Source organism: Heterodontus francisci, chromosome 4 (genome assembly GCF_036365525.1).
Source record: "Heterodontus francisci isolate sHetFra1 chromosome 4, sHetFra1.hap1, whole genome shotgun sequence".
NCBI classification, from domain to species: Eukaryota; Metazoa; Chordata; class Chondrichthyes; order Heterodontiformes; family Heterodontidae; genus Heterodontus; species Heterodontus francisci.
This window is the reverse complement of record NC_090374.1, coordinates 176,060,439-176,300,370: the sequence shown is the minus strand read 5'-3', so window position 1 is coordinate 176,300,370 and position 239,932 is coordinate 176,060,439. Positions and strand designations below refer to the sequence as shown.

Below are 239,932 nucleotides of genomic sequence, written 5' to 3'. Positions count from 1 at the left end.
TCATTTATCTTTTGAACAGATTTAATTTCAAGAGTCTTAGCTAATATTGTAGTGCCAAGCTCAACTTGTGCGGGCTGATAATTAGAGCCATGCGATAACACAGGTGGTTGAGGCTGAGGGATTGAAATGATGCCAAAAAGAAGTGGCACCTTGGTGAGAGTAGATGTGTCATTATGAGTCGTTGTAGTACAAGGCTTTCTAGGAACAATCCTACAATCCATTGTAGCATCTGTATTGTTGTAGGAAGGAAGGCTGGGAAAAAAATCTATTAGCTGAAATAAAAGCAAGATATTGCAGATGCTGAAAATCTGAAATAAAAACAAAGTGCTGTCTGTGGAGACAGAAGCAGAGTTAACGTTTCAGGTCAGTGACCTTTCATCAGAACTGAGAATGTCCTCCCATAACAACTTATGTTTTATGTGTTTACCCTTATGATTGGTAAATCCTTCTTGTGACCAGAACACTACGTCCTGGTTATATCCTCTTTTTACAATAGTTGCCATCTGTACAGATTAAAAGGTCTGCTTGGGTCTGCAAATAAAAACCCGATCCAAGCCCAACAGAAATCCGACCCGGCCCAAGTCCTTCCATTTTTTTCCTGCACCCGCCCTGACCATCAGTTAACTTGCCTTCCATTTTTCACTTTGTTGCTGATCTGCACAAGCTTAAAATAAGTGTAATAAAACCATCTTTGTAGTCCAAAAATTAAATTAATAGTGGAGCCACTTACCTGTGAGATGTCGTCGGGTTCGGATCGGGTAGCAGGCCTTTAATACAGATTAATGTGGGTTTAATAGGGTCTGCCTTCTCTAAAGCATACCATAGTGCTGCTGATTCAGCATACTGTGCTGTCTTATGGCCAAGGGGTATGTATGTATAGTAATAAAAGGAATAGGAGTTGCAAAGTCCCTACTACTATCCCCATTCCATCCCCTATTGGGATGTCCCTTTTTTAGTCATCATCGATGGCCCATCATAGTAAGTAACCTGATGTACTCTAAGTGGCCTCAAAGGCACTTGTTTTATTCCCTTCGCTGTATCATCATCCTCCATGATGGGGAGATGCTCTTAAGTCCAGGTCTGGGGACAGGAACTTAAAACTGAGTGTACGATCACTCAAGAATGATGCCCATTTATCGTATCAGATCTGAGTATCTCTTTTCTCATCAGAGGCCATCTGCAGTACTGATCTCATATCTGGTATCTCAGTATAGATGTTCCCCTTGAAGGGGTCATGCCTTAATGAGGCATTGGACTGTCATAGCCATGATCCTTTCTTTTTTCATGTACTTTCAACATCGGAGAAGTTCTAAGAATGGAACTGAATGAGTAAAATGCAATTCTCATTGTAAAAAAAAAACAGCAACTGTCACTTTAGGTGACCTCCTTATGTGAATATTGACGGGAATTTGTAAGTCCCTCTGTTCCAGGTCTATGGCCTTCTGTATGTCATGGCATAATTGCTGCAGTTCCGAGTAATCGTCTGGTGAAAAAATGAATGAGCCCTTTGCCGCTTCACCCGCTCTAGCATACAGGGTGCTGAGAGCTCAGCAAAGGTAGGTGTAAAAGATCTAACAAAGTTCAGGAGTCCTAAACATGTAGCTTTTTACAGTACTAAGGTATTGAATTGTGGCTAGATTTTCTTTTATAGAATTGAATAATTCCCTACCATTCCCAGTTATTCGCAGGCCCGGAAAATCTACCTCCTCCCTAACAAGTTGACTCTTTTTGATGTTGATTAGGTACTCAGGAGTAAGTCTGGATAAAACCATGTCAATGGCTTTCAAGTGGTCTTGGAGATCATTGTGTGCAATACAGATATCGTCTACATTAAGAGTTAATGTTAGGCAGGTCTTTTAAAAGATCAATGGCGTGAGTGGAAAAGAGAACTGGGCTGTTTTGAGGTAATCTGGTCCAGCAGTACTGATACCCATCCAGTCATAACTGTTTTGGCCAATCTGTCTCTTTAATAGTATGCGACCAAAATGCATTCACTAGATCAATACAGGATTTATGTTTCTCCCTCTTGATTCCAAGGACTGTGGAATTCTGTTGGGCAGTATGTGCCACTGTAACCTTATTCAAGGCTGTGTAATCGACCACAAGTTATGCCAAGCAAAGCAGAATTAGTTTTAGAATGCATTTTTATCAGGGCACCTTGTGCCTCTAAATCTTAAATTATTTTGATAAGATCCATTTTCCCTTTGTGGTCCCGGACAGGCCACTGTTTTTTGGGCTTGTGCCAGCCTGCATCAAGTGAGTGTGGCTCAATATCTACCTGCCACATTGATTTGTATGACTTTGAAGGTGAGTAGTATCAATATCTTCCTGCAGCCTACAGCTATCCTCCTTGCTATCTACCACACGGCTAATCTTTGTGTCATCTGCAAACTTCTTGATCATGCCCCCTACATTTACATCCAAATTGTTAATATATACCATAAAAAGCAGGGGACCCAGTACTGAGCCCTGCGGAACGCCACTGGAAACAGCCCTCCAGTCGCTAAAACAGTCGTCAACAACTACCCTTTGTTTCCTGCCACTGAGCCAATTTTGTATCCATCTAGCTGCGTTTCCCTGGATCCTGTGGGATTTTATTTTTTTAACCAGTCAGCCATGTGGGACCTTGTCAAAAGCCTTGCTAAAATCCATGTAGACCGCATCAACTGCACTACCCTCATCTATCTATCTTGTTACTTCTTCAAAAAAATTGTTCAAGTTGGTCAAACAAGATCTTCCCTTAACAAATCCATGCTGACAATCCTATGCCTTTCTATGTGACAGTTTATCCTGTCTCAGAATAGATTCCAGTAATTTGCCCATTACTGAGGCTAGACTGACTGGCCTGTAATTATTTGGTCTATCCTTCACTCCCTTTTTAAACAGAGGTACAACGTTAGCAGTTCTCCAATCCTCCAGAACCACACTTGTATCCAGTGAGGACTGGAAAATGGTGATCAGGCCCTCTATTTCTTCTCTTGCTTCTTTTAACAGCCTATGTTTATCACATCCAGTACTTCACACACTTCCTCCATAACTACAATATCTGCATCGTCCCTCTCTTTTGTGAAGACAGATGCAAAAGTATTCATTAAGAACCATCTTCCGCCCCTGCACATAGGTTACCTTTTTGGTCTTTTTTGGGCCCAGCTCTCTCCTTAGTTATCCTCTTACTCTTAATATTTTGATAAAACATCTTTGGGTTCACCTTGATTTTGTTTGCCAATATTCTTTCATTGCTTTCCTAATTTCCTTTTTGATTTCACCCCTCCACTTTCTATACTCCTCTCGGCTTTCTGTAGTATTGAGTTCTTTGTGTCGGCCATAAGCTTTCCTTTTCTGCCTTATCTTGCCCTGTATGCTCCTTGACATCCATGGGGCTCTAGATTATATCTGGTTGTCCTATAATGAGACAGCAGGCCAATTTTGGTACTAGTCCTGCCTCTAGGATGGCTCTGTATACAGTAATAGGTATTTTGTAAAAGTGAATTATTTGGGTGTTACATTGTGTGAATCCTCGTAATGGTAATTGATAAATCAGGCTCCCCAGATCTGTCCAATTTGTTTTTATAACTGTGTGGTCCATTACAGCTTCTGTATCAAACAGAGCCTCCACCTGTTCATTTTTGGACTGAGTTTCCACAGCATATGGGAATTCAGGAGGCTCTGGCTGGATGCCAGTCTTTCAATCCTGAGAAGTCTGATCCTCAGAATGCTGAGTTTTATTTTTGGTCTGACTTTTAACCATTTTGATTGCCATTCCTCCCTTTTGGGGGTATCGTCCTTTCCTGACCCCTTCGGAGGTCTGTTGGGCGGTTTACTATCTCGACAGTCTCCCCATGGGGTTGATGTCAGTCTTGCCAGGAGTCTCTTTGATCCCTGCTCTAGGCTTCCCAGTATTCTCCCATAACCTTTTGATAGTCTTAGCCAGTAGTAAAGTCACCCCCAGAGGGATACCACAGCCCTCTGCTTTCTCTACGAGGTCTAGCCCCATATTTATTACATCTCTCGGGAGAGAATGCTGTCTTGCTGCTGGTGAGTATTTTTTATTCATTACTGGGATGTGGGCATCGCTGGCCAGGCCAGCATTTATTGCCCATCCCTAATTGTCTTTAAGGTGGTGGTGGTGAGTTGCCTTCTTGAACCGCTGCAGTCCTTGGGGTGTAGCTACACCAACAGTGCTGTTAGGAAGGGAATTCCAGGACTTTGACCCCGCAACAGTGAAGGAACGGCGATATAGTTCCAAGTCAGGATGGTGTGTGACTTGGAGGGGAACTTGCAGGGGGTCGTGTTCCCATGTATCTGCTGCCCTTGTCCTTCTAGGTGGTGAAGGTTGTGAGCTTGGAAGGTGCTGTCGAAGTTGCTGTAGTGCATCTTGTAGATGGTACACACTGCTGCCACTCTGCGTCAGTGGTGGAGGGAGTGAATGTCAAAGGTTGTGGATGGGGTGCCAATCAAGCGGGCTGCTTTGTCTTGGATGGTGTCGAGCTTCTTGAGTGTTGTTGGAGCTGCACCCATCCAGGCAAATGGAGATTATTGCCTCACACTCCTGACTTGTGCCTTGTAGATGGAGGACAGGCATTGGGGAGTCAGGAGGTGAGATACTCGCCACAGAATTCCCAGCCTCTGACCTGCTCTTGTAGTCACAGCATTTATGTGGCTGGTCCAGTTCAGTTTCTGGTCAGTGGAGTTCCCCAGGATGTTGATAGTGGGGGATTCAGCGATGGTAATGCCATTGAACATCGAGGGGCGATGGTTGGATTCTCTCCTGTTTGAGATTGTCATTGCTTGGCAATTGTGTGGTGTGAATGTTACTTGCCACTTATCAGCCCAAGCCTGGATGTTGTCCAGGTCTTGCTGCATATGGACACAGGCTGCTTCGGAATCTGAGGAGTCGCGAATGGTGCTGAACATTGTGCAATCATCAGCAAACATCCCCACTTCTGTCCTTATGATGGAGGGAAGGACATTGATGAAGCAGCTGAAGATGGTTGGGCCTAGGACATTATCCTGAGGAACACCTGCAATAATGTCCTGGGACTGAGATAATTGACCTCCAACAACCAGAACCATCTTCCATTCTGCTAAGTATGACTCCAACCAGCGGAGAGTTTTCTCCCTGATTCCCATTGACTCCAGTTTTGCTAGGGCTCCTGGATGCTATACTCGGTCAAATGCTGCCTTGATGTCAAGGGCAGTCACTCCCACCTCACCTCGTAAGTTCAGCTCTTTTGTCCATGTTTGGACCAAGGCTATAATGAGGTCAGGAGCTGAGTGGCCCCAGCTGAACCCAAACTGAGCGTCAGTGAGTAGGTTATTGCTGAGCAAGTGCCGCTTGATAGCACTGTCGTGACCCCTTTAATCACTTTGCTGATGATTGGGAGTAGACTGATAGGGCGGTAATTGGCCGGTCAGATTTGTCCTGCTTTTTGGGTACAGGACATACCTGGGCAATTTTTCATATTGCTGGGTAAATGCCAGTGTTGTAGCTGAACTGGAACAGCTTGGCTAGGGACGCAGCTAGTTCTGGAGCACAAGTCTTCAGTACTATTGCCAGAATGTTGTCAGGGTCCATAGCCTTTGCAGTATCCAGTGCCTTCAACCGTTTCTTGATATCACGTGGAGTGAATCGGATTGGCTGAAGACAGGCATCTGTGATGCTGGGGACCTCAGGAGGAGGCCGAGATGGATCATCAACTCGGCACTTCTGGCTGAAGATGGATGCAAATGCTTCAGCCTTGTCTTTTGCATTGATGTGCTGGGCTCCGCCATCGTTAAGGATGGGGATATTTGTGCAGCCTCCTCCTCCTGTTAGTTGTTTAATTGTCCACCACCATTCATGACTGGATATGTCAGGACTGCAGAGCTTAGAACTGATCCATTTGTTGTGGGATCACTTAGCTCTGTCTATTGCATGCTGCTTCTGCTGTTTGGCATGCAGGTAGTCCTGTGTTGTAGCTTTACCAGGCTGACACCTTATTTCTAGGTGTGCCTGGTGCTGCTCCTGGCATGTCCTGCTGCACTCTTCATTGATCCAGAATTGGTCCCCCGGCTTGATGGTAATGGTAGAGTGAGGGATATGCTGGGCCATGAGGTTACAGATTATGATTGAATACAATTTTGCTGCTGATGGCCCACAGCGCCTCATGGATGCCCAGTTTTGAGTTGCTAGATCTGTTCAAAATCTATCCCATTTAGCACAGTGGTAGTGCCACACAAAACAATGATGGGTACCATTAGTGTGAAGACAGGATTTTGTCTCCACAAGGACTGTGCGGTGGTCACTCCTACCAATACTGTCGTGGACAGATGCATCTGTGACAGGTAGATTGGTGAGGACGTGGTCAAGTAGGTTTTTCCCTTTTGTTGGTTCCCTCACCACCTGCCGCAAATCCAGTCTAGCAGCTATATCCTTGAGGAATCGGACTGCCCAGTCAGTAGCGGTGCTACCGAGTTGGGGGCATGGATCTTCCGTAACGCCCTCCTGGGGCTCCAGAGGCATTATTCTGTGTCCGACCAGAATGGGTTGGAGTCTTGGGCCTAAGCTGTTCCGGTCTTTGAGTACCAGAGGTACTTTCTCTGGCACTTCTATCTTTAATGTCTGGCTTTACTACAGGCTTAGTCCAGAGTAGGCCTAATACATCATGATCAGATAATGCGTACGACATTATCCCATTTCTGCTGGTTATTAGGATATTCATTTAGAATATCACAGATCAGTTTGAGGGTGCTATTTTGATATCGTTTGGCCAGGTAACTGTGGACAATGGCCCAGTTATGTCTAAGGATGCTGCTCAATCGGTAGGCAAATATCAACCCTTTAGTTTTGCAAATATTGGTGTTTCCTTGATGGAACCCATTACAGGCCCTCCCCGAGTTGCCGTGAGAACATGGGCATAGATTTGATTCCAGTTGTTACACTGATTTAATGGGGGCACTAGGTCTGAGCTCAGTATCGTTTGTTGGAGTTGTCTTAGATGTGTAGCATTCCAGCCTTGACAACAGGTTTCCAATTTATCAAGGTTGTTTAGAATCCATTTGATTTTTCCTGGTTGGTGCATCCAGGTTTACCACACGTGGTGTAGAGAGCTAACATTTATCTGGGGGTGTAATTGCGGATGCTGGGGTTGGCATACAGGTACTCCAGGGCTCGGGGAGGCAGGAAAGCTACATCTGATAAAATATATAGAAACACAAAAAGCATTTTTTTTTAAACTACTTTTTATGTCCTCTTTCCCTATGCACTTTACCGCCAATAAATTGGCTTTAAAGTGTAATCACTCTATTTGTCGATAAATATGGCTGTCAGTTTATGTACAGCAAGATCCCACAAACAGCACTGAAATAATGACCAGTAATTTTTTTTTGCTGATGTTGGTTGAGGGATATATGTTGACCAGGCAAATCCTCACCTGCTCTTCAAATAGTTTTGTGGAGTCTTTGATGTCCACTTCAGAGGGCTCTTGCGGCCTCGGTTAAACCATCACACCTGAAAAACACCACCATGGATGATGTGACACTCTTGGTATTGCAGTTAAATGTCAGCGTAGCTTATGTGGGTAAATCCTGGAGTAGAACTTGAATCTGTCAACCTTTGGACTCAGAGCTACCACTGAGCCAAAGCTGATGCCTAGGAATAATATCAAGTCAATACTGGAGGTTGATGCAGACAGGAGTTACAGTGCAGTAGAAATTTCAGAAACTTGATCGATTCCAGAGGATGGTAAATACAATGTACGAGGGTACAGAGTCTTCCACTGCACAGAGTTGGCACAGACATCACGAGCTGCATGGCAGCCTCCTATGCTGTAATCATTCTATAAATTAGATATATATCTAATGTGAAAAATGTATAGCTAACATTAGGTTAGCTACAATTCCCATGGGCCAGAATTAAAAATTGGATGGTTTACATTATCATAGTATGATATAGCACAGAAAGAGGCTATTTGGCCCATCATTGCCTTGTCGGCTCCTTGATAAAGCTATCCAAGTAGTCCCACACCCCTGCTTTTTCCCCATAGTAGGTTTTGTCCACTGGTTACCAACCCTCCTGTCACTGGAAACTGTTTATCCTTACTTACTCCATCAATATCCCTCATGATTTTGAACACATATCAAATCTCCTCTTTATCTTCTCTGCCCTGAGGAAGTTATTATAAAACGGTAAGTGAAAACAGGCAGGTTATTTTAGTGGGTGGCCTCAATCAACCAAGTATAAGTTGGGAATAGCCCAAGTGGTTCAAAGTTCAAGTTGGTAAACATAAAGTGAGAGGGCTTCCAATGGTCCAATGCATTAAGGGAGGCTCAAGAGGTGGTCTGTGTCATGTGTATTATATATATATATATATATATATATAATAAAACTTTAAAGGATCTAATTTAAAAAACAATAATAGCTTAAGCAAAGTATGGATGAGGAGGCTGTTCATTTAAGTAGAGGGCAAGTAAAACGAGCTTAAAAGCACAATGCTGATCTTGCAGGATAACTACATAGCTAAGGTCTGCATGAATAAAAATGTGAGATCGAAATGGATTAACATTTACAACTCGCATTTATATAGCACCTTTTAAGATGATGAAACGTTCCATGGCGCTTTACAGGAGTGATTATCAAACAAAGTTTTACACTAAGCCACGTAAGGAGATATTAGGACAGGTAACCAAAAGCTTGGTCAAAGAGATAGGATGGAGTTAAGAGAGATAGTGGGTGACGTAGAGTTGGGTGCAGTGAGCATACATGTGGAACCTGATGTGTTTTAGGATAAGATCACCAAAATGCAGCACATGGGTGAGCAAGGCTAGATCCATGGGGGAGCTCCAAAGGTAATGGTGCAATAGCAGGAAGAAAAGCAATTGCAGGAGACTCTCTGCCTCAGGGAATATGGAAAGAAAAGTGAGGAAAAACTGATTTGACAAATCCGGCAGGAGAAAGATGAAGGGGTTGTTTGGGATCAATATTGAAGCTTGTCAAGACATGTTATAAGGGTTTAAAAAAAAGGAGTAAGAATTTCTTTCAGTGCTGGAATAGTAAGAGGACAGTCAGAGTAGAGGCAACAGTTCTAAACATCTAAATATGACTCAAGTTGAGATTGAGCCCAAAATCGCAAATATTTTAAATGATTACTTCCTCTCAATATTCAATATAGATGACAAAACTATCTCCTCTTGCAACAAAAAAAAGTCTAAATCTTTCAAATTCAGAATGTTATCAGTTAAAGCAAGCCAATACTTCAGCAGTGCAAGTTAGAGTATTTACAGCATAGAAACAGCCCAGCAGGGCGATACCTGCTCCACACAAGTCTCCTCTTACCCACTTCATCTCACCCTATCAGCATATTCTTCTTTCTCCCTCATGTACTTATCTAGCTTCCCTTTAAATATATCTATGTTATACCTATCAAGAAGCGATGTAAAGGCTGTGTCTCTTTTGAAATGAGAAGGTTGAGTGTGACCTAATAGATCTTTAAAATTATGAAAGATTTTATACAGTGGACACAGAGGGGGTTTCCGCTTTTGGAAAGAGCAAAATTAGAGGCCATCAATAAAAGACAGTCAATAAGAAATCAAATAGGGAATTTAGAAGAAATATCTCTATCCAGAAAGAAATGATAATGTAGAACTTGCTACCACAGGGAGTGGTTGAGGTGAATGGCATAGATGCATTTAAGGGGAAGCTAGATAAATATATGAGGGAGAAGAAAATAGAGCATTTGCTGATTGTTAGATGAGGAAAGATGGAAGGAGGCTTGAGTGGAGCAGAAACACCAGTGTGAATTGGTTGGGACAAATGGTCTGTTTCTGTGCTGTATATTCCATAATGCTGTTCATCACAACTACTCCATGATATAGTGAGTTGCATATTCTCACAACAATGACCTGCATTTATGGAACACTTTTAATATAGTTACAAGGTGCTTTGCAAGATTGTTATCAAACAAAATCTAATACCGAGCCACGTAAGGAGATGTTGGGTCAGATGACAAGATGGTAGGTTTTAAGGAACATCTTAACGGAGGAAAGAAAGACAGAGGGGTTGAGGGAGGGTGTTCCAGGGCTTGGGTCCTCGGCAGCTAAAGGCATGGCTGCCAATGGGGGAGCAATTACACAGGGCGGCACAGTGGCGCAGTGGTTAGCACCGCAGCCTCACAGCTCCAGGGACCCGGGTTCGATTCCTGGTACTGCCTGTGTGGAGTTTGCAAGTTCTCCCTGTGTCTGCGTGGGTTTTCTCCGGGTGCTCCGGTTTCCTCCCACAAGCCAAAAGACTTGCAGGTTGATAGGTAAATTGGCCATTATAAATTGTCACTAGTATAGGTAGGTGGTAGGGAAATATAGGAACAGGTGGGGATGTTTGGTAGGAATATGGGATGTTTGGTAGGAATATGGGATTAGTGTAGGATTAGTATAAATGGGTGGCTGATGTTCGGCACAGACTCGGTGGGCCGAAGGGCCTGTTTCAGTGCTGTATCTCTAATCTAAAAAAAATAATCTAATTAGAATTGGGAGATGCGTAAGAGATGAGAATTGGAGGAGCACAAATATCTGAGGGATGTAGGGCTGGAGGAAGTTACAGAGATTGGAGGTAGCGGGGGGCATGGAGGCATTTGAAAGCAAGGGTAGGAGGAGGCTCGATGGGCCATAAGCACCATTCTCTGAGCAAAGAAGGTTCTCCTGAATTCTTAATTGGATTTATTCATAACTATTATATTGATGGCGCTTAGTTTTGGACTCCTCACAAGTGGAAACATCTTTGTTCAAGTTGGTTCAACTATTTTGTTTTTAAAAAGCTGTCCAGATTCTAGATAACCTTTGCTGAGGAAGGGATAAAGGTCATGAGCTGTGATTTCAAGATGGACTCATTATTCTTAAAAACTCAGGCTGGCAGTCAGTTGCATCGCTGAGGAAAGCAGTCTGGTAAGTGATTAAGGTCCAGTCTAATCCTAACATTTAAAATAGTAAAGGAACTAGTGGTAAGCTTAATAAAAAAGATATAAAATAGGAAAATAAAATAAATAATTGAATAAAATAATTAAGTAGTTAATTAAATCACATTTAAAGATGGCAGGGCAGGTGATGTGTCACGGCTGCAGCATGTTGAAGCTCCTGGATGCCAGTACGATCCAGGACAAACAGGTCTGCAGTAAGTGTTTGTGGCTCGAAGAGCTTCGGCTCAGTCATTGAACTGGAGTCCAAGCTGCTGACACTGCGACACATCAGGGAGGGGGAAGGTTACCTGGACATTTTGTATCAGGAGGCAGTCACACCCCTTAGGATAGGGTCTTCTGATTTGGTCAGTGCTCAGGGACAGGAGATTGTGGCTGCAGCTGAGGCAGGTCAGGGGACCCAGAGGGCAGGCGTGCAGGAGCTTCAGCCTTTGCGATTGTCCAACAGGTTTGAGGTTCTTTCAGAAATAAAAACAAGAAATGTTGGAAATACTCAGCAGGTCTGGCAGCATCTGTGGAGAGAGAAGCAGAGTTAACGTTTCAGGTCAGTGACCCTTCTTCAGAACTAGCAAATATTAGAAATGTAAATGGTTATAAGCAAGTAAAGCAGGGATGGGGCAAGAGATAACAAAGGAGAAGGTGTAGATAGGACAAGGTCACAGAATAGCTGACCAGAAGGTTGTGGAGCAAAGGCAAAAAATATGTTAATGGTGTGTTGAAAGACAAAGCATTAGTACAGATAGGGTGTTAACGGACTGAAAATTGAACAGCTGCAAGTACAAACATGAAAAAAAGTGGGTAAGCAAACTGAACAAACTAAGATGAAATAAAATAACCAAAAAAAATTTTTTTTTTTAAGGAAAAAGAAAAAAATAACTAAAAATAAAAGTAAAATGGGGGGGGTGGGGGCCGTCATGCTCTGAAATTATTGAACTCAATGTTCAGTCTGGCAGGCTGTGGCATACCTAATCGGTAAATGAGATGCTGTTCCTCGAGCTTGCGTTGATGTTCACTGGAACACTGCAGCAATTCCAGGACAGAGATTTCCAGCATCCGCAGTATTTTGCTTTTATATTATTGAGGTTCTTTCAGCTTGTTTGGGTGAGAGTGGGGTCGGCAGGGTGGATGAGCAACCTAACCATGGCACAGGAAGCCGTTCAAGTGGAGGGAGAAAAAAGGAATGTAGTGGTAGGAGGGGACAGTATAGTTAGGGGGATTGACACTGTTCTCTGCAGCAAAGAGCGAGAGTCCAGACGGCTGTGTTGCCTGCCTGGTGCCAGGGTTCGGGACATCTACTCAGGGCTGGAGAGAAATTTACAGTGGGAGGGGGAGGATCCAGTCATCGTGGTCCATGTAGGTACCAATGACATAGGCAGGACAAGGAAAGAGGTTCTGCATAGTCAGTATGAGGAGCTAGGCACCAAATTGAGAAGCAGAACCTCAAAGGTAATTTTCATTCTTTGGCCTCCTTGTTTTGAGAGACAATGGGTAGGCGCCTGGAGGTGGTCAGTGGTTTGTGAAGCAGCGCCTCGAGTGGCTATAAAGGCCAATTCTGGAGTGAGACTCTTCCACAGGCGCTGAAGATAAAATTGGTTGTCGGGGCTGTTACACAGTTATCTCTACCCTTGTGCTTCTGTCTTTTTTCTGCCAATGGCTAAGTCTCTTCAACTCGCCACTCTTTAGCCCCGCCTTTATGGCTGTCCGCCAACTCTGGCGATCACTGGCAACTGACTCCCACGACTTGTGATCAATGTCACAGGACTTCATGTCACGTTTGCAGACATCTTTAAAGCGGAGACATGGACGGCCGGTGGGTATGATACCAGTGGCGAGCTCGCTGTACAATGTGTCCTTGGGGATCCTGCCATCTTCCATGTGGCTCACACGGCCAAGACATCTCAAACGCCGCTGGCTCAGTAGGGTGTATATGCTGGGGATGTTGGCCGCCTCAAGGACTTCTGCGTTGGAGATACGGTCCTGCCACCTGATGCCAAGGATTCTCCGGAGGCAGCAAAGATGGAATGAATTGAGACGTCGCTCTTGGCTGACATACGTTGTCCAGGCCTCGCTGCCATCGAGCAAGGTACTGAGGACACAGGCTTGATACACTCGTACTTTTGTGTTCAGTGTTCCCACACTCTCGGCCAGTCTGGACATAGCAGCAGACGCCTTTCCCATGCGCTTGTTGATTTCTGCATCGAGAGACAGGTTACTGGTGATAGTTGAGCCTAGGTAGGTGAACTCTTGAACCACTTCCAGAGCATGGTTGCCGATATTGATGGATGGAGCATTTCTGATGTTCTGTTCCATGATCGTTTTCTTGAGGCTGATGGTTCGGCCAAATTCGTTGCAGGCAGCTGCAATCCTGTCAATGAGTCTCTGAGAACACTCTTCTGTGTGGGATGTTAATGCAGCATCGTCAGCAAAGAGGAGTTCCCTGAAGAGGACCTTCCGTACTTTGGTCTTCGCTCTTAGACGGACAAGGTTGAACAAATTGCCCCCTGATCTTGTGTGCAGGAAAATTCCTTCTTAAGACTTGAACGCATCTGAGAGCAGCAGGGAGAAGAAGATCCCAAAGAGTGTGGGTGCGAGAACACAGCCCTGTTTCACACCACTCAGGATAGGCAAAAAGTCTGATGAGGCACCGCTATGCTGAATTGTGCCTTTCATATTGTCATGGAATGAGGTGATGATACTTAGTAGCTTTGGTGGACATCCGATCTTTTCTAGTAGTCTGAAGAGACCATGTCTGCTGACTAGGTTAAAGGCTTTGGTGAGATCTATGAAAGCAATGTAGGGGGGCATCTGTTGTTCACGGCATTTCTCCTGTAGCTGGCAAAGGGAGATCAGCATGTCAATGGTGGATCTCTCTGCTCGAAAGCCACACTGTGCCTCAGGGTAGACACGCTCAGCCAGCTTCTGGAGCCTGTTCAAAGCGACTCGAGCGAAGACTTTCCCCACTATGCTGAGCAGGAAGATTCCACGGTAGTTGTTGCAGTCACCGCGGTCACCCTTGTTCTTATAGAGGGTGATGATATTGGCATCACGCATGTCCTGTGGTACTGCTCCCTCATCCCAGCACAGGCAAAGCAGTTCATGGAGTGCTGAGAGTATAGCAGGCTTGGCACTCTTGATTATTTCAGGGGTAATGCCATCCTTCCCAGGGGCTTTTCCACTGGCTAGAGAATCAATGGCATCACTGAGTTCCGATTTTGTTGGCTGTTCGTCCAGCTCATCCATGACTGGCAGAGACTGGGCTACATTGAGGGCGGTCTCAGTGACAACATTTTCCCTGGAGTATAGTTCTAGGCAGTGTTGCACCCAGCAGTCCATTTGTTTGCATTGGTCATGATCGTTTCCTCTGATTTAGACTTGGAGGGGGGGGGGGGGGGAGCGGTTGGGTGCGATCTTCTTGATGGTCCAAAGCTCTCTTAATGTCATCATATATTCCTCTGATGTTTCGGAGGCCAGCTGAATATGACTTTATAGGTGTTGCCAGTAGTCATTTGCACAGTGCCTGGCTGTTCTTTGTGCAACGCGTCTGGCTACTTTAAGTGCTACGGATGTTAACGTGCTGGGGGCTTTCTTGTAGTTCAACAGTACAATGCGCTTAGCGGCTATGACAGGTTCCACCTCTTCAAAGTGAGATTGAAGGTCAAAGGTAATAATCTCTGGATTATTACCTGAGCCACGTGCAAATTGGCATAGGGCAAATAAGATTAGAGAAATTAATACGTGGCTCAAAGACTGGTGTGGTAGAAGTGGGTTCCAGTTCAAAGAACAAAGAACAGTACAGCACAGGAACAGGCCATTCGGCCCTCCAAGCCTGCGCCGATCTTGATGCCTGCCGAAACTAACACCTTCTGCACTTCCGGGGCCCATATCCCTCTATTCCCTTCCTATTCATATATTTGTCAAGATGTCTCTTAAACGTCGCTATCGTATCTGCTTCCACCACCTCCCCTGGCAGCAAGTTCCAGGCACTCACCACCCTCTGTGTAAAAAAACTTGCCTCGCACATCCCCTCTAAACTTTGCCCCTCGCACCTTAAACCTATGTCCCCTAGTAACTGACTCTTCCACCCTGGGAAAAAGCTTCTGACTATCCACTCTGTCCATGCCGCTCATAACTTTGTAAACCTCTATAATGTCGTCCCTCCACCTCCATCGTTCCAGTGAAAACAATCCGAGTTTTTCCAACCTCTCCTCATAGCTAATGCCCTCCAGACCAGGCAACATTCTGGTAAACCTCCTCTGTACCCTCTCGTGGGGCACTGGCACCAGTACTGGGGAAAGTGGTGGCTGTACTGTTGCGACAGTCTACACCTGAACCGCGCTGGGGCCAGTGTTCTAGCGAGCCACATAACTACGGAAGTAGAGAGGATTTTATACTTAATAGTGGGGGCAAGGGATCAAATTTTGGAAGATGTAAATCAAGGAGTAGAGACAAGGCAAGAGAGAAAGGTATTAATATGGGAAATGATAAACAGACTGTGACAAGAAGGGACAAGAGCGTACAAATCTAAGAATAAATCAACAGATAAGGCTAGAGGATACAAAATAATAAAAGGACAAAACTAAAGGCTCTGTATCTGAATGCACATAGCATTGGAAACAAAACAGATGAACTGAGAGCATAAATAGAAATAAGTACGATCTGATAGCCATTACAGAGACATGGCTGCAGAACAACATAGATTGGGACCTGAATATTGAAGGGTATATGGCATTTAGGAAGGAAAGGAAGCTAGGAAAAGGTGGACGGGTAGCTCTGTTAATTAATGATGGTATTAGCGCAATAGAGAGGGATGACCTAAGTTCAGGAGATCAGGATGTTCGGGGAGAAATCAGAAATCATAAAGGCAAGAAGTCACTTGTGGGAATCGTGTACAGGCCACCTAACATTAACCACACTGTAGAACGGGGTAAAAAGGAATAAATTATGGCAGGTTGTCAGAAAGATACAGCGATAATTATGGAGGATTTTAACCTACATATAGACTGGAAAAATCAGATGAGCAGAGGCAGCCTAGATGAGGAGTATATAGAATGTTTTCAGACAATTTCTTGGAACAATATGTTCTGGAGCCAACCAGAGGGCAAGCTATACTAGACCTGATATTGTTCAATCAGATATGATTAATTAATGACCTCATAGTTAAGGCGCCCCTAGGTAGCAGCGATCATAATATGATTGAATTTTACATTCAGTTTAAGGGAGAGAAGAGTGGGTCCATGACTAGTATTTTAAACTTATGTTACGACCAGGTGAGAAATGTGTCCAGGCGTCTTTTGCTTGAACAAAGGAATTTGAACAAAGGAAATTATGAAGGTACGAGGGGCAAATTGGCTGAGGTGGATTGGAAAAATACATTAAAAGGTATGATGGTACATAGGCAATGGATATCCTTTTAAGAAATATTGCATAGTTTACAGCAACTATACATTCCTTCAAGGCACAAAACCCCCAAAAGTAAAGGCAGTCAACCATGAATAATGAAATTAAGGATTGTATAAGATTAAAAGAAAAGGCTTATAAAGTTGCCAGAAATAGTAGAAAACCTGAGGATTGGGAGGATTTTAGAATAAAGCAAAGGAGGATGAAGAAATTGATAAAGGGAGAATAGAATATGAAGTAAGCTAGCAAAAATATAAAAACGGACTGTAAAAGTTTCTACAGGTACGTAAAAAGGAAACGTTTGGCGAAGACAAATGTGGGTCCATTACAGGCAGAGTCAGGAGAATTTATAATGGGGAATAGAGAAATGGGAGAGAAGCTAAATAATTACTTTGTGTCTGTCTTCACTGAGGAAGATACAAGAAATCTCCCAGAATTAGAGATACAAGGGATTAAGGGGAATGAAGAATTGAAGGAAATTAGTATGAGTAAGAAGGTTGGATTGGAGAAATTAATGGGCTGAAGGTTGATAAGTCCCCAGGACCTGATATTCGACATCCCAGACTGTTGAAAGAGGTAGCTATGGAGATAGTGGATGCATTGGTGATCATCTTCCAAAATTCTATAGATTCTGGAGCAGTTCCTGCAGATTGGAAGGTCGGAAATGTCACTCCACTATTTAAGACAGGAGGGAGAGAGAAAATAGGGAATTACATACCTGTTAGCCTTACATCAGTCATTGGGAAAATGCGAGAATCTATTCTAAAGGATGTGATAAATGGACACTTGGCTAATAATGATCTGATTGGGCATAGTCAACATGGATTTATGAATGGGAAATCATCTTTGACGAGCCTTTGAGTTTTTTGATACCAACAGAACTGATAAAGGGGAGTCAGTGGGCGTGGTATATTTAGATTTTCAAAAGGACTTTGATAAAGTCCCCCACAGGAGGTTGGTTAGCAAAATTAAAGCACGTGGGAAAGGAGGTAATATACTGGCATGGATTAAGGATTGGTTAACAGGCAGAAAACAGAGTAGGAATAAACAGGTCATTCTCACATTGGCAGGCTGTGACTAGTGGGATACTGCAGGGATCAGTGCTTGGGCCCCAGATATTCACAATATATATCAATGATTTAGATGCAGGGACCAATTGTAATATTTCCAAGTTGGCAGATGACACAAAACTAGGTGGGAATGTGTGTTGTGAGGAAGATGCAAAGCGGCTTCAAGGAGATTTAGAAAGATATGGGGAGGTTTTTTTTATTCATTCATGGGATGTGGGCATCGCTGGCCAGGCCAGCATTTATTGCCCATCCCTAATTGCCCTTGAGAAGGTGTTGGTGAGCTGCCTTCTTGAACCGCTGCAGTCCATGTGGGGTAGGTACACCCACAGTGCTGTTAGGAAGGGAGTTCCAGGAATTTGACCCAGCGACAGTGAAGGAACGGCGATATAGTTCCAAGTCAGGATGCTGTGTGACTTGGAGGGGAACTTGCAGGTGGTGGTGTTCCCATGGATGTGTTGCCCTTGTCCTTCTAGTTGGTAGAGGTCACAGGTTTGGAAGATGCTGTCTAAGGAGCCTTGGTGCATTGCTGCAGTGCATCTTGTAGATGGTACACACTGCTGCCACTGTGTGTCGGTGGTGGAGGGAGTGAATGTTTGTGGATGGGGTGCCAATCAAGTGGGCTGCTTTGTCCTGGATGGTGTTGAGCTTCTTGAGTGTTGTTGGAGCTGCACCCATCCAGGCAAGTGGAGAGTATTCCATCACACTCCTGACTTGTGCCTTGTAGATGGTGGACAGGCTTTGGGGAGTCAGGAGGTGAGTTACTCGCCTCAGGATTCCTAGCCTCTGACCTGCTCTTGTAGCCACGTTATTTATATGGCCACTCCAGTTCAGTTTCTGGTCAATGGTAGCCCGTAGGATGTTGATAGTGGGGGATTCAGCGATGGTAATGCCGTTGATTGTCAAGGGGAGATGGTTAGATTCTCTCTTGTTGGAGATGGTCATTGCCTGGCACTTGTGTGGCACGATTGTTACTCGCCACTTATCAGCCCAAGCCTGGATATTGTCCAGGTCTTGCTGCATTTCTACACGGACTGCTTCAGTATCTGAGGAGTCACGAATGGTGCTGAACATTGTGCAATCATCAGTGAACATCCCCACTTCTGACCTTATGATTGAAGGAAGGTCATTGATGAAGCAGCTGAAGATGGTTGGGCCAAGGACACTACCCTGAGGAACACCTGCAGTGATGTCCTGGAGCTCAGATTATTGACCTCCAACAACCATCTTCCTTTGTGCTAGGTATGACTCCAGCCAGCAGAGGGTTTTCCCCCTGATTCCCATTGACCTCAGTTTTGCTAGGGCTCCTTGATGCCATACTCAGTCAAATGCTGCTTTGATGTCAAGGGCAGTTACTCTCACCTCACCTCTGGAGTTCAGCTCTTTTGTCCATGTTTGAACCAAGGCTGTAATGAGGTCAGGAGCTGAGTGGCCCTGGCGGAACCCAAACTGAGCGTCACTGAGCAGGTTGTTGCTCAGCAAGTGCCGCTTGATGGCACTGTTGATGACACCTTCCATCACTTTACTGATGATTGAGAGTAGGCTAATGGGGCGGTAGTTGGCTGGGTTGGATTTGTCCTGCTTTTTGTGTACAGGACATACCTGGACAATTTTCCAGATTGCAGGGTAGATGCCAGTGTTGTAGCTGTACTGGAACAGCTTGGCTAGGGGCGTGGCAGGTTCTGGAGCACAGGTCTTCAGTACTATTGCCGGAATATTGTCAGGGCCCATAGCTTTTGCAGTAGCCAGTGCCTTCAGTTGTTTCTTGATATCACGTGGAGTGAATCGAATTGGCTGAAGTCTGGCATCTGTGATGCTGGGGACTTCAGGAGGAGGCCGAGATGGATCATCAACTCGACACTTCTGGCTGAAGATTGTTGCAAATGCTTCAGCCTTATCTTTCACACTGATGTGCTGGGCTCCCCCATCATTGAGGATGGGGATATTTGTGGAGCCACCTCCTCCAGTTAGTTGTTTAATTGTCCACCACCATTCACGGCTGGATGTGGCAGGACGGCAGAGCTTTGATCTGATCCGTTGGTTATGGGATCGCTTAGCTCTAGCACATACTGCTTACGCAGTTTGGCATGCAAGTAGTCCTGGGTTGTAGCTTCACCAGGTTGACACCTCATTTTGAGGTATGCCTGATGCTGCTTTTGGCATGCCCTCCTGCACTCTTCATTGAACCAAGTCTCCTGGCTTGATGGTAATGGTAGAGTGGGGGATATGCCAGGCCATGAGGTTACAGATTGTGGTTGAGTACAATTCTGCTGCTGATGGCCCACAGCGCCTCATGGATGCCCAGTTTTGCATTGCTAGATCTGTTCGAAATCTATCCCATTCAGCACAGTGATAGTGCCACACAACACGATTGACGGTATCGTCAATGTGAAGGCGGGACTTTGTCTCCACAAGGACTGTGCGGTGGTCACTCCTACCAATACTGTCATGGACAGATGCATCTGCGGCAGGCAGATTGGTGAGGACGAGTTCAGGTATGTTCTTCCCTCGTGTTGGTTCCCCACCACCTGCCGCAGAACAAGTCTAGCAGCCATGTCCGTTAGGACTCTGCCAGCTTGGTCATTCGTGGTGCTACCGAGCCACTCTTGGTGATGGACATTGAAGTCCCCCACCCAGAGTACATTTTGTGCCCTTGCCACCCTCAGTGCTTCCTCCAAGTGGTGTTCAACATGGAAGAGTACTGAGTCATCAGCTGAGGGAGGGCAGTGGGTGGTAATCAGGAGGAGGTTACCTTGTCTATGCTTGACCTGATGCCATGAGACTTCATGGGGTCCGGAGTCGATGTTGAGGACTCCCAGGGCAACTCCCTCCCTACTGTATACCACTGTGCCACCACCTCTGCTGGGTCTGTCCTGCCGGTGGGACAGGACGTACCCGGGGATAGTGATTGCAGTGTCTGGGACATTGTCTGTAAGGTATGATTCCGTGAGTATGACTATGTCAGGCTGTTGCTTGACTAGTCTGTGGGACATCTCTCCCAGCTTTGGCACAAGCCCCCAGATGTTAGTAAGGAGGACTTTGCAGGGTCGACAGGGCTGGGTTTGCCGTTGTCATTTCCGGTGCCTAGGTCGATGCCGGGTGGTCGGTCCGGTTTCATTCCTTTTTATCGACTTTGTAGCGGTTAGGTACAACTGAGTGGCTTGCAAGGCCATTTCAGAGGGCATGTAAGAGTTAACTACATTGCTGTGGGTCTGGAGTCACGTGTAGGCCAGACCAGGTAAGGACATGAGATTTCCTTCCCTCAAGGACATTAGTGAACCAGATGGGTTTTTACAACAATCGACAATGGTTTCATGGCCATCATTAGACTAGTTTTAATTCCAGATTTATTAATTAAATTCAAATTCCACCTTCTGCTGTGGTGGGATTCGAACCCATGTCCCCAGAGGAATACCCTGGGTTGCTGGGTTACTAGTCCAGTGATAATACCACTACGCCACCGCCTACCCAAGAACGTGGCAGATAGAATATGATGTGGAAAAATGTGAGGTTATCCACTTTGGTAGGAGGAATAGATATGCAGAGTATTTCTTAAATGGTAAGAGATTAGAAAGTGTAGATGTACAAAGTCACTGAAAGCTAAAATGCAGGTGCAGCAAGCAATTAAGAAGGCTAATGGTATGTTAGCCTTTATCGCAAGAGGATTTGAGTACAGGAGTAGTGAAATCTTGCTTCAATTGTATTGAACCTTGGTTAGACTGCACCTGGAGTACTGTGTGCAGTTTTAGTCCCCTTACCTTAGAAGGACATTATTGCCATAGAGGGAGAGCAATGAAGGTTCACCAGACTTGTTCCTGGGATGGCGGGACTGTCCTATGAAGAGTGCTTGGGAAAACTGGGCCCGTATTCTCTAGAGTTTCAAAGAATGAGAGGTAATCTCATTGAATCCTACAAAATACTTAAAGGGATTGTCATGCAGATCCCCACCTGCCAAGAAAGAGGCATATTAATATTGTCACATGAACATTGATTTTTAACTGTTGCTGGAGCAAGTACTAGCGAATCTGCTTCCACCGGCCTATCAGGCAGTGTATTTTAGATGAACAACTTGGTGGCTGTGCCGTCAGCTGCTTAGGCCCCAAGGTCTGGAATTCCCTCCCTAAACCTCTCCACCTTTCTTTCTTCCTTTAAGACGCTCCTTAAAATCTACCTCTTTGACCAAGCTTTTGGTCATCTGCCCTAATATCTCCTTACATGGCTAGGTGCCAAATTTTGCTTTATAATGCTTCTGTGAAGCACCTTGAGATGTTTTATTTTGTTAAAGGTGCTATATCAATATAAATTGTCGTTCATCTGAAATGCACTGCCTGAAAGGCCAGTGGAAGCAGATTCTATAGTAACATTTAATAGGGAACTGGATAAATACTTGAAAGGGAGAAAATTGCAGGGTGATGGGGAAAGATCAGAGGGAGTGGGATTAATTGGATAGCTCTTTCAAGGAGCCGGAAAAGGCAAAAAGGGCTGAATGGCCTCCTTCTGTGCTGTAAGATTCTATGATCCATTTGAAATGAGTGCAGGAGGCCACTCTGGCCCTCATTAATGTTATACAGTACCTGCCTTTTCTGCATGTACACACGTCTTCACTGTACAGATACTTTCCTCCGACTGCCCCACACCAGAAGTCACATGGTGTATTACATCACAGCTCTTACACTGCTGGCATGATAACATAGCCACACCTCTTAAAAGTGTATCACAGCATCCCCCTTTTCCCAAACAGAAACATATTTCCCTCAAGTTGGTAAATGTTAACTATGTACAAATCAACAACAGTAATAGGAGATAAACATACATGGTACCAAGCAGTAGTAGAAATATGCGACTACATCAGTCATGGTAATGTAAGTGTGGTTTGATCAAATGGCCTGATTTAGAAACAGGATAACAGTTCTTGTAATCCGGAACAGATTCACATGGACTCGTCTCTATAGAAGTAGAATGTGTAGACTGTGCCCGAGACTTTGTCTTCGATCTCGTCTGGTTTGTGATAAATTTGGGATCATGGACTGTTCTGATCTCACTGCTATTCCTATGCAATGTAGCACCAGTAGAAGTAGCAACCTGGTACAAATGTCATTCTGGTCAAACCCTGGAGACTTGTGCAGTGCTCCATGTACCAGTTATAGGATTCTGTATCCTGACCTGTTATCCTACCATTAATCTGGGAAGCTCACTTCTAGCATAAGTATCATGTACCTCTTTCATCTTTCCCCGTTACTCCAAAAGAGCGTCCCTTACTTCAGGATAGATTATGTTCACTGGGGTGTGCTTTGTTTTGGGTGCCACTGCACTGGGCACAGTCTGAGCTGGAGATGCTGTAGAGTGGGCAGTAACAGGTTATATTTCTTCCTCAGTCTCTTTAGGTATCTTGAAACCACAAGATGGGCAAAAGTTGAAAAGAGCTTCTATCTTCGGACCACAGTATGGACAGAATTTAAAGATCATTCTGAGATTGCGGCCTTCCTCTCACTCGCTTGCTTCAGGGCCTTTCTGAGACGATGTCTGAGGCCTAGGGGGAGGCGGTGCTTGGTGTTGCCCAATGCCGTGTATCGTTACCAGGTTCAAATCCTTGCATGCCTGTAGTCCCAGCGAGAGCATGTCCAGTCGCTTGGATGATGTAAAAAAAGTTGGAATTTCCATTCAGATTGGTTGTATTTGCAATTAATCTTGATGGACCCTAAACACGGAATTGATGAACCATTGCATGCGGTCAGTTGGGTGTTCATCGGCGTCACCATGGCTCCTGGATACATATCATTCAGAATGCGTAGAGGTAAAATATTTGTGCTGGCACCTGTGTCCACCTTCTGACAGAGCACGTGTGCCCTCCTTTTTTGGACACAGAACATGAAAAGACACAAACGCCTCCAGTGGAGTAATTGGATCAGTGACATTGACAATACAAAATGACTGTTCCTCTCGCGCACTTGGACCTGGACTCTTGGCATCGTCATCAATAGTGTTGACATCATCCGCAACCTCACGGATATATCAGTTGTGATGTGAATTACGACTGTGAGGCTTGTCAGTGGTGTAAAGCTGTCTTACGGTCTGCCTGACTTTTGTCAGGACTCTTAGCAGCTACATCTGTCTTGACTTTCCGACACTGACGTTTCCAGTGACCCCAACACCACATGCTGTGCAGATGTCGTTAAATGCTGGGCGACCTTAGGCATGTATAAGAGCCCGCACCTTTTACACTGTTTCCAGGACTTGGAATGCTTACTCAATGCACCTATGACGTTTGCAGCACACTGGGATTGTAAACTCAGTTGACCCACAATGATAGACTCAAATTTTCGACCATCTTTGAGCAGGGCGTCCACAGTATACCCTTTGGGCTTCTCCAAGAGACCCCTCTGGAATGCCTCTATTGTTGTGAACGCAATCACTAGCTCAATGAAACAGTCTGCCAGTTCAGCCTTTGTGAAGTCACACTCGTGACCCTTAGCTCAACATCGACTAACAAACTGCTCAATGAACTCAGTCAGCTGCTGTCAAAAAGACATGAACTTGAGCCGATGGCCCCAAAAATTGAGTTCTACACTAAGTTGATCCTGTAATGTGGACCAGAATTTCACTGGATCCTTCTGCTCTTCTTCAGTAAGACACAGTGGCGCAGTGGTTAGCACCGCAGCCTCACAACTTCAGGGACCCAGGTTTGATTCTGGGTACCGCCTGTGCGGAGTTTGCAAGTTCTCCCTGTGACCGCGTGGGTTTTCGCTGGGTGCTCCGGTTTCGTCCCACAGCCAAAGACTTGCAGGTGATAGGTAAATTGGCTGTTGTAAATTGCCCCTATTTAGGTAGGCGGTAGGGAATATGGGATTACTGTAGGGTTAGTATAAATGGGTGGCTGTTGGTCGGCACAGGCTCGGTGGGCCGAAGGGCCTGTTTCAGTGCTGTATCTCTAAATAAAAATAAATAAATAGTGTTAAGGCAACGTAAGCCTTCATTGCCAGCAGTCATGCATATTCTCACTGCCTGCTTCACTGGATCAGCAACTGCTAAGTCATCGAAACATAGCTCGACTCTTTGCTCGAAAAGCTGAATTTCTGACAGCAGGCCAGTTGCTTTCCAGTTGATGGTAGGAAACTTTGCTGTCTTTCTTGTAATAACTCACTTCCAGTACTCTGCATGAAGTTAAAAGAAATCTCCTGCTGTACAGGCAGCCAGAAACGGGCAGTAAATGCCTGCAGTTCCACTTGTGACCAAGGAAGATGTGACGCAGTCTCCTGCTATACAGGCAGACAGAAATACTGTAGCAGTGCTTGGCTGCAGTTCCAATTGTAGGTGTGGCGCTGTTGCTTGATTCATGCGCTTTTGACTTGGCCCTGCCCACGAAGGGTGGTTTTGGTGTCAAAAATGTAGAAGACCTGAAACAGCAAAGGCGATTTTTTTTTTCTTGCAGTCCGTGCCTTAAATCTAGCCCTTTTCTCAGTTCAAAGCTGGATTGTGGACCTATTAATATTAAGGTTGGCCTGTTTTCGTGCTCAACCCGGTCACCCGCTATTGCTATGGCGCTAATCCATTTGACGCACCTCTCAGTCGGGGGTCCTTTTAATCTGTACAGTGTCCATCCAGCACAATCAGACATTTTCTGGTTGCTGCTGACGTGAAAAATCTGACCAAGTGGATATCAAGACTAACTGGAGTTTATAAAGCTCTGGTTAGGTCCCAACTGGAGTATTGCATCCAGTTCTGGTCACCACACTTTAGGAAGGATGTGTGAGGGTCCTTGAGAGGGTGCAGAGGAGATTTACCAGAATGGTTCCAAGGATGGTCGATTTTAGTTACAAGGTTAGATTGGAAAAGCTGGGGTTGTTCTCCTTAGAAGAAAGGAGATTGAAAGGAGATTTAATAGAAGTGTACAAGATTATGACAGGTTTAGATAAGTTAGACAAGGAAAACCGGTTCCCATAAACTAATAGTATAAGAACTAAGGGACACAGAATTGAGGTTTTGGGCAAGAGATGCAGGGAGAATGTGAGGAAGAACTTATTTACACAGCTGATGGTAATGACCTGGAACTCGCTGCCCACAAGGGTGGTGCAAGTGGAGACAATCAAGACTGCAAAAGGAAATTGGATGACCACATGAAGGAAATAGACTTGCAGGGCTATGGGGATCGAGCCAGGGCGTGGGACTGACTGGATAGTTCCGTGAGATCCGGCATGGATTCAATTAGCCAAATGGCCTCCTTAGAGGCATAGAGAGATACAGCACTGAAACAGGCCCTTCGGCCCACTGAGTCTGTGCCGACCATCAACCACCCATTTATACTAACCCTACATTAATCCCATTTCCCTCTCACATCCCCACCTTCCCTCAACTTTTCTACCACCTACCTACACTAGGGGCAATTTATAATAGCCAATTTATCTGTCAACCAGCAAGTCTTTGGCATGCGGAAGGAAACCCACGCTTCTGTGCTGTAAATGACTGAGTCTGTAACTGCCTGACCTTGCAGCCCCAATTGCACACAAGTTTATCCAACTGCCTACACTGCTGCTGTTGCATCAAGTAATGATGCAATATTCAGGTGATTGAAGTTTTGTAGAGTTGACAATGTCTGTGGCTAGCACTTCCTTGAAGGTGTGCAAGAGTACTCAAAACATTGAGATGTTGAAAATCCCACTGCTGCCACCATATTGTGTTTTCTTAAACCTCTGTGTTAGCTGCTGCTACATAGCCACACCTCTTAAAGGTGTACCACAACAGTGGGTGGGCTGCAACCTACTCTGGAGGGCAGGTGAGCAGTAAGGACAGGCACTAGTTGGTGCTAGAAAGCTGGCAGGCCTGTGAACTTGGGGTGGGTGAATAAACAGTTGAGCGGGGTAGCACTTTTGCACAGAAACAAGCAGGTGACCTGAGAGATATTCGAGTGGGAGGAGCAGGCAGTTGAGTCAGCAAGTGAGGCTGAGAAACACTGTGATGGGCGGCAAACCAAGTAACAACATCTTGTATTTATATCACACAAAAACAAGAAATGCTGGATTCACTCAGCAGGTCTGGCAGCATCTGTGGAAAGAGAAGCAGAGTTAACGTTTCGGGTCAGTGACCCTTCTTCGGAACTGACAAATATTAGAAAAGTCACAGATTATAAACAAGTGAGGTGGGGGTTGGGCAAGAGATAACAAAGGAGAAGGTGCAGATTGGACCAGACCACATAGCTGACCAAAAGGTCACGGAGCAAAGGCAAACAATATGTTAATGGTGTGTTTGTTCAGTTTGCTTACCCACTGTTTTTTTTCAGGTTGTTTTTCTTCAGGTTTGCACTTGCTGATGTTCAATATTCAGTATATTCACACCTAATCTGTACTAATGCTTTGTCTTTCAACACACCATTAACATATTGTTTGCCTTTGCTCCGTGACCTTTTGGTCAGCTATGTGGCACGGTCCAATCTGCACCTTCTCCTTTGTTATCTCTTGCCCAACCCCCACCTCACTTGTTTATAATCTGTGACTTTTCTAATATTTGTCAGTTCCAAAGAAGGGTCACTGACCCGAAACGTTAACTCTGCTTCTCTTTCCACAGATGCTGCCAGACCTGCTGAGTGAATCCAGCATTTCTTGTTTTTGTTTCAGATTTCCAGCATCCGCAGTATTTTGCTTTTATCTTGTATTTATATAGCGTCCTTAACATAGCAACACATCCCAAGGTGCTTCACCAGACCATTATCAGACAAAATTTGACACTGAACCACTTAAGGAGAAATTAGGGCAGATGAGCAAAAGCTTGGTCAGAGAGGTAGGTTTTGAGCATCTTCAAAGGTGGGAGAGGTGGAAAGGGAATCCCAGTGCTTAGGGCCTTGGCAGCTAAAGACACGGCTACCAATGGTGGACCGATTAACATTAGGGATGCTCGAGGTCAGAATTAGGGAAGTGCAGCTATTCTGGAGGGTTGAGAGGCTGGAGGAGATTACAGAGATAGGGAAGGGCAAGGCCAGGGAGTGATTTGTAAACAACAATGACATTTTTTTAAAAATTGAGGCGTTGCCGGGTCGGGAGCCGATGTAGGTCGGCGAGCACTGGGGGAGGATGGGCGAACAGGTCTTGGTGAGAATTAGGACTCAGGCAAGCAAACAACTAGATGGGCAAGACCTCGAGCAGATGGGTCAGCAGGCAGACTGGATTCAGCTATCGGGAACTTTTTGATGGTTCATTGAGCTTAAAGAGCAGATTTGGACTGGAATAAAATGATGGCAGTTTAACAAACGGGGACAAAAAAGGGAAAACACCACCAGCTGTAAAATGAAAGCGGGAGGCGTAAGAAAATGGAAGCAGATAGACACAAACGAAACCGATACTGATTGAAAGTAACAAGAGGAAAAGAAATGGTGCTGACGGCACCCTGGTCAATTACACTGGCGCGCAGAAATCCGTGGACGTTATTGGCAAGTTTAAAAAGTGTTTTGTTATTCTAAGGGGAAAGTTGACATGTAATAAATGTTAAGTTTCTGTTTCCTGATCTGCGTGGCACGGGATTTACTGGAAATGCGCTATGTAGGCGGAGTCCCCGCACAGATATTTAGGTGGGCTGGAGGTTAGAGAGCGGAAGAGGAGAACTGCAACATTGAACATAACAACAGTCAAGATTTTATTTCTAAAATGACCGAAATCGACAAAGAAAACCTGACGATTTGGAGTGCTTACATAACAAGAATCCTGCGTCCTACTTACATACAAGGATTCCTCAAAAATTTCTTATTGCCAGGTATGTGAGGTTATTGCGTTTGAATTTTAAACACCGAATGCTGCAGTTTCGTTATGCAGTATTGTTTGGCCGTTGCGATTTTAACCTGAATCTGCTAGTCGACAAACTCAACTGTCGGCGCAGCAGTTTTACCGTGGAGTCTCTGGGGAAAATGTAAAATTAGTGGGTGGTTCACCCGATTCCGTGGGTTTCCAGCCCGGCGCGTTAGGTTAAAATTCCTTCGTAATTAAATTGTGTTAGATTGAGGTGCGCACTGGATCATTTCAGTAAGTAAGTACATCGTATTTAATTTGTACATCTGTCACAGAAGCTGCCTTCAGTTCTGAAGAAGGATCACTGACCCGAAACGTTAACTCTGCTTCTCTCTCCACAGATGCTGCCAGACCTGCTGAGTATTTCCAGCATTTCTTGTTTTTATTTTAGGCTACAGTTAATGTCTGGGGCATTTTCTTGCGTTTAGACAATAGAAACCTAAAGGCAATGATGTCATTGCTATATGGGTCTGGTTGTCTTGTCACCTGGCACCTGAATTCTTATTTTTTTAAAACATACTGAGCTGAATTTTGTGGTCAGTGGCAAATTGACAGCACTCACCTCTGACCTCAAAGAAAGCTACTCACAAACATCTATCGATCTCGGTGGCGTGGATTTCTCCCTTTCCCTTACGGCAGGCTGACTAAAACTGGGAACTGAATATTAAAGGATAGTTGACATTTAGGAAGGACAGGCAAAAAGGAAAAGGAGGTGGGGTAATGCTGATGAGGGATGGGATGAGTGCATTAGATCGGAAAAACAAGATGTAGAATCTTTTTGGGTAGAGCTGAGAAATAGCAAAGGGCAACGGTATAAATCAGGAAATTAGAAGTGCATGTAGCAAGGGAAATGCATTAATCATGTGCGATTTCAATCTACATATAGATTGGGTAAATCTAATGAGCACCAATGCTGTGGAAGAATTATTCCTGGAATGTGTCCAAGATGGTTTATTGGAGCAATATGTTGAGGAACCAACTAGGGAACAGGCTATTTTGGATCTAGTATTATGTAATGAGAAAGGACTAATTAATAATCTGGTGGTAAAAGAACCTTTAGGGAAAAGTGGCCATAGTATGATAGAATTTTCCATTAAGTTTGAAAATTATGTAGTTCAATCGGAAACTAAGATCTTAAATCTAAACAAGGGCAATTGTGAAGATATGAGGAGCAGGTTGGCCGTGGTGGATTGGAAAAATACATTAAAAGGTTTGACTGTATATAGGCAATGACTGGTATTTAAATAGTTAATTCATGGTTTTCAAAAAACATATGAAATAGGAGCAGAAGTAGGCCATTTGGCCCCTCTAGCCTAGTCCGCCATTCAATAAGATCATGGCTGATCTGATTGTGTCTCGAATTCCACACTCCCATCTACCCCTGATAACCTTGCCTAACAAGAATCTATCTACCTCCACCTTAAAAATATTCAGTGACCCCGCCTCCATCACCTTCTGAGGCAGAGAGTTCCAAAGTCGCAGAACGCTCTGAGAAAAAAATTCTCCTTATCTTTGTCCTAAAAGGGCAACCCTAATTTAACATCAGTACCCCCTAGTTCTGGACTCACCCACAAGAGGAAACATCCTTTCCACATCCACCTTGTCAAGACCGTTCAGGATTTTATATACTTCAATCAAGTCTCCCTCATTCTTCTAAATTCCAGTGAAAACAAGCCCTGTCGATGCTATTATGTCACCCACTACACCATGAGCTCCTACCTCGTGCAATAATCTTGCATGTGGCACCTTGTCAAATGCCTTCTGGAAATCCAAGTACAGTACATCAATGGGCTCCCCTTTAACCACAGCGCAGGTTACTCCTTCAAATAACTCCAATAAATTGGTTAAACATGAATTCCCTTTCCAAAACCATGCTGACCATTCCCGATTACCTTGAGTTTTTCTTAGTGTCCAGCTATAGCCTCCTTAACCGATTCTAACACTTCCCCCACGACAGACGTAAAGCTAACTGGCCTATAGTTACCCATTTTCTGCCTCCCCCCCCCCCACCCCCCCGGCTTGAATAGAGGGGTTATATTTGCTTCTTTCCAGTCTGATGGAACCTTTCCAGAATCTAGCAAATTTTGAAAAATTAACACCAATGCATCTACTACCTCATTAGCCACCTATTTTAAGACCCTAGGATGAAGCCCAACAGGACCCGGGGACTTGTCAGCCCACAGCTCCATCAGTTTGCTGAGTACTGCTTCCCTGGTGATTGTAATTTCACCAAGTTTCTCTCTTCCTTCCACCACCTGATTTACAGTTATTACTGGAATGTTTTTTGTATCCTCTAGTGAAGCCAGAAGCAAAATATTTGTTAATTTCATCTGCCATTTCCTTATTATCTACTATTAACTCCCCATTCTCACTCTCTAGAGAACCAATTTTACTTTTTTTTTAAATACCTGTAGAAACTCTTTGCAATCTGTTTTTACATTTCTAGCTAGCTTCCTCTCATATTCTAATTTCTTTCTCCTGATTAACCTTTTAGTCATTCTCTGCCGTTCTTTATATTCTGACCAATCATCTGACCTGCTAATCATCTATGCGCAATTAAATATCTTTTCCTTAAGTTTTATGCCTTCCTTAACTTCTTTAGTTAACTATGGATGGTGGGTTCTCCCCTTGGAATTTTTCTTTATAGTATACTATAGTATACTTATCCTGAGTATTCTGACATATGCCCTTAAATGTCTGCAACTGCTTCTCTATTGATCTATCTCCTAGCCTTATAACCCAGTTCACTTCAGCTAGCTCAGCTTTCATCCCCTTATTTAAGTTTAAAATACTAGTCTTAGACTCACTCTTCTCTCAAAAGGAAAGAACAAAGAACAGTACAGCACAGGAACAGGCCATTTGGCTCTCTAAGCCTGCGCCGATCTTGATGCCTGTCTAAACTAAAACCTTCTGCACTTCTGGGGTCCGTATCCCTCTATTCCCATCCTATTCATGTATTTGTCAAGATGCCTCTTAAACGTCGCTATCATACCTGCTTCCACCACCTCCCCTGGCAGCAAGTTCCAGGCACTCAGCACCCTCTGTGTTTAAAAAAAAAAAACTTGCCTCGCACATCCCCTCTAAACTTTGCCCCTCGCACCTTAAACCTATGTCCCCTAGTAACTGACTCTTACACCCTGGGAAAAATCTTCTGACTATCCACTCTGTCCATGCCACTCATAACTTTTCATATCTCTCCTTCAAACTGGATGTAAAATTCAATCATATTGTGGTCCCTGTTACCTAGAGGTGCCTTTACATTGAGGTAATTAATTAATCCTGTCACGTTACACGTGACAAGTATAATATAACCTGCTCTCTAGTTGGTTCCAGAACCTGCTGCTCTCTATCATGAAAGCATTCTATGAACTCCTCATCCAGGCTACTTACTATTGCCTATCTGATTTTTCCCGTTTATATGTAAATTAAAATCACCCATGATTATTGCCATCCCTTTATCACTAGCACCCAATATTTCTTGTATACTTCATCCTACAATGTGGTTACTGTTAGGAGGCCTGTAGGCCACTCCCACTAGTGGCTTCTTACCCCTACTATTCCTTATCTCCACCCAAACCGACTCTACATCCTGATCTCCTGAACCAAGATCATCTCTAACTATTGCACCAATGCCATCCTTGATTAACAGTGCTACTCCTCCACCTTTACCTAGATCCCTATTCTTCTTGAAAGTCTTTTATCCCTCAATATTCAGACCCAATCCTTGTCATCCTGCAGCCACGTCTCCGTGATGGCTATCAGATCATATTTATTTACTTCAATGTGCGCTATCAGTTCGTCTGCTTTGTTATGAACAACACATGCATTTAGATACAGAGCCTTTAGTTTTGTCTTTTTGTTATTCTTCTAATCGTGACTGTTGGTGTGTTATTAGTTTTTTTTTCTCTCTGTCCCTTTCTGCCATTCTCTGCCCTTCATTTCCCATATTACTATTCTGCTTTCCTGCCATGACTGTACCACTTGGTTTGCTACATCTACCCAAACTTGATCCCTCACCCTCCTTGTTTAGTTTAAAGCCCTCTCTACTTTCCTAGTTATACGGTTTGCTGGAACGCTGGTCCCAGCACAGTTCAGGTGCAGATTGTCCCAGCAGTGCAGCCCCTACTTTCCCCAGTACTGGTGCCAGTGCCTCACAAACTGAAACCCACTTCTCCCACACCAGTCTTTGAGCCAAATATTCATTTCACTAATCTTATGTGCCCTCTGCCAATTGGCACGTGGCTCAGGTAATAATCCAGAGATGATTACTCTTGAGGTTCTGCTCTTCAATTTGGTGCCTAGCTCCTCATACTGTCTAAGCAGAACCTCTTTCCTCGTCCTACCTATGTCATTGGTACCTACATGGACCATGACAACTGGATCCTCCCCCTCCCACTCCAAGTTCCTGTCCAGCCCTGAGCAGATATCCTGAACCCTGGCAAGAGCCTTCTGGACTCACGCTCTTGGCTGCACAGAACAGTGTTAATCCCCCTCACTATACTACTCCCTACTACGACTACATTCCTTTTTGCTCCCCCCACTTGAATGGCCTCCTGTACCACAGTGCCATGTCCAGTCTGCTCATCCAACTTATAGACTTCGCTTTCGTCCACACAGGTTGAGAGCACCTCAAACCTGTTTAACAGTTGCAAAGCCTGAGGATCCTCCACTACTGTCTGCTCAGTCCCATTACCTGCTCACTCGTGGTCTCATCCTCCTGTCCCTCACTGCTGACCAAAGCAGATGACCCTGTTCTAAGAGATGTGACCGTCTTCCGGTACAAAATGTGCTGTTATTTCTCCCCCTCCCTTATGTTGTGCAATGTTTACAGTTCAGCTTCCAGATTAATAATCCTGATCCGGAATTCTATATTAAAAACAAAATACTGCGGATGCTGGAAATCGGAAATAAAAACAAGATTGTTTTTGTTGGGACTGCTGAGAGGCCCCATTTAAAGAAAAATAATGTTAAAACAAAGTGTTCTCGTCATCAATAAAATTGGCACGCATAAAACAGGAAAAACATTTGATTTGTCACCAGGTGCAAGAGATAAATCATACATTGGGATTATGTCTGAAGAAATAATTTGAGGGCCTTCAAAGTTGAGTTTGGACCTATGATTCCCAAAGTTATCCACTACTGAAGGTTTTCCTCACCATGTGGCTGAGTCTGTTGTAAGCTAATTGATTGAGATCGATTGCTGTGATTAGTCAAAAGCTCCATTGTTGTTGCATCATATGACTATCAGAATGGTAGAAGATGAACTAGATGGACTGAACACCTCTGTTCAATCTACAAACATGACCCTGAGCTGCCGGTTGCTTGGCATCATAATTCTCCATCCCACTCACTCTGAACTCTCTGTCCTTTGCCTCCGACACTGCTCCAATGAAGCTCAAGGAACAGCATCTCATCTTTTGGTTAGGCACTTTACAGCCTTCCAGATTCAACATCAGGTTCAACAATTTTAGATCATAACACTTATTCCTTTTTCTGGATAGCAGGTACTGGTAATAGTTCTGCTATTCCCATTTGCACCTCTTCGAGACCCATCTTTTGATTCTTTACTTGTCCCATTACCGTCTCCTTTTGCCTTGTACCATCATCCCTCTTGTCAATTAATTTCTCTTGCCTTCCACTCTATCACAGAGCTTCCTTTTTGCCCTTTTCCCCCTCCCCCCTTTCCCTGCCTCTGTACTTGCATAAAACCTGTTACATCTCCAACCTTTGCCAGTTCTGGCGAAGGGTCATCAACCTGACACGTTAACTCTGTTTCTCTCTCCATAGATGCTGCCTGACCTGCTGTGAGAGTTGCCAGCATTTTCTGCTTTTATTTCAGATTTCCAGCATCTGCAGAATTTTTGTTTTGTAGGTGGATCTTGGTCTTTTTTCATCCAACAATTTCAGAAAGCTCCATTGGCTTTGGGCCAATATTAATATCAGTATTGTTTTGCCATGTTATACTAGGTAATAGATCAGTTAATATAAAGGCAAAATACTGCAGATGTTGGAAATCTGAAATATAAACCAAAAATGCTGGCAACATTCAGTAGGTCAGGCAGCATCTTTAGGAAGAGAAACAGAGTTAATGCTTTAGGTTCTGATGAAGGGTCACCACAGATGCTGCTGTGTATTTTGCAGCATTTTCTGTTTATATAATAGATCAGATCACCTCCAGATTTGCAATGCTACATTCATGTAGATTATCCTTATTGTAGGTAAAGTAGTTAACTAACTTGTAATTTCTTTCTTCAGCCTTCAGAAAACCAGCTACCATTTAAACTGGGCAGAGGAGGGATGAACAAAGAGAAAGGAGTCCTGCCCTCCACCCTATCACAGACCTTTCCCTTTGTTCTTTTCTCCACTGACACCCTCCCTTGCCCCTGTTGTTTAATATCTGTTAAATCTCAAACTTCTTCCCAATTAATGGGTGTGGTAGCATAGTGACTGATAATCCAGAGTCACGAGTTCAATCCCCACTTCAGGTGGGGAATTTAGATTCAATGAATTAAATAAATCTGGAATAATAAAAATAAAATAATGGTGACCATGGAACAATTGGATTGTCATAAAACTCATCTGGTTCTAATGTTCTTTAGGGAAAGAAATCTGGCCCATATGTGACTCCAGACCCACAGAAATCTGGTTGACTCTTAACTGCTCTCTGAAATGGCCTTATAAACCTCTGTTTGTCAAGAAGGCAGCTCACCACCTCCTCTCGAAGGCAATCAGGGATAAGCAATAAATGAGAAAAATTCTGATGAAAGCTCTTCAACCTAAATATTAACTCTGTTTCCCTCTCCACAGAGATGCTGCCTTACCTGCTGTGAGTGTTGCCAGCATTTTCTGCTATTTCCGATTTCCAGCATCCACAGTGTTTTCTTTATGTATTTGAACCCTGTGTCTTTCTGTTCGTTTGCACTCTTCAGTGTCATTTCTTTAAACACAGGTTCCTCACACCTTGCTTTTCCTCTCAAAATACATTGTTTAACGCTCTCCTGTTTGGCTAACCTGCCCCTCCCATTTAATTCGCTATCCTGTGTGTCGCTTCCTCAAGTTCTCTCTGTTTATCAAACCTCCTACTTTTGACATTGTTAACAAAATTTGAGATTATGCTCCCTATATGCAAGTCCAAATACACAGAGGGAAAACAGTAGGCTTGGCACTGACCCCATCTAAGCAGAACCCTAACTCATTAGTTCTTGTCCGTCAACCAACTTTCTACCCAATCCTTCTCAATTTTCTTTCATTCCATACACATGCATTGTTCTAACCAGCATCTCCAGAGATACCTTTACCTGAACTGAAGTAATGCCAATGTCCTACTAGGGCAGTAAAGTAGAACAGTGATGGGGAGGAGGGGGATTTAAATGAATATGACAAGGTGGGAGGGGGTCGTGTAAAAAAAAAAGTCTCGGATGAAGACTCTGGCAAGGAAAGCAAGATTAATAAATTTGTTGTGACAGCAGAAGGTTTAAACAGTGCAAAAATATTATCAGAAGACAAGGAAAGAAAAGTCTTTCAGGTAACATTTAAAAAAACTTGTAGAAAAGGTGAGGATTTTTCTTTTAAATGAGATGAGCAAGAAAATAAGTAAGGGTTGATGATCCAACAACACATGAGTCAGGATTGAGCATTATGTATGTGAATGGGCAAAGTATTGAAGACAAAATTCGAGGATCAGAAGTATAATTATGGTGAATATGACATGGTTGCTAAAGAAAAAGCTCAAGTTTGAACAGGACGGGAGTTTTATATTCCTGGTCATGACATTTTCAGGAGAGATATGAAGAGCACAAAATGGGTTGGGCAGCAGCAGCAGTTTGTATCCCAGCAGCAGAACATGACAATGTCCTGAGAAGGGGTTGAATTAAGAGAGAACGCGTGTGGATAGAAGAAATAGGAAATTAAACAATACAATTGTCAATATGTGTTTACAGGACAACAAACAGTTAACTTGAAAGAGGTGGAGATTTTCAGACATTTAGAGACATATGCAAGAACAGAGCATTAATGTAGTGTATTGTTATGAAACAGTAGGTGCCACAAGATCAAACGGAGGCATGCTGGAAGGCAAGGCAAGGCCCAGGCTCAGCATCTCTCCACAATTGCCAGCAATGCTAGACTTTTATCACAAGGGATGATAGTTCAAACTGGGACAACTGAATGAAATGGATGCAGGAGCAGAAGGACCTGTTTTTTTAAAATTCATTCATGGGATGTGGGCATCGCTGGCCAGGCCAGCATTTATTGCCAATCCCTCATCCTAATTGCCCTTGAGAAGGTGGTGGTGAGCTGCCTTGTTGAACCCCTGCAGTCCATGTGGAGTAGGTACACCAAGAGAGTGCTGTTAGGAAGGGAATTTCAGAATTTTGACCCAACGACAGTAAAGGAACGGCGATATAGTTCCACATCAGGATGGTGTGTGACTTGGAGGGGAACTTGCAGGTGATGGTGTTCTCATTGAATCTGCTGCCCTTGTCCTTCTAGTTGGTAGAGGCCGTGGGTTTGGAAGGTGCTGTCTAAGGAGCCTTGGTGCGTTGCTGCAGTGCATCTTGTAGGTGGTACATGATGCTGCCACTGTGCACCAGTGGTGGAGGAAGTGAATGTTTGTGGATGGGGTGCCAATCAAGCGGACTGCTTTGTCCTGGATAGTATCGAGTTTCTTGAGTGTTGTTGAAGCTGCACCCATCCAGGCAAGTGGAGAGTAATCCATCACACTCCTGACTTGTGTCTTGTAGATGGTGGACAGGCTTTAGGGAGTCGGGAGGTGAGTTACTCGCCGCAGGATTCCTAGCCTCTGACCTACTTTGTAGCCACAGTATTTATATCGCTACTCCTGTTCAGTTTCTGGTCAATGGTAACCCCAGGATGTTGATAGTGGGGGATTCAGCGATCATAATGCATTGAATGTCAAGGGGAGATGGTTAGATTCTGTCTTGTTGGCAATGGTCATTGCCTGGCACTTGTTGGCACGAATGTTACTTGCCACTCATCAACTGGATATTGTCCAGGTCTTGCTGCATTTCTACACAGACTGCTTCAGTATTTGAGGAGTCACGAATGGTGATGAACATTGTGCAATCATCAGCGAACATCCCCACTTCTGACCTTATGATTGAAGGAAGGTCAATGATGAAGCAGCTGAAGATGGTTGGGCCTAGGACACTATCCTGAGGAACTCCTGCAGTGATGTCCTGGAGTTGAGATGATTGACCTCCAACAACCGCAACCATCTTGCTTTGCGCTAGGTATGACTCCAATCAGCGGAGAGTTTTCCCCTTGATTCCCAATGACTCCAGTTTTGCTAGGCTCCTTGATGCCATACTTGGTCAAATGCTGACTTGATGTCAAGGGCAGTCACTCTCACCTCACCTCTTGAGTTCAGCTCTTTTGTCCACATTTGAACCAAGACTGTAATGAGGTCAGGAGCTGAGTGGCCCTGATGTAACCCAAACTGAGCATCACTGAGCAGGTCATTGCTAAGAAAGTGCCACTTGATAGCACTGTTGACGACACCTTCCATCATTTTACTGATGATTGAGAGTAGACTGGGGCAGTAATTTGCCGGGTTGGATTTGTCCTGCCTTTTGTGTACAGGACATACCTGGGCAATTTTCCACATTGCAGGGTAGATGCCAGTGTTGTAGCTGTACTGGAACAGCTTGGCTAGGGGCATGGCAAGTTCTGGAGCGCAGGTCTTCAGTACTATTGCTGGAATGTTGTCAGGACCCATAGCCTTTGCAGTATCCAGTGCCTTCAGTCATTTCTTGGTATCACATGGAGTGAATCGAATTGGCTGAAGTCAGGCATCTGTGATGCTGGGGACTTCAGGAGGAGGCTTTTGGTTGTGGGATTGCTTAGCTCTATCTATTGCATGCTGCTTATGCTGTTTGGCATGCAGTTAGTTCTGGGTTGTAGCTTCACCAGGTTGACACCTCATTTTGAGGTATGCCTGGTGCTGCTCCTGGCATGCCCTCCTGCACTCATCATTGAACCAGGGTTATTAGGAACTGTAAGAATTCCAACGCATTTATTGACCAGTGAAGGTAGGTTTGCGGTAAACCTACCTTAACCTATAAGATTAGCCTTATCGGCAACCTCGTAAATAGGGCCCGAGCCATTTGTTCCCCATGCAAGCTTGATAGGGCAAATCAAAGACATCCTGCGTGACAATGGCTACCCTGATCAGATCATTTCTCATTGTATATCGCTCAAACTTATGAACGGGCCTCAGGCCGTCATTTTCAGCCCTGAAAAGTGCCAGTCTACCTCATATTACCCTGGAACAATAATGTAACCCAAAAGTTTGAGCAACAGGTGAAGCTAGCTAGCAAGGCGGCGCAGTGGTTAGCACCGCAGCCTCACAGCTCACAGCTCCAGAGTTTGCAAGTTCTCCCTGTGACCGCGTGGGTTTTCGCCGGGTGCTCCGGTTTCCTCCCACAGCCAAAGACTTGCAGGTTGATAGGTAAATTGGCCATTATAAATTTCCCCTAGTATAGGTAGGTTGTAGGGCAATTGTGGGGATGTGGTAGGAATATGGGATTCATGTAAGATTAGTATTAATGGGTGGTTGATGGTCCGCACAGACTCGGTGGGCCAAAGGGCCTGTTTCAGTGCTGTATCTCTAAATAAATAAACTAAATAAAAACTATGCAGTAGCAACACGTGTGGTGTTCGCCACTAACAGGATGCTGCCGTCAAGCCAAAAAGACGTCCTGCCTATCACTCAAATGAGTAATGTGATGTATGAATTTCAATAAAGATATGTAGGCCATACATCCCAAAAACTGGCAGATGGTACCAAATAACATGTCCGTTCAACTGTTCGCAACAGGCAAGGTATAGGCCGTACCCAACCAGCCCGTGCTTGCAAAATTCGAAACACTGTGTCCAACATTAAATGTGATTCCACGATTGGACAACATTTGCTAAATAATCCTCAGTGTGCTAAGAATTACGCTGACAACCAATTTAAGATTGTCTGTAGTGCTCGCAGTGTGGTGCATTTGCGCATACTGGAAGCTACATATATTAATACACAGGGCCCTGTTCTTTGCAGACAAAGAATATGTACAAACATACTTTTCAGCGAAACAAAATAAGTGACAGCCATTCACTGGTTCCTTCCTCAGGGCATTGCCTTGACCAATTAGAGTCAAGCTGCCTGGTTTAAATTTCAAACAAAGCTTGGCAGTTAACCATCAGCCACTGTTAACTCATGCATTCTCCATGGCAACGCCTCTAACAATCAGAGTTCACTCGCCAACGAGTCAGCACACTCTTGTTATACTGTATAAATTTGTTGTTTTCCCTTACATTTGTATTCTTGTGGTTGTCCTGATGAGTGCAAGATGAAAAGCTTCGACATAATGTCTCTATTTTCAGCAATACTCAAGTTTTGTACTACCAAACAACTATTGCTAGACCTGTTTGGAATCTGTCCCATTTACCAAGGTGGTAATCCCACACAACACGATGGAGGGTATCCTCAATGTGAAGTCGGGACTTTGGCTCTACAAGGACTGTGCGGTGGTCACTCCCACCAATACTGTCATGGACAGATGCATCTGCAGCAGGCAGATTGGTGAGGACGATGTCAGGTATGTTTTTCCCTTTTGTTAGTTCCCTCACCACCTGCCGCAGACCCAGTCACGCAGCTGTGTCCTTTAGGGCTCGGTCAGTAGTGGTTCTACCGAGCCACTCTTGGTAATGGACATTGAAGTCCCCCACCCAGAGTACATTCTGCACCCTTGTCACCGTCCCTGCTTCCTCCAAGTGGTGTTTAACATGGAGGAGTACTGACTCATCAGCTGAGGGGGTGGGGGGCGGCAGTAGGTGGTAATCAGCAGGAGGTTTCCTTGCCCCTGTTTGACCTGATGCCATGATACTTCATGGGGTCTGGAATCGATGTTGAGGACTCCTAGGGCAACTGCCAGGGCAACTCCCTCCTGACAGTATACCACTGTGCCTCCACCTCTGGATCTGTCCTGCCAGTGGGACAGGACATAACCGGGGATGGTGATGGCGGTGTCCGGGACATTGTCATACTCACGGAATCATACCTTCCAGACAATGTCAGGTTGTTGCATGACTAGTCTGTGGGACAGCTCTCCCAACTTTGGCACAAGCCCCCAGATGTTAGTAAGCAGGACTTTGCAGGGTCGACAAGGCTGGTTTTGCCGTCGTCGTTTCGGTGCCCAGGTTGATGCCGGGTGGTCGTCAGTTTAATTCCTTATTGACTTTGTGGTTAGATACAACCGAGTGGCTTGCTAGGCCATTTCAGAGGGCATTTAAGAGTCAACCACATTGCTGTGGGTCTGGAGTCACATGAAGATGGAAGGGCAGGTTGAATAGGCAGTTAGTTGTTCCTGCCAGCATGGACACGATGGGCCAAATGGCCTCCTCCTGTGTTGAATCATATAATGTTTACAGCACAGGAAGAGGCCACTTGGCCCATCGTATCTATTCCAGCTGAAAAATGAGCCACCCAGTTTAATCCCACCCACAGTGCTGTTAAGGAAGGGAGTTCCAGGATTTTGGCCCAGCGACAGTGAAGGAACGGCGATATAATTCCAAGTCATAATGGTGCGTGGCTTGTAGATGGCATACATTCACTTTCTGTTTGCTGTTGGAAGGTGGGGAACCACGAAGATTGACATGTTGGCTGATCAATGGGAGTATGGGGAGGTGGGGCAGTTGGATGTGGGATGTTATGTGATGGAACCTACAGGAGGATGTCCAACCAGAGTTGACAACACTTGCACATGGGCATTGTTTTCCTTCCTAGTCTGTATGCTTCATCTTTACTTCATGCTCGCACTTACATTGGCAACTTACTTCAATTTTGTTAATGATTTGCAATGTTCTCTCTCCCCAGTTGATACTGATATAATCCTGTCATTGGAAAAAACATCAGTCATAAAGTCTGCAGAGCTTTTTCTTGACTGTCTGGTAAAATTGGATGAAAAAGGATGGTACCGAGCATTTTTAGATGAACTAGCAGCAACAGGTGAGTGAGCGAATGCTGTGTGGAAGCTACAATTATATAATTCATACTGTTTTGTTCTCATCAAAGATCATTTCTAAAGTACATCACCATGTGGGTAAGTAAGATTCTTGGTGAATGTGCCATTAACTTTACTGGTTATTACTTTACCAATGCCTCAATGTTAAAGATGCGCAGTCTACTGAATTACTCATCAATGAACAGAGAGTTTGCAACATTTAAAGGGCAAGGCTATTTTGTCAGCTGGGGAGACATAAAGAAACATTTTGCATTATTTGGACCTCTGTACTTTGGTGTCAGCGGGATGGTGTTTTTTTTTCTTTCTTGGGATATGACTGTCACTAGCAAGGCCTGCATTTGTTGCCCATCTCTAATTGCCCTTGAGAAAGTGGTGTTGAGCCATCTTCTTGAACTGCTGCAGTCCATCTGGTGTAGGTACACCCACAGTGCTGTTGCGGAGGGAGTTCCAGGATTTTGACCCAGCGACTCTGAAGAAATGGCGATATAGTTCCAAGTCAGGATGTTGTGTGACTTGGAGGGGAACTCGCAGGTGGTGGTGTCCCATGCATTTGCTGCCCTTGTCCTTTTAGATGATAGAGGTTGCAGGTTTGGAAGGTGCTGTCGAAGGTAGGATGGACAGAGAGAATTGATCCTTTTGGGGGGAGGGAGTGATAGGGAATTTAAGTGAACAGTAGAAAATATTGGGGGATTCACTTGAAAAGTTTTGTTTCTTAGATGATACCTCCTTTTTGGTGGATTAGTGCATTGTTTGGAAAGACACTGAACCAATACAGACCATGATAAGGGGCTGGATTGTACCGAGCTCCCAAGGTTGGCCCCGTGGTGGGCGGGGGGCAGAAGATCGTTCCGGCAGAGGCGCACCACGGAGCCCGATGCTTGGAGGGCCGGGCCCGATCCTCCCCAGCGGAGGCGAGGCTCCGTGGCGGCACCTGCATTTAAATATGTAAATGAATACATGCAGTACCTGGGAGCTTACGGCTCCACCGCAATCTTCGGAGCTTGGAAATGCAGGCATGACACTGGTGGGGGGGGGAGGCGGGAGTTAAGATCTTTAGCACGGTGGGGGGGAACGGGATCAAATAATCGTCATGAGTGTAGGGAATGTTGGGAAGGGGTGAACTTTAAACTTTGTTCAGTATGGGAGTGGGTGGTCATATTTCAAAGGTAGGTGTTTTGGACCGAAAGGGCAAATACTTAATGTTATTGGTATTGGGAGTGGGAAAGGGGCGATAGAATTTTTATTGCAACAGTCGGGGTGGGGGTAGGGTTCTGACTTTAAAAACTTGAATTCACTGGCTGGCCTGACTGCCCTTTAAAAATAGCACCAGTTCCTGCACACAGGCAGTTGATGCCATTGCCAGTGTCGGACAGCCTGTCCCCTCCACGTGATTGGGGGCGGGGGTTGGGCGGGCCGACCCGGTTATTTATATGAGCCGCCGCGCGGTAGAGGTAGATTGCTATGGCTCAGCAGCGCGTGGCCCATGCGTGCGGGCTGCCATCCCAGCAGCGGGCTCTTAAAATGCAGCCCCAAGGAGTTTCAGACTGAGATGAGGAGAAACTTCTTCACTGGGATGTGTGAATTTTTGGAATTCTCTAACCCAGAGGGCTGTGGGTGCTTAATTATTGAGCATATTCAAGACTGAGATCGATTAGATTTTTGGACACTAAGGGAATCGAGGGATATAGGGATTGGGTGAAAAAGTTGGTTTGAGGTAGATGATCAGCCATGAACATACTGAATGGTGGAACAGGCTTGAGGGAGCAAATGGCCTACTCCTGCTCCTATTTCTTATGTCCTTATGTCGAAGGTCCCAAGCTTGATCCCTGAACTAATTGAGTTTTCAGGAAAGGTAACCAGAGATTTAAAATAGCAGGTTGGCAGATGGGGCACACACTTCCTCAGGAGCATCCTTATGACTCATGGGGGGTTTAAACTAACTTGGCAGGGGGATGGGATACAGAGGGGAGGTATAGTAGGAGGTGACACACAGTCAAATATGAAAGAGAAACTAAGTCAGTCTGGATGGCAGAGCAAATATAGACCTGTTAAGGCACAAGTGAAAAATGCATGGCTGGATTGTATCTATTTTATTGCAAGGAGTCTTACTAGTAAGGCAGATGAATTGAGGGCGATGATTAGCACATGGGATTATGATATTGCTATCACAGAGACATGGTTGAGGGAGGGGCAGGACTGGCAGTTCAATATTCCAGGGTATAGAATCTACAGGCAAGACAGAGGTGGGGGTAAAAGAGGAGGTGGTATTGCACTGTTGATCAAGGAGTCAATTACTGCAGTAAGTAGGGATGATATCTTAGAAGGTCGCTCAAATGAGGCCATATGGGTCGAACCGGGGGTAATCACTTGGCTGGGAGTGCACTACAGGCTTCCAAACAGTCAGGGAGAGATAGAGGAGCAAATATGTAGGCAAATCTCCGAGAGGTGTAAAAATAATAGTAGGGGATTTCAACTTCTTCAATATCAACTGGGATAGTCTTAGTGTAAAAGGCTTAAAGGAGATGGAATTCTTAAAATGCATACAGGAGAGCTTTTTGAGCTAGTACGTAGAAAGTCCTACAAGAGAAGGAGCAGTACTGGACCTAATACTAGGGAATGAAGCCGGACAAGTGGTAGAAGTGTCAGTGGGGGAGCATTTCGGGGATAGTGACCATAACTCTGTAAGATTTAAGGTAGTTATGGAAAAGGACAAAGATGGACCAGAAATTAAAGGTACTGAATTGGGGGAAGGCCGATTTCAATATGATAAAACAGGATCTGGCCAAAGTGGACTGGGAACAGCTACTTGTAGGAAAGTCTACATCAGACCAGTGGGAGTCATTCAAAGAGGAAATAGTGAGAACTCAGAGCCAACATGTACCCATTAAGGTGAAGGATAGGACCAACAGGTCCAGGGAACCCTGGATGTCAAGAGATATAGAGGATTGGATCAGGAAAAAAAAGGAGTCTTATGGCACATTCAGAGCACTGAAAACAGCAGAGGCACTACAGGAGTATAGAAAGTGTAGGGGGGTACTTAAAAAAAGTAATTAGGAGAGCGAAGAGGGGACATGAGAAAACACTGGCGGGCTCTAAGGTGTTTTATAAGTATATTAAGGGCGAGAGGATAACCAAGGAAAGAGTAGGGCCCATTAGGGACCAAAGTGGCAATCTGTGTGTGGAGCCGGAGGACATGGGTGAGGTTTTAACTGATTACTTTTCATTGGTGTTCACTATGGAGAAGGCCGATGTAGGTGTAGAGATCAGGGAGGGGGATTGTGATATATTTGAATATATTAGCCTTGAAAGGGAGGAAGTATTAGCTGTTTTAGCGGGTTAAAAGTGGATAAATTCCCAGGCCCAGATGAGATGTATCCCAGGCTGTTATGTGAGGCAAGAGAAGAGATAGCAGGGGCTCTGACACAAATTTTCAAATCCTCTCTGGCCACAGGAGAGGTATCAGAGGATTGGAGGACAGCGAATGTGGTACCATTAGTCAAGAAGGGTAGCAGGGATAAACCAGGTAAATACAGGCCGGTTAGTCTAACATTAGTGGTAGGGAAACTATTGGAAAAAAATCTGAGGGACAGGGTTAATCTCCACTTGGAGAGGCAGGAATTAATCAGGGATAGTCAGCATGGCTTTGTCGGGGGAGATCGTGTCTAACAAACTTGATTGAATTTTTTGAGGCGGTGACTAGATGTGTAGATGAGGGTAAAGCAATTGATGTAGCCCACATGGACTTCAGTAAGGCTTTTGATAAGGTCCCGCATGGGAGATTGGTTAAGAAGGTAAGAGCCCATGGGATCCAGGGCAATTTGGCAAAATGGATCCAAAATTGGCTTAGTGGTAGGAGGCAGAAGGTGATGGTCAAGGGTTGTTTTTGCGAGTGGAAGCCTGTGACCAGTGGTGTACCACAGGGATCGGTTCTGGGACCCTTGATGTTTGTAGTGTACATTAATGATTTAGACGTGAATATAGGAGGTGTGATCAGTAAATTCGCAGATGACACGAAAATTGGTAGTGTCGTAAATAGTGAGGAGGAAAGCCTTAGATTACAGGACGATATAGATGGGCTGGTAAGATGGGCGGAGCAGTGGCAAATGGAATTTAATCCTGAGAAGTATGAGGTAATGCATTTTGGGAGGACTAACAAGGCAAGGGAATATACAATGAATGGTAGGACCCGAGGAAGTACAGAGGGTCAGAGGGACCTTGGTGTACTTGTCCATAGATCACTGAAGGCAGCAGCACAGGTAGATAAGGCGGTTAGGAAGGCATATGAGATACTTGCCTTTATTAGCCAAGGCATAGAATATAAGAGCAGGGAGGTTATGATGGAGCTGTATAAAACGCAAGTTAGGCCACATCTGGAGTACTGTGTACAGTTCTGGGCACCACACTATAGGAAGGATGTGATTGCACTGGAGAGGGTGCAGAGGATATTCACCAGGATGTTGCCTGGGCTGGAGCATTTCAGCTATAAAGAGAGACTGAAAAGGCTAGGGTTGTTTTCCTTAGAGCAGAGAAGGCTGAGGGGGGACGTGATTGAAGTATACAAAATTATGAGGGGCATTGATAGGTTAGATAGGAAGAAACTTTTTCCCTTAGCGGAGGTGTCAATAACCAGGGGGCATAGATTTAAGGTAAGAGGCAGGAGCTTTAGAGGGAATTTGAGGAAAACATTTTTCACTGAGGGTAGTTGGAATCTGGAACGCACTGCCTGATGAGGTGGTAGAGGCAGGAACCCTCACAACATTTAAGAAGTATTTAGATGAGCACTTGAAACGCCATAGCATACAAGGCTACGGGCCAAATACTTGCTGGCTGGCACAGACACGATGGGCCGAAGGGCCTGTTTCTATGCTTTATATCCCTATGACTCTGTGACACAAGAATTCCCAGAGGACTAGAAGCCGAGCGTCTAATCAGTCTTTTCTATTTACCCTGTGCTCGCAACAACATGTATTTATATAGGACCTTTAATATAGTTATTAATGTATTGGAGATGAGGGATAAAAGACTGACTCGGGAGGGGTAGTTGGAGGCAGGAATGTATGTGATGAAACCTCCAGGAATATACCCCATGAGAATTGGCAACCTTCATTGGCTCGAAGATGTATAAAATTTGTAATGTTAATATTCTATATGTGTTATGTTTGTAGGTTACACTGGTCTGCAGAAAGCCATTGAAGATGCTGACTTTACTGAAATTGAACAACTGCAGGAGCCTAAAAAGCTACTGGACCGCATTTCGCAAACAATTGTTTCTAACATAAAACCATGTGAAGTTATTACTTTTATGCCATCGTGTCTCCTGCCCAGAGAACATGAAGAGATTAAACAGGTATTTCTTTCGGATTGAGGGATGTGGGGAAGCAGGTAGGGTTGCCAACCCTCCAGGATTGTCCTTGAGTCTCCAGGAATTAATGATAATCTGGAGATTGCTGCAAGCAAACCTGGAGGAAAAAATCAGAGGGGCATTTAAAAAAAAAAAAAGTGCCTTTTATAATTTTCTTTCAACACTTCAGTTTATCAGCCCTACAACTCTCCAAGATTTCTGTGGTCTTTCAGTTCTGGCACATCCCTGATTATAATCACTTCACCATTGGTGGCCACGCTTTCAGCTGCGTAGGTCCTAAACTCTGGAATTAACTCCCTGAACGTCTTTGACTATCTAAACCTCTCTCCTTTTAAGATGCTCCTTAAAGCCTACATCTTTCAACAATCTTTTTGTCATTTATCCTAATATCTCCTTATGTGGCTCAGCGTCAAATTTTATTTGATAATCACCACTGTGAAGCACCTTGGTATGTTTTTACTACATTAAAATAGAAACAGCAGAAGATCATTTAGCCCCTTGAGCCTGTTCTGCCATTCACTGAGATCATGGCTAATCTACCACCTTTGTGTAAAGAACTGTTTCCTAATTTCACTCCTGAAAAGTCTGGCTCCAATTTTTAGACTATGCCCCAGTGCTAAACCTCCCAACCAGTGGAAATAGTTCCTCTCTATCTACTCTATCTTAATATCCTGAAAACTTGGACCAAATCGCCCCTTCACCTTCTAAATTCCAGGGAATGCAACCATAGTTTGTGTAATCTTGCCTTGTAATTTAACCCTCGGGATTCCAGATATCATTCTCCAAAGCCAATATATCCTTCCTATGGTGTGGTGCCCAGAACTGCTCACAGTACTCCAGGTGTGGTCTAACCAGGGCTTTGTATAGCTGAAGCATGACTTCAACTAACTTTTATTCTTGTGCTCTCTATATAAAGGTCAGCATCCCTTTCGACCTTTTGATTGTTTTCTGTAACTGTTCATTACATTTTAATGATCTATGTACCTGGACCCCCAAGTCTCTTTGGACCTCCACAGTTTCTAGCTTTTTACTATTTAGAAAGTACCTTGTTCTGTCCTGTTTAGATCCAAATTGGATGACCTCATATTTGCCTACAGTGAAATTTATTTGCCACAGTTTTGCCCATTCATTTAATCTATTTTTAATTCTGTAGCTCCATCTACATGGCTTACAATGCCGCCTTCCTTTGTGGCTTCGGCATGTTTGGATATGTGGTTTTCTATCCTTGCGGGTCACCAGTAGTCACATCCTGTCAATTTGAGTACCTGCACGTTATCCCTACACTTTGTCTCCTGCCGCTCAGCCAGTTTTGTAACCAGGTCAAGAATTTGCCTTCAATTCCATTGGTTTCAACTTTAGCTAACTCTTTCTTATGAGGGACTTTATCAAATGCTTTCTGGAAGTCCTTATAAATAACATCCACAGACATTCCCCTGTCCACTACTTCAGTCACCTCTTCAAAAAAAACATCAAACTGATTCATGAGGAGTGACCTACCCTTTACAAATTCATGCAGGTTCTCTCTGATCAGTTGAAAATTTTTGACATGTTTAGTCCTCCGATCCTTAAGTATAGACTCTTGCAAATTCCCGACAACAGATGATAGGTTAACTGGTCTATAATTTCCTGGTTTCCCTCTCTCTCTCCCCTTTCTTAAATAGCAGAATGTTATGTGCAATTTTCCAATCTAAAAGAACAATTCCCAAATTGAAAGAACTTTGGAAGAATATAGAGTATCTGCTATGTTCTCATCTATTTCCTTTAAATCCCTGGAATGGAAACCATCTGCTGCTGGGGATTAAAGGCACGATTTTATTTATATATATATATATATACACACAAGTTATTGTTGTTATGGAAGAATGGTCTAGATGGGTCAAAAGGGCAGATTTACCAATGACACTAAAGTGGGAAGTATAGCAAATTCTGTTAACTATGAAAGACAGCAGGAGGGTTATGCATAGGTGAGCAGGAAGTGCATTGGTGATTGATAAAGTTCTGTATTGAACGATGTGAAGCAATGCATTTTGAAAGTAATAGAGGAAGGAAATCCCCTTTAAATGAAATAGAAAGACCTTGATGTGCAGATTTAAAAGTCATTAAAGGTGGCAGCAGAAATAGAGAAGGTAATAAAAAAAAAACACAAATGGCCCCACCCCTCCCGCTCACTGTAACCTCCACCAGTCCTACGACTCTTATAACACCCACTCTAAGCAATGAGACAAATACGAAGAAGACTGACTTTTAATCAAATTTTTGCGTAGGTCTCTGAACGTGAAGGTTCTACAGCTGGAGCAATGAAACTACTCGATTGTTTACAAAGGTCAGATAAAAAACACTTTTTCAAGGAATTTCAAGTAGCTTTGGAAAGGTGCAACTATAATGCAGTGACCAGCCTCTTATCTGCAGATGCAGGTAAATGCAAAAATAGTTGATACATTATAAATCATTGTCATATGCTAAAAGGAAATAATGTAAACAATACATAATATTGGAATGTAAACTTTGTTTTATAAATTCCCTTAAGTATATTATACATTGATATAACTTAGGGCTTTAACATGATTAAAGGAGTTGATGGGGTAAATAGAGAGAAACAGTTTCATGTTGGGGAAGAGGCCAGAACAAGGGGGCATAACCTTTCATTTGAGCGAGGCCGTTCAGGGGTGATGTCGGGAAGCACTTCTTCAAGGGTAGTGGAAACCTAGACATCTATTTCCACCCCCCCCCACCCCCCCCCCACCAAAAACCAAAAAAAGGCTGTTGAGGCTGGGGGTCAGTTGAAATTTCAAAACTGCAATTGATTTTTGTTAGGTAAGGATATTCAAAGTTACAGAATCAGGGCAGTTATTATACAGTTCAGCCTAAAGGCCTGCTCAGGTCACAAAAAAAAAACCCGACCCGAACCCAACGGAACCACGTCGGACCCGAGCCCATCCCGGCCCGAGTCCCTCCATTTTTCCCTTGCGCCCGACCCGACCACCAGAATGTTCCCTTTACTTATCTTCCGACTGCCAATCTGCAGGAAGCTGCAGCATGAGCGTGAAGATGTCATAGAGACACTCACTGCGCAGACTCAGAGTTTCCTTCTTTGACGTCCCGGGCTCGCAGCTTTTACTTTTAACACTTACCTTCAATTCTTGCTGTGTATGTCTGACACGGACCCGGCCCAGCCTGGCCCGACCCAAGCAAGAAAGCTGGACCTGGAATAGTGACCCGACCCCGACGCATGTCGTCGGGTCCCATCGGGTTCGGGACGAGTAACAGGCCTTTAGTTCAACCATGATCTAATTGAATGGCCTCTTCCTGTTCTCATGTTCCTAATTCACTTTAAAATGCACTTAAAACATTGCACAGATTGCATATCGATATGCACAAACTATATGTCCCTCCCCACTATATTATCAGATTCTTTGGAATGGATTGCCACTCTGACAGTAACCAGGGGTGACATTACCAGCGACTATTAGTCCAAGTGTTAATGTGGTGATAGCAGTGAAAGTAACGCCAATGGCAAGTTTCAGATTTCAGTGCCCAGCACAGCTAGTAATACAGTATGAACAAACCTAGAGGAAAAAAAGTCAAAGGGCTTGGGTTGGCTTAAATACTAATTTTCTCCAAGGCAGCTGGGAAATTTAAAGTCAATTAAATTAATCAAATAAAACGGGAATAAAAATCTAGTATCAGTAATGGTGGCCATGTAACTACCAAATCATCATAAAATTCCATCTGGTTCACTTTAGAGAAGGAAATCTGCCCTCCTTATCCGGTCTGGCCTATATGTGACTCCAGACTCACAGCAATGTGGGGTTTTTGCGATTGACAGTAGGGTTCCACAGAGCTCAGTACTGGGTCACTTGCTTTTTGTGGTATATATTAATTATTTGGATGTAAATGTAGGCAGAATGATCAAGAAGTTTACAGACAGCACAAAAATTGGCCGCCTGGTTGAGAGCAAGGAGGATAGCTGTGGACTGCAGGAAGATATCAATGGACAGGTGGGCAGAAAAGTGGCAAATGGAATTCAACCCGGAGAAGTGTGAGGTGATGCATTTGGGAAGGTCAAACCAGGCAAAGGAATACACGAGTAATGGGGAAATACTGAGAAGTGTACAGGAAGTGTATGCCCACAGATCCCTGAAGGTAGCAGGACAGGTCGATAAGGTGGTTAAGAAGGCACATGGAATCCTTTCCTTTATTAGCCAAGGTATAGAATACAAGAGCAGGGAGGTTCTGCTGGAACTGTATAAATCATTGGTTGGGCCACAACTTGAGTACTGTGTGCAGTTCTGGTCACCTCATTGCAGAAAGGATGTAGTTGCACTAGAGAGGGTACAGAGGAGATTTACAACGATGTTGCCAGGACTGGAAGAATGCAGCTGAGGGGAGATTTGATTGAGATGTACAAAATTGTGATGGGCCTGGATAGAGTGGCGGTAAAGGGCCTATTTACTCTAGCAGACAGTTCTGTGACTAGGGTGCATAAGTTTAAAGTGATTGGTAGAAGGATTAGAGGAGAGATGAGGAAACAGCTTTGCACCCAGAGGGTGGAGGGGTCTGGAACTCACTGCCTGAAAGGGTGGTAGAGGCAAAAAAACTCATATCATTTAAAAGGTGCCTGGATGTGCACCTGAAGTGCCGTAACCTATAGGGCTACGGACCAAATGCCGGAAGGTGGGATTAGGCTGGGTGGCACTACTTTTTTTTTGGCCGGCACAGACACGATGGGCCAAGCAGCCTCTTTCTGTGCCATAAATTTTCTGTGACTCTTAACTGCCTTCTGAAATGGCCTAGCAAGCCACACTCAGTTGTATTCAAGAAGGTGACTCACCAGCACCTTCTCATAGAGCAATTAGGGATGGGCAATAAAAGCTGGGCCTTTCAGGTGACACCCACCGCCTGTAAATAAAAAATGAATTCAACCATATTAATCACATTTCTCCCTTCCTTTAGAAAGGAATTCCCCAAGCGCAAAGAAAAGATTAGCACTGAGCCAAGGGAAGAAGAGATATTAAGACGGGTTGACAACAGCTTGATTGAAGAGTTGGGTTTTAAGGAGGGCCTGAAATGAGGAGGGACAGGTTGAAAATGGAGAAAAGAAGCCAGGGTTACCATGAATCTCCAGTATAATCTTGGAATGAATGCAGTTTTGACAGAAGAGATTTGGGCCTATCATCATTTGATGTGTTCAGCCAGATCTGTTGTTGAAAGGCTAAACTGGTTGTGCAGCAAATATGTTCAATTCTGTACTTCTTGGACTTGAGGGAATGGAGATGGGGCTGTACCAGGGACAACGAGCACGGCTGGAGAGGTTAGTAATGTTACTGGGCATTAACAGTGCAGGTGAGACAACAGTTGAGCAAATTGACTGCTATAGAGGTATCGTGACAAATGGAGGCCAATGACGAGTGGTTGAGAGATTGAAAGTGCAGCTGTAAATGACTTGAGGGGAGAGTTTCATCCAAGGCTGAATGCAGAGGAAGGGGGCAGGGAGGGAATGGGTAAGGAGGAATACAAGGAAGTAGGTCTTTTGATGGCCTTGTCAGTGATCTAGACACGGAGAGTTCACAGGAGATGTTGAGAGGGTGGGAAGAGTTTAAATAGAAGAAGAGGTTTAAGGAGGACAGGAGGGTCTTGAATTCAAAGGGAGGAGGAGAGGAGTTTTGATGGAGAATGAAATGGATCAGGAGTCGCCCAGCACAGAGGCTAAGAGAGGAATGCAGAGGAAGGATATCTTGGAGAGGAACTGGGGGGTGAGTTTATGCTGGTAATCATTTTGGATTTTAAAGTATAGGCGAGAGGGATGAAACAAGGTGAGGTGCTCAAAGAAGGAGAAAGTACCAGATGCATACCAGGAATGACCTTCAGATGTGATTTGTTTACTAGGGCCAAACCACCACTGCCATGCCTAATGTGGAATGTACAGCCAGGTGGGGAGCTTTGGTAAGGGCCAAGGTGTTGTCATCTAAAACATGCCTGGAACTGTAAAATGGTTGTGTAACTCTTAAATCTTTTCCATAGGTGAGGTAAACACAGATGGGGAGAACAGCAGCAACTCTTTAAGCTCATACATGGAAGTCCAGTATTCAGAGGAGCCGGAAAGTTGGAACACTTGTCATGCAGCAGTCAACAGTACAGGTAAGCATGAACTGTGCTCCTACTCTGGTGGCGATACACTGGTGGTTTAGTTTGCTGTCCAGTGAAGCCCACCCAACACACCACCCCGCTCCTCCCAAGCACAACAGTCAGATCCTCATGTTGTTCCTGATGCTCATCAGTGAGTAAAGGGAGTGGGGCTTTCCACAAAAAACAATCCAATACCAGGAGAAAGTCAACTGAGGGTATGATGAAAAGATGGGCGAATGGAGTCTGGGCCTATTGAACCCTTCTCCTGCTTGTTAATGTAAATAGGACTTGAGTTTTTCTGGTCATTGGCAAAAGAACCAGAGGCGAGATGAGGAGAATTCTTTTACATGGCAAGTTATGATCTGGACTGCACTGACTGAAAGGGTGGAAGCAGTAGCTTTCAAAAGGGAACTGGATAAATACTTGATGGAGAAAACTTTTAGGGCTATGGGGGAAAGAGCAGGGGAGAAGTCGGACGAATTGGATATCTCTTTCAAAGAGCCAGCACAGGAACAATGGGCTGAATGGCGTACTCTGTCTTATCACTGAGTTTCCTAGGCCTCGAGGCTAAAGTATTATCAAGGAACCCATGTACCTTCGCCAATATCATTGTTAATTTATCAAATATACAGGCTGCTTCTATCAATCTGACATGCTTGGTAAGTGAAATGAGAAGACTTTTATGTTGTCTGATGCAACAGAAATGAGATGCGTGGAGTTCAGTGAGAAAGGGGCAGAATTGTTGGACTAAATGACCTTTTCCTGTTCCCTGACCAAAAGTCAATTCCAGAGGCGATATGATAAATTGATTAAACTACGTGTCAGCATAGCAACGACATGGCAGTAAGTTTATTTCCTTTACGAGTTTGACTTTCTCATGATTGATTGAGCGACTACCCTGTAATGCAGTTGCAGCTAGCTGTTAGACTACATGATAACATACGAATACTTTTACTGTATCATGTGAGTAATGCTGCTTAAGAACATATCTAGGGTCAGGAGGAGGCCATTTAGCCCCTAAAGTCTGTTGTATTGCCATTCAATGAGATCTAACTCTTTCCCCACCTTTGCCCCATATACCTTAACACCTTTGGTTAACAAAAATATATCAATCTCAGATTTAAAATTAACAATTGATCTCTCATCAATTGCCATTTGTGGAAGTGAGTTCCAAACTTCTACACCCTTTTGTGTGTGGAAGTGTTTCCTAATTTCACTCGAGAGGTCTGGCTCTAATTTTTAGATTGTGCTTCCAAGGCTGAGGGCTCCCCAACCTGTGGAAATAGTTTCTCCTAATCTGTTCCCCATAATAACTTAAACTTCAATCAATCATCCTTAACCTTCTAAATTCCAGGCAATACAACCCTAGTTTATGTAATCTCTCCTCACAATTTAACTCTTGGAGTCCAGGTATCATTCTGGTAAATCAGCTCTCCAAGGCCAGTATATCTTTTCTAAGGTGTGATGCCCAGAACAGGCTGCAGTACTCCAGGTGTGGTCTAACCAGGGCTTTATACAGTGGAAGCATTACTTCTACCCCTTGTGTTCTACTCTTGTAGATATGAAGGCCAGCATTCCATTAGCCTTTTTTAAAATCATTTTCTGTATGCAAATGACAGGACAGGAAAAGATCTATCGGTGCATCCAGCCTGTCTCGTACTGTTGTGATGTCTTGTGCACCACAATATAGACACTTCACACCCCACTTGAAGTCATGAGTACAAAAACAAAAAAGTTATGGTGAACTTTTTTATAAAACACTGGTTCGGCCTCAACTGGAGTATTGTGTCTAATTCTGGGCACCACACATTAGGAAGGATATGAAGGCATTGGAGATGGTGCAGATATGATTTACGAGAATGGTTCCAGGGACGAGGGACTTCAGTTACATGGATATATTGGAGAAGAGAGGGTTGAGAGGAGATTTGAAAGAGGTGCTCAAAATCATGGGTCTGGACAGAGTAGATAGGGAGAAACTGTTCTCATTGGCGGCAGGGTCGAGAACCACAGGACACCGACTTAAGGGCAAAAGAACCATATGTGACTTGAGGAAGAAGCCTATTACGCAGCGAATGGTTAGGGTCTGGAATGCACTGCCTGAGAGTGCGGTGAAGGCAGATTCAGTTGTGGCTCTAAAAAGGGAATTGGCTAATTATTTGGAGAAAATATTCGCAGGGCTACAGGGACAGTTAGGGGTGTGGATCTAGCTGAGTAGCTACTACAGAGAACTGGCATGGAAATGATGGGCTGAATGGCCTCCTGTGCTATAACCATTCTACAATTCTATGAGATCGCCTGGGATAGCCCACAAGAAACTACATAGAAACCCAGGCCAATTTAGGGGAAAATAATCTGGAAAATTCCTCTCTGTCAGCTCTTTAGGTGATCAAAACTCGTCCAGGAGGCCACTCTGGTCTTGATTAATGTTACCAGATACCTATCTGTAATTGGATTATGGACCAGGTGTAAATGACTTGACTGCCTTCATTGGAGACATCGGGTAATATTGTCAAACTGAATTAGCGCTGTTTGGTAAATGACCGACTGACTGTATCTCCACAATTATTAATCTAAACTGTTAAACTATTTTTATGTTTCGTTTCCATAGAAAAGTTCCGACAAAACTCGATTGTCGTCAAGAATCTAGAATTGAGAGCCTATCAGCATGAGCTGGCAGAAGCTGCAGTCGGAGGAGACAACACAATCATTTGCGCTCCTACAGGTACAGCTAGGAAATGAATGACCTTTGTCTGTTTCTCTGGCCTCTGGCCTCTTGTAGATCCCCGATTTTCTTCGCTCCACCACTGGTGACCATGCCTTCAGCTGCCTGGGCCCTTAGCTCTGGAATTCCCTCCCTAAACCTCTCTGCCTCTCTACCTCTCCTCTTTTAAGATGCTCCTTAAAACCTACCTCTCTGACCAAGTTTTTGGTCCTCGTCCTGATATCTCATTATGTGGCTTGGTGTCAAATTTTGTTTGATGAACACCTTGGGATGTTTTACTACATTAAGAGCACTATGTAAATGTAAGTTCCTATTCTTTGCAATCACAAGACGTTTTTATACGTATTGCAAACAATTCTAAACCTTAAATGTGTTTGCCAGAATTTCAATAATAACCCACCCTTCATTTTTACTTAGGTTATTTCATGCAATGCTGTCAATGATTATGTATATTGAAAACATGATTGGACTCAATTTCATGTTTGTGAAGAAAAGTTATACATTTCTTAAAATGGTTTATTTTCTCCCTGTGATGTAACAAGACACTTGTTGCCAAGCAGATGAATGGATGACGCACTCTTAAACCTTTGCCAATAGTTTCTTAAACCATAAGCTTTTCTTTTAAATTCTTGGGATGTGGGCATCATTGGCATTTATTGCCCAATTCCTAGTTGCCCCTGAGAAAGTGGTGCAATTGAGTGGCTTTCTCGGCCACAATGGTGTGGGACTTGAGCTAAACCGGGTAGGGATATCAAAGAGAGACTTGCATTTCTGTAGCACCTTTCACGCCCTCAGGATGTCGCAAAGCCAATGGAGTACCTTTGAAGTGTAGTCACTGTTGTAGGAAATGTGGCAGCCAATTTGTGCACAGGCTCCCACAAACAACAATGACATCACTCCTGAGCCAGTTGGGTTTTTATGGCAATCCAGTAGTTTCATAGTCACTTTTACTGACAGCTTCCAATTTCTTTTGAAATTCACAAGCCGTTATGGTGGGGTTTGAACTCAAATTCTCTGAATTACTAGTCCAGGCCTCTAGATTACTAGTCCAGTAATGTAACCACTGCAACATCGGATCCACGTGGAATTGCTTAATGCCTTTTCCTCTATCTTGGAGAAGTACCTGCCTCAGTGACCTATTGGTCATGAGAGAATCACTGGCACCATCCCAATACCCAAATCATTCATTAGAGCGGCAGCACACTCTGCCACTGCATTTTTAGTTATAGCTGTTGCCTGTGACCTATAGGGGACCCTATTAAAGAAACAAAAGAATAATGCACTGTGAGAAAGTTTAGCTCTGCTGAGATGAATGTCGTTATTGTCAAATGAATGTCTTCTCTTGTTTCTGTCCCAAAATGGCAAACCAAGGGTGTGGAAAAACCATTGTCGCCCTCCACATTAGTGAGCGTCACCTCACAGAAACGCTTGAGGGGGAGAACCGGAAAGTTGTCTTTATGGCTACTACAGTTCCTGTCTATGAACAGCAATATGACTTGTTCAAGAAACACTTCCAGAAAACCAGGTATGCCCAGAAATGGCAACACCTCAGTCCTTTTGTAGATGCAAGTTTAGTTGCAATATTTCACTATTGTTTCAGCTTTTCTTTTTAGCAGTGGGTCAACCTCCAGTTATGTCGACATAGCATTACACAGACTATACAGCACAGAAACAAGCTATTTGGCCCAACTAGTCTGTGCTGATGTTCATACTCCACATGAGTCTCCTCCTATTCAATCTACCTGATCTCAGCCTTTCAGCATAGTCCCTATTCGCTCATGTACTTGTCTAGTTTCCTTTTTGAAAGCATCTCAGCTGTTTCCTTTAACCGCCTCCTGTGATATCAAGTTTCACGTTCTCATCACTTTCTAAGTGATGAAGTTACCCTGTTGGGTTTAATGCTATCTTGCATTTGTGGCCCCTAGTTTTGGATTCTCCCACAAGTGGAAACATTCTCTCCACATCTACTTTGTAAGAACATAGGAACAGGAGGAGGCCATTCAGCCCCTCAAGCCTATTTTGCCATTCAATGAGATCATATCTGATCTGTGACCTAACTCCATATACCCCACCTTTTCCCATACCCCTTATACCTTTAGTTAACAAAAACTACCAATCTCAGCTTTAAAATTAACAATTGATCAAGCAACAATTGCCATTTGCTGAAGAGAGTTCCAAACTTCTACCACTCTGAGTGTAGAAGTGTTAATTTCTTAAAGGTCTGCTTCTAACTTTTAGACTATGTCCCCAGTTCGTAGATTCCCCAACCAGCGGAAATAGTTTCTCTCTATCTACCCTCTCTGTTCCTCTTAATAACTTGAAAACTTCGATCAAATCACAACTTAACCTTCTAAATTCCAGGAAATGCAACCCTGGTTTGTGTAATCTCACCTCGGAGTCCTGGTATCATTCTGGTAAATCTGCACTGCATTCCTTCCAAGCCAATACATCCTTCCAAAGGTGTGCTACCCAGAACTGCTCCCAGTACTGCAGGTGTGGTCTAACCAGGGCTTTGTATAGCTGAAGCATGACTTCTACCTCCCTTGTATTCTGGTCCTCTAGATATAAAGACCAGCCTTTTTGATTATTTTCTGTACCTGTTCATGAAATTTTAATGATCTCTGTACCTGGATCCACAAGTTTCTTTAGACCTCCCCTGTTTCTAGTTTTTCACCATTTAGAAAGTACTCTATTCTGTCTTTTTTAGAACCAAAGTGGATGACCTCACAATTGCCTATAGTGAAATCCATTTGCTACAGTTTTGTCCATTCACTTAATCTACGAGGATCTCTGTAATTTTAGGCTGCGTTTGCTGACAATGCAACCACTAGGTGGCTCAAATGTAGCTCACCACTGCAACGTTTCAGGCAGCTGCCAGGATTAAAGATGGCACTGCTCAATTTATCACAGAAAATCAAAAGAAACCCAAAAATCCATGCAATGGCTGCCATCGCCGCCTCCATCCCACTTCCAACAGTCCCCCACTCCCTCCTGCCATTGAACTTCTCTCTATCAGTCCCTCCTGCGCCTGTATTCTCACCAGTGGCTCCCTGCTGGCTTCCCTTAGCCAGTCACTACAGCTTCGCCAGTTCCACCCCTCTGTCAGCTGGTCGCTCCACACCTTGCCACTGCTTCCCCCTGCTCTCTGGCAGCTCTCTGCCCCACCCACCCACCCCCCCCCCCCCCCCCCTCCGCTCTCCAGCCGCTTCCCGCCCCCCGGCTCTCTGGCTGCTCGCTCCCCACTTCACCATCTCTCCCCCACCCCCCCCCCCCCCCCCCCCCACACGCTGCTCTCCAGCCGCTCACTCCCCACTTCCCCCTCCTCTCACCCCACTCTCTGGCTATTCGCTCCCTGCCCGCCCCCCCCCCACCCCTCCAGACACTAGCTCCTGCCATGCCACTTCCCTCCTCTCGGCCACTTGCTCCCACGTTTGATCGTTACCCACCGTGCCGCCCGAAGAAGCACGGCGGGCCACAAGGCATGACGGAGCAACCTAGGAGCACGTGGCCTAGAGAAGGGAAGCGGCATGGCCTAGAGCTAGCGGCTGGAGGGGTGGGGGGAAGCAGGGAGCGAGCGGGCGGAGCTCAGGGCAGGGCGAGGGGAAGCGGGATGTGAGCGGCCAGAGAGTGGGAGGGAGGGAGCGAGTGGCTGAGGGGGGTAGCAGCTGGTGGGGGTGTGGGGGGGGGAAGGGGGAGAAAGCGTCGGAGGCCTGGAGCATGTTGCTAGGAGGAAGAGCAAGTAGTTGAGTTGGGGGGAGCGAGTGGCAGGGATCGTTTTCCCGCGCATGCCAATTGGCAAGGGCTGAGATGGTAGGCTGCGCATGTGCAGCATCTCCCTGAGAGCAGGAGACCATTTGCACATGTGCCCAGCTTGGAACGTTCTGATGACGTCGGCGGGCCGCTGCGTTTTGTCAGGAGTCACTTCGGTAATTTTATGCTTCCATCTACAATGCTATTTGTCTTTGTGTCATTGGCAAAATTGGATACGTGGCGTTCTATCCCATCATCAAAGTCATTAGTAAATAGTTGAGGTCCCAACACCGATCCTTGCGGGACACCAATAGTCACATCCTGCCAATTAGAGTACCTGCCCATTATTATTATTCTCTGTCTCCTGCCACTCCGACAGTTCCCCTTGTCCTCACTTTCCACCCCATCAGCCTCCACATCCAAAGGATCATCCTCCGCCATTTCCGCCACCTCCAGCGTGATGCCACTACCAAAAGCATCTTCCTCTCCCTTCCCCTGTCAGTATTCCGAAGGGATCGTTCCCTCCGTGTCACCCTGGTCCACTCCTCCATTACCCCCACCACCTCGTCCCCGTCCCATGGCACCTTCACTGCAATCTCACGAGGTGTAATACCTGCCCATTTACCTCCTCTCTCCTCACTATCCCAGGCCCCAAACACTCCTTTCACGTGAAGCAGCAATTTACTTGTACTTCTTGCAGTTTAGTATACTGTATTCACTGCTCACAATGTGGTCTCCTCTACATTGGGGAGACCAAACACAGACTGGGTGACCACGTTGCGGAACACCTCCGCTCAGTCCGCAAGCAGGACCCTGAGCTTCCGGTTGCTTGCCATTTCAACACTCCCCCCTGCTCTCATGCTCACATCTCTGTCCTGGGATTGCTGCAGTGTTCCAGTGAACATCAACGCAAGCTCGAGGAACAGCATCTCATTTACCGATTAGGCACACTACAGCCTGCCGGACTGAACATTGAGTTCAATAATTTCAGAGCATGACGGGCCCCCCATTTTGCTTTTATTTTGTTGTTTTTTTCTTTTTCCTTTTCTTATATATTTTTTTGTGTTTATTTTATTTCATCTTAGTTTGTTCAGTTTGTTTACCCACTTTTTTCATGTTTGTACTTGCGGCTGTTCAATTTTCAGTCTGCTAACACCCTTTCTGTACTAATGCTTTGTCTTTCAACACACCATTAACATATCTTTGCTCCATGATCTTCTGGTCAGCTATTCTGTGACCTTGTCCTATCTACACCACCTCCTTTGTTATCTCTTGCCCCACCCCTGCTTTACTTGCTTATAACCTTTTACATTTCTAATATTTGCCAGTTCTGAAGAAGGGTCACTGACCTGAAACGTTAACTCTGCTTCTCTCTCCACAGATGCTGCCAGACCTGCTGAATGTTTCCAGCATTTCTTGTTTCTATTCTGCCAGTTTCCTAACTGGGCTAGTAATTTGGCTTCAATTCCATGGTCTTCAACTTTAGCTAACAGTCTCTTATGAGAGACTTTATCAAATGCCTTCTGGATAAATAACATCTATCAACCTTCCCCTGTCCACTACTTCAGCCACCTCTTCAAAAAGTTCAATCAGGTTCATCAGGCATGACCTACACTTTCTAAATCATGCTGCCATTTTCTGATCAGCTGAAAATTTTCAAGTTAACCCATTCATACAGTTATAAACCTCTACCAGGCCATCTCTTTAAGTCATCTTTTATCTAAAGGAAAAAAAGCCCCAATCTGTTCAATATTTTCTGATAGCTGTAATCTGTCAGTTCTCTCACCATCCTTCGTAAATATTTTGTGCAATTTTTCTGTGCTTCTCTGTACTTTCTATAGTTCAGAGACCAGAACTCTTAAGTGCAGCCTGACCAGGATCCTGTACAAGTTTAACATAACTTGTGGGGCGGCACAGTGGTTAGCACCGCAGCCTCACAGCTCCAGCGACCTGGGTTCAGTTCTGGGTACTGCCTGTGTGGAGTTTGCAAGTTCTCCCTGTGTCTGCGTGGGTTTCCTCCGGGTGCTCCGGTTTCCTCCCACATGCCAAAGACTTGCAGGTTGATAGGTAAATTGGCCATTATAAATTGCCCCTAGTATAGGTAGGTGGTAGGGAAATATAGGGACAGGGGGGGATGTGGTAGGAATATGGAATTAGTATAGGATTAGTATAAATGGGTGGTTGATGGTCGGCACAGACTCGGTGGGCCGAAGGGCCTGTTTCAGTGCTGTATCTCTAAACTAAACTAAACTATAACTTTGTTACCCAAAATGTTAATTGTAAGTTTTATTCTTTTAACTGTATTTGAATCTAATTTTAGTCAGTTTATATTTAGATTCTTGATGAGCAAGGGGGTGGAAGGTTATCGGCGGTAGGTGGGAATGTGGAGTAATCAGTTCAGCCATGAACTTATTGAATGGCGGAGCAGGCTCAAAGGGCCGAGTGGCCTACTCCTGCTGCTAATTCATATGTTCGTATTAGATCCTTCTAGTTTTCAACATTGTTATTTTCCTCGCTAACTTCCTCCTGACTCTAAGTGTTTTCTAAGTGTTAGCCAGAAACTAGACTAAGCTTCCACCAGTGAGCATGTGGAGTGGGGTCACGATGATTCTGAAGGAATCGGGAATTAAAATCTCGATCAGCGGAGAAATGAATATGCATTTGTTCAGTAGATAGCTTATCTACTCCTGTTGAGTCTGAGCCAGAAGGTTGTCAGTTCTAGTCCCGCTCCAGAGACTTGAGCGCAACAGTCCAGGCGGACACTCCCAGTGCAGTACCGAGGGAGCGCTGCACTTCAGAGAAGGCATCTTTTGGATGAGATGTTAAACCGAGGCCCCGTCTGCCGTCCCAGGTGAATGTAAAAGATCCCATGGCCACTGTTTCAAAGAAGGGCAGGGGAGTTATCAACATCACTAAAACGGATTATCTGATCATTATCCCATTGCTGATTGTGGAAGCGTGCTGTCTGCAAATTGGCTGCTGTTGTTTCCCATAGTACAATAGTGACTACACTTCAAAAAGTGCTTAATTGGCTCTAAAGCGCTTTGGGACATCTTGAGGTTGTGAAAGGTGCTATATAAATGCAAGTCTTGTTTTACTAGGTGGCTGCCTCTATATAAATGTCTACATTTATAGCCATGAGGGGTGTTCACTGTTTAATTTCTGTGTCAGACTAATTTCCATCTATCCTTATGTTCCAGTTTCCAGGTGTGTGGACTGTATGGTGATAAAGCAGACAGTTCTCCAGTGGAGATGTTGGTCAAGATGAATGATATCATAGTCTTAACACCACAGATTCTGCTGAACTGTCTCAAAGATGGACGAATCGCATCTTTCTCTGTCTTCACCCTGCTGATTTTTGATGAATGCCACAACACAGCTAAAAATCACCCATACAATGTTTTAATGAAGCAATACTTGGATGTTAAACTGGGCACAAGGGCAAGCACTTTACCTCAGGTTAAACTTCCAGCATTTTACCATTTTTGTTTTTACTACTGATTTCCATACGGGGTGCTTGGCTTTATAAATGGAGGTGTAGAGTATAAAAATGAGGAGGTTATGCTAAACCTTTACTAAAATGCTGGTTAGGCCACAGCTGCAGTATTGTGTCCAATTCTGAGCACCACACTTTTTAGGAAGGATGTCAAGGCCTTAGTGAGGTTACAAAGCAGAATTACCAGAATGGCACCAGGGATGAGGGATTTTAGTTACATGGGAAAACTGGAGAAGCTGGGATGTTTCTCTTTAGAGCAGAGAAGGTTAAGGGAAGATTTGATGGAGGTATTTAAAATCTTGAATCTAGAGTAAATAAAGAGGAACTGTTTCCAGTGGCAGCAGGGTCAGTATCCAGAGGACACAGATCTAAGATGATTGGCAAAAGAACCAGAGGCGGAATGAGGGGAAAAAAATTACTCAGCAAGTTGTTATGATCTGGAATGTGCTGCCTGAAAGGGCGGTGGAAGCAGATATAATAGTAACTTTCAAAAGGGAATTGGATAAACACTTGAGAAGGCAAAATTTGCAGGGAAATGGGGAAAGATTACGGGGAAGTGGGCCTCAATGGCCCTTTCAAAGAGCCAGCAGCAGCACAATGGGCCAAATGGCCACCTTCTGTACTGCATCATTCTCAGATTCTATGAGTCCAGCTTCCGCAGAATTCTACGATAGTCTTAGTGTTAATTCACTGTCAGTTGTTTTCCAGGAATGCCCACCTTGAAGAGATTCGGTTCCTTTAGTCCCAATGGGATTTCCTTTGTCTCTTTTACGCTGTTAGAACCATAGAAAAATTACGGCACAGTAGGAGACCATTCAGCCCATCGTGTCTGCACTGGCTGAAAAAAAACTTGCTGCCCAATCTAGTCCCACCTTCCAGCACCTGGTCCGTAGCCATGCAGGTTACAGTACCTCAGGTGCATGTCAAGGTACCTTTTAAATGGGTTGAGGGTTCCTGCCTCCAACACCCTTCCTGGCAGTGAATTCTAAACACCCACTACTGTTCACCTTCATTATTTCCTACTTCCCTTCTCATGTTTGCTGCTGTTGCCACTTATATGTCCTCTGGACCCATCTTTCATTTATTTGCTCTTCCCATTATCACTGTCTTTATAAATGTGCTAAACCTTTAGAAATCACTGGTTAGGCCTCAGCTGGAGAGTTGTGTCCAATTCTGGGCACCACATTTTAGGAAGGATGTCGAGGCCTTGGGGAAGGTGCCGAGGACATTTACTAGAACGGTACCAGGGATGAGGGACTCAGTTATGCGGAGAGACTGGAGAAGCTGGGATTATTCTCCTTAGAGCAGAGAAGGCTAATGGATTATTTAATGGGAGAATTACTTTCAGTAGCAAGTTGTGATCTGGATTGCACTCCCTGAAGGAGTGGTGAAATCAGATTCAGGAATAAATTTCAAAAGGTAATTGGATAAAGGGAGAAGTGGAGAAAATTTGTCATTTAATGCACACCATCATAGACCTTCCTTCACTTTTGTTCTTTGCTCTCCTCCCTCTCTTGCCCTGGCTCATAAACTATTAAATCTCTAACTCCTTCCAGTTCTGATGAAAGGTCATCGACCTGAAACGTTAACTCTGTAGAGAGGGAAACAGAGTTTAAATTTCATTCCTGTCTGTTTCTGCCACTGCTTCAAACTAAAACAGTTAAAGATTTTCATCTAAGTGCAGCAGTCATGCTATCTGGACCCCTTTCTGAAAATTAAATGATTGCAAGGACTTATTTTTCAAAGCCAATACTCCAGTGAATGAGTGGTCAATCTATGGAAGGAGCCGATGTGAGCAGTCAGTATTGGTTCATTCAAATGAAAGTTAGATTTCTTGTGGAAAATAATATTTTGGGATATGGTGCATGTGTAATTTGAGACATGGCATGTGCTGAGTCTAATGTGCTTGGGAGCAACAGGTGACTTTGGACCTATGTCCCAAAGCGCTCCACCAGTGGAGGTTTTCCTCACCCCATGTCTGGGTCTGTTGTAGACTCATTTAATAAAGATTAATTGATGAGTAGTCAGCAACTCCAGTATCATTGTAGTATGTGACTACCAGGATGGTAGACGGCAAAGTAGATAGACTTGGGTCTATTTTTGTCTAACAGTTCCTATATTCCTGATTAATCTTTAAAAACATTTTATCTATTATTTATTTAAATTTCTCTTAGAGCCCTTCTCTCCTAAAGGTAGCATCTAGTACATTCCAGCTGCTCTTATGGTCTGCGGAGGGACCTCAATGATTTTTTTCCCTTCCCAGCCAGTAACACTAAGGTGGGTTAGCAACTAACTTGGGACAGGCCGAGAATTGAAGTGGAGGTATGGCTGAGGGCCACACTAGTTCTTTTGTTCACCTGCTGAATTATGAGGGAGAAGATATCTTTTCCCTGTTTCTGTTCTCAACAACAACAATCAGAATAGGAAGAAATACTCAGCCTGACAATGTGATGGCATAACGTGCAAACATGCGAGCATGCTCATGCAAATTCACTCACACGTGAGCACACCTATATTCACATTCACGCACATTCACATGCACACATTCCCATACACTCGCGCGTACGTGCATGTACGTGTGTATGTATGTATATATATATATATATATATATATACACACACACACATACATGTGAGATGGCTAGAATCCTGAAGCACCTTGGCTTAATGACTTATCTACTAATAATTTAACTCACAGCTGAGTTCCATATCTCCTTTTCTCCACTTGCCACAGCATCGTCGTCAATGCTGAGTGTCAGACTAAGTTGCGATTGAGTTGTTTCCAATGCCTCTGTTGTCTTCACGGAAGTAAGAAACTTGTGAACAGTGAAAACTTTTAATGCTCAGTATTTGCACACTGCACTATCTCGGAGCCAATGGATCCAAGAACATCAGCCAGTTTATCAAAATGCTTCTCATCCATTATATAGAATGCCAATGTACTGAACTACCTCCTCTCAGTAGCTCTGGGCCTGATAACTGTGAATAGTTCATGTGGGGACAAAAAAAAAACCTGTTAAAGCAATTGTAAGATGTTTGGGGAGGGAAAAAAAGGGAAATATTAGACTTGCCCTTGATCACACCTCTCTATAATATGAAAAATTACTTTTCTCTCTTTTTGATTCTCAATAGATCGTTGGATTGACAGCGTCACTTGGCGTTGGTGATGCCAGCTCGATCAAAGATGCGGTGAATTATGTTGTCCAAATTTGTGCCAATCTTGATGCAGAAAGCATAACAACTGTGAAAAAGAATTTGGCGGAACTGGACCAGTATGTTTTTGTTTCGGCGAAACGTAAGATTTTTAACTGCATGAGTATTCATCAGCTTAAAAGATTGAAGTTTTCATTCTGCCCAGCACCTAATGATGATCCTAAATTTGGTAGAAATGGATTTATTCATGTCATGTATTCATTAGGTCTTTAAAGATTATAAAGGGGTTTGATAGGGTAGATGTAAGTTGGGGGTGGGAGTCCAGAACTAGGGGCCATAAATATATGATGATCACTAACAATGGGCGGCACAGTGGTGCAGTGGTTAGCACCGCAGCCTCACAGCTCCAACGACCCGGGTTCAGTTCTGGGTACTGCCTGCGCGGAGTTTGCAAGTTCTCCCTGTGACTGCATGGGTTTCTGCCGGATGCTCCGGTTTCCTCCCATAGCCAAAGACTTGCAGATTGATAGGTAAATTGGCCATTGTAAATTGCCCCTAGTGTAGGTAGGTGGTAGGAGAATGGTGGGGATGTGGTAGGGAATATGGGATTAATGTAGGATTAGTATAAATGGGTGGTTGTTGATCGGCACAGACTCGGTGGGCCGAAGGGCCTGTTTCAGTATCTCTCTATGTCCAATGTTCCCTCTAATTTCCCTTTTCTGTGCACAGCCCATTTGTTGCGCTGCGCAGATTGATATGCGTTACACATGCACTCATCTTAAAGGGAACACTACTTGTTCATAGTTGCGCAGTTTAGAGGGAACATTGATCACTAATAAGTCCAATAGGGAGTTCATGAAAAACACCTTTACCCAGAGAGTAGTAAGCATGTGGAACTCGCTACCACATGGAGTGGTTGAGGTAAATAGTATAGATATGTTAAAGGGAAGCTAGATATGCACAAAGAAGGATATGCTGTTAAGGTGAGATGAAGAGGGGTGGGAGAATGTTTGTTTTTTTTTAGTTTAGAGATACAGCACTGAAACAGGCCCTTCAGCCCACCAAGTCTGTGCCGACCATCAACCACCCATTTATACTAATCCTACACTAATCCCATATTCCTACCACATCCCCACCTGTCCCTATATTTCCCTACCACCTACCTATACTAGGGGCAATTTATAATGGCCAATTTACCTACCAACCTGCAAGTCTTTTGGCTTGTGGGAGGAAACCGGAGCACCCGGAGAAAACCCACGCAGACACAGGGAGAACTTGCAAACTCCACACAGGCAGTACCCAGAATTGAACCCGGGTCACTGGAGCTGTGAGGCTGCAGTGCTAACCACTGCGCCACTGTGCCGCCCTGTGTGGAACATAAACACTGGTATGGACCATTTGGGCTGAATGGCCTGTTTCTGTGCTATAAAATTTAAGTAATTCTGTCACTTCCAAATCTGACTCTCATTAATGTTACTCACCTTTTTTTAAATGGGAATAAATAGCTGGCCCCAATTGTAGCAGACTAATGGTTCCTCCTATTCAAATACTATCACATCACGTTGAGATTTCCATTGCACTTGCGGCAATGTTAAGTCATCGGTGCAGAATCAGCTCTGAGGAAATTCCAAGCCTTTAATGTTGTTCTTTCACAAGCTATTAGTGACAGAGTTAGAGCTGGCAATCAGGGCACACCACCACAGTTCCCAGAAACTGCTGCTGATGAAAGTGTGCAATGAGTAAGTGGAAAGCTTCTGACATAGAGAGATCACGGAAATGGGAATAATCATGTATTTTGTGCAGATAAAGGGAGGCACAGTGGCGCAGTGATTAGTACCGCAGCCTCACAGCTCCAGCGACCCGGGTTAAATTCTGGGTACTGCCTATGTGGAGTTTGCAAGTTCTCCCTGTGACCGCGTGGGTTTCCGCCGGGTGCTCCGGTTTCCTCCCACAGCCAAAGACTTGCAGGTCGATAAGTAAATTGGCCATTGTAAATTGCCCCTAGTGTTGGTAGGTGGTAGGGGATTGAGGGAAGGTGGGGATGTGGTAGAAATATGGGATTAATGTAGGATTAGTATAAATGGGTGGCTGATGGTCGGCACAGACTCGGTGGGCCGAAGGGCCTGTTTCAGTGCAGTATCTCTAAATAAATAAATAAATAAAATAAAGCAGATCAGAACAGGGGCGAAATAAAAGATTGATGCTGGATTCTGCATTGCTTGACTTTTAGCTGTAAGATAATGACAACCTGAGATGTATTGCCTAAACTTTTTTTTTGTTGTTGTTCCTTGGCAGATACTCGAGAAGCTGCCAAACGTTTGAAGGATCCGTTTGCGGACATTATCTCTGAAATGATGGCTCAAGTGGAGGCTATGGCGAAGAGCATTTTCAACATTGGTAAACTGCAATGCTCATTGAAAGGAATATTTTTACATTTGCAAAGAGTGTTTTGACCGGCTAGTGATCTAGATTTAAAGATTTATTTTCATTAATTGTAGTACATTTTGAAATGCACATACGTGTCATTACACATGGTGAATGGAGGAAATCTGTTATTGCATTATGAATTGTGCCATTCTGCACCTGTCGTGATTGATCGTTTTGCCATTTTTGGGGTAGCTTTTAAAGATGCATCGCGCCCGAATCTCAGGTTCCGCTGATCAGAGGAGGTGTTGCTTTTAGCAAAGCGATGAAGCTTCTCTCAGTGTTTATTTTGTCTTTGCAGATAATCTTTCACACATCCAGAATCGAAACCACGGGACACAGAAGTACGAGCAGTGGATTATTGAAGTGCAGAAAAAGTGCAAAGTTCTCCAAATGGATGACGTGGAAGAGGAAAGGCGGATTTGTCGGGCACTTTTCACTTACACCGAGCACTTGCGGGTGAGGAAGGCTAGTATGTACTGCTATCACAAGCCTGCCCATCAGTAGGGTTTTCTGTGTGTGCTTGTGATCGGTTTCTAGCTTTTTCATTTCAGACTCAACCATTTGCAGAGCTTAAACTCAGGGACAATTTGCTTTTCTGTGCATTGCAATATTTTAATCTAATTTTAAAATTTAAACTAAACATCCAATATGCACTGAAATGTTTGCATATATAGTTCATCATCTGTTCATTTCATCAGCTCTGATTTTATATTGTTCTACAGGCCAATTCTTCTTCTGCCTTCAGCTGTCGAGACTCTGAGCTCTGGAATTCCTCCCTAAACCCCTCTGCCTCTCTCTCCTCCTATGACACTCCTTAAAACCTACCCCTTTTGACCAAGCTTTTGGTCATCTGCCCTAATATCTCGTTAAGTGGCTTAGTGTTAAATTCTGTGCAATAATCCCTCCTATGAAGCGCCTTGGGATATTTTACTATGTTAAAAGGGTTATCTAAATGCAAGTTGTTATTGTTCATTTATTACAATCTATTCCTTGTCATATAATTTCAAAATATACAGCACTTTCTTATTCATCTCTTGATGACCATACAATGAATTCCGCATTTACTTTGATAGTTTTATTGAAAATATTCTCCTTTTATTAGTTTAATTATAACCTCTCCTCGCCCTTAGAAATACAACGACGCTCTGATTATCAATGATGATGCTCGCACCAAAGATGCAGTAGATTATCTGGAGCAGTTTTTTAATAATGTGAAGAGAGGCAGCTATGATAAGACGGAACAGGTGCTTACAGCAATGTTCGAAGGTAACATTTTGTTGTGCTTTAGTTATTGATCAAGCTTTGTATTTTTCATGTTCATAAAGCTTTAAGAGAAGTCTTATTTTTGGTCTTTATGTTTTGGCTGGGGAAGGTGGACTATCAGGTTTTGTTGGTATTAACCCTAAAAGCAGCCTTGATTTTAAAATTCTTACCCTTGTTTTCAAATCCCTCCATGGCCTCGCTCCTCCCTATCTCTGCAACTTCCTCCAACCCTCTGAGATCTCTGCACTGCTCTTGTCTCTGATTTTAATCACTCCCCGACTGGCGATTGTGCCTTCAGCTGCCTAGGCCCTAAGTGCTGTAATTCACCTCCCAAAGATCTCTGCCTCCCTTAAGACACCTACCTCTTTCCTGCCCTAATATCTCTTTATGTGGCTCTTGGTCAAATTTTGTTTGATAACGCTCCTGTGAAGCACCTTGGGACTTTTAACTACATTTAAAGATGTTATATAAATGCAAGTTGTTGATGAAAGTTTACGTGTGCGTGACACTGTCCATTGTTATATTTTGCTGCATCAAGTGAATCCCATTTTTTGCTTTGTGTCCTTAGAGAAGAAACAGCAACTGCTGGAAATTGACGCCAATCCGACTAATGAGAATCCCAAGCTTAGTGTAATGAAGAATATTCTGAACGAGGAATACAAGCACAATCCAAAGACCAAAACTATCCTGTTTGTCAGAACTAGAGCACTTGCAGATGTAAGCTACCTGTTTAGTAGTATTCATAAGAATACATTTATTATCGGAGCAAGTTTTAACAGCACTGTCAGTTAAATGAATTGGAGGCGAGGCGGGACCTACAGCAAACAGAGTCCATTTAAACAGGAGTGCATACTACGGCAAACAAAGCTGATAACCAAAACTACAGAAAAGTCTCCTCATAAAAGCAGGATTGTTTCTCTGGGCAAAATGCAGTCAGTGGAGGATAGTTACATAACACAAATTATATGTGTAAAATCAATCCCAGTCACTTACAACAATGTGGTCTCCAGGCGTGATTGGCAGGGGAAATTATGCAATCATCTCCATTCTTAGGATTTGTGGTGTCATTATTTGCAACCTTTATCAATCAGCAGATTCAGCTGGAAAAACCAGTTTCGCCAGAATAAGTTCTACAGTCATGTTTCTCCTGAAAATCCTTGCAGAATGAGCTATTTTCTTGGTTTCCTTTTTCCTTTCCAAAATCTGCTGTTTAATTATCAAACAGCAACGAATCTCTTACCAGTTTGTAGATCTTGCTCGCTTATCTCTGTAACTGTCCATGTTGTTTATTGTCAGTTACTACAATTCTAATCTTACAAAGATAAAAGCAAAATACCGTGGATACTGGAATCTAATATAAAAACAAAGGACTGGAAATGCTCAGCTAGTCTGGCAGCATCTGTGGAGAGAGAAACAGAGTTAATGTTTCAGGTTTATGACCGAAAGGTCAATTATGATGAAAGAGTTCAGATGAAAGGTCACAGACCTGAAATGTTAACTTTGTTTCTCTTTCCATAGATGCTGCCCGACATGCTGAGTATTTCCAGTACTTTCTGTTTCTATAATCTTACGAAGGCTCCATTTAGTCTTGGCTAACACACATGTTTTCTCTCTTGGCATTATGGACAATATAGAATAAAATCATAGAATAGTAGAGCATCGGTGGAGGCCATTTGGCCCATCAGGTCTATGCACAACAACTCCAACTTTTCCAGCCTCTCCAAATTAATGTAATCCCTCATTCCTGGACAACTCTGGTAAATGTCCTCTACAAAGCTTTCACATCCTTCCTAAACTGTGGTGCCAAGAGTACGCATCCTGACCTCAGTCAAGTTACCAACTGTGTTCTTTACCAAGAAAGTGAGGGTTTCATTCAAGTCCATTATTTTAGTCATCTTTAGAACGAATAGCAAAAATCCAAAATCCTTCAACAGATTAGTCTAAAGACTGCAGTATTCCCTTACGCCCTCCATTTTGACCATACTTCTTCTGGAATGTATGCCCAAGCTTTCTGGCACCATCCAGTACTTCTTGATTCACTTAGCCTTCTCTTCAGCTCTCTTCAGTTTTGTCCTTTGCTTCTGGACTTAGTCCATCACTCACATTTTGTACTAAAGAAATTAGGCTACTCAATTACCATGGGTGGAACTCTCAACACCTTGGAGGTGGGTGGCGGGGGCAAGTGAAACAGGAGGTAGTGGATTCACCGCACATTATGACATCCCTCCCACTGCCCCCACTCCCAGCCCAAGTTGAAAGCTCCACCTATGTGGAGAGGAATTGAGGTGGTGGGGGTGATGGGCAAAATTCAATAAAAGGGTATTGAAGTAACAAATTCCCTCAATAATTGTATTATTTTTGTTGGGCAAGGTTATGGAACCAAGGCAGGTAGATGGAGTTGCGATAGAGATCAGCCATGGTCTATTTGAATGGTGGAACAGATTCAAGGAATTAAATGGCCTACTCCAGTAGAAAGTAACTGTTTTCTTAAATATCTGAATTTTTAAAAAAAACTTACATTTTGCTGTATCTGATTTTCAAGTGAAATTCATCCAAATTAGGTTCTGGTATTTGGGGAGGATAGTCTTTACTTGAGGCACATTTATACTAATGTAAAAGTGTACATTATTTTCCTCTTTTATATACACAGGCATTGAGAAAGTGGTTACTAGAGAGTCAGGCGCTGGCATTCTTACAACCTGAAATGTTGTTGGGAAGATCCAAGAGCACTGGTAATAATCTCTTATGTGAAATTATTATAGCCTTTTAACATGATAAAATTACACTCAATACTAAGAAGTTGAAATTTAAGTATGAGATGTTAAAAATATGAAGGGTTTTAATGAGAGTAAATACAGAGAAACTTTCCACTGACCGGAGGGTCAGTCACCAGAGTTTCAAGATAATTTCAAAAAGAACCAGAGGGGCGATGAGAGGAATTTTTTTCAAAACACAAGTTGTTATGATCTGGAATGCGATGCCTGAAAGGGCAGTGGAAGCAGATTCTATAGTAACTTTCGAAAGGGAATTGGATATATACTTAAAAAGGAAAACATTTCAGGGCTATGCAGAAAGAGCAGGGGAATGAGACTAATTGAATACTTGTTTGAAAGAGCTGGCACAGACATGATGGGCTGAATTGGCTTCTCCGGTGCTGTATGATTGTGTGTTTGAAGTGTGGTCACCAAGTACTCTCACATTTTCTGAAATCAAGCACATTTGATTGCTGCACAAAAAGAGGCATTTTTAATCTATACCCAGTAGTTTAAAAATTATTATAAGTAAAAGGCAAATATACAATGCAAAGGTCTAGCGGCAAAATACCTCTTGGTATTTTAATTCCACACTCTCTCTTTCTTTCTGAATATAGGAACAGCGTGAGCAATTCAGCCCCTCGAGCATGTTCCATCATTCAATTATAGAAAGACTTTAATTTATTGTCATGCTCAAGCAAGGAGAAATTATGAACTATATAATAAACTTATGAAACAACCCCAAAACAGACACTTTTTCTACAAAACAAAATAGAGTTGAGAGATCAGGTGACCTTATCCTGTAATGCTAATACACATGGAAACTGCAAGACCATGAGCCAATCTTCATGTCTGGACAAGCCTTGGAGAAGGCATTAAAATGTAAATGACCCATTCTATGTTAATGGCTACTTCTCTCCAACGAATTGGGTTAACAATGGCATTGCAGACTTGGTGACTCCAAATTCAAACTCAAGAGAATGGGTGTGAAAAACTCCACTTTATTAAGATGGAATGAAGATGAGTGACACCCAGACCCCATTGTCTAACAATGGCCTCATCATCAGACACCATTTATGAAAACTGAGAGAGAGGAACAATGGTCACATGACAGAAACTGGGATGGGGTGAATTTTATGCTCTCCCCTCCGGGTTCGGATGCGGCGAGAACATATAATCCGGTTGGGTGGGGGAATCCTGCCATTTTACTGCCTCCCCCAAAATTAGGTCTGGAGCGGGAAGGCCAGCAAGCAGCCTTCCTGCCCTGCCGTCAATTGAGGCCCTTAACTGGACAATTAAAGGCCCCACCTTGCTGCTGCCACAGGCAGCCCTGTCACCACACGGGAGACACGTCAGGAAAAACAGTGCAGACTACTTGCCGGTTCTGGGTGGGGAGTGGGCTTCGCTCATTTAAAAGGCACAGCGCCTGAACGAGGGTGATGGTCGAGGGTTGTTTTTGCCATTGGAAGCCTGTGACCATTGGTGTATCGCAGGGATCGGTGCTGGGACCCTTGATGTTTGTAGTGTACATTAATGATTTAGACGTGAATATAGGAGGTATGATCAGTAAATTCACAGATGACATGAAAATTGGTGGTGTCGTAAATAGTGAGGATGAAAGCCTTAGATTACAGGACGATATAGATGGGCTGGTAAGATGGGCAGTGCAGTGGCAAATGGAATTTAATCCTGAGAAGTGTGAGGTGTTGCATTTTGGGAGGACTATCAAGGCAAGGGAATATACAATGGATGGTAGGACCCTAGGAAGTACAGAGGGTCAGAGGGACTTTGGCATACTTGTCCATAGATCACTGAAGGTAGCAGCACAGGTAGATAAGGTGCTTCAGAAGGCATATGGGATACTTGCCTTTATTAGCCGAGGCACAGAATATAAGATCAGGGAGGTTATGATGGAGGTATATAAAACGCTAGTTAGGCCACAGCTGGAGTACTGTGTACAGTTCTGGGCACCACACTATAGGAAAGATGTGATTGCACTGGAGAGGGTGCAGAGGATATTCACTCGGATGTTGCCTGGGCTGCAGCATTTCAGCTATGAAGAGAGAGTGGATAGACTAGGGTTGTTTTCCTTCGAGCAGAGAAGGCTGAGGGGCGACCTGATTGAGGTATACAAAATTATGAGGGACACTGATAGGATAGATAGGAAGAAACTTTTTCCTTTAGCGATGGGATCAATAACCAGGGGGCAGGAGGTTTAGAGGGGATTTGAGGGAAAAAAACTTCACCCAGAGGGTGGTTGGAATCTGGAACACACTACCTGAAGGGTTGGTAGAGGCAGAAACCCTCACAACATTTAAGAAGTATTTAGATGTGCACTTGAAACGCAATAGCATACAAGGCTACGGGCCAAGTGCTGGAAAATGGGATTAGAATAGATAGGTGCTTGATGGCTGGCACTGACACGATGGGCTGAAGGGCCTGTTTCTGTGCTGTATGACTGTATGATTCAGGGGATAAAGCATTTTTTTTTAAACTGTCTTCAGTCATTTGAGAGGTGAAAAAGGGAAAACATCCCTATCAACTCCCTGTGACCGCGTGGGTTTTCGCCGGGTGCTCCGGTTTCCTCCCACCGCCAAAGACTTGCAGGTGATAGGTAAATTGGCCATTGTAAATTGCCCCTGGTGTAGGTAGGTGGTAGGGAATATGGGATTACTGTAGGGTTAGTATAAATGGGTGGTTCTTGGTCGGCACAGACTCGGTGGGCCGAAGGGCCTGTTTCAGTGCTGTATCTCTAAATATAAAAAAATAAAAAATAAATAAACTCCCACCTGTCTGCAACATCATATAGCACTTTTCACAACTTCAGAATGCCCCAAAGTGCTTTATAGCGAAAGGAGTACTTTCTGAAGTGTAGTCACTGTTGTAATGTAGCAAACGTGGCAACCAATTTGCACACAGAAAGCTCTCACAAACAGCAATGTGATGATGACTAGACTGTTTTAGTCACTTGAGCAAATGCAATTAATTAGGGAACCAGCACAGATTTGTGAAGGGAAAATTGTGTTTAACTAACCTGCTGGAGTTTTTGATGAGGTAACAGTGAGGGTTGATGAGGGTAATGCTGTTGATGTGGTGTACATGAACTTCCAAAAAGCATTTGATAACGTGCCACACAGACTTGTGAGCAAAGTTCTAGCTCATGGAATAAAAGGGACAGTAGCAACATTATTATGAAATTGGCTGAGTGATAGAAAACAGAGTGGTGGTTAATGAAGATTTTTCAGACTAGAGGCAGTTTTGTAGTGGAGTTCCCCAAGGGTCGGTGTTAGGACCTTTGCTGTTCCTGAAATATATTAATGACCTAGACCTTGGTGTACGGGGCACAATTTCAAAATCTGCAGATGATGCAAAACTTGGAAATGTTGTGAACTGTGAGGAGGTTACTGCAGAACTTCAAAAGGATAAAGACAGGTTGGTGGAATGGGCACACAAGTGGCAGGTGGAATTTAATGCAGAGAAGTGTGAAGTGATTCATTTTGGTAGGAAGAATGGGGAGAGACATTATAAAATAAAGACTGCAATTCTAAAGGGAGTGCAAGAGCAGAGGGACCTGGATGTAAATGTGCAGGTGGGAGGACAGGTTGAGAGACTGGTTAACAGAGCATTCAGCGTCCTAGGTTTCATTAATAGGGTCATAGAGTCTAAAAGCAAAGAAGTTATAAAAACAAAATACTGCAGATGCTGGAAATCTGAAATAAAAACAAAGTGCTGGAAATTCTCAGCAGTTCAGGCAGCATTTGTGGAGAGAGAAGCAGAGTTAACATTTCAGGTCTGTGACCTTTCATCAGAACTGGCAAAGGTTTGAAAAGAGTTAGGTTTTAAACAAGTGAAGTGGGGGAAGGGGGGTGCGGTGTTGGTGGGGAAGAGAACAAAAGGGAAGGTTTTTGATAGGGCAGAGGGCTGGAGAGATTAAATAGCAAAGCTGGCCTGGGACAAAGGCAAAGAGTGTGTTAATGCTTGTGGTGAAAGACAAAGCATTAGTCAAGAGAGAGTGTTAATAGCAGAATAATGAGCAGCTCTGTTCACATGAAAAACAGGCACATGGTGAAAAAATAAAATTAAAAAAGGCCAGTCATCCTCAAATTATTGAACTCATTATTCTGTTATTAACACTCTCTAGTTCTGATGAACGGTCACTGACATGAAACGTTAACTTCTCTCTCCACGGATGCTGCCTGACTTGCTGAGTATTTCCAGCACTTTGTTTTTATAGCAAGCAAGTTATGTTAAACTTGTATAGAACATATATATTGGGCGGCACAGTGGTGCTGTGGTTAGCACCGCAGCCTCACAGCTCCAGTGACCCAGGTTCAGTTCTGGGTACTGCCTGTGCAGAATTTGCAAGTTCTCCCTGTGACTGCGTGGATTTCTGCCGGGTGCTCCGGTTTCCTCCCACATGCCAAAGACTTGCAGGTTGTTAGGTAAATTGGCAATTGTAAATTGCCCCTAGTGTGTGTAGGTGGTAGGAGAATGGTAGGGAATATGGAATTAATGTAGGATTAGTATAAATGGGTGGTTGTTGGTCAGCACAAACTCGGTGGGCCGAAGGGCCTGTTTCTGTGCTATATCTGAGTTTGAAAAAGAAATCACTGGTTCAGCCTCACCTGGAGTAGTGTGTCCCATTCTGGGCTCCACATTTTAGGAAGATGTGAAGGCATTGGAGAGAGTGCAGAAAAGGTTCATGAGAAAGACTCCAGGGAAGAGGAACTTCAGTTATGTGGACAGATTGGAGAAGTTAGACTCTTTTCTTTGGAGAGAAGGTTGAGAGGAGATTTGATAGAGGTATTCAAAATCATGAGGGGTCTGGATAGGATGGATAGGGAAAATCTGTTCCCAGGAGGAGGGATCGAGGACAAGAGGCCACAGATTTAAGGTAATTGGCAAAAGAAGCAAAAGCGACAAGGAAAAGCTTTTTCACGCAGCGAGTGGTTGGGATCTCGAATGCACTGCCTGAGATGTGGCAGAGGCAGGTTCAATCGTGGAATTCAAGAGGGAATTGGATTGTTATCTGAAAAGGAAGAATGTGCACAGCTATGGGGAAAAGCCCGGGGAGTGACACTAGGTAAATTGCTTTTTCGGAGAACCGGCGCAGAAACAACAGGCTGAACGGCTTCTTTCTGTGCAATAACGATCCGTGATTCTGTTTCCGCACTTGCACAGCTTTGAAATCTGCATGAACAACCTGTAAATGTAATATCTGAAACAATGAGGAGCCATAGCCACATAGTTTGAATCTGAGGGAACATTCTGTTGAAGGTGACTTGTATACACTAGCTTGTATATGGGTTAGAAAAATTGACTTAATATAAATCTTTATTACAATGTACAATAATAACAACTTGTATTCATGTACAGCTCTTGACATAGTAAAATGCCCCAAGGCGCTGCTTCTTAGGAGCATGAGCAAACACCATTTGACACCAAACCACATAAGGCAATATTAGGGTAAATGACCAAAAGCCTGTTCATGGAGGTAGGTTTTAAGGAGCGTCTTAAGTGGACATAGAGATATATAGAGGTGTGAGGTTTAGCGAGGGAATTCCAGAGTTTAGGGCCCAGACAGCAAAAGACACAGCTGCCAGTGGTGGAGTGAGGAAAGTTGTGATGCGCATGAGGCCAGAATTGGAGGAGCACAGAGATCTCTGAGGGTTGTAGGAGATAGAGATGGTGAATTATTGGAAATGTTTCATTTTCTTTTACCTTGTGTTAAGTTAATAAGCACTTTAGCAATGCATATATTGTTTTACAGGAATGACTCTACCCTCACAAAAAGAAGTGCTGACTTCATTTAAAGACGATACTGGAAGCAGAATCCTTGTGGCAACATCTGTTGCTGACGAAGGAATTGACATTGCACAGTGTAACCTTGTACTGTTGTACGAGTATGTGGGTAATGTTATAAAGATGATCCAAACAAGAGGTAAAGTCATTAACGAATAAGATATGATTAACTAATCAATCCTATATATGTCCCCTGTTATTTTGTAACAAGCGATGTATCACTTCAGTACTGTTTCGGTCTGGTTAACAAGAGTCTAAATGCTAAGCAGTTTCGGGAGCGCAATAACACGGAAATAAATGGAATGAGAATGAGGGATGACTCTTGGGACAGGCAGCGATCTGTTCTGAGGTGGTGGGGATGAAAATGTAACCCTTTTCCAATCATGGTCTCTTGGCAGCAATACTCTTTAAGCATGTTTCCTAACAGGGGTGATGCAATTCAACTTACCCGCAGTTGTCCCTCTGCAGAATTCAGCACATTTGCACCTTGCAACGTTCAATCTGGACGCTAAACAAAGACTGATTAAATCTACCTAACAGATTGGATCTGTTTCAAGTTGGTACCTACTGCTCCCATTCGTGCTGGTATGAATGAAATCAATGTTGGTTTCTGTTGCTGTCCCAGCTCTCTGTTTTACTGGTAGGACAGAGGGAAGTGCTGTTTGATGTCTGGGCAAGAATTCGTCTTTTTCCTTATTTCGGGACAATCAGTTACAAACAAAGTATTTACAGTACAGTAACAAGCCATTTGGCTTAATCAGTCCATGACTGTGCTTATGTTCCACATGAGCAGCCTCCTCCCACCCCTCTCCATCTCAGCCCATCAACATATCCTTCTGTTCCTTTGTCCCTCATGTGTTTATCTAGTTTCCCCTTGAATGCATCTGTACTATTCCCCTGGAAGCAAGTTCCACATTCTCACCACCCTCTGGGTTAAATAAGTTTCTTCTGAATTCCCTATTGGATTTTTTTGTGATCATAAATTTATGGCCCCTAGTTCTGTTCTCATCTGCAAGTGGAAGGAAGCATCCTCTCTATGTCTGCCCTATCATACCTTTTCATAATCTTGAAGACCTCCATCAGTTCACCCCTCGGACTACTCTGTTCTAGAGAACAGAGCCCCAGCCTGATCCATCTTTCCTGATGGTATAATCCCTCAGGTCCAGTATTATTCTAGTAAATCAGCTTTACACATTCTTCGGTGCCTCTATATCCATTTTATAATATGGAGACCAGAACTGTTCACAGTACTCCCAATGTGTCCAACCAAGGTTCGATGCAAGTTTAGCATAACCCCTCTACTTTTCAATTCTGTCCCTCTAGCATTGAACCCCAGTGCTTTTGTTTGCTTTTTATAGGGCCTTATTAACCTGCCTGGGCAGACTGAATTACTACTCACGACAAAAGTGTCAAAACCTCAATTTTATATGATGATGTTTGCACTGATATGAATCTAAGTGTTCTTAGTGTGCAATGATGTTACTGTTCCAGTTGGAATTGACATTTCATTAGGCAAAGCATTGGGCAATTTTGGGTTTCATAGAACAGTTTTCCCTTTCAGCAGTTTTGCTGTAATCACCAGCCATGGGAAGCCCATTTTTGAAAATCCCTCTTTTGCAGAGCAACCTAACCCTAGGACTAACAGTGAACCTACTCACTGTGAATCTTCTTCCTGATTTAACTGTTGTCCCACACGACCTTAACCACTGGATACTGACTTAATTGGGTTTTACAGACTACTGCAATTAATTGAGATATGAATTATTGCTGAAAATAGAGACATATTGTCGAAGCTTTTCATCTTGCACTCATCAGGACAATCCGCAAGGTACCAATGTAAGGGAAAACAGCTTTATGCTGATGAGAAGAGAGTGCTGATTGGTTGGCACATGAACTCTGATTGTAGAGGCGTTGCCATAGAGAATGCACTTGTTTACAGTGACTGACAGTTAACTGCCAAGCTTTGTTTGAAATTTAATCCAGGCAACTTGACTCTGAGGTCAAGGCATGGCCCTGAGGTATGAACCAGCAAATGGCTTATTTTGTTTAGCTGAAACAGGCGCAATGTTTGTACATGTTCTTTCTATCTGCAAAGAACAAAGCCCTGTTTAATATATGTCGCTTCCAGTCTGCACAAATGCACCACACTGATGATAAATCGGTTGTCACTGTAATTCTTAGCACACTGAGGATTATTTAGCAAATGTTGTCCAATCGCAGAATCACATCTAATGTTGGACACTGTTTTCCGTTTTGCAAGCACAGGCTGATTGGGAACGGCCTGTACCTTGCCCGTTGCGAACAGCGGAAGGGACATGTTGTTTGATGCGATCCGCCAGTCTTTGGGACATGCTGTCTATATACATAGAATCACACTGGCATTGAAATTCATATATCACATTACTCATTTGTGTGATAGGCAGGACGTCTTTTTGGCTTGACAGCAGCATTCTGTTAGTGGTGAACACCACACGTGTTGCTACTGCATAGTAGCAGAGTGAAACAGCTAGCTTCACCTGTTGCTCAAATCTTTGGGATGCATTACCTTTCCAGGGTAATTTGAGGTAGACTGGGCACTTTTCAGGACTGGAAATGACGGCCTCATAAGTTTGCGTGATATGCAATGAGAAATGATCAGATCAGGATAGCCGTTGTCACTCAGGATGTCTTTGATTCACCCTATTTCAGCATCGAGCTTGCATGGCTTGGACAACATTTGCTTAATAATTCTTGTTGTTTTCCCTTACATTGGTATTCTTGCAGATTGTCCTGCTAAGTGCAAGACGAAAAGCTTTGACAACATGTCTCTATTATCAGCAATACGCAAGATATGTATTACAAAAGTTTACAAACAGTAAAAGTATAATTTTAACACAATGGGAACTCTTGTCATTACCAGGATGCCCATTTGACCCCTCCAGACCATTCTTCATAACAACTACTTAACTTTAAAAGCACTATATAAATGTATGAAATGTTCCAAGGACCTTCACAGGAGCATTATCAAACAAAATTTGACACTGAGCCACATAAGGAGAATTAGGACAGGTGTCCAAAAGTTTGGTCAAAGAGGTAGATTTTAAGGAGTGCCTTAAAATAGGGAAGAGAGGATTGAAGGCAATTGGATTTAGGGTCAGAATTCCAGAGCTTATGATGTGGACAGCTGAAGGCACAGTTGCCAACGGTGGAGCGATTAGAATCGAGGATGCGCAAGAGGCCAGACTGGAGGAATGCAAAGATCTCGAAGAGTTGCAGGACTGAAGGAAGTTACAAAAATAGGGAGGGGCAAAGCTATGTAGGGATTTGAAAATGAGTTTGAGAATTTTGAACTTGTGGCGTTGCCGGACCACGAGCCAAGCACAGGGTTGATTGGTCAATGGAACTTGGTGCAAATTAGGAAATGGGCAGCAGAGTTTTGAACGAGCTCAAGTTTAGAATCATAGAAAGTTTAAGGGACAGAAAGAGGCCACTTGGCCCATCATGTCTGTGCTGGCTGAAAAATTATCCATCCATTCTAATCCCACCTTCCAGCATTTGGTCCGTAGCCCTGCAGATTACAACCCTTGAGGAGATATCCAGACTCATTTTGAATGTGCCTCAACTACCCTTTCAGGCAGTGATCTCCAGACCATCACCACCCTCTGGGCGAAAACGTTTTTCCTCATCTCCCTTCTAATCTTTCTACCAATCACTTTAAATCTATGCCCCCTCGTCACTGACCCCTCTGCTAAGGGGAAGAGGCCCTTCACCTCCACTCTATCCAGGTCCCTCAAAATTTTGTACATTTCAATCAGCTCTCCCCTCAGCCTTCTCTGTTCCAAGGAGAACAACCCCAGTCTTTCCTGATAGCTGCATTTTTCCAGTCCTGGCAAGATCCTCGTAAATCGCCTCTGTACCCTCTCTAGTACAATTACATCTTTTCTGTAATGAGGTGACCAGAACTGCACACAGTACTCAAGTTGTGGCCTAACCAATGAGTTATACAGTTCCAGCACAACCTCCCACAAACTTCTGGATCATGCCCCCCTACATTTACATCCAAATTGTTAATATATACCACAAAAGCAAGGGAGCCAGTACTGAGTCCTGCGGAACGCCACTGGAAACAGCCCTCCAGTTGCAAAAATACCCGTCAACAATTATCCTTTGTTTCCTGCCACTGAGCCAATTTTGTATCCACCTTGCTGCATTTCCCTGGATCTCATGGAATTTTTTTTTTAAACGAGTCTGCCATGTCAAAAACCTTGGTAAAGTCCATGAAGATCACATCAACGGCACTACCTCATCTATTTTCCTTGTTACTTCTTCAAAAAATTCGATCAAGTTGGTCCATTCACTCCTGCGTGGTGCCTTGTAGATGGTGGACAGGCTTTGAGGAGTCAGGAGGTGAGTTACTCGACGCAGGATTTCTAGCCTCTGACCTGCTCTTGTAGCCACGGTATTTATATGGCTACTCCAGTTCAGTTTCTGGGCAACGGTAACCCCCAGGATGTTGATAGTGCGGGATTCAGTGATCATAATGCCATTGAATGTCAAGGGGAGATGATTAGATTCTCTCTTGTTGGAGATGGTCATTGTCTGGCACTTGTGTGGTGCGAATGTTACTTGCCACTTATCAGCCCAAGCCTGGATACTGTCCAGGTCTTGCTGCATTTCTACACGGACTGCTTCAGTATCTGAGGAGACATGAATGGTGCTAAACATTGTGAAATGCTCAGCAAACATCCCCACTTTTGACCTTATGATTGAAGGAAGGTCATTGTTGAAGTCGCAAAAGATGGTTTGGCCTAGGCCACTACCCTGAGAAACTCCTGCAGTGATATCCTGGAGCTGAGATGATTGACCTCCAAAAACCACAACCATCTTCCTTTGTGCTCGGTATGACTCCAATCTGCAGAGAGATTTCCCCCGATTCCCATTGATTCCAGTTTTGCTAGGGCTGCTTGATGCCATACTCGGTCAAATGCTGCCTTGATGTCAAGGGCAGTCACTCTCACCAAAAGAGTTCAGCTCTTTTGTCCACGTTTGAACCAAGGCTATAATAAGGTCAGGAGCTGAGTGGCCATGGCAAAACCGCAACTGAGCGTCAGTGGACAGGTTATTGCTAAGCAAGTCGCTTGATAGCACTGTCGACGCCACCTTCCATCTCTTTACTGATGATAGAGAGTAGACAGATGGGGCGGTAATTGGCGGGGTTGGATTTGTCCTGCTTTTTGTGTACAGGACATAGTTGGGCAATTTTCCATATTGCCGGGTAGATGCCAGTGTTGCAGTATCCAGTGCCTTCAGTCGTTTCTTGATATCACACGGAGTGAATCGAATGAGCTGAAGTCTGGCATCTGTGCTGCTGGGGACTTCAGGAGGAGGCATCACCTCGTTACTCCTGGCTGAAGATTGTTGCAAATGCTTATGTGCTGGGCTCCCCCATCATTGAAGATGGGGATATTTGTGGAGCCACCACCTCCAGTTAGTTGTTAAATTATCCACCACCATTCACGACTGGATGTGGCAGAACTGCAGAGCTTAGACCTGATCCATTGGTTATGGGATCTCTTCACTCTGTCTATTGCATGTTGCTTATGCTGTTTGGCATGCAAGTAGTCCTGTGTTGTAGCTTCACCAGGTTGATACCTCATTTTGAGGTATGCCTGGTGCTGCTCCTGACATGCCCTCCTGCACTCTTCACCAGGGTTTGTTCCCCCAGCTTGATGGTAATGGTAGAGTGGGGAATATGCCAAGGCATGAGGTTGCAGATTGTGGTTGAGTACAATTTTGCTGCTGCTGATGGTCCACAGCACCTCATGAATGCCCAGTTTTGCACTGCTAGATCTATTCGAAATCTATCCCATTTACCGTGGTGCTAGTGCCACACAACACGATGGAGGGTATCCTCAATCTGAAGACAGGACTTTGTCTCCATGAGGACTGTGGTGGTCACTCCTACCAATACTCCTGTCATGGACAGATGCACCTGCGGCAGGCAGATTGGTGAGGACGAGGTCAAGCATATTGTTCCCTCTTGTTGGTTCCCTCACCACCTGCTGCAGCCCCAGTCTGGCAGCTATGTCCTTTAGGGCTCGGTCAGTAATGGTGCTACCGAGCCACTGTTGGTGATGGACATTGAAGTTCCCCACCCATACTACATTCTGTGCCCTTGCCACCCTCAGTGCTTCCTCCAAGTGCTGTTCAACATTGAGGAGTACTGATTCATCAGCTGAGGTGGGGGTGTTGGTGGGAGAGCTGGGGAGCGGTAGGTGGTAATCAGCAGGAGGTTTCCTTGCCCATGTTTGACCTGACGTCATGAGACTTCATGGGGTCTGGAATCAATGTTGAGGACTCCCAGGGCAACCCTCCCGACTGTATACCGCTGTGCCACCACCTCTGCTCAGTCTGTCCTGCCTTTGGGACAGGACATACCCGGGGATGGTGATGGCAGCATCTGGGACATTGTCTGTAAGGTATGATTCAGCGAGTATGACTATATCAGGCTGTTGCTTGACTTGTCTGTGGGACAGCACTCTCAACTTTGGTACAAGCCCCCAGATTTCAGTCAGGAGGGGTTTGCCGTTGTCATGGCCGATGCCAGCTGGAGATCAGATGGTGACTTTTGATCTCTGAACCACTCCCAATTAAAATGAGAAAATTCAACATTTGTGACAATGGCCTTAAGCATGCAAAAACAAATTTAGCCAAATACAACTGAAAAGTCTGCTTGGCTCAGTGATGGCATGCCTCTCTCTGAAGCTCTGTGCACCTGTTAAGATGGGCACCCAAGATCCCACTGCTGTCACTCACAGACGTACTCTGTGTCCTGGTCAGTACTTTTCTCCCCCTTCAACCAATTCCACCATAAGTGGAATCATGCTGTGCGCAAATTAGCCACTATGCAAAGTGACTGCACTTCAAAAGTAATTTGTTGGTTGTGAAGCTCACTAAAGAAATTCTCACTTTCCTTCATAACTTAAGTTTCCTCAGGCTGGGTCTATTTTCTCGAAGGCTTCGGGGGGTGACCTAGTAGAGGTCTTTAAAATTATGAAGGATAAATGTAGTGAAGCTATTTCTACGTGTGTGAGAGACCATGTCTCGGGCCCATAAATGTAAGATAGTCACTAATAAATCCAGTAAGGGGTTCAACAGTAACTTCTTTAACTAAAGAGCAGTGAGAATGTGTAACTCGCTACCACATGGAATAGTTGAGGCAAATAGCATTGATGCATTTAAGGGGAAGCTAGATAAATGCACAAGGGAGAAAGGAATAGGATATGCAGGTAGGGTTAGATGAAGAATGGTGGTAGGACGTATGTTTGAAGCATAAATACTGGCATAGACCTGTTGGGCCAAATGGCCCTGTTCCGTGCTGCAAATACTATACTGTGGAGAGCTTAGTGATACACTAGATATAGGATGCCTGTGGAATTTAACTTGCTAGCAATGGAAAAAGCGTGGAGATGCTACTCTGCAGTTGCTAATTCTTACTTCCATGCAGTTGAGCAGTATGTCAGCTGCTTTGCATCTTCATTCAATGACAGTTATCAACGGGACATGAAGGACTTTGGACAACCAGTCTGGTATACCTACCAACCTTCATTAATATCTATTCACAGTATGGACATGATGCATTAAACGTTTTCTATTAACCTGTAAAAGGCAAATTGTGTTGACAGTTGACATTTTTATTTTGGTTCGCTTTGTGGTGAATCTGAAATGACAGTTCTGTTCATTCCTGTTAAGAACGCCATGTAAACGCAAGTTGTTGTTGTTACAGGCCGTGGAAGAGCACAAAACAGCAAGTGTATTCTTATTACCGACAAGAAAGAACAGATTGAAAAAGAAAAGATCAATTACTTACACGAGATGATGATGTATGAAGCTATTTCTCAAGTGCAACAGTTGAACCAGGCAACGTTGGCCGAGAAGGTAATAATGAAAGCTGCTTATAGGCTTTCGGAATATAATTCTTGGTTGAACTGGAATATTCTGTTTCACCTAGATCTCCTGCGCAGACACCCTCAGTAAGAAAAGTGGTGTGTTTCACTGCTGTGTTTTCAAGATTTAAATTGCACTGTACCTGTTACTGCAGGCTTCAAGTATACTACATGGAATTATGTAGAATATACAGTACAGAAACAGGCTATTCTGCCTGCTCAGTTCACCCTGACGTTTATGCTCCACTCAAGCCTCATCCCAAATTTCTTCATCTAACTATCAGCATAACCCTCACGCTACAGCCTGCCGGACTGAACACAGAGTTCAATAATTTCAGAGCATAACTGGCCCCCTTATGTTAGTTTGTTTCTACTGTGCCTACCCACTGATTTTTTTCATGTTTGGGCCAGGACTGTTCATTTTTCTGTCAATTAACACCTTCTCTGCACTAATGCTTTGTCTTTCAGCACACTATTAACATACCATTTACCTTTGCTCCAAGACCCTCTGGTCAGTTATTCTCTGTGACCTTGTCTGATCAACACCTTCTTTATTATCTCTTGCCCCACCCCTGCTTTATTTGCTTAAAACCTTTTACGTTTCTAATATTTACCAGTTCTGATGAAGGGTCACTGATCTGAAACGTTAACTCTGTTTCTCTCTCCACAGATGCTGCTAGACCTGCTGAGTATTTCCAGCATCTGCAGTATTTTGCTTTTATTTTAACATAACCCTGTCTTAGCTGATGGCTGGTTATAATTTTGAAATTACAAGCCAACAGAAAAGTATGATTGATGAACTATCCTTGAAGCTGCTGGTTCTCAACTAATATTTAAATTGGATAATGTATTTGTGAACCTGGCTTAAATTTACACAGACTGTTAACTGGGGGAAACATTCCTACAAAATGCTTATTTGCTGGACCTCCTAATGGTTAAATGGATATATGCATTGGACATTGTGCTACTGAACCATAAGCCATTGGAGGATACGAGGTTCAATCTCCAGTGTGTGCAGAGTAAACACATCTTAGCTGGAATGACAGTGGCTGCATTGTAATAGACCAGAAGAAGATAGAAATCAGTCAGGCACTCGGCGCTAGCTCTATCCAAATGCTTGAGGATGGGAATCTTATTTCAAGCAAATTATTTCCTCAATCCCATGATTTTGTACTTTTTGTAAACTTTACTTTCTAATCCCCAGTGCCTGTCCACCATCTACAAATCAGGAGTGTGATGGAATACTCTCTAGTTGCCTGGATGGTTGCAGCTCCAGCACTCAAGAAGCTCGACACCATCCAGGACAAAGCAGCCTGCTTGATTGGCACCCCATCCACAAACATCCACTCCCTTCACTGCCGACGTATAGCAGCGGCAGTGTATACCATCTACAAGATGTACTGCAGCTACTCACCAAGGCTCCTTCGACAGCACCTTCCAAACCCATGGCCTGTACCATCTAGAAGGACAAGGGCAGCAAATGCATGGGAACACCACCGCCTGCAAGTTCCCCTCCAAGCCACACACCATCCTGACTTGGAACTACATCGCTGTTCCTTCACTGTCACGGTCAAAATCCTGGAACTCCCTTCCTAATAGCACAGTTGATGTATCTACATTCCAAGGACTGTAGCAGTTCAAGAAGGCAGCTCACCACCACCTTCTCAAGAGTAATTAGGGATGGGCAAAAAGTGCTGGCCTAGCCAGCGATGCTCACAACCCACGAACAAATATATATATTTAAAAATCGGGGTGATTTCAGGAAGCACTTTTTCACAAAAAGGGTAGTGGAAATCTGGAGCTCTTTCCACCTCCCCCCAATTAAAACAGTTGTTGAGGCCGCAGTCAACTGAAAATGAGATTGATAAATTTGATAGACAAGAGTGTTACAGAACCAAGGTGGGTAGATGGAGTTAAAGACACAGATCAGCCATGATCTAATTGATTGATTCAACAGGCTCAAAGCTGAATGGCTTCCTCCTGTTCTTATGTTAGAGGCTTTTTTTTTAAGACTTTTAAAAAAAAATCAAAGAGCAGAGAATCCCAACAGTGTACTGGCTGTAATTTACCTAATATTAGAATCAGCAACAGTTGGGAATGGTGATGCATGACTATTTCTCCTCCTGGAATGAGAAGTGATTTGAGTAGAAAGGGTCTACATTCTCTAGAGTTTAGAAGAATGAGAGGTAATCTCATTGAAATGTTTAGTTTAGTTTAGTTTAGAGATACAGCACTGAAACAGGCCCTTCGGCCCACCGAGTCTGTGCCGACCATCAACCACCCATTTATATACTAATCCTACACTAATTCCATATTCCTACCACATCCCCACCTATCCCTATCACCTACCTATACTAGGGGCAATTTATAATGGCCAATTTACCTATCAACCCGCAAGTCTTTGGCATGTGGGAGGAAACCGGAGCACCCGGAGGAAACCCACGCAGACACAGGGAGAACTTGCAAACTCCACACAGGCAGTACCCAGAATTGAACCCGGGTCGCTGGAGCTGTGAGGCTGCGGTGCTAACCACTGCGCCACTGTGCCGCCCTAATGTATAGCATTTTTAAGAGGGCTTGACAGGGTAGATGCTGACAGGCTGTTTTCCCTAGCTGGAGTGACTAGAACAAGGGGTCACAGTCTCGGGAGAAATTCCTTCAGAGGAGGAAGAATTTTTGTAATGCTCAATCATGGATATATTCAAGACTGAGATCAATAGATTTTTGGGTACTAAGGGAATCCACGGATATAGGAATAGAGTGGGAAAGTACAGGTGATGCAGAGGCTCAGCCATGATTTTATTGAATGGCAGAGCAGCCACAAGGGGCATATGGCTTACTTATGCTCCTATTTCTTATGTTCACATACTTTTATTGTGGTTCTCTAATTGTATCACCATTCTTGAAAGTGAGATGTGATGAGCTATTTGGGACTTGAGCCAAACACAAATCATTTTAACTTGCTTATCCAACTGCAAATAGTTGGAAAAAATGCTGTAAGTAATTTATCCTACCTAACAATACAGTAATGTGGGTGTTTCAGCAGCAGAGATATTTGAAAGTTGCTGATTAGGCAAAGGTACAACTTACTTTAAACTGTACAATTCTCTTCTCCAAGATTAATATAATTCAAGTAGATGCCAAGAAAATGAGGGAACGGATGGTCAGTGCTGCAAGTACAGAGAAACCAGATGTCAGTTACAAGCTACTTTGTGGAAAGTGCAAAGTTTATGCATGCAACTCTGACGACATAAGAATCATAGAGGTAAGTCCAGAATCCAGTAATCTACCACTGACTATCAACGTATTGAAATTGTTCTACATTAAAAATCCCCACCAAGTGCATCCACATTTACACAATCTGTAATGCTCAGAAGAATCCTCCGCCATCTAGATCTTAGCTGTTAATTTTGGTTTCATAATTTTTGAAAAATACTTGTTACTAGCTGAGTGGGCAGATCCACTTCAAAGATTCAATGTTGGAACTAATTTTGGATAGTTGCAGAGCGCTGTTACCTAGAAATATAGGGGGACAGAATTTTACCTCATTTACCTCAAACTACCCCTTTAGCACTTAGCTAATGAGAACATTCACAGTTATATTGTGCAGCCCTGTTGGGTGTTGGGAGCATTTGTGACTCAACACAAATGATGAAAGAGCGATGGCCTTTTTAAGAACCATCATCTCAGCATCAGAGCAGAGATCTCAACTATCTCTAATGACTGGAAAAGCTGAGCCCAAGTTGTAGAACAGTGTTTGAGCAGCTTTAAGGAGATTCCTTGAATAGCTGAATAGTATGAACAACAACCACTGCAGCTGCAACTAGTTTGAGGAAGCAAGCATTATGCTGTGGTACTTGGCACTCCATGAAGAGATACCACTCTCTGCTGTACTGTTGCCTGGGAACAAGAACATTCTTTCAAGACAGTGTCAAGTACAGTACGTATGAACATCGTTGGAGGAGTGTGGTGGAAAGAGAGTAGATTTAACCTGATTCACCAGGTGGGAAATCCATGGGATCAGATCCATGGAATGCATCAATTAAACCAGTATATTTTATTTCCCACACCAGCTATTTTGTCATCTCTGAATGAGATTGCCAATTTTATCCCAATGTCTGCTATGAAATTAGTTCAGAGTATCTAAAGACATTTCACATAGGAAAATTACAGACAGCAGACATCTACCATTACAGATTGGATTGGATTGTAAACCCAGACCCTTGGTTGAATACAAAGCTTCTGAACTTAGTAAACCACCCAATCTCCCAGCAGAGATGTGTTTAATACAAATAGCGAATTGCAGTTTCTCAGAATCCAGGATTGATGCAAGCTTACTACGACTGTAAACGTTAGCGAGAGACCTTGGCGAGGGTGCAAAAAAGATTAACCAGGGATGAGAGACGGTGAAGTTCTTAGAACAGAGAAGATTTGATAAAGGGGTTCAAGATCACGAACAGTTTTGCTGGAGGAAAGAAGAAAAAACTGTTTCCACTGGCAGAAGAGTTGGTAACCAGAGGACACAGATTTAAGGTGATTGCCAAAAGAAGCAGTGAGGAAACATTTGTTTTAAATACAGCAAGTTGCTGTGATCTGGAATGTACAATCTGAAAGGATGGTGGAAGCAGATTCAATAGTTGCTTTCAAAAAGGAATAGGATAAATACCTGAAGAGAAAAAAAAATTACAGGGCGATGTGAAAAGAGTAGGACCAAAGAGCCAGCACAGGCATGATAGGCTGAATGCCCCCCCCCCAATGTTGTATCATTCTATGATTCAATCATTTACCAATAACCCATAGCATTCAAAAAATTCCTCTGTTCAATCCTTAGCAAAAAGTTATTGAAATGCAATGATTTTCATATTCATAGAATCTTTCCACTAGTATATTGTCCCACATATCCCTCAAGATTTAGCACCTTTCACGAACTCAGGACGTTCCAACCAATGAAGCACTTTTGTAATGTGGGGTAACACGCAGTCAGTCATTTGCACACAGCAAGATCCCACAACCAGCAATGTGAGAACAATAAATTTGTTTTATTGATGTTGATGAGGGGTTAAATGTTGTCTAGGACACTCGTGTTTACCACAATGAAGGGCTAATGTAATAAAGTGGAGTTACTTGATTCTATGGTGTTATTCATAAACTCTCCATCTTTCTTTTAGGAATCACATCACGCAGTTATTGACAACTCCTTCAAGGAGCGCTATTCAACTCAGCCTCACAAGAAGCCAAAAAAGTATGGCAGTTTTCAGAAAAATGAAAAACTGTATTGCAAAGACTGTGGGCACGACTGGGGAATCACTGCAACCTACAGGGTGTTTACTGATCTCCCAATAATTAAAATTGAGAGCTTTGTTCTTAAGAATGTCAAGACATCCATTCTAACCCAAGTGAATAAGTGGAAGGACACCCCATTTTCAATCAAGCTCTTTGATGGTGCAGAACTTTGCCAATAAATAAAGTGAAAAAAGTCCCTTAAATACCAATTTCCTTAGTTGATGACATTCTACAGTAGAAACAGATAATCTGGAACTACATAGCAGCCTTAACAGTTCGGTTGTAAGACCCTTCCTCAGAACAGTTCTGCTATTTTAATTGAACACTTTTGGCATTAGCAATCTTTTGTTCTTTTTTAACCACTGATTTTAAAATGGAATTTGGATATTCAACCCCAAAGATATAGTAATATACTTCTTTCAAAATCACCCTACAAGCATCAATTCCTTTCTCCAGGACAACGCATCAACAAACACATCAGAATATGTTGGACGTGCAGGAATTAGGATGCTGTTCAGAAATTTTGTCCAAGTCTTGTTAAACACGGTTTATTGGTTATCAATAGAGATGTTTCCGCAGACAAAAATTAGGGGTCATAAATATAAACGGTAGTCACTAATATATCTAGTAAGAATTTCCTTACCCAGAAACAGATTGGAATGTGAAACTTTCTACCACATGGTGTAGTTGAGGCAATTAAGGGGAAGCTAAATAAACATGAGGGAAAAAGGAAATAGAGGATATGCTGATAGTTTGAGATGATGTAGGGCAGGAAGTGGCTCATTTGGCACAAACACAAGATGGGCCTGTTTCTGTGCTGTACCTTGTATGTAAAGTAGTTCAGTGCTTCAAGTTTTAGCAAATACTGTTGACATACATTAGTGACCACTATGTACATAAACCTACTGTGCTATTTCATTCAATAAATACAACTTACAAACTGCATTAATCATCAAATCACTGTGTTGTAGCTTTGTGAAAATAATAGACATGGACTAAGCACAAGGGATGTTAGGAATATTATAGCCCTATATGGCAGGTTGCAGAGAATGGCCATCTCTTACCCTTTGAACCAGTGCAACCCAATTTCATAGACTGTTAAACTCAGAGCTCAGCTCATTTCTGTCAAAGACTATCCATTGATTACAAGAGCTGCTGAAACTCAAGATAGACCTCCAAGTTCATGCCAACAACATACAAAGAACAGTACAGCACAGGAACAGGCCATTTGGCCCTCCAAGCCTGCGACGATCTTGATGCCTGCCGAAACTAATACCTTCTGCACTTCCGGGGCCCATATCCCTCTATTCCCTTCCTATTCATATATTTGTCAAGATGTCTCTTAAACGTCGCTATCGTATCTGCTTCCACCACCTCCCATGGCAGCAAGTTCCAGGCACTCACCACCCTCTGTGTAAAAGAACTTGCCTCGCACATCCCCTCTAAACTTTGCCCCTCTTACCTTAAACCTATGTCCCCAAGTAACTGACTCTTCCACCCTGGGGAAAAGCTTCTGACTATCCACTCTGTCCATGCCGCTCATAACTTTGTAAACCTCTATCATGTCGCCCCTCCACCTCCGTCATTCCAGTGAATACAATCCGAGTTTATCCAACCTCTCCTCATAGCCAATGCCCTCCAGACCAGGCAACATCCTGGTAAACCTCCTCTGTACACTCTCCAAAGCCTCCACGTCCTTCTGGTAGTGTGGCGACCAGAATTGCACGCAATATTCTAAGTGTGGCCGAACTAAGGTTATGTACAGCTGCAACATGACTTGCCAATTTTTATACTCTATGCCCCCGACTGATGAAGGCAAGCATGCCGTATGCCTTCTTGACTACCTTATCCACCTGCGTTGCCACTTTCAGTGACCTGTGGACCCAGATCTCTCTGCCTGTCAATACTCCTAAGGGTTCTGCCATTTACTGTATACCTCGCACCTGCATTAGACCTTCCAAAATGCATTACCTCACATTTGTCCGGATTAAACTCCATCTGCCATTTCTCTGCCCAAGTCTCCAACCGATCTATATCCCGTTGTATCCTCCAACAATCCTCATCATTATCCGCAACTCCACCAACCTTTGTGTCATCCACAAACTTACTAATCAGACCAGCTACATTTTTCTCCAAATCATTTATATATACTACAAACAGCAAAGGTCCCAGCACTGATCCCTGCGGAACACCACTAGTCACATCCCTCCATTCAGAAAAACACCCATCCACTGTTACGCTCTGTTACTGCTAAGCAACAATCATCAATCCAAAAATCAAGGGAATACACTATTTCTCTACCAGTGGAACTCTCCATCCTCCAGACAGTAACATTGTTTGGAATTTTGTCCCTCGTCAGGGGTTCAAATCCAGAGCTGGCTGTCACCTTTCAAATAAGGATTTCTGGAGGATGCAACTGCTTAGAGGAAATTTGTGACTATAAATGCAAGTTCATTCTTTCACATTGTTGAGTGCCCCAATACAACTGCTCCGAGTCGTTCAATGCTCCAGGTAGCTTGCTGGATAAAAGTTACAAAATACTAAATACTTGCCTCAGCTGTACCTATAAAATGAATGGACAGAAAATCCTGCAGATCCTGCTGCCCTCTACCCCCAAATTATTGACATACACTCTTCATGCACAAGACTTCATCCCAGCAGCATAAATTTGTAAAGCTTACTCTATGGGCTAAGTTACCAGAGAGGCTACTGCTACTGAGGCTACTGTTTACTATAAACAGATTTAAAAGATGCATCTTTGGAGAAAAAACTGATGAATATCTTAACTCGTACAAAGTCCTGTTCACCATCACTCCTGTGCTTGCTAAAATCTACATTAGCTCCTGGTTAAGCAACACCTGACTTTAAAATTCTTATCCTTGGTTTCAAATCCCTCCATGGACTAATACCAAACCACCTCCCCACCCCCAAATATCTCCTCTAGCCCGACAACCCTCCAAGATCTCAATGTTCTTCCAATTCTGGCCTCTCACACATCCCTGATTTTCATCATTCCACCATTGGCAGCAGTGCCTTCAGCTACCTAGGCCCAGCTCTGGAATTCTGTCCCTAAACCTCTTTGCCTCTCTATTATAATAAAAGCAAAATACTGCGGATGCTGGAAATCTGAAATGAAAACAAGAAATGCTGGAAATACTCAGCAGGTCTGGCAGCATCTGTGAAGAGAGAAGCAGAGTTAACGTTTCAGGTCAGTGCCGCTCTACCGGTTTCCCCTCTTTGTGACGCTCCTTAAAATTTACCTTTTTGACCAAGCTTTTGGTCACCTGTCCTAATATCTCCTTATGCAGCGTGATGCCGAATTTTGTCTGATGGTGTTCCTGTGAAGCACCTGAGATATTTTACTACAGTAACGGTGCTCTAGAAATGCAGTTTTTGTTGTTTATTGGTGCGAAGATTGGACTGAGCAATCAAAGAGGATGGACTTAAGCCAATCGCCTTTATGTTCCTCTTCTACTTTTTTTTTTAAAGCTTGTTCTCAGCACATGAACACTGACATACTGAATGTTTTCCAGTAATTTTTTTTTTGAACAACTAAGCTGGTTACAAGGCTACTTCAGAGAACATTAAGAGTCAACCACATAATTCAGACTGAAGTCACAGACTAGACAGGACAGGCTCTCATCCCTGAAGCATATTAGTGAAATAGTTGGGTTATGATAAACCTGCAGCTTTCACGGTTATTTTTCATGGTGTTAGCCCACATTTATGGAATTCAATTTCACATTAGGGCGGCACAGTGGCGCAGTGGTTAGCCTCACAGCTCCAGGGACCCAGGTTCAATTCTGGGTACTGCCTGTGACTGCGTGGGTTTTCGCCGGGTGCTCCGGTTTCCTCCCACAGGCAAAGACTTGCAGGTTGATAGGTAAATTGGCCATTGTAAATTGCCCCTGGTGTAGGTAGGTGGTAGGGAATATAGGATTACTGTAGGGTTAGTATAAATGGGTGGTTGTTGGTCGGCACAGACTCGGTGGGCCGAAGGGCCTGTTTCAGTGCTGTATCTCTAAATAATAAAAAAACAACATTGTGCCCTTTGAACTAATATCCTCTGGCTTACCGTCATGTCATATAAGAACAACATGACCATATTCAGATCCTAGACCCAAAGCTAAAAAATAAAATGATCTGAGCAGTAGTACCCAACAGTCTTAATCTCCAAACTTTTCCACTTGCCAAAATAAAAAAAAGTTGGCTATCAGTATTAATAGAATTCATCCCACGATGTAATTCATAACTTAATTCAGCAAACACAAAAAACAAATTTTTTGGAAACATAAGTAAACCATTTGTTTTCACGGAAGCACTGCAAATCATACAAAAAATGTTAAACGAAAAATGCTGACAAGGTTTTCATGTATTTCATGTTTAATGATATTGCAAAGATGTGTGGCTTTCAAAAATAGATTTCATTATTATAGCTGAACCAGACAATACAGCTTACAAATGTTTTGAGAAGTAATTTCAAGGATTTGTAGTTAAAAATTAGTTTGAGAATGGGCATTACAAAGATACTGATAAAATTTTTATCTATTATAAAATCCAGTGAGAACAATTTCTCTGTTCCAACTAAACAGGAATAATACAGGATTATATCAAAATTTGCTTTTGATAATTAGCGCTTTAAATCTGTGCGTTTTCTGACATGATCAAACTCTTATCACCTTCACCCCACCCAATCCCAAACAGTGTCCAGCTAATTTGATATCATCTTTCTGATCATATAGTTTAGGATACCACCATGGCAGAAATAGGCGAGTTCTACATCAGTATCAAATCTCATGGTAGCTTGGAAGGACTTGCTGGTGTCAAGCTAGGATATAAAAAAAAAATTCTGTTCAAATATTTGTACATGTATTCACGCAAAACATTTAGTGGGAGGAAAAAAAAGTTCAAGCACAGCCCAAACATGGACATTTTCCCCATTTACTTGGTGTCTGAAGTTCAATCATATTTTCCAAAACAAGTTAGAGTAAATACAAATGCAAAGGAGGTGAGTTTACTTACTCTTTAAATGGTCAACACAGTCAATCCCAAGCAATGCACGAATACAAACTATAAACTGTGCCACTAAAAAGTGGATAAAATAGAATTATAGCTTTTCAAAAACATGAATGAAGAAACTTTTTTTTAAAACGCATGTTGCTGTGATCTGGAATACTCTGCCTGAAAGGGTGGTGGAAGCAGATTCAATAACATTCAAAAGGGAATTGGCTAAGTACTTAGAAGGGGAGAAAAATTACAGGCTATAGGAAAAGAGCAGGGGACTAGGATTGATTGGATAGCTCTACCAAAGAGGTAGAGCACAGGTATGATGGGCCAAATGGCCTCCTGTGCTGGATCATTCTATAACTTGCAGAAATGCTGATTCAGGACCAATGAATTTAGGAGGCCACGGTCGTATCATTCCAATTTTTTATTTTTAAGGTTAAAATATTACGTCCTGTTTTGGGTGGCCTGCTGTAGGAAGGATACTGGGAGTGTAAAAAGAGCATCTGGCAGCAGCACCAGCAGGTGAGGTGCCTACAGCGTGGGCGAGTCAGAAAAAACAGTGTAGTCCTAAAATTAATGGATTTCATAGGAACAAGAGTAGGCCATTCAACTTCTCGAGCCTGTTTGAACGTGAAGCGAGTATAACTCCATCCACCTGCCTTGGCTCCCTATTTCCCCATCAACTCTGGCTTATGCAAAACTGCTCAAGTCCATGGACATATTTCAAAATACTGTGCTCAAAATCCAGGGGCCACATACATGTCAAGTGCATGCCAGTCTGGTCCAAAAGGAATCAGGTTGTTTTTCTAAACATTATGTACAGGGTTTTGGTGGTGTGCTCTCACAATAATAGAAAACAAGAATTTACCTTGATTTCCACATTCATCCTGGGCTTCAGCACGTCAGGAATGGAGATGGTATAGCGCTCGCGACCTGTAAGTCCTAAACTATCAGCAGTCTGTCCTGGCAGATACTCAAGGGGAATTATCCCCATCCCTACGAGGTTGCTGCGGTGAATGCGTTCATAGCTCTCAGCAAGGACAGCTTTGATTCCCTGGTAAGAGGATCGTGACTGGGTTACACAATTCCTTCAATTTACAGCATGTAGTTCAAAAACATAACTCTTTAAAAGCAATTAAAACATGACATCAGGGCACTGTCAGCTGAGTTTCCATATGTAGTGACGCACAGAATCTAGTGAAGACAAATCACTCAAGTCCATTCAGGGACAAATGGGATAGAGTTTTCGCTTTGGGCACCATTGGCAAACGGGCCACAAACTGCGCTTGAAATTGTGCTAGTTTTCCAAAGTGAAGTTATGGTTCAAGTGTCCGTTCAACCGTAATTTGCATATCAGCAAACGTAAAATCTTCCATGAACCAATGCAATTGGGCAGAACTGTATGCATTTAAGAATGGTAACCTAGTGCAATTTTATTAATGCAAATGAAAATGGGTTTATCAATAAAACATAAGCATTTTAATAAGTGTTCAGTCCACCATCGAGTAACCTGATTTTCAATCAAATTTTTAAAAACTATAGTGAACCATTTATTAGTTACACAGGCATACAGTGGTCAAATTTCTTAAGTATTTAGTATTTAAAAACTTTTAAAAAGATGCCTAGTAATGCCTTTGTGCATTAATTTGAAGAGCCTCCTTGAACAGTCACAAATCAGCAGAAACTCACCATCCTTATTAATTCGATCTGGGGGCAAGGCCCAGTTTCCAGTGCTGCTTTTAAACTAGTGCTAAAGATTGCAGTAACCCTATCTATGCTGACCACTTCTATTCTGAGACCTTTGCAAAATGGCTAACCATACACAGATATTGATAAGGTCTGATATGGTCAAAACTCACATGTAACTTCCACATGTGTAAAATCCACATGTAACTTAGGGGCATCATTTGATTCTTTCATGCAAAACGTTATCCCTGTGATCTTTCTGGCCAAAACATGCAAGAAACAGTGCAATCAGCTGCTCACAAATTTGTATTTTGTCTAGAGCTACTAAAGGGAAATTGCTGGGAGAATGGAACTCAGCTGAAGACAAGACTGTTACTCAGTGTTCATCATCGAGGATTAAGATTTGCAGCTGCCTCAATGCTCAAAGTTCAAACAGTGCAGGTTATTCTCCTGTTTTAAAATACTCATCCTGGTTTTCAAATCCCTCCATTGTTTCACCCCTCCCCATCTCTGTAACCTCCTACAGCCCAACAGCCTTCCCAGATATCTGCACTCCTCCAATTCTGACCTCCTGTGCATTCCCAATTTTAAGCGCTCCATCAGCAGCCGTGATTTTGGCTGCCTAGGCTCTACGCTCTAAAATCCCCTCCCTAAATTTCTCCACCTCTCTAACCCCTCTCCCCCATTCAGATACTTCTTAAAATCTACCTCTCATACCAAGCATTTGGCCATTTGCCCCATTATCTCAGTAGCTTAGGCAGCATCTGTAGAGAGAGATTAACAGAGTTAACATTTCAGGTCAATGACCTTTCATCAGAACTGGGCCATCAACTCAAAATTTAATACAAATGCAAAATACTGTGGATGCTGGAAATCCGAAATAAAAACAGTTCTGTTTTAACTGTAGTAACAGTTTTCTATTAGAGCCAAAATGTAACTATTTCTTTCGCCACAGAAGCTGCCTTACCTGATGAGTGTTTTACAGCATTTTCTGTTTTTAACTCCAGAAGCCACTGTGGATTGATCCTGCCAGTATAATTATCCAAATAGATTCTGAAGTTTGACAGAAGTTGATATAGAATGCACTGACTGAACAGACAGTGGAAATAGATTCAGTAGTAACTTTTGAAAGGGAATTGGATAAATACTTGAAAAGGAAGCATTTGCTGGGCTATGGGGAAAGAGTGGGGGGGGGGTGGGGGGAAATGAATTGAACAGCTCTTTCAAAGAGCCGACATAGGCATGATGGGCTGAATGGCCTCTTTCTGTGCTGTATCATTCTATGATTCAGTTATAGTACTGCGAGTTAATTATTCTTTACTAATGGCTACAATCAGGGATTGGACATATTCTTCCCTGTTCAAACAACTCACCTGCAAATATGGACCCTTGGCTGCCCAGTCTCTTGAACTGCCCGATCCGTATTCTTTACCAGCCAAAATAATCAGAGGATGAGCATGTCGTTGGTAACATTCTGCAGCATCGTACACATCGAGCTGCCACCAATGAAGAAACATGTGCAATTTAGATTTTTTTTTAAAGCTGAGACTTCGTACTGTAACAAATTATATTCAATTCAGTATATACCCAGTTAGAGTTCAACTTAAATATCTTTAGTTACTGAATAAAACCAATTAGCTTTTCAGAAGTTAGGAGGGTATGTTAGCAGCATGCTGAAAAGAGAGGTTACTTTCTTTTTAAATACATGCCAAATCAGTCTCATTGTTATGGGGAGGCGTATGATTAAATGTATTCTTCAGGTGACCTTTATACCACTCAAATGCAAAAGCTATACAGTGCACTGTAGGCTCAAGGACAGAAGGGTTCAAAGGGATCACTGATGGACCATTTAATGAAAACATCAGCTATCTCTAATTACTAATGCCAAGGCAATAGTCTATTTACTTTCATGTTTAATAAAACAGAATGCCTCTGCTCAATATTTCACAAGACCTGAATGAAAACAAAAACTTATTAGAGGGCTACAAGGTGATCCCATATCTTAGCATGCGCCAGCTCACTGGGGCTCAATACATGGCAACTCTGTGGCTTGGCGATAAGAAACATTTGATCTCTCACTTACTGTTTCTGCAGTGGGGAAGTGAATAGTCTGCGGTCCTTGCTTGTTGAGGAATTTATTGAACAACCGAATGTTTGCAAATGTCCCTCTTGCCATGACTGCATCATTACCTCGACGGGATCCATAGGAGTTGAACTGTCGAGGAGTTAAACTAAAAGGAAATGTAAAAAAAAAAATGAAGGTTCAATGCCAAGCATGTTTTTCAAAATTAGTCACAACTGTATAATACCAGAAATTCAGCACAGTTCTACTGTTATCAGTATTGGGTTCCTAACATTTCCTTTCATCTTTTCCCCATCCTCAGTTTCTCTCTTCATTCAACTACAAACTGTTTAAACCAAATCATGCTGCATTTAAAACATTTCAAATAATTTCCAAAACCACCTTAGTAATACTGTGGAAATACTGCTTTTAAGCCACCAATTAACCAGATGTTTTACAACATCAGGCCAGTTCTGAGATTTCTCTGAACCTACAGGTACCAAGTCCAGTGCTGGTTAATGCCATCTAATTGAGGCACCAGTATACTGTTCCTACTACAAGATACCAACTCAAACATTTAATCCTGACGTGATAACCATAAGTGATGGTGAATAAGTTGCAAGCCTTGGCCTTTACTTCAAGTATTTTGCAACACTATCTTAAGTGGATATTATTGTTTTGTAGCCAATAAGGACTACTTTTCTCCTCCAGATTTTACTATTCTATTAGACATTCTCCCCTTTCTCACCAAGCTCTCCCCACCTTGCCTGCTGGGGGCAAAGCTCACCAACCTCCCTCCTGTCCTGCTCAATGCTGCCCACCACAGCCCGCCTGAACTCTGCCGCTGGATCAGCAATCATTCCTTCTCCACATTTCCCTCCAGAATGTCTATTCTCACTCACAAACACAAACGTTTTCTAAGAATCACAGATTGATATACCACAGAAAGTGCTGTTTGACCCATTGTGCTTGTGTCGCCCCTTTGAAGAACTATCCAATTAGTCCCACTCCCCTGCTCTTTCCCCACAGGCCAGCAATTCTATCCCCTTCAAGTATTAATACAAATCCCTTCTGAGTTACGAATGAATCTGCTTCCACCATCCTTTCAGGCAGCGCATTCTAGATCATAACAACATGCTGTTGCTTAAAAATAAATTGTCCTCATGTCACCTCTGGTTCTGTTGACAATTACCTTAATTCTGTGTCCTCTGGTTACTGACCCATCTGCCACTGGGAACAGTTTGATTTATTTACTCTATCAAAACCCTTCAAGATTTTGAACACCTCCATCAATATACCTTCTCAAATTAATCACCTCTGCTCTAAGGAGAAAATCCCAGTTTCTACAGTCTCTCCATTTGTGGATAATTGTGTTGATATGCTGGCTTTGGTTTAAACTTGGCTGAAGTGTCGTGTGTCCTTGTTGTTTCCGAAGACTCCCTGGCCTGGCAGTACTTTCCACCTGTTTTTCCTAATCCCTATAGTGGTGGCATAGCCCATAATCTCCAATCACACCTTGGCCTTCCCATTACTCTCCCAGCACTCTGTCCTCTTTCAAACATCTCACCAAGTTCCACCTCACATTTAAAATCTTTGTTGTTCACAGACCCAGCCCAGTTTTTTCCAAAGACATCCTTGCTCAGCCTCTGCACTGAATGACAATCCTTGGTAGCTTTAATCTCCACCTGGCTCCCCTTGCATCATCTTCTGAGTTTACTGCTCTTCTGTCTGCCCTAAACCTCATCCTCCATATAAATTCTCATATCAAACTCACCACCTCACCTGTCCTCTGTACTCCAGTGTCAAAGGAAAACAGAATCATAGAAATTGACAGCACAGAAGGCCATTCGACCCATCGTGTCCACACCAGCTAACAAGGAGCCATCCAGCCTAATCCCACTTTCCAGCTCTTGGTCTGTAGCCATGTAGGTTACAGCACTTCAAGTGTACATCCTAGTACTTTTAAATATTATGAGAGTTTCTGCCTCTACCACTCTTTCAGGCAATGAGTTCCAGATCCCCACCACCGTCTGAGTGAAAACATTTCCTCTCAAATCCCCTCTAAACCTCCTACCCTAAATCTATGCCCCCTGGTTATGGACCTCTCAACCAAGGGGAATAAGGCCTTCCTATCCACTCTATCTAGACCCCCTCATAATTTTATACTTCAATTAGGTCTCCCCTCAGCCTCCTCTGTTCCAAAGAAAACAAGCCTAGCCTATCCAATCTCTTCTCATAACTAAAAATCTCCAGTCCAGGCAGTATCCTCGTAAATCGTCTCTGTACCCTCTCAAATACAATCACATCTTTCCGACAGTGTGGTAACCAAAACTGCACACAGCACTCAGCTGTGGCCTAACTGATGTTTTATGCAATTCCAGCATAACCTCCTAGCTCTTATATTCTATGCCTCGGCTAGTAAAGCAAAGTATCCCGTAAGCCTTCTTAACCACCTTATCCACCAGTCCAGCCACATTCAGGGATCTGTGGACATGCACTCCAAGGTCCCTTTATTCCTCTACATTTCCCAGTATCCTACCACTTATCGTGTATTGCCTGTTCTGATGAAAGGTCACAGACTTGAAACGTTAATCCTGCTTCTCTCTCCACAGATGCTGCCTGACTTACTGAGTATTTTTTCCAGCATTTTCTGTTTTTATTTCAGATTTCCAGTATCTTCAGAATTTTGCTTTTATTATATTGTGTATTTCCTTGTCTGGTTAGCCTTCCCCAAATGCAATATTTCACAGTTCAATCACGGACATGGTCACCTTCACCTCCATCCTTGTATTTCCCACCACCCACATCTCACTGCCCCCTTCCAATCCCACTTCCTTCTGCATTCATCTCTGGAAAAAAAACTCATCCAAATTTCTTACAACTGCACTTTGAAACTCCCAACTGGCTAGCTTTTGGCCTGCCATTCAACACACCACCTCTGCAGTTGACTATTTGCTCAAGCACCACCTTTGATTCCCTTACTCCAGCAAAACTGTCACCATCTCCCACCTGTTAGTCCCCTTGTACAACCTCCATCTTCAGTCTCGCAAGCAGCACACAACTGGTTTGGTCATCGATTGCCATGTATCTCCACTTAACTCTCCCCTGCCAAAGCAGCCCACTACTCAGGATCATTTTCTCTACTATATCTACCTCTTTAAATCCTTTTCCCCCTTGCTCTCTCCATCCTCATCTCTAATTACAAGAAGCTCATAGACTTCTTCCTCGCCAAGGTCATGATCAACCATTCAGCTGCCTCTGCTGCTCTCCCCTTTCCTATATAACCATAACTCCCTCAAAGACCCTCTTACTCACCCTGAACTCCGGTCTTTCTCCAATTTCTTTCCCATAATGTCCTCTTCAGGCCCATTGTGCCACTGAAACCCACTTCCTACTCCCTTCACCCCATTCCCACTAAACTGCTGACCAGCCAACTTCCTTTGCTGGCCTCACAAATGGTTCACTCTACGCAGGGACTGTTCCCTTCTCTTTCAAAACCATCGCCAATATCCCCAAAAATTCACCCCGTCCCACCCAAGAAAAAAAACCCAGCAGCATCTTTGCCCTTGCAAACCACTGCTTCTTTTCCATCTCCCTGAATGTTTTACTGCCTCCAAGATATGTGCTCATTTCTCTCTCAACTCTCTCTTTGAAACCTCGCAATCAGGTTTGTGCACATCTCACAATCCCAAAACTGCCCTAATTACAAACAATATTCTTTGTGACAACTATGATGCATTTTATCTATTCATCTTCTCTGCACTTTGACCAAACCATCCTCTCCTGTACAAATTGGCTCCGCCCTTACCTCTCCAAGGCCAGAGGCATTTCCCATCCCGCACAATCTCAGGAGTCCACCATGCATCTATCCCTGGTCCCTTCCGCTTCCTCATCTGCAGACTGCACCTTGGCAACATTATCGATAGACGAGGGGTCGTCCTCTACATTTACACTGATGACATCCAGCTCTACCTCTGCACCACCTCTCATGAACCCTCCACTGCCTCTGTACTGTCAGACGACCTGTCTGACTTCCAGTCTTGGATGAGCTGCAGTTTCCTCCAGTTAAATACTGGAAAGAAAGCCATCATCTTTGGGTCCTGCCATCCATACCACCTTCTTGCTATTTTCAAGCTTGCTTCTTGCAATGTTCTCCTGCCAATGTCCCATTTTCCATGTGCTTCTGCTCATCCAAAACTCTGTTACCTGTATCCTATCCCACACCATGTACTGCTGCATCATCTGTCTTCAATGACCCACTTTGGCTACCAATCCCACAATATCGCAAATTTAAAATTCTCATGTTAAAACTCCTCCATAATCTTCCCCCACTCCCACATCCAACGATCTCTAACTTCCTTCTGCACTACACGTCCACACAAATTTGACTCCAGCCTTTTGTAAAACACTCCTCCACCCTTCTCCCCAACGATGACAACCAAGCTTTCAGGTGCTTAGGCCCCCGCTTTCTGAAATTCCCTTCCAATTCGCCCTGCATCTCCCTTCACCTGTCAGACCCTCTTTAAAATCCAACTCTTTAACCAAACTTTTGCTCACCTCTCCTAATATGACTCTCTATCCATCTTTTCCCCTTACACATTCAAATCTATCCATACAAAAGTGCAACATAAGAAACAGGAGCAGGAGAAGGCTTTATAGCACCGTGAGATTGCTCTATCATCCAAAAAGATTATGGTTAATCATCTACTTCAACTCCACTTTCCTGTCCTATCCCTATATCCTTGATTCACATAGTATCCAAAAATCTCAAACATGAATATACTCATCCACTGAGCATCCACAGCCTTCAAGGGTAGAGAATTCCAAAGATTCACAACCCTCTGAGTGAAGAAATTTCTCCTCATCTCAGTCCTAAATGGCTGACCCCTTATACTGAGACTGTAACCCCTAATTCTAGATTCTCCAGCCAGGGAAAAGAGTCTTGCAGCATCTACCCTACCAAGTCTTATAAGAATTTAATACATTTCAATGCAATCATCTCTCACTCTTCTAAACTCCAGGGAATATAAGCCCAATCTAATCAATCTCTGCCCATCGGACAATCCTCTCATCCCAGGAAGGAATGAATCTTCATTGCACCCCATCTGAGGCAAGTATATCTTTCCATAGGTAAGGAGACCAAAACTGTACTTTAAAGAAGCTTTATCGCTTGTGAAATAAAGTTTAAAAATGCAACAGTTACATGCACAGATCACAAGCTAGATATCAGATTTCCATTATAAACAATTTGCAGTGAATTTGCAGCAGGAGACAATGTGAATACGGATATTAAAAGAACTTTTAAGGCTCAAGCTCACCCTCGATCAGTTAAATACCGTGCGGCTGGGCTGTTTCTCGCAATATTGCCTGCTGGAGAGATATGATCAGTTGTCACCGAATCACCCAGGTTCAAAAGGACATGGGCATCGATAATGGATTTAGGAGTCTGAAGATCTACAGTCTAGACAAAAAAGACATCAGTTTTAAAAGAAAAAGTCTACCCTGTAGTATATGATGCATTAATCTCCCTCCAGATTGACTAGTGCTGGTTACAAACAGATAATCCATTCATTTTGTTATGAAAGTGCTTCCATTTTTTTAATATTTTATTTTTTGAGGACTTGTGTTTCAACTGAAAAGATTCCATGGATGTGTTTTGTTTACCAAGTTCACCAAAAGAACACTCGAGATGTTGTTTGAAAAACTACCTGTGCTGAATGTCATGTGCTTTGGGCTCAGTAAACAACAGAACCTTTGACGACCTGGGAAAAAATGGTTACCGAGAAGTTACATGTCAAGGTTTAGGGAGGTCAGGTGGTCGACTCTCTGTTTGGGGTTTGGACATTGTTTTCAATTTAGCTGGGGTGTGAACTGTTTGGAGACAGCTGGTGTTTTCTTGCCAAAGGGGAATTAATAGGTAATAAGGAAATAGCAGATGAAATGAACAAATATTTTGCTATTGTCTTCACTATAGAGGATTAAAAAAAAAAATTCCAGTAATAGCTTCCACCAGGAGGTGGAAGGCAGAGAGGAACTTGGTGAAATTACAATCACCAGGGAAGTGGTACTGACCAAACTTCTGGAGCCGAGGGCTGACAAGTCCCTGGGAACTGATGGGCTTCATCCACAGGTCTTAAAAGAGGTGGCTAATGAGGTAGTAGATGCACTGGTGTTACCTTTTCAAAATTCGCTAGATTCTGGAAAGGTTCCATCAGACTGGAAAGTAGCAAATATATTCAAGAATATAGCACAGAAACAGGCCATTCAGCCCAAATGGTCCATACCAGTGTTTATGTTCCACACAGGGCGGCACAGTGGCGCAGTGGTTAGCACTGCAGCCTCACAGCTCCAGGGACCTGGGTTCGATTCCGGGTACTGCCTGTGTTGAGTTTGCAAGTTCTCCCTGTGTCTGCGTGGGTTTTCTCCGGGTGCTCCGGTTTCCTCCCACAAGCCAAAAGACTTGCAGGTTGATAGGTAAATTGGCCATTATAAATTGTCACTAGTATAGGTAGGTGGTAGGGAAATATAGGGACAGGTGGGGATGTTTGGTAGGAATATGGGATTAGTGTAGGATTAGTATAAATGGGTGGTTGATGTTCGGCACAGACTCGGTGGGCCGAAGGGCCTGTTTCAGTGCTGTATCTCTTAAAAAAAAGGCAGTGGGGTGGGGGGGGAGGCAGAGAACAGGTAACTATAGGCAGTTGGTTTGACGTCTGTCGTGGGCAAGGTGTTAAAATTGATCATTAAGGAGGCTATTATTGGGTACTTAGAAAAACTCAAGGTAATCGGGAACAGTCAGCACGGTTTTGTGAAAGGGAAATCATGTTTAACCAATTTATTGGAGTTCTTTGAAGGAGTAACATGCACTGTAGATAAAGGGGAGCCCGTTGACGTACTTGGATTTCCAGAAGGCATTTGACAAGGTGCCACATAAAAGGTTATTGCACAAAGTAGGAGTTCATGGTGTAGGGGGTAACATATTAGCATGGACAGAAGATTGGCTGGCTGGCAGAAAACAGAGTGTGCATAAATGGGTCCTTTTCTGATTAGCAGAATGTGACGAGTGGAGTCTCGCAGGGGTCTATGCTGGGACTTCAACTTTTTACCATTTATATCAATGACTTAGATGAGGGGAGCAATGGCATGCAGATGACACAAAGATAGGTAGGAAAGTATGTTGTGAAGAGGACATAAGGAGGTTGCAGATTGATATAGATAGGTTGAGTGAGTGGGCAAAAATCTGGCAGATGGAGTATAATGTGGGAAAATGTGAAGTTGTTCACTTTGGCTGGAAGAATAAAAAAGCAGAATATTACTTAAATGGAGAATGACTGCAGAATTCCGAGGTGCACAGGGATCTAGGTGTTCTAGTGCATAAGTCAAAAAAACATGAGTATGCAGGTACAGCAAGTAATAAAGATGGCAAATGGAATGCTATCCTTTATTATGAGAGTAATTGAAAATAAAAGTAAGGATGTGATGCTTCAGTTATACAGGGCATTGGTGAGACCACATCTTGAATACTGTGTGCAGTTTTGGTCTCCTTATTTAAAGAAGGATGCACATGCGTTGGAGTTGGTTCAGAGGAGGTTTACTAGATTGATACCTGAAATGTGCGGGTTGTCTTATGAGGAAAGGTTGGACAGACTGGGCTTGTTTTCACTGGAGTTTACAAGAGTGAGGGGAGACTTGATTGAAGTTTATAAGATCCTGAACGATCTTGACAAGGTGGATGTGGAAAGTATGTTTCCTCTTATGGGTGAGTCCAGAACTAGGAGGCACTGTTTTAAAAGTTGGGGTCACCCTTTTAGGACAGAGATGAGGAGAAATTTTTTCTGAGGGTTGTGCAACTTTGGAACTCTGCCTCAGAAGGTGGTGGAGGTGGGATCACTGAATATTTTTAAGGCAGACGTAGACAGATTCTTGTTAGGCAAGGGAATCAAATGTTATCGGGGGTAGATGGGAGTGTGGAATTCGAGACACAAACAGATCAGCCATGATCTTATTGAATGGTGGAGCAGGCTAGAGGGGCCGACTGGCCTACTTCGGCTCCTAATTCATATGTTCGTAGCAGGGGAATTTGCTACAATTTCCTGGCCAATATTTATCCCACACCCAACATCACTTAAAAAATTGTATCTGGTCATCATCACATTGCTATTTGTAGGACCTTGCTATGTGCAAACTGGCTGCCCCATTTCCTGCAATACAACAATGACTACACTTCCAAAGTACCTCATTGACTGTAAAGCGCTTTGGCAACTGAGATTGTGAAAGACAGTATAGAAATGCAAACACTTTCCTTTCATTAAAGTGCCCATCATTGCAATTCATGTGCTAAACACATGGAATTCCTCTCAATTTCTAGCACATTCTGAAGATTATTAATCTAAATATCACAGATAGATTAAATCAAGGAATACTAGAATCTTTTCACCTGTAACGACTAAGGCAGTGGCCCTAGACATTGAAGACGCTGCCACGAATACATACCAGGTTTTCAAAAAATGGTGGAGATTTGATATATGTTGACTTGGGATCCCAAGTGTAGAGTATGTCACTAGGAGCATTCAAAGAATTCCAGCATTCATTTCCTTTCTGTGAGAAAATGTAAATTAAAAAAGTAATACTGCACTTCTCACCTATAACCTCTAATCCACTAAAGGATCATTGTGATATTGTGAGACCAGCAGTTACCAAATTTTGATGGTGGTTCAATGTCATATTTAAATATTGGTCAAAACTATTTCATTACAACTGGGTATTAGTCAGTCAGGCTTTCCATAGACACAGTTCCAATAGTGTAAACCATCAAAACTTTGAACTTCCTGGTTAAAGTCCACCTAGTTTACCTCAATCTTCTCATAAACCTCCTTGAACATGGCAGGAATAACAAATTCCCTCTCAGTTGCTTGCAATTCTTCCCTGGTTGGCCAAATATCTCTCAGAAAGATTTCCTTGCCTTCCTCAGTAACACCTGAAAGGGAAAAGTAGTACAGCTCAACTATAAATACAAAACTATACTGCATTATTCAACATCCTGGGGCAGGAAGTTAATCATTACTTGGTTATACCCATATAGCACACTCCTATGATGAACATTTATAAAAAATATTTCAAGCTATTCATACAAATTTGATTTATACTTTTCATGAACATTTATAAATGTCTACATTATTAGTAATTTACCAGCTCTTCTCCATTAAAGTGCTGCTGTTGCTGTGTTAGCTGTGGCTCAGCTATAGCATTCGCAGCTCCAAGTCAAAAGGTTGTAGGCTCAAATCCCATCCAGAGACTTGAGCACAAAACCTAGGCTGACACAGTACTGAGGGAATACTGCACTGTTGGAGGTGCCATCTTCTAGATGAGATATTAAACTGAGGCCCTATCTGTCATCTCAAGTGGACATAAAAGATCCCACAGTGCTATTTTGAAGAGCAGAGGAGTTGCCCCCAGTGTCCTGACCAATATTTCTCCCTCAACCACCATCACTAAAGATCATCTGGTCATTATCACATTGCTGTTTGTGAGACCTTGCAGTGCACACAATGGGTGCCACACTTCCTCCATTACAACAGAGACTACACTTCAAGAAGTATTTCATTGGCTGTAAAGCGCTTTGGGACATGCTGAGATTGTGAAAGCCGCGATATAAACACAAGTCTTTCTTTTGGTCACTAAGTAATGGGCAGGGATACCACTCCATGTCTGAAGACTCAGTCAGTGTTGATTTGCCAAACACTGGAAATAACAAGCACCCTAACAGGTAACCTGGTCTCTGATTCTTCTCCACCTGCTTTATGAGAAGAGGAACGCAACCATGTAGGGGATTTCCTGAACACTAATTTGCACAGCATAACAAATGCCAAACTGCTTACAGCAGTTTTCTTGCAGTACATATGCAGGCCCTTTCTCAAAACTTCCAGGCTCAAAATCAATAGTAAGCACATAAAGATCTTAATACTTGAAGTTTTTATTATCTTTCGAAATCTGAGAGAGAAAAGAACCATAACAATAGAACTCCCAAAGTCTTCAAGCCATTGTGAACAGATCTTCTACTGCTGCACATAACAGGATTTTGCAGGTCTACCGAAATATTTAACCAATCCTCAGAATAAACTAAAAGTAAAATATAGTCTTGTTTTTATTTGCTGTGGAAATCCTTCTTTAGCAGTTCAAAGACGAGATACATGGAGAAGCAGCTTACCCAATGGTTCCACTTCAAAGTTGATCCTCATACTTCCAGCTATGGCGTATGCAATAACCAATGGTGGAGAAGCCAAGTAGTTAGCACGCGTGTTGGGATGTACACGACCTTCAAAGTTTCTGTTCCCAGACAATACTCCAACTGCGACAAGGTCACTCTGAACAAACAAGGATTACATAACTTAAAATGCCTGTACAAACAATGCTGGCAAGCATTATACTGCTTAATTCAACTTGTGCATTGGAATAAGTACATGGATCATGGCTGAGTCTTTTGCTAGATTTTCAGCTCCCTGAAAAACGACTGCAAGTTATTTTTCCTCTTCTGGAATAATGAACCTCAGAAGAAATTCAAACTATCTTTCTAATCACATTGTGCTTTAAGTTTATTTTCATACATTCATGGAATGCGGGTGTCGCTGGCAAGGCCAGTATTTATTGCCCATCCCTAACTGCCCTTGTGAAAGTAGCAGTGAGCTGACTACTTGAACTGCTGCAGTCCATGCTACGTAGGTACACCACAGTGCTGTTTGGCAAGGAGTTCCAGGTTTTTGACCGAGAAACAGTGAAGGAACAGTGATATATCTCCAAATCAGGATGGTGCGCGACTTGGAGGGCAACTTGGAGGTGGTGGTGTTCCTATACACCTGCTGCCCTTGTTCTTCGGGAAGGTAAGAGGTCGGGGATTTGGAAGGTGCTATCGAAGGAGCTTTGGCGCTGCAGTGCATCCTGCAGCTGGTAATTCATCACTGTCTCTTCCTTCAAAAGGCCGTAACACATGACTATTTTGAGGGCACAAATTGAGTGACAGTTAACAACGGTCATCTTGGCTCTATATTTTGAGAAACTCCACAATTAAACACACATCAAAAAAGGATAATTCAAACTCTACTGGAATATTAACAGCACTTTACCTGAGTAATGGCTTCCACTACAGACTCTGGGAGAGGACCACTGTTACCAATGCACGTCATGCACCCATAACCAACAACATCAAATCTAGTGTCCAAAAAAAATGAAAATTTAAAAAAAAAGCTAGAAATGTGAAAGTCCTACTCTGCCTGCAAGTTCCAGTATAGAAGTAAAACACGACAACCTGTGCTGAACTTGCATTTGTATAGCTCTTTTCATGATCTCAGGCTGACTATGGAGGTTACATGGTCTACTTTACACATTTCTGTGCATCCTCCAGACAGTTCAACTACCTCTTGAACTCAACCATTGCTGCCATGACTTCTCTGGATTTTTCATAATTGGAGGCAGATTAAAAATAGCATTCTGCCACACATTTAACTGAACAAACCTCATTGTGTTTGTTTAAAGTTGGCTTCGCTCCTAGATTGAAAGACAGTATAAAACAACCTTCCAACATGCCTTCAAAATAACCTGGCTATAGAAATCTTAACTGCAGTGTGTTTTCTTAAATATAAAACTACCAATGTACAACGAATGAATTTAAAGAGACAGCCGAAAACAGAGAAAATGCAAAATTTTTGTCACAAATAGTTCTTTCACATTATAACTGTATTTCACGGGGACCAAGAATTTTAAGCAAGTATTAAAGAAAGTTGGAAAATTACTACATTGTGTACAACACTGATGAGAAAATCAGTCTCTGTACAGAATCCCAGTACAGACCAAGAGTACCAACAAAACTACAAAAAAATTCTAGACTTACCCTAGCTTGGCGAGATAGGGCATGACTCCACTCTCCTTTAAATAGTAGGTAACTACACCACTCCCCGGAGATAAGCTGGTTTTGATGTAGGGTTTAACATTGAGACCAGCTTCTACTGCTTTCTTGGCCAACAGCCCTGCAAAATACAGAAGAAAAAGTAAATTAAATATGCTCACACAAAAACAAGAAATGCTGGAATCACTCAGCAGGTCTGGCAGCATCTGTGGAAAGAGAAGCAGAGTTAACGTTTCGGGTCAGTGACCCTTCTTCTCACTGACCCGAAACGTTAACTCTGCTTCTCTTTCCACAGATGCTGCCAGACCTGCTGAGTGATTCCAGCATTTCTTGTTTTTGTTTCAGATTTCCAGCATCCGCAGTATTTTGCTTTTAAATTAAATATGCTTCCTGAATGAAGTTCCATGATAGCAAAGTATAAAGCAATGAGAGGTTTCAGTGTTTCTTATACTAGCCATCTCATCACTGGAGAGACTTCTATTACCTAAGGTACTCAAAATAATAAATAGAGCAAAGAAGGAGAAACTATTTGCCTCTGGTAAGTGGGTCAGTAACCAGAAGTAATAGATTTAAATTAATTGGCAAAAGAAGCAATGGGGAAATTAGTTTTGTTTTAGTGTTGTTAACGGTGGAATCAGATTCCATGGGAACTTCTACAAGTCAACTGGACATGCACTTGAGGAGGAATAATTTGCAGGGTTATGGGGAAAAAGTTGGAGCGTGGGATTAAATTGGACAGCTCTTTCAAAGAGCCGGCACTGACATGATTGGCTGAATGGACTCCTCTGTGCTGTAAGATTCCAGAAAGCTAAGATTTAATGTTGCGTAAACTGCATGAGGTCACCTCACTGGTCACCAATAAATGAAAAGCCACGAAAATGGCACAGAATAACTTTGTCAAGCGAACTAGCCAGGGAAGCTGGTTAAGACAAATAATCGGCACAATAACCTACCAATTTCTAATAGGTTTATAAAGGATTGCTAGAAAACTTGTTTTTATTTTGTTACAGAAATGCCACTGCACATAGAATTAAGCACAGCAAATGCTTTAGAAAAATGCACAACTTGAATTCTGATCAAGCACAACTGTTTCATCATAAAATGCTTTCCATTAGATGACTTTAGGATTTGCACAGTAAAACAATATCCAAAAGATGCATCAGCTCCATAAACAAAACATGAATTATTCCTTCTACATAACAACAGTGACAATCCATACCCCTCTAACACTTGATATATGGGCAGCTTTGCAACACATTTCCTGCACAACAGTCTAAAACAAACTTAAGACAACTGTTGCTTGGAAAAACTTTAATGTATGCTAAGTATTCCTGAATCAACATGTGACTTTTTTTTGGAAACCAGAGCAATGGCTGGTCTAGAATGCTTTTTGGCTTTCTCAACTGCAAAGTCTTTTCAGTGGCAAGCATGCCAAATAATACTAGCAAGTTACCAAAATAGAGTACAAACATCTATATCATCTTGCAGTAGTGCAGGGAGAGGAAACAACTGTGATGTTTCAAAGAAGCTTTTGTGTGTGCATCCGAGTCACCATGTACCCTGTATATGCTAAAGCAGCTTATCTAAGTTAATACGGCTCAATGTGCTTCTGTATGATGACATCAATGCTGTTTGGCTCACAATGAATTAAAAATCAACCCAACAAATAGACACATATTACAATTCAACAAGTTCAGATCGTAACCACTGCCCTTTTTTTCAGGACAGCAGGTACTGGTAATGGTTCTGCTGTTGATATTTACAACTGCTCTAAACTCATCTTTTGTTTCTTTACTTGTCCCATTCATCACACTACTGTCCCTTTTGCAATTTAATCACTGCAACCTTCCACACTATCCACCTTCTAGCTTTCCTCTCCTCCCCCTTTATTCTTGCCTCTCTACTTGCTTAAAACCTGTTGCATCGGTAACATTTGTTAGTTCTGGTGAAAGTTAATCAAACAAACGTTAACTCTGTTCCCCTCGCCACAGATGCTGCCTGACCAGATAAATATTTGCAGCTTTTTCTGTTTTTACTTCAGATTTCCAGCATCCGCAGTCTTTTGCTTTTGACTTATATTACAGGAAACTGTAAAATAAGTCAGTGAGGAAAGAAGAATGGTAATGTGAACCCTGTGAGCTCCATGCATCCACACAAACGAGGGTGAGGCAAATGGCCTGGTCCACAGTCTCTAGTAGCCCGTTTCTGGGTGCCCATCTGATTTCCTCTACCTTTCTGAGAGAAACTACTTGTGTTCACCAAGATTGGTAATTTGACTTGTGAAGAATGGTAGGTGCAAACTTTCAGTCTACCACCATGTGGCACACTTAAGTACAGTATCCCAACAACTTAAAAACAGTATCACAAGAAACAAGCTGTATTTAAAAACACATAAAACAGAAGTGGTCAGGCACCAGGAAAATAAGTTATCTCCATTTGCAAGCCTGACCAGAATTTATTCAAGGTTGTATCGCTGAAATTACCTGAGTAGTATCACTTGGATGGACTGAAGGAGATACACACACCAAAGTCATTTCACACTAGTCTCTTCTGGCCTGGATCCAAGAATTTACAAGCACCTGTCAACCTTCAAAACATCTCTCAACAACAGGAACTGAGCACTAATCGATCTCAGACCCCTATTTACAGCAAGTTAGATTTTCTGCAGCCTTAAAGGAACAAGGAAGGCCAAGTTAAACACAGCCACTCCTTAGCGGGATAGATTGTGCATAGGTATAATGCACAATATAAGGTGTAATCCTCTGAAAATAAGGTATAATCTAAGTTACTTTGAACAATAAAACAGGAAATCTACCGGTACCCTACCAAAATTTTCACAATCAGAATTCAGCACAGAAACTCAAATTTCAAGCATATGTATGTAGGTAGCTGAGTGCTAGAGTGGGTAACATACCTGCTCCTAACATTACAGATGGATTGCTGGTGTTTGTACAGCTGGTGATGGCAGCAATTACCACTGAACCATGGCACAGCTCATAATCCTGCTCATTGTATTTAAATTTCACTTTGTCATCTTGACGAATGGGTGGAATCTGAAATCCTTTAAATCCTTGCTAAAAAATTGAGTGGCAAAGTGAGACAGAAAAATCTTCAAACAATGGAAATTTGGTTTCAATATATAATCTTTCATCTTCGATTATCTGACATTTCCCACAATCCCACTAGTTAAACTTTAAAAAAAAGCACAGAGGGAGCATTTGCAATATAAAGCCATTTTATGTCTCTCTTTGTATTAGTCTGACATTGATGTAAAACAACTCATCTGATAGAGACCTTTCATTGTGTAGATCCCCAACTTTGGTTCCTCCCATTCTACAAGGAGGTGTTCCATTGACATCAGTAACTAGCTCTCCTGGAAATCTGATAGATTGCCATCCGAACATATACCAGATGCTAATGTGCAACTATCACAAACAAAAAAATCTAACGCTGGCCCAGCATAAATATTAAAACAAGGAACAATGATGGAGTTTAATTAACAAATAGGCAAAAAAATTTACAGAAGTTAGCAATCCATTCCCTTAAGAATAGCCACCTAAATTCAACAATTATTCAGAATGTGCAAGCATCATACAGGGAAGGCTGACAAAAGCATCTTTCATTTCCTCCATCATGCAGTTATATTGATACAAGTCTACTTGTGCTTCGTCTTAAATAATTTTCTTTTAAAAAAGAAAATCTGCAGAACATACAAGTCCGCAAGTCAGTTACCCACGAGGGAGGCTGTTAAGCCCATCTTAATTCATACATCCATAGAGATTCTAACATGCCCCACCTCCCCTCTACCCCCCCCCCCCCCACATAATCGGAGAGCATGTGTATTCCTGACTATTAGTGAATTAGTTGAGATTGAAGCTGAAAGAGAATTGGGAGTTTTAGTCATTGTTTTTTCCCATCTTTAAGCCTGTTTATGCCTTTTTGCATTTCCAGTGGTAGACGACATATTTGCAGCTCACCTTTGCAGTCAAACAACTTTCAAAATCTTGCTTCATATTGGACACGGCCACTTTGTCCTGAGGTCGTTTGGGACCGCTGCAGCATGATTCCACAATGCTAAGATCTAGTTCCACAATCTACACAGAACAAAAGATTTCAATGCTCAGAAAAGCACAAGGACACAACAAAACCACATAAATCAACATGTGTCTGAACACAACAATCTTTCTAACTTCTTTTAAAAATATTTAATTGAAGGTGGAAGGAGAATTTAATGTATACCAAGATCTGAAAAGCTTTTCCACGTTTAGAATTATATGCACAATACATTACATAAGTCCACATAACATCTGCTTTTTTTTTTACTCTTTCAAGTGGTATGGAAGGCTAAATAAATGAACCTACTTAGTTCCCAATATATATGTTTGTTAGGCATATAGGTATTTAGTGATGTCAACCTGCTTCATCAGAGCAAAAGAATGTTTTCTGCAGAATCTTTATTTGCATGATAGTCAAAGCACATTTAGCCAGTCTTTAAAGAGAATTATTTTACAACCTGGTCAGCTTTTAAAACTTTGCTGCTTTGTGAATTTTGTGCAATGTTAAAGTCGTTATTGCTGGGAAAAGGAACATTTTCCTTTCCTGTGTCCAAACATCAAACCTCTTCCAGGTCAGATAAAACATGGCTGGCTGCAGAGTAAAACTCCTGCCACTCTGCACAACGGCTTGCCTCAGCCCCACTCAACCCAGAAGAGCATCCCCTAAGTGCGCACGTGTGACAGATTTACCAACTCCTCTGTAGTCAGAGTGAAATTGCCAAACTAGTATCAGATTTAGGAGAAAATTTGTGCTACAGTATTAGGAACTGCAGCAAGATTTCACAAACTTGTTTTATGCCAGGACAACCAGAAAACAGAGGCAGCTTTCATCCCATTGTTCTCGGCTGAGCTGGAATCCATGCTTCAAAAATAGGCGGCCAATGTGCAACCCATGTCACTAGGCTATCAACTGTTAAAAAATATACTTTAATGCAGTATCTTACCAACTATATTGAGCTACACAACTATCTTTTAGCAGCGTAGACACACAAAATATTGTATAGCATATTTGCATCATATGAATAAAGTTTGCTTGTGGATCATAGAGGTTAATCAAATCTCAATATTCATGTGACTGATTATCATTTTAAAGTAATCAGTTAAACTGTAGAAAAATCATCAAATGCGCACTCAATATGGAAGGACAATAGATGTTACTCATTCTAATTAGATAGTTTTTAAAAAATGCACTCTCCAGACTCGGAGGGCGGAGTTCCAGAGCGGTGAGTATATAAAAAAGCTTACCTCGGGGATTCTCGGAGCAGACTCGGAGGGCGGAGTTCCAGAGCGGTGAGTATATAAAAAAAGACTTACCTCGGGGATTCTCGGAGCAGACTCGGAGGGCGGAGTTCCAGAGCGGTGAGTATATTAAAAAAAGACTTACCTCGGGGATTCTCGGAGCAGACTCGGAGGGCGGAGTTCCAGAGCGGTGAGTATATAAAAAAGCTTACCTCGGGGATTCTCGGAGCAGACTCGGAGGGCGGAGTTCCAGAGCGGTGAGTCTACAGAGTAAGTTACCTCGGGCGGGAAAAAAAACTGAAAAAGTGACGTCACATGAAAGCTGTGACCTGATTGGCTGGTAGGGATTCGTACCGAATTTGAAAATAAAACTGATAAAAATTGATTAAAACACTAATTAACTAATTAATAAGTAGAGTAACTAAACCAGAGGGAGGAGATTATTGTATTTAGACAGCATTTAATATTTATTGTAGAAATCTAGCACTGGGGACCACATAGTGAAGTGTATCATAATTTTAGTAAGGATTTAATAAGTATTTATTTATTTTATATCAATTAACTAATTAGTGATAGAAATGTCAGTTAGAGGGGTGAAGTGCTTCACCTGTGAGATGTGGGAAGTCCGTGACGCTTCCAGCGTTCCGGGCGACTACATCTGCAGGAAGCGTACCCAGTTGCAGCTCCTCACAGACCACATGGATCGGTTGGAGCGGCAACTGGATGCACTTAGGAGCATGCAGGTGGCAGAAAGTGTCATAGACAGGAGTTTTAGAGAAATGGTTACACCCAAGGTGCAAGCAGATAGATGGGTGACCGCTAGAAGGGGCAGGCAGTCAGTGCAGGAATCCCCTGTGGCTATCCCCCTCTCTAACAAGTATACTGTTTTGGATGGCCTATCAGGGGAAAACAGCAGCAGCCAGAGCAATGGCACCACGGCTGGCACTGTTGTTCAGCAGGGAGGGACAAAGCGCAGAAGAGCAATAGTTATAGGGGACTCTATAGTCAAGGGCACAGATAGGCGCTTCTGTGGACGTGAAAGAGACTCCAGGTAAGTATGTTGCCTCCCTGGTGCCAGGGTCAAGGATGTCTCTGAACGGACAGAGGGCATTCTGAAGGTGGAGGGTGAACAGCCAGAGGTTGTGGTACACATCGGTACCAATGACATAGGCAGGAAGAATGATGAGGTCCTGCGGGGGGAGTTTAGGGAGTTAGGTAGTAAGTTAAAAAACAGGACCTCTAGGGTTGTAATCTCTGGATTACTCCCTGTGCCACGTGCCAGTGAGGCTAGAAATAGGAAGATAGTGCAGCTGAACACGTGGCTGAGCAGCTGGTGTAGAAGGGAGGGTTTCAAATATCTGGACCATTGGGCTCTCTACAGGGACAGACGGGACCTGTACAAGAAGGACGGGTTGCATCTAAACTGGAAGAGCACTAATATCCTGGCTGCAAGGTTTGCTAGCGTCACTCGGGAGAGTTTAAACTAGTGTGGCAGGGGGGTGGGAGCCAGAGCAGTAGGATAGCTAGTGAAGTAAATGAGGAGGACATAGTAAATAAGGCCAGTAAGACTAAGAGGAAGAGCAGGCAGGGAGATGTTGCGGAGAACAGCGGGACTGGTGGTCTGAAGTGCATTTGTTTCAATGCGAGAAGTATAACAGGTAAGGTAGATGAACTTAGAGCTTGGATTAGTACTTGGAAAAATGATGTTGTTGCTATTACAGAGACTTGGTTGAGGGAAGGGCAGGATTGGCAGCTAAATGTTCCAGGCTTTAGAAGCTTCAGGCGGGATAGAGGGGGATGTAAAAGGGGTGGGGGAGTTGCATTACTGGTTAAGGAGAATATCACAGCTGTACTGCGGGAGGACACCTCAGAGAGGTCATGCAGCGAGGCAATATGGGTGGAGCTCAGGAATAGGAAGGGTGCAGTCACGATGTTGGGGGTTTACTACAGGCCTCCCAACAGCCAGCAGGAGGTAGAGGAGCAGATATGTAGACAGATTTTGGAAAGATGTAAAGGTAACAGGGTTGTAGTGGTGGGTGATTTTAACTTCCCCAATATTGACTGGGACTCACTTAGTGCTAGGGCCTTGGATGGGGCAGAATTTGTGAGGAGCATCCAGGAGGGCTTCTTGAAACAGTATGAAGATAGTCCAACTAGGGATGGGGCCATTCTGGACCTGGTATTGGGGAATGAGCCCGGCCAGGTGGTCGAAGTTTCAGTGGGGGAGCATTTCGGGAGCAGTGACCATAATTCCATAAATTTTAAGGTACTTGTGGATAAGGATAAGAGTAGTCCTCGGGTGAAGGTGCTAAATTGGAGGAAGGCTAATTATAACAATATTAGGCAGGAACTGATGAAGTTAGATTGGGGGCGGCTGTTTGAGGGTAAATCAACATCTGACATGTGGGAGTCTTTTAAACGTCAACTGATTAGAATCCAGGACCAGCATGTTCCTGTGAGGAAGAAAGACAAGTTTGGCAAGTTTCGGGAAGCTTGGATAACACGGGATATTGTGAGCCTAGTCAAAAAGAAAAAGGAAGCATTTGTAAGGGCTAGAAGGCTAGGAACAGATGAAGCACTTGAGGAATATAAAGACAGTAGGAAGGAACTTAAGCAAGGAGTCAGGAGGGCTAAAAGGGGTCATGAAAAGTCATTGGCAAACAGGAATCAGGAAAATCCCAAGGCTTTTTATACATATATAAGGAGCAAGAGGGTAACCAGGGAAAGGGTTGGCCCATTCAAGGACAGAGATGGGAATCTATGCGTGGAGCCAGAGGAAATGGGTGAGGTGCTAAATGAGTACTTTGCATCAGTATTCACCAAGGAGAAGGACTTGGTGGATGATGAGCCTAGGGAAGGGAGTGCAGATAGTCTCAGTCATCTCATTATCAATAAGGAGGTGGTGTTGGGTGTCTTGCAAAGCATTAAGGTAGATAAAACCCAGGGCCTGATGGGATCTACCCCAGAATACTGAGGGAGGCAAGGGAAGAAATTGCTGGGGCCTTGACAGAAATCTTTGCATCCTCATTGGCTACCGGTGAGGTCCCAGAGGACTGGAGAATAGCCTATGTTGTTCCTTTGTTTAAGAAGGGTGGTAAGGATAATCCAGGAAATTATAGGCCGGTGAGCCTTACGTCAGTGGTAGGGAAATTATCAGAGAGGATTCTTTGGGACAGGATTTACTCCCATTTGGAAACAAACGAACTTATTAGCGAGAGACAGCATGGTTTTGTGAAGGGGAGGTTGTGTCTTACTAATTTGATTGAGTTTTTTGAGGAAGTGACGAAGATGATTGATGAGGGAAGGGCGGTGGATGTTGTCTATATGGACTTTAGTAAAGCCTTTGACAAGGTCCCGCATGGCAGACTGGTGCAAAAGGTGAAGTCACACGGGATCAGAGGTGAGCTGGCAAGATGGATACAGAACTGGCCCAGTCACAGAAGACAGAGGGTAACAGTGGATGGGTGTTTTTCTGAATGGAGGGATGTGACTAGTGGTGTTCCGCAAGGATCAGTGCTGGGACCTTTGCTGTTTGTAGTATATATAAATGATTTGGAGGAAAATGTAGCTGGTCTGATTAGTAAGTTTGTGGATGACACAAAGGTTGGTGGAGTTGCGGATAATGATGAGGATTGTCAGAGGATACAGCAGGATATAGATCGGTTGGAGACTTGGGCGGAGAAATGGCAGATGGAGTTTAATCCGGACAAATGTGAGGTAATGCATTTTGGAAGGTCGAATGCAGGTGGGAGGTATACAGTAAATGGTAGAACCCTTAGGAGTATTGACAGGCAGAGAGATCTGGGCGTACAAGTCCACAGGTCACTGAAAGTGGCAACGCAGGTGGATAAGGTAGTCAAGAAGGCATACGGCATGCTTGCCTTCATCGGTCGGGGCATAGAGTATAAAAATTACCAAGTCATGTTGCAGCTGTACAGAACCTTAGTTAGGCCACACTTAGAATATTGCGTGCAATTCTGGTCGCCACATTATCAGAAGGACGTGGAGGCTTTGGAGAGGGTACAGAGGAGGTTTACCAGGATGTTGCCTGGTCTGGAGGGCATTAGCTATGAGGAGAGGTTGGATAAACTCGGATTGTTTTCACTGGAACGACAGAGGTGGAGGGGCGACATGATAGAGGTTTACAAAGTTCTGAGCGGCATGGACAGAGTGGATATTCAGAAGCTTTTTCCCAGGGTGGAAGAGTCAGTTACTAGGGGACATAGGTTTAAGGTGCGAGGGGCAAAGTTTAAAGGGGATGTGCGAAGCAAGTTTTTTTTACACAGAGGGTGGCGAGTACCTGGAACTTGCTGCCAGGGGAGGTGGTGGAAGCAGATACGATGGCGACGTTTAAGAGACATCTTGACAAATATATGAATAGAGGGATATGGGCCCCGGAAGTGCAGAAGGTGTTAGTTTCGGCAGGCATCAAGATCGGCGCAGGCTTGGAGGGCCGAATGGCCTGTTCCTGTGCTGTACTGTTCTTTGTCCATTGTTCTCAAGTAGAGCTTCCCCCAAAGAGGATAATTGCACTGTGAAGTATTGGACTGAACTCAGTACAGTCCCTAGTCTATGCTGCTGGCTGACCTCACTATAATTGGATTTTAGGTGGAGGCACAGAATAAATCAGCCAAGGCACTCACTCCTCATCACTATCTAGTGGCCCGTCATTGACATTGGGCAAGGGGTGGGTGGGGGGGGGGGGGGGGGGGGGGGAAATCAAGGGTTAGGCACCACTTATAGCACCCCACCCTAAAAAGTTTGCTAATGCTGTCTAGACTTGAATATAAAGAATACTACTTGTACCACACTGTCCAGGGAACTGAAAATCAGCATGAGTCACTGCCTTGAGGAGGAGAAAACTGTTTCCAGTAGATAAGTAGTAGAGAACATTTCACCACTCCACCCTCACCCCAACAGTGTCCTCGTCATTAAAAGTACTTCACTGACTGAGAGGCACTTTGAGACATCCTAAGGTCATGAAAGGCACTATATAAATGCAAGTTCTTTCTTTTCCTTCTTCTATCACTCCAAACCTGTAGCTTCCACCCTTACCTCAAAAGCCTCAGCATCACCTACAATTTCCATCTCCCAACTCCCCACCCAATTCAGACATCACTTTGAATCATTTGACAATGTTGTACCCATACCTATGACTGTCAAAGGACTATACTTTGATATTACAAGGTCTCTTAGCACCCTGAGATCTTACCAGAGTGCACAGGGATCATTTTACCTGTGTAAACTCCGGATCCTGAGACGGATCACTGAAATCTCTGTACATTCCAACAGCTTTAAGATATCTCTCAATATAGCTCAGCTTATTTTCATCTCGGCCTTAAACAAAAAACAGAAAACATGTTAAACTGCTGTTGCTTTTTAGAATCTGAAAATATTTTAAAACAATTAAATGAAATGTTAGTATCAAAACACAAGGGGCTGGATTTTACCTTAGGCGGATGGGAATTCGCCACCGACGTGAAAGTCGGTGGTGAACCCGCTTCCGCCTAGCCCGGGGATCCATCCCGTATTTTACAGGTCCCCGGGCTTTAATTGACCCGAGGATAGACTTCCACCCACTTGAGGGAGGAGATCCCGCCTCAGTGAGCAGCCGGCCAATCAGCGGGCCGGCAGCTCTTAGTCCCAGCAGTGCCACCGGGAGCGGTGGCCACTGCTGGGACCACAGCCCAGCTGACGCCATGGATCCAGGAGTGAAGGTAAGTAGGGGTGGCCTCACCAGGGGGATTGGTGGATCGGTCCTTCCTTGGTGAGGCTGGAGTGGTCGTTTTGGGGGGGGCGTCTTGGGTCCCGGGGGTGGGTTGGGAGGCAGGGGCGGCCCTCAATCGGGCACCCTGTGCCCGACTGCCATAGCCCCACACCCCCGGGGTGCAGAATGGCCGGCAGCTATCGCTGGGCTGCCTTTCACTTCCCCAGCACGCCCGCCACAGGTAAAATACCCGTGGAGACAGGCGAGGGCCCTTAAGTGGCCTCTTAAGGGCCTTGATCGGCCTCGGGCGGGCAAGCCATTTTCCACCCGACGCCGTAAACTTGGCCAGAGGCAGAAGCGGGGCGGGTAGGCCTCCCGGAGCCTCCCGCTCAATTTTACGCCGCCCCCACACCGCCATCCAACCACTGGGGCGGCGTAAAATTCAGCTCGAGGTGACAATTGCTCTAATAAGCAACCAAGTTCTGCAACAGAATCTGTCAATGTACCAGATAGAACTATATAAAGACAAACAATACCTCACTAATACATAGTCACGTTAAATTTTCCCACAGCCGTAAATATTTGAATGCTTTTTCTTTTAAAATGAGGTTGTGACTTACTCCATTTCCCCAGATTCAGGCTGTACAGCCACAAACCTCTCTTGTGGCTAGGAGGGTAGCCAGTCAACCTGTTCCCAAGCCTCTGCAAATACAACTCTTCAACCAGCTACCAGAGAGTCTGAACACGCAGCAGCATGACAATGCTGTCCTCCTGATTTTCCTTACCTGCTCGAGACCAAAGATGGAATTCCAGTGGAATGGAAAATTAAATCCACCATCTTCTACACCAATAGCACCAACCATTGCTAGACCAAAACATTGCAGTGACAACGTGTTTTAATCTTCAGTTACAGTAATGCTAAACTTCCATTTCAGATATCAGAGATTTTCTCTGTGTCCTGGAAAAGTATTTATCCCTCTAGCAACATCACTGAAACAGATTATTTTTCCATTTTTCTCATTGCTGTTGAGGGAGTTTGCTGTGCACAAGTAGGCTGTTCTGTTTCCCTACAAAAGTGACAACACTTCAAAAGCACTTAATGGGCTGTAAAGTGCTTTGAAAATGGTAGAAAATTTACAGGGTTTATGGGGAAAGATTGAGGGTGTGAGACTATTTAGATAGCTTTTGCGAGGAGCAGCTTTGACAGAACGAGGTGCGGAGCGGACTTACAGCTGAGCGGTCAATTTCACTTTGACAGAACGAGGTGCGGAGCGGACTTACAGCTGAGCGGTCAATTTCAGTAAGTTACAAGTTAATCCCCTTTTGTTTCGGAGGACCAGGGGACTGCTGGGTAAGGGAAAACTATTTATTTGGGCAGTGGCAGTACCCGAGACACTACACGTATAGTGTCTCCCACCCACCCTCCTCCTCTAACCAAAAAAAAAGGACTCTGGTGTGTCGATAAGGTAAGCTTTTTATTTAAAAAGTTCAGTCCGTGGGATTGCTAAGCGAACAAGTTTTGACTTTTTTTTTTCGTTTGGTTTTTCAGTAGATTTGTTGGGAATCTAGAATAGTGGGAATGGAGGTAAAGGCAGTTGTATGTTCCTCCTGCAGAATGTGGGAGGTAGGGGTCGCCAAGAGTGTCCCTGCTGACTGCATCTGCGGGAAGTGCACCCAACTCCAGCTCCTCGCAGACCGCGTTAGGGAACTGGAGCTGGAGCTGGATGAACTTCGGATCATTCGGGAGGCGGAGGGGATTATTGACAGGAGTTATAGGGAGGCAGTCACACCTCAGGTAAAAGAAGTAGGTAGATGGGTTACCGTCAGGGGAAGGAAAGGGAACCAGCAGGCAAGTGCAGGGATCCCCTGTGGCCGTTTCCCTCAACAACAGGTATACCGTTTTGGATACTGTTGGGGGGGACGACTTACCAGGGGTAAGCAATGGGGTGCAGGTCTCTGGCACAGAGTCTGTCCCTGTTGCTCAGAAGGGAAAGGGGAAGAGGAGCAGAGCATTAGTCATTGGGGACTCCATAGTTAGGGGAACAGATAGGAGGTTCTGTGGGAACGAGAGAGACTCACGGTTGGTGTGTTGCCTCCCAGGTGCCAGGGTACGTGATGTCTCTGATCGTGTTTTTGGGATCCTTAAGGGGGAGGGGGAGCACCCCCAAGTCGTGGTCCACATAGGCACCAACGACATAGGTAGGAAGAGAGATGGGGATTTAAGGCAGAAATTCAGGGAGCTAGGGTGGAAGCTTAGAGCGAGAACAACCAGAGTTGTTATCTCTGGGTTGTTGCCCGTGCCACGTGCTAGCGAAGAGAGGAATAGGGAGAGAGAGGAGTTGAACACGTGGCTGCAGGGATGGTGTAGGAGGGAGGGTTTTGGTTTCCTGGATAATTGGGGCTCTTTCTGGGGTAGGTGGGACCTCTACAAACAGGATGGTCTTCACCTGAACCAGAGGGGTACCAATATCCTGGGGGGGAGATTTGTTAGTGCCCTTCGGGGGGGTTTAAACTAAATCAGCAGGGGAATGGGAACCTAAATTGTAGTTCCAGTGTGCAGGCTGTTGAGAGTAGTGAGGTAGGGGATAAGGTTACAGGGACGCAAGAGGGCACTGGCAAGCAAGAACTTGGTTTAAAGTGTGTCTACTTCAACGCCAGGAGCATCCGGAATAAGGTGGGTGAGCTTGCAGCATGGGTTGGTACCTGGGATCCTGATGTTGTGGCCATTTCAGAGACATGGGTAGAGCAGGGGCAGGAATGGATGTTGCAGGTTCCGGGATTTAGATGTTTCAGTAAGAACAGAGAAGAGGGTAAAAGAGGGGGGGGGAGTGTGGCATTGTTAATCAAGGAAAGTATTACAGCGGCAGAAAGGACGTTTGAGGACTCGTCTACTGAGGTAGTATGGGCCGAGGTTAGAAACAGGAGAGGAGAGGTCACCCTGTTGGGAGTTTTCTATAGACCTCCGAATAGTTCCAGAGATGTAGAGGAAAGGATAGCGAAGATGATTCTCGACAGGAGCGAGAGTAACAGGGTAGTGGTTATGGGGGACTTTAACTTTCCAAATATTGACTGGAAATACTATAGTTCGAGTACTTTAGATGGGTCTGTTTTTGTCCAGTGTGTGCAGGAGGGTTTTCTGACACAGTATGTGGACAGGCCAACCAGGGGCGATGCCACATTGGATTTGGTACTGGGTAATGAACCCGGCTAGGTGTTCGATTTAGATGTAGGTGAGCACTTTGGCGATAGTGATCACAATTCGGTTAGGTTTACCTTAGCGATGGGCAGGGACAGGTATATACCGCAGGGCAAGAATTATAGCTGGGGGAAAGGAAATTATGACGCGATTAGGCAAGATTTAGGATGTCTAGGATGGGGAAGGAAACTGCAGGGGATGGGCACAAACGAAATGTGGAGCTTATTCAAGGAGCAGCTAATGCGTGTCCTTGATAAGTATGTACCTGTCAGGCAGGGAGGAAGTTGTCGAGCGAGGGAGCCGTGATTTACTCAAGAAGTTGAAGCGCTTGTCAAGAGGAAGAGGGCGGCTTATGTTAGGATGAGACGTGAAGGCTCAGTTAGGGCGCTTGAGAGTTACAAGCTAGCCAGGAAGGATCTAAAAGGAGGGCTAAGAAGAGCAAGGAGAGGACACGAGAAGTCATTGGCGGATAGGATCAAAGAAAACCCTAATGCTTTCTATAGATATATCAGGAATAAAAGAATGACTAGAGTTAGAACAGGGCCAATCAAGGATAGTAGTGGGAAGTTGTGTGCGGAATCAGAGGAGATAGGGGAAGCGTTAAATGAATATTTTTCGTCAGTATTTACAGTAGAAAAATGTTGCCGAGGAGATTACTGAGATACAGCCTACTAGGCTAGATGGGATTGAGATTCACAAGGAGGAGGTGTTAGCAATTTTGGAAAGAGTGAAAATAGATAAGTCCCCTGGGCCAGATGGGATTTATCCTAGGATTCTCTGGGAAGCCAGGGAGGAGATTGCAGAGCCGTTGTTGTTGATCTTTATGTCGTCATTGTCGACAGGAGTAGTGCCGGAGGACTGGAGGATAGCAAATGTTGTCCCCTTGTTCAAGAAGGGGAGTAGAGACAGCCCTGGTAATTATAGACCTGTGAGCCTTACTTCGGTTGTGGGTAAAATGTTGGAAAGGGTTATAAGAGATAGGATTTATAATCATCTTGAAAAGAATAAGTTCATTTGCGATAGCCAGCACGGTTTTGTGAAAGGTAGGTCGTGCCTCACAAACCTTATTGAGTTTTTCGAGAAGGTGACCAAACAGGTGGATGAGGGTAAAGCCGTGGATGTGGTGTATATGGATTTCAGTAAGGCGTTTGATAAGGTTCCCCACGGTAGGCTATTGCAGAAAATACGGAAGTATGGGGTTGAAGGTGATTTAGAGCTTTGGATCAGAAATTGGCTAGCTGAAAGAAGACAGAGGGTGGTGGTTGATGGCAAATGTTCATCCTGGAGTTTAGTTACCAGTGGTGTACCGCAAGGTTCTGTTTTGGGGCCACTGCTGTTTGTCATTTTTATAAATGACCTAGATGAGGGCGTAGAAGGGTGGGTTAGTAAATTTGCGGATGACACGAAGGTCGGTGGAGTTGTGGATAGTGTCGAAGGGTGTTGTAGGGTACAGAGGGACATAGATAGGCTGCAGAGCTGGGCTGAGAGATGGCAAATGGAGTTTAATGCGGAAAAGTGTGAGGTGATTCACTTTGGAAGGAGTAACAGCAATGCAGAGTACTGGGCTAATGGGAAGATTCTTGGTAGTGTAGATGAGCAGAGAGATCTTGGTGTCCAGGTACATAAATCCCTGAAAGTTGCTACCCAGGTTAATAGGGCTGTTAAGAAGGCATATGGTGTGTTAGCTTTTATTAGTAGGGGGATCGAGTTTCGGAGCCACGAGGTCATGATGCAGCTGTACAAATCTCTGGTGAGGCCGCACCTGGAGTATTGCGTGCAGTTCTGGTCACCGCATTATAGGAAGGATGTGGAAGTTTTGGAAAGGGTGCTGAGGAGATTTACTAGGATGTTGCCTGGTATGGAAGGAAGGTCTTACGAGTAAAGGCTGAGGGACTTGGGGTTGTTTTCGTTAGAGAGGAGGAGGAGGAGAGGTGACTTAATAGAGACATACAAGATAATCAGAGGGTTAGATAGGGTGGATAGTGAGAGTCTTTTTCCTCGGATGATGATGGCAAACACGAGGGGACATAGCTTTAAGTTGAGGGGTGAAAGATATCGGACAGATGTCAGAGGTAGTTTCTTTACGCAGAGAGTAGTAGGGGCGTGGAACGCCCTGCCTGCAACAGTAGTAGACTCGCCAACTTTAAGGGCATTTAAGTGGTCATTGGACAGACATATGGATGGAAATGGAATAGTGTAGGTCAGATGATCGGCGCAACATCGAGGGCCGAAGGGCCTGTACTGCGCTGTAATGTTCTAATTCTAATAATTCTAATAGCTCTTTCAAAGAGCCAGCATAGGCACAAAGGGCCAAATGGTCTCCTTCTGGGCTATAAGAATCTATGGATAAGTGCACATCAGTACTTTAGCAGCAGAACTACCTTCCCTATTAAAGTAAGGCAGATGAATAGGTAGAGATATATCCTAATTATTGCAATGTGCATTTAAAATTAGTTTCAATGTTCACACCTGTTTGTTCCAAGTACTTCATGCTTATTTTATCGACAGGAAAGAAAGCTGCTGTTGCCCCATACTCAGGACACATGTTAGCAATAGTTGCTCGATCAGCGATGGATAGTTGTACCACTCCTGGCCCAAAGAATTCAACAAATTTTCCCACAACCCCAACCTGGCGAAGATGCTTTAAAGAGAATAAAAACAAAAATTGTTTCATTGCATAAGTTAATAATGTTTGTTAACAATAACTCAATTGTTCTGAATCTAGTTCTTAGCACCAACTTAAGAATTTTGGGAGGTTAAAAAAATTACAATCATTTTATAAAAATATAATGCAAATTAGTAGCATTCTAACATTAAGTTTTAAATAACCTTATACAATACGACAACAGCTCCGTCTTTCGGGATACAGTGTACTTACTTTTGTGATTGTGAGGACTATATCCGTTGATGTTACCAAGGAGTGTGGGGTTCCTACCAACTTATAGCCAACTACTTCTGGAAGAACCATGCTGATGGGCTGACCCAGCATCACTGCCTCAGCCTCAATGCCACCCACACCTGCAAAGGGAGCAGTATACACACCGTCAGTGGGAATCAGTAACGCCACAATTCGCAAACATTGCAGGTGGCAAAACCCAGCTTGTAGGTGATGTTGCACAAGGTCGTGAGTTCAAGTCCCACTCCAGAGAATTAAGCACAAAAATCTAGCCTGATACTCCCTGTGCAGAATTGAGGGAGTGCTGCACTATCAGAGTTGCTCACTTTCAGATAAGACATTAAACCGAGGCACCGTCCATCATCTCCGGTAGACATGAAATATTCCATTTGAAGAGCAGGGGAGTTCTCCCTGGTGCCCTCGCCAATATTTATCCCTCAATCAACGTCACTAAAACAGAGCACAGAGTATCTTTCTAGGATTGTGGGGGGTTATTCCACTCTAATTTCAAGTTCCAGCTGCCTATTAACATCAATGGAGCTGCCGAAGAACACACATGGCTGTCAAAGTAATTTCCAGCTCAGGACTCCTTGCAGATGATACAAAACTTGGAAGCATTATGAACTGAGAGGAGGATAGTGTAGATCTTGAAAAGGACATAGACAAGTTGGTCAAATGGGCAGACAGGTGGCAGATGAAGTTCAATGCGGAGGAATGTGAAGTGATCCATTTTGATAGGAAGAACATGGAGAGACAATACAGAATAAAGGGTACAATTCTAAAGGGGGTGCAGGAGCAGAAGGACCTGGGTGGACATGTGCCTGTCATTGAAGGTGGCAGGACAGGTGGTGAGAGTCGTTAATAAAGCATACAGTATCCTGGACTTTATTAATAGGGGCAATAGAGTACAAGAGCAAGGAAGTTATGTTGAACATGTATAAGACACTAGTTCGGTCTCAGCTGGAGTATTGCATCCAATTCTGGGTGCCACACTTGAGGAAAGACGTGAGGGCAATTGGAGACAGTACAGAAAAGATTCACGAGAATGGTTCCAGGGATGAGGAATTTCAGTTATGAAGATTGGAGAAGTTAGGACAGTTTTCCTTGGAGAAGAGAAGGCTGAGAGGTGACTTGATGGAGGTATTCAAAATTATGAGGGGTCTGGACAGAGTTGATAGAGAGAAACTGTTCCCACTTGTGAAAGGATAGAGAACGAGAGGGCACAAATTTAAAGTATTTGGTAAGAGAAGCAACAGTGACATGAGGAAAAACCTTTACACACAGCAAGTGGTTAAAGTCCGGAATGCGCTGCCTGAGAACGTGGTGGAGGCAGGTTCAATTGAAGCATTCAAAAGAGAATTAGACAGTTATATGAAAAGGAAGAGTGTGCAGGGTTATGGGGAGAAGGCAGGGGAATGGAACTGAGGGAGTTGCTCTTTCAGAGAGCCGGTGAGGACGTAATGGGTCGAATGGACTCCTTCTGCACTGTAACGATTCTGTGAATAGCATACTCTTGAAATGAGGATCTTGCCTAAAAGGTAGCACAGAGTTTTTCGCCTGAGAGAGACAGAAATGGGGCTAGTATTTTGTACTCCGAGCTTTTCTGCCTCTTTTATTCAGTTTTATGAGTGTCTGAACAATGCAGGACTTCATGATTAAGGGAAGCATAACTATCCAAATATCCAAGCACTGAACCCCCACATTGGCTGAGTTAAATAAGAGTGCCTTTAGAATGTTTGGTGTAAAGCTCGTAACAGCTATTTGTCAACTGGGTTTGACTGTTAAGTTACAAGTGCAACACTACAGAAATCAAAGTAGTAGCACAGATCAGAGAGTAGCAGCAACAGTGCTGCAAACTAATGAGGTCACTAAGCACCAAGACCAGATTTGTCAGTGTATCCATCTAAACTTTTTCCTACAGGGTGCACTACATTTGAGCGAGAGTGCTTTAGGCAATGAATGTTTGTTTAGACGTTGCAGTGAACATTCAAGCTTTTTATCGTTGTGGTGACCCCTGTTCATGGGGGTTTCTGCTGAGACCCTATACTTGGACTAGGGAGGTAGACAGTTTCATTATGAGCCTAATGGGGAAGAAGTCAGAGTGGCACCAACCTTCAACTTCGTGTGGGTACAAAAAGAATATGAAAAAACAGACACATGGGGGTACTATTGTTACATTTGCAGCTTATTCCTGATTTCCTTTGCCCCATCATTGGCAGCCATGCCTTCAGTCCCCAATTTCTGAAATTTGTTCCCTAAAATTCTCTGCATCTCTACCTCTCACTCCTCCTTTAAGACGCTCCTTAAAACCCTACCTCTTTCCCCTGTCCTATTGCCTTATGTGGCTCAGTGTCAGGTTTTGTTTGACACTCCTGTGAAGCACCATTGGGTTTACTATGTTAAAGGCACTATGTAAATGCAAGTTGTTGATCTGAATAGCATTGGTGCATTTAAGGGGAAGTTAGATAACTACGTGTGGTAGAAAGGAATAGAAGGATATGCTTATAGGGTCAGGTAAAGTAATGTGGGAAGAGGCTCCTGTGGCTCGTAAACACCTCATCATTGAAACTGGCTACCTCCCTAGTCCAAGGATAGGGTCTCAGCAGAAACCCCCATGAACAGGGGTCACCGCAACGATGAGAAGCTTGAACATTCACTGCAACGACTAAACAAACATTCATTGCCTAAAGCACTCTTGCTCAAATGCATTGTCTGAATCGAATTCAAATTTTCTAGCTCTCCTGTTGTGATTTTAACCCTTCAAGAGCTATACTTAACTTAACAGTAGCACTTTTAAGTAATTGCATTCACACCAAATCCTCTCATGAAAGAATGGTCATAAATCCTGAAACATGACAGGGGTACCTAACATTTATTGGGATTACTCTCTGTAAAACTAGTCCAAAACATTTGCCATAAATGGTTTTGAGTTATGACTGATGAATTTTGATTCAAAAAAGAATCCTGCTCAATATTCAGATTTTTAAAAAAATTACGGAAAATTTAGAACCTACCTTTTAAGGAATACTAAATCTAAACAGTTTTTTGGAAGAATAGGAGTTAATCACTTGCCTAGAAAAATAATCAAGGTAAATCCCAGTCATAATCCTTAGTTAAGGCAAATGTTTAGCAGGTTGCTTACCCCAGCCGAGCACTCCAAGGCCATCGATCATTGTTGTGTGAGAATCCGTACCCACAAGACTGTCGGGGTAGTAGCATCCATCCTGATCAAACACCACCCGTGCTAAATATTCCAAATTCACCTGGTGGATGATTCCTGAGCCAGGAGGAATAATCCTCATGTTTCGAAAAGCTTTAGAGCCCCACTTTAGTTTAAAGAAAAAGGTTCAAAAAAGATTTTAAAGCTGAAGATATGTTTATCTCAACAACATCCATAGGAGCTAAATAATTGCTTATAATCCCTATCCCTTTAAATTTATTGGTGCTAAGAAGATCCCCCGTGGGGAACAGTACATGTTAGAGCATCAAATCACTGTTTTTTGGCAATCTCCCTTCTTAAGTTATCAACTGATGCTGGGTGTACGACTATGCATGCCTGTCCAAGCGGCCACACCAAGTATGAGCAGAGTGTGTTTGGGCAGTCTATTTGACTGTGAAGGCTTCACAGCTGCACCCAATCCTTTCCTCACTGACAACCACACATGCATTTCTAAGAGAGGTTGGTGGCAGCAAGAAAGAGCAGGTATTGCACCAGATTTTCTCCCCTCCACCGCCAGCATGGAGGCAGCCCAAGCCAATTTTAGCCTCCTGAGTATCAAACTGGCTGAGATCAGCCAACTCAAAAAACTTGGAGCTGACTCTGATACTTCCTGGCTTGTAAAGTTCAGCTGCATGTTGCCTTTGCCAGCTAAGCCATTGAGTGAGCACGAGATCATATTTTTATACTATTTTATCAAATGTCAGTATCGACCATCAGCCCCAACTGCTGGGAAGCAGGAAGGAAATTCTAGAATTACTGGATATAATCAAAAATTTATAAGAAAGCCTTTTCCCAAGCTCTTACATTCTGATGTAAACACACAAGCACAGCTCATGAGATTTTTTGTTATCTATGCTTATTCTCCATCGTGGGTGGAACTGGAAGATTTTCAGAATTCTAGTTCTCCCCCACCACCCACTCCACCTCTTCGGAGAATCTTTATTTCAGTTCACAAGGTCAAGATCATAATTCACTACATCCTCCTTCCCAAGCACATGAAACAGGAATAATACATTTTATTGCAGAGCAGTTAAGGAAACCACACAAAATAGGATACCTTTAAAAACTCAAATCTTTCTTTGTTTCTTTCAAATTCAATCTCTTGGTTTTTTTGCAAACTGTCCGGCCTGAAGCAAAAAAAAAATCAGAACTAGATTAGTTTCGGCAGCACGTCATGTGGCACATATATTTATCATGTGTACAGCACTCAAATATATCTAATAAAGTTACCAAACTAAATTGGGAGGGAGGAAACACACTGCAAAAATGGTCACCAATTATCACTGGCAAATCTCCTTCTATGCAACTTTACAGTGAAAGAATGATGATCAAAGATCGATCCCATCTACAGCACTAACCCCTAAATGCAACACAATCTATAACACTAAATTCTGAAAACTGATGTATCTCCTGACAACGCAGAGCATGCACAGAGCAATTGCCGACGTCCAAACATTTGCCAGTTTGCCAGTATGAATCCATGCATGTGCATGCCGACGTTACCAAACAATGGCGTCCAAGCATTGCCCCACCCTTCAACGGCCGCAATCGCCGCCTCCATTCCCCCAACAGTACCCCGCATCAGCCACTTGCTCCCCATCTCGCCCGCTGCCTCCCCTCAGCCACTCACTCCCATCCTCACTTCAGCCGCTCACTCCTCCATTCCACCCCACCCTCTCGCTCCCACCTCGCCGCGTTGGCCGCTGGCTCCCACCTCACCTCTTCCACCCATCGGCTGCTCGCACCCACCCTCGCTCCTACCCCCTCGGCCAATTGCACCCCACCTCACCGCTTCCCCCCACCACCTCGGCCAATCACTCCCCGCCGCCCGGAGAAGCACGGGGGTTGGTTGGCCGGGGGGGGGGGAGGGGATTAACAAGTGGCTGAGGGTGGAGCGAGGGGTGACGGGACAACACGGGGAGTGAATGGCTGAGAGAGGGGAAACAGCAAGGCTGGGACCAAGTGGGGGGGGGGGGGAGGAAGCGGGGAGTGAGTGGCCAAAGTGGCAAGGCGGGAAGCGAACGGCCGAGGGGAGGCAGCAGCGAGCAGACGGGCACGGGACGGAGCAGCTAAGAGAAGCAGCGATGGCAGGAGGGAGCACGGTACTGATAGGAGTGGGATGGAGGCGGCAATCGCAGCCATCGGGGGATTTGGGTTTTATTTGCTTTTCGAGACAAATTGAGCAGCGCCATCTTTATTACTGGCAGCTGCCGGAGACTTTGCAGACAGTGACATTTCAGTGGATGAGGCTTCATTTTCGCATGTGCCAGTACTGCGCTACCTAGTGGTTGCATTGCAAAGTGACTCCTAACAACGCAACGGCCTGCCGACCACATCAGAGTGCTCCAAACTGCATGCATGCACGGGAATGACAACATCATCGCGTACCCGCACCTGGTCCATCTTCGCGCATGCGTGATAAAGCGTCATCGGATATCTAGCCCCCCCCACTTGGCTGGAGGAAGCAGCTGAATGGGAGACTTTGAGGCTGGAGCTCTCCTCCCTCAGCAACTCGCTCCAGGCCTTGATGTTTCCACCCCTCAGCCACTCGCTCCAGACCACACTGCTCCCCCCCGGCCGATTGTTCCTCGCTTCGCGCCACTCAGCTCTCCGGCTGCTCACTCCCCGCTTCCCTGCCGCCCACCCCCTCCAGCCACTAGCTCTAGGCCGTGCTGCCCTTCTCGGCCACTCGCTCCTACGTCACCCCTTGCAGCCCGCCTTGCTTCTGACCAGAGAGCGGGGTGGCGCGAGCAGGGAACAATTAGCCAGGGGAGTGGGGGGGAGCAGCAAGATCTGGAGCGATCGGTTTGGCGGCGGGGGGGCGGGGGGTGAAGCGGCAGGTGGGGAGGAGGGGGGAGAAAGGCCAGGGGGGCGGGAGCCAGTAGCTGCGTTCAGGTGAAATCAGTCCTGGTCTGTCATATAGACGAATCACAATAACGAATTGGCAGCATATTTTACTTTCTGCCAGATTTTCTTTTCCATCGATCGGGGTGCCAATTCACTATCTTCCAATGGAAATTCAATCATAAAATTCCTTTTGTATTTAATAGGATTACTGGAATATTAAATGGATCTGAGGATTACAGTTAGTATCCTATAACTACATAGTAGTATATTACTGGACTTCCATCCAACTTAAAGTAAGGTTAGTTTGCTGGAACAATCTAGCCATAAGCATTTCCTGTGATAAATTGAGCAGCGCTATCTTTAATCCTGGCAGCTGCCTGAACGTCACAAACACTGACGTTCCAGTTGAAGAGCCTGCATTTGCGCATGTGCATGTACTGCACCACCTAGTGGCTACATGGTCAGCAAACCCAGCCGATATTTTATTCCCATTCCACGGCAACATGAAGAGAATGATATTGTGATATTGCAATTAATGCAGGTATTACAGTACAATGTGTTACTCAATTTCACACCATGAGCCTTTAGCACAAATCTGCTAGGATTTAAATATCCAGTTGAACGGTGTGATTATTTCCTATTCTATTAAAATGATACTGGAGCTAAAAGGGTTAATATTATGAGGACAGATTGCATAGACTAGGCTTGTATTCCCTTGAGTATAGAAGATTAAGGAGTGATCAAATTGAGTTGTTTAAGATGATTGAAGGATTTGACAGGGTAGAGAGAGAGAAAATATTTCCTCGGTGGGGAGTCCAGAACAAGGGGATAGGCCATTCAGGGGTGATGTCAGGAAGCACTTCACACAAAGGGTAGTGAAAATCTGGAATTCTCTCCCCCAAAAACCTGTTCAAGTTGAAGATCCAATTAAAAATTTCAAAACTGAGATCAATAAGATTGTTAGGCAAGGGTATTAAGGGTTACAGAATAGCGGGTAGATGGAGTTAAACTACATGATCAAAACCATTATCTGACTGAATGGTAGAACAAGTTAGAAGGGCTGAATGGCCTCCTCCTGTTCTTAAATGGTCAATTGATGCCACAAAAAAGTAATGCAGAAGAAATGTATATAGCTCATTCGAAGAGAAAATATGCCTTCAAAGGGTTACTTTCAGAAAACACAAATTCCATAGGATAATAGATGCCTCTCATGCCAGTTACACCTTGAGGGAATGGCACTTTTGACTGCGATGGAGCACTCCCGACATGAAATGGCACACACAAAATGGCTCGATTTCCAGAGTTCCAATGGTTTTGTAAAACGAGATTTTTGGGAGTCTTGAAATCTGTTGTTAGATTACATGCTCCCTTCCTCTAGCCCTCCAAACATACCAAACCAATTAGTAGGTCCACAAGCTTATGTCTCAACCCTACCTCATGCAGTGACGGAAGCATTCCAGCGTGCAGAACCGATTTTGTCTCAATCATCTGGCTTGCCCATTTCTGAACAGCCTTGATGTGTGTTTTTTTGGTATAATTTAGTAGGAACAAGACCAAATGCTAAAATAAAAATCATGTTGCTCCCCTCGCCTGATATTTCCTGGTCTCTTGCTGATCTACCTCAGTCTTACTCTAAAACCTCCACCATGGGACATTTCATCTCTATTTAATGCTCTAGGATTCATGGCACTAGACTCAAGCTGCACGTGTACTGCCAGCTTTGATGGCTTCCGTTCAAATGTAATTCCATCCCCTTCCCCTTTTGTCACATATAGCTGAGTCTTTGATCCTTCCTAGAACATAGCATGTAAATGGAAAAAAGCCTTTGGCCACAAACCTACCTTATTAATATTTAACAGTACATTTTAGCACATCAAATTCTAGGATTCAGGAAGCTGCAAAATTTCCCCAAACCAAGGCACTTATTGTGTGCAAACCGCCAGAAACTACGTGCAAACATGAACACATTTAAAATGTTGGAGAGAAAAAAAACTTATTTCAGAAAGAAGGCTAATGTCTGTTCAAACAAGTTCTCTGATGTGATTGTAAATATAGATCAGCAGTATTCAATTTAGCCTATCAGCAGAACTCTGTAATTAAATCTATAGATTATCCTATTTTTCCACTTCCCCAAGGAGCCATTCGTACTTCAATACATCAAAGTGAGTCTGCTATCTGAAAAAAAAAACTGGCAAGTGCATAGATCAAGACTATATTTAAAAAAAAAGCAAAACAAGTCACGCAAATCCAAACTAAAACCACTATAAATAGATTAATGCTTTTAGGAAATTAGCCACATTTATGTGAACACAAAACAGATGGCCTTTTTTAAAAAAAAGAAACAAACAGAATGGATTAGAAGAGGACAAACACTCAAGTAATCTACAATAAAGATGTAATGTGCTGCACGACTTTTAGAAAAGGGGTGCCAGCTCTGGTGACCGCCAACACAGAATTCTGAAGATCCACACACAACTCAAGCAAAAGTGACTCAAAAAGCAAAAGACATTTCTATGGGTAAAAAGTAAGGCAAGTAATTTGCTATTCCTCAGAAACGTGCATTTTCACTGCTTCTGGAACTTACACAAATCTGACACTCAGGCAACTAATAACGCTACACGCAGTTAAGTATATTAATTGTTGCAAGATGTTATGCAATACCAAATTGCTTGCCCTGGTTATAAGTATTCTCCTCCTCTGATTCTTAAAACACCTAATTTTCAATTCAATGTAAAATCAGATATATGCAGGCATTTTATGTGCAATTATAATTGCTTTGTACATTACACAAGGTAACAATTGAGTTTCAAAGCAGTTACATAACCGTTGTCATTTATTGGCAATTAACTTGAAATACAACAGTAGATCTGAAAATTTTAAACCTCATCTCAACCGGAATTAAGTAATCATTTTCTGCTGACCTTTTATCATTTTACATCTACAGCGGAATCCTGTTCTATGCACTCAGGACACGCAAAGTAAAACTTGTAATGGGATTGACTGGGCTATTACTTGTTATGCAAGGAGCAGAAACAGTGCTTGGCAACAGTATCCACATTTCAGCCCAGTAAGAACTTTTTTTTAAAAATCAGGACTATGCCTAACTGGATTTAATGGTTTGCTGGTTAGTTACCACGACTTAAATAAATATTGGTTCATGTGATATTACATAAGAAATAGGAGCAGGCGGTAGGCCATGCCCCTCGAGCCTGTTCCGCCATTCAGTAAGATCATGGCTGACTTTCTACATCAACTTCACTTTCCTGCCCAATCCCCACATCCCTCGATTTCCTTAGTGCACAAGAATCTATCTATCGATCTTAATCTTGAATTTACTCAACAACTGAGCATCCACAGCCCTCTGGGATAGAGCAGTCCAAGGATTCACAACAATTTCTCGTCATCGCAGTCCTAAATGACCGATCCCTTGCCCTTAGACTATGACCTCCAGTTCTAGACTCTGCAGCCAGGGGGAAACCAGCCTCTCAACATCCACCCTGTCAAGCCCTCAAGTAACTATCCATGATAATTTAAAATCTCACACTTTGCACAACCTGACTTCCTGTCGTCACAATCGTCAACTTACCCCTTATTATAATTCCCAATGTCCACATTAATGTAAACACGTTATGCCATAACCAAAGTGTGGCTAGTCTGTAAACATGGTCAGGGAGATCTTCTCTGCAAATTTTCAGAGCCTATAGACAGCACTCTAAATTTTCGGCAATTATAATTCCATCATAAATTTTAGCCATTTCTTCATGGCAATTTATCATTTTATATTAAAATTTGATATATTTTCCCCACAGCACAGAGAGTTCATCAGCCTTAGCCTTGCTTTCCACCCTGTTAAATGCAATATAAAAATAATCAAATTTTATACTCTTCCCCGGACTCCTACATTTCAGTTTTTGGTCAATGTCTCCAAACCTGAGAATGATCAACTTCGGTAGACTCCCTGCAAGGACAATCTGGTGGGCCACCAGTTTAGAAAGGCATTCTGCACTCCTTTAGATCCTGGCCCATCCATGAGCATGCAGTGGAACTGAAGATTACATTTTTTTTTCCATTTTCTCTATTAGCAATGCAGTGAGGGGCCAACAAGTAGGGTATGATATATAAAGCTCTTAAGACAGCTTTCCCACTGTGCTGTACTTAAAAGCATATTTACCAGAGTTGGATTATGGTAAGTGATCGACTCAACCTGACGATTCATCTTTTGTGTCATTGCCTGCACAGTGTGCCCACTATTCAAAGGATATGTGCACTCTATCAGAAAGAGCTCTACAAAATCAGATTTGGTATTTATTGTACTTTTGGCAATAAACATTTCAAGTTAAAAACAGCTAAAATTACACAATTAAGATCACTTTCACCTACATGACAGCATTAATTTACAGAATTTGTCTTGCTTTTTAAAATTTCACAAAGTAATTCAAAATCCTTTATACACCAAGGACACTCAAACAGGAGCTATGAGACTTTTTAATTGCAACGTACCACCTGTTGAAATCTACTTGGATGGAGTGATCAATAACCAAGTCTGCAGGACAAATTGGATTGATTTTCTCTGGATCTCCTCCCAGTTTTTTCACAGCATCTCGCATAGCAGCAAAGTCGACCACGGCAGGCACACCACTGTGAAGAGAGTGAATATTTACAGATGTTGATTATTTTCACAGAACTTGCCCATTATAAAACCATTTCTTCACTCAAAGGATTGTGTACCTTTCGAATTCTCTACTGCAGAGCTATGGATGCTCAGTTATTGAGCAATTGAGCATATTCAAGTCAGAGACTGACAGATTTTTGGATGCAATGGGGATAGTGTGGAAAGAAACAGTTGAGGTATAAAATCTGCTACGATCTTACTAAATGGCAAAGCAGGCTTGAGGGGCTGAATGGCCTATTCCTGCTTCTATTTCTTATAATCGTAGAACATAAGAAAGAGGAGCAGGAGTAAACCATACGGCCCCTTGAGCCTGCTCAGCCTTCAATACAATCATGGCTGATCTGCCTCAACTCCACTTTCCCACCCACTCCCCACATCCCTGGATTCCCTGAGACACCAAAAATCTGCCTCTCAACCTTAACTATATTCAACGATAGAGCATCCACAACCCTCTGGGGTAGAGAATTCCAAAGATGTGCAAACATTCAAGTGAAGAGATTTCTCTCTCATCTCAGTCCTAAATGATCAACCCATTATCCTGAGACTGTGCCCATGTTCTAGATTCACCAGCCAGGGGAAACAACCTCTCTGTCTATGCTTGTCAAGCCCCTGCAGAATCTTGTATGTTTCAATGAGATCACCCCTCATTCTGCCAAACACCAGAAAATGCAGGGCCATGGGGATCGAGCCGGGGAGTGGGACTGACAGCATAGCTCCGAGGAGAGTCGGCACGGACTTGATGGGCCAAATGGCCTCTTTCTGTGTCATAAATGACTCTAAAGTATATGTCCAATTTACTCAGCCTCTCATCATCGGACAACCCTCTCATCCCAGGAACCAATCTAGTGAATCTTCGCTGAACCACCTCTAATGCAAGTATATCTTTCCTTAAATAGGGAGGCCAAAACTAGCGGCCTACTTTAGGTTGGGAAAACGAACCCGATCGAACCACCATGGACCCGAGCCCGACCCAAGTCCCTCGGCTTTTGCCCCAAGCCCGACCCTACCCGGCCATCCGTTTACTCACCTCCCGACTCGGAACTTCCACAATGCTGCCGCGCATGCATGATGACGTCATAGTGATGTCATTCGCTCACTGCGCAGACTCAGTTTTGTCCCAGACTCCCAGCTCAGGTAAGTTTTTATTTTTAATACTTACCGGCACAGCACTGACCCTGCGTGTCCAGTCCGACCTGACCTGGCTCAACCTGGACTCGGCCCAACCCGACCCACGCCTGAAAGCCAGAGCCTGAACATGGGCCCGACCCGACCCCGACACGTCAGGTCCAGTCAGGTTCGGGTCGGGTAGCAGGCCTCTCGCCAAAACTAAGCACAGTACTCCGTGTGGTCTCACCAAAGCTTGAAACATTATAGCAAGATTTCCTTACTCTTGTACTCCAATTCCCTTGCAATAAAGGCCAACATGCCATTTGCCTTGCAAATTCCTTGCTGTACCCACATGGTAACTTTGTGTTCCTTGTACAAGTATACCCAAGTCTCTATGATCAACATTTCGAAGTTCCATGCCTTTTAAAAAATATTCTGCTTTTCTATCCTTGCTACAAAGTGAATAATCTCACACTTCCCCACATTATACTCCATTTGCCACTTGGTTGCCCACTCACTTAACCTGTCTATTATCTCTTTGTGTCCTCCTCACTGCTTACATTCCCATCTAGCTTTGAATCATCAGCAAACTTGGATACATTACTATCGGTCTCTTTATCTAAGCCATTAATATAAACTTTTTGTGTGGCACCTTATCAAATGCCTTTTTGAAAGGCAAATATACATCATCTTCCAGTTCCCCTTTATCTACCCTACTAGTTAAATCCCCAAAAAACTCTAATAAATTTGTCAAACACCATTTCACTTTCATAATACCATGCTCTGTCTGATTATACTATGATTTTCTAAATACATTGTTAAGATTTCCTTAATTATAGATTCCAGCATTTTCCCAACCACTGACATCAGGCTAACTGGCCTGTAGTTCTGTTTTCTCTCTCTGTCCTATCTTGAACAGCAGTGTTACATTTGCTAACTTCCAATCTGCCGGGGCCATTCTAGAATCTAGGGAATTTTGAAAAATCATAATCAGTGCATCCACTACTGCTGCAGCTAACTCTTTTGGAACCCTAGGATGCAGGTATCAGGTTCTGGGGATTTGTCAGTTTTTATTCCCTTAGGTTTCTCCAATACTTTTTCTCTGCTGCTGTTAATTACCTTAAGCTCTTCGCTCTTAATAGCCGCTAGGCCACCCTCAAATTACATACCAGAAGTAGTATCTTCTATTGTGAAGACAGACAAAATATTTGTTCAATGTCTGTCATTTCCTCATTCCCCATGACGATTTCTCTTGTCTCTGCCTCTAAGGGACCAATGTTTACTTTAGTTATTCTCCCTTTTATGTACTTGCAAAAGCTTTTACAATCTTCTTTTATATTCATGGCTATTTTACTCTCATATTCTACTTTTCCCTGATCATCAATTTTTTGGTCACCTTTTGCTGGTTTCTAAAGCATTCACAATCCTCAGCCTTACTCCTGTTCTTTACAACATTATAAGCCTCTCCTTTTAATCTAATTCTATCCTTACCTTCCCTAGTAAGTCATGGGTGGATCTTTCTCGCTGAGTTTTTGTTTTTAATTGAATGTATTTTTGTTCAACATTTTGAATTGTTTCTTTAAATATTTCCCTATGTTTATTTACTGCCATATCTTTTGGTCCATTTGCTCAATCAACCTTAGCCAGCTCTCCCCTCATACCTATGTCTTCTTAACCATGTCCAACCTTTCCTTTCTCTTCAAAACAGAGAAATAAGTTATGAATATCTTAATTTTACCAACAGAATAAAAATGCGTCCAAGGTCCAGAGGTCTGGGCCTGCTTTTAGGATACAGGTTCTACAAAAAATATCTTCATAAAGACCACAGGACTGATACAGGAAAAAAGGAAATGCCACAGTGGCCTTTCTAGGCGGAACTCCACGTATGGCTCCCTGGTGTCCTCTAGTAACAGAAGCTAGCTATGACATTACTGAGTTACTTTATGGTCAGAAAAACTGAATAAAACATTAGCATTCGCTCCTTTTACCTCTGGAATCTGGGTTCAAATCCAACGCAGACTGAAGGAATGAATCTAATCTCAGATTTCACATGATTTGCCCACAAATGTTGGCTGTTATGCTCTCAAGCATCTTGCAAGCCTCAGATCACCACTTCTGGGAAGTTCCTGGATTATAATCTTCAGGTTTAGACCCGAGCCAACATGGATTCTCCAAAATTCAACAGGTTTTGAATCACAAATTCCTGATCAGGCTTGAATTAAACTCCCAGGCAAGTCCAAATCCAATCACCAAAACAACTGCGGCAGCAAAGTCTGCAGTGACCAATATGTTCTCACTCTGTCCATGTACACAAACGGAATCTGTTAATGCTATAACAACTGTTCCTCGTCTGCTCATGTATGCATACTGCTGCCCCACCTGTGGCAGAGTGTGCAGATCCAGAATTGGACTATTCAGTCACCTAAGGACCCACAACCCTGGAGGGGAAGAAAGTCATCCTCGTTCCTGAGGGACTGCCTAAGTCGACGACGATTGCTGCCACTGGTACCCAGCACACTCCTGCCCCTCTAGCTATCTCCGATCTGCCCCATCGCGTCTCCTACTTCATCTTCTGTCCCTCCTCTTCCTGGTTTCTGCTTTTCATACACCCCTCTCTTCTCCCAGCCTATCTTTCAAGCTCATCTCCTCTGGTCAACCTCACAGCTCTCTCCGTTCTGCATCGTCCTTTGTACACGCTGAAACATGCGCCACTGACTCTCACTGAGCATCAAGTTGTGCTGCTACTCACCCAACTCTCCATCCAGTACATTCTTCTCAACAGTCACCCTCTCCAACCTCATCATCCTCTTAGCAAAGCTCCTTCCCCTGACAATTATCCAGCAGCCCACCCCATTCCACATCAGCCTAGCAAACTATCTGCCTTCTTGCAAGCTAGGTCATCTATTTCCAGAACCTCATCCTGAATGCGTGCATCCAAATTCTAGACTTCACTGAAACTTAGCACACTGATGCAACTTTTCCTTTCACCAAGGTCACACCAGGCTGTATATTTCACTGGATCTCCCACTTGGATTTAGCCCTAGTTCTCAACCTGGCCCATCCTCAAGTCCCCAGCATTTCCCACCAGATGTTTGATCCTAACTGGGCATAGCTGAGAGGCAATTAGGCATTGAGGGTACATTCATCTGTACGGAATACCCTCCCTTAAGTGCTGGATACATCAAATAAAACTTCGCCTCATATCTTTTACTTCAATTTTATTTAGATTTATGCTCAAAACAACAACTAGTTTTGTGATATACACTACCTAATGTGCAAATACCATCCAGAAAACACAAGGGACAAGCAAACAAGTGTTTAGACAGGAAAGAATTGATTGGTTATGAAAAAAAATACATAGAACAGGGCTATTATCAATTCTAGGTACAACTGGGACAAAAAAAAACATTTTTCTTGTTTCCAAATATAATCTGTGTGTTATCGGGCGGCACAGTGGCGCAGTGGTTAGCACCGCAGTCTCACAGCTCCAGCGACCCGGGTTCAATTCTGGGTACTGCCTGTGTGGAGTTTGCAAGTTCTCCCTGTGTCTGCGTGGGTTTCCTCCGGGTGCTCCGGTTTCCTCCCACATGCCAAAGACTTGCAGGTTGATAGGTAAATTGGCTATTATAAATTGCCCCTAGCATAGGTAGGTGGTAGGGAAATATAGGGACAGGTGGGGATGTGGTAGGAATATGGAATTAGTGTAGGATTAGTATAAATGGGTGGTTGATGGTCGGCACAGACTCGGTGGGCCGAAGGGCCTGTTTCAGTGCTGTATCTCTAAACTAAACTAAACTAAAACTAAGGTAAACCCTGATTGAATTTTATGCTCGACCCTTTTTCTTTTTACCACCTACATTTCAGCAATGCGTTGTTTTACGTTGAAGCTACACTTACGTGAAATCCTGCAAGATAACACGAGCAGGTTTAAAAGGCACTTCAACACTTTTGTGTTGCGTCACCTTCCAGTTCAGTATGTTTTCAACATCATCTTTTTTCACAAGAAAACTGTCACAGTTTCTGATTGCTGCTTCCAGAAGTACTCGGATGGAGAATGGCAAACGTGCTAGTGAGAGAGAAAAGAAAAGTCATCTTAAAATAACTAAACATAACCATTACAAAGTATAAATTGCATGAGCAGCAGAAACAGCTTTAAGAAAGAGATGATGGTTAGCTAAGTATTAACAGGATTGTTAATTAAAGAAATAGTAGCTAGGAGGAGGGGAAAAAAGGTAGAACAAAAACAACTTCAGTCTTGCTGAAAATAGAGACATTTTGTCAAAGTTTTTCATCTTGCACTCATCAGGACAATTCTCATGAATACCAATGTAATGGAAAGAACAAATTTGCATGTACTGGAAGTTACATATATTAATACACAGAGCCATGTTCTTTGCAAACAGAAAGAATATGTACACACATTGCGCCTGTTTCAGCTAAACAAAATAAGTGACAGCCATTCACTGGTTCATTCCTCGGGGGAATGCCTTGACCAGAGTCAAGCTACCTGGTTTAAATTTCAAACAAAGCTTGGCAGTTAACGGTCTATCTCCATAAACTGGTGCATTCTCCATGGCAACACCTCTACCAGAGTCCACTTGCCAACCACTCAGCACTCTCTTCTCATACAGTGTAAATTTGTTGTTTCCCATACATTGGTATCCTTTCAGATTGTCCTGATGAGTGCAAGACGAAAAGCTTTGACAAAATGTCTCTATTTTCAGCAATACTCAAGTTCTGTACTACCAAACAACTATTTGTAAACAACTTCCATTTATATAGCACCTTTAACATGATGAAACATCCCAAGGTGCTTCACAGGAGCGTTATCAAACAAAATTTGACACCAAGCCACATAAGGAGATATAAGGACGTGCCGACGTGTAACAAAAAGAATGGACAAAGAGGTAGGTTTTACGCAGCATCTTAAAGGAAGAGAGGGAGATAGGGATGGAGAGGTTTAGGAAGGGAATTCCAGAGCTTAGGGCCTTGGCAGCTGAAGGAACAACTGCCAGTGGATGAGGTGAGCGAAACAGATGCATCTAGTCTTTATCAATGAAACAAAAACAAAAATAAAAATAAAAAGGCCTGAGGCGAGGAAACAGAAGTAGAGAAACTAGATGCTGCAGTGGACTAGACATGTGGCTTTCAATTTTGTGATTTGGGTTCAAAATAAGACCAAAGGAATGAAAGTCTCCACTTAGCTGTTTCAATATTAGGAGACTGCAGGATGGTACTACAAGTAGAAAAAATATTGCACTGGTGCAGTGGGAGGTGAGGTACAGTGTTGGAAGCAGAGGGAGTATTACCCCATATTTAATTAACCTAGCGGCTATACCTATAGCTGGAATGCTTGATGCCAGTAAGTGCTTTATGTTAAGCTTCAGAAAGCTTGTTACAGAAGGATAATGCTGGAGCATACCTTCACCCAGTTTCACATTTACTGTACAGAGTAAAAGGATTACAAGCATGTAGCTCCTCACTCAAACGCTCTATCAGTCTCAGTAAGAGTCTGCTTACAAGTGCTCAAGTAAGACCCAATCAACACCTTCCACCTGCATATCATCAAACAACTGATAAAGAATTAACAGATTAACATTTTATTCTCCAATAATAACCTAATCTTGAGCACTAAAGTTAGAATAAATTAAAAATGGTGGCCTCAAACTTTTCTCCTTCAGGATAAGGTGGTTAAAATAAAATGCTGAAAATTTCCAAATGTTTCAAGCACGCACATTGTATTCAGAAGCTGGGCTTGTTCTCCTTGGAGCAAAGAAGATTGAGGGCGATTTTACAGAGATGTACAAAATCGTGACAAGCTGAGGTACGGTAGACAAAGAAAAGCTGTTCCCGTTAGCTGACGGTAGAAGGACAGGGGACACAGATTTAAGGTTTTAGCAAGAGATACAGAGGGGACGTGAGGAAGAACTTTTTTTTTTACACAACAAGTGGTAATAACCTGAAACTTATCTGCCTATGACGGTAGTGGAAACTGAGACGATCAATGATTGCAAAAGGAAAATGGATGGGCACTTGAGGGAAATAAACTTGCAGAGCTACAGGAATTGAAGAATGGAACTGACTGGATTACTCTACAGAGAGCTGGCATGGACCTAATGGGCCGAATGGCCTACATCTGTGCCATAATAACTCTATGACACAAGTTTAACCCTTGAGCATTTCAGTGATGTGTGAATTTGAAATTGTTACAGCATATTCCTACAATCTGTTAGCCCAAGCAGTAACCCTGATGATTTAAATTGTACTAGCAAATCTGTAACAAAGATTGACTGCACCAAAAGTTTGATTACTGATGGCTGTAATTCATAAATAACATTCCCTGTCCTGTTCTTTCATTTCAGCTACCATTCTTTTCCACACTTGCTCTGCTCCTCAACAATTGTGATGTTTAAAAGATAACTGCCCCCTGACCTACTACTGCTAATTCTGTATTCATCCTGCTGTGATGGATGCTAATTTTAAGTTGGCAGTAGCAGCTTGGACTAATGTCAGAAGGGGATGTTTTAGGGGAAAAAAAAAAACTTGCCTTTATATAGCATCTTTAATGTAGTAAAACTTCCCAAGATGCTTCACAGAAGCATTAAACAAAATTTGACATGGAGCCACAAAAGGAGATTTTAGGGCAGGTGACCAAAAGCTTGGTCAAAGAGATAGATTTTAAGCAGAACCTTAAAGGAGGAAAGAGAGGCACAGAGGTTTAGGGAGGGAATTCCAGAGCATAGGGCATAAGCAAGTGATGGGATACTGGATTGCAAATAGCCATGAGAAACAGCTATTTTAACTGGATGTGAAGAGGCTCCCTTTCCTCAAAAAACTACCTGACGAAGCAGTTAAATAAAAAACACGCTATGCCTGACAGTTCTGATGCAAAGGCCTGAAAACAAACTTGGGTTTCTTGATGACAAACAGTGACTGCAAGGAAAAGATTTGTTCAGAGGCTGAACAGTTAAGATGCAGCACTGAGGGTACTGGACTGGGATCCGTCATTGGTAAGGGATTAGCAGAGCCACTGGTTTAATTTGAAAGAAAAACAGGAATATTCTTAGCTGCTGAACTTCCTTACTGTGAGCAGACAACTGGCGTATGTGCAAAGACTGGGTAAGCAGCCAGCAGCATTGCGATCTTGCAGTCAGCCGAGTGTAAAAATCCATGGAAACTAAGAAAAAGCACCCAATTTAGATAGTAGGAAAAGGGACCTGTAAAGAAACCAACTATAGTTTGCCTATCTTACCACTACTTCCATCCACAAAAAGCTTTTCCTCCTATACAAAGCAACAGTGCAATCAATAAGGGCGCATTGTATCAATGAATATGAAAGATGGGCTCTATTCCAGAAAGCATGCTGACTTTTGGATGTGAAAGAATTATTTCAATCTTGATAGTTTCTCATGATATGGATTTTCTTTTCATAACAAAATTCATTTTAGCCTCATGAAAAATTAGACTGGAGTAAATATTTTAATAAGAATTTTCAAATGTATTCGTTAGTGGCTACAATGCAACAGGTAATCTGATCTCTGAAATACTGCCAAGATTCTTGTCGATATATATTAGAATACTAGCACAACAGCAAAGGTACGTATGGGTGAGATTGAGAAGCAAGGAGTTGCAGTATAAAAGGTCACAATCTGTCCCTTTCTTACTTGTCAACTACCTTATCACAGGAAAAGCTGTTTATTTTAGTGAATCAAAGATGTTTCTGAATCTGCTGGTTGGTAGTCTATAGTGAGAAGATGGCAATCTAGTGGATGCAGACATCTTTCTGATGCAATTCATGAACACAGATTTGAAATTATATTTGTTCGTTGTTCCACCTTCCATGGCTATTTGTTTTCCAGTTTGAGTTCTTTGCAATTTTCTTCTTCTGTATGGTGGTTACAAAAAAAAAAATCAAATTGATATCAAAGCCAGCTTCCAGTTTAACAGGGTGAATATTTAGTAGGTTGCCTGTGAATTTCCTCTGAGTGCAGTGTTTGATGACATGCCCCAGGGTCTGATTAGGAGCGCCACAGCCACCTGATAGATGGACGATGACATCCATCTCAGGGCCCACCCGGTTAACGTGATCACAAAAGGCACTAAACACGTTGTTCAATTAACCTCTCAGTGAGAGTGGCTTATCAAGCAAATCTCTGCAATTACCATCACGTGTTCAATTAACAAAGGCCATGCTCGCTGCTGTGAATAATATCCACCATTTTCTGTTTTTAAATGTCAGCATACTTATTTTGCTATTTAATCATTTGACACTACCAAAGGTTTGAAACCTAAAATCAACAACCATCCCACATATTCAGATAAAGCTGGCATTATATTCATCCGGCATTAATTTACTAAAGAACAAAGTGAGAAAGCTAGAGACTGAGTTCAGCAGTCTTTGCATAAAGTATGACTGAAAATAAATCTGATGTAACAAAATATTGTTAATTGTATAGTAATTGAGTATTTAAATGTATTCAGGTGGTGGGCATGAACTGGGGATTCACTTGTGCTCCTATATATAAGAGCAGACTGAAAGTGTGGTTGTTGGGTTTGCAGGTGCATGTTTCTAATGTGTAACTCTGTAAATAAAAAGTGATGAAGTGTTTAAAGATTGGACTCGAGTTCTATCCTTCACTGCCTGTCTTTCTGAAATAGAAGAAATAGTGTCCTCTGTGTTGTGAGTAATTTACACTTTTTAATCGAGTTGTATAATAGGATCTCTTGTAGGGTGGCAGCATATCAATATCAAAGAACATTTCAATTTGAAAGGACAACATTGCCAGTTCATTTTCTCATCCACATAGAAACAGTGCAACTTGTGACAGTGAATCTTCTCTTAGGCAGCCCCTCGGGAACGAGGATGACTTTCTTCCACTCCAGGGTTGTGGGTGCTTAGATGACTGAATAGGCCAATTCTGGATCCGCACACACTGCCACAGTGGGGCAGGTCGTGTTTGGTGAGGCGAGTGAATGGGATGCTCGACTTTCCAAATGCTCCTTCCACTGTTTGCACTTGGTCGCTGCCTGCGCATGTCGACATTGTCCAAACTTTCGAACTGGCCGGCACCTACGCAGATGCTTCTTCTCCATCTTGGGTGGTCTCAGGGAAGAGATTCCCAAGAATCAGTGGAGATGTCACATTTTTTCAGGGCGGCTTTAAGGACATCCTCGTACCGTTTCCTCTGCCCTCCTGGTAGCCTCTTGCCATGACAGAGCTCAGAGTAGAAAGCTTGTTTTGGGAGTCATGAGTCAGGCATGAGGACGATGTGACCTGCCCAACGTGACTGATTAGCCATGACCAGTGTCTCGAAACTGGGGATGTTGGCCTGAGGGAGGACATTGATATTGGAGCTCCTGTCCTGCCACTGAATTTGCAGGACCTTGCGGAGGCACCGCTGGTGATATCTCCAGCGCTTTGAGATGTCTGCTGTACAGTGTCCATGTTTCTGACGCATACAAGAGGGCAGTTAACACTGCGGCCCTGTAGACCATGAATTCGGTGTCAGGTTTGAGGTCTTTCGTCAAACACTCTTTTCCTCAGACAACGAAGGCAGTGCCGGCACACTGGAGGCGATGCTGTGATTCATCGTCAATGTCTGCCCTTGCTGAGAGGAGGCTTCCAAGGTATGAGAAGTGATCCACATTGTCCAGTGGTTCACCGTGGATCCTGATAGTCAGGGCAGTGTTGCGCTGCGGGAGCAGGCTGGTAGAGGACCTTTGTCTTCCGGATGTTTAGCTTAAGGCCCATTCTTTCATACGCCTCCGTGAATGCATCAACGAGGGTTTGAAGCTCGGCCTCTGAGTGTGCGCATACGCAAGCGTTGTCAGCATACTGCAACTCGATGAGAGGTTGGAGTGGCCTTGGTTTTGGACTGAAGGCGACGGAGGTTGAATAGTTTCCCGCTCGTCCTGTAGAGTAGATCTACTCCTGCAAGGTGCTTCAAGGAGAAGAGGTGGAGTGTTGTGGCAAGGAAGATGGAAAAGAGCATTGGTGCAATGACACAGCCTTGCTTGACTCCAGTTTGCACTTGGATTGGGTCAGTGGCAGATCCATTGGCAAGGATTACAGCTTGCATGTCATCATGCAGCAGGCGGAGGTTGGAGTCGAATTTCTCTGGGCAGCCAAATTTGAGGAAGATGTTCCATAATCCCTCCTGGTGATAGAGTCAAAGGCCTTTATCATGTCAAAGGCGGCCATGTATCAAGGTTGCTGCTGCTCCCAACATTTTTCTTGGGAGTGGTCTTGCTGTGAAGACATGTCCGCTGTGCCTCTTGATGGACAGAAACCACATTGTGATTCCGGTAGGAGCTCTTCAACCACGGGGAGGAGGCAGTTGAGAAGGACTCTTGCAATGACCATCCATGTGGTGGACAGCAGGGATACCCCTCTGTAGTTACCACAGTCGGTCTTGTCACCTTTTTTGAAGGTGGTCACAATCACGGCATCTCAAAAATCCCCTGGCATGCTCTCCTCCTTCCAGATGAGGGAGATGAGACCATGTATTTGTGTCAAGAGTGCCTCTCTGCCGTATATTAGAATTTCAGCGAGAATTCCATTTACACTGGCGGCCTTATTGTTATTTTTAGCTGTCGGATGGCCCTTTCGATCTCATGTCAGGCTGGGGTTGTGCTGAGATCATGGCGGGTAGCATGCTGTGGAATGTGGTCGAGGGAACTCGCTGCCAGCTCCATGAGGGCTTCCGGGGAGCCCTTGTCACAACAGGAGTCTTTGGAGCAGGCTTTCAGCTACCCCTTCAATAACACCCTGACAGTGAATAAACTGCAATATGCACAACAAAGTGCCATAATCCTTCAGATATCAAGACACTAATTTTCAAGGAAGTGTAGCACAACTTCTTTTAAAAAGCCTGAAGAGAGTTTGCACCATTAGTTCCCAATATGTGGCTCTTGCACACCCAGTGACAACCCAATTTAAAATTGTTAGTGTTACGACCAGGTGAGAAATGTGTCTAGGGGTCTTTTGCTGTCTTCACCTGGTCTTATTGTAACAGGGTTTAATTTTAAACACAGTGTGTTTTGAGCTCCCCCTTTGTGAAACCTTGTTCACAACTTTCCAATTACAAGGCAAAGAAATAAGCACAAACAGACTTTCTTTGGTTTAAAGAAGATCAAATTTATCAAACCTTAAACTCAAAACACTGATACGGTTCACGCCTACGGATATACAACGCACCCAAGTTAGCATGCACACGCGATATAAACATGCAGATAGGGACAGAAAAGAGAAGTAGCACAGTTTGAGGCAATGTCCTGTTACTGTTTCTTGATTTCGCTGTAGTCTTTGATTGAAGATATGGTCTTGTGTTTTGTTGGGGCCTAGTAGTCTTCCTAAAACCTTGTTCACGTAGGAAACCTTTCTCTCTTTGAGTTTCACTTGTTTTCACAAGATTCAGTTCTGTGGGAAGAGATGGAGGCAGGCAGAGAGGGTTCTGCTTCAGTTCCAGGAGCACAGCCTTCTTCACTCCATGAACACACAGCTTTCTGTGTTCAAATCCTTTGTTGGAAGTAAAAGGCCCGCTACCCGACGACGTATCGGGTTGGGCCCCTCTTCCGGGTCCAGCTTTCGGGCTTGGGTCGGGTCGTGCTGTTAAGTATTGAAATTAAAAAACTTAGCTGAGCTGGGAGTCCGGGACGAAACTGAGTCTGCACAGTGAGCGAGTGACTTCACTATGACGTCATCATGCATGCGCTGCAGCTTCGTGGAGCTTCCCAGTCGGAAGGTAAGTGATGGGATGGTCGGGTTGAGCTTGGGGTGAAATTGGACAGACTGGGCCGGGTCGGGCTCGGGTCCACTGTGGATTGGTTGGGTTCGGGTCGGGTTCGTTTTCCCGACCTGAGCAGGCCTTTAGTTGGAAATTCAAATTGAAAAACCCCAGCCAGCTAGTTATGTGACTAAAACTGGTTTGACCACTTCTGTATATTGGAGAAGCAACTGCTGGGTCCCCATTGTTTCAATATTGTTTGGTACTAGGCAAATGTCCTTCCAGTCAGGCGCGTGCAATTTTAAGTTTTTGTTTATGTGGCAAAATAACGTGCCTCAGTCTTGGCAGGTGGGGGGTTTGCCTGACTTCTTCACACCCAGGGAAATGAAATGCGATTTTAAGAAAATGGCGCATTTCATTACGGAGTTTGAGAGAAATATAAGATACAGAAAGAAACCATGCATTTCTCTCATTCATTTCCATTCATTCACCAATCTTGAAGTTAATTAAAAATGGTCTGTTCTGGGTACCAGGGCTGCTTTAATTTCCCCTTTTTTTTTCCTCAGGAGAGTTAGTAGGGGGGCGGATCTATCCTGAACTCCCTGATTCATGCAATGACATTCGGCTTCAGGGGATGGGTGGTTCTCTTTTCCTCTGACTGTGGGGGAGCAGTCTCTGTTATTCTCCCATTTTTTGTCTGGGACACTCCTACCTGCAGGTATTTGGGCACACTTAACTGCATTCTCCGGTGACACTTCGACTAGGTGAGGCATCACCCTCACAGTTTCTCTGCCCCCTACAGGTCTCGCTTTGTCTCTGCAGGTTCCTGGAAATGCTGTTAGCAACTCTGGTGAAGTGCTTCTACAGTCTGCATTTACACAGGAGGATGTGGGGTCTAACTTTTCACATTTTTCTGGGTTGGTTGAGTGGGCAGTAGGGGTTTTCATTCGGGATTCTTCCCGGACTTCCTTTAACCTGCCCTCTGGGTCACTTTTTCCAGCCATGTGCCTGCCTATCCCCTTTTGTTCTTGGTGGGGGTCCCTTACAGTTCACCAGCCCTCTGCTGGAGGGTCCGAACATTGGTACAGGACTTTGGGTGCAGGTTTCAACGTAGGTTGGGGTTTCCCCTCAACCTGGCACATGTGACCACTCCTGCAGTACTCCATCACGTCCTTGTGGAGTTTTGGCCAGTCAAGCTGCTGTCTTATGCGGGCTTTGGTCCTTCATATACCAGCTTGTACAGCTACTGTAGTCTCGTGGGCCCTTCTTAATATTTCTCCCCAGTACCTCTGTGGCACCACTAACTGGTGAACTACTGTCCACTCCTTGCCCTCAAGTCTGTGAAGAGTACTCCATTTCCTCATCAGTACCTCATTCTTTAAAGAGTAGCAATCATAAGAACATAAGAAACAGGAGCACGAGTAGGTCATTCAGCCCCTCAAGCCTGCCCCGCCATTCAATAAGATCATGCCTGATCTGTCCCAGGCCTCAACTCCTCTTTCGGGCCTGCTCCGCATAAACCATGACTCCCCAAGATTTCAACAATCTATCAACCTCCTCCTTAAATACATTTAGTGACCCAGTCTCCACAACTCTCAGAGGGTGGTGAATCTCTGGAATTCTCTACCTCAGAGAGAAGAAATTCCTTCACATCTCAGTTTTAAATGTGTGACCCCTTATTCTGTAACTATGTCCCCTAGTTCGAGATTCCCCCACCAGTGGAAACATATTCTCAACATCTACCCTGTTAAGCCCCCTTAGAATCTTATATGTTTCAATAAGATCACCTCTCATTCTTCTAAACTCCAATGAGTAAAGGCCTAACCTGTTTAGCCGTTCTTGATAAGACAACCCCTTTCATCCCAGGAATCAGCCTAGTGAACCTTTTCTGAACTGCCTCCAATGTGAATATATCCTTCCTTAAATACAGGAACCAAAACTGTACGCAGTACTCCAGGTGTGGCCTCACCAACACCCTGTACAGTTGTAACAATACTTCCCTATTTTTAAACTCTAACCCCCTAGCAATAAAGGCCAAAATTCCATTTGCCTTCCTAATTATTGCTGCACCTGCATGCTAACTTTTTGTGTTTCATGTACAAGCACACCCAGATCCCTCTGTACTGCAGTATTTTGTAGTCTTTCTCCATCTAAATAATAATCTGCCTTTTTATTCTTTCTACCAAAGTGGATGACCTCACACTTTCCCACATTGAACTCCATCTGCCAAGTTTTTGCCCACTCATTTAGTCTATCTATATCCCTTTGCAGATTCTTTGTGTCCTCATCCCAACATGCCTTCCCACCTATTTTAGTATCATCTGCAAATCTGGATACTCTAAACTCTGTCCCTTCCTCCAAGTCATTAATATAGATAGTAAATAGTTGAGGCCCCAGGACTGAGCCTTGTGGCACCCCCACTAGTTATGGCTTTCCAACCTGAAAAAGTCCCATTGATCCCGACTCTCTGCCTTCTGTGTGTTAGCCAATCCTCAATCCATGCCAACACATTACCCCCAATACCATGAGCTCTTATTTTGTGCAATAACCTTTTGTGGCACCTTATCGAAAGCCTTCTGAAAATCCAAATACACAACATCTACTAGTTCCCCTTTATCCACTCTGCTTGTTATATCCTCAAAGAACTCTAACAAATTTGTCAAACATGACTTCCCCTTCATAAAACCATGCTGACTCTGTCTGATTGCATTATGTTTTTCTAAATGTCCTGCTATTCCTTCCTTAATAATGGACTCTCGCACTTTCCCAACAACAGATGTTAAGCTAATTGATCTATAGTTTCCTGCTTCCCATTTCCTTCCTTTCTTGAATGGAGTTGTCACATTAGTGGTTTTCCAATCCGCTGGTACCCTACCAGAATCCAGTGAGCTTTGGTATATTATGACCAATGCCTCCACCATCTCTGCAGCCACTTCTTTTAACACCCTTGGATGCAGGCCATCGAGTCCTGGCGATTTGTCTGCCTTTAGTCCCATCAGTTTGTCAAGCACCTTTTCCCTCGTGATAGAGACTGTTACAAGTTCCTCCCTCCCATTTACACCTTGCTCATCTATTATTGTTGGGATGTTTATAGTGTCCTCCACCGTGAACTCATTCTGCCCAAGTTTTTGCCCACTCACTTAACTGATGCAAAATATTGGTTTAAATTATCTGCCATTTCCCTGTTCCCTGTTATTAATTCCCCAGTCTCATCCTCAAAGGGTCCAACACTTACTTCAGCTACACTCTTCCTTTTTATATACCCGTAGAAGCTCTTACTGTTTTTACATTTCTTACTAATTTACTCTCAATCAATTTTCTCCCTCTTTATTAGTTTTTTAGTCATCCGCTCCTGGTTCCTAAAAAATTCCCAATCCTCCGGCCTACCACTAGCTTTCGCCGCTTTGGACGCCTTTGTTTTTGATTTGATAGTCTTCTTAACTTCCTTTGTTATCCACGGGTGGTTCATCGTTCTCATCGAGTCCTTCCTTCTGACCAGAATAAATGCTTGCTGAGTGTTATGAAATATCTGCTTAAAAGTCTGCCACTGCTCATCTACTCACTTTCCCTTTCATCTATTTTCCCAGCCCGCTTTAGACAACTCTTTGTTCATACCTCTGTAATTGCCCTTGTTTAAGTTGAAGACACTGATAGGTTAATTGGCCATTATAAATTGCCCCTAGTATAGGTAGGTGGTAGGGAAATATCGGGACAGGTGTGGTAGGAATATGGAATTAGTGTAGGATTAGTATATATGGGTGGTTGATGGTCGGCACAGACTCGGTGGGCCGAAGGGCCTGTTTCAGTGCTGTATCTCTAAACTAAACTAAACACTGGTTTGAGACCCAAGTTGCTCACCCTCAAACTGAATTTGAAATTCTACCATGTTATAATCGCTTCCCCCTAAAGGATCCTTAACTACGAGATCTCTTATTAATCCTACCTCATTACAAATTACCAAATCTAAAGTAGCCTGTTCCCGGGTAGGTTCTGCAACATATTGTTCTAAGAAACAATCCCTGATGCACTCTAGAAATTCGTCTTCCATGTTACCCTTGCCAATTTGATTTGTCCAGTCTATATGCAGATTAAAATCACCCATGATAATTGTAGTGCCCTTCTTACACGCCTCCATTATTTCCTTATTAATACTTTGCCCAACAGAGGGGCAACTCCTCAGGGGCCTATAGACCACTCCCACCCGTGATTTCTTTCCCTTGCTATTCCTCATTTCCACCCAAACTGATTCTACCTCACGATCTATTACACCTATATCATTACTCACAACTGCACTGATCCCTTCCTTTAATAACAAAGCTACCCGACCTCCTTTCCCTTGCTGCCTATTCTTCCGGAACATCGAATATCCTTGAACATTGAGTTTCCAGTCCTGGTCATCCTGCAACTACGTCTCTGTGATAGCTGTCAAATCATATTCATTTTTTTCTGTTTGTGCCGTCAGCTCATCTATCTTGTTACAAATGCTACCTGCATTCAGATAAAGAGCCTTAAGCTTTGACTTTTTACCATTTTTACCTAATCTGGTTCTAATTTCTGCTGTATTCTTATGATTGTATTCTCTGTTCCTTCCTGTCACACTATGATTAATGTATGCCCCTTCACTACCCTGCACCTCTGCTCTCTCGTTACTTTTCGACTTTTTAAAACTTCCCTTTAATTGAACCCTCCCACCCACTATTTAGTTTAAAGCCTTATCTATAACCCTAGTTATACGATTCCCATCCCAACGGAACAGCTCTCTCTTTCCCCAGTATTGGTACCGGTGTCCCATGAATCGGAACCCATTTCTCCCACACCAATCTTTGAGCCACGCATTTACCTCTCTAATCTTATTTACCCCAGGCCAATTTGCACGTGGCTCAGGTAGTAATCCAGAGATTATTATCTTTGTAGTTCTGCTTTTTAATTTATCCCCGAGCTGCTCATAGTCCCTCAGCAGAACCTCTTTCCTAGTCCTACCTACGTTGTTGGTACCTATGGCTGCTCACAGACCTTCGGCTCAGAGTTGATGAGCTGGAGTCCAAGCTGCAGACACTGCGACACATCAGGGAGGGGGAGAGTTACCTGAACACTCTGTTTCAGGAGACAGTCGCACCCCTTAGATTAATTACATTAAATTTGGACCCTGGTCAGGGACAGGAGGGTGTGACAGTGAGTGAGGCAGGTACGGAAATCCAGAATTTAGCTTTGGAGGAGCCTCAGCCAGTGCCCCTATCCAATAGGTACAAGGTTCTTGCTCCCAGTGTGGGCGAGGGCACAGACTGCAGGCAGGATGAGCAAACTGACCACAGCACCATGGTTCGGAGCACCATTCAAGTGGGGGGAGGAAAGAGAAATTTAGTAGTAATAGGGGATAGCATAGTTAGGAGAATAGATACTGTTCTCTGCAGCAAAGATAGAGAGTTCCGAAGGCTGTGTTGCCTACCTAGTGCCAAGGTTAAGAACATCTCTTCTGGGCTAGAGAGGAACTTGGAGTGGGAGGGGAAGAATCCAGTTGTCGTGGTCTCCTAACTTTCCAAAGAAAGTCTCGGACAGGCAGACCTCATGGGTCATTTGCCTGCAGTGCCAATGCAGTCTCCTCTAAGGGAGCTGGTTTGATCATGGCCTGACCCACTACACATTCAAGGAAATTGCAGGAGACCGTCTCCGGCCACTGCCCTGTCTCTCTGACCTCCTGCGGTCTTCCTTGCACTACTGGGGGGGCTACCACCTTCACCCCTGCCAGATCATTACCTAGGAGGTCAACCCCGTCCACAGGCAAACTAGGGACAATCCCTACAGTCACCATTCCCGAAACGAGGTCACACTCCAGGTGCACCCGGTGTACAGGTACAGACATACACTGCCCTCCAATACCATTCACCACCATTCTGGTGTTCACTGCATTCTCTGGGGGAAAGGTCAGGCCTTTTCCCACAAAAAGGGATCTGGTGGCCTGTGTCCCTGAGAATCACGATGGGCTTGCTTGCCCCACTCGAGGGGTATAGGGTTACTTTGCCTTCAAATACAAAACCTGATAACCTTCAGGAATCACAGAATTGTTACAGCGCAGAAAGAGGCCATTCGGCCCATCGTGTCTGCACCGGCTCTCTGAAACAGCAACTCCCTCAGTTCCATTCCCCTGCCTTCTCCCCATAATCCTGCACATTCTTCCTTTTCATATAACTGCCTAATTCCCTTTTGAATGCTTCAATTGAACCTGCCTCCGCCACATTCTCAGGCAGCGAATTCCAGACCCTAACCACCCACTGCATGAAAAAGGTTTTCCTCATGTCATTTTTGCTTCTCTTAACAAATACTTTAAATCTGTGCCCTCTCATTCTCGATCCTTTCATGAGTGGGAATGGTTTCTCTCTATCTACTCTAACCATACCCCTCATGATTTTGAATACCTCTATCAAATCACCTCTCAGCCTTCTCCTCTCCAAGGAAAACAGTCCTAACTTCTCCAATCTATCTTCATAACTGAAATTCCTCATCCCTGGAACTATTCTCGTGAATCTCTTCTGTACTGTCTCCAATGCCCTCACGCCTTTCATCAAGTGCGGCACCCAGAATTGGATGCAATACTCCAGCTGAGGATGAACTAGCTTCCTAGGTTGCACTCTTATTGCAGTCAAAGCCACAACTTGTTCTGTGTTTTCCATCAGGGTCCCGTCTGCACTGAGCGGGTGTGCCCTGATTAACCCTACTAGTTTCCCCTTTAGTTGACAGCAGTCAGCTTTTAAATGCCCTGCCTTGTTACAATGGAAGCACACAAGTCTCCAGGTCTCCTGCTTTCCTTTCTCTTCCAGGACTGCCTGGGCAGATATCACCTTCCCACCCTTTGTCCTTTTGGATTTGTGGGGGTGATTAGGAAAGGTTCTGCCCTGGAAACCGACTTATAAGTTAAAGCAAACTCATTGGCCAGAATGGCCGCTTGCTGGGCTCCCTGAACCCGCTGCTCCTCAACATGAGTTTTTATTGAGAAGGGAGAGAGTTTTTAAATTCCTCTAACAGGATTACTTCTCTGAGAGTCTCATAGCTGAGTTGTTTTTTTAAAGCCCTCAGCCACTGGTCAAACTCCAGATGAGTTTGATTGGCTTGCTTTTTGAGGGTTCTAAACTTTTGGCGATAAGCTTCGGGTACTAATTCATATGCCCCAAGGATAGCATTTTTGGTCAGTTCATAATTTGATGAACTCTCATCTGGCAGCGAACAATAAACCTCATGGCTTTTCCAGTTAGTTTGCTTTGCAATAAGAGAGACCAGGTCTCAGCTGGCCATTTTAGTTGCCATGCCAGTTTCTCGAAAGACACGAAAAATGCTTCCGCATCTTCCCCATTGAATTTTGGAATTAGTTGGGCGGGTTTTAGCAATCTTGTACCCAGTCCTGAATTCTGATCCTCCCTATTGGCCATGCTTTCACTAGGGTTATTCTGTCGTCCCCTAGTTAACTCAAGCTGCTTCAACTCTCATTCTTCGCATTCTTTCCAGAATATTCTCTCTCTCTCTCCTGCCTTTCATTTTCTTCATGTTCCTTTTGGAAGGCCCTCTCTTTCTCCCTCTTCTAATTCAAGTTTCCTTTGTTCCAATTGTATCTTTGCTAGCAGTACCCTCTCTGGGTATTCTTCTAACACTGCCTCTGCTTCATCAGATTCAAGGGAAAAATGGTGGACCACTAGCTTTAGCAGCTCAGACTTCCTAGCCTTGCCATGTACAGTGATCCCACACTGCTCAGCCATTTTTCTCAACTCCTCCACAGACAGCACTTTTAACTTATCCCAAGTTACTTCATGCTGGCTTGGAGAGCTACTCGCTTCAGTTGCAGACATGTTAGTATACAATCACACACAAGAAGAAAACCTTTGTGGATTTGCTCTTTTTTGATTAGGAACAATTTGGCCTCCCACTTCCAATTTCACTCGTTCATCTGTGGGTAACAATCCTGGAAGAGCCCCCAATTTCTGTTACGACCAGGTGAGAAATGTGTCTAGGGGTCTTTTGCTGTCTTTACCCGGACTTATAGTAACAGGCTCACATGGCCATGTGAGCTACATGGAAGATGGCAGGATCCCCAAGGACGCATTGTACAGCGAGCTTGTCACTGGTATGAGACCCACCGGCCGTCCACGTCTCCGCTTTAAAGATGTCTGCAAACGCAACATGAAGTCCTGTGACACTGACCACAAGTCGTGGGAGTCAGTTGCCAGTAATCGCCAGAGCTGGCGGACAGCCATAAAGGCAGGGCTAAAGAGTGGCGAGTTGAAGAGACTTAGCAGTTGGCAGGAAAAAAGACAGAAGTGCAAGGAGAGAGCAAACTGTGTAACAGCCCCGACAACTAATTTTATCTGCAGCGCCTGTGGAAGAGTCTGTCACTCTAGAATTGGCCTTTATAGCCACTCCAGGCGCTGCTCCACAAACCACTGACCACCTCTAGGTGCTTACCCATTGTCTCTCGAGACAGGGAGGCCAAAGAAGAAGATAGTAACAGGGTTTAATTTTAAACACATTGTGCTTTGAGCTCCCCCTTTGTGAATCCTTGTTCACAACTTTCCATTTATAAAGCAAATAAATTAGTACAAACAGGCTTTCTTTGGTTTAAAAAAGGAAGATGAAATTTATTAAACCATAAACTCAAACTGTAATACGGTTCACGCCTACGGATATACGACCTGCCCACCCTAGCATGCAGATGCGATATAAACATGCAGATAGGGACAGAAAAGAGAAGAAAAGAGAAGAATAATTTGAGGCAATATCTGGTTACTGTTTCTCAAGCTTGCTTTAGTCTTTGATTGAAGATATGGTCTTGTGTTTCGTTGGGGCCCAGTAGTCTTCTTAAAACCTTGTTCACGTAGGAAACCTTTCTCTCTTTGAGTTTCACATGTTTTCACAAGATTCAGTTCCGTGGGAAGAGATGGAGGCAGGCAGAGAGGGTTCTGCTCCAGTTCCAGGAGCACAGCCTTCTGCACTCCAAGGGGGAAATGGCTTTCTGCGTTCAAATCTTTTGTTAGAAGTTCAAATTGAAAAACTCCAGCCAGCTAGTCATATGACTAGAACTGGTTTGACCACTTCTGTGTCATTGGGAAACAAATGTTGGGTCCCCATTGTTTCAACATTGTCTGGTACTATGCAAAGTCCTTCCAGTCAGGCACTTGCAATTTTAAGTTTTGTTCATGTGGCGAAATAATGTGTGCCTCAGTCTTGGTAAGTGACATTAGATTCACCAAAATTGGCACAAAAATCACTGAGCTAACAATCAATTTAAATATATGCACCCAATGGATAAATTGTGATACGTTTTCATAGAAAGAACGAGCTTTACTCACCATATCTATCATCTCCCAATTTACACAGATTGTAGAACTTCTTTTCCTTCCAATTAGAATCAAGGGGCTCCAAGAGATCTGCATAGGGATTGTTCATCATCGCTAAGACGGCCAATGGACGAATAGAATCACCTAAAATATAGAAATATTTACGTTTCTGTTAAAACTAACAAGTTACTTTGGTGCCCCAATATTAAAATGCACTATAACTCAGAATGGCCCACATGGGTTAACAAGATCAGCATCACTACACTACCATAACAAATCGAACATTGTAAGTACTACTTACATTATAACACCACACAGCCGGAATTAAAAACTTTCTAGGTAAGAAATGACATTTACAGACCTGTTGCAGGGCATCATGTAGACACAATGTGCAAAATTCTCAGCACCTGTAGCCTATGTTATAATGAGACTGTAGAAGAAATACTGTTAAGTACACACTGTGGTATCAGACACACTAAGCTCTCAATTCTTTCTAATAATAATTCTATTTCAAAATTGCAAGATACCCTTTCTATTTACCAGTAGACAACTGCTCTGACAGAGCGTAAGGTGGAGCACAGTGGCTGATGCGCAACACAAAACTCTTTACAGTGAAAAGAGATCCAACTAAAATAAAGCCCCTCTATAAACTCCATACATTACAAACTAAACACTAAGTTGAAGGACTCAAGAGATTCAAATAGTGGTTTATGTTGACTGACTCCCGTGGCAGAATTACCGCCTTGATTCTGACTGCAAACTAGCTGTTACACCATACAAAATATTTTTAATAAAAATACTTCTGATCGTAAAGTGGATAAGATGGAAATTAGTAAACAAGTATTGCTTATGTCAAAACAAAATCAACAAGTTAAAATTTGAACAAAAATGGTGGTTATGAATTATAATAATCAATACAAAAGGCATGTATTTCCAAGTGATCTCACTTAAAGCCATCAAGTTCTGCTAGGGTCACGAAGTCATGACGATTAGCAGTTCCATTCACAATTCCTCAGATAATAAAGCACCATGTGCCCATATGCAGCAAGATCTAGGCTTGGGCTGATAAGTGACAAGCAACACAAAGAGTCATGTATCATCAGTAAAAATATCATGGATCCAAATTAGGGGCACATAGGCAGAACAGGGGGAAAAAAAGGAAATGCTATCTCATCAATGAGCAAAGCTCGTTGGGCAACCTGGTAGCTATTTATCATCCTCTTTTCATTTATCAAGATATTGTACAAAACACTATAAACTGCACTTTCACAGGAACATAGAACAAGAAGTCCATTCAGCCCTTCAAGTTTGTTCCGTCATTCATTTAGATCATGGTTAATCTGTACCTTTAACTCTACCTATCTGCATTGGTTCTATAACTATTAATACCCTTGCCTAACAAAAATCTGCTAATCCTAGTTTTGAAATTTTCAATTGACTCGCAGCCTCAACAGCCGTATGGGGGACAGAGTTCCAGATTTCCACTGCCCTTTGTGTGAAGAAGTGCTTCCTGACATCACCCCTAATCAGCACAGCTCTAATTTTGAAGTTATGCCCCCTTGTTCTGAAATCCCCACCAGAGGAAATAGTTTCTCTCTATCCACCCCGATCACTGGGACCACTAGGTATTGAATGTGATTCTTGCATTTGATCACGTGCCCACACTAATCTTTAGAATCTAGACCAATTAGATGAAGATGTCTCCACTTGCCGGGGGTCCAATAGTCACTAATAAATCCTAAAAGGAATTCAGAAGAAGCTTCTTTACTCAGAGAGTGGTAAGTATGTGAAACTTGCTACTCATTTAAAACTTGTTAGATTTTTGATCTTGGTTTGGAGATGTGTTAATACGTCAATGTGAATTGCGCCATGGCATACCAATTAACTAACTGTAATGGAACATCCACAGTTATATTAAACTTGTACAGAACCTGGTTTAGACCACGCTAGTTAAGTCAAACTTGAACAGAACCTTGGTTAGACCACACATGGAGTACTGTGAACAGTTCTGAATATTATGAAAAGGATATAGAGGCACTGAAGGTGCAAAAAAGATTTACTAGAATGACACCCAAACTTAGAGGTTATACCCCTCAAGAAAGACTAAACTGGTTGTGCTTCTTTTCTCCATAAAAGTGCAGATTGAGGAGTGATCTAACAGAACTATCCAAGATTATGACGTGGTAGACGAAGAGAGGATGTTTCCACTTGTGGGGCGAAACCAGACGAGGGGCCATCAATACAATAAATCTAATAGGGAATTCGGGAGAAATTTCTTTACCCAGAGAGTGGTTAGAATGGAACTTGCTACCACAGTAGTTGTGGTGAAAGCATAGATACATATAAGTGGCAGTACATGAGGGAGAAAGGAATAGAAGGATATGCTGATAGGGTGAAATGAAAAGGGTGGGAAGAGACCCGTGTGGAACATAAGCAGAATAGAGCAGTTGGGTCGAATGGCCTGTTTCTCTGTGTTGTAAATTCTGTGTAATAGCTTATCAAATCCTTCAACTGTCTTAAACACCTCAACTATAATCACCCTTTAATTCTCTATACTCAAGGGAAGCCTAGTCATTGCAATATCTACCCATCTCTTTCATGATGGCATTCAAAATTATTAAATAGGAACAAAAGGTTACTTCACTGATTGCGCACCAAACTATTGCACCTGTCCACAAATCTCACGCAATATAAAATGTGTTCTCTGGGGGAAGGGGGAAAGCATAAAATTTGAAATTTTAACTTATCTTACACAACAGCATCAATAAATGAACAATTCAAAGAAGAAAATTAAAACTCTCCAAATCAGGGAAAGTTCAATTAGCTATCACACAAGGTCAGAAAGTTAACATAGTAAACAATGGACTGCACGAAGAATTTTTTAAAAATGAAAGTATTTAAACAATTATTTGCCATCCTGCAGAGGTTTAAGTTAATTATTGACTAAAATGATCTTCACCCCCCAAGTTAACCCTTGAATATAAAATATACAACGGCAGCTCAGGTAATCATGAATGTCGCTAATTATATATTCACTTTGTTCATCCGTACATTAAAACATCTTGCATTAAGAACTACCATAGCAAGATACCAGAACAAAGCAGAGTGGATTGTGACAGCAGTGTGCAACACTGCAGCCTGCGAATCAAATCCAGGCCGCAAGCTGCTTTAATCTGGCTCGCAGAAGCCAGCCTGCTCTTTTCATCTTTGTGTGTTTGTGTACAATGACTGTTTATAGATTTCAGCTAAGCCTCAGCTTTTAAAACTTCGAGCCTGGAGGACTGGTTAAGGTTCAACCCTGATTGGAGGATTTAGCCAAAGCAAGAAATCAATCCCTACCAGTCCTCAAGGCCCAGAAAGTTTGAAAAGCTGAGAGTAAACTTTTCAAGTTTTTGGGAGAAGATTGGGGAAAGCTTGATTTTTTTTTTTTAAGCACACTATTTTTTTTTTGAGGATATGCGAGCTAGTATTTCTGGATAATCAAATGCAGCCCACTCTCATTTTGATGCATTCTTCTGGCCCTAGCTCCAAAAAATTGAACACCCTTGCCAATGTGACAACAGCAGGTTTTATACTCCACATATTTAAAAAGAACAAAGAACAGTACAGCACAGGAACAGGCCATTCGGCCCTCCAAGCCTGCGCCGATCTTGATGCCTGCCTAAACTAAAACCTTCTGCACTTCCGGGGCCCATATCCCTCTATTCCCATCCTATTCATGTATTTGTCAAGATGCCTCTTAAACGTCGCTATCATACCTGCTTCCACCACCTCCCCCGGCAGCAAGTTCCAGGCACTCACCACCCTCTGTGTAAAGAACTTGCCTCGCACATCCCCTCTAAACTTTGCCCCCCGCACCTTAAACCTATGTCCCCTAGTAACTGACTCTTCCACCCTGGGAAAAAGCTTCTGACTATCCACTCTGTCCATGCCACTCATAACTTTGTAAACCTCTATCATGTCGCCCCTCCACCTTTCATATACCACTAAAGCTGCTCTACATACTAATTTCTATATCTCTTGAAAGAACAGGAGAAAATAAGTATCAAAACTCACATCGCATTTTTCAATAATCTATGCTATACCAAAACCAAAAGTTTCAAACTTTAGTATAAAACATTTCAAACTGATGCACATGAGATCTCCAAGGTCACAATGATGTCTGTCTAGGGCCAGTCATAACACTTCCAGTGTGTCTCAAACTCTGTGTTCTACATTTGTTGACTCACTCATTTTTAACAACTTGTATTGATATTGTAGCTTATCACCTGCTAAAAGTGTGTTCCAAAGCACCTCCCAACCAATGATATACCTTTGGTATCATCATTTGCTAATTAAATGCGGCAACCAATTTGTGACCAGCAAGTTCCCACAAACAGCAAATGAATTTAATCACTTTTTTTTGTTGTTTTATTTATGGGATGTGGACGTCACTGGCAAGGCCAGCTTTCAGTGCCCATCCCTAATTGCCCTTGAGAAGACGGTAGAGAGTCGCCTTCTTGAACTGCTGCAGTCCGTGTGGTGAAGTTGCTCCCACAGTGCTGTTAGGTAGGGAGTTCCAGGATTTTGACCCATAATGATGCTGATTGAGACGAGTGTAAAAACTCCCTTGTCTTTTTTGAAGAGTGTCATGGGATCTTTTATAATCAGTTTAACATCTCAGCTGGAGGACAACACCTGCAGCAATGCAGCTCTCCCTCGGTACTACACGGAAATGTGATCTTCCACAATGTGCTTAAGTCCCAGTGAGACCTGAACCCACAAATTCCAAACTCAGAGGTGAGAAAGTACCAATCAGCACTTTTTCGCATTATGAGTATATTCTGGCAGGACAAAATCACAAATGTGGCAGTCCTCTCGAAGACAGAACTCCCAACTGCGTTGGCACTAATCAAACAGAGGCGGTTTTGGTGGATCAGACACGTTCGCAGGATGGAAGACAGTCGCATACCCAAGGACCTTCTGTATGGTGAGGGGCCAGACGACTAGTGGGGTGCCCAAAGTTCCGCTTCAAGGATACTTGAAAGCGTGACATGAAGGCCCCAAACGTTGACTATCACACCTGGGAGTCACTAGCTGGCAAAAGAGAGAAATGGCGACACATCCTGTGGACTGGTGCGCACCATCATGACGACCAGTTGCTACAGCAACTTGACAACAGGCACCAATGTCAAAAACAACAACTCACAGCGTCACTGAGCAGCATCACATGCAGCACTCGTGGCAAAACCTGCCTCTCATGGATTCGCCTTCACAGCCAAAGGTGCACCAAGAGAAGACACCCCACTTAATTGGATTGTTTGCTGCATGTCCATCATCTTTCATAGTTGAAAGAATGCCAAACCAAACCCACACACACCACAGCAGTTGCAGCCTATAAAAAGCATAATCCTGTACCACTTTTTCGTAGGAAAAATTTGATTGTGCCAAGCAGGCTTCAAACTTTGACCATCAGATCCAGAGACACAAGTTCAAATCCCATCACATTTAAATTTAGGTAGTTAAGTAAATCTGGAATAAAAAGCTAGTATCAATAATGGTGGCCAACTAAAGTATTGGATTGTCATAAAACCCCCATCTAGTCCACTAATGTCCTTTTGGGAGGGAAACTTACCCCATCTGGCCTTTATGTGACTCCGGACCCACAGCAATGTAGTTGGCTCTTAACTGCCCTCTGAAATGGCCCAGCAAGCCACTGAGTTCTACCAAGCATTATGACAAAGTATAATAAGCACCATACAGACAACATCAGTTCAAGAAAGTGGCTCACCAACAACTTCTCAAGAGCAATTAACAAAGAACAAAGAACAGTACAGCACAGGAACAGGCCATTCGGCCCTCCAAGCCTGCGCCGATCTTGATGTCTGCCTAAACTAATACCTTCTGCACTTCCGGGGTCTGTATCCCTCTATTCCCGTCCTATTCATGTATTTGTTAAAATACCTCTTAAACGTCTCTATGGTACCTGCTTCCACCACCTCCCCCGGCAACAAGTTCCAGGCACTCACCACCCTCTGTGTAAAGAACTTGCCTCGCACATCCCCTCTAAACTTTGCCCCTCGCACCTTAAACCTATGTCCCCTAGTAACCGACTCTTCCACCCTGGGAAAAAGCTTCTGACTATCCACTCTGTCCATGCCGCTTATAACTTTGTAAACCTCTATCATGTCGCCCCTCCACCTCCGTCGTTCCAGTGAAAACAATCCGAGTTTATCCAACCTCTCCTCATAGCTTATGCCCTCCAGACCAGGCAACATCCTGGTAAACCTCCTCTGTACCCTCTCCAAAGCCTCCACGTCCTTCTGGCAGTGTGGCGACCAGAATTGCACACAATATTCTAAGTGTGGCCTAACTAAATTTCTGTACAGCTGCAGCATGACTTGCCTATTTTTATACTCTATGCCCCGACCGATGAAGGCAAGCATGCCGTATGCCTTCTTGACTACATTATCCACCTGCGTTGCCACTTTCAGTGACCTGTGGACCTGTACGCCCAGATCTCTCTGTCTGTCAATACTCCTAAGGGTTCTGCCATTTACTGTATACTTCCCACCTGCATTAGACCTTCCAAAATGCATTACCTCACATTTGTCCAGATTAAACTCCGTCTGCCATTTCTCCGCCCAAGTCTCCAACCGATCTATATCCTGCTGTATCCTCTGACAATCCTCATCACTGTCCGCAACTCCACCAACCTTTGTGTCGTCCGCAAACTTACTAATCAAACCAGCTACATTTTCCTCAAAATCATTTATATATACTACAAACAGCAAAGGTCCCAGCACTGATCCCTGCAGAACACCACTAGTTACATCCCTCCATTCAGAAAAGCACCCTTCCACTGCTACCCTCTGTCTTCTATGACCGAGCCAGTTCTGTATCCATCTTGCCAGCTCCCCTCTGATCCCATGTGACTTCACCTTTTGTACCAGTCTGCCATGAGGGACCTTGTCAAAGGCTTTACTGGTCCATATAGATAACATCCACTGCCCTTCCTTCTTCAATCATCTTCGTCACTTCCTCAAAAAACTCAATCAAATTAGTGAGACACGACCTCCCCTTCACAAAACCATGCTGCCTCTTGCTAATAAGTCCATTTGTAGCCAATGAGGATGCAAAGATTTCTGTCAAGGCCCCAGCAATTTCTTCCCTTGCCTCCCTCAGTATTCTGGGGTAGATCCCATCAGGCCCTGGGGACTTATCTACCTTAATGCTTTGCAAGACACCCAACACCTCCTCCTTTTTGATAATGAGATGGCTGAGACTATCTACACTCCCTTCCCTAGGCTCATCATCCACCAAGTCCTTCTCCTTGGTGAATACTGATGCAAAGTACTCATTTAGTACCTCGCCCATTTCCTCTGGCTCCACACATAGATTCCCTTCTCTGTCCTTGAGTGGGCCAACCCTTTCCCTGGTTACCCTCTTGCTCTTTATATACGTATAAAAAGCCTTGGGATTTTCCTTAATCCTGTTTGCCAATGACTTCTCATAACCCCTTTTAGCCCTCCTGCCTCCTTGCTTAAGTTTCTTCCTACTGTCTTTATATTCCTCAAGGGATTCGTCTGTTCCAAGCCTTCCAGACCTTACAAATGCTTCCTTTTTCTTTTTGACGAGGCTCACAATATCCCACATTATCCAAGGTTCCCGAAACTTGCCAAACTTATCCTTCTTCCTCACAGGAACATGCGCAATATCCCAATACAAAACATTCTTTAAACCTTTTTCTTACAAAAAAGTACATAAACACACCTTGCAGTTTGTGACTCTCAACACTTTAAATAGAAAACATGTTGCAATAGCCCCTCAAAGACATGTCTATGGAATCTGCTCCACAACATTAGCAGTGAGAATTTAGTGACTGATATTACTAGAAGTTTAAAAAACTGACAACATAGATTTACATGCACTGCAAGGCAGTAACACATCAAAGGAACAGCACACTTTAAGTTTATCTTCATCTCAACCCAGTGATGTGTTGCTGATTCATAACACATTCCTGTGTGTTCTTTATAATATATACACAGGCATTTAAGATTTCTTATCAACTGCTTATACTTTCCCCAGCAGAAGTGTCAATGCAGGCAGTGAGCAATTCAAGTTGAACAAACATGGGCTTGTACCAAACTCTGAGCAGCAGTCGTATCAGGTTTGTTTCACTATGTTAAAGGGGATTATAAATTAATAGGCAGATTTTTTTATATTTCAGCATATTAAAACCAAACTGGAGAAAATAGACATAGCCATCTATAAAGATAAGTTGCAAACTGATCTTCATAATTAACAAAATTAGTTCTGTAGTTTCTAGCAGGATGAAGTATCAATTTGGTGCAATACTTAACTTACAGTTGAAACCTTGACCAAGTGAGGCACTTTATAGTTGCACTTTTGAACCCTTAAGTAATTTCTAAGCTGGCGGTAAATACCCTTCACCAGATGTCAGAGTTTAGACCAGCAATCCTTAAGAGTGGCATTGTACTAGTTAAATAATTAAATTCAGTATAAAATTGGCATTGCACACTTCTCATGCTCCAAGACACCACATCCCAAAGGAACTGTCGTATTAACGAGAGGGGGTTAGTCTGCTCTCCTGGACACTTATAAAATGCCAGCAGAGGATTGACTGCACAATCTCACTGTGGGAGCATCAAACTAACAAGTGAAATACACCTGGCTAGCTCTCACTTGCAGACAGGTTTGATTTTCTGAGAACTGCCTATATTCGCAATAACATTACCAGCAAACCTCACCCACCGTTCACCACCCCTCCCACCCCATTACTGTACACTGGCACTTCACCCCACCACCCACCACCCACCACCAGCCCTGCCTGCATTGCTGTCATTGCACAGATTCCTACGCTTGCCCCACAGCCCTGCCTGTATTGGTAGCATTGACAGAATCCTGAACTATTCCTGCTGGTCCTGCCTGCAGTATTGTCATTGCACAAGATCCTGCACTTTCCCCCAGTCCTGTGTATAGTATTGTACAGGATCCTGCACTCTTCCCCCATCCCTGCCTGCAATATTGCACAGCCTCCTGAACTCTTCCCCCATCCCTGCCTGCAATATTGCACAGCCTCCTGAACTCTACCCCAGCCCTGCCTGCAATATTGCACAGCCTCCTGAACTCTCCCCCAGCCCTGCCTGCAATATTGTACAGCCTCCTAAACTCTACCCCAGCCCTGCCTGCAATATTGCACAGCCTCCTGAACTCTCCCCCAGCCCTGCCTGCAATATTGTACAGCCTCCTGAACTCTACCCCAGCCCTGCCTGCAATATTGCACAGCCTCCTGAACTCTCCCCCAGCCCTGCCTGCAATATTGTACAGCCTCCTGAACTCTACCCCAGCCCTGCCTGCAATATTGCACAGCCTCCTGAACTCTACCCCAGCCCTGCCTGCAATATTGCACAGTTGCACCGGATCCTTCTGCTGTTGCACCGCACGAGCTGCACGGGGTGACGCTCTCGAGCCGCCGCACGAGCAAATCACAACAGCAGAAGGAAACGCTAAACGGAATATTTCTCGACATGCCAGCCCTCACACTACAGGTCAATATAAGTTGTTCGTCACCTGATGAGATCAGAACCGCTGACTCCTAACTTGTCCTGGCTTCACTCACAAGACTCCCTCATTCAACAATTCGCCGACCACTACACACAGCACCAGCACGCATGCGCCCTGTCACACACACACGGCACGCAAGCCGCATGCGCGGCCGGCCGCCGATCCACCCATTCGACGTGATGATGTCATCCCACCGGCGTCGAACGCCCACTTCCGCGCATGACAAGCGCCTGTACGTGCAACTGGCTGAAATAAAAGCAAAATACTGCGGATACTGGAAACCTGCTAAGCAGGTCTGGCAGCATCTATGGTAGGAGAAACAAAGTTAACGTTTCAGGTCTGTGACATTTCATCAGAACTGGCAAAAGTTAGAACTGGAATAGGCTTTCAGCAAGTGAAGGGGGAGGAGAGATGAAGAACAAAAGGGAAAGTCTGTGACAGTATGGAGGGCAGGAGACATTAACTGACGAAGATGTCATGGAACAAAAGGCAAACACAGTAGTAATAGCCATAGTAAAAGACAAAACATTTGTCCAGAGAGAATGTTAATGGCAGAGTAATGAATAGCCCAAACGCAGATTGGGCGAGCGCTTTGTTCAGTCTGCAAGCATAACTCCAAGCTTCCAGCTCTTGCCATTTTATTTCACCACATTGCTCTCACACCCAAATTTCTGCCCTTGGCCTGCTGCAGTGTTTCAGTGAACCTCAACGTAAGATCGAGGAACAGCACCTCATCTTCTGGTTGGGCACTTTACAGCCTTCTGTACTGAACATTGAGTTCAACAATAATAAAAACAAGAAATGCTGGAACTGTGGAAGTGAGCAGAAAGGCATGGCACTATGCTTAATGGGAAATTTAGCCGCTGTATCAGAGTAAGTCCGCCGGCGACTGCGCAAATAAAGTAATTGATTTTACCTACACATCCGACTCGGTATATTTACTGAACCAGACTGAGAGCAAAAAGAACTCAGATTGTCAGAACCACTCAGCAGGTCTGGCAGCATCTGTGGAAAGAGAAGCAGAGTTAACATTTCGGGTCAGTGACCCTTCTTCGTTGAGTTCAACAATTTCGGACCACGACTCCCATTTTGATTGTTTTTTTTACAATGTGCCAGTTTTAAGCGTGTTTTTCATATTTTTGCTTTCGGACAGAGCTGTTCATTATTCTGCCAATAGCACTTTCTCTAGACAAATGCTTTGCTTTTAGTATGGCTATTACGACTTCCTTTGCCTTTTGTTCTTCTCTCCCCTCCCCCTTTCCATTTTTTCCATTAAATCTCTACTGCCCTCTGCCCTATTACAGACTTTCCCTTTTATTCTTCTCTCCCCTCCCCCTTTCACTTTCTCAAAACCTGTGACATTTCTAACCTTTATCAGTTCTGATGAAACGTCACAGACCTGAAACATTCACTCTGTCTCTCCCTCCACAGATACTGCCAGACCTGTTGTGTATTTCCAGCACTTACTTTTTATTACGTGCCACTGGCTACAGAGCTGGAACCAGGATTGCTAACCCTCCAGGATTGCCCAGGAGCCTCCAGCAGTTGAAGATTAATCTCCAGCCCACTGCTGCCAGCCACCAGGGAAAACATCATAACAAAGAATCATTACAGCACAGAAGGAGACCATTCAGCCCATCATGTTTGCATTGGCTCTCCGAATGAGCAATTCACCTAGTGCCATTCCCCTGCCTTCTCCCCATAACCTGTAAGGGTTGGCATCCTTCTATCTAGAAAAGATGATGGACACGCAGCAAACAATCCATTTAAGTGGGGTGTCTTCTGTTGGTGCACCTTTGTTGGATTGCTTGTGAAGGCCAATCCTTGAGAGGCGGGTTCTGCTACAACTGCTGTGTGTGAAGCTTCCAAGTGACGCTGTGAGTTGTTTTTGATGCTGGTACCTGTTGCCAAGCAGCTGTAGCAACAGATCATCGTGGTAGTGCACACCTGTCCATAGGATGTGCCACCATGTGTCGTAATCCTGCACATTCATCCTTTTCAGATAATAGTCAGTTCCCTTTTGAATGCCTCAATTGAGCCTGCCTGAGTCACACCCAGAGGCAGTGCATCTTAATCACTTGCTGCGTGAAAAAGTTTTTCTTCATGTCACCACTTCTTTTGCCAATTACTTTAAATTTGTGCCCCCTCATTCTCGATCTTTTCACGAGTGGGAACAGTTTCCCCCTATCTATTCTGTTCAGAACCCTGGTGATTTTGAGTACCTCTACCAAATCACCTCTTCGCCTTCTCTAAGGAAAACAGTCCCAACTTCCCTAATCTATCTTCATAACTGAAATTCCTCATCCCTGGAACCATTCTCATGAATCTTTTCTGGAGGTAGAGAGAAAGCAGGGAATTATAGACCAGTCAGCCTGACGTCAGTAGTGGGGAAAATTCTAGAATCCATTATCAAAGATTTTATAGCAGAACACTTGGAGAACAGTGGTAGAATTGGACAGAGTCAGCATGGATTTACGAAATGGATTTATGCTTGACAAATCTACTAGAATTCTTCGATGATGTAACTAGTAGAGTTGACGATGGGGAGCCAGTGGATGTGGTTTATTTGGTCTTTCAGAAGGCTTTCGACAAAGTCCCACATAAGAGATTAGCGTGTAAGATTAAAGCGCATGGGATTGGGGGTAGTGTATTGCGATGGATAGAAAATTTGATGGCAGACAGGAAACAAAGAGTAGGAATAAACGGGTCTTTTTCAGAATGGCAGGCAGTGACTAGTGGGGTACCGCAGGAATCGGTGCTAGGACCCCAGCTATTCACAATACATATTAATGATTTAGATGAGGGAACTAAATGTAATATCTCCACATTTGCAGATGACACAAAACTGGGTGAGGGGGTGAGTTGTGAGGAGGATGCAGAGAGGCTTCAGGGTGATTTGGACAAGTTAAGTGAGTGGGCAAATGCATGACAGTTGCAGTATAATGTGGATAAATGTGAGGTTATCCACTTTGGTAGCAAAAACAGGAAGGCAGATTATTATCTGAACGGTTACAAACTGAGAGGGGAATGTGCCGTGAGACCTGGGTGTTCTCATACACCAGTCGCTGATGGTAAGCATACAGGTGCAACAGGCGGTAAAAAAGGCAAATGGTATGTTGGCCTTCATAGCAAGAGGATTTGAGTACAGGAACAGGGATGTCTTGCTGCAATTATACAGGGCCTTGGTGAGGCCACACCTAGAATATTGTGTGCAGTTTTGGTCTCTTTATCTGAGGAAGGATGTCCTTGCTATAGAGGGAGTGCAGCGAAGGTTTACCAGACTGATTCCTGGGATGGCGGGACTGACGTATGAGGAGAGATTGAGTCGGTTAGGGTTATATTCGCAGGAGTTCAGAAGAGTGAGGGGGGATCTCATAGAAACCTATAAAATTCTAACAGGACTTGACAGGGTAGATGCAGGAAGGATGTTCCCAATGGTGGGGGAGTCCAGAACCAGGGATTCTAAGGATACAGGGTAAACCTTTCAGGACTGAGATGAGGAGAAATTTCTTCACCCAGAGAGTGGTGAGCCTGTGGAATTCGCTACCGCAGAAAGCAGTTGAGGCCAAATCATTGTATGTTTTCAAGAAGGAGTTAGATATAGCTCTTGGGGCGAGAGGGATCAAAGAATATGGGGGAAAGCAGGAACAGGTTACTGAGTTTGATAATCAGCCATGATCATAATGAATGGTGGAGCAGGCTTGAAGGACCAAATGGCCTACTCCTGGTCCTATTTTCTATGTTTCTATCTCACTGAGTGCAGGAGTGTTTGCACATGTGCGCAGGGCTGGAGCGCTCTGATGACACTGGCGGGCCGCTGCATTGTCAGGAGTCACTTTGTATTTTATATTTTCTCTCTATGTTCTTCCTACCAAAATGAATCACTTCACATTTCTCCACATTGGACTTCATCTGCCACCTGTCTGCCCATTCCACCAACTTGTCTATGTCCTTTTGAAGTTCTACACTATCATCTTCATAGTTCACAATGCTTCCAAGTTTTGTATCATCCACAAATTTGAAATTGTGCCCTGTACACCAAGGTCTAAGTTATTAATATGTAACAGGAAGAGCAAGGGTCCCAACACTGATTGCTGGGGAACTCCACTACAAACCTTCCTCCAGTCTGAAGAAACATCCATTAACCCTACTCTCTATTTCCTGTCACACAGCCAATTTCATATCCATGTTACTGTGTCCTTTTTATTCCATGAGCTATCACTTTGCTCACAATTCTGTTGTGCGGCACTGTATCAAATACCTTCTAGAAGTTCATGTACACCACATCAACTGCATTGCCTTCATCAACCCTCTCTGTTACTCTTAAAAAAAAATTCCAGCAAGTTAGTTATACACAATTTTCCCTTGGCAAGCTGAGGCGGGGGGAGTCAGGTGATGTTATGGAAATGCAAATAGGCGGCCTTAGTGATGGCACGGATATGTGGTCACAAGCTCAACTCGGGTTCAAATACGACACCAAGGTTGTGAAGAGTCTGACTCAGCCTCAGATTGTTGCCAGGGACAGGGATGGAATCAGTGACTAGGGAACAAAGTTTGCGGGTGGCCTTGTTTTTCCCAATATTTAGTTGGAAGAAATTTCTACTCATCCAGAACTGAATGTCAGACAGCAGTCTGAGTAGGAGGGCTGCAGGGTTGGGCAAGGGATCTGGGAGGGCAGACTACCCAAGAATGGAAAAATGAAAGAAGGCATGATGTCAGAAGAATGGGGTTTAGGAGGGGTAGAGGGAAAAGAAGTTAATAAAAGGGGAGAAAAACGTGGAAGTAGAAGTGTTCGGCTTGGGTCCAGAGCAGCAGCCAAACCCTATCCTGTCCACCTCAATGACTACACATGCATGCCTGTGAACACACAACATACTTAGCGCAATTATTGCTAAATAACTCTGGCTGATTTCTCAGTGCTCTACGATCAGTACTGAGGCTAATTGTAGTGCTTTTGCAGCACCTTAGCTGTGATCAAACAACGGAATGCAAAACAGAGACCAAACCTGGCACTTTCCTGGTCTAAACAATTCAACTGTAGATTGCTTAAACTCACTGTGGCAGAGGGGGAAGAACAATTTCTAACATTAACATTTCAACATTATTACAAGTACATTTTCACTGCTATTCTGTAATTTCAGTTTGTTATACAGGAGCATTTTACCTTTATATTTAAAAAAGCCTGTTTGAACCATTTCTTCGGAGGGTTAGTTTGAGTTATTGCCCTTGGAAGATAGCCAGGTTAAAAAGCACAGTACGTGCAGACTGGAAGCCCTGGGTTCTGAGATTTCATAATATATCCAACTAAAAAACCATTGGCAGCTTCTTATCAGCACTATTTATTTAAATTCTATTTGTTTGTGTCACAGTCGAATCTCATTTCAAGATTTGGAGTTGCAGAGTGACAAATCATTTTGAAACAAAAACAAGAAATGCTGGATTCACTCAGCAGGTCTGGCAGCATCTGTGGAAAGAGAAGCAGAGTTAACGTTTCGGGTCAGTGACCCTTCTTCGGAACTGACAAATATTAGAAAAGTCACAGATTATAAACAAGTGAGGTGGGGGTTGGGCAAGAGATAACAAAGGAGAAGGTGCAGATTGGACCAGGCCACATAGCTGTTGAAAGTTGTTTATAGCTACATTTCATGGAAAAGATGATACGCAGAAATCGTTGAAAAATCCATTACCCGACAGTGTGACAATTTTTTTAACACACAAATGTTTTTTCCCAGTCTAAATTATCCTGTCTTCCTTCAGGAAGGTTGTTGGACTTGTCCGCCTCTGCAGTGAATGAAAGCAAGCTGTTCACACACGTTTGTGGGAGATTAAAGGACAAAAGGGATGATGATGTGAGGCAAAGGGGGGGGGGGAATGATAATGGGACACATAAAGAAACGAAAGATGTGACCAGAGGAAGTGTGAATGGTTAGGACAGAATCATTACCAACAGCTGCTGTCTGAAACAATAGAAGCAGTTGTTATGATCTGAAATTGTTGACCTTAATGTTGAGTCCATTGGCCTGGATTTTAAGAGTTCGCCGCCACTCTTGGTGGCGGGCTCACGGGCCGCACGTTGCAGTGCCACCGCAATTTCCCGCGCGGCAGCTCATTTAAATATCCGGGGCAGTCTATCCCCCCAATCATGTGGAGGGGGCAGACTGTCCAACGCCAGCAATACGTCAGCAGCCTGTGCACAGGCGCTGGCGCCATTTTTAAAGGGCAGTCAGCCCTACCGGCATATTTAAATATTTAAAGAGGCACCCGCCCCCCAGAATTTAACAAATAAAATTGTAACGCCCATATAGAACACACAGTCTCAGGATAAGGGGTTAATCATTCAGGACTGTGATGAGGAGAAATTACTTCACTCAAAGGGTTGTGAATCTTTGGAATTCTCTACCCCAGAGGGTTGTGGATGCTCCATTATTGAATACATTTAAGACTGGGATAAATAGATTTTTGGTCTCACAGGGAATCAAGGGATTTGGGGAGTGGGCAGGAAAGTGGAATTGGAGCCCAAGATCAGTCATGATCATATTGAATGGTGGGGCAGACTCGAAGGGCCACATGGTCTACTTCTGCTCCTATTTCTTGTCTTCTTGTGTTCTTCTCCTTTCCCACCCCCAATAAAAATTACAGTAAGGATGTGCCCTTCCCCCCCCCTCCCAAAACACTTACCTTTGAATTCTGATTTCCACCTCCCCAGACTGTACAAAGTTGAAAGTTCACCCTTCCCACCATCCCTGTTACTGATGATGCTTATTTGACCCTGCCCCCCTGCAGTAAAAATCGTAACTCCTCCCCACAAGTGTCGAGCCTGCTTTCCCCAGATGGGGAATTGAAGGGGCGGGTGTGCCAGCCACCGCTCCGAAGATCACGGCATACCTGGAGATTGCTGGTAAGTCTTTTTAAATTTATTCATCTCCTTGATTTAAATAGTTAGATTCAGTTCCCATCACCCAGCGGTGAGGGGGCCTCCATGGAGCCTCACCTCCGCCGGGAGGATCCAGCCGGGCCCTCCCAGCGTCAGTCTCGTGGTGGCCTCTGCTTCCAGCCCCCCTGCCACAGAGCCCAACGTCAGGTGCTCAGTAAAATCCAGCCCATTAACTCTGTTTCTCTCTCCTCCGATGCTGCCTGACCCCTGCTGAGCATTTCCCACATTTTCTATTTGTATTTCTGTTACTGCCTTCTTTGGCCCAGCCACTAAAAGAGATGAGTTTCTGTCTGGGGAATGAAAACCCCACTCCAGTTTTCCCTTTGCTTAGCAGGGAAATCAGCACAACCATCACTCATCGCAGCTCAGATCTGAGCAGAAAGAGGGAACTAAAACTATGTCATTAATCTCTGTCACACTGGAGACTACTAGATCAACACTCAAACCATCATGCTGTCTCCATAGCAGAACAACTCATAAAGCTATCATCTCTCTCACGTGCATTGTCTCTAACTTTGACACATCCTGTCTCACTGCCTCTCATCATCGCTTTAATCACCATGATTCAAAATCAGGTTAACCTTCTCAATTTCAGATGAGCATTAAACCAAGGCTCCATGCGTCCTCTCAAGTGGACGTAAAGGAGCCCAGGCACTATTTTGAAGAAGAGCAGACAAGTTCTACCCGATGCCCTGAGCAATATTTATCTCTCAATCAACATCACGACAACCGTTTTGCAAAACGCCTCCATTCAGTCCGTAGGCATGACCCTGAGCTTCAGTCACATGTCATTTTAATTCTTTACTCTGACCTCTCTGTTCTCAGACTGCTACACTGTTCCAGTGATGCTCAATGTAATCTCAAGGAACAGTAGCTCATCTGTCAATTAGGCACTATATATTAGCCAGCCAGACTCAACATTGAGTTCAACAATTTCAAATCATAACCTCTGCTCCCATCTTTTCGGATGGAAGCTGTTGGTGATGATTCTGCTATTCCCATTTACACCTCCTCTAGACTCATTTTTTGTTTCTTTACTTGTCCCAATACCATCTCCCTTTGCCTTACACGATCATCCCTTTTGTCGTTTAATCTCTCCTGCCTTCTACCCTATCACAGACCTTCCCTTTTGTTCTTTCCTCCCCTCCCCCCTTTCCCTGCCTCTGTACTTGCTTCATACCTATTATAACTTTTGCCACTTCTGGCAAAAGGTCATTGACCTGAAATGTTAACTCTATTTCTCTCACCACAGATGCACTGCAAGGCTCCTTAGACAGCACCTTCCAAACCATGACCTCGACCATCTAGAAGGACAAGGGCAGCAGATGCGTGGGAACACCACCACCTGTAATTTCCCTTCCAAGCCATGCACCATCCTGCCGTGGAACTATATCGCTGTTCCTTCACTGTCGCTGGGTCAAAATCCTGGAACTCCCTTCCTAACAGCACTGTGGGTGTACCTACCCCAAATGGACTGCAGCGGTTCAAGAAGGCAGCTCACCACCACCTTCTCAAGGGCAATTAGGGATGGGCAATAAATGCTGGTCTAGTCAGTGACGCCCACATCCCAGGAATGAATTTTTAAAAATCTGGTAAATTACAGTGTTTGTGTAAAGGTGCAATTAAACCAGAGTGGAGTTTCCTCTAAGAAAATTTCTACCTTACAAATGATTTCCAACATTGACCAACACTAGGTTTTAACCCTTCAAATATCACTGTCGTTGTTTGAGTTTGTGTAAGATATATGTTTGATACATACTTTTTGGCTCATCTGTAAAAGTATTTCTTTTCTTTTCTAAATCTCTCTATCTCCAGCCAAGAAAGTTCAGAGAAGTGACTCATCCTCTAGTCACTGCCAACAATATTTAATAGAGTTGTTCAAAATTAAGGGAAGTTTTGATAGATTAATTAAGGAGCACTGTTTCCAATTTGAGGGAGGGGGCTGGGGGTGGTGGTTCTGTAACCAGAAGACACAGATTTAAGGTAATTGGCAAAAGAACCATAGGGGGAGATGAGAATTTCTTTTACACAGCAAGTTGTTATGATTTGGAACGCACTGACTGAAAGGGTGGTGGAAGCAGATTGAACAATAATTTTCAAAAGAGAATCGGATCTCCACTTAAAAAGGAAATTTTTGCAGGGCTGCGGGGGAGAGTGCATTAGTCAGATAGCTCGATAAAAGAGCTGGCACAGGTGCAATGGGCCGAACGGCCTCTCTATGCTGTATCATTCTATGATTCTAATACTAAAACTGTTAGGATAGGACAGGGAATCAGAATAAGAGGCATGTCACCTTATTTTCAAGTCTCCCTGTAATCTTCTGATGAGATGTATTGGCTGAGACCCAGGAGAAGGTTAATTATCTGGCTTCTCCACCAGATAGTGATTTTGACAAAGAGTCCAAATTTGGCAGAAGAGGTTAACGAGTGAAAAATAAATAAATACTATAAAAAGAACATTCTAATAATGTATGATAAATATAGACATCTAAATACAGTTTCTCAGAGTGAAAATGGAACATCTGATACAAACATTTTAAAGGTTATTATGGAACAGATAGCACTTATGGAAAACAAGACATTCACCCCAATTTTCCTACTGTATGAGGATAACTTGAGCAGAGTACACTAGAAGTTTACTCCATCAGGACCACCCACCCAGTAACCAAATTCCTCTCGGACTTAAATAAAATTACATAGTCTTTGCAGCACAGAAACAGGCATTCAGCCCATCTGGTCTGTGCCAGTGATTATACTTCACACGAGCCTCCTCCCACCCCTACTCCATCTCACCCCATCAACATATCCGGCTACTTCTTTCTCCTTCATGTGTTTATCCAACTTCCCCTTAAATGCATCCACGCTATTCACCTCAACTACTTCCTGTGGTAGCGAGTTCCACATTCTAACCACTCTCTGGGTAAAGAGAATTCCTTATTTGATTTATTGGTGACTATCTTATATTCATGACCACTAGTTTTGGACTCCTCCACAAGTGGAAACATCTTCTATATGTCTATCCTATCAAACCCCTTCAAAATTTTAAAGACCTCTCTCAGGTAATCCCTCAGTCTTCTCTTTGCTAGAGTGAAGAGCCTCAGTCTGGTCAGTCTTTCCTGATAGTTATAACCTCATCTTTCTGGGATCATCCATATAAATCTTTCTTTGCATCTTCTCCAGTTTCTTTTGTAGCATGGGGATTAGAACCTAAACAATTCTGGTGTACACTGGGCTCATGTGAGTGGGTAGGCAGGATAGGGATAGGATATCTTGGCACTTTCTGGACCTTGAAGTCAGCAGGTACCTTAAAGGGACTGGGGCAATTGAAGCTTCATGGAAGAAAAATCAATATTGTGGGTTTGAGACTACTTCAGGGTATTTGGAACTGTGCATTTCACAACTCTCAAATTTGGATGAATATTGATGACTGTTGGTATTCATTTTAGTTAGCCAGAAACTGAAATTTACATATTCGTGACCTTGTCATTTGTTTAAATGTGCTGTCCTTGTGAATATTACCATGCTGCTGTGCAGTGGCTTAGATCAGCTGAGCTGAGTGATGTAGTGTTTATATAATTGGACTGATAATTCAGAGTGATGACTTTCATGGGAACAAAAATGGGGAGAGATGTAAACGGGCTGCTGATTCCCTCTTGCAGGTCTTACACTTGTTAATTGTATATTAATTGTGAGTTTAATTGTAGGCAGTTGGTGGGTATTAACTGGGGATTCACTTGTGCTCCTATAAATAGGAACAGACTGCAACTGTGGGTATTGGGTTAGGAGGTACATGCTCACCTTCTGATTGGCCCACTAAAGGACAAAGGAGGAATTTTATGCTTGGAGTCAGAGAAAATGGGTGAGATTCTAAACGAGTACTTTGCATTGGTATTCACCGAGGAGAGGGACATGACGGATGTTGAGGTTAGGAACAGATGTTTGATTACTCTAGGTCAAGTCGGCATAAGGAGGGAGGAAGTGTTGGGTATTCTAAAAGGCATTAAGGTGGACAAGTCCCCAGGTCCGGATGGGATCTATCCCAGGTTACTGAGGGAAGCGAGAGAGGAAATAGCTGGGGCCTTAACAGATATCTTTGCAGCATCCATAAACACGGGTGAGGTCCCGGAGGACTGGAGAATTGCTAATGTTGTCCCCTTGTTTAAGAAGGGTAGCAGGGATAATCCAGGTAATTATAGACCGGTGAGCCTGACGTCAGTGGTAGGGAAGCTGCTGGAGAAGATACTGAGGGATAGGATCTATTCCCATTTGGAAGAAAATGGGCTTATCAGTGATAGGCAACATGGTTTTGTGCAGGGAAGGTCATGTCTTACCAACTTAATAGAATTCTTTGAGGAAGTGACAAAGTTGATTGATGAGGGAAGGGCTGTCGATGTCATATACATGGACTTCAGTAAGGCGTTTGATAAGGTTCCCCATGGCAGGCTGATGGAGAAAGTGAAGGCGCATGGGGTCCAAGGTGTACTAGCTGGATGGATAAAGAACTGGCTGGGCAACAGGAGACGGAGAGTAGCAGTAGAAGGGAGTTTCTCAAAATGGAGACGTGTGACCAGTGGTGTTCCACAGGGATCCGTGCTGGGACCACTGTTGTTTGTGATATACATTAATGATTTGGAGGAAAGTATAGGTGGACTGATTAGCAAGTTTGCAGACGACACTAAGATTGGTGGAGTAGCAGATAGTGAAGGGGACTGTCAGAGAATACAGCAGAATATAGATAGATTGGAGAGTTGGGCAGAGAAATGGCAGATGGAGTTCAATCAGGGCAAATGCGAGGTGATGCATTTTGGAAGATCCAATTCAAGAGTGAACTATACAGTAAATGGAAAAGTCCTGGGGAAAATTGATGTCCAGAGAGATTTGGGTGTTCAGGTCCACTGTTCCCTGAAGGTGGCAACGCAGGTCAATAGAGTGGTCAAGAAGGCATACGGCATGCATTCCTTCATCGGACGGGGTATTGAGTACAAGAGTTGGCAGGTCATGTTACAGTTGTATAGGACTTTGGTTCGGCCACATTTGGAATACTGCGTACAGTTCTGGTCGCCACATTACCAAAAGGATGTGGATGCTTTGGAGAGGGTGCAGAGGAGGTTCACCAGGATGTTGCCTGGTATGGAGGGCGCTAGCTATGAAGAGAGGTTGAGTAGATTAGGATTATTTTCATTAGAAAGATGGAGGTTGAGGGGGGACCTGATTGAGGTGTACAAAATCATGAGAGGTATAGACAGGGTGGATAGCAAGAGGCTTTTTCCCAGAGTGGGGGATTCAATTACTAGAGCACACGACTTCAAAGTAAAAGGGGAAAAGTTTAGGGGGGATATGCGTGGAAAGTTCTTTACGCAGAGGGTGGTGGGTGCCTGGAACGCGTTGCCAGCGGAGGTGGTAGATGCGGGCACGATGGCGTCTTTTAAGATGTATCTAGACAGATACATGAATGGGCAGGAAGAAAAGAGATACAGACCCTTAGAAAATAGGCGACATGTTTAGATAGAGGATCTGGATCGGCGCAGGCTTGGAGGGCCGAAGGGCCTGTTCCTGTGCTGTAATTTTCTTTGTTCTTTGTTCTTTTGTTCACTGCCTGGCTTCATGGAGTGAAACAACACTATCTAGCAATTCCTCAATTTTATAATTCTCATCCCTGTGTTCAAATCCCTCATGGCCTCATCCCCTCCCTGTCTCTGTAAACTCCTCCAGCCCTACAGTTCTCTGAGATATCTGTGCTGCTCCAATTCTGGCCTCTTGTGCATCCCAATTTTAATCGCTCCACCAATGGTGGCCATGCTTTCAGCCACCAAAGACCTAAGCTCTGGAATTCCCTTCCTAAACCTCTCCCTCTCAAACCTTCAAAATGCACCTCAAAACATAACTCTTTGGCCAAACTTTTGCTCATCTGCCCTGATTATGTATCCATGTGGCCGTGTCAAATTTTGTCTCTGAAGCACCTTGGGGTATTTTGTTACATTAAAGGTGCTATATAAATACAAGTTTTTGTTGTAATTCTATAACTCTTTTGGTAAGCTCATTGAGGTGTTGAAGCAGAAGAGTCCAGCCCTTTTGGCTTTAGGAACCACATTAGTTTCTACTATGGTGCCAAGGGGAACATAAATAGGATTAGAAATTCATTTTAGGTGGGAATACAAAATGGGCTGTATCTTATACCACATGCCCTGCCTGAGCTTTATTGAAGTCAATGGAACTGAATGTTGAGCAGGTTATATCGAGGCAGTTGATGCCATACCACCAGTTCTGAACTACCGCTCAAAAACTGATCTGTTAATAAACATTCCTCTTAAGTGGCTTAAGGTGCAGGTCAGAGGCTAGGAATCCTGCGACGAGTAACTCATCTCCTGACTCCCCAAAGCCTGTCCACCATCTACAAGGCACAAGTCAGGAGAGTGATGGAATGCTCTCCACTTGCCTGGATGGGTGCAGCTCCAGCAACACTCAAGAAGCTCAACACCATCCAGGACAAAGCAGCCCGCTTGATTGACACTCCATCTACGAACATTCACTCCCTCTACCACCGATGCACAGTGTCAGCAGTGTGTACCATCTACAAGATGCAATGCAGCAACGTACCAAGGCTACTCAAACAGCAGATGCGTGGGAACACCACCACTTGCAAGTTCCCCTCCAAGCCACACACCATCCTGACTTGGAACTATATCACCGTTCCTTCACTGTCGCCGGGTCAAAATCCTGGAACTTCCTTCCTAATAGGTGGTACTTCCCCACATGGACTGCAGCGGTTTAAGAAGGCAGCTCACTACCACCTTCACAAGGGCAATTAGGGATGGGCAATAAATGCTGACCTAGCCAGCGATGCCCACGTCCCATGAATGAATTTTTAAAATGTCATTAAAGGACCTTAAGGCCATTAAAAGGGAACTGATAGGTTTGATAGACAGAAACTAAAATTTCAAGATATTAAAGGGGAATCATAGGGCAGATAGAGAGAAATTATTTCTGTTGGTTGGGGACTTTAGGTTTGGGAGGCATAGTCTAAAAATTAGAGCCAGACCATTCAGGAGTGAAATTAGGAAACACTTCTCCTCACAAAGGGTGGTAGAAGTTTGGAAATCTCTTCCATAGTTGGAAAGTGATACTAGATCAATTGTTAATTTTAAATCTGCGATAGATAGATTTTTGTTAACTAAAGGTGTTAAGGGATAAGGGACAAAGGCAGGTATATGGAGTTAGTTCACAGATCAGCTATGATCTCACTGAATTGAGGAACAGGCTCGAGAGGCTAAGTAGCCTCCTTATGTTCCTATGTCACTAGGCTGCTAATGATAACAGATCTGATTTAGAATTTAGCAGAGCCCTTTCCAAACTACCCGGACCACTGCATTGCAACAGCACTACTGGTGAATAAGAAATGTGAGAGACTATGTGTAGCACACTGGCTGCTACATTGATATAAAAGAAAAAGAAAAAATTGCATTTATATAGTGACTTTCACAACCTCAGGACATCCCAAAGTGCTTTACAGCCAATGAAGTACTTTTGAAATGCAGTCACTGTTACGATGTCGGAAATGCAGCAGTCAATTTGCTCATAGAAAGGTCCCCCAAACAACAATGTGATAATAATCAGATAATCTGTTGCTTTTCAGTGATGTTCATTGAAAGATAAATATCAGCCAGGATATTAGGGAGAACTCCCCTTCTCTTCTTCAAAATAGTGCCATGGGATCTTTTGCATTCACCTGAGAGAGCAGATGGGGCCTCAGTTTAATGTCTCATTTGAAAGACAGCACCTCCAACAATGCAGCACTCCCTCAGCACTGCACTGGGAGTGGCAGCCTGGATTTTTACACTCAAACTCAGGAGTGGGATTTAAATCCACAATCTTCTAATTCAGAAGCAAGCATGCTGCCCACTGAGCTACAACTGACATTATTGCTCTAGCTAATAAACGAAAGTGTTCAAATAAAATAAAATAAACAATTTATTTTCAAATGACTTTATAAATTCTTTCCTGGGGGTTCATCCCAGAAGTGTCCTGAAGATTAAATTCCTGGAGGGGTGGCAATCCTACTTAGACCAGCTGCCTTCCTGGCAACAGCCATCTACAGGGGAAGCGGAAGAGGAAGGGAAACGGGGGACAGAAAAATGGGAGGAGGGGTGGAGTGATCGTCGGCTGGTAGCAGGAATGCTGTGAATCTGAGAGGAGCACACCTGCTCCCTTCAGGTCCATGTAAAGTAACCTTTTAAAATGCATACTCAGCTTGACGCCGCATGTAGAACCAATTTTACTGTAAAGTCCCAAAACAGGTGTTCGGCCCATCTCAAGATAATCCTAAAAATTCACTAATCTCGTTCACTGATGTAGACTCTGCAACATACAACCTAATTTGCATTCATTTAATTTGAAATACCGTAAAGAACCCACCTTAAATATTTGTCAGTCTGTTGAGCTGGAAAAGTAGGCTGGGACTCTATTTTCAGAATATCAGAGGCACATACATTTTAAAGACTCCACTCAGAGGAACACTACCCTTTCCCGGGCCAATCAGTAATTAATGTTATCAGTTCAGGTCACTAAGACTTTGCTTAGATTGGCTGAGAGCTGAACGGGATATCATCAGACCAGCAGACCATCCCGTCAGCCTCCTCCTGTATGAATGAATTGAAATGCTTTTGGAAAAGGTTGCCTGGCCTGTGGCCAATGTAATGACTGCATCTTTCATATACACACAAACTTATGGCAAACACCTTCCTTGTTTCCAGTTTCAGGAGATTGAAGGACTCTTGTGTTGTAGTTCTTCTCTCCACTTAAAAGGAGCTACACATAAAAAGGCAGGCAAAATAATTTCTTTTTATAGGGCCTTCATTTTCATTTAAACTGTTTGGTTAAAAGCTTTTATCTTTATTTGAGAAAGCATGTGTCCAGCACAAGCAGCGTGCATTTGCAGCTTTACCTACCCACAACACGAGAAGAAAGGAAAGAAAGACAGAGGGACTGACTGACAGACTTGCATTTCTATAGCGCCTTTCACAACCTCAGGATGTCCCAAAATGCTTTACAGCCAAGGAAGCACTTTTGAAGTGTAGTCACTGTTGTAATGTAGGAAACGAGGCACCGATTTGTGCACAGCAAGCTCCCACAAACAGCAATTTTATATCAGAACAAGATTCCAAAGATTCACAACCCTTTGAGTGAAAAAATATTTCCTCATCTCAGTCTTAAATGGCCAACCCCTTATTCTGAGACTGTGACCCTATGTACTAGATTCCCAGCCAAAGGAAACATTTTCCCAGCATCTACCTTGTCAAGCCCCTTAAGAATTTTATATGTTTCAATTGGATCACCTCTCATTCATCTAAACTCCAGGGAATATAAGCCCAGTCTACTCAATCTCTCCTCATAAAACATATCTCTCATCTCAGGAACCAGTCTAGTGAACCATTGTTGCACTCCCTCTGAAGCAAGTATATCCTTCCTTAGGTAAGGTGGCCAAAACTGCACACAGTACTCCAGGTGTGGCCTTACCAGGTATGCCCTGTATAATTGTAGTAAGACTTCTTTACTCTTATACCCCAATCCCTTTGTAACAAAAGCCAATATACCATTTGCCTTCCTAATTGCTTGCTGTACCTGCATGTTAACTTTCTGTGATTCGAATACAAGAACACCCAGGTCCCTCTGAATGCAAACATTTTGATAATGATGAGATGATCTATTTTAGTGTTGTTGGTTAAGGGATGAATATTGGTCAGGCCACAAAGTGGAGAACTCCACTACTCTTCTTCGAAATAGTGGCTGTGGGATCTTTTACATCCACCTTTTTTTATTTGTTTCATGGGATATGGACATCACTGGCCAGGCCAGCATTTATTGCCCATCCCTAATTGCCCTTGAAAAGGTAGTGGTGAGCTGCCTTCTTGAACCACTGTAGTCCATGTCGGGTAGGTACACTCACAGTGTTATTTGGGAGTTCCAGGATTTTGACCCAGGGACAGTGATATAGTTCCAGGTCAAGATGGTGTGTGGCTTGGAGGGGAACTTGCAGGTGGTGGTGTTCCCACGCATCTGCTGCCCTTGTCCTTCTTGGTAGTAGAGGTCGCGCGTTTGGAAGGTGCTGCCTGTGTAGCCCTGGTGTATTGTTTCAGTGTATCTTGTAGATGGTACACACTGCTGCCACTGTGCATCAGTGATGGAGGGAGTGAATGTTTGTGGATAGGGTGCCAATAAAGCAGATTGCTTTGTCTGGATGGTGTCGAGCTTCTTGAGTGTTGTTGGAGCTGCACCCATCCAGGCAAGTGGACAGTATTCCATCACACTCCGGACTTGTGCCTTGTAGATGGTGGACAGGCTTTGGGGAGTCAGGAGGTGAGTTACTCGCCGCAAGATTCCTAGTCTCTGACCTGCTCTTGTAGCCATGGTGTTTATATGGCTACTCCAGTTCAGTTTCTGGTCAATGGTAACCCCAGGATGTTGATAGTGGGGGATTCAGTGATCAAAATGCCATTGAATGTCAAGGGGAGATGGTTAGATTCTCTCTTGTTGGAGATGATCATTGCCTGGCACTTGTGTAACACGAATGTTACTTGCCACTTATCAGCCCAAGCCTGGATATTGTCCAGGTCTTGCTGCATTTCTACATGGACTGCTTCAGTATCTGAGAGGTCACGAATGGTGCTGAACATTGTGCAATCATCAGCGAACATCCCCACTTCTGACCTTATGAATGAAGGAAGGTGATTGATGAAGCAGCTGAAGATGGTTGGGCCTAGGACACTACCCTGAGAAACTCCTGCAGTGATGCATTTTGGAAGATCTAATACAGGTGGGAAGTATACAGTAAATGGCAGAACCCTTAGGAGTATTGCCAGACAGAGAGATCTGGGCGTACAGGTCCACAGATCCCTGAAAGTGGCAACGTAGGTGGATAAGGTAGTCAAGAAGGCATACGGCATGCTTGCCTTCATCGGTCGGGGCATAGAGTATAAAAATTGGCAAGTCATGCTGCAGCTGTACAGAACTTTAGTTAGACCATACTTGGAATATTGTGTGCAATTCTGGTCGCCACACTACCAGAAGGATGTGGAGGCTTTGGAGAGGGTACAGAAGAGTTTACCAGGATGTTGCCTGATCTGGAGGGCATTAGCTATGAGGACAGGTTGGATAAACTCGGATTGTTTTCACTGGAACGACGGAGTTGGAGGGGCGACATGATAGAGGTTTACAAAGTTATGAGTGGCATGGACAGAGTGGATAGTCAGAAGCTTTTTCCCAGGGTGGAAGAGTCAGTTACTAGGAGACATAGGTTTAAGGTGCGAGGGGCAAAGTTTAGAGGGGATGTGCGAGGCAAGTTCTTTACACAGAGGGTGGTGAGTGCCTGGAACTTGCTGCTGGGGGAGGTGGTGGAAGCAGGTACGATAGCGACGTTTAAGAGGCATCTTGACAAATACATGAATAGGATGGGAATAGAGGGATACGATCCCCAGAAGTGCAGAAGATTTTAGTTTAGGCAGGCATCAAGATCGGCGCAGGCTTGGAGGGCTGAATGGCCTGTTCCTGTGCTGTACTGTTCTTTGTTCTTTGTGATGTCCTGGAGCTGAGATGATTGACCTCCAACAACCACAACCATCTTCCTTTGCGCTAGGTACAATTCCAATCAGGAGAGAGTTTTACCCCGATTCCCACTGACTCCAGTTTTGCTAGCGCTCCTTGATGCCATACTCAGTAAAATGCTGCCTTGATGTCATGGGCAGTCACTCTCACCTCTGCTCTTGAGTTCAGCTCTTTTGTCCATGTTTGAACCAAGGCTGTAATGAGGTCAGGAGCTGAGTGGCCCTGGCGGAACCCAAACTCAGCATTACTGAGCAGGTCATTGCTCAGCAAGTGCTGCTTGATAGCACTGTCAATGACACCTTCGATCACTTTACTGAGAGGGCTGACAGGGCCTTAGTTTAATGTCTCATCTGAATATCTCATCTGAAAGACTGATGTACTTTTATCCCTGAAGAATGTTGTAGGGCTGTATGTTGCTCAGCTTTTACTGTTAGGTTTGATGGTCTTTGTTGCTATTTTGTTTATGCTGTTGGCAGAATTATTTCTGATTGAAAGTCAAGAATATTGGTGCATCATTGCAATGTGCAGGGTATTTAGAGAATCACTCAGTGTTCCTAAACCTTTTTGACCTGGATTCCTCTGTGTGCAGTAACATTAATTCATCTTTGGTGGACAGATTGCTTGTGTTATTATGTGCTAAAATGCATTTCTGGTCATTAACAACACTTCTGGCAGCATTTGTTAAAAGGAGCAGATAGTTTATATGTGTAACCCTTTATCAAAACTGAAAGATAAGCAAATGTTTTGGCATATTGTCAGAAAAAAGAACAATACACAACAGGAAAGATTGAATAGGCTGGGACTCTTTACTCTAAAACAGAAAAAACCTTGCATTTATATAGCACCTTTCATGACCTCAGGGTGTCCCAAAGTACTTTAGAGCCAAAGAAGTACTTGTGAAGTGTCGTCATTGTTTTAATGTAGGAAACAAGGCAGCAAATTTACGCACAGCAAGCTCCCACAGACAGCAATATGATCATAGGAAATAGAAGCAGGAGTAGGCCATTTGGCCTTTCGAGCCTGCTCCGCCATTCAATAAGATCATGGCTGATCTGATTGTGACCTCAACTCCACTTTCCTGTTGGCCCCCCCATAACCCTTGACTCCTTTGTGATAATGAGCCGATCAACTTAGTAATGTTCTTAGTAATAAAAACAAGAAATGCTGGAACCACTCAGCAGGTCTGGCAGCATCTGTGGAAAGAGAAGCAGAGTTAAAGTTTCGGGTCAGTGACCCTTCTTCGGAACTGACAAATATTAAAAATGTCACAGGTTATAAGCAAGTGAGGTGGGGGTGGGGCAAGAGATAACAAAGGAGAAGGTGTAGATTGGACAAGGCCACATAGCTGACCAAAAGGTCATGCAGCAAAGGCAAACAATATGTTAATGGTGTGTAACCTTCAAGTAAAAGGTGTCGCTATGGTTACCCGCATGGGTCCTAGTTATGCCTGTCTTTTTGTGGGATATGTCGAGCATTCTTTGTTCCAGTCCTACTCAGGCCCCCTCCCCCAACTCTTTTTCCGGTACATTGATGACTGTATCGGTGCCGTTTCCTGCTCCCGCCCCGAACTGGAAAACTTTATCAACTTTGCTTCCAATTTCCACCCTTCTCTCACCTTTACATGGTCCATCTCTGACACTTCCCTTCCCTTCCTCGACTTCTCTGTCTCCATCTCTGGGGATAGGTTGTCTACTAATATCCATTATAAGCCCACCGACTCCCACAGCTACCTCGACTACACTTTTTCACACCCTACCTCCTGTAAGGACTCCATTCCATTCTCCCAGTTTCTCCGTCTTCAACGCATCTGCTCTGATGATGCTACCTTCCATGACGGTGCTTCTGCTATGACCTCCTTTTTCCTCAACCGAGGATTCCCCCCCACTGTTGTTGACAGGGCCCTCAACCGTGTCCGGCCCATTTCCCGTACCTCTGCCCTCAACCCTTCCCCTCCCTCCCAGAACCATGACAGGGTTCCCCTTGTCCTCACTTTCCACCCCATCAGCCTCCATATCCAAAGGATCATCCTCCGCCATTTCCGCCACCTCCAGCGTGATGCCACTACCAAACGCATCTTCCTCTCCCTTCCCCTGTCAGCATTCCGAAGGGATTGTTCCCTCCGCGACACCCTGGTCCACTCCTCCATTACCCCCACCACCTTGTCCCCTTCCCATGGCACCTTCCCCTGCAATCGCAGGAGATGTAATACCTTCCGAAGAAGGGTCACTGACCCGAAACGTTAACTCTGCTTCTCTTTCCACAGATGCTGCCAGACCTGCTGAGTGGTTCCAGCATTTCTTGTTTTTATTTCAGATTTCCAGCATCCGCAGTATTTTGCTTTTATTTTAATGTTCTTAGTAATGTTGGTTGAGGGATAAATATTGGGCAGGACACTTCTTCAAAATAGTGCCATGGATCTTTTAGATCCAGCTAAGAGGGCAGATGCAGCCTCAGTTTAAAATCTCTTCTGAAAGAAAGTTAAGGAGTGATCTGACAGAGGTCTTTAGAATTGTGAAAGGGTTTGATTGGATTGATATAGAGATGTTTCCACTTGTGGGGATTCCAAAACTGGGGGCCATCAAAATAAGATAGTCACTAAAAACTCCAATAGGGAATTCAGGAGAGACTTCTTTGCCCAGAGAGTGGTGAAAATGTGGAACCCGCTATCACATGGAGTAGTTAGGGCGAGTAGCTGGGATACATTTAAGGAAAAACTGCATAAACACATGATGGAGAAAACAATAGAAGGATATGCTGTTTGGGTGAAATAAAGTAGGGTAGGAGAAGGTTGTGTGAAGATAAACACCGTCATAGACCAGGTGGGTCGAATGGAATCCCTGGAAGCATTTTATCTTAAAGTGTACAAACTCCCTGTTTACCTCATGACCACTGCGCTTAAAAGTAATTAAACATGAAGTGCTGAAATATGTGCTGAGGTTCTGTACAACCTAATGTCCTTCAGGGAAGGAAATCTTCTGTCCTTGTCTGGTTTGGCCTATATGTGACCCAGTCCAACATAGGCAGTATTGACTCTTAACTACCCTCTGAAAAAAGGACTTGCATTTATATAGCGTCTTTCACAACCTCAGGACGTCCCAAAGTGCTTTACAGCCAATGAAGTACTTTTGAAGTGTAGTCACTGTTGTAATGTAGGAAGTGGCCCAGCAAGCCACTCAGTTGTATTAATGCCACCTTCTTGAAGGCAAATGGGGATGTGCAATAAATGCTGGCCTGGGAGTAACACCAACATCATGAGAATGAACATATCAAAAGAAAACCACTGAAAAACAGATTATCTGGACATTATCACATTGCTGTTTGTGGGAGCTTGTTGTGTGCAAATTGGCTTTCATGTTTCCTACATTGCATCAGTGACTACACTTCAAAAGTACTTCATTGGCTATGAAGCACTTTGGGATGTCATGAAGTCATGAAAGGTGCTATATAAATTCAAGTTTTTCTTTTAAAGAGGTAGCATGATTATTATTGATTAAAATTGTAGAAGATCCCTACTGAATAAACTAAAGAATGCTGGATGCATTGTAACTGACTTTATTGAAACCACATCTTCTTAAAACGTCAAATACATATGTTAAAAATGTTAAATGCTAAAAAAAAGTTGTGAAAAATAACGAGTTCTGTAGTAAATATGGTAGGAAGCCACAGATAAGCGCATCTCTCCCTCACACATTCTGAACCCAGTGGAACGGTGGCCTCCTCGACTTCCTCATCCGTACCCTCATGTTTCCTTTCGCCGTTTGGACTGAAATTCTGCTGGCTGCATAAAGTGAAGCCACTATTCCCGGATAGAATGGAGATGTTCAAGTAATTGTTCCTGCCAATCACACCTGTATACCGCACTGTTGTAAGTGACTGGGTTAGATTTTACACTTATAATTTGTACTATGTAACTATCCTCCACTCACTGCATTTTGCTGGAGAAATCACCCTGCTCTTATAAGAAGTTGCTGCATTTTCAGTCACAAGTTCTGTTTCCTGTAGTTCATAAAGACTCTTAAACAAACTTTGGGTAAATAGACTTTGTTTGTTTTGCTGTTTTCTACTAAAAATGCACTGTTTGCCATAGGTCCTGGCCCCACCTCCAACTCATTAACTGACAGAGTGGTGTCATTAGCCATGGGTTTTCTGCTGCAGTTAATGCTGAGTTATAGCAAGCTGTAACCCCACACCACTTAGAAGCAATTAACTACACAATGAAATTGGATCACAACGAGGTGTGAATTACTGTTTCTTCCCAAAATATGTGGATCACTCAACATGATGCAAGTGGCAACTTTACATTTGACGAGAATAGAAATGGTTTGCACTTTGTGCCTAGTTTAAAATGTGAGCTCTTTAAGTGGTGGAGACCATGATAATTCCTTTAGTCAGTGTATCACACCCAGAACCCAGTCAGGCACTAATTCCAGGCAGCTTTTTGTAAAGGAATCAGTAGTACAACTTTTCTTGGTGGTGAATAACATAGGCAGGACTCATTTCTCTCTATTAGCTGCCCTTTTCTCTTCACAGTAAAAAAAACGAATACCCTATAACTTGTGCTTAACTCTCCTGTGTAAATGATGCACCATTTCAGAGTAATGATACCCTTGCTTTTCAATGTCATCTGCAAAATAACACATAGTTCTAGTGATGACTATTTAAAAGATCTGATAAAAATGTGCAGAGCCACATTATAACTATTCATTCATGGCATATTCATATCAAACTTGTTAGATTTTTGATCTTGGTTTAGAGATGTGCTGCAGTCCTGTGTTCATATGTCAATGTGATTTCCATCATGACATCCCAATTACCTAACTGTAATGGTATCATGGAACACCCATGGTTATGTTAAACTTGTATAGAACCTTGATTAGGCCACACTAATTATGTTAAACTTGTGGAGAATTTTGGTTAGATCACACTTGAAGTACTGTGCCAGAGAGTGGTGAGAACGTGGACCTCACTACCACAAGGAGTGATTGAGGTGAATAGCACAGATACATTTAAGAGGAAGCTAGATAAGCACAAGAGGCAGGAAGGAATAGAAGGATACGTTGATAGGGTGAGACAAAGTACGGTGGGAGAAGACTTGTGTGGAGCATAAACACTAGCATAGATCAGTTGAGCCGAAAGACCTGTTTCTGTGCTGTAAAAGCTTTGTCATACATCCAAGTAATTGGTCTCTTGAAGCGAGGTTTTGAACTAGTTGAAATAGCAACCTGTTTAAAGATAAGTGTAGCACAGCATTAGCTTATAAGAACCAATCTTCTTATCAGTTTGTGGATAATCCCATATTCCTGCTTTCATAGTTGTAAATCTTCGAACCATTTCCTGCAAAGTTTAAAGAAGGCAGAAGCTATGCATGGTATACATTGGAAATGTTCTGTTTAGCTCCTTTATTTCTTGATGTTCCCTTTGAATATTTGGGTCGATAGATTCGTTCTGCTTCCATGCGCTCTTCAAGCATTACTTCTTTGTCATCCAGCACTTTCAGCGAAGGTATTTGGCTAATGACATAATGCCTGTATAAAGCAGATGACATAATGCCTGTATAAATGATAACTGACCATACAGTCATGGGCTCCTTCTTTTCAATGTGCAGTTTCTGAGAACAATTCATTATTAACATTTGAACCAATTGCTGTTTCAAAATTATTCTATGTTTTTCAGAATGTAAAACTTCAATTTCAAAACAGGGGTCCCACTTGAGTTCACTATAAATGCAATAAGAACAGATCAGGCAGCATCTGTGGACAGAGAAATAGATTTAATGGCTGGAATTTTATCAGTCCTCTAGAAATAGGCTGGGAGGCAGGACGGCTCATAAAATGGCATTGGAAGGTGTCAGGGAAGAAGCCCAATGTCTTCCTGCCGCCACAGGATTTTCTCAGAAGGGGAAACGGCAACAGCGCGCCTGCCCAATGACCGGAGGCAAGCAGCCAATTAATTCAATTAACTGGCCAATTAATGGCCACTTGCTTCCCCCACCAGCATTTTGCTGGCATCAGGACAGGCCTCAATGTACCTGGCGGTCTCCCTGTGGCTTCCTGGGTGGGGGTGGGGGGGGTGGTGCGGGGTGCCTTCCTTTCTGGGCACTCCAAGGCGTATGGAGTGTGTGCTTATGGCTCTGACGTCACTGCTGGAGGGTGCGCTGCTCCTGGAGTGCTCCAATTGCCGGGCCCCGGAACATTGCAAAAGAATTCTTACTCGCTCTTTGAAGGCGTCTCAACATGAAGGCGCCCTCTCCTTCTCCCTGTAGCCTCAGCAGCGGCCACCCTTCATTGGGCCGGCAGCTCTGAAAGCTAGGCCACTATCCTTAATTGGACGGTGGTCCCAGCAAGTGGCCTCTGGGGCCCTGCCATCCACCCGCACCGGCTTGGGACCCACTTTTGGTCGCAGCAGGGTAGCTTCAGTCTTCACAGTAAAATTGCAGCCAATGTTTCAGGTCATTGAACTTTCGTCAGAACCCCTAATATAAATGTAAACTTAGTCCTATATAAAGTTGCACAAATAATGTCGCAATTGCTCACATCTTGGGTTTTGAGGGAAGGCCCTCGATCCAAACACAGTGTGGAATTTCCTTTATGCCTTATGTGTAAACCTGCTCACCCGATCACCCTGGGATTCAAGCACACACACCCACCTGAGACACACAATTTCCAGCGGACATCCCCAGGATTATTTAAAGTGAGGATATACCTTGTAAGGAAACAGTTCATTCTTAACTTTTAGCTTTTTGCCTGTTAAGTACGTTTCTAATAGAAGGAGGTCATTCAGTCCCTTGAGCTTGTTGCGACATTCAATGAGATCATGGCCAATCTGTATCCTAACTCCAGCCATCCACCTTGGCTCCATATCCCTTGATAACGAAAATCCATCCACCTCACAGATTTAAAATGATTAATTGAGCTAGCATCTAGAGCTTATTGTGGGAGAGAGTTCCACACTTCTACAACCTTTTGTGTGGAAGTAGTGCTTCCTCACCTCTCTCCAAAGGGCAGTTAAAGTTAAAAGGAATTGCATTCAGAGAGCTTTAGCTGATATCAAGTCACCGCACCAACACAGAACACGCAGGGACGGTCTTTGCTGATAAGAAATTTAGCAAGGCAACAAACAGTATTAGCTCCAGCCTTGAAAAGCCAAAGGTTTGGAAAATTAGGGAGTGTTTTTATGGGGAGTTATTCTTGATAAAACTGAAGTCCAGATAATTGAATGAGGTAATACTTTTGAAACATGCACCAGAGCGAATGAGATGTATAAAAACAGGAGTGCTAGAACAGATACTTCAGAATTAGACAAGGCTTGGTTAACTAATCCCCTCGAGCTCACAACCTGTGATGTGTAAATTTTGTGGTAGCTTGTACTGTAAGTGTGATGCTGAGTATATGTGTGATTATTATTAATAATACTTATCATTGTATATGTGTGATTATTATTCATAATAGTTAGAGTATATGTGTAAGTATTGTTAATAATAGTTATCATTGTATGAGTAATTCTTAGAAAAGTCAGTAATTGCCTTTGAACCCTATTATCTTGTGTAAAAACCTATTAATTTGTAAGTAAGAACATCCTTTCCTTAACAATCTCTTAATCTGATGGTGTGTTCTCTGCTTTGAGTTTTGGTTGAACAACCCTAGGAATAATTCTGTCACCAGAGGTGAGTCAGAGGTTTGGCCTCTCAGGTTGTCTGATGTCTCCCTGGAGTTCCTGGTGGAAGGTGGGAGATACTGTTCCCCAGTGGCCCACAGGAGCAGCCCCACAACCACTCTTGTACAGGCCAGGTCGGAGGTGGCTGAGAGGGTCAATGCCAGCAGCATCGCTCTCAGGACCTGTCCTCAGTATAGGAAGAGGTTCAATGGTTTCACCAAACATTGGTGACTATAGCTGTTCATCTCTCCAAAACACCTGGTGACACCCAATTCACCTTCCCCTCCACCACCACCACTATACTCGACAGTTCCATCACATCCTTCATCACACAATCACTAGGGCATACTGCTACAACTCTTGTTCTCATTCCAAACACACTCACCACTTCCTCTGCTCTCATCAAACCATACAAAAAAAATTCCTTTCTCAAGTCCTAGCACATATAAAACTGCTTTTTAGCTGTGGTTCAGTGGGTGGCATTCTTGTCTCTGATTCAGAATGCCCCACTCTAAAGACTGATACTTCCAGTGAAGGATTTAGTAAACACTATGCTTTAGGAGGTGCCATCTTTCAAATGCGACATTAAACTGAAGCCCTGTCTCCCCTCTCAGGTGGATGGAAAAGATCCCATGGCATTATTTAGAAAAATAGTAGAGTTCTTCCCAGCCAATATTTATCCCTCAACTAACATCATAAAAACTAGTTTTCTGGTCATTTATCACAATGTTGTTTGTGGGACCTTGCTCTGTGCAAATTTGGCTGCTGTGTTTCCTGCATTACAACAGTGACTACACTTCAAAAGTATTTCATAGACTGCAAGGCACTTTGAGATGTCCTGAGGTTGTAAAAGGCACTTTATAAAGTTCTTTATCTAACTACTCCCACTATTTCACTTCACATGTTGCACACTTGGTTTTCATTTATTACCTTCCCCACCTTCATTCCATTTTCCTTCTGCTGCACCTCCCAACACATGCACTATATGCACAAGCCTTATATATCTTCACTTAACCTTCTTGACAGCCACTGTCACCCTGCTATCTGCAGAATAAGACAGCACATAAGGCCAAGGAGAGAACCAAGATCAGGGAGGAGTACCCAACATTATAACCCTCACCATAGCAGATGCAAGAAGATCTGATGAGTGGTTCAAGCATAGCCAGGAGAATTAGGGAAGGCAAGGCTGGCAGATTAACTCAGTGGGGTGTCTGCATATTACCTGTAGCCCTTTATACACCTCAGCAAATATTCAGCAACCTTCACAACCTCAAGCTGCATTTTTGAGACTGTCACCAACTAACGTCCAGCTTCTCAGTGCTGTCCTAATTCTTGTCCCTTTTTTATTTTCTCTAGGTCCTTCTCAGCACTAGAGGCTGCTGCATGGGACACCTCAGCAGAGGATAATCCTCCTAAGGATGTATCGTCATGCTCTCCACCCCTCCCATGTGCCAGCAGAGGCACTGTCACTCGACATGGGATAGAGAGTGAAGCAGAAGGGATCTTCACGTGGTGAAATACCCAGTATGAGCAGGTACTGATGGCAGGCACAGCACAGGAGAGAGAGAGAGCTGGAGGGTGAGATCCTCTCCAAACTTTGCTGAGCAGGGCAGAGATGAAGACTTACGGGCCACAGCCATGAAATGAAGACTGTGGGGAGTTTCAGCACTATGAAAAGAAAGAAACACTTGCATTTATATTGCGCCTTTCAGGACCACAAGATGTCCCAAAGCAATTTACAGTCAATGAAGTACTTTTGAAGTGTAGTCACTGTTTTAATGCTGTAGCTGAAATTGTGAGGGAATCAGAATGATACCAGGGCTAAAAGGGTTATATTATGAGCACAGCTTGCATAGACTAGGCTTGTATTCCCTTTGAGTGTAGAAGATTAAGGGGTTATCTTATTGAGGTGTTTAAGATGATTAAAGGAATTGATAGGATAGATAGAGAGAAACTATTTCCTCTCGTAGAGGGAGTTCAGGACAAGGGAGCATAACCTTAAAATTAGAGCCAAACAGTTCAGGGATGATGTCAGGAAGCACTTCTTCACACAAAAGGTAGTGGAAATTTGGAACTCTGTCTCCCAAAAAGCTGTTGAGGATGGGGGGGCTCAACTGAAAATTTAACTGAGATTGATAGATTTTTGTTAGGCAAGGGGATTAAGGGGACTGAACGAAGGTAGGTAGATGGAGTTAACATACAGATCAACCATGATTTAACTGAATGACAGAACAGGCTCAAGGGGCTGAATGGCTTCCATCTGTTCCTATGTTCCTATGGAATCTCTCAGCAATTCCTTCCATCCCTCTTCTTCATCAGCACCTTCAACTTCCAGAAGCGGCAAGAATTTCCATATTGGGATGTTATGCAGAAATCATCAAGCAACAACGATTTTTGAAATATATTGAGAGCTCCACCAGATTTATCTAGGAACCTAAAATTGGTGCTTCAAAATATGAAAATTCTGCTTCATCACACTTCTTGTAGTTGTATTTGTCTCATTCTTTTGGTTGTCCCATCTGCCTGTGGAATCCTGACTGAAGTCTTACTGCTTACCTATAATCGATGTAGTCCTGTAAGCTTCCTCCATTAAAATAGCTTGGTGCAGCCTCATTGTTCATCATGCTCAGAATTCTAAAGGTAATTTTCACATGCAAAATAATGAGTCATTAAATGGATCGCACCCACCCTCAAAAATATTGCAATAAGCAGGCAGTTAAACAAATATTCAACAAAAGGTTCATAAAAAGACAACTATAATCTTTGTTGTGTTATCTGGCAGTTTTGAATCTGGTATTAAATTGACACCTACACCGATGTCTTTGATTTTTTTAAATTTCCTTGTAGTGGGTCCTAAATATTTAGACAATTGCAATCACTGCACTGCTCTACCTTCATTTTCAGAATGCCATTGTATCCCCTCAATGATATAATTAACAATTCAGGTCATTTTAATAACGATAATAGACTCACTGCGACAGTTTGGCCTTTGGAAAAGGAGCAGTCTGTGTTTGTAGCTGAGATACCTGGTGAGTCAACATAAGCTCCTTAAACACTGCTGCTTGTAGTTAATGCGGAGCTGTACACTGAGGACATTTAAAGGATTGCTCTTTTAAGCATGATGCTCTGGAGTTTCTTATCCCAGAAGGTGCAGCAAAGGAATGTGTCCATTTGGAGGTGAGGAGTGTTGTCTGTTGTTATTGTAGTTGTGTAGCTAGTGGGTTGTTGATAAAGTCTCGGAGTCTGGATATCTTCTTCTTTGGCCTCCTTATCTCGAGAGACAATGGGTAAGCGCCTGGAGGTGGTCAGTGGTGTGTGGAGCAGCGCCTGGAGTGGCTATAAAGGCCACTTCTAGAGTGACAGGCTCTTCCACAGGTGCTGCAGAGAAATTTGTTTGTCGGGGCTGTTGCACAGTTGGCTCTCCCCTTGTGCCTCTGTCTTTTTTCCTGCCAGCTACTAAGTCTCTTCGACTCGCCACATTTTAGCCCCATCTTTATGGCTGCCCGCCAGCTCTGGCGAACGCTGGCAACTGACTCCCATGACTTGTGATCAATGTCACAGGATTTCATGTCGCGTTTGCAGACGTCTTTGAAGCGGAGACATGGACGGCCGGTGGGTCTGATACCAGTGGCGAGCTCGCTGTACAATGTGTCTTTGGGGATCCTGCCATCTTCCATGCGGCTCACATGGCCAAGCCATCTCAAGCGCCGCTGACTCAGTAGTGTGTACAAGCTGGGGATGTTGGCCGCCTCGAGGACTTCTGTGTTGGAGATACGGTCCTGCCACCTGATGCCAAGTATTCTCCGGAGGCAGCGAAGATGGAATGAATTGAGACGTCGCTCTTGGCTGACATACGTTGTCCAGGCCTCGCTGCCATAGAGCAAGGTACTGAGGACACAGGCCTGATACACTCGGACTTTTGTGTTCCGTGTCAGTGCGCCATTTTCCCACACTCTCTTGGCCAGTCTGGACATAGCAGTGGAAGCCTTTCCCATGCGCTTGTTGATTTCTGCATCTAGAGACAGGTTACTGGTGATAGTTGAGCCTAGGTAGGTAAACTCTTGAACCACTTCCAGAGCGTGGTCGCCAATATTGATGGATGGAGCATTTCTGACGTCCTGCCCCATGATGTTCATTTTCTTGAGGCTGATGGTTAGGCCAAATTCGTTGCAGGCAGCCGCAAACCTGTCGATGAGACTCTGCAGGCACTCTTCAGTGTGAGATGTTAAAGCAGCATCGTCAGCAAAGAGGAGTTCCCTGATGAGGACTTTCCGTACTTTGGATTTCGCTCTTAGACGGGCAAGGTTGAACAACCTGCCCCCTGATCTTGTGTGGAGGAAAATTCCTTCTTCAGAGGACTTGAACGCATGTGAAAGCAGCAGGGAGAAGAAAATCCCAAAAAGTGTGGGTGCGAGAACACAGCCCTGTTTCACGCCACTCAGGATAGGAAAGGGGTCTGATGAGGAGCCACCATGTTGAATTGTGCCTTTCATATTGTCATGGAATGAGGTGATGATACTTAGTAGCTTTGGTGGGCATCCAATCTTTTCTAGTAGTCTGAAGAGACCACGTCTGCTGATGAGGTCAAAGGCTTTGGTCAACTAAATAACTTATTATTTACACATCTCTATTTACACTCTCCACAAGACTCTCTAGCTAGCATCCTTCATGCTGCTAATCTCCTCTTTCCATGTGACTGTTCCATTATCATCACTACAGTGGGAAAGGTTGCTCTCACTGTCTCCAGCATTAACTCTTTCAGGTCATGCTGCAAGGAGCACCCTCCACTACATTACAACAGTGGCTACCTTTCAAAAGCACGTCATTGGCTGTAAAATTCTTTGGGATGTCCTGATATCATGAAAGACACTACATAAATAAAAGTCTTTCTTCAATGTTTTCTTTTCCCCTGGCACCTTTTCCTTGAAAAATAATGCACTGTCAAAACTCAGCACCAAGCCAAAGTAGGAGATGTTAGGAGGGGTGACTAAAAGCTTCATCAAAGAGATGGGTTTGAAGATTGGTCAATTAAAAGTAGGCCATTTGGCCCTCTCAAGCCTGTTCCACTATTCAGTAAGATCACGGCTGATCTACTACTTCAATTCCACTTTCTTGCACTATCCCCATATCATTTCATTCCCTCAGTGTCCAAAAATCTAATCGATCTCAATCTTGAATATTCTCAATGACTGAGCATCCACAGCTCTCTAGAGTAGACAATTCCGAAGATTCAAAACCCCTGAGTGAAGAAATTTCTCTCAATTCAGTCCTAAATGGCCGATTCCTTATCTGAGACTGTGATTCCTAGTTCTAGACACTCCAGCTAGGGGAAACAGCCTCTCAGCATCTACCCATTGAATCATAGAATGCTTACAGCACAGAAGGAGGCCATTAAGTCCTTGCCAGCTTGCTGCAAGAGAAATTTAGCTTATCTCATTCCCCAGCCCTGCAATTTTGTTCCCTCTGCAGGTGCTTATCCAATTCCATTTTGAAAGCCACAATTGAATCTGCCTCCACCACTAGCTGTGCAAAAAAGAATTTCCTCATGTCACCTTTCGTTCTTTTCCTTTACCTTGTCAAGCCCTCTAAGAATTCTATACATTTCAATGAGATCACCCTCATTCTTATAAAGACCCATTCTACTCAATCTCTCCTCTTAGGACAACCGTCTCATCCGAGGAATCAATCTACTGAAGTTTTGTTGCACGGCCTCTTAAGCAAGTATATCCTTCCTAGATAAGGAGGCCAAAAATGTAAACAGTACTCTGGGTGTGGTCTCTCCAAAGTCCTATATAATAGTAGCAAGACTTCCTTACTGTTATATTCCAATCCACCCCCCACCCCCCCCCCCCCCCCACCCCCAACCTGGCTAACATACCATTTGCATTCCTAATGCTTGCTGTACCTATATGTTAACTCTTAAAGTAGGGGAGGAAGGTGGAAGGACAGAGGGATTTGAGAAGAGAATTGGGGCCTCGACAGTTAATAGTCCAGCAGCCAATGGTGGGCAAAAGGAATGGGGGATGCCAGAGAGCTGGTTTATGGAGCACGGCAGATGAGAAGCCAGACAAGACAGCATTGGAATAATCAAGTCTGGAGGTGACCAAGGCATGGCTAAGGGTTTCAGCAGCAGATGGTCTGAGGCAGGAGCAGGGAAAATTGATGTTACAGTGGCAGAAGTAAGTGGTCTTTGTGATGGAGAGGATATGGGTTGGAAACTCAGCCTGGGGCCAAATAAGAGGTTGTGAACTGTGTTTAATTAGAGACAGTGACCATGGAGGGGGCATGAAATCAGCGAAGGGTATATAGAATTTGTGGCAGAGGGCAAATGTGATAGCTTTGGTCTGCCCAATTTGTAACTGGAGGAATTGTGGCTCATGCTGGACTGCACATTGGATAAGCAGTCTGATAACACAGAGGCACTGGAAAGATCAAGACAGTAGATGAATAGGTAGAGCTGGGGGAACATCAGCATACATGTGGAACCTGACCCCAATCAGAGAGTGTCACCCGTGAAATGATGTGGTACTGCCTAACTGAACTGTAGAATACAATGAAGGGGTGGACACTTGTGGGATGTCTACAGTAGAGTCTGAAGCCCAGATGTATTTTATCCAATGAATGGTCTAACTGGGGCTATATAGTAACTTGGGGAACAATTTTAACCCACTGCACCCATCCAGAAACTGACAGACTGGGTGCAACGCTGGTTTAACACGTCATCCAATATTACTTCCCTTTGAAGCCAACAGAGACTATTATTGGACAGGGTGTAAAACTGGCATTCCACCCAATCCCGTGGGTTTCCTTCTGCTTGAATTAGGTTAAAACTACCCCCATGGGTTGCAAAATATAGCAGTATCTCTTGTCTGGTTTCAACATGTTGAGGGATTGGATTGGGAGAGCCAGAACACAATGCCTCTATGATGTGTATTACATGCAAAAGGTAAAGAAAGTAAATTATTAATTTCTGATTGACTGTAGAATGTCCTTACTTGCAGCAAATGCCCTTGTAATCTTAAATGACTGCCACAAGTTAAGAATATATTATGTGTTACATGCTTTGTTACCCCTCTAACATGCCATTAGTAGCACCACTGAGGATCTTCCAAGGACGTAATAATTAAATGGACTTTTACAGCACAGAAGCAAGCCATTCAGCCTGGTCTATGCTGCCTTTTAGGCTCCACACAAGCCTCTTCCACCCTACTTCATCTCATCCTATCAAACAGATCGTTTTATACCAATGTAAAGGGTTAAAATCACTCACCCTGCTCAGTGATCGGGAAGGATTCCCTTCAAAATCTAGAGAATGGTGACACCTAGTGGTTTGTTTTAGTTTTTTCGCCTCGGTCAGAATTTGGGAAACAAGCTCTGCGTCACATTCCAGGTAAAGCACTGCAATGCCCTGTTGGATAGCCTTATATGGGAAATTCCTGACCCGAACCCTGCACATGTCTTCAGGTCCGTCGGGGTCGGGTCGGGTAGCAGGCCTTTACCCATGTACTGATGTACTTCGTCAGCTACAGGAGAAATGCCGCGAACAACAGATGCCCCTCTACGTTGCTTTCATTGATCTCACCAAAGCCTTTGACCTCATCAGCAGATGTGGTCTCTTCAGACGACTAGAAAAGATCGGATGTCCACCAAAGCTACTAAGTATCATCACCTCATTCCATGACAATATGAAAGGCACAATTCAGCATAGCAGCGCCTCATCAGACCCCTTTCCTATCCTGAGTGGCATGAAACAGGGCTGTGTTCTCGCACCTACACTGTTTGGGATTTTCTTCTCCCTGCTGCTCTCACACGCATTCAAGTCTTCAGAAGAAGGAATTTTCATCCACACAAGATCAGGTGGCAGGTTGTTCAAACTTGCCCGCCTAAGAGCGAAGACCAAAGTACGGAAAGTCCTCATCAGGGAACTCCTCTTTGCTGGCGATGCTGCATTAACATCTCACACTGAAGAGTGTCTGCAGAATCTCATCAACAGGTTTGTGGCTGCCTGCAATGAATTTGGCCTAACCATCAGCCTCAAGAAAACGAACATCATGGGACAGGACGTCAGAAATGCTCCATCCATCAATATCGGCGACCACGCTCTGCAAGTGGTTCAAGAGTTTACCTACCTAGGCTCAACTATCACCAGTAACCTGTCTCTCAATGCAGAAATCAACAAGCGCATGGGAAAGGCGTCTGCTGCTATGTCCAGACTGGCCAAGAGAGTGTGGGAAAATGGCGCACTGACACGGAACACAAAAGTCCGCGTGTATCAAGCCTGTGTCCTCAGTACCTTGCTCTATGGCAGTGAGGCCTGGACAACGTATGTCAGCCAGGAGCGACGTCTCAATTCATTCCATCTTCGGTGCCTCCGGAGAATCCTTGGCATCAGGTGGCAGGACTGCATCTCCAACACAGTAGTCCTCGAGGCGGCCAACATCCCCAGCTTATACACACTACTGAGTCAGCGGCGCTTGAGATGCCATGACCATGTGAGCCGCATGAAAGATGGCAGGATTCCCAAAGACACATTGTACAGCGAGCTCGCCACTGGTATCAGACCCACCGGCCGTCCATGTCTCCACTTTAAAGACGTCTGCAAACGCGACATGAAGTCCTGTGACATTGATCACAAGTCGTGGGAGTCAGTTGCCAGCGGTCGCCAGAGCTGGCGGGCAGCCATAAAGGCGGGGCTAAAGTGTGGCGAGTCGAAGAGACTTAGCAGTTGGCAGGAAAAAAGACAGAAGTGCAAGGGGAGAGCCAACTGTGTAACAGCCCTGACAAATAATTTTTTCTGCAACACCTGTGGAAGAGTCTGTCACTCTAGTATTGGCCTTTATGGCCACTCCAGGCACTGCTCCACAAACCACTGACCACCTCCATGGGCTTACCCATTGTCTCCTGAGACAAGGAGGCCAAAGAAGAGAAGAAGAAGATGTAAAGGTTTGCTATCTGACCCGACCCCGACGGCACCCGATAACATGTGTTGGGTTCGGGGTCGGGTCGGGTTGCACTTCCAGGCCCAGCATTCGGGCTCGGTCAGGTTTCCTTTGCAGACCTTTAATTCCAGGAAGCGGGTGTCAAAGGCACTCCCGCTCTGACCTCAGCTGCTGCTGCGATCAAGCACTAACTGTCCAATTAGCATCCCACCGGTGGACATTTGAATAAAAAAGGTGTGGGCAGTAAGGCCAGGGTCGGTGGGAGCAGGGCAAGAGCCAGAAGAAGGTGCTGACAAGCAGTTTAAAGGTCAGCCTGCACCTTCAGTGGCTCTGGGAATGATGCAAGGCACTCAAAGGAAAGAAAGAGGAAAAGGAATCCAAAATAAGGACACTGTGAACCAGGCTGATCGGAACGATGAACCTGCTTCTGACCTTACGGGCGACCCACCAGACCATCAAGAGAGTACCTGTGCTCTGGCTCGGACTGTAGAGGAGTCCATCCAGGCCATGAGTGCTGCCATGTCCCTCTCCTCTGCGCGACTGGCTTCTTCCATTAGAGATTGGTGACCCTTATGCAGAATCAGCTCCAGCAGACCAACCAGTGGCTACCGGAGATGCGCAGAGACTTGCACACCATCGCATTGCCAATGAGTTCCATGCATCAGTGTCAATGCAGAGAGGGACAAGGCACCTGGCGTCTCCTCCAGGTGTTCAGCCCTCTCAAGTCAGCAAGGAGGCCCAAATGTGCCTCATGACGGCAGAGGAGCAGCAGCACTCTGCATCTGGGGAGTCCTCTCAGGGCGCTCTTGATGCAGACAGCAGCTCCTTGGCCCTTCTGATAGTGACACCGGTGCCTCAAATTGCCCCGATAACAGAGGGTGCTCCTGAGACTCTTCAGGTTCACCTCAATATGCCGAGACCCTCACGGCCTTGGGCAGCCAGAGGACGGCCACCAAGGTCATCCTGTTCAGCCACGGGTCAGCCTGATCAGCCACCTGCCTCTGCTGTAGCTGACAACGAAGGGAGATTAACACGTAGGAGCACTCGGAAAAGATTTAAGAAATCACTGTAACGGCACTTGGGTTCCACTGGCGTGATTTAAATTAATGTTAATATATGTATAACCTCACATAAGCTTTATTAAATTACTCTTTTTGCTTACTAATGCCTCAATTAAGTGATGTACACAGCAATATGTATTTGTGTGATATGGAGACTTAAGAACAAAGAACAAAGAACAAAGATAATTACAGCACAGGAACAGGCCCTTCGGCCCTCCAAGCCTGCGCCGATCCAGATCCTCTCTCTAAACATGTCGCCTATTTTCTAAGGTTCTGTATCTCTTTTCTTCCTGCCCATTCATGTATCTGTCTAGATACATCTTAAAAGACTCCATCGTACCCGCATCTACCACCTCCGCTGGCAATGCGTTCCAGGTGCCCGCCACCCTCTGCGTAAAGAACTTTCCACGCATATCCCCCCTAAACTTTTCCCCTTTCACTTTGAACTCGTGTCCTCTAGTAATTGAAACCCCCACTCTGGGAAAAAGCCTCTTGCTATCCACCCTGTCTATACCTCTCATGATTTTGTACACCTCAATCAGGTCCCCCCTCAACCTCCGTCTTTCTAATGAAAATAATCCTAATCTACTCAACCTCTCTTCATAGCTAGCGCCCTCCATACCAGGCAACATCCTGGTGAACCTCCTCTGCACCCTCTCCAAAGCATCCACATCCTTTTGATAATGTGGCGACCAGAACTGTACGCAGTATTCCAAATGTGGCCGAACCAAAGTCCTATACAACTGTAACATGACCTGCCAACTCTTGTACTCAATGCCCCGTCCGATGAAGGAAAGCATGCCGTATGCCTTCTTGACCACTCTATTTACCTGCGTTGCCACCTTCAGGGAACAGTGGACCTGAACACCCAAATCTCTCTGGACATCAATTTTCCCCAGGACTTTTCCATTTACTGTATAGTTCACTCTTGAATTGGATCTTCCAAAATGCATCACCTCGCATTTGCCCTGATTGAACTCCATCTGCCATTTCTCTGCCCAACTCTCCAATCTATCTATATTCTGCTGTATTCTCTGACAGTCCCCTTCACTATCTGCTACTCCACCAATCTTAGTGTCGTCTGCAAACTTGCTAATCAGTCCACCTATACTTTCCTCCAAATCATTAATGTATATCACAAACAACAGTGGTCCCAGCACGGATCCCTGTGGAACACCACTGGTCACACGTCTCCATTTTGAGAAACTCCCTTCTACTGCTACTCTCTGTCTCCTGTTGCCCAGCCAGTTCTTTATCCATCTAGCTAGTACACCTTGGACCCCAAGCGCCTTCACTTTCTCCATCAGCCTGCCATGGGGAACCTTATCAAACGCCTTACTAAAGTCCATGTATATGACATCGACAGCCCTTCCCTCATCAATCAACTTTGTCACTTCCTCAAAGAATTCTATTAAGTTGGTAAGACATGACCTTCCCTGCACAAAACCATGTTGCCTATCACTGATGAGCCCATTTTCTTCCAAATGGGAATAGATCCTATCCCTCAGTATCTTCTCCAGCAGCTTCCCTACCACTGACGTCAGGCTCACCGGTCTATAATTACCTGGATTATCCCTGCTACCCTTCTTAAACAAGGGGACAACATTAGCAATTCTCCAGTCCTCCGGGACCTCACCCGTGTTTAAGGATGCTGCAAAGATATCTGTTAAGGCCCCAGCTATTTCCTCTCTCGCTTCCCTCAGTAACCTGGGATAGATCCCATCCGGACCTGGGGACTTGTCCACCTTAATGCCTTTTAGAATACCCAACACTTCCTCCCTCCTTATGCCGACTTGACCTAGAGTAATCAAACATCTGTTCCTAACCTCAACATCCGTCATGTCCCTCTCCTCGGTGAATACCGATGCAAAGTACTCGTTTAGAATCTCACCCATTTTCTCTGAGTCCAAGCATAACATTCCTCCTTTGTCCTTTAGTGGGCCAATCCTTTCTCTAGTTACCCTCTTTCTCCTTATATATGAATAAAAGGCTTTGGGATTTTCCTTAACCCTGTTTGCTAAAGATATTTCATGACCCCTTTTAGCCCTCTTAATTCCTCGTTTCAGATTGGTCCTACATTCCCGATATTCTTTCAAAGCTTCGTCTTTCATCAGCCGCCTAGACCTTATGTATGCTTCCTTTTTCCTCTTAGCTAGTCTCACAATTTCACCTGTCATCCATGGTTCCCTAATCTTGCCATTTCTATCCCTCATTTTCACAGGAACATGTCTCTCCTGCACGCTAATCAACCTCTCTTTAAAAGCCTCCCACATATCACATGTGGATTTACCTTCAAACAGCTGCTCCCAATCTACATTTCCCAGCTCCTGCCGAATTTTGGTATAGTTGGCCTTCCCCCAATTTAGCACTCTTCCTTTAGGACCACTCTCGTCTTTGTCCATGAGTATTTTAAAGCTTACGGAATTGTGATCACTATTCCCAAAGTAGTCCCCTACTGAAACTTCAACAACCTGGCCGGGCTCATTCCCCAACACCAGGTCCAGTATGGCCCCTTCCCGAGTTGGACTATTTACATACTGCTCTAGAAAACCCTCCTGGATGCTCCTTACAAATTCTGCTCCATCTGGACCTCTAACACTAAGCGAATCCCAGTCAATGTTGGGAAAATTAAAATCTCCTATCACCACCACCCTGTTGCTCCTACATCTTTCCATAATCTGTTTACATATTTGTACCTCTATCTCACGCTCGCTGTTGGGAGGCCTGTAGTACAGCCCCAACATTGTTACCGCACCCTTCCTATTTCTGAGTTCTGTCCATATTGCCTCACTGCTCGAGTCCTCCATAGTGCCCTCCTTCAGCACAGCTGTGATATCCTCTTTGACCAGTAATGCAACTCCTCCACCCCTTTTACCTCCCTCTCTATCCCGCCTGAAGCATCGATATCCTGGGATATTTAGTTGCCAATCATGCCCTTCCCTCAACCAAGTCTCAGTAATAGCAATAACATCATACTCCCAGGTACTAATCCAAGCCCTAAGTTCATCTGCCTTACCTACTACACTTCTTGCATTAAAACAAATGCACCTCAGACCACCAGTCCCTTTATATTCATCATCTGCTCCCTGCCTGCTCTTCCCCTTAGTCACACTGACTTCATTATCTAGTTCCTTACAGGCTTTTGTTACTACCTCCTTACTGTCAACTGACCTCAATTGGTTCCCATCCCCCTGCCACATTAGTTTAAACCCTCCCCAACAGCGTTAGCAAAAGCACCTCCAAGGACATTGGTTCCAGTCCGGCCCAGGTGTAGACCGTCCAATTTGTAATAGTCCCACCTCCCCCAGAACCGGTCCCAATGTCCCAAAAATCTGAACCCCTCCTTCCTGCACCATCTCTCAAGCCACGCATTCATCCTGACTATTCTTTCATTTTTACTCTGACTATCACGTGGCACTGGTAGTAATCCTGAGATTACTACCTCTGAGGTCCTACTTTTTAACTTGGCTCCTAACTCCCTAAACTCTGCTTGTAGGACCTCATCCCGTTTTTTACCTATATCATTAGTGCCTATGTGCACAATGACAACTGGCTGTTCACCCTCCCCCTTTAGAATGTTCTGCAGCCGATCTGAGACATCCCTGACCCGTGCACCTGGGAGGCAACATACCATTCGGGAGCCACGTTTTCGACCACAGAACCGCCTATCTACTCCCCTTACAATCGAATCCCCTACGACTATAGCCCTTCCACTCTTTTTCCCGCCCTTCTGAACAGCAGAGCCAGCCACGGTGCCATGGACCTGGCTACTGCTGCCTTCCCCTGGTGAGCCATCTCCCTCAACAGTATCCAAAACGGTATACTTGTTTTGGAGGGAGATGACCGCAGGGGACTCCTGCGCTGCCTTCCTGCTCTTTCTCTGCCTTTTGGTCACCCATTCCCTTTCTCCCTCAGCAATCCTAATCTGCGGTGTGACCAATTCACTAAACGTGCTATCCACGACCTCCTCAGCATCGCACATGCTCCAAAGTGAGTCCATCCGCAGCTCGAGAGTCGTCATGCGGTCTAACAAGAGCTGCAGTTGGACACACTTCCTGCACGTGAAGGAGTCAGGGACATCAGCCATGTCCCTGAGCTCCCACATTGAGCAAGAGGAGCATGACACGGGTCTGAGATCTCCTGCCATTTTTAATCTTAAGCTTAACTTAGTTAAATGAAAAAGGAACGAAAAGTTTTTACCAATCACAATAAAACCAGAGAAATCGAAAAAGCCTTACCTTATAAACACCCCACCGAGTCCTTTTTTTTTGGTTAGAGGAGGAGGGCGGGTGGGAGACACGACAAGTGTGGTGTCTCGGGTTCAGAAACCGCCCAAATATATAGTGTTTTACTTACCCAGCAGCCCCCTGGCCTCCGCCGAAAAACAAAAGGAAATTCAATTTACTTTCAAACTGACCTTCCCAGCTGCTCACTCGCTCACACTCTGCTCCCGAAAAAGCTGCTGCAATGAAAGGAAAGTTATTTTAAACCGCCCAAATATATAGTGTTTTACTTACCCAGCAGCCCCCTGGCCTCCGCCGAAAAACAAAAGGAAATTAAATTTACTCTCAAACTGACCTTCCCAGCTGCTCACTCGCTCACACTCTGCTCCCGAAAAAGCTGCTGCAATGGATTTACACTAGTGGGCCATGGTGTGTGAGATGAAAAGATGGGCCATCGCCAATGTGCCAAGCGCTGATGGGTGAGTGCTTTTAGGATTCCAGCAGACGTGAATGCCTGCGGTTAGATTGACATGTCCATCGTTGTCAGACTACATGGCTCATAAACTTTGGGTCAGGAGAAATGCCTGAATATTACAGCCTCCCGAGCCTTCCTGGCACCCAACTGCTCAGAACCTCCAAGTGCTTTCCCAGGCTGTCCAGGTGGCTGCACCTCCCCTTCGTCAAACCCTTCACCCTCCTCGCCTGAGGATGCCTTATGCTGCACCATGTCCTCAGCAGCCAGGGCATCCCCCCTCTGCAGTGCCAAGTTATGTAGGACAAATTGGACATTCAACGAGTGAAATCCCTTCCGGTTAATGAAGGCCCCTGGCTGGCCTGCAGGAGCTCTGATGTAGAGGCTTGCTACCTGACCTGAACCCGACGGGACCCGGCAACATGTGTCGGGTTCGGGTCTGGCCCATCTTCAGGCTCCGGCTTTCGGGCTCGGGTTGGGTCGGGCCGAGTCCAAGTCGAGCCGTGTCGGGTCGGGCTGGACACATAGGGTCAGTGCTGTGCTGGTAAGTATTAAAAATAAAAAACTTACCTGAGCTGGGAGTCTGGTACGAAACTGAGTCTGCGCAGTGAGCGAGTGACGTCACTATGACGTCATCACGCATGCGCTGCTGCTTCGTGGAGGTTCCGAGTCAGGCGGTAAGTAAACGGATGAACGGGTCGGACTCGGGTCGAGTCAGGGCGGGCTCAGGTTGGGTTGGGCTTGGGGCAAAAGCGGAGGGACTCTGGCCGGATCAGGCTCGGGTCCACGATGGTTCGGTCAGGTTCGGGTCGGGTTCATTTTCCCGAACTAAAGTAGGCCTCTACTCTGATGACCACCTGCATGCAGTCAATGACTCCTTTGACCATGGGGAACCCAGCAATGGCGCTGAAGTCTCTGGCTCTCTCTGCCTGACTGTCCACATCAGTTTTAAATGGTTGGCCCTCCTGAATATGACATCAGTTACAACCTGTATGCAGTGATGGGCAGATGATGATTGGGAGATGCCACACATGTCTCCTATGGCGGCCTGGAATGAGCCTGATGCAGAGAAGTTAAGAGTGACTGTAACCTTGAGAGCCATTGGCATCGGATGGCCACCCACGCAGGTGGAGCTGATCTCTGCTGCCATCATCTCACACAGACATGTCACAGTCTCTCGGGATGGGCGCAGTCTTCTAAGACACTTGCACTCGGACATCTGTAGGAAGCTCGACCGCTGCCGGCACGCCCTGCCTTCTGGGTCGTCTCATCTCCTCGCAGGTCGTGCCGGCCAGTCCACTTATGGTCTTCTGCCCCTCCCCCATCAGCAGGTTGCACCTGCAGGTGGCCAAGAGGTTGCTGATGTCCTTGGCCACTTGCTCGCCTGTCCCTCCTTCTCCGGTTCTCTTCCTCACTGGAGGACCCTCCTCCAGAATGGAAAATGCCCATGACAGCAATGTCCCAAAAAAGTAATGGGGAGAGCTTTGTACTGCTTGCTGCGAGGAAAGGCACTCTCCTCCCCACCATACCCCCTAGAAATCTCAGCAGGTATGGTCCGGCCAGGAGTATCACTCAAGTGAGCCCTGGTGAGCATGCAATATCAGTCCAGAACATTAAATTCAATAAAAGCAAAATACTGCAGATGCTGGAAATCTGAAATAAAAACAGAAAGTGCTGGAAATACTCAGGAGGTCAGGCAGAATCTGTGGAGAGAGAAGCAGAGTTAATGTTTCAGGTCTGTGACCTTTCATCAGAACTGGTAAAGGTTAGAAAAGAATTAGGTTTTAAGCAAGTGAAGGGGTGGGGTGGGGTGTTGGTGGGGAAGAGAACAAAAGGGAAGGTGTGTGATAGGGCAGAGGGCAGGAGAGATTAAATAACTAAGCTGTCCTGGGACAAAGACAAAGAGTATGTTCACAGAATCACAGAATCGTTACAATGCATAAGGAGGCCATTCGGCCCATCGTATCTGCACCGGCTCTCTGAAACAGCAACTCCCTCAGTTCCATTCCCCTGCCTTCTCCCCATAATCTTGCACATTCTTCCTTTTCATATAACTGTCTAATTCCCTTTTGAATGCTTCAATTGAACCTGCCTCCGCCACATTCTCAGGTAGCGCATTTCAGACCTTAACCACTTGCTGCGTGAAAAGGTTTTTCCTCGTGTCACTTTTGCTTCTCTTACCAAATACTTTCAATCTGTGCCCTCGTTCTCGATCCTTTCATGAGTGGGAACAGTTCCTCTCTATCTACTCTGAACAGACGTCTCATGATTTTGAATACCTCTATCAAATCACCTCTCAGCCTTCTCTTCTCCAAGGAAAACAGTCCAAACTTCTACAATCTTTCTTCATAACTGAAATTCCTCATCCCTGGAAACATTCTCGTGAATCTTTTCTGTACTCTCTCTAACACCGTCACCTCTTTCCTAAAGTGCAGTGCCCAGAATTGAATGCTGAGGCCGAACTAGTGTCTTATACAAGTTCAACATAACTTCCTTGCTCTTGTACTCTATGCCCCTATTAATAAAGCCCAGGATTCTGTATGCTTTATTAATTGCTCTCTCAACCTGTCCTGCCACCTTCAATGACTTATGTACATATACACCCAGGTCCCTCTGCTCCTGCACCCCCTTTAGAATTGTACCCTTTATTTTATATTGTCTCTCCATGTTCTTCCTACCAAAATGAATCACTTCACATTTCTCTGCATTGAATTTCATCAGCCACCTGTCTGCCCATTTGACCAACTTGTCTATGTCCTTTTGAAGTTCTACACTATCCTCCTCACAGTTCACAATGCTTCCAAGTTTCGTTTATCTGCAAACTTTGAAATTGTGCCCTGTACACCAAGGTCTAGGTCATTAATATCTATCAGGAAAAGCAAGGGTCCCAACACTGATCCCTGGGGAACTCCACTACAAATCTTCCTCCAGCCTGTAAAACATTCATTAACCAGTATTTTTTGTTTCCTGTCAGTCAGCCAATTTCGTATCCATGTTGCTACCGTCCCAAAATTATGGCCAGTGCCTCTGCGATTTCCACCCTCATTTCCCTCAGTATCCTTTGGTGCATCCCTTCCGGGCCTGGTGTTAATGCTTGTGCTGAAAGACAAAGCATTAGAACAAAGAGAGTGTTAATAGCAGAATAATGAGCAGCTCTGTCTACATGAAAAAGAGGCACATGGTTAAAAAATAAAATAATATAATATAAAAATATTTTTTTAAAAGGCCAGTCACGCTCTGAAATTATTGAACTCAATGTTGAGTCTGAAAGGCTGTAGAGTGCCTAATCGAAAGATCAGCTGCTGCTCCTCGAGCTTGCGTTGATATTCACTGGAAGACTGGAGCAGGCCAAGGTCAGACATGTGAGCATGAGAGCAGGGGAGGGGAGTGTGAAATGGCAAGCAACCGGATGCTCGGGATCATTCTTTTGGACTGAGCGGAGGTGTTCTGCAAAGCGGTCACCAATCTGCATTTGGTCTTCCCAATAAATACATAAATACATCCGAATTAGGAGCAGAAGTAGGCCTTCAGCATAAAAAACAGGCATAACTAGGAACCATGTGGGTACCCATAGGATTGCTTTTTGTGGGATAAGTAGAACATTCCTTGTTTCAGTCCTACTCAGGCCCCCTCCCCCTACTCTTTTTCCGGTACATTGATGACTGTATCGGTGATGCTTCCTGCTTTCGCCCCAAACTGGAAAACTTTATCAACTTTGCTTCTAATTTCCACCCTTCTCTCACCTTTACATGGTCTATAACACTTCCCTTCCCTTCCTCAACTTCTCTGTCTCCATCTCTGGGGATAGGCTGTCTACTAATAGTCATTGTAAGCCTACCAACTCACATGGCTACCTTGACTACACTTCCTCACATCCTGTTTCCCGTAAGGACTCCATCCCATTCTCCCTGTTTCTCCATCTCTGATGCATCTGTTCTAATGATGCAATCTTCCATAACAGCGCTTCTGACATGTCTTCCTTTTTTACTCACCCGAGGATCCCCCACCCCCCCCACTTTGGTTAACAGGGCCCTCAACAGTGTCCAACCTATTTCCCCCACTTCTGTCCTCACCCCTTCCCCTCCCTCCCAAAACTGCGACAGGGTGCCCCTTGTCCTCACTTACCACCCCACCAGCCTCCACATCCAAAGGATCATCCTCCACCATTTCTGCCACCTCCAGCGTGATGCCACCACCAAACACATCTTCCCCTCCTCTCCCCTATCAGCATTCCGAACGGATTGTGCCCTCCGCGACACCCTGCTCCACTCTTCCATCATGCTGGACACCTCGTCCCCTTCCCACGGCACCTTCCCATGCAATCCCAGGAGGTGCAATACCTGCCCATTTACCTCCTCTCTCCTCACCATCCAAGGCCCCAAACACTACTTCCAGGTAAAGCAGTGATTTACTTGTACTTCCTTCAATTTAGTATCCTGCATTTGCCGCTCACAATGCAGTTGCCTCTATATTGGGGAGACCACATGCAGATTGGCTTTGCAGAACACCTCCACTCTGTCCAAAATCATGACCCTAAGCTTCCGGTTGCTTGCCATTTCAACACCCCTCCCTGCTCTCATGTCCACATTTCTGTCCTTGGCCTGCTCCAGTGTTCCAGTGAATATCAACGTAAGCTCGAGGAGCAGCACTTGATCTTTCGATTAGGCACGCTACAGCCTAGCGGACTGAACATTGAATTCAATGATTTCAGAGCATGACTGGCCTTTTTTATATTTTTAATTTTATTTTTTAAACATGTGCCTGTTTTTCATGTAGACAGAGCTGCTCATTATTCTGCTATTAACACTCTCTCTGGACTAATGCCTTGTCTTTTCACCACAAGCATTAACACACTCTTTGCCTTTATCCCAGAACAGCTTTGTTATTTAATCTCTCCTGCCCTCTGCCCTATCACACATCTTCCCTTTTGTTCTCTTCAGCCTGCCTACCCCGCTTCACTTGCTTAAAACCTAATTCTTTTCTAACCTTTGCCAGTTCTGATGAAAGGTCACAGACCTGAACTGTTAACTCTGCTTCTCTCTCCACAGATGCTGCCTGGCCTGCTGAGTATTTCCAGCACTTTCTGTTTTTGAGGTAGCATTGAATTTAAAGTAAATAAAGACACAAAACACAAAATATCCATTACCTCAGATGCCCTCATTGAGGGATTTGTTGACGCTCATTTAAACCTGCTGAGTATGCGACCATCCCCTCCCCACCCCACTCCCTGTGGCCAGTGCACATCCCATAATATGGCAAGGTGGGGTAAAATTGCATTCAATTGCCTTTTTAATTACCTGAATTGGCCTTTGATTGGCTTTAATCGGATGGCGAGTGGAGTTCCCATCTCGCCTGCCGTCCAATGTCCGTAAAATGGCATACTGGCGTCATGACATCAGGGACCTGATCCGACGTCATCACCCACCACTTTACGCTCCAGCTGTCTCCAAGGACGTCCGATTTCTGCAGGTAAAATTCCGGTCAAAGACTACGATGAGTAGCTGCAACAGAGTTCTTCAGCTGTAGCCGCAGAAAGCGATGCAAATTATCTGATTTAACTGTATATATATTTGTCTACCTTGAGGCACAGTGTGGCTTTCGAGCAGAGAGATCGACCATTGACATGCTGTTCTCCCTTCGTCAGATACAGGAGAAATTCCGCGTACAACAGATGCCCCTTTACGTTGCTTTCATTGATCTCACCAAAGCCTCTGACCTCATCAGCAGACGTGGTCTCTTCAGACTACTAGAAAAGATCGGATGCCCACCAAAGCTACTAAGTATCATCACCTCATTCCATGACAATATGAAAGGCACAATTCAGCATAGCGGCGCCTCATCAGACCCCTTTCCTATCCTGAGTGGCGTGAAACAGGGCTGTGTTCTCGCACCTACACTGTTTGGGATTTTCTTCTCCCTGCTGCTCTCACATGCATTCAAGTCTTCAGAAGAAGGAATTTTCCTCCACGCAAGATCAGGTGGCAGGTTGTTCAACCTTGCCCGTCTAAGAGCCAAGACCAAAGTACGGAAAGTCCTCATCAGGGAACTTCTCTTTGCTGACGATGCTGCATTAACATCTCACACTGAAGAGTGTCTGCAGAATCTCATCGACAGGTTTGCGGCTGCCTGCAACAAAATTGGCCTAACCATCAGCCTCAAGAAAACGAACATCATGGGACAGGACGTCAGAAATGCTCCATCCATCAATATCGGCGACCACGCTCTGGAAGTGGTTCAAGAGTTCACCTACCTAGGCTCAACTATCACCAGTAACCTGTCTCTCGATGCAGAAATCAACAAGTGCATGGGAAAGGCTTCCACTGCTGTGTCCAGACTGGCCAAGAGAGTGTGGGAAAATGGCACACTGACACGGAACACAAAAGTCCGCGTGTATCAAGCCTGTGTCCTCAGTACCTTGCTCTATGGCAGCGAGGCCTGGACAACGTATGTCAGCCAAGAGCGACGTCTCAATTCATTCTATCTTCGGTGCCTCCGGAGAAGCCTTGGCATCAGGTGGCAGGACCGTATCTCCAACACAGAAGTCCTCGAGGCAGCCAACATCCCCAGCTTATACACCCTACTGAGTCAGCGGCGCTTGAGATGTCATGACCATGTGAGCCGCATGGAAGATGGCAGGATCCCCAAGGACACATTGTACAGCGGGCTAGTCACTGGTATCAGACCCACCGGTCATCCATGTCTCCGCTTTAAAGACGTCTGCAAACGCGACATGAAGTCCTGTGACATTGATCACAAGTCGTGGGGGTAAGTTGCCAATGATCGCCAGAGCTGGCGGGCAGCCATAAAGGTGGGGCTAAAGTGTGGCGAGTCGAAGAGACTTAGCATTTGGCAGGAAAAAAGACAGAAGCGCAAAGGGAGAGCCAACTGCGAAACAGCCCTGACAGCCAATTTTATCTGCAGCACCTGTGGAAGAGTCTGTCACTCTAGTATTGGCCTTAATAGCCACTCCAGTCGCTGCTCCACAAACCACTGGCCACCTCCAGGCGCTTACCCATTGTCTCCCGAGACAAGGAGGCCAAAGAAGAAGAAGATATTTCAGTCACAACCACAGAATGGTTCCAGTGAAGAGGGGCTTCAGTGACGTGGAGATACTTGAGATACTGGGGATGTTCTCTTTAGAGCAGAGAAATTCAAAGGGAAATTTAATTGAAGTGCTCAAAAAGAGTAAATAAGGAGAGGTGGTTTCCACTGGCAGGAGAGTCAGTAACCAGAGGACAAAGATTTTTGGCAAAAGAACCACAGGGGATATAGGGAGAATTATTTTCCCGCAGCGAGTTGTTATAATATAGAATTTGCTATCTGTAAGGGTGGTGAAAGCAGATTCAATAGTAACTTTCAAAAAGGAATTAGATAAATACTTGAAGGGGAGAACATTGCAGCGCTATTGGGAATGGGACCAATTTGAGGGCTCTTTCAAAGAGCTGGCACAGGCACGATGGGCCGAATGGCTTCCTTCTATGTTGTATCATTCTATGATTCTATGAAATATAAATGAGAATTGAAAGATCATGTACAACACTGTTTCTGGTCTGCAGGGACTTATCTTACTTTAAATACCACCAGTTCAAATTACAGTCCTCACCACTGACACTGTCATTGCTTATCGTGGACAGTGGCCTATATCAGGTGAATGGTGTGCATCATTTTCCATCACCATAAGTGTCAATTACAAAGGTGCCACTTAAAATATATTAAGTGTGTCAACTATTTTGGGCGGTTCAAGCAGAATATTTTTGCTTCATCTGTTCACACCTTGTTAAAGGGCGATTATTATTAAGCATTTTCATGGTGATAGGAACATAAGAGCAGGAATAGGCCATTCAGCCCCTGGAGCCTATTCTGCCAGTTAATTAGATCACGGCTGATATGTTTCTTAACTCTTTTGACCTGCCTTGGTTCTGTAGTCCTTAATACCCTTTGCCTAAAAATAATTAACAATGTGTCCGCTGTAGCTCAGCAGATAGCACTCTTACCGCTGTGGGTTCAAGTCCCACTCCAGAGACTTAAGCACAAACATATAGGCTGACACAGCAGTGCAGTACTGAGGGAGCACTACACTGGTGGTGATGCTATCTTTTGGATGAGACGTTAAACCTAGGCCCCATCTGCCCTCTCAATTAGACATAAAAGGTCCCATAGCACTATTTTGACGAAGAACAGGAGAGTTGTCCCGGGTGTCCTGACCAATATTTATCCCTCAATCAACATCACTGATAAACAGATTATCTGGTCATTATCACATTGCTACTTGTGGGAGCTTGCTGTTTGCAAATTGGCTGTTATGTTGCCGACATAACAGTGACTGCACTTTAAAAAGTACTTCATTGGCTGTAAAGTGCTAAGCAATGTCCTCAGGTCGTGAAAGATGCTGTATAAATGCATGTCTTTCTTTTGTTTACAATTCTCAGTTTTGAAATTTCCAATTGACCCCAACCTCAAGAGCTTTTTGCTCTTGTTTTTGGACGTACTGCCGATCAATCAGCAGATGCTTCGCTCTCTGAAATGCGACTAAAAGTGAGATCGTCACAGTCAGAACATCATAAATAAAAATGTTCCTTAAATATATGTATACTTCACCTGATTCGCGGAAAGTTTTTAGCGATCTCTGCAACAAAGATAGCCAAGTTAGTAATTTTGTTTTTATTTATCCAAAAGGTGGTGAGATTTGGCATATAAGCAAACTTAATGTGAGAAGTGAAATTGTTGTCATCCAAAATCAAGGTAGTTAATTTTGTCAGCTCCCCAAGCTGTGAAAGGTTTCTGCAATGCCATAGCTGAGGAACACAAATGTCACCAGTGGACAGGCGGAATAAAATGAGTTGACTGATTGACTCCAGCAATATGCATGCTTATACAAGATGAAATTCTGCCATCCTAAACTAACTATAGTATGAGCGATGTACCGGCAGGTTCTAAGCAGACTCAGGGGAACGGAGAGCTGATTAAATCGTTAGGTGATGCTCCTCATTTACCAATTCAAGGCAAGAGGAACATTCATCATTATAAAATCATCCTCCCCTTCTACTTATTGGAGTTTATATATAAATCCAAACTCTAGGCTATTTGGCAAACTAATTCTTAAGTGGCAAAGTAAAATCTGCCTTCTTAGGTGGATGTAAAAGATCCCATGATACTATTTTGAAGAAATAGTTCACCCCGGTGTCCTGGCCAATATTTATCCCACAACCAACATCACAAAAATAGATTTATCTGGTCATTATCACTTTGCTGTTTGTGGGAGCTTGTTGTGTGAAAATTCGCTGCCACGTGTCCTATAGTACAACAGTGACTACACTTCAAGAGTACTTTGTTGGCCTGTAAAGCACTTTGGGAAGTCCTATGGTCATGAAAGGAGCTATAGAAATGCAAGTTTTTCTTTTTCTTTCTAGAAGATGCACATAGTTTGGATGGATTTGGTATCCATATTACAACAAAAGTTATGAAGTCATTCTAAACCATTATAAATCACTGGTTAAAGTGTGCGTATGATAGATGTCAGGTAGATAATGAAATGGAGAACCAGGCTGAATATAGAAGGTTCAGAAGGGAAGTGAAAAAGCAAATAAGAGAAACAAAGAGAGAGTATGAAAAGGCACTGGCAGCTAACATAAAGGGAATCCCAAAGTCTTCGAGAGGTATATAAATAGTAAAAGGGTGGTAAAATGTGGAGTGGGGCTGATTAGGGATCAAATGCGGGATTTACACATGGAGGCAGGGGGAATAGCTGAGGGATTAAATGAATACTTTGCATCTGTCTTTACCAAGGAAGAAGATGCTACCCAGGCCATGGCGAAAGAGGAAGTAATTAATACACTAGAAGAATTTAAAATTGATAAGGAAGAGGTATTAGATAGACTGTCTATAGTGCACAAGAGCAAGGAGGTTATGTTGAACTTGTGTAAGACACTAGTTCGGCCTCAGCTGGACTATTGCATCCAGTTCTGGGATCCACATTTAAGGAAAGATGGAAAGCATTGGAGAGAGTGCAGAAAAGATTCATGAGAATGGTTCCAGGGATGAGGAACTTCATTTATGAAGATAGCCTGGAGAAGTTGGGACAGTTTTCTATCGAAAAGAGAAGGTGGAGAGGTGATTTGATAGAGGTATTCAAAGTCATGAGGGTTTTGGACAGAATAAATATGGAAAAACTTCCCACTTGTGAAAGGATCAAGAATGAGAGATTTAAGGTAATTGGCAAAACAATCAATGGTGACATGTGGGAAAACTTTTTGACACAGCAGTGGTTAGGATTTAGAAAGCACTGCCAGAGAGTACAGTGGAGGCAGGTTCAATCGAGGCATTCAAAAGGGAATTAGATAGTTACCTGAAAAGGAAAAATGTACAGGGTTATGGGAGAAGGCAGGGGAATGGCACTAAGTGAATTGCTCACTCGGAGAGCCAATGCAGACACGATGGGCTGAATGGCCTCCTTCTGTGCTGTAACATTTCTGTGATTCTGTTAGACCTCAACTGGAGTATTATGCCCAATTCTAGGCACCACACTATAGTCAAGGCCTAGGAGAGGATGCAGAGGAGATTGACTTGAATGGTACCAGGGATGAGGGACATCAGTTATGTGGAGAGACTAGAGATTGTTCTCTATGGAACAGAGAAGGTTAAGGGTTGATTAAAAGAGGTGTACATAATTATGAGGTGTTTTGAAAGAGTAAATAGGGAGAAACTGTTGCCACTGGCAGGAGGGTTAGTTACAAGAGTACATGGAATTAAGGTAACTGGCAAAAGCAACAGTGAGGAGATGAGGAGAAATTTCAGGCAGTGAGTTGTTCTGCTGCCTTCTCCTGATAACCCTGTGCATTCTTCCTTTTCAGGTAACTATCTAATTCCCTTTTGAATGCCTCGATTGTACCTGCCTCCACCGCACTCTTTGGCAGTGCTTTCCAAATCCTAACCACTTGCTGTGTCAAAAAGTTTTTCCTCATGTCGCCATTGCTTATTTTGCCAATTACCGTAACTCTCTCATTCTTGATCCTTTCACAAGTGTGAACAGTTTCTCCCTATTTACTCTGTCTAGACCCCTCATGATTTTGAATGCCTCTATCAAATCACCTCTCAGCCTTCTCTTCTCTAAGGAAAACAGTCCCAACTTCTCCAGTCTATCTTTGTAGTGGAAGCAGATTCAATAGTAACTTTCAAAGGGGAATTGGATAAATACTTGAAGGGGAAAATATTTCATGGCTATGGGGAAAGTGGGGGGGGGGGGGGTAGTGGTTTGGGTCTAATTGGATAGCTCTTTCAAAGTGCTGGCACAGACACAATGGGCCGAGTGGCCTCCTTCTGTGCTGTATATTTCTAGAATTCTACTCCATATAATATAGTCACAATTCAACAATGACCTGTGTAACATATCTAAAAATGAAATACTATCAAGAAACAGCAAGGTGTTACCCTTTTCTTCTGTGTTCATCCTGCCAAGGGAGGCTTGCGTTGGGAAACAGAAGACTTTCTGATTCTTGGCCAGTATCAATGTTAAGCACTCCCAGGACAAGAATAACACAGCCAACTGGAATGTAATGCTCTTGCTATTCTGCCTCAGTAATCTGCTTAATGCCTAAACCTAGCCCCTGCCCTCCCTACTTACTAGTGTGCATTTTAAGTTTCCTCAAACCAAACAGCCCTTAGACTTTCTAAGTGAGATTGGCAAGTTGACAAGAGATTTTGCATTGGAGGTCTGGGCGCATGTTGAGAATGTCTATTGAGAAATTGTACACCTCAGCTCACAGTTTTCTGTCTATGGGTAGAAAATATTGGGTAGGAGTTGTACAGTTTCCTCAAATACATATCTTGCATGCTTCAGAAGTGCCAAAGAAGAAAATCTCCTTCAGTCCCAAGTAGAGACAGTTTTGCACTATGGGTCTACACCCACTCATAACTGGGTAATACTGTCAGATAGAGTTGCCAGGACTGCATGATTGCCCCAGAATCTCTAGGAATTAAAGGTCAACCTCCAGCATGCTGCTGTGAGCAAACCCTGGAGAACAAGCATAGAGGCATTTAAAAAATTGGTGTTTTTAAAACAAAAATTCTTTGAACACTGAAGGGGTTAAGTAGGCATAAAATGTAAATTAGAAAGGCAACTCAGCAGAATATAGTTAGGTCAGGATGGGAAAAAGACAAACAAGCTGCTAGGGCAAACAGCAAAGTAGGGAGTGAATGTTGAAGCCAGAACTGGCCCAGGCTGCACAATCAGCAGACTGTGGAATGTTTAACTAGCGTGAAACAAAGAGATAAAGGACCAAGACTGGAGACATCTGTTGTGAGCACTGATAAGACTAGAGCTGTGTATTCATAAGGGTGTATGATCAATTATCCATTGTTTGACCATATTGTGTGACAAGAGCAATATATAAGTTTATATCTTTGAGTGTAAAATCAGAGTGCTATCTCAGACTGCCTGAGATGGTCTCTCCCTGCATACGCTTGAATAAACAATCGAAACCTGTACCTGAGTCTCCTCGTGTGGTGACTGAGTTGTCCCACAACAAACACTTTTGTTTACTAGTCAGAAAAATATTGGATATTGGAAAAAAGGCTGTTTGACTGATAGTCAAGAATCATCCAATTGGGTAATGAAGAGTCTATTTACTAGATGCTTTGTGTGGGAAGGTGGGGTGCCATGAGGATGCATGTGTTGAGTGACCAATGGCAGGATTGTGGGGGTGAGGTGGCTGGAGGCAGTAGGTGTGATGACACCTCCAGGAATATGTCCAACCAGAGTAGCCAACTCATTTTGCATTGGATCCATATATCTAACAGAGTAACAAGACATTCATCCCATCACTCTGCATTGGATTTCAACCCATCTCATAGAAGTGATATGTAAGTATCACCCAGTAAACTGCTCCTGACCTCTTCCTACTGTAACCCCGATTCCCTGTCACTCTATGGTTTCTTTCCCCATATCCCCATTTTCTTTTCAAGTCATCTTTTCCATGAAACCCACTATTGCTCCCTTAATAACCTTCCCACTCATCTCCTGAGCAGTCAAGTTCCTTTCCTGGCTCCCATGCTAGCTGACATTAATAGCTTTCTTCCCTTACTTACTACCAACTACTACTTTCAAAACCACCATCATCATGGTTGTCCTCAAAAGACCAACCATTAATCCATTCATTCTCTCCAATTACTATCCTGTCTCTAACTCATGTTTCCTGTCTTAGACCCTCAAGTGCATTGTTCCAGTTTCCTGGGTCAGGCTACTGGTGCAATCCTGACCACCAAAGGGAGGTTGTCATCGCTGGGGCTGCCACACACTAGTGAGGCCACCACTGCCTCAATGCAAGAGGCAAATTGAAAGAGCAGAACATAATAACATAAGGAATAGAATCAGGAGTAGGGCATACATGAGCTACTCCGCCATTCAGTGAGATCATGGCAGAACTTCTACCTCATCTCCACTTTCCTGCCCTATCCCCATATCCCTTGATTTCCTTACTGCCCAAAAACTTACTGATCAGTCTTGAATATACTCAATGACAGTGCATCCACAGCCCTCTAGGGTAGAGAATTCCAAACATTCACAACCCTTTAAGTGAAGAAATTTCTTCTCACCTCAGTCCTAAATGGCCGACCCTTTATCATAAGACGTGACACCTAGTTCTAGACTCTCCAGCCAGGGGAAACATCCTCCCAGCACCTACCCTGTGAAGCTCTCGAAAAAACTAAGAAACGTCTCAAAGATCAGAATGTTCGTGCTTTTGAAATAGACCGAAGGTCTCCACAAGAAGGTGAGTAGGGGCTGGAAATGGAGGAAAAGGAGGCTGGTACAAGGCCCTCTCCTGTCATTGGGGGATCTAAGATCGTTATCGCCACTCTTTGGGGTCCACTGTCATCTTCGCCATGGCAACCCCAGGGAACAGAGGTAACCAGGGCTGACAGGAGGGAATTGCATTTAGTGAAATCTAATTTTATCAGCAAATTTTATTGAGAGGGGGATATAGCTGCAAGTATCAGTGAATGGGGGTTTATTTGTTTTACTATGTATGTTTCATTTACTTTTTTCTCCCCACATGTTAATGTTGATTTTGTATTTCCTTTACATTCTTTCTCCTTCCCCCTTTCACACATCCCTTCTCAGGGACACAGAAATCCCCAACTGACTGATTGTGAGATCCCCACTCCCAGGCTTCTGTCAATGCGGAACAGGCACAAGGGGGTGAATGGTCCATTCCTGTACCTAAGTTCATAATGCTTCATAATTGGCTGGGATGAAATATGCAAATCATTTCTACCATAAAATTCTCATCTGTCCCTCTGGAAAAAAATTGGCACTATCTGCCGATATCATGAATGAAATCAGTATCCCCTATTCAAGCACTCCACAGTGCAATGACCCGCTACATCTTCAAGCATAGAATTTTACAGCAAAGAAAGAAGCCATTTGGCCCAACTGGTCTATGCTGGTGTTTTTGCTCCACATAAGCCTCCTCCCACTCTATTTCATTTCACCACATCAGCATAGCCTTCTATTCCTTTCTCCTGTATGTACTTATCTAGATTCCCCTTAAATGCATTGTTAAAGTTAGCCAGTACAAGTGACATGCCCTAAGAGGTATTACATAAATTAATAAGTCAGGGGAGAAAAATTTACTTTCACAAACCTTCAGGTTTTGCAATGACCGCCTTAGTAATCTTGGCAGTTAGTATGATTAGCAGTCAAATTATTAGACAGAAAATATTTAAAGGATACTCATCAAGACAATTGTGGCTGAGGTCAAGTTCTTCAAGACTGTCTGCATGTCGGAGTATTTTAATGAAAGGCATTTCTTGTAGGTTTTGATGAGCAAAAGATAGTCTTCGTATTTGCGTCATGAAAAACACCGGGATGGAGGCACCTGCCACGCAATTACTTTCTATTAATTCCTTTAATCTGTTACCGCATTGAAAATAATTTATTGCTTAAATATTGAAAGGAGTTCTTGCACAACCGCACCAGCTAAGAACAAATGCGGCTCATCATAAAACCTTTAATAATTTACAAACTTGCTACGTAATCTGCAGGTTGATATTTAAATATAATTAATGCACAATTATTAACAAAAAAGAAAAACTGAGAAATACCTTTTGCTGCAGCTGCTGAAACTTTTCCAGACGAAGGGACACTGTGCAGAGCAGTAAAAACAGAGCCACTCACTGCTCTTCAGCAGAAAACATCACATGGTCTTTATACACCATACTCGAGCAATTGTCACAAGACTGACAGAGGGGAATTGTATCACAGAACAGTGACAACTCTGTGATGGACAGCCAGACTTTAAGTTCCAACCTTTGTACTCCATTACGATCGGGAAAGACTGAACAGGCTGGGGCACTTTTCTCTAGAAAGGAGAAGGCTGAGAGGTGACCTATTAGAGGTCTTTAATATTATAAAGGGGTTTGATAAGGTAGATGTAGAGAAGATGTTGTTGAGGGAATCCAAAACTAGGGGCCATCAATATAAGAGAATCACTAATACAGCCAATTAGAAAGCAGGAGAAACTTCTTTACTTGGAGGGTGGTGAGAATGTAGAACTTGCTACTGCATAGAATAGTTGAGGTGAATAGCATAGATGCATGTAAGGGGAATCTGGATAAAGACAGGAGGGAGAAAGGAATAGAAGGATATGGTGATGTCGGGTGAGATGAATTATGATGGGAGGAGGCTTGTGTGAAACATTAACGTTGACATAGGACTGTTGAGCCAAATAGCCTGTTTCTGTACTGTAAAAGCCTTTGTAATTCTATGTATTTATATTGACTAGTTAACAGATATTTATTGCAAGTATATTACATTTTATACATCTGCCTCAAAGATTTTATTTTTGGTCTGTGCAAGGATTGTGGTCCTTGACCTTTACTTAAGAGCAATAAAATGCAAATAGTGCAAAATGCTTCTGACACAATTCTGCCGCTTTCCCATTCATGTTTACAATTGTCACTGGCAGACCTGCACCTTCTACGATCAGAAACTTGTACTGTTGTGCATGCTGTGCCAAAGAATTAACAATTGCACTTTTACTGAAGAGAAGTCACTTTAATTCGCCACCTGACTCCCACTCTGACCTCGCTGGCCTCCTATACTGATCCAATAAAGTTCATCACAAGCTTGAGGTACAGCATCTCATCTTTCAATTAGGTACTTAACAGTCTTCCGGCCTCAACATTGACTTCAATAACTTTAGGTCATAACCAACGTTCCCATTTTTTTCAGACAGCACGTGCTGGCCATGGTTCTGGTTTGACCATTTACACTGTTTCTTTGCTTGTCCCATTTCAACACTCTTTGCCTTGCACCATCATCCCTTTTGTCCTTTCCTCCCCTCCCCCCACATCCCAACACTTTCCCTGCTTCTGTACGTAAAACCTGTTACATCTTCTTCCACTTCTGATGAAAGGTCACTGACCACAGACGTTGCCTGACCTGTTCAGTACTTCCAGCATTTTCTCGTTATTATTTCAAATTTCCAGCATCTGCAGTATTTTGCTTTGGTATAAATTTCTCAAGCACTTTAATGTCACTGAGACTGTACCAGACACTGAGGAGACATATACAACTGTACAATTTAATAGTTAAATTAACCTAATAGAGGTCTTTAAACATAGAAAGCAGTTTTGATAGGGTAGACTTAGGGAAGATCTTTCGACTTGTCAGTGAGACAAAAACTAGGGGCCATCAATATAAGATAGTTACTTAATAAATCCAACAAGGAATTCAAGAGAATCTTCTTTACCAGAGAGCGGTGAGAATGTGGAATTCACTATCACATGGAGTAGTTGAGGTGAATAGCATAGGTACATTTAAGGGGAAGCTGGATAAGCACATGAGGGAAAATGGATAGGACATTTTTTTTATTCGTTCATGGGATGTGGGCATCGCTGGCTAGGCCAGAATTTATTGCCCATCCCTAATTGCCCTTGAGAAGGTGGTGGAGAACTGCATTCTTGAACCGCTGCAGTCCTTGTGGTGTAGGTACACCAACAGTGCTGTTAGGAAGGGAGTTCCAGGATCTTGACCTAGTGACAGTGAAGGAACGGTGATATCGTTCCAAGTCAGGATGGTGTGCAGCTTGGAGGGGAATTTGCAGGTGGTGGTGTTCTCATGCATCTGCTGCCCTTATCCTTCCAGGTGGTAGAGGGTCGCGGGTTTGGAAGGTGCTTTCGAAGGAGCCTTGGTGAATTGCTGCAATGCATCCTGTAGATGGTACACATGCTGCCACTGTGCGTCAGTGGTGAAGGGAGTGAATGTTGAAGGTGGTGGATAGGGTGCTGATCAAGCAGACTTCTTTGTCCCGGATGGTGTTGAGCTTCTTGAGTATTGTTGGAGCTACACCCATCCAGTTAAGTTGAGAGTATTCCATCACACTGCCGACTTGTGCCTTGTAGATGGTGGACAGGCTTTGGGGAGACAGGAGTTGAGTTACTTGCTGCAGAATTCCTAGCCTCTGACCTGCTTTTGTAGCCACAGTATTTATGTAGCTGGTCCAGTTCAGTTTCTGGTCAATGGTAGCCCCCAGGATGTTGAAATGCTAATAAGAGTAGATGAAGAGGGGTGGGAGGAGGCATGTGTGGAACACAAACTCTAGCATGGACCTGCTGGGCTGAAAGGCCTGTTTCTGTGCTATAAATTCTATAATGTGCTGTGCTCATTTAAAAATGATTATTATGGTTATGTGAGAAAAATGGCAAATCTTGATGAATGACAAGATAAATACTGAAATGTTCAAACATTATATTCAATTGTAAAGCACATTAACCAAAAATAAACTTAATAAGCAGGTTATGAAAAAAAAAATTAACAATTAGAGTGAGATGAAGTGGGGTGAGAGGAATCTTCCGTGGAGTATAAACACCAGCTTGGACTAGTTGGGGTGAATGGCCTGTTTCTGTGCTGTAAAGTCTATGTAATTTACTTTCATGCTGTGCTGAATTTCACAACGGTTGCTCTTGTGCTTCCACTTGCCTTGATTTGGCTGATTCAACATTGCCTCCAGTGACCTCTAGCTATGGATATGATGCATTTTGTAATGAAATTTAGTGATTGCTCTCATTTCCTATCCTTTGAATGACCCTGGTTTAACAATGCTGGCCATTTTGATGACATAATTGAAATGGTTAATGATTTATTCAATAGATGTGAGGGCAAAAATATTTTGGCCTAGCATTTCCGAGGAGCTGCTCTGCTCTCGCTGCTATAACGTCACTGGAAGTCTAGAAGGAAATTGCTCATGTCACACTTCCAAGGATGTTACAGCAGTGGAGTTGGAAGAGCTCTGAAGGAAATTCCAGGCCTTTCTTGCCTCCCTTTGCATTGACTAATGGGACTTGAGATCAAGTGGACCCTTCAGGTGCGGCAGGGTTAGAAGGCAGGGGAGAATCGGACCAGGACAGATGGAAGTCATGACCCCATTTTAAAGCCATTGGGATCGACTTTTCAGACTTATCCCAGTCATCAGTACTTGTCCTGCCTCCTGAAGGATTTTGAATTTTTTAATATGGATTTTTAATATCAGTGTCATGGTGACTCAGTTGGTAGCTGCTTGCCTCTCTGTCAGAGGTTTATGGCTCAAGACTCCCTCTAGAGCACATAATCTAGGCAGACATTCCCAGTGCAGTATTGAGGGAGTGCTGTGCTATCGGAGGTGCTGTCCTTTGGGTGAGATGTTAAACTGAGGCCCTGCCTGCCCTCATGGGTGGATGCAAAAGATCCATGGCACTATTTTGAGGAAGAGCAGGGGAGTTCTCCTGGTATCCAAAGTCAGTAATCACAAATCATCTGAAATTAGGGTGTCAGTTTCCACATATACCTCGATGACACACAGCTGTATTTCTTCACCACCTTTATTGACCCCTCCTCTCTAAATTGTGAGAACAGAATTTTCGAGAACAGAAAAAGATGGGGACATTTAAGATGAAATAATTAATCAATCATGTATTACTAACAAACTAACCTCAGAGCTGCACAGACAGCTTATCCGTAATGACTTCATAGCTTCAGGGCTGCACAGACAGCTTATCAGTAGGAGTAGACTTCTTTTGGGCCTCCTTATCTTGAGAGACAATGGATACGCGCCTGGAGGTGGTCAGTGGTTTGTGAAGCAGCGCCTGGAGTGGCTATAAAGGCCAATTCTAGAGTGACAGGCTCTTCCACAGGTGCTGCAGAGAAATTTGTTTGTCGGGGCTGTTGCACAGTTGGCTCTCCCCTTGCGCCTCTGTCTTTTTTCCTGCCAACTACTAAGTCTCTTCGACTCGCCACATTTTAGCCCCGTCTTTATGGCTGCCCGCCAGCCATAGTAGACTAACAAGTAAAAATTCACAGGACAACTGTAAGCTGCTTCATAATAGCTTATTGTATAGCAATCAGCCTAACATTCCAAGGAGATAGGGGGATGAGAAACTGCTAGAGTAAGGAGGTGCAACAAATTGACAAGGCAGTACCCCAATCAGGCCATGACACCAAGAAACTGCAGAGTTTGTAAACCAATTGGGAACATAAAAGGGGTGTCATTGATGTGTATGAAGAACTATAAAGAAAGGCTTGATTTACCTGCTCAGGCAGGAGAAGCCAGGAGAGGGCAGGAGAGGAGAGAAGAGCTCAGGTGTTGTTGTTGTTTGCTTTGCTGATGATGTAACCAAGAAGTACTGCAATAAAGTTTCTTAAAGCTACAGTCGGACTTCGTCTCTCTTTGTGTAACTAATGGGATCCAACAAGTGATCAGACTACTTGCCTGACATCCAGTCTTGGATGAGCAAAAAGGATGGCCTTCAAATCCATCGTCTGTAAGGAATTCTTTTTAGGTCTGGATGGTCGCAAGGAATACACCAAACATAGCCCGCATCTCTTTCTTATACCAGTTTGCAGCCTGGAATACAGGTACTGAGGAATCCTGTGGCATCAACTCATCAGTGTAAGTCTTCAAACGATACAAATGTTATGAAAAATTTCCTTCAATTAAATATCGGGAAGCCAGAAGCCATTGCCTTCTGTCCCCAACACTCACTCCATTCCGCGCCCATTCTGAGGCTGAATAGAACCAGACTGCTCATAACCTTGGTATTATACTTGACTCCAAAGTGACCTTCCTACCACACATTGCAGCAAAACTAAGACTGCCTATTTCCACCTCCATAACATTGCCTGACTGTAAAGGCCTGCTACCTGACCCGAACCCGACAAGACCCGACGACATGTGTTGGGTTTGGGTCGGGTTGGGTCGCACTTCCGGGTCTGGCATTCGGGCTCGGGTCGGATTGGGCCAGATCGGACATGCTCTATCACCACCTCAGGTAAGTGACTCTAATGTTAATTTACTTTTTGGATTTTTAAGGTGGTTTTGTTACAGTTATTTTAAGCTTGTGCTGGTAAGGAACAAAGTGAAAAACGGAGGGTAGGTTAACCGATGGTCGGATCGGGTCGGTCGGGTCGGGTCAGGTCGGGCGCGGGACAAAATGGAAGGACTCAGGCCATGTTGGGCTTGGGGTTGGATGGGGTTCTGTCGGGCTCAGGTCAAGTCTCATTTGCAGACCCGAGCAGGCCTTTACCTGACTGCACCCTTGTCTCAGCCTATCTGCTGCTGAAATCCTCATCCATGCCTTTGTTGCCTCTAAACTTGATTATTCCAATGCACTCCTGCCTGGCCTCCCACAAACTAACCTCCAAAAACTTGAGGTTATCCAAAACTCTGCTGCCGCTGTCCTAATTCACACCAAGTCCGGCTTATTCATCTCCCTGTACTCACTGATCCACATTGGCTCCTGGTCAAGCAACGTCTTGATTTTAAAATTCTAGTCTTTATTTTTATATCACTCCATAGCCTTGCTCCCCCCTCTCCCCTCCCCCCTACCTCTCCTCCAGCCCCACAACCCTCCAAGATATCTGTGTTCTGCCAATTCTGGCCTCTTGAGCATTCCCTATTTTAATCACTCCACCATTGGTAGTAATGCCTTCAGCAGCCTAGGCCGCAAGCTCTGGAATTGCATCCCTATATCTCTCTGTCTCTCTACCTCTCATTTCTCCTTTAAGACACTCTTTAATTAAAACCTATCTCCTTGACTAAGCTTTTTGGTGATCTGCCCTAATATCTCCCATGTGGCTTGTGTCAAATTTTGCTTCATAATGCTCCTGTGAAGCACCTTGGGACATTTGATTATGTTAAAGGCATTAGGTTAAAACTTTTTGTTTTGTTGTCTTTTTTGTTCAACAAACATTACTAAAAACAGATTATCTGGTCATTATCACATTACTGTTTGTGGGAGCTTACTGTGCACAAATTGGCTGCTGTGTTTCCTACATTACAACAATGACTCCACTTTATAATTATTTAATTGGCTGTAAAGTACTTTGGGATGTCCTGAGACCATACAAGGTGCTGTATAAATGCAACAAAAAGATGCTGTTTTTAGGAGCTAGAACACAGAACTGTTAAAATTAACCAAAGCCAAATGGCAAGCTGTGTGGTTTGACTAAGTTCAAAAGCTTTCATGGATATTGTCATTGCTTCCAATTGTTACGACCATTTGACAAAGGTGTCTAGGGATCCCTTTCAGCCTTCACCTGGTCCTACTGTAACAGGGTTTGTATTTAAACAGACTGTGTTTTGAGCTCCCCCTTGGTGAATCCTTGTTCACCAATTTTCAGTTATAAGGCAAAGAAATAAGCACCAACAGGCTTTCTTAGGTTTAAAGAAGAAAAGTGAAACTTATTAAAACTTAGACTCTAATTCAGTTAACGCCTATGGATACATGCCACGCCTCATGCTAGCATGGATACATGATATGCACATGCAAATAGAGACAGAAAAGAGCAGAAGAAAAATAAAGTAGAGAGGTTTGAGGCAATCTCTGAAGAGAGGTTTGTGTTACTGTGATTCGAGCTCACTCTCGAGTCCTTGCTTGTAGGTAGATCTTGCTTTTTGTTGGGGCCCAGTATTCTTCTTAAACCTTGTTCACTGTAGGAGACTTTTCCCTCTTGGGGTTCATATGTCTTCAATGGTTTCTGAAGCTGGTGAGAGAGATGAGAGCAGACAGGAGAGACTCTTTTCAATTCAGTAGCCAACAGCTTTCTCCCAATTTAAAACTCTGTGACAAGTTCAAATTCAAAAAACTCCAACAGCCAGTCAGTCATGTGATTAAACTGGTCTGACCACATCTGTTTGTGTATTCGCCCATCTTAGCAGTTAACCTGGGATATGAGCTCCTCCACCCTCAATGTCCGGTAATTAAAAGTCCATTGCAGATTAAATTGGAGCAGGGAATGGTCCTTTGTCCCCTTTAAGCACCATCTGTAAATATGCAAATGTACTTCCAGTCAAGGGTCTGGTGTTGCTTTCTTTTAAAAAGCAAGTTCCTCTTTTACTCCAGTAACAGTTTAAAAATCAATGTTCACGTGGCAAAATTAATGTGCCTCATTCTTGGCGAGTGGGGCCCTGCATGACACAATAGTTGATGGCTAACTGAGACCTAATGTACTTTCATGGAGATTAGGGGCGAGGTTAAAGATAATTATTTTGCCCGACTAGACCTTGGTCGACTGTGAGAAAGTGTTAGAAACATCAGAAGCTGTTTTTGCATCGGTAAGAATATACAAACAGCCATTTTAGTAAGCTCAAGGAGACTGACCAGAAGCAGAGACTAGGAAGGACATCAATGGAGGATTACCCCACAGTATACCAAGCAGAAGAATTTGAGAATTCTGAGTTTTGAGTTGCATGACTAAGGTTGTAATCATCTCCCTCAGTAAAACTGTTCTGTTTTAATGTCCATAAAACCAATTATTTAGAAAAAATTTCAGCCTCATTGATCCTTAACTCTCAGTACTGTAAAGCAGTAAGGAGTTAAGAAGCCCTACACTCCCTATCTATTTTTCAGGCAGACCACTCCCTTTCACCGCACATATACCAGGTATGAGGGACTTCAGTTATGTGGAGAGACAGGAGAAGCTGGGATTGTTTTCCTTAGAACAGAGAAGGTTAGGAGGAGGTTTAATAGAGGTATTCAAAATCATGAATGGTTTTGATCGAATAAATAAGGAGAAACTGTTTCTACTGGCAGAAGGATCAGTAACTAGAGAACACAGATTTAACATGATTGGCAAAAGAACTTGAGGCGACATGGAGAAATATTTTTTTACACAGCAAGTTGTTATGATTTGGAATGTGCTGCCTGAAAGGGAGGTGGAAGCAGGTTCAATAATAACATTTAAAAGGGAATTGGAAAAATAATGAAAGGAAAAATATACAGGGCTATGGGGAAACAGGGGAGTGGGACCAATTGGATTGCTCAACCAAGCATGATGTGCTGAATGGCCTCCCTTTGTGCTGTATAATTCTATGGATCTATATCCCTCCACAGTTGAAAATGTCTACAATCTCTGCAACTCCAGTCCCAACATAATTTAGTCAGTGAAATATGCTGTGCCTTTGATTCTTAGCAGACAGGAGCAACGGCACAATATAGGGCTAAAGTTGCAGGCAGTAGTCAAATAGCCACCCCTTGACGGAACAACAAGAGGTGAAACACCATAGCAGCACCACAAATTCCTTCATTGAGGAACAGCAGCTGGCCACTATACTGGCTCCTCCCACCAAAGGTGGTGTCTTAGAAGGAGCAAAAACAGAGATGCTAGGTGACAACAAACCTCCACTCTCATCAAGAGTAAACAGTGGGGAAATTAAATATTGAGGGCAAGACAGATGTAATTAGAGAAGTAAACTGGTTGTGCCTTCTTTGGAACATGCTGTGAAGATTTATTGGATGTATTAATACCAGAACTGAGAGGTTATACCTCTGAGGAAAGAATAGGCTGGGGCACTTTTCTCTGAAAAAGGAAAGGCTGAGGAGTGATCTGATATAAGTCTTTCAAATTATGAAGGGCTTTGATCTGGCGGATGTTGATAATTCTATGCAACAGAGATGATGGGACAATATGTAGGGATATTTAGTAGTAGAGACATTAGTCACACCACGTTGTTAATGAGACGAATATTGTGCAGAAGATCAGAGGACTCTTAATGCAGAGCCAGAGGTACAGTTTTTAAATGAAAGTTTTGTCAATGATTGATACTAGTCTTCCTGGCTCACCTTTACCACACCCGTTTCACCTTCCTCCACCCCAGTCAAGGTTTCTGCTGACTCTCACAGTTCTCTGGCTGAAGAATTTCCACTGCTTGCATTGTTAAATTGTGCAGGACGCAACAAATGCTGGCAGATTAATACCTCTTTTGAGCTGGAGACCAATACCCCACCAAATCTGTCCACCTGGTCTGCCTGCTCCTTGAAATAACATTGACTCAGTGGCCTTAGGTAAAGGCTGCTGCTGGGGTATCAACTTTCACCTGCATGATTCTTTTCCTGTAGTAGTTTTCATCTTTTGGATGGGACATTAAACCAAGGACCAGTGTGGTCACCCATCCCGCCCTCCCAGGTGGACGTAAAAGATCCCACGGCCACTATTTCAAGTCAAAGTGGCAGAGTTAGAGAAATGAAATGTTCAGGTTGGGGTGCAAGGTTGGAGGAGATTACAAAGACAGGGAGTAGGATGAGGGATTTAAAACCAAGGGTGAGAACCTTAAATTTGAAGTTTCGGGGAACTGGGACTAATATAGGTCAACACGAAGGGTGATTAATGAGAGTTTCAATATGGGTAGCTTAGTTTTATTGAGCTGATGTTTATGGAAGATGGAGGATGAGAGGCCGACCAGGAATAGTTGAGTATGGAGGTGTCAAAGACAAGGATGAGCACAAAGCACAAAGGAGACGGATGATGCAGACATTGTAGTAAAAGAGGAGTGTGAAATATTAGATATGATAAGTATAATGACAGAGGAAGTACTAGAGGGTCTGACATCCTTGAAAGTGGATAAATCGCCAGGGCCGGGTGGATTGCATCCCAGATTGTTAAAGGAAACCAGGGAGGAAATGCGCTGAGGATCATCTTCAAATCCTCAGTGGATACGAGCGAGGTGCCAGACGATTGGAGGTCTTGACAACATTATACCATTGTTTAAAAAGGGTGCGAGTGATAGGCCAAATAAATATAGGTTGGTCAGTCTGACCTCAGTGGTGGGTAAATTATTATAATCAATTCAGAGGGACAGGATAAACTGCCACTTAGAAAGGCAAGGATTAATCAGGGATAGTCAGCATGGATTTGGTATGGGAAGGTTATATCATACTAACTTGATTGAGTTTTTTGAGGAAGTAACCAGGAGGATTGAGGTAGTGCAGAGGATGTGGTCTACATGGATTTTAGTAAGGCATTTGACAAGGTCCCACATGGCAGACTGGTCAGAAAAATGAAAGTCCAAGGGATACAGGGGAATAAAGCTTGGCTACCCGACCCAAACCCGACTAGACCTGACGACATGTGTCAGGTTCAGGTCGGGTCAGGTCTCTCTTCCGAGTCCAGCATTCGAGTTCGGGTCAGGTCAGGCTGGACGTGGACAGTGCTGCCTTGCTCCAGGAAGTAATCTTCAATTGAACATTCAGGTCAAGGCGGGAAATGTACAGTCTGGACTCTGCAGTCATTGCGCTCATGCTGTAGCTTCCATGCATCCGAAAGTGATTCTGCACTACAGTGCACTATGGATGCTCGTGTGTGAAAGTTGGTGGGGGCGGGGGGGGTGGTGTGTGCCATTGGTTCCTGGTGACGAGATCAAGCTCAGATTCCCAACTTCATCTGCACGATTCTGCAGGAATAGCCTGCTGCCGGAACGGATGAACAGGATCACAACATTTGAACAAGGTAGAGCACAATAACCTGTTTGATATCATTAACTTTATTACAGTAGTCGGGTCAGGCATGGAAAAAAAATTAAAGGACTCGGGCCCGGGTTGGGTGCGGGTTGGATGTCGTTGGGTCGGGCCAGGGTCGGGTTGGGGAAGGTGACAGTTTGGATCCAAAATTGGCTCAGTGACAGGAAACAAAGGGTAGTAGCCGACAGATGTTTTTGTGAATGGAAAGTGGTTTCCAGTGGCATTCCACAGGACTCAGTGTTGTGTTCCTTGCTGTTTGTGGTATATATTAATGATCTGGACTTAAATGTGGGAGGCATGATTAGGAAATTTGCTGATGACACAAAAATTGGCTGTGTAGCTGATAGTGAAGAGTACAGGGGTAGACTCCAGAATGATAGCAATGGTTTGGTTGAGTGGGTGGAAAAGTGGCAAATGGAATTCAATCCAGAAATGCATTTGGGAGGGAAAATAAAGCAAGGGAATACAGAATAAATGGGAGGAAATTGATAGGGGTAGAAGAAGCGAGAGACCTTGGAGTACATGTCCACAGGTCCCTGAAGGTGGCAGGACAGGTAGATAGAGTGGTGAAGAAGGCATATGGAATGCTTTCCTTTATTGGCTGAGGTATAGAATACAAAAGCAAGGATGTAATGCTGGAACTGTATAAAACGCTGGTTAGGCCACAGCTGGAGTATTGCTTACAGTTCTGGTCACCACATTACAGGAAGGACATAATTGCTTTGGAGAGAGTACAGAGGAGATTTACAAGAATGTTGCCAGGGCTTGAAAGTTGCCGCTACGAGGAAAGATTGGATCGGCTAGCGTTGTTTTCCTTAGAACGGAGGAGGCTGAGGGGTGACTTAATTGAGGTGTACAAAATTATGAGGGGCCTAGATAGACAAGACAGGAAGGACCTGTTTCCCCTAGCAGAGAGGTCAATTACTGGGGGCACAGATTTAAGGTGATTAGTAGAAGGATTAGAGGGGACACGGGGAAAAGATTTTTCACCCAGAGGGTGGTGGGTGTCTGGAATTCACTGCCAGGAACGGTGGTGGAGGCAGAAACCCTCTACTCTTTTAAAAGGTATCTGGACATGTATCTGAAGTGCTGTAACCTGCAAGGCTATGGACCAAATGCTGGAAGAATGATTAGAATGGATGGCTAGCTTTTTTGGCTGGCACAGACATGATGGGCTGAATGGCCTCCTTCTGTGCTGTAATTTTTCTATGTTTCTATGGTTCAATGAGGGTTTCAGCAACAGATGGAGCGAATATGACAGAAATGGAAGTGTGTGTTCTTTGTACTTCGCAGGAAATGAGGTGAGAAACTCAGCTTCGGGTAGAATAGGACATTGCAAATGGTCTGGTTGAGCCTGAGATGTTGGCCAGGGAGCGGGATAGAATTGGTGGCAAGGGTACAGACGTTGTGGCGAGGTCAGAAGAAGAGGTTAGTCTTACTAATGTTTAGTTCATGGAGTACAGCAACAGAAGTAAGCCATTCAGCCCTCATAACTGTTTCACCATTCAAATACATCATGGTTGATCTGTACCTCAACTCTATTTAACTCTCTATGATCCATTTCCCTTGATACCCTTATCGATTTCAGTCTTGAAAATTTCAACTGAACCGTAGCATCCACAGCATCTTGGGGATGAAAATTATAAATTTTGACTACCATTTGTGTGAAAACATGCTTCCTGATTTCACTCCTAATTGGCCTAGTACTAACTTTAAGGTTGTGCCCCCTTGCTCTGGATTTTCCCACCAGAATAGTTGCTCTATATCTACACCATTGTATCACTTCACTATTTTATAAACCTTAATTATATCAA

General features: G+C 43.8%; 3 protein-coding genes across 7 annotated transcripts; 1 reads left to right on the top strand and 2 right to left on the bottom strand.

Annotated features, from left to right (window-relative positions):
• Positions 1 to 27,051: 27,051 nt before the first annotated feature.
• rigi (RNA sensor RIG-I) lies at positions 27,052 to 92,223 on the top strand. 2 transcript variants are annotated; one of them, XM_068030627.1, is made up of 19 exons: positions 28,057 to 28,144; positions 39,565 to 39,779; positions 41,057 to 41,188; positions 46,370 to 46,551; positions 48,831 to 48,981; positions 52,588 to 52,704; positions 55,301 to 55,414; positions 56,786 to 56,939; positions 62,365 to 62,623; positions 65,793 to 65,955; positions 68,109 to 68,210; positions 68,539 to 68,696; positions 69,371 to 69,506; positions 70,072 to 70,220; positions 72,154 to 72,235; positions 78,027 to 78,197; positions 85,824 to 85,975; positions 89,102 to 89,248; positions 91,152 to 92,223. In XM_068030627.1, exons 2-19 carry the CDS (start codon positions 39,773 to 39,775, stop codon positions 91,443 to 91,445), a joined length of 2,670 nt encoding a protein of 889 aa, XP_067886728.1. In that variant the 5' UTR covers positions 28,057 to 28,144; positions 39,565 to 39,772; the 3' UTR covers positions 91,446 to 92,223. The 2 variants fall into 2 exon arrangements, with proteins under 2 accessions (XP_067886727.1, XP_067886728.1); XM_068030626.1 differs by lacking the exon at positions 39,565 to 39,779 and having other exon boundaries at positions 27,052 to 28,144.
• A 3,416-nt stretch (positions 92,224 to 95,639) lies between these two features.
• Positions 95,640 to 186,921, bottom strand: aco1 (aconitase 1, soluble). 4 transcript variants are annotated; one of them, XM_068030622.1, is made up of 22 exons: positions 186,818 to 186,890; positions 172,389 to 172,477; positions 161,918 to 162,049; positions 144,757 to 144,925; positions 139,581 to 139,718; positions 133,291 to 133,360; positions 132,156 to 132,339; positions 128,996 to 129,135; positions 128,587 to 128,758; positions 122,451 to 122,551; positions 115,898 to 116,014; positions 114,835 to 114,994; positions 111,906 to 112,041; positions 111,142 to 111,226; positions 110,229 to 110,385; positions 108,874 to 108,998; positions 108,515 to 108,619; positions 105,340 to 105,482; positions 100,043 to 100,190; positions 99,333 to 99,455; positions 97,142 to 97,327; positions 95,640 to 96,094 (listed from the first exon to the last, which is right to left on the bottom strand). In XM_068030622.1, exons 3-22 carry the CDS (start codon positions 162,015 to 162,017, stop codon positions 95,978 to 95,980), a joined length of 2,676 nt encoding a protein of 891 aa, XP_067886723.1. In that variant the 5' UTR covers positions 162,018 to 162,049; positions 172,389 to 172,477; positions 186,818 to 186,890; the 3' UTR covers positions 95,640 to 95,977. The 4 variants fall into 4 exon arrangements, with proteins under 4 accessions (XP_067886723.1, XP_067886722.1, XP_067886720.1 ...); XM_068030621.1 differs by lacking the exon at positions 172,389 to 172,477 and having other exon boundaries at positions 186,818 to 186,921; XM_068030619.1 differs by lacking the exons at positions 172,389 to 172,477; positions 186,818 to 186,890 and adding an exon at positions 176,637 to 176,919.
• On the bottom strand, positions 185,384 to 227,201 carry LOC137368848 (leucine-rich melanocyte differentiation-associated protein). The gene is made up of 8 exons (XM_068029055.1): positions 227,080 to 227,201; positions 220,950 to 221,132; positions 200,213 to 200,290; positions 195,378 to 195,528; positions 195,142 to 195,225; positions 194,550 to 194,627; positions 193,127 to 193,234; positions 185,384 to 185,425 (listed from the first exon to the last, which is right to left on the bottom strand). Exons 1-8 carry the CDS (start codon positions 227,199 to 227,201, stop codon positions 185,384 to 185,386), a joined length of 846 nt encoding a protein of 281 aa, XP_067885156.1.
• Between the last annotated feature and the right edge of the window lie 12,731 nt (positions 227,202 to 239,932).

Excerpts from the sequence above, each read along its gene's own strand:
- rigi (XM_068030626.1), top strand. The coding sequence starts at position 28,039 with ATGACCGAAATCGACAAAGAAAACCTGACGATTTGGAGTGCTTACATA. Across the intron at positions 28,145-41,056 it reads CAAAAATTTCTTATTGCCAG|TTGATACTGATATAATCCTG; the intron begins GTATGTGAGGTT and ends CTCTCTCCCCAG. Across the intron at positions 62,624-65,792 it reads GGGCAAGCACTTTACCTCAG|ATCGTTGGATTGACAGCGTC; the intron begins GTTAAACTTCCA and ends GATTCTCAATAG.
- aco1 (XM_068030619.1), bottom strand. The coding sequence starts at position 176,667 with ATGGTTCAAACAGGCTTTTTTAAATATAAAG. Across the intron at positions 110,386-111,141 it reads TAGTGGAAGCCATTACTCAG|AGTGACCTTGTCGCAGTTGG; the intron begins GTAAAGTGCTGT and ends TTGTTTGTTCAG. Across the intron at positions 105,483-108,514 it reads CACCATTTTTTGAAAACCTG|ACTGTAGATCTTCAGACTCC; the intron begins GTATGTATTCGT and ends TTTTTTGTCTAG.
- LOC137368848 (XM_068029055.1), bottom strand. The coding sequence starts at position 227,201 with ATGACGCAAATACGAAGACTATCTTTTGCTCATCAAAACCTACAAGAA. Across the intron at positions 195,529-200,212 it reads CAGGACTACATCGATTATAG|GCATTATGTCATTAGCCAAA; the intron begins GTAAGCAGTAAG and ends TGCTTTATACAG. Across the intron at positions 195,226-195,377 it reads CTAAACAGAACATTTCCAAT|GTTGCTATTTCAACTAGTTC; the intron begins GTATACCATGCA and ends ATCTTTAAACAG.